Source organism: Fusarium phalaenopsidis (assembly GCF_050370095.1).
Source record: "Fusarium phalaenopsidis strain FUZ10S chromosome Unknown contig_32316, whole genome shotgun sequence".
NCBI lineage: Eukaryota > Fungi > Ascomycota > Sordariomycetes > Hypocreales > Nectriaceae > Fusarium > Fusarium phalaenopsidis.
Window position 1 is genome coordinate 1116031 of NW_028145399.1, and position 269624 is coordinate 1385654.

Sequence of the window (269624 nt, forward strand, 5' to 3'; positions counted from 1 at the left end):
AAGCGCCATTTCGGGGCCCAGAACGGTTATTCGCGAGACTTAACACTGCATCGACGGGATTCATGGTTGCACAAACGTAGATTCGTTATCATTAACTCGGCGGCAGCAGCTCTATGCTATCACAGCCTGCCAGGGCTGTTTTGTGTTGTTTAAATATCTCGACATCCATCTTGCAAGAAAGACGTCTCTCCCAATCACGGTGTTTTCCAGATAAATGGCTGGTCGCTACATGCTCAGCTCCGCCGTAGTGTACGTGCAGAGATTCTGGTTTCGATCGTCATGGTAAACTAAGAGTTGTTTACCACTTAGCCTCCTTGCTGTTGATGAACTCCTTGAGGATGGTGACAATCCTGGTGAAGGCAGCAAGGTAGACATCGAGCTCCTTCTGGACGAGCTCAGGAGTCTCGCCAAGCTTGGCGTAGAAGTCCTTGCGGTAGGGGACGGCACTCATGGCAGCGCTGAAGACGGGCTTGACAAGCCAGTTGTGGTGAGGCTTCAGGGTGTCGGCATATGAGGTGCGGAAAGAGTCAGCCAGCTCCTCCGAGGGGTTGGCGACGTTGCGGGCGAGGGCCTGGCAGGTGAAATCGAGACCACTGTTGGAATTGGCACGTTAGTTGATGATTCTACTATGGCAGGAGGACATATCCCTTACCGGATGAGCCACAGAGCACCCTCAGTAGCGTCGTGCTTCTTGGTCTTGAGCTCGTTTCGGCAGAGGTCCTGGATGTTGCCAGACTCTGCGGGAGCAGCGGCCTGACGGGCACGGAGTTTCTACCCAGTATTGTTAGGCATATTCTTGTAGGATGTGGTCGTGATGGAGAATGTAGGTCTGCCGATGCAGTCGTGGAGTAAGGGGTAGGTTACGGACCTCGATGTTGAAAAGGATATCCTTCTTGACGGGGCCGAAGGCAACACCACCGATGGCATCTAAGAAGAGGGCAATTAGATGTGTAAATCAACATTTTATGCATGAATTCTTACCAAAGATGGTGGTCATGGCCTCGGAAGCCTCGAGGAACTCGGTGGTAGAGACAGCATTGCCGTTGGCCTCGTCGACAGGGACATCGGCGTAGGTACGCTTCAGGGTCTGCACAATAGTGCCACCAGGGGGGTACGCAGCAGTAGACATGATGAAGGATGGACGAGGAGTGATTGATAGAGTTGGAGGAAAGTTGAGAAGCTGAAGATGAAAGGGAGAAGATAAGATGGGAAAAAGGAGAGGTCGTTTGAGGTTGCCGTGGCGGTAGCGGAGCGGTCAAGCTGTCCCCTTGAGGCAGGTACAGGAGGGGTCTAGGCTCTGGCTAAGGTAAGGCAGGGGGCCACTAAGAGAGGGGTCGAGACGGTGAACGGAGGGGCACAGCACAGTGCAGATCGATAAGATAGGGAGTCCAAAGTGCGTGCAGCAAGGGGAAGAGAGGGGCAATGGCGCACCCCACACTGTGTTTCTCCGGAGCCGGACTTTTTTAGCCTCCGAAGAGGACCGTCCAGGAACCCCACGCATTCCCACCTTGAGCGGCTCGCAGAATGGGCGGAGACAGAAGCTCCATGGTACGAGTTTGAGCGGAACCTGAGCTGAGCGGAAAGACAATGTGTTTTACCCGCACTGCTTTTGATACGAGAGACACATGGCGGAAGCTCACCGCCAAGGGAGGGACCTAGCTCCTTGGCGGGGCCATGGTGTTGAGGTATGGTTATTGGAGTTGAGACTTGAAAAGCCATAAGATGGACTCGTATGTGATGAATGCAAGCTGTACTTGGTCGATAGTATCTATATATATCCTGTCAATCTTCAATTGGAGTTGTATTGCGCAACACGAACATCTGGTTGTTTTGAGCTCCCTCAAGCTAATCCACCCATTCCTCCACCCTGCTCAACAAGCTCACTCTTGGCCAATCTTAGGTCAGTCATGGTCTTGGCAGCTGAGGTGGCCAGCATGGTCAGTCTTCTGAATACCTATGTATCTGCATGATCTCAGGATTATCGAGGAACACTATAAAGATGGCTATTAAGAAGGTTGGAAGCTTCCAAGAATCGGAACAATCACCTTGAAACGCATCTCGGACCGCGCTGATATAGCTTGTGACGTCATGTCGCCCTGATGCTACCGCGTAGCTCCCGACGATCAGCTTCGGAGAAGCAAGCAAGCAAGCAGGGAGAGACACGGCACAGGACGTTGCATGCAGTTCAAGCTGCTACAGCCATACGCGGATAGGGATAGGCAATGTAGGTACAGTAGCTAAGGGTCCAGGTCAAGATCTAGAGGGGAAGCATTTCTCGCAGCTCAATCAACAAGCAATACAAGATCTTGCTCTAAACCCAGAGTCTAAAGCTTCGCATCCTCTCGAGAAGCAGCAATTGGCCCGCACGTACAAAGTGTGTGCCCACAGCCCAGCCTCCCGCATCTGCTCTCAGCCCTGTGCGTGGCCTATTACGTGTTCGCTGTGCGGTGCGGGTCATGGCTAGGTATGGCCGATGGATGCCATGAGGTGCCGTGATGCGCTTGGCTGCCTCGACTGGGATGTGCGTCCGGGCAGCGCGTAGAGTGTCAGAAGCAGTTGTTTTTTTCTTGGTTTTCCTGGGCAAAGGTCAGCCACGCCTGTCTGTTGGACAGTTGGACCATGAAATGTTGCCTGCGCGCAGCCGTGAAGCCCGGCTTGGCGAGGTTTGGTGGTCCTCTTTTCCCCTTGCCCTTCCTGCCCTTTCAGCTGGCCCTGGGGTCGATGACATCGTCTTTTACCTTCCCCCAGCTGCTCTGTTCTTTCCCGTCTCACCAGCTGCTGCATCCATTGTCGCGTGAGAGGGAGCCAAGGCAATTAAGACGAAAATCCTACCCAGTAGCAAAACTCAAAAAGCGACCGTCATCCTCAAGATTCCTCTTCCCAGCCTCTTTTCTTTCCTCTTCCTCTTCTATTTTTCTGCCCCTCTTTGCGCCTTGACTTGCCCCTCCACTCCAATTAACGTCCCCTCACTCAACTCTCCGATCTGATCCATCCTCTGCGCGCCCGAGACCCTGAAGCCTGCTCGTCTGTCGCACGCACCCTTCGACCCCTGCGAAATCTCGAGACCTGCGGTAATGTCCGACTCCAAAAAGGATGGTGGTGGGAGCAGCAAAGGGTCACGTCTGTCGTCCATGTTTGAGGGGCTTAAGATTCCAGACCAACTGCAGGACGCCAAAGTTCATCTCATCCACCAAAAGTCAGTCAATTCAAACATTCGCTTCAATTTTGCCGCTGCTGACACTCTCAAGACACAAGATTGGAAAGCTAGGTAATCTGGTATGACCGCAACTTCAATATCCTAGCCCCACTATCATGTGTCTCGCCGCAATCGCAATAACACCAAACACGACTTGCGCACCGATTACAAGAGGAAACTAACACACAACTCTCAGTTCAACAAGAACCATCGCCATGACGAAGAACACGAACAACGGTGCGACGCGAAGCGCACCAAGATGTGTGAGGAGAACCGCTTCCAGTCTTACTTCCCCGAGCGTGAAGGCAACCTGGTAAAGTGGTATGTCGACGGTCGCGATTACTTCTGGGCCGTGTCTATGGCCCTCGAGCAGGCCAAGGAGTCCATCTATATTACCGATTGGTGGCTTTCTCCTGAGCTGTTCCTCCGTCGCCCACCGCACGCGACCCAGGAGTACCGACTTGACAAGCTCATCAAGAGAAAGGCCGAGGAGGGTGTCCAGATCTACGTGAGCATCTACAAGGAGGTCGAGCAGGCCTTGACGTGCAATTCGGCTCACTCAAAGCATGCATTGCGAAGGTATGCTACGCACGTAGTACCCTGAGGCGTGCTGAAACTGACCGCCCATATGCAGACTCTGCCCTAAGGGCAGCCCTGGTCATGGAAATATTCATGTTGCCCGCCATCCAGATCACAATGTCTTTGAGAACTTAGGTGGTAAGTATTCAATTTGGGGCTCTCCCCTTCCGAAGCGTGGGCCGGGCCCGGAGTGGATCCCGGGGATCCGGAGGCCTGTGGCGCCGGTATTGACGTTGAGCATAATTCTAACGGTCTTACGCTTAGACATGACCCTATTCTGGGCCCACCATGAAAAGTTCATCGTAATCGACTACTCCCTTGCCTTCATTGGAGGTCTGGATCTGTGTTTCGGTAGATGGGATAACCACCAGCATGTGTTATCGGATATTCACCCCGAAGGCGTTATTCATGAGACTTTTCCGGGCCAAGACTTCAACAACAACCGAGTCATGGACTTTCAGAACGTCTCCCAGTGGCAGGATAACGAATTGAGCAAGGCCGACTATGGGCGAATGCCGTGGCATGACGTGGCCATGGCTGTCATTGGACCCTGTGTCTACGACATTGCCGAACATTTCATCCTGCGCTGGAACTTTGTCAAACGTGACAAGTACAAGCGCGATGATCGGTTCGATTGGCTAATACTCGAAGGCCGTGAAGGAGAGGATGAGGATCTAGTCGGAGTCCAACGTCCCAAGCACCCAGTTGGAGAATACGTCAAGCATCCCTACAGCCCTATGAGCACCAAGAACCTCGAAAACCGAGGAACAATCAAGGCTCAGATTGTGCGATCGAGTGCAGATTGGTCCAGCGGTATTCTCACAGACCGGAGTATCCAGAATGCCTATATCGATATCATCTCCAAGGCTCAGCATTATGTCTATATTGAGAACCAGTTCTTCATCACGGCCACTGGAGACCAACAGCCCCCCATTCGCAACACAATCGGCCGCGCCATCGTCGATGCCGTGGTACGAGCCGCCAAGGAAGAACGAAAATTCCGTGTCATTGTTCTGATTCCTGCCGTGCCTGGTTTTGCTGGAGACCTTAGAGACAATGCGGCTGCGGGCACACGAGCCATTATGGATTATCAGTACAAGTCGATTTGCAGAGGCGAGCACTCAATCTTTGGCCAGTGCCGCGCTCAAGGTGTTGACCCCACCAAACACATTTTCTTCTTCAATTTGAGATCCTACGATCGCTTGAACAAGACTCCTGGCATCATCAAGGCTGAGAAGGAGACGGGCGTCAGTTACCAGCAAGTTCAACGTGCTGAAGCTGAGGAAATCATGGCAGAGGGTATCCACGGCAGTTATGACCCCGAAGACTCAGAGGGCGACGAGCACATGCGCGGAGATAAGAAGCAGTCTGAGTTGGATGAATCTATCAAGAGGACCATGGAAGCACGCAAGATCTTCGAGGATGCTTTGCCAAAGGAGGAGGTGAAGACGTCGGCTTCCGTTGCTCACCATGCCATGGCTGGTGGTGATTTGACTACGGAAGTCTGGGATGAGGAGGACCCTGAGTCTGAGATTAAGAACTGGATTCAGGAGGAACTCTATATCCACGGCAAGCTTCTTATTGTCGACGACCGAATCGTCGTGTGTGGAAGCAGCAACCTTAACGACCGAAGTCAGCAAGGTGATCATGACAGCGAACTCAGCATTGTCATGGAAGACACACGTATGATTCCAAGTACCATGGATGGCAAACCATTCGAGGTTGGTTATCACGCGGCCACCCTCCGGCGGTATCTATGGCGCGAGCACATGGGTATGCTGCCCCCGCAGCCGCATGATGCTTCTGAGGACATCAACGCAATGCCCCCAACCATTAACCCTGAGAACAACATCTATGAGGATGACGAGAGTTACAAGTTCGTCGAAGACCCCCTTAGTGATGAGCTCTGGGAGAAGTGGACCGGCCAGGCTACCAAGAACACGGAGTTGTTCAGACATATATTTCACGCTGACCCAGATGACCACAGTAAGTACTCCCTTTCTCATAACTGGCTCATGTTGTCTAATTGCTTTCGCCACAGTCAAAACTTTTGAAGATTATGATCGCTACCTTCCGCCACGAGGTGTCAAGGCTGGGCACGTCTTTGACCAATTCATGCCTCCCGAGGACTGCAAGAATAAGCTGGCACAGATTCAGGGTCACCTAGTGTGGTTTCCGCTTGAGTTCTTGAGGGACGCTGAAATGGCGGAGCGAGGACTGCAGGTCAATTCGTGGACCGAGTCCGTGTATACTTGATACGCCTATAACGCTCACGTGTTTCTTAGTTTAGGAGTAACGACTGGAGGTAACGGCAGGGGTAATGGGAAAATATCATGGCGTGTTGGTGAGCTTAATGCTCACGAGATGTTTGTGAGTGGTGTTTTGATAACATAGGTAGTTAGGTTGGACATGCATCCGTTGCCCTCATTACCAACAACCCTGGAGTTGTATCGAGATAAGATGTGACGGTTCGTTATTGTGATTTGATGTCTTTCAGAATCAACTTTTGTTACCGAACTCTGTCTCACGACATTGAGAGCGGTGTCAAGCACCGATAAGTGTGCAACTATGGATGGCCGTCAGGTGAAGTGTATTGGAGCTGATTGACTAAAGATAATTGAGTTAAACACGATAGATGAACATCTACTGTCCCCATCTGAATGATACAACTACTGCTTTATTTGGTAGGTGTGTAAATCCGCCTGAAGTTGAAGGTTCATGTGCCTGATAAGATCACGTGGGGCTTTCTGGATATCTACACAATGGGGGTTGGTAGTTGTATCCCCTCACTTAGTCCTTCAACACTAACAGCAATACGTCATCCATGTCTCGATCCAGATCTGGCTGTGCAACCTGCAAGCGACGCCACCGAAAATGCGATGAGACAAAGCCAAGTTGCCTGCAGTGTCGGGCTCAAAACATAGTCTGTGAGGGCTATGACCTTGTGCTTCGCTGGGATGCGGGAATACCATCACAACGCCGTTCGGCTGGGACCGTCATTCCGGCGGGCCCATTGCCAGACCGCAGCAAGAAAAGGCGCAGGATAGACGAGGGCGAACCGCCGCCTCAAGACTCTGAGATGTCTCCAGTGAGACAGAGACGGTTGCTAGACGCTGCCGTACGGTCGAATTCGCAATCTCTCTCGCCGGGCAATGAGCTATCAACAGGGTTGACCCGAGGAGCCGGAAACCTCGATGCTTCGCCAGCAAAGTCTTCGCCCCAATCTCTTTCTACGGTTGATTCTCCTCAGACCCCAACATGGCATCAGCCTTGGCCAGGAAGAACCGAGAGGGAGAGGTTCCTGTTTAAGCAGTGTACGTTGGTTGATGCTGAACTGTGCTTTTTGTCTTGCAAATACTGATAAGCCTTATAGTCTGCGAAACAACAGTGTTCTTTCTATATTCGACTGACCGTAACGACTGGTTCAAGTCGCATCTTTGCCACCTAGCCTATGAATCAGAGGCTCTCCTGTCGGCCCTCATCGCCACGCATCTCTACACGTTAAACCCCCAAAATCCAGCGCCAGATTTTGAGGAATATTACAACCGCAGTCTTCGCTTGTTCCGAGGGCAACTTGATTCCTACGATGGCACTCTTAACATGGGGATCATGTGTGCAGGGCTATTCATATGTACCTTGAATGTGAGTGAAAGGCCCTGGTTTTCTTCGAACATACAGCGACAGGTCCCATGGACAATGACTAACAGCAAAAATGATAGCTATTTCAAGGAACCCCGTGGTCGGCTCACTTGGATCTCATGACTAGAGTGTACGGCCTCACATCTGATCTCTTGCACCTAAGAGATATGCCCCAAGACCTGCAGTTCCCGATCGAAACAATGGGAGTCATGGATCTGCCAACCCTTGTCAGGGGCCGCAGAACTGTCACTCTCGGGATATGGTCTCGCTACCGAGCTTCGCAAGATGGCTCATCCAATGGAAGAACAACTGGCGTCGAGGCAGTGACTGGTCTCCCTCGCAGCCTCCTCGATATTTTTGCGGAAATCCAGACTGAAAAGGCTGACGACTTGTTCTTGATGTGGCCCGGCGAAGTGGGAGATGTACCACATTGCCATCTCTGGGAAGCATATCGTCTTGCGGGAATCTTGACGGGACGCAGATTGAGGAAATGCATAGCAAACGATGACGGCAGTAACACGACTAACACCGGCCTGGCATCCCCTAGTACTGAGGTGCTCATGTCTCGGCTCATGGCCGCCATAGATGCTCTATGCGAAACCTGTAGGCGATCACAGTACTCCGAGTCACTCGCCACCAACTCGATACTCTATCCCTACACAGCCGCACGGCTCGAGGTCGCGGTACTTGGTCGTCGGCCTGACTGGGTCCAGGAACTGCGTCGGCTCGTCAGGCTCTGCGATCCGTACGCTATGACGGCCAACTTCTGCACCCTTGACGAGATGCTGGATGAGGCGCTAGATAAGGGTGACGACAACTATGATATCGACGAGCAGGCCAGACGCAGGAACACTGAAGTTGCGACCTTCTGACCCTTCTCGGAATAGACCATCTTTGACATCTTCCCTAGCCCAAGTTGGCATTTTGACACGCCAATCAGAGCCAGATCGCCAATCTTTACAGTTAACAGCCAACCCCTGGGATCTGCGCTAACTGGAACAGGCTGCTGTAGCCGCCGGTAATATTCTATGTTGGTGATGGCTTCACTGTGGTATTCCTTTACCCCAGATACTAAGACCAAATCGTGGGGTAACGACTATGTATCACTTGACAGCCGGCGGCGCCGACTATTGAGGCTCATAAAGTATCAGGGTCGGTCGTAGGCTTGACCGGTTTTCATAAGTAGAGACATGATGCCCGGACAATGGTGGGAGATGAACCCACAACCTTTGACAGGTGCAACACGAGACTGTCAGGCCAGACTACGAATACGGGAGAGACCTTTGTTCATAGAAACGAATTCATACCAGAAACAAGATGGCAGCAACCTCCGGTCAAGTTCGACTTCCTCCGGGGAGCATGCCCCTTGTCACGGGTAAGACTACGACTTGGCAAGTTGTCTGAAGACGTTGAAGGCCTACTGACATCCTAAACAAGTATATTCAACCTTGAAAGCTCCGACACCCTCGGCCAACCCACATGATCCCCTAGTACGTTGCGATGGGCTCTCTTGATGTTGAGCATGTACTCTGACACAGCTATAGAACTGAAGCATGGCCCCGAAAGGTCATCAACACCCCTTGACAAACTTCATTTTTGGCCTGGCCGGATCGACGAACGAGGCCATCTCGGAGATGACGGTGAGTTTCAGAACATTACACTTTGTTGACCGGCACTAATACAGAGTAGATTGCAGATCTGTTCTTCGTCAACCAGCGCAGCACAGTCAATGGCTTCTACATCATCGCCGTCATGCTGGGTAACTTTATCGCGCCTACGATTGCGGGCGTACAAGCTGCTTCTCAAGGTCGGCGGTGGTCCTACAAGATCTGTGCCATTGTCCTGACGATTCTCTTTATCCTCTTTACGTTCTTCCATGAAGAAACCAAGTATATCCCCATATCCACGGAGAGCACCGAGAACGTCAGCATCAACCAAAACAGCCTAAAGAAGCTTGACAAGAACTCGCAACCAGACGCCAAGGCTGCTCAGTCTGCAGCCGACCTGGAATACAATTCCTCCTCAGTGATCGTCCCGCTTCCCAACTCGTACAGATAGTGCATGCGCTTCTTGACAAGGACTGAGGAACCACTCTGGCGCAGCTACACGACGCCCCTCAAGATCAGCATGTTCCCCCACGTCCTTTATAAGGGGTTCAGTGCGCAAACTGCGTTTTGTTTCTCGTCCTGCTCTCAACCATCAACTCGATTGCCTTTTCGAAACCGCCGTACAACTTCGACACGGCCCTCGCCCTGCTCTTCATCTCGCTCATGGTTTGGGGGAGGCGTACCCGGGCTGCCATGGCGCCCAAGTACGATGCTTTGCTGGCTCAGGTTGGCGGCGTGGACCGTGCCTAAAGGATACCGCAGGGAGTCAAGGATTGGGATTCTTCAAGTGAATTATCTTGTCACTATCACAGATTGTATCGAAATACTAGACATTCTAGTGGGCTAGGGAATTAACCAATGCCCCAGAGCTTCACTTGCATTGTTAAATCAACGCATTACTAGCCTCCCCGTATATCTGTCTCTTAGCCCCCCCTTATCGACAGTCTCATGTTGTTCTTGATAACCGAAAACTCATGTCATGTCTCTAATCAGCAAAGCCTTTATCAAGGTGTCTCCTTATATGCCCCTGTCCCGCTGTGAGGGGTGGATGTTACCTTCCCCGCCGATTCCTCCCCCGGCCCGGACGCTAAGCCGGGGTGGCGGGGAGGACTATCCCGAAAGAGGAAGTTATAAGAGCCAATCAGCTTCCACGACCAGGTCTAATCGGGTGACCTTGGGAAGTATACCTATATGCCTCCGCAGCTGTTGATCTCGTTGCTCCCTCTCATTTTGTTTCCTGTCGCTATTTACTGATTTCCACGTACTCTCGGCTCATCTCGCCCCCTTTGAAAAATGTCGTGGGAGCAGCTTGTGTCTAAGAAAAAGGAAAGCCTCCGGGACTCTATCCCCCAAGAATGGAGGCTCAACCCAGACGTTCTGGCGAGCCTCACCGAGACGGGCAACAGTCGTCTTATGGCACTCGATCCCGTTAGAAAGTCAGGAATCCTCAATGAACACGAGATTGAAATCACCGAGAAATACTCTGCGGCCCAGTTAGTGGGTAGGATGGCGCGGGGAGACCTCAAGGCCGTCGAGGTGGTTACAGCGTTTTGCAAGAGGGCGGCCATCGCTCAGCAGCTCGTGAGTGAATCACAGTCGACTTTTGGGCGCGGCTGTTTTTTTATACTGTTTAGCTTTCCTGTCTCACTGAGAGTTTCTTCCAAGAAGCTATTGAGTATGCTCAACGTCTGGACGAGTACTGCGCAGCAAATGGCAAGCCCATTGGCCCTTTGCACGGTCTACCGATCAGTCTCAAGGTGAACATGTTCAATCCAGACACTAGATCGAAGTACTGATCCTTCTCTCATAGGACACGTTCAAGGTTATCGGCCACGATGCCACCGCAGGTTACGTAGCGGGCCTTAAACTCGGACCCGCCAAGGAGAACTCGTCCCTGGTGGACTTGTTGATTAGTGCAGGAGCAGTCTTGTACGTGAAGACCAATATCCCGCAGACTATGATGGTCAGTAGCTCGTGTGTTTGATAGATCGGGCTGTGAGCTGAAGCGTTCAAATAGACAGCTGACTCGGAGAACAACATCTTTGGCCGAACCCTCAACCCTCATAATACAGAGTGGACGGCTGGTGGCTCCTCAGGTGGGGAGGGCGCTCTCATAGCCTTCCGCGGCTCTCTTCTTGGAGTTGGTACTGACATTGCCGGCTCGATACGTATCCCTTCCATGTGCTGTGGGACATATGGTTTCAAGCCTACCAATAACCGAGTACCCTATGGAAAGCAGTCCGAGGGAGTCTTCTTGAGTCTCCCTGGCCCCTACCCGTCAGCAGGTCCGTTGGCGAACTCACTCGAGGATATTCAGCTCTTCATGGATGCCGTCATCAACGGACGGCCGGCAAAATACGACAGCACAGCGTTGGACTTGGCTTGGAGGACCCCAAGACTACCTTCCAAGCTTTGCATTGGAGTAGTTCCCGAGGATCCAGCTTACCCAGTTCACCCCCCTATCCGAAGAGTCATGGACTCTACCATCGAAAGCCTGACCCGTGCTGGCCACAAAGTGATCCGCCTACCACATGACCCAGCGCGCGGTGTCGAGAAGGGTCTCCTCATCGCGTTCCAGTACTACGAGTTGGGTCACGAGCCAGGCGAAGATCTTGCGGCAATACTCGGAGAGCCACTAGTCAAGTCAGTGGCGGCAAATGCACACCCCTTCACAAACGTTTCGAGGCTTGTGCCTTTGTACACAGATCCTCTACATAAGCTTGACAGGCTGGATAGGCTGAGGGCCGCCTACGTCGCCGAGTGGAAGCGGACGTGGTTCGACAACGGCTTGGATGCTCTGTTAGCGCCCGGTGCGGATAAGACAGCTGTGCCACACGATACATATGGTATGATGCCGTACACGTGTCTGTTCAACTTGTTAGATGTGAGTCACATGGGCAATTCATTTAACAGTGAAGGCAGAAGAAAACTAATCAGTATAGTTCCCATCATGCCTCATCCCTACGGGAGAGGTTTCCAAACACCTGGACCCAGAGCCAGTCAAGGTGACAGCAGGTTTCACCCCTGATTGTAAGTGAATTGTGTCTGAAGAAACACACCTGACAGTGTGACTGAATATGTATGCAGATAACCCTGAAGCACAGGATGGTGCACCCTGTGGAATTCAAGTAGCTACCCTGTCACTGAGGGATGAGGAATGTCTTGCAGCCGCGGGTATTGTTGACAGGGATATCAAAGGGCAGCAGGTTGCTTCTGCTCACATGTGATGAGAGGTGAAAGGTTTCTGGGGAGGGAGATGCATATAGATAGCGTATTGTTTAGATTCGGCAACCAAGATTCATGCACATCACCCTGGGTTCTCGACACTCTCTAGACGTTCAACAACTACCCTGGCTTGCAGCTGATCGAGGTTCTATCACAAACGACCATAGCTCGTAGAAAACACGGGGTCCCGTCAAGACCTTCTATATCGCTCTATTTCTTCCATTAATGGGTGTCCTTTCCTCTAATTTTAGAACCTTCCATCTCTAGAAACGCATGTCATTGAGCCAGCGCATGAAGCTATCCCCACAGGACATTCTCGAACAACTCTATGAGGGATCATCTGCGCATTTGCAAAGGCAAGTGCAGTGAGTGTGAGAAAACTGGTGCTCTGTGCATCTAGAAATCATCAAATAGCTGCTGTGACGGCTGCGACACATGTGGATATGAGTGTGCCAACTTCTCCTATGAGGACCGCGTCATACGGAATGACTTCAAGGTCTGCCACTTTCTATTTTTCTTCTCAGCCCATGCTGACGGGTATTCTATCATGCCGTCTATTCCAGCTCAATAGTACCAGGAGGCTTTGAAGTTCTAGCAAGATTGTATTAGCACCAAGCTCGAGATTCATAGGGGCCATCAGTTTCTTACAAATCATAGACAACACGGGACACACCATCTACCTGGTTGCAAATGGCACGCGCAACATCCTAGGTAAGTGATTAGTACGCGAAAGAACGATACAAGGGCTGGGTGATTTACCCCGAGGAAGGAGTTGTCAAAGTTGAAGACCTCAGCGCTCATGAAGTCCTTGGTACGGACAGCGCGGAGGATTACGATGTAACCCCAAACGCGCTGATCACCAAAAACACCAACACTACGGCTAGTATCAAGACCAGCAAAGGCTTGGGACATCTAGGAGGACATGTTTAGCTTGCACCCATCTTGATCTGTGTGACGCGACCTACCTGGTCGTAAAGGCCAGCCTCCTTGATCATGTTGATGAAGATGTGGTCAGCCTTGCGGGCGATCTCAACTCGCTCATGGGTAACGTCGCCAAGAATCCTGATTGCAATTCCCGGTCTGCATTCGATTGAGTTAGCAGACACTTCAAAGCCAGCAAGGAGAATAAGAAGCTGGGGAGTGATCAACATACCCGGGGAATGGGTGCCTGTTTACCAGCGACTCGTGGATGCCGAGTTGCCGACCAATTGCCCTCACTTCATCTTTCTGTGCAGTCTTGTTAGCTCCATGACCGAGCGTAGTTGAGACAAGTACAAGACTCACGAATAAAAGTCTGAGCGGCTCGATAAGCTGTGATAGAAGTCATGTCAGATTTCACTCCGTCATGAAAGATGGATGTGTAGTGTACTTACACGTAAACCTTGCTAAATGAGCCGTCTTGGTCAGTGTGATCAAACTTGGCTAATCGGTGTTCGACTTACGCCCTTCATCATTCGCTCAGGCAAACCGCCGACGTTGTGGTGAGCTATCTCTAGTTAGCTGGTGTCCGCTTCCTACACGACTTTGTCGAGCTGCATCAACTTACTCTTGATTGTCGCCGAAGGACCTCTCCATGAGAGCGACTCGATACTGAAATGCTATCAGCTTGGACTCGACATTGCAAGCTCAAAAACGACTTACACATCAGGGTATAGTGTCCCTTGCAAGAACCACTCCACCCTTCCGGAATTCGGTGTGTTTTCTGCTTCTTTCTCGATCCTGATGGCCTCTTGCTCAAACACATCGATGACTTTTGTGTAGTCAGCATCACTGTCGCAAACCCATCCAAGATAACTTACATGTCGACCCAATGATCTTTCGCTTCTTTTCGGGATCGGAAACACCCGCAAGACGACTCAAGAACAGCTCGCCGGCCTCGACAACATGGAGATTGATACCGAGGTGGTCCCTGAGATTCTTCTTGACCTCCTCAAACTCGTTGAGACGCATGCAGCCATTGTTGACACCGATCGCGTGGAAGCGGTCCCCAATGGCTTCACGCATCAAGGTCGCTCCAACAGTGCTGTCGACACCACCACTTACGCCACCAATGACGAGAGCTTTGGGACCAACAAGTTCCCGGATGCGAGCGATCTCGAGCTCAACAAAGTTGCCCATTTTCCAGTTTGGTTTAGCTCCGCAGATGTTGACGCTGAAGTTCTGCAGGAGATCGGTTCCACGGGGGGTCTAGATCCGAATGTCAGAGGGAGTTCTAATGTAAGGCCTTGCTTGGGGGGACGAACGTGTTCGAGCTCAGGATGAAACTGGACACCTGGTCACCTGGTCAGCATCCTCCCCTACTGAGCCACAGAAGACAAAGACAAACCAAAGATAGGCTTCTCCTTGTGGGCGATGCCGGCGAACTCTGAGTTCTTGGTGGCAGCAATGACCACAAAGTCCTTAGGCAAGCTGATTAGCTTGTCAAAGTGGGACATGAAGACAGAAATTCCGTCTCCCAACCCGGCGAAAAGCCTGTCGGCATGACTGTTGACTTTGGTGATGGTGACGTCCGCGTGGCCATACTCTATGGGGAAGGGTCAGAAATAATTTCACATGGTGTTTCAAATGTCACAAACCTCGTGCCTCTCCGCGAACAACATTCTTTGAGTCGATTCGCCAAGCGATCTCCTGGCAACCATAGCTAGGGTCAATAATATTAGTGTCATGGTGCGTACGATGCATGTTGGAGCAAGCCGTACCAAATACCACTGTAGATTCGTGTTAATCTAGATTCGGAGACTTGAAGGAAGGGTAGAAAATACTCACAGAATGGGTACATCGAGTTCAAAAGCACCAGGATCAACATCTACACATATGAGTACATGTAACAGGACGTTTGGGAGACGGAAACCATACGGGGTGAACCCTCGTCATAGACAGAGGAAGGGCCTAGTAGCTCAGTCAGACCCCAGCACAAGCAAGACATCACGAGATTTCACACCTCCAGAAAAGATAATTCCTTTGGGCTTCCATGACAGCTCAGCGACCTTGGTGGTACACGGAAGTAGCTCAGCGAAGACGCCGAGAGCTCGAAGCCGTCGCAGAATAAGATGGCTAGTTTGTGAGCCAAAGTCGAGCACCAGGATGGTCTGGAAAGACAGGGTCAGTTAGTCCATTCTTGAGACTGTACATCGACTGCCCCTGCACGCTTTGTCTGGGGTGCCTCGAGGCTGCAATTCTAGGTTTCTACAGGGTATTGGAGGTACGTACGTCGAAGTTCTTATGAGGCACCTCGTCCTCAAGAGTGGAAGCCATTGTGATCTTTCAGCGGCGTATCGAGCAGATTGATGGCATTCGCAAAGTTGTCTTCGTGCTGAAGAAAAAAAAAGAACGACCCCTCCACCCCTCCATCTCAGTGCTCGACTCAGGCTTATCTTATCGGGTTTATCAGCTGTGGGGCTAATCCCTTTCGGGTAAGTGGGTAACCACGGCAAGTGACTCAAATGCAAACGGTGCACCTAATGATGACTGATGCGTGTACCACCCTCTGTCCAAACAAATGCAAATAAAATTTTGATAACTCAACTCATGGCACTAATAATTGCGCTGAATTGAAGGCCCTGACTACACTGTTACCTGGTGTTTTATGTTTTTTGCTTCCTTTCTTTTTGGTTCTTGATGTTATTGACCTCTCCACAACCAGGCTTGACTGAGGGAGTGATGAATCCATCATAGGACACGGAAACCGAGCTTGTCATGAGCAATGACCCAACCCACGGTCAAAGAACAGTATAGAGCACTCTGAGGAAGTAATAGATAGCACATTGAAACGAATCTGGCATAGTTCTTCCAACCTCATACATGACATTCTTTATCCAGAAACCACAATTCCGTTAAACCCTCCACTTCAACCTATCATGCTCAGTCCTCATAATCACTCAATCAAATACATCCGTGGCGAATCGCTCATTGCGATGCTTGTCAAACCATTCGCGTGCCTTTTCTTCCGTTGAAGCACACTTCATGTGCTCCTCTGACCACTCCATGACGAGACGGACACAAACACCTTCCACAGCCTTGCCAACCTCCCGGCTTCCGCAGATGTACACCTTGGCGCCCTGATTCCACAACTTGAACACGTCGGCGCGGTCGTGATAGAGCCTGTCCTGCACGTACTTGCATCCCTCTGACTTGTCTGTCGCTCGGGAGTAGGCCCGTCGTACCGAAACTGCCCCCATCTTCTCCCAGCGATCGAATTCATCAGCATAGAGGTCGTCGATATCGGGGTTGCGGCAACCGAAGAAGAGCATGGCTGGTGCGAGGTTTCGTCCCGCAGCAAGCATGGCGGCCCGTTCTTGCATGAAACCACGGAACGGCGCGAGACCAGTACCAGCCGCAATGCAGATAAGTGGCGTGTTTTCGGCATCACTTGGGAGATGGAAAGCTGCAACTGAAGGACGGACTGAGACGTGAAGCTTCTCTCCAGGGGAAAGTGACGACAAGAAGTGTGTCGCAACACCAACATGGCGACCCTGGCCAGAAAGTGATGGTGCGTCGAGCAGAGAATACGTAAGTGTGAGCTTGGAAGAGTTTGCAAGTGGAGAAGACGAGATAGAGCTGGATGAGTTAGTTAAGGGTCCTTCGAGAGGAGAGAGAATGTTGGCTTACTATTGACGGACCCTCATCGGAGGCAACATGGCAAGATATGAGCTGATAGGGAGGGCAACGGCCGGGTACTTCTCAAGGAGATCAAGGACCGACGCCTTCTTGGCTGAAATTTCCTCAGCGTATGCATCCCCAGTAAGCTTTTCAAGCTCCTCAATAATAGCCTTGTCTTCGGTGGCTTCGACCAAGGCAAGAATGTTCTATTTATCATGTTAGCAAATATCCATGGCCAAGGTTCTGACAATTCTTACCCTCTTCGTTGCCGGCTGCGACAACTCTACATACGCACTGAAGACGTCGTACGCAGAGATTTCTGTATTCGTTGGGAGAGTGGTCGGTCCATCTGAGTGAATCTTGAAGAAGACATCCCAAGCGAGCTCGAATCGGCGAAAGACGCGTCCGACGGTGGTTTTGGGGTTAAGGGGCAAGATGGCCAGATAGTCGCCGGCCTTGTATGTCATACCAGTGGGGAGCTGGATCTCGATGTTCTTCTTGGGAGGCCCCGACGCGGTAAGGGTCTTCTCCGAAACCACCAAGGCTTCTTCAACGTCTTGTCGAAGTCTCGTTTTTCTCGGAGTCGACAGTTCCACTAGCAAGCCTCGCTGTGAGCCGGCTTTGCCATCGGCTCCATCACCTCCGTACTTCTCCTTCAAAGCAGGCCAGAGGATTTCGTCTTCCCATGCTTCAAAGTCACTGAACATGTCGCTGACCGCGGCATCAGCACTGCCCATGGGGACAAGGCGAGTTCCGCCCCTCTTCTCCAGAGTTGCATCCACAAGCTTGGGAATTCGGTGGAACGTTTCAACCCAGTCATGGTGGCCGCATGCGAAAACGGCGTAGGAAACCTTTTCCATCTCCTGTCCACTCAGCCGTTCCATCCAGTTGATGAAATGAGCAGCGTTGGAGGGGGGCTGGCCCTCGTAGGACGCAGTGACAATGACAACCGGATGATCCTCAGGGAGGTTCTGTTTGGCCTGGTCTAGAGGGCCAATGTTCTTAGCAGCGAAGCCGTGGCCTGGCGCATCTGAGGCCAATCGTTGAGCAAGGGCTTCGCAAGTGCCGCTGTTGGAGCCATAGTAGATTGAGATGGGCTTTCCGCCGGCCCCCCCAGCACCAGAAGCTGCAGAAGCCTTGGTACTTGAAGTTGCATGAGTATGGCCGCCTCGGCCAGCCAAGGCAGTCTCGAGTTCAGTCGGCGTCATGCCGTGCCGAAGAGTTGCTCGCATGTTGAAGTGTTTTGGTTTGATTGTCAACGTCTCCTGTATCTGGAGCTGGTAGTTGGAATCATCCATGGTAAAGTTGAAGTTCTGTAAGAGCATTGCCAAGGCGAGAAGGGCCTCCTGCCAGGCGAAGGGTCTTCCAATACAGGCGCGTTTGCCATTTCCGAAAGGCTTCCAGCAATTGGAGTGCTCCTTTTGTAGCCTCTCGAAATTCTCGTCCAGCATTCTCTCAGGGCGGAATGCTTCGGCATCGTCGCCGTAGACGACAGGGTCGAGGTGAGCTTTAGATAGCATGCAAGACACGATTTCCCCCTTCTTAACGAGGTACTTGCCTCCTAGGAACGTATCTTCAATAGCCTCTACACCAAAGCCGGGGATTGGAGAATTGAGTCGTAGAGTTTCTCTAAGGATCTAAGAAACAATTAGCAGGATGCAAAGAAGACGACTCCTTGGGAACCTACAGCAGAAAGGTACGGGAGCTTGGTGAGGTGTTCAACGGTGATGGGACCACGGCCAATGACTTGGTCGACTTCTTGCTGTGCTTTCTCATAGGCCTCTGGGTGCTTGAGTAGGTTGTAAAAAGAGAATGCCAGTGTACCCGAGGTCGTCTCATGGCCAGCAATCAGGAATGTGACGAGCTGATTGCCAATGTTTTCGTCCGAGAGCTTCTCGCCAGTCTGGGGGTCAACCCCCTCAAGCATGGCAGTGAGCAGGTCCTTTCGATCGTTAGGCCTCTCCTTCCGGTTGGCCACAACTTCAGCGGCCAGGTCCTTCATGACCTTGATGTCGGCAAAGAACTTCTCATTTGCTGCACGGTAGAGAAAGTTAGGGGCAAAGGTCGGGCGTCTGTTTCTCACACCAGACTCAGTAAGGAAGTCTCCCATAGCCTGAATGAATGGGTGCAGCTCCTCGCGGTAATATGAGTTGAAGCGAAAGCCCATGGAGCAAAGGGCAAGAGTGTCGAGGGCGAGACGGGTAAAATCATCCGAGGCGTTGATGGGAGTCTGAGGGCCGTGGCGAGCGAACTTCATGCACATCTGGGTAGCTATATCATGCATCTCATCAAACATACTGCGGATGGAGAGAGGTCCAAAGGCAGGGAGCAAAATACGATGTGCCTTGCCCCAGTTTGGCTCATCATTGTAAGCCGTAAAGAGACCATCGTGAACGCCTTCTCGAACAGTCTGTTTGCATCGTGTCAATTGGAGCTTTAGTGCCAAGAACAAGTCTACTCACGCCCAGGACAGACTTGAGCGTCTTCTGGAATCTCTTCTCGTCACACAGTTCGTTGACAAAGGCATTGGATGATGCAAAGATGGGAGACTTGCCAGGTAGGCGTAGTCTGAAGATGGGACCTTGAGGGGGTCAGTTTTTAGTTATTGAGCCGATTCCCTGGGAGTCAGTATGGGCTTACCATAGGTATCGGCCAGGCGTTTCAAGTCAGCCAACGGGCTGGTGGTGAACTCGCCCAAGTTTCCAATGAGGGGATACCCAGGGGGTTCCGGGATAGGAACAGACTCGGCCATGGTGACGATTTGAGGTGAAGAGCGATGAAGATGGGGTGATGAGGAGGTTTTTGGCGGCGATCACATGAAACACCGCGAAAGTGCGGAGAGAAGGTGCTTCGTCGTCGTCCCTTCCCACTTATTCAAGGTCCGCGCGTAGCTGAAGATCTGGAAGGAACACCCTGAATCCTGTCGAAAGGAAAGAATGCCACGAGACAACGGCTCGTTTAAATAAAAGATGGATGAGAGAACCAATAATAGAGAAAAGAATTGATATTACTGGGTTAATTGATCTTTATCTGACCTGCGTAGGGATCAACATAACCGAGCACCTTAATGGATCCTCCTTTATACTTTCCGCCTACTTCACTCTGCGTCATACAAGGACGGATTTGGGAGGCCAAGAAGTCAAGGCGACGCAATGCGCCGCCATCTTCGTCTCGCGAATCCCGACCGGACACGGAGACCATCGTCTCAGGCATTCCGCTGCTACTGGACAGCTACAGCTGCAGCTGCAGCAATTCTGCCTGCCTGCATCACCGCTGTTACATCAGTCTTGCAGCAGAGCCACAGGCGGCAAGCCCCCCTGGCCAATGATCGACGCCGCGTTTAAGATTGTCGCTGTCTCGCTGTTCGCGATGCCTCGGCATGTCCCATTTTTCGCGCAGCGGGGAGGCGGGCCACATGGGTCCTCCGACCGACGGCGCCACAGTCCGGGGGGTCGGAGCCGAGGCGTGCATTACCATGTGTGGCGGTGTCAAGAATCTATCCGAGCGGGCAATTACAGCCAATCATGTATTTGCAATAAGTGCCGATCTCTCTTCTTACAGACATTCTTCCACTCTTCCACAATTAGTCCCCATCGGCTTTCGTCTCTCCTACGCTCCGACCGCCGCGGCCGGAGTTTGACATTTTGTCAAAAAGTCCGTTCTTCAAACACCAACCAAAGAATGAAATATTAAACTGGGTCCGTTTCCCCAATGTGTATCAACTCCAACTCAACCTCACGACAGTTTATGCCCTTCCATCTTAGTAGTTGGGAGACTCATAGCTGGGAGGGTTGTAAGGGGAAGAAGGAGGGTTGTATGGAGATGAAGGGTTGTAGGGAGAGGGAGGGTTGTAAGGAGAAGGAGGCTGGTAGGGAGGAGAGCTTGGCTGGGTCGAAGTGGTCGTGGCCTTAGAGCTCTCAGCCGTAGTCGTAGTCTCAGCGGCAGTAGTTGTGGTCTCGACAGCAGTGGTGGTAGTCTCAGCAGCGGATGTGGTGCTAGTAGACAAGGTGGTGGTGACCTTGGCCTCGGTGGTGCTGATCGAGCCCTCGGCGGTAGTGCTGGTCGTGGGAACGGTAGAAACGCCAGTAGAGCTGAGCGTGGCCGTGGTCGAAACCTCAGTCGAGCTGCTCTTGTTGGGAGGGTAGCAAGGGCTGGCCTGGACCCCAGACATGGCCAGGGCAGCCAGAGTGACGAAGAAAGTCTTGGAAGAAACCATAATGAAAAGAGTGTAAGAGTCGAGCTTGGAAAGAGTGTAAGGAGTTGGATTGCTCGTTGAGAGACAAACTCTAGAGTTCTGTGGCTGTCACGGCCTCCTCTTATACCCGTCGTCTCCTTTTGACAAGAATCCGGTGCGCCTCTCCCGCTGTGCGGAAGCTGTCAAACAACGCCTCAGAAGGACTACCGACAGGGCTAGCCTGCGGTGGCGTGGAACCGAAATGGATCCCTCAAGTGTCCGAGTCCTCAAGAACGATACGAAAGGGCAAGTCGTGAAGCAGCATACGGACTAGCCTCATCGAATCCGACAAGGCCCAAGATTAGACAGAAGCAACTGAGTGGGTTTCCGTCTACACTAACTAGACGGCGCCGCGAATAAGGAGGCTCGTTCGGATATAGCATTCGTCCCAACAAAGTCCCCGTCGTCAAAAAGGCCCAATCTTGTTATACGAAATCCGATGCATCCAACAGGGGAAATTGCATCTAAACCCCCTTCCACTGACTCGTGCCGTTGAGATCTAAACCATCCGAGGGATCCATCCCAACTGAGACCTGGGTCCACCTGCCCGCTTGAAACAAAACGCAGTGATATCACAAACAAGGCTTCAACTTGCATGTGCTGTAGGTGCAAGGGACGAGACGAAGCACGGCACTTGTTGCCGAATCAGCCTTGCGAATCGACAACTTCCTCATCTCCCGAGATGGAGTCGTGAAGATGATGCTCCACAAGTTGCCTCTGCTGCTTGCCAGTTCTACTTGTAAGCATTCGGTAACCGGAATACGATCACATCCGTAATTGTGACTGCTGGTCTATTTTTGTAAACATGTTCCTCTAGCCAGAGTTTGTTCTCTTTAATTTCCGATGCTTCCTTGTTCCCTCTTCATCAACTCGCCTCACAACTGAGTTCACGCATTCTCACTTTCCAAAGCGCATTCATGGCCATTGGTCAATGAAAACAGTTGTCCGCACAAAAGCAAACCTCTTCTCAACCCGTGGAACCACCGGTTATCTCTTGCCATCTTCTCTTTGCAGATCCCGTTTAAGTAGATGGCATAATTGGGAGTCTGCTTCCCACACACAAGCTATCAGGGGGCTTCCCCCAGCGCCTGAACAGGTCCATGTAGGTATAACCGGTTTGAGTTTAAAAGGCTTCATACAGAAGTTCGTATTTACATGAATATGTCCAACGCGTGTCCCCTGGCTTCGCACGACGTATCGAGAGGCGCTAACTTCGCGTTTCAGGAAGCACGGCTCATGTAGGTTGATGCCACACACTTAACCTTCTTCAGCTAAAAGGTGTGGATGGATAGCTAGGGGTAACTCGTATAGATCTGTAGACGTCCAATGCTACCAACACGAAAGGTAAGGACCAACATCCAACATCATTTGTTCATTATCCTGGGTTTCACACTATCCTTTGGCATACACTAAACAGACATTCATGTCAAGAATCAGGACAATAGCAATCTTCGTTTCAATGTGGGTATCCCTAATCTTGATTCGTTCGTTCATTCAACCAACCACCAATGCCGCTCGCGGCTCACTTCCAAGCCTGTCCACTCCTTGTTCCTGTTCTGTCGACCCTCTAACATGATTCTCTATCCCATACATAAAACCAACAGGGGGGCTGTTATCTTTCTTCAAGCCCCTCTCCAAAAGCCCCAAGCCTCGTGGCCGAGTCGTCTAGGAACGTAGCACTGGGATGCCGAGTGCTTAGCGACTACCCTCATCGGGCGTTGTACTACCCCGAAACCCCGTCAACCAGAGAATGCGAAGAATTAGTTCATCTGGAATCGCATCCAGAGCAATTCCTAAACGGAAGGGCGATTCATAGCCCTACTGTCGTCTTCCGTCACGCGACGACCCATTACCGGAGCCGCTGCCGAACCGATCACGGAGCCAGCTTATGGGCCCGTGGCCTTGCCGCCGTTGATCCGAATCTTCCGTCCGCCGACTGCTCTCTGAAGGACTCCTCTGCCTCATCCGCGCTCCATGCTCACCAGGGGCCGCCGCCCGGGGGCTTGTGGGAGAGTGCGAACTACGCCTCTGCATACGAGAAGTATCGTAACTGAATCCGGATGATGTTCCACGATCACGATCACGATCTCGGTCACGATCACGCTCCCGCTCTCGTTGCATCGACGAGATATTCCGTAAAGCCTCGTTCAGACGACTTTGACTCTGGCTTGGAGGGCGTGAGTATCGAACAGGCCTTGACGGGGGACCACCAGCATTTTCAGCGGATCCTCCCCAGCCGGGTGAGCCCCCAGAAAACCAGCCCGAACCTCCTCCAAACCCAGGGGGTGGTCCAAATGGACTCGGCCGACCTGAACTCTGTCCCGACGGCGATCCCTGAGGTCGGTTGCTGCTATTGTTGCCACTATTGTTGTTGTTGCTGGCATTATTGTTATTGCCGCTGCGATCATTCTTTTCGATCGGGGTGCGGCAAATCGGACAAGTGTTGTGCTCCTTCAACCACAGAACAACGCAATCCTCGTGGAACCAATGTTTACATGGCAGGAATGTAGCCATATCACCCTCCTTCATTTCGTCAATGCAGATGGTACATTCCGCCTTTCCCTCAGTTCCCAGCATCTCCTTATTCACTGGTTTCCGCTCCAAGTTCCGGAGAGCTTCTTCTGTGGCTGGCGGAGCGGCATTTGACTGAGGGTTTGCCTCCATCAGTCCAGTAATGATCCGATCCAGAGCCTCTTGAGAGTAGACAGCATCGCCAGCCATGGCATTCGCGGGGTTAAGGAGGCTTAGAATGTCATGCAGGCTTCGAGCGAATCCAGGAGGTGGTCCTCCCCCAGGCCCTTCATCGCCTCCTTGGTTGCCCTCACCCGGTGGCCCAATATCACGCATCATATTTGAGAAGAGCCTGGCACGTTGGTTAGCTCCTATTGTCATGGTCACAGCCATGACCCGTAGGCCGTTTGGTCCCTGGGGGCGACTTGGAGGGGGTTGTGCGTACATTTGGAATGGGTCGGCGCCTTGCATGGGAGGACCACCTCGCGATCCGTGGATCGGTCCTGACACAATGGTCACAGATGTTGTGCCGCCCCCAAAGGGCCCAGAAGTGAAGGTTGTCCGGTGTATGCGGGGTGCAAAGGGGTCATGATCGCCAGGTCGTTCACCGGGACTTGAAGGAAATGAGCCACCGGGTCCACCAGGTCTTCGAGAGGGAGCAAACCCCTGGATCATGTCGAGGAAACGCTCGAGAACTGGGTCGACGGCAGGATTATGGTGGTGCGGGTCCGGACCATCCCGAACACTGCGCCGAAAGCCAAAGCCATGCGGCCCGAGGTGCTCATCGATATTGCCCTCTTCCGGATCGGAGTCGTCATCGTGGTATCGAAACGGGCCAATTTCAGGCGAGGTGGAGGCAGAAGAACGGTGTTCAAGGTCGCGAGGATCATTGTCGGGATCGATCTGGGCATTCAGTGAGCAGTCTGGATAGTGCAGCAAGGACGGGTAGCATACAATCTCGGTGATCTCCCCATGACATTCCGGACACGTCAAGCCGTGATCGTCACGATACCACTCGTTGGAGCAGGCGTGGCAGAATACAACCTCGCGGCCAGCGGTTGCATCGAGGTGGACATGGTGCTCGCCTTGCGAAGCCATCTGCGCTTGGCTGCGTTGGTACGCAGTCAAGGCACTCAAACCAAGGCCGACAGCAAGGCCGGCGAGGCGAAAAGCGCGAGAAGCCAGACTGAAAGACGAGCTTGCGAATCGAGTACCGAAATAGATGGAAGCCGGGTGTTGTGAGAGTGGTCGCAATAGATCTTGCGTAAGTCGATGGTCGAGAAGCGTTGGGGATTAGTAACGCAGGCCGGAGGAAGGGTATCGGTTCATAAGGCGGGGAAAGTAGTATCGAGGAATTAAGAAGGCGATATAGGTGAGAAAGAAAGGGTATCAAAAGATCCGATTTCCAGTCCAGACAGGGCTGCCAGAGCGTTGAGGTGTAGTCGACGTAAGGTTGGAAACGGTGATGTTAGAGCGGTGGCGAGGAGGCGACCCAAGCAGGTAAAGGTGCCAGTGAGTGATGCACTGATGCGCTGCCAGCCAAGGCCCAGATGAGCTAAGACAGGCTAGGACATGGATTCCCGCAGACACAACGAGAGGTGCTGCAGGGTGTGCAAGGTGTGTAGAGATGGAAAAAGATCCCAATACTGTTGAAGGAGGAGAGGGAGAAACAAAAGGATAGGTGGTATCAAGCTTTTAGGTGTTCGGTGATCAAGTTGTTTTGGAAGACAATGGATGCCGGAGGAAGGTCGGAGCCTCGTTTCGTTTGGAGATGACGACGAGCCTGAGGTTTCCCCGCGCATGGACCTTCACAGTAGAGCAAACGAGGCCACGGTCAACAAGACAACAGCCCTGTAAATGGGTATTTCGTTTGAGGTGAAGAGAGGGGGGAATCGCACTTAAAACATCGCTTCAGTAAGCAGCCAACGAGGCAGCTTCTACGAGTCCATGACGGCGGAGCAAACAAGTTCTAGATGAGGCGCCGTCGGGTGCCGTCAAACACACAGTTCGCCGACTGCCAGCTGGTGTACCGAGCTTGGGGCCGGTAGTACCTCAGTGGCCGCGGGACAAAGTGGGGGAGGACAGCTTAATCCTTGCCATGACAAAGTACCCCTGGACCCTGAGACTTGTACCTGGCCTGGTTCGTCCATGTGGTTCACTGTGGTTCACTGAAGCAGGCTGGCTCTGCACTGCCCCCCCACCACGACTTGTCTTGAAAGGAGCCTCATGGTCCAATGATTCACAGTCGACCTCTGCTAGTTGCACTCGTTTCCTCGGTGTGTCATGTGCAAGGCTCTGCATGAATGAGTGATTATCGGGCATATGCAGTGCCTAAGGCACTCTACCAGGGCGCGCAAGATGGGCTGTGTCGGAACATGCACAAGGCTATGGCTTCCCGTTATCGCGAGATGCATTAGGAAGTCAGGCTGGATTTCAGTCTGGTGTAACAGTTGGGAGTTGGGCAATCAGAGTTACAACTTCCGAGGGTGTCCAGGATATCTGGATGATGCAATAAGAACTCAGTGGCCGGGTTCAAAGTTTAAACATCGATAGCCATTGGCGAGTTGTTTGGTTATCACCCATGATTAATTCAAATCTAAGCGACATGGTTCTCTCACAAGTCAGAATTGCTCTCTGTCTAGTTCCGCTCCCCCTTGAATAACTCGTATCTGAATCCTCTATATAGAAACAAAGAGTATACCTCCTGCATGATGTGCCCATCTCGCCATAAGGCTGTCCAATAAGGAATCCACATGGAAGGCTGTTTGTTGTTCAAGTGGCTTAAGGGCTTGTTCGTAGATTTCCTCAAGTTACAAACGGATGGTTGTGAATGTCATCCAATATTGGCAGGCTGTGCCTGGTGGATACACCGTATACCATAGAGATATCCATTAGTTCAAGAGCTCAGAATACACATTCTGTGAAAGTGGTTCAATTCTCCAATTCACAATCTTAGCATCGCGAAAACTGCCAACTATGCCTTGAATCTGCCTTGTAAATCTATTTTCCCTTGTAAGCGGATGGTTGTTGAGATGCCCAGGAGGGTTACATTGAAACGCAACTTGTGAACAATTGTGCAAGGAGTGAGGCTTGCATCTCGGTACTTGATTTCGAGGGAGGGGTGCAGAAGTGCGAGTAGTGAGGCTTTGTACCATACTTCAAAGTCAACATCTACAAAGACATCAGCCCCGACTCCTGTGATCAAGTCAGTAAAGGAGAAAGCGCATCTCAATACTCGAGGTAAAGAAAGGTGAAGAACTCAGGGCTATTTGTGTAAATGCCAAAGCAGTCATCCCGGAAATGAGACGGCTTTACGCGCCACCATAAGCACATTTAGAGATGTTCTGATTTGCCCATCAACCCGGCGACAGAAAAGCGATTCAACGACCAGTTGACCTCAAAACGAAGTAATTCGTAGTCTGAGCTATGATCCAGCAAGTATATTGACTGTTCAATGGCATCTTTTCAGTCAGTCAAGCTTGGCTAGAGGCTCTACAAGCTAGATTGCCGGTTAGCCATGACGAAGTGTCGCAATTCAGGGAAACATCACAGAAGGACCACGGCACAAGCGCTTCTCTTTCAAAACATGAGGTTGTTCATCTGCCGCGGGAATTTGTACACAGTGCCTTTATATCCGGCCTCTAAGAGCTCTTTTCCGCCTTCTCCGCATCCTCCTTGTCCCATTGAACCAGCTGCTTCGACCAGCTGTACCCATCACGTCAGTATCCTGAAGAGATAAAACTCGTCGATCGAGCTGTGAAGGAGTTCGAAACATACCGTCGGCTGGCGTACCACTGTCCGGGCTCGGGCCTGTGCGCCCAGGTTTCTCGCTCGGCGCTGAACTTCCAGGTCACGGCGACGATGCCGGCCATGACGACGCCGGCAATCAGGGTGTTGGCTCGCCAGTTGGAAGGCTGCGCGTACCAACCACCGGCCGGGGACCAGACGTGCTTGGGGTAACTGTTGGGAACGGGGTCAGAATCGCTCGATCTCGGTGCGTCGTCTCGGTCGGGAGGTCAACTTACGGGACTTTTCCGCCGCCGCCCTAGGTCAATTATCAGCGCCGTATCACCGTTTTAGGTGAGGAGTTTACATACCATCTTGAATCACTTGACAATGGACGTTGAGAAAAGGGTTAGAGAGCGCAATTGCGACGTTGAATTGGTTGTCGTGAGCAGATGAGGTCCCATCAAGGCTGGCCCGCGGCCCGCCCAGGCGAGAGGCATACCCGGGCCGCGAGTTATTCCGGGACACCACACCCCGGCTGAACCCACGCTCACACGACTCCAGTCGAGGCTTTGGTGCCCGCAGAAGTTTTTCGGAAGTTCGACGCCCACGCTCCCGGCCCTTCGACCGCTCCGCGACAAACCACAGATCCGACCAAACCTACAACGCCGGGAATTGGGAACTCTGGGACAGAGGGAATCTTCTGGCTCGATGAAGCGGGTACGGCTCGATCAATGGGGCGGCCAATTGCTGCGTGCCCGCTCCGGCGCCGCCATGGCGAGACCGGCGGCGAGGCAACCCTTCGTCCTCTCGGCCTTCACGACAACGACACCCACGACCGCCACCACTAGACGTCAGGCCTCCTCGGTTGCCGCCTCGCACGATATCATCGACGACATCCCCATTGACCCCCAGGCGCGCACATCCCTCCCCTCTCCTGCCCCTCAGCGCGCCGCAGAGTCCGCAAAGCTCGCAGCCCTCCATGCCCGGTTATCCCTCTCCAGCAAGATCCCCTTGGAGACGCTCGCCCGGGCCCTCATCGTCCCCTCCGCCGACAAGAACCCCAGCTTCAACAACTCCAACCTTGCCTTCCTCGGAAGCACATTCATCAACTACCATGTCCTCGAGTATCTGGTGTGCAAGTGGCCTCGTCTGCCCATGTCCCTCCTCTACGAGGCCCTGCGGGCATACGCCGGCAAGGAGTCTCTCCACCAAATAGCCCGCCGCTGGGGTGTTGAGGCCGCCGCCGCACCTGGCGAGGAGGTCGACCCGGGTCTGCTGCAGTGGAAGCCGGAGGCGTCGGGTCTGCAGACTCGATGGGGCTACGTCCGCGCCAATTCTGATATCACGGACCGGTATGTGGAACGTCGCGGCATCAGCAGCCGAGTGGTTCTCGACGATGAGTTTGGAGACATGGTGGCCATGCCCAAGACGGGCGAGGAGGGCTACAAATATTACCAGCACGAGGCATATGCCTCGTTTGTCCAGGCCGTTGTCGGCGCCATCTACACCCACTGCGGCCGTGATGCCACCCGCGACTTTGTCAAGTCCCACATCCTCTCCCGGGACGTCGACGTCTCCTCCATGTTCCAGTTCCAGCTGCCCACACGTGAGCTCGCCATGCTCTGCGCGCGAGAGGGCTTCGAGGCCCCCATCGCCCGCCTTGAGAGTGAGACGGGTCGTCTCTCACGAACTCCCGTCTTCGTCGTCGGTGTCTACAGCGGCCCCGAGAAGCTCGGCGAGGGCTCAGGCCCCAGCCTCGACATCGCCAGATGGAACGCCTCGATGAACGCCCTCAAGGCGTGGTACCTGTACAGTCCCAGCAACAAGGTACGGGTACCGAGCGACATGCTCGAGGAGGGCGCCAAGCCCTGGAAGGCGCCTCACATTGATATCGGAGAGATCATCTAAGCTTGAGGAGTGGAGTGCCTCCGCGTTGGATATATACCTTACGTATTCATGACCGGGATGTCGGTGATGGGTGCACGGCGTCTGCCTGTATGTGCGGATAATGAGATGACAACACAAACAAATTCTTGGCCCAAAAACTCTTTGGGCCGTGTATAAAAATGCATGGGAGCACAAGGTCCCCAGAGGATCGGGATGGGAAATGTCAATGTAAGATACAATGTAGAACAATGACAAAACTCCTCGAAAAATGGCGAGTCAAAATCAAAGATTTACATTTACGCACTGCTCTTCTCTGCTCTGCTTCCGTCTCGGGTATATTACATATGTATCCATGTCCTCAGCTGTCACTCTGTCATGGAATATTGAATTCTCTGCTCCAACCTCAACTGAAATGATCCCCCTGGCCTAGTCGGACTCCCTCACCTCTCCGCATGAGGGCTCTATACCTGTCCTGGCGCTGAGATTTTTCGGCTGCCTCGCGGAGCTTCTTCTTGCGCTGATAAACTGCACGAACGGTGTCTCGGACCTGTTGCTTTCCCTCCTCGTAGTTTGCCCGTGCCAGCTTGACGACGCTGTCGATCTGATCAGGGGTATAGATGAAATTCCAGGTACTCAGGAAGTCAGTTGATCCAGGAGAGATGCCAGGCACCTTCTCGTTGGATAGAAGGGGCATGTAGACGACTGTGATGCCGGCATCAGGCTCCATGAGCTTCCACGACGTCGGACCCGAGATGGCCTTGGATGGAGGAGGCGGCTCAGAGCTACGCTCCTGGTTGGTTCCAACCCAGACGGTGCAGTATCCCAAGTCACCAGACTCTTGGTCTCCGTGCTCAAATTTGGTCTTTTCATCCTCAGCCATGACAGCCTTTCCTTCTTCATGAGCCTCCCTGCGGAGTTCCTTCTGCTCCTGCTTGGCTTCTTGAAGCTTGGCCTCTGCCTCGTAGGTAGACTTGGCCTGAGCATCGTCGAGCTCCTTAGCGACTTGAGAGGCGGTCTCCCCTTCCTTTGGCCAACCAATTCCCACAGGCCAGCCCTTGATACCACGTTGACGGGCATATCCATCTGCAACAGAGAGCCAGTTGTCCGTCTTGATGTCGGCTGAGGCATCGAATGCAATGACAACGTCAACGTCACGGCCAGGTCGGAGTAGGGGATAGATGGGCAGGTTGTTGGACATTCCAGCGTCCATGAGTTGGATGTACTCATTGTCGTAGATGCTGGTAGGAGTGGTCTTTTCGAGTTTGCCATGCATGCCGTAGGCAAAGTTGGGTATCCTCGCGGGATCAATGGGGTGAACCTTGACCAAGTCATCGTCGCGGGTCGAGATGAGTTCGTCGATAGTTCCAAACCCAGCCAAGCCCTGAACCAAAGGCTTGATCTCTCGGTAGTAATGGCTGAGCGTGGCACAGAAAGCACTACCGAAGACGCCCATCAGCAGAGGCAATCGAATCTCCGGGAGGTGGAAGCCATGCTCAGGAGGAACATCCTTGCCCTCGTTGAACTTGCGACCAAGAGCCCAAGTGGGAATTCCGGCTCCAAATTCTTCGCAGAAGAACTCATAAGGAGTGATTTCGAACCATTGGAACCAAGCCTCCTTCTTCGCCTCTTCCTTGGCTATTTCAGATTCGATAGGGTTTTGCGACGTGGATGCCGGCAGGTCTGGTATCTCGTGACGCACAGCAGTGTAAATGGGCAGAGGAAGTTGTCCATACTGAATGTACTGACGCTGGTTGGAGAGTTTGAAGTCGCGGTCGTTAACCCCGAGATCTCCCTTGGGCACCAAATATCGTGCAGCTAGCAAGACACCGTACACATCGACCAGGCCGAAATCAGCCTTGGGATCACCCTTGAGCTTCTCTACCATGCCGCTGAGGAGGTACTTGTTGGTTGGCATCGAGGCGAGAGATTGGAAAGCCACTGGAGGATAGGCAATGTGCGTTGATGCCCTGGCCTTGAGGTGTTCCAAAAGGTTGCTAACTTTTCCCTTGTTGAATGAAGTAAGACTGAGTGCCTGAAGCCAGCATGAACCACTCACACCAGAGGTGTAGGTCACACAGTCAAGCAGGCCATCTTCTTCAGTTGCCAGTATTGAGCCAGTTCCGGCAATGAGCGCTCTCAAACCTCCGCCGGAACCACACATGGCAATAGTTGGAACATCGTCGGGGTGAACCTCATCCTCCTCGAGTCCGAGGTACCTTGCCAAGCCTATCCGGGCGACTCGCTTTCGTCTCGCCAGATAGGCCTTTTCTTCATCGCAAAGTTCGGATGAAACGCGAACCTCAGCAGAGTACCGGATTTCAGGATTGACCAAAGGGTCATGTGCATCCTGCCATATCTCATCGGCCAGAGAGCCTGGTGACATGGACAATTCGCGCTGAAGCTTCCGAACATAGCCGGGTATCATTCTAGACCACTCTGGGAGGAAGTAGTTGACAATCTTGTCGGAAAAGGTCGAAAACTCGACATCGTTTATGGTACAAAAGGCCTCGAAGCGACGGGCAAAGTTGGCCCAGGCGGGCTGGTCTTCTTCGGGGCTGGAGGCGTCATCTGGCTTCTTCTGCGTATCCTGGTGCTGTTCTTGATGCTCCTGGCGTTGCCTGCCCTTCCCCTTCTTGCTTGAAAGCTGTGCAAAGTCGTCAGAAGGGTAAAGCCACCAGATGAAAAGTCCGCCGGTGATTACTGCAACGGGCAACGTAGATCGTTGTTGGTCCTGCTTGGCATCGCGCTTGGATGAGGACGTGAAGAGGTGGCGGTGCTGTCGATGCGGGAGGATCGGCAAGCGGGAGATCCTCCTTCGAGGGGCGCGAGTGTGAAGCCTCGAAGAGAGTCTAGTCAGACCCTTCAAGGTGGCTCGGGAATGTCTCATTGTTTCAGGGAGCAATTGGTGTTTCTGGCTGTTGGTTTTATCATAGTTTGACTGGGCGCATGCGTTTTGTGGCGGCCAGCCAAAACTCAGAGCATTGTCGCTGGACGAGACAGGTCGTAATCAAGTTTAAAGAGAGATTGAATCTAGAAGAGGATCTCAAGTGTGACAGAGAAAGTTGAGATCGGATGTTAAGCGTTTGCAATGACCCGAGGTTGCGCAACTTGTTGAGAGCGGCTCGGGGAGCCAGCTCAGCCGGATCCGTTGATGTCATTCAGAGTCGCGTCTGGCAAAAGTGGGAAGAGGGGCGCAGAGGGACGGAATTAGAAGGTGACCTCGGGTGACAGCATAACTGCTGCATCCGGCAAGTACTGCCCTATCACTCCCCAGGTCACAAGCACGTCGGGCAGTTCCGCATCGTCCCACTGATGTTTGATCAAGATGTAAGTGTTGTCGACTCGTTTATGAGGAGATTCTAGCAGATGAAGAGATCCAATGGCATTCAATACCGTAGATCCTTTCCTCTAACCATTTCCCATCCCATTTCCATGTGCCATGGGCATGGATCTCCAAGCCCATCCACTGCGACATGGGAAACTTGGACAGTCCGCTCCAAAGAGCCAAACCGGGCAGCAGCCAATCAGCAACCCACCCTCGAGTTCCCCAATCCCCTCACGGGTGCCTCGCCTCAATCAAGACCCTGGACTCTCACTGGACTTTAGTGGCCGGGCCCCCTGGAGTATTGCTTCTCAGAAGTCGAGATCTGGCGCCAAGGCACCTGGAGCGGCAAGAAAGTGGGGTTTCACGGCGACGGTGGGGGAGAAATGCGCGTGCGGCAGGCGCCAGATGCGGCGGGCGGTGAAATCGCAAGAGCTAGTCGACCTTTGAATTTGATGCAGTTTTTTTTCTCGAGCGCCGGCAGAATCTCTCGCGTTTTTTCCATGCCCTTACCTCAATTCCAACTTGGGAAATTTTAAGTCTGCAAACACCAAGATATTCTTTGTTTGCCCTTTTTGTAAGTTTTCAACCTATTGAGCAATACTTCCCCTTTAGGCACCCGTTTGTGGCTTACACCGCACACCGGTGACTCTTTTTCATCGTACCCCGCCACCTCTTTTCTGTCGCGACTCGTCTCACCTCGCCTCTGCCTCTAGATTTTTCTCCTCCAAATCATCTTTTCGCAATCCTCGGGTCGTACAGATTCCAATTACGCGATCGCATATCAATACTGATCTCCCATCTTCGATCGCGCCGTCAACATGAGCGACGCTGAAGTCCCCAAGCCCGTCGAGGCTGTCCCCGAGGCTGCTCCTGCCCAGCCTGCTGAGGAGAAGCCTGTCGAGAAGACCGAGGAGAAGACTGAGGAGAAGCCCCAAGAGAAGGCCGAGGAGACGTCCGAGAAGAAGCCTGAGGAGTCCAAGTCTACCAACATCCTCAAGACCACTGCCAAGATCGATCACGAGAACCACCGCAACAACCGCAAGTTTGACCCTAGCACCCGCGAGGTGACGGATGATCCCGATGCCATCCGCAAGCAGGTAAAGACAGACACCATGCGCTTTGAGCTGCGCTCTTACTGACACCACTCAGGTCGAGTTCTACTTTGGCGACTGGAATTTCCCCCAGGACAAGTTTATGTGGGAGTCGTGCGGTGGAGCCGAGAACAAGCCCATGAAGCTGAAGACTATCCACTCCTTCAAGCGCATGCGCACTTTCCAGCCTTACAGCGCCGTTGTTGCCGCCATCAAGGACAGCAAGTTCCTCGAGCTCTCGGGAGAGGAGGGTGAGGAGGAGGTCAAGCGCAAGTACCCCTACAAGCCCATGAACACCTCCAAGGCCAAGGTCGAGGCCGCCACAGTCTACGTCAAGGGCTTCGGCGATGAGACCCCCAACACCCAGTTCGACCTCGAGACCTTCTTTGCCCAGTTCGGCGAGGTCAAGGGCCTCAAGCTCCGACGCACCAACGAGAACCTCTTCAAGGGTTCCGTCTTTGTCACCTTTGCCGACGAGGAGGAGGCCAACAAGTTCATCAGGCTCGAGCCCTCCCCCAAGTGGAAGGAGCATGACCTCAAGATCATGAGCAAGCGCGCGTACTGTGACGAGAAGAACGAGCTCATCCGACAGGGAAAGATTGAGCCCAATGCTAGCAACCCCCGCAAGTTCTACGAAGGTCGCGAATCCGGTAACAAGGGTGGACGAGGCCGTGGACGTGGTGGAAAGGACTTCCGGGGTCGTGACCAGGACGACTGGAAGAAGCGACGTGAGAACGACCAAAAGAGCGGCTTCCGGGACCGACGAGGCGGTGGCCGTGGCGGCCGTGGTCGCGGCCGGGGTGGTCGTGATGGTGACCGAGGCCGTGACGGTGGCCGTGATCGGGATCAGCGCAAGGAGGAGGTTAAGCACAATGGCAATGAGTAAGTCCCATGTTCCTGGCATCACGACAAGATACTAACATGCTCGCAGCACCATGCCTCGCATCCAATCCACCGCCGACGATTCCAACACCAACGGCAAGCGAGCTCGGGAAGATGATGCTCCCGCCGGGGAGCCTGTCGCCAAGAAGGTTGACGTCAAGGCCGATGCCGCTTAAATGGTGACGGTCACGGAGAGGAGATGGATACAAACAACAAACGGCGTGACAGTTTCCGATACCACACACAACACATTTAAAAAGGGGATTCACGGGATGAAACAAGGGAAGGGGACTGATCGATCCACTACAACTGTATTATGGGTTTCTTTTTCCGGAGCAACGAGGTGCTTGCTTTATTATGCGTGCCGTCATCTGATCAATGGCTCATAATTTCCTGATGACAATTGATTATGGCTACAACCGTATGTGTGCTTCAAGTCGAGTGAGGCTATTCAGACGTGACATGTATCGTCATCCATTATTCAATTTTTTTTTCTCTATCCAAGATTCCATTCTAGATAAGCATCACATTTCTATATCTCCTCTCGCTCAGACGGAGTAATCCAGCTTGCCACCATTGAGAACTCCCCAGAACTCCTCAATGAGCTCCTTCTGGCCACTCGGCGCCCCTCTCACGGCGAGGTACACGCGCGACTCGAGCTCTACGTCCCACTCTCCCGGGTTTCCGTGCACCATGCGACCGCCGGCCTCGTTCAGGAGACACCAGCCGGCGCACACGTCCCACGCCCAGCATCCACCTTCCCAGTAAAGGTCCAGCTGTCCCGCTGCCACGGCGGCGAGGTTGAGCGCCGCAGAGCCCAGCGATCGCAGCGAGTGCACCATCGCTCCGCCCGTCTCCTTGCTGCCGGCCAGTCGTCGGAAAGTCTCGACCTTGAGGTCAAAGTTGGGGCCGTCGCGCGTGGAACCCCATTCAACACCGACGAGCGAACTTCCCAGACCCTCAATTGGTCTCGGGGATCGCGCGAGAGGGAGGCGCTGAGGCTCCAAGGAGCGTCCCCGTGTGAGGAAGGCGCCTTGGCCCTTGATGGCCGTGTAGAGGGTGTCCTGCCAGGGGTTGTAGATGACTCCGACGGCGGGTTGACGGTCGACGGCGAGACCGAGGGAGATGCAGGCCGAGGGGAAGGAGTGGACAAAGTTTGTGGTTCCGTCGATCGGGTCGACGACAAAAGTCGGTTCGGGGCCGAGTCTCATACCGGGCTTGTATGTCTCTTCGCCCATGAAGGAAATGGAGGGAAACGCGGAGGAGAGGCGGGTCGAGACCATCTTTTCGACGCCCTTGTCGGCTTCGGTGACGATATCGACGGCTAGCAGAGGTCAGTCGTGAGGATGCACTCGAGGTGGGGGATTCGTACAGTTGAGCTTGGTGTCCGTGTCGAGCTCGGCAGGGTTGGCAGCCAAGATCATGGCACCAGCCTCGTAAGCGACCGAGACCATCTCATCATGAACAGCTTTGAGATCGAGATCCGCCATTGTGTAGCTTCAGCAGAGGTCAATTGAGCAAAAAAATACCAAAAGGTGGTCAGTTGCTGACGATAATGATGATGTCGCGGTGGAGGAGTGATTTATGGAGGGGCACACGTTTTGGCGGGGCAAGCTCGGCGACGTAAGGAGGGGCCGAAAAGGCCGGGGTGCCGGGCCGGAACAAGCTCCGTCCGGAGGTTCCGCAGCCGGAAGTGGTCATCAAACTGCCGCAAAGAGGATGTCACATTTAGCCATTGATAAGAACTGAACTGTCAGACAGGGAACAAGGAGCACGTTGACCCCTTGTCCCCCTGCCATTGGACTGTTGACCAAGGAAATCCCCAAACCCCCCCACAGAAGTGGAATCCACAGACGGTCCTTTCATCATAAAACGCCGTTGATTTGCAAGTTACACTATAGTATTTCCCATATCCATGACAGAAACAGTCGCGCCTCGGAGGACACGGTAACAGGAGGAAAAGAGAAGGTAGTCATGATATATCAGAGTTCCGCCCAGCGATACCCAGACCGGCACACGGTCATGCTCGAACCGCAGGTTCCCCAGACCAGTAAAAACAAGAAAAAGTGACCTAACAACGCGGGAGAATAAGACAAGAGGAAATCGACAAGACTCATATCCCCATGTAGCTTTTCTTGCCCCCTCGTAATCCCACAGCACAGAGGCGAGCTACTCGAGCATAGCTCCGTCGAGATGGCAGCTTCGCCTCATCCAGTCGTCAACACCAGACGGGTTACACCTCCTCCCTAAACACAGACCTCCGCTCTGTCGGGCTGCTGTCTGCGCTTCCGCTCCTGTTCTTGGGCTTCGCCGATGGGACGCCCGTGTCGATCGGTCGCGGGCTGACTCCCCGCAGGCTCGAGCCGGCGTCGTCGTCAAAGGGGTTTCGCCCACCAGGTCCGGACGCAGGGCTCCTGCTCGCTCTTCGGCCTCGGTCCTCCTCCTCGTCGAATCGTCCTCCCGAAAGCCCCGGCGTAGCCGCGAGGTTCATGTTGTAGCCTCCACCACTGCTTCCGCCGTACCCGGTATCCCGGCCCCGACCGCCAACGTCCTCCTCGTAGTATCCGTACGCATCCGCCTCATGGCCGACGCGCGTGTCCCAGGCCTCATCGGGGTCAAGTGGTCCGAACCCACGACGTCCGCGGGGCGCACCGCCGCCGAGGTTCTGCTCGTAGGCGCCGGCGGCGGACCGGTTGTTACGGTTCTTGAACTTGCGGACCTGGTCGTTGAACCAGCCGACGATGCCGCCAGGCGCAGGCCGCGGTGGCCCGTACGGACTTTCCTCTTTATGCCATGGTAGGTATGACTTGAGGCTTGGGGGAGGAAGCTAGAAGATGAGGTCAGCATGATGAATTGGGTAAATGCTTTGCGAGGACCAGCTGCGATGTCGCGGCGAGGCGCGCATAGCTGGAGATACAATGGCCGGACAGTGAGGAATCGGGAAATCGAGTTGTTATCGCAGAAAAGAACAATCAACGTACCCCAAGTCTGCGGGCGCGCAGCTGTGTAAAGACGACCCATCCGACAGCTGCTGCAATCAGCAGCACAAAGATGGCAATGACGATGCCTCCAGCCGTCGACACCATCTTGTCCGACGAGCGGCGATAGCTTCAACCCGGCTCTGGAAGCTCTTGGGGGGGAGTGAGCAAAGCTGTCGATTTCAACCTCGTGTTCGGTCGCGTGATTGGGGGTGGGAAACACAGTCGGTAATCGAAAGGCGCAGCTGAATCCTTGACGATTACCAGCGTCGTGAAAAGGCGAGTTGGCAAGGCAATGAGTCGTTCAGAGAGAGAAAAAAGGGCGCCTTGTCTCCCGCCAGGCTGCCGAATTTCTGTGTTTGTTTGTTGGATGAGTGAGGGTGGCGGTGCTTACTCGGGAAAAGCTTCAACTCTGCTCGCATCAATTACGAAACTCTCGGACTTCGGAGGGGATGGGGGGGGGTTCAAGCTTCAAGCCCGCTGACAGACAGACCTGATTACAGTGGGCTTGGCGGTGGTGCTCAGCGCTGAATTTAGCATCAGTGGAGTCCCGCTAGCGCATGCTCCAGGACCCCGGCTCCGCTGGGACGAGGTCAGAGATCTGGGCTTGCAGTGGAGGGATGCACGGACTGGTTAGCTTCATCTCGACTATCCTGAGCGTAAGCATACCTATCTACCTATCTCTCATGGTTACATTCACCTGTGAATGCGATAGCTTCATTTATCAAGCGAGCAAAGCAATCGTTCATGTCTGTACCAATTCTCAAGTGCATGCTATCAAATCATTCCATTCCGCCAGCATTCCTTCAAAGCAATCCCGTATTCCTCTATTACTCCCTTGCGTCCCGTCTGGTTTCTATTTCGGTCCATCTTGGACACCACCAGCCTCGCCAATTCAATTCGTGCAAATAATTGATATCCATCTAATCCCTGTCTTTCTACCTTTATCCGCCGCATCGATCCCAGTGTCCTCCCGCGGCGGCAAACGACAGACTCTCCACAAAGTCTTCTAGTCTGCAGAGCCCATACTCGTCGCCTCCGCAGGTCTCCAGCGACATCACTCGGTCGTTGACCAGCACTCGCACGTACTCGTCTCTCTTTTCATTCCTGCTGGCGCCGCACTCGAGCTTCTCGACGTACATTCTGGCTCCAAAGGGGACTACCCATGTCGATGAGTAGCCGTGCGCCTTGATGGCAGGCACAATGTGGTCCTTTGGCAGCAGGGCAGTTGAGTTGTACAATCCCAGTGCCGAGAAGATGGAAACCATGCTGTTGTCGTGGCTAAAGTCTGCGTAAAGGGCCCGATCGAGGGGAAATGTCTTCGGTGACGAGTCCAATGTGCTGTTGGTCGTGGTGTGATCGTCAACAGGCTGCCCCGTCAGGCGCGAGATGAGCTCGTTGACATATCCAACACCTTGTGTCGGCCCCAAGGCATTGCCGTTGCCAAACTTGTAGAACTTGCTCAGAGTCATGTAGTAGTCGTAACTTCGCCAGTCTGCTTTGGTGAAGAGGTCGCAGAACCTCGAGTGACCAGCGCCGTCGGGAGTGTTGGCCGCGTGGAACGGACACATGTCCATCATGTAGATGGTTTCCTCCAGCGTCAGGTTGACTCCTGGCAGGTGGTGATTCAACCTGTTTCGAATCTCGGGGAGGAATCTCGCTCCCCATGCAACTTCGGCCTTTTCGTCTGCGTCTTTAGGAACTCTATCGCTTTCAAATGAGGCGCACGATCCATGCGACATGGTGTTGTTGATGCCAGGTTCTTCGGGGATGATAAGAACATCCCGAGTATAATCGTCTCCAGACTCTCCTCGTGATGCATAAAAGCCCTGTGTAAAGTTGTAAGATGACATGATGACCCGATCCGAGCCTGATGCCCGAACGAACGGCTCTGTCTTCTCAGCGAGTCCCATGTACCGCTCATAAAAGGCCTTGCCAGAGTCGACCATCTGTTGCTGGCCAAACTCAGTCAGGTCTTCAGCACCCAGGGTGTAGGTATATTCCTTGAGCCACTTGTAGTTCTTGCCATACATAGTGGCAGACTTTTGGATGCGGGCAATGGTAGCGTTGTATGCTGCAGACTTGCTGTCCGTTGGGTATCTGGCTCCATGGCGGGACAAGACGAGTGCAAAAGTCACATCACAGTCGTCTGGGGTTGAGGCATCAAGCTCAGAGGGGATTGAGAAGTATGCAGAGTACTGCCCCCAGAGCCGAGAGATGTCATTACAGCTCCCATCATACTCACACCCAGCCGGTCGAGCTCTATCAGACGTGTCAGTTTGACTTAAAGATGAGCATTGACTCATATAACTCACCCGTTGCGGACCCAGAAGCCAAGAACTGTAATCAATGCGATCGTGCTGATGACCATGACGAGATAGCTCCATCGTCTCGTCTCACGACGGCGGTGCTCTTCATGCCAGCTCTCAAGCCGCTCAGCGTCCGAGCGGCTCTCGGTATCAACACCATCATCATCGTCGCCATGATGAAGCAGACGTCCCCTCTCGGGGTCAGAATCAGACATGTCGTCGTCGTCCCGGTGATCTGCGATGGGAGGCGCGTCGTCCTCGTCTCCAGCGCGCCGCCCAAGATGCACCATCTCCAGTGATTCGGTAATCGTGACAGGGATATGCTAGCTCCCGCTGGCGAGACCCATCAGCTCAGCAGCTCTGGCTGATTGTATTTCAGTAAAAGATGCTGTAGAGTCGCGCGCGTCAATGTTGTCAAGGGATGATTCCATCGAGTCAGGTTGCGGGGCTGGAGGTGAATGAGATGAACGAGCTGCTCGGCTATCCCTGAATGTTTGACGTTGAAGACATGGCCTCGAGGTGGACCACGTGGTTGGTCGACGAATGAGGTACTTTGTCAGCCACTTTAAGCACCCTGCACATAAGTGAGTGTACAAAGGCGTCGTGTGCCGTTATTTTGATTTTATACTTAAAAGTCAGTTGAAGAGTATGTCCGATATCTCTATCGAGATTGATTAATTGAGGGGATTAAATTGGCTTGAACTCTGAGTGAGATGGACGCATTCATCGCTTGGCTTGTAAATACCCTGCACCACGCAATGTCTCGGCCACGCATGCATGATTCACTCATACATCTACATCTACACTCATACAGCTTCATGTGAGTCCATAAATATCTTGAGAATAATAGATCGCGCTAGGCGATTCGTATTTAAAAAGCTGCTCTAGGCAGTCTTAATCCCAACTAAAACTCCTGCCTCCTCTCTCAGAGCAGGTCTTCGCTTCATCCAGCGAAACATGACCAATTTTCGAGCAAACCTGCCGCCCAATTCATTACCATCCCATCCCATGAATCCGTTAAAAACCAGCTCTAAGCCCAGAATCCGTTCACAGAGTAAGTAGATCCAAAACCGTCGCCAGCGTAGTCTTGCTAGCCGCGACTTGATATGGTACAGGTGGTATCATCGTCGAATATACACAAAGAACAGGACAAAGGAAAAGTAAACGGGGTATCAGTCAGTCAGTGAATACATCCAAGCATATCTTCTTGTTCAAATGGCGACCCCGACGCTCGTCCGGTTGGGTCGGGCATCGCCTCTGCCAAACGTGGCAAACCGTGAAATGAGTGGTTCGTCCTGCGAAACCGCAGGCGTGCTGCCCAGAGAGCAGGTCGTGGGAACAGTCCGGCCTTCGTCATCAGACTCCCAGGTGCTGACTGTGTCGACAGAGTCTGTGCTCCGTCGACGGCCTGAAGTCCCGCCCAGCGAGACTTGGTAGAAGCCCTCGTTGCCCTTGATGGGACGGGGCGCGTTGGTGACAGAGTCGAAGCTCAGGTTCCGGCTGTGCTGCGACCCGGGGAAGAGCCAGCTCGATACCCGGGAAAATGACTTTTTCTTCCTCAAGGGAGGTCTGAGGACAAGAGGTAGAGGAGGAGGTAGAGGAACATCAGCCCTCTTGGCACGAGGGGGAGTGCTCGTGGGAGTAAATGGTGCGCCAGGAGTCCTCGCTCGGCGAGGAGGGTTGGCAGGAACCCCAGTAGGAGGAGTGGTATGAGGGGTTCTGATGGGCGCTGTATGAGGGCGGTCAATATCAGAAGTGAGCCTCTCAGCGAAAGACGGAGCAGCTGGAGGCAGAGCAGGAATCGAGGGCATCGGCTCCAGTTCTACGCCGGTCAGCGAAAGACGCTCAGAAGCAAGCCAAGGCGCAGGATTCATACCAGGCATCGTGCGGGCCGTGGAGTGAGGCGTTGACGGCCGACTGGGCGTGTAGAGGCTCTGCCTCTCGATAACGTCGTCGATCTGCTTCTGGAGCTTCTCAACCTCGAGCATCGCGCTCGCCACCCGTTCCTTGATCTTGTCCACGTTTGGCGATGAGTCTGGCGATGAGTCTGGCGATGTGTATGCGCGAGGACGGCTCCGGGCCCTGGGAGGGATCAAGGGTGGGATCTCATCATCCTGCGAGGTGGAAGGCGAACTCTCCAGGGCCTGCCTACGGGGGAAGTGGAAAGACATGGGAGAGTCAGAGAAGCTCTTTTGATGCTCAACCGGGCGATTCCCTCCATCTGACTGCCATCCTGACCGATCCGACATGCATCCAGAAGACACTTCCGAGGTGAAAGTAGGAACAAAGGGAGGCGCATCAAAGTGAGGTAGAATAGGAGAGACACGGTTCTCCGGCTCATAGATGCTCAACTCCAGAGGTCGATATGGGCGGTGCGGAAGCTGCTTTGCAGGCCTCAAGTTGGAAGCTCTTGATGGTGTAGGCTCAGGAAAGTCGGGGATCTTGGGAGAGGCTGAATAAATGTGTCGAAAGTCTTGAGGTGCTGAGATGGGCGGCCGGCGCGAGGTTGTTGAAGTACCAGAAGTACCGGAAGATAGAGACCAGAACCTTTTCCTCTTGGGAGCAACAGTTTCTCTGGGGTACTTTTCCAGCACACTGCGATGAGATGAACCCATGGGAACGGCCACAGGGCGTGGGTGGTAGAGTGGTTGGTCGTAGATGACTGGGTGTGAATGCTTCTCATCGACTTTGCCCATCAGCAACTGTTCGTCGCTCAAGGTGACGCCGGGCATGTTCATCAAAGTAGAAGAAGAATCTGAAGCCCAAGCAACGGCGGTATTGGAAGTGCAAGTAGACGGAAACTTACTACGACGCGGCCTCTTGTCAGAACAAGTGGCCAGCGGTGCGCAGCAGAGGGGCAAGGACGAGAGCCACGAGGAAGACGACCATGCGGCTTCTTCAGCGCCGCCGTGACTAGTACCGGCTACTGTCATGCTGCTTGCTGCGAGGCTCTCACGTCATACCGAGGATGGCGAGAGGGAGGCGAAAGCTGGTTATAGGGCAGCTGAAGGAAGCGAGCGGGTGAAGCGGCTGTGCGCTATTCGACGAGGCAGTGAAAAGAGAGGAGGAAGAAAGATGCTTAATACATATATATGGCACTGATATGCATGTGCGGTACTTCGTATCGGTGCACGCAGCGAATGCGCAGAAGTGGAGGGGGTGAATTGAATAGAAACCTGGCAGAGGAGGCGATGGAGAAGGAGAGGAATGGGATAGGACAGAAGCACGACGGGAAAGCTGCATAAGAGGACAAGGGACCCGGCAGATGAAGAGGGAAAAGCAACGGACCAGCCACGAGAGGAGGAAGAGGAGGAGGGACGGATGGTCCGCGACGACGACGAGATCTCTCTCTCCGTCTCCAGGTCCACACACACCCACACACCCCAATCCTCTGGAAGGAAAGGCATCCATCTCGAAGCAGAGGATTAGGATTAGATGGTCCCGGCCATGACGGACGTCAAGGAGGGCCGTCAGGGCAGATCGAGTGGACGAGGTTGAGCGACGGCGAACCACACGGCGCAGGTGACGGACCGGGGTCGGCTGTCACGCCGGGCCAGTCGGCGCTTAGAAGACGGCCCTCCTCGACGTCGGCGACGATGCTAGCGCCGCCCACCGTGGCAAGGCAGTAGAGGATCTCAGCTGTGACTGGATCACATCGAAAAATGGTGTTCCCAGGAAAAAAAAAGAGAGACCCGAAGTTGATGTCGTGCATTCTAGTCGAGGGTCTCGTGCTGGGTCGGCATTGGACGCCTCCGCGAGATGACGGGGTTTGAGGCCCCTTGTTTGTTTTTCTGGATGGTCGAGGCTGTGTGTCGTCACGCTGCGTATTTCTGCTGTTGAACTGGTGTGAACCCGCATCTTGGCGAGGGGTTTTGGACTAGAGATCTCGTAGTAGGCTATCAATCATGAGGCAAAAAAAAAAAGAGGCCGGTTTCGAGTAACATGACACAAGTATTCCTGTGTAACAATACGCCTGTAGCCGTCCAGAAGCGTCTGGTATTACCCATGTTTCAAACTTGGCCTCGTTCCTTTCATTGTTAGTTAATTCCCAATGCTCCTTCTCATTCAATCAATCGATATCTGACGTCTCATCATCTCACACACCAACTTTTTTTCCTTTTCGTCTCCCTCCCGTCGGTTTAGACAGGACCCCTGTCTCCCCGGGCTGATTGGCAGATGCACCCCGGGACATGGTCACTTCTTCATCTCTCCGTCTGTCAAATCGGTTTCCTGCACGTTTAGTTTTCCTGTACTATAGCTCAGTCGCGACAGACGGGTAGACGCGTGTTCGGGGTCTGAGCTGTTTTGAAACGTGGGAGCATACATCTACAACGGCCTAGCCTGTTGATCCGGCCAGTCTGGAGTCTTGTTTGGGCAAGTTGGGCTCCAGGCAGAGTTCCCAAAGCGGTCGTCTTGCAGTTTCATGCCTCCCGTAATAAGAATAGAGCGTGCGAGCAGATGGCCTCTGGTGTCGTGGCCGTGTGTTCTTGGGCGTGAGCTGACACGATGGGACCGACGCGACGCGATTCGATTCGCCGCGTGAACGACACGAGATTGACTCACGAAAGCATCATCACGCTCTGCTCTTCGTGTTGTTTGTCTGTTGTCTTCCGACGCTGACGGAGAAATCAGCCTCGGCCCTCCGACAACACCATCTCACTCTGTAAGCGGCCATTGATGGTTGCCTCAGCCTCGACGAGTTACAGTACGGGCTTCAGACATGCTTTGTTCTTCGTGGAATGTTCCCTCTGTGGCTGCATCAAGGCTGAATGCGAGAATGGGCCAATTCCGTTCCCTCGGGACCCTCTAGAAAATCAGAGTTGAGCCTGATCGACGGACGGACCGTTCCCTGCTGCTCTCTCTGCTCCTGCGAACATGGTGCGTTCCATCGTCGGCTGTCGAAGCTGCTTGGTTGCCCTTTCGTAATGGTGGTGCCCCTGACTTTGCCCCCCCTCCACTCTAAGAATAGTAGCGACCAGCTTCAGCCCATCATGATGCACTTCTCTAGCAGGGATGCCTTTAGAAGCCTGCCGGACCCTTCTGGAGGCCTTTTTTTCTTTTACTGTTTTTCTTCACATGCAGTTTTGCCTTCATCTTTTTCAGCAAGAAAGCCAAGATCCAGTGCAAGTCATTTTGTGGCAACCCCACGATCCTTGGTCATTCATTCTCGCCGGATCCATGGGGATTCTTTTTTTTTTTTTTTTTCTTTCTTTTCTAGTCATGCCATCCGCGGAGGGGGCGCACTTCTCAGCTTTGGAGGGCATCTTGTCTCATTCCTTGACCTCTGTATGGCTGCCGGATGCAACGAGAACTTGATTTCGGTGGATGCAGCGGCTGCGGCGGATGTGGCGCAAGGTGATGGATGCCATCACGGCGGCCTCTCATGACCTTTTTTTGGTGGAGTCGACTCCGTAGTCGGAGTTGACCTCGACTCGCTCACTACCGAGATGATTGCTTGGTTGAGGCAGGTTAGAAAAGAAGTCATTTCAAGGTTTTATTCCAAGCTTTACTTGTAAGTGCATTAATATCTACACATATATGTTGTTTGTCCGTAGGTACTCGAACGACAACTGTAACTATCTAACATTTCTACTTGCTTCCTCCAAGGCACCGTCCGAACTCCCTGACCTCATCCAAAAGCCTACACCATGCTTGGCACTAGTCTCGCGCTAGACCTTGATCGTCTCTTCGCTTGGGTCTAGCACAGGCTCTGCCTTGATCTCGAGGGGCGGTTCCTCATGCCGGGGCCGCCGTGGCTCATAGAACAATTCAGTATCCGCCCATTTGCTCCAATCGTTCTCTCCGCCGTCAAAGCCGATGTAGAAATGCTTGGGACTCGGCATCTGTCCAGCGGCCTTTCCGGCAGCAAAGCAGAGCTCGTCGAACAGCTGCAAATCCGTTGGACCGCGCAGATGAAGAAGCATATCCTCGCCTGGGACCGAGTTGGATACCTGCTCGGGTCCGGCCCACCTCTCTTCTCGATCGGGATCATGAGGAGCAACCCATTTCCCTGATGGCAGCACACCTGTCATTTGACTGTGAAGTGCCTCATTCTGGGGCCAGTGAGGAAGCTTGCCATCAATATTGGACGGCCACAGAATCTCCGAGTCCACGCAGCCGTCAAAGAAGAAGTTGACAAAACCGGGCCTCAGACTAAGCTGACGAAGTGCCCTGCTGAGACGATCGACTTGGCCAGCAGGAACCATACTGGGCGGCTCAATGGTGTCATCCCTTGGCATTTCCCTGATGTGCCAGATGGCAATATATTTCACCGACATTGGCAACTTGTCGATGCTATCCGCAAACCCTGATACAAGTGAGTTGTCAAGTTAGTGTGAGGGGGCGAGAAGAAGGAACATACCGTCCCTCTGCCGAACCCGAAGCTCCGTGTCACGCTTCTCAGCATCACTAAGTTCCCATTGCACCTTTTCCAAACAGCTCATCTTGCTTGCAACGAGACATATGAATCGAGGATCAAAGGCAATGCTGGAGGCGTCAAGTGAGAGCATGAAACCGGATACCATTGGCAGGTCCGGCAGCTCTTGATACACCTCTTGAGCAAGCTTGAGGTACGTGACAGATTTGGTCCCAACATCAATCAGACTCCTGTCAATGTGTATTACTGGAAAATTGTTTGGGCGAGGGGCTATATGCCACGGAGGCTCTTGTGGACTGGCCTCGATGATGTATTCTGGCAGAGGAATGGATAGATGAACTGTAATCAATGGCTTTGCTGCAAGCGCTGTTGCTTCGAGGAGACGAAAAAGAGACCGTATGATGTTTTCGACACGCTCGTATAAAGAGTCAGTGTACTCAGACATATTCAATTCCATATCAGTCGGCCCATCCGAATCCAATATGCAGTCGACCTTGACGAAGCGGAGACGTGATAGACGAGAGGGTGTCATGACTTGGAGCGCCGTCTCAAGTCTTGCCGGCGTCAGCAAAAATGACGAAATATCGCAGTCTCGATAATATGCTGCCATTGTTTGGATATAGAGGCATGTTGCGCTGCTGAATTGTTGAAGATCCGATCTCGGTATGGAAACGCAAGTCGGTAGATGTCCTCGATGAGGTGAGGATCATGAGTTTTGTTGCCGAGGTGGCCAACAATAACTGAGATGATCTCTGAAGGAAGCTTATTCATGTTGATGTAATTGATTGAAAGCTAAGATGGCCAGAGAGTATATAGGAAGGCACTGTAGATGCCAAGTCCGCGGGAGTTGAGGGCATATAAGTTTCCATGCGGGGTTGACTCGTGGTGTGGCATGTTATGAACCTCGACTTGGCTGAAACCTCAGCCCACTTAGGTACGGCAGCTATATAAATGACATGAAATGGTGTTATGAAGTCCATTCAACAGCAAAAAGGGTTACTATCATAATATCTTTCTTTGGTGGTGCCTGGTTCAAGGAAAATAACAATTCCACTAACACCGAGTTCAAGTAAATCGGTTGCTTTTGCGGATCATCAATACGCCGACGCCCCACTCGAGCCGCTGAATCTGGCAGGCGGGACAGCGGTCGTTGGCGGCAGAACTCCAAAATCTCGAGGAAATTCATGGACGAGACATCCAAGTCGCGACGAGCTGCCAGGTCCTCAAAATGGGAAAACGAGTCTCCAACACCGGAGACGGCGCCGCCGCCTTCAGGAAGCGCCAGAAGATCACCCACGAGACGCCCACCAGCGAGGACGTGACGTCGAGCGACCAATTGCGCAAGCTCCTGGCCTTTGACCAGGATTTGCGCCGCGCCAGACATGGTAGGTCTTGATGAGAGCTTCAGAAGCTTTGCGTGGACTAATCTTGACTTTTCAGGCCTTCAATCTTTCAAGAACCTCCTCGACAAGTTGGTCTCCGAAGATAACGATGGAAGGGCAAACCTCGAAATCCTACATCAGTACCTCGACGCCGTGAAGCCGAGAGACGCTTCTGAAGATGCCGTCTACCTCAACGATATCATGGAGATGTGGTCTTTTGCTGTCCAAGTAAACAACGATGGCGTCATGTCGTCCGTCGCGGTTGTTCTGGCCCTGCTGCTGCAGGTCCTCTCAGGTTCCCTGCAGCTGGTCAGCCACGGCTTGGGCATCTGCCAGACGCTCCTCCAGGAGCGACAACTCAAGTCGCTCGCAAAGAACCTATCGGTGGAGAAGAGCAAGGGATTCGTTCTCTCACCTACTCTCCGTTTGCTTCGAGAGGCTACTTGCTTGGACGGCGGCGCCTACGCGAAGCGCATCTTCCGGGCGCGCAACTTCACCTTTACCTCCCTGGGGAGAAATCTCGAGATTGGACACATTGGAGACGCCCAGGAGGATGTGCGCAAGGCATCTGTGAGGACCAACGCGGTCAAGTTCTTCTTGAGCCTCCTCAAATTCTTGAGTTCCGATGGGAGAAAGGAACTTTTGTCACAAAAGGAGCTTCTGTCACATTTGACATACATGATAAAGACCGATCCTCCCTATCTCGTCCGGGATATCCTGGATTCGTTAAAATCCCATGTCTTGATGGACGACAAGATTCCCCGAGACATCAAGTTCAGAAGCTTCAACACCAAGACGCTAATGCGGATCTTGGGCCTCTACTCGTACGTCGACAGTGAAGATGTCGATGAGCAGTCGACAGTAAGCTACAAGGCCCACCAGTTCCTCATCTACGCTTGCACCAACTCGAGTGCTGGTGTCTTGTATCCATCAACAGGCCTCTATCCCAAGGAATCAGATGATGATACAGTGCCTAGTGGACGAAAGGCCGACGCTCATGGAGCACTTGTGACCGACAGATACAAGGATGATATCCCCGTGTATAACTTTGTCCTCGCCGAATTTGCCCAGAAGCTCCGTCCTTGGTCAAGCCTCAAGCATAACGAACTTCTGGTAGCCATCTTTACCGCTGCTCCTGAGCTCACCGCCAAGTACTTTCTCAGCAACCAATCCTTCACCTTTGAGCCAAAGCTGTCCATGACATGGATCGGCTATGCCGCGTTCCTCTTCAACACGATGCAGATCCCTCTCCCTCCTCGCTTTGGAGACCGTTCTCGCTCCGCCAAGGCTCCTCCTCCCACCTCCATCCTGCTCGGCAACATCATTCCTCTTCCCATTAATCAAAAGGTCCTCATCCGATGCCTCTCCCCTAAGTCTCACCTCACATCCTTCTTTGCGACCCGAATCCTCATCGTGGCACTCGAGAAACTTGCCGAAGCCCTGAAGATGCATGAAGAGGCATCTAAATCCAAGGACACCGCCTGGAGTGAAGCTAGCCGTCGGTTGATCGATGCCTTTTGTCAACGGATCCCCGATATGAAGGAAGTGGTTCGGGCTTACAAGGGAATCCCTGCGGAAAACATCCTTCACAAGACCATGGCCAGTCGTTTGCTACGACTGTACTATGAGGTGATTCCTCAAGTCGCACTCGCTGCCAACTTTGATGTGTCGTCCTTCTTCACCGAAGTTCTCAAGGCACTCAATCAAGGAAGCGAAAAGACTGAGGATGAGTCTCTTGGTGTTATGGAGCTCGAGAACCTGGTGTCCATCGCCAGCTATTCCCCTGGCATGCGATGGTTCTCAAGAATCGACAACCTCGTCGATGGAGCAGCTTCCTCGCCGTACACGGCTCTCCTGCGGCTGCTGTGTGACAAGAAGCGAGATCTTCCCTTTCACCAGCTCAAGAAGGTTCTTGGCGAGGTGGCTGTGGAAAATCAACTGGTCACAAAGGCAACCATGATGACGCCTCTATATGAAGCGTTGCAGACAACGTTGGCCGAGGTCAAGCCCAAGGACATGGAAAAGGTCTGGTCATTTGTCGACAACTGCATCAACCGATGTGCGTCGTCACCCATCAAGTATCTCGACTTGTTGGAGACATACTCTCAGGAAGGAAATTTGTCCTCATCCCACGGTGCCACTGCCTTGGTCAATGTGACAATGGTCGAGCAGCTGTCGTACGCCACAAGCTCTGCAGATAGCACTGAGCAGGCTTCACTTGGCAAGTTCCTGTCGTCGTACTTTACCGCTTCGTATCGGTTGAAACACGGCAAGCAGCTCACCAAGGCCTTGTACAAGCGGATATGCGATCAGTTTTCGTCAAGCAAGGTCAAGATGAAGAAGCTCAAGGACGACAAGTCTAAGGATGTGGATGCTGATGAGGAGATGCCCGACGCCGAGGCGGAGATCGGTAAAGATGAGAAGACCAAATCGTCCGTGGACCTTTCAAGGCTTGAGGAGATGCTTCACGTGCCATTTTCTGAAGATGAAGATGCTACTGCCTTGACCAAATGGGCTGGCAAGAACGCAGAGGACCTCGTCGAAGATGGCTGGGCAGCAGGCCTAATCCGCCTCCTGTCCTCTACCCACATCAACATCCGCAAGGAAGCTCTCACCAATATCCTCAAGATGGCTGCCAAGCTCAAGGAATCCTCGTATGAGGAAAAGGACCAGATCTGGCTCCTCCTCTCTGAGCTCGCCGAGTCCTCAAGAGAGCAGGTAGATAAAGGCCCCGTCCCATCAGCCTTTACGGCCTTTGCCACGCACGCCCTCGAGATTCTCAAGAACCCTCTTCATCCGCTGTACCCCAAGGTCAACGGCTTCCTCACTCGAAGCCCCTTCTGGGCCCCGGACAAGCTACCCCTCGCCCACGATGTGCTCCACGGCGAACCGTCGGAGGACGACAAGTACTACACCGAGATCACCTGGCTGCTCATCTACCTCCTCGACAGCCTCCGCACGCCCTTTGACCTCGGCATCTTCCATCGCAAGCGCTGGTTCGAAAAGATTCTCGCCCTCGGCGCAAACCCCTATCTGCGTGTCAACCTGCGCACCCGTCTGCTGAGGATAATCTACCGCGCGTCATGCATCGAGGGTGGCAGCACCACGCTCGTCACTCGTTTCGGCATTCTAGGTTGGCTAGATGCGCAGCGAGCGGCCTCTGAGGGCGGCGAAGAGGTTGATGTGTTGGCGGCCCTCATGAGGAGGATATGGGAAACGTGTGATCAGGAAAAGGTCAAGGCTTGGAGCAAAGGTGGAGTTGAGAGGTTGCTTAAGGGACATGTGCTGTAGAGCGGCTGTTGTGCGTAGATATATAGGCATTGATATATACCCGGCGTGTATACAAAAAAGCTCACGGAACTGTATAGCAAACTACAGCGTGATCCAAGTGACAAGATAGACTCTCTCCAAGGTATTCTCCTATGTATAATACCTCCAACTTGTATACTCATTCCTACCTAGGTAGTGAGGGACATGTCAACTTGAACAACGCGGGTCAAGAAACAAACAAGACACTAGAACATCAAGAGGCTTGATTACCTAGCTCCTCTCAAGTGCCTTGTAAGAATTAAGTGAGGGCATACTATAATAAATATAAGGCTTTAGGGCTTCTTTGCCTATTCTTACTATACTCTATTTATTTTCTTTGGGGGAGGGTGAGCTAAAGGGTTTATACTGGCGTCTCCCTTTTTCCTCGACCCCGACGATACTTAGGTATTGGCATGATGGGGTTGATCATCTCAACAGCTCATCATCACAAGATAATCAAGAAACTACTTGGGAATATTGGCATGAGACGTCAAACTTGTTCAAACTCGGTGTACAATATGTACAATGTCCTGTCCATCTACCTCGATATAAAAAATGAATAAACACCATGGAAAAACGCAAAGCACGCCCCAAACTCAGGGACTGAATAACCTGATATCCCCAACCACAAAGCTCGCTCCACGATGGATCATCCGAGATCAAGAAACACCCTCCTCCGCACACGCGCATTATTATGATATTGTATAGAAAACCAATGCCCGAGCCGTCTTGTGAGCTCCTCTTTGGCAGAGAAAGGAGGGCAAGAGAAGAGGTTACCCCTTTTTTTGACATGAGCAATTATTCAAGTTTTAGCGTCCTGTCCAAATTCGCCTCTGTAAATCCAGAAAAAATTATTTCAATGCTGTGACATTATAGTGTTCGCTCCATTTGTGCATCGTCGTTTCAAACGCCATTTACAATTGACCCGAAAGCAAGGCCTCGGTGGCTGTGGTAGCATGTTAGTGAGAGATCAGAAAAAGTCAGGCACAATAGAAACTTACCAGAGTTGATGTAGGCTCTCTTTGCGTCCAGAGGGACGTTGAAGCGTCTCTCAAGCTCTTGCTTGATGCCCTTCTTGGTGACGGTCATCAGATCGGCCGTCTTGAGAATGTCGCGGATCTCGGCGAGCAGAGCATCGTCGCTGGGCATGCCAACCATCTCCTCAGGGGAGAAGAATTGTGATCCGCCAAACTGGCTCATGCGGTTACCGGGCATCTCAGAGTGAGCCAGAGACATGCGAGACATGTTCTGAGGAGCAAAGCCAACCGTGGAACCAGGGCGGCTGGGCTGGTAGCCGCCGTACTCAGAGAAGGGACCCTGAGCCTTGGTGGCGTAGCTGTAACCAGAGACCTCGGATCGAACGTCATCACGAGCCGTCTGGGTCTCCCAAAGCTCGGCCTGGTACTCCTCCCACTTCTTGCGCGGGATGGACTTGGGATCAAACTTGCCCTCGTCAGAGACGACAATCTTTTTGCCCTTCTCGCCTGCTATAACACGAGTGTTACCCCAGTTGAAGTCGTCCATGTGCCAGAAGGAATACAGAGGCAGGGCAAAGGAGAAGACGGGAATAGCCAAGATGTACATGATCATCCAACCAACCATCTCCCACTTGCGGCGCAGGATGAAGATGATAGCTTGCAGACCGTAAATGGCAGCGAGCAACAAGAAGGCCGTGACAGGAACAACATCGGGGTTAGCGGCCACCTGGTAAATCAGGTACACAATGTACATGACGATGACGGGCTGGACGATGGTGCTCAGAAGATCGACAAAGACAACGAAACGCATACTGAAACAGCAGAAACCGCAAAGCTGGGCAAGAGGGATAAGCTCGACCAGGTTGTGAACGGTAGAGTTGATCCAACGACGTCGCTGAGAAAGGAAGACGGCCCAAGAGTCGGGAGCAATGGTCCAGGCATGCGCGCTGTAGAGATACTTCGTCTTGTACTTGGAGTGATACTTGAGAAGCAGGGTCGTCAGGTAACGATCCTCACCAAGGTGAAGCAGGTTCTTCATGTGGAGGGTATCGACACGGATGGTGGAATAGTCCTCGACAATCTCCTTGCTGACGAAGAGGGGCTTGCCAGTCTCAGCAGCGCGGATTCGGTACATGGAGAAACAACCAGGCAAACAAGTGACGGAACCGAAGAGACTCTCAAAGGCCTTGGACAAGTTATGAGAGATCCAGTACTCGTAAACCTGAATCATGGTGATGAAGGAGGATCTGGCGTTGGTAAGGGCAGTTTCACCACAGACGGCAATCAGACGAGTGTCATCGATGAAGGACGAAACCATGCGAGTAGCTGAATCGGGCGCAACCATGGTATCGGCATCGATCTGGAACATGTACTCGTAAAAGGTCGGGTTGACACCAATGATGTTGCGGATTTGGTGGTACATTTCCAGCTCCATGGGGCTCATGGCAATGTTGTAGTGAACGCGGTTGAGGAAACGCATCATGACCATTTGCGAGTCTCGCTTACCACGGTTACCGGGACGAGAAACCTCAGAGGGCTTGCCGACCTTGACAATGACCATGAAGGGGACGATGTGGCCCTGGACCTCGTAAAGACCCGAGTAGACCTTGCCCATGTTGTGTTGCTTTTGACCTTCACCCAGAGATTCGAAGCTGAGAGGCTCAGGATCAACAGTCTCAGAGACGCCCAGAATGTCCAGCACAATACGAGGAGTAGGTCGATCGTTGCCCTGACCGATAATCATACCATCGCAAATAATGACAAGAAGCTTGCGCTTGTCGTCGTACTTCATGCGCGACAGTGAATCCATGGCACGGCGGAGAGATTCTTCGTCCTCAGTGTAAGCGGGAATCATACACATGACGAACTTGTCGAGGTTCTCAGGCGCGTTCTTGCCTCCAAATTGGAGAGCAGCAAGGAACTTGAAGACCAGGATAGAGGCAAGCAAACAAGAGATAGCCAAGATGAAGTACGTGGCGAACTGGCAACGAGTGGAGTTTCGCGTGTCGACATCGCCGATGTAGAAAAGGTTGTTCAGGCAGGTGAGCATCCGGGCTTTGGTGAGTTCGTCCAATCTAAGCTGATCCCAATACTTGGTGAGATCACTACCAGCCTTGCTCTGGAACAGTCCTTCAACCTTGGAGTCCATGAATTTGGTAGCACCGGGAATGTTGGGGGGGTCCCCGTTGTTCTTGGCCTTCATCCGCAGGCCACCATTCAGATAGATGGTCATGTCGTACACACGGCCGTTCAGAATAGCGATGTACTGGCTCTGGGTGTCGGCGAGCTTCTTGACGTACTTGGCAGTGTAACCCATTCTACCCTTCATGTGGGTGTGCCTGAGCATGTACATTTGCTCAAAGTACCAGTCAGGTCTGCTGTCGTTGGTGTACCATCGGAAGTCGTGATACTTGGAGTTAAGATCCACATCCCTCTGCAAGAGAAGCTGAGGCTGGCCTGTGATGTTGGTGTCTCTGTTCTCGAGGAGAACTTCATGACGAATGGAGCCATCCTTGCCCTGGCACAGAGCGGAAACCTGAATTGGGAAGAGGGCACTAATATCCTTGCCGGCGTACTTCATGAAGGTGTCTTCAGACACCAGCTTGTTGGGGAAGTGGTTGATCTGGTAGGCGCCAATATCAAAAACGAAGCCACGGATGGCAGCATAGGCACCATCGCTGCCCTTCTTGCCGTCGTACGAAGACAGTTCGGCGGTGCTGTAGACGTATTGTTTTGGGCAAATGAGCATAGGGAATCCGACCATGACGAAACCGGCAATACCACACATCAGCCAGATAAGCATGTTGATAGCCAGCTTTTCTCTCCAAGCCATACGAACATCCTTGCGAGACATGCGTCCGATCAGCCTGATAAGGAAGTCGGGAATAAACCAAGTCAGCACAAAGACCAGGGCGACCCATCGCTTTCGACTGGGCTTGTCTCTGTACTCCTCAACTTCCTCCAGAGACTTCTCGTTGCCTCGCTCAGCCATCTGCTCACGAGTGTCGAGGTTCTTGAACATGTCGCCACCACCAAAGGCAGAGACACCAGCTTCGGAGCGGCTGTCATCGGTGAAGTAACCACCCTTGGCCTTCTCACCATACATGAGGGGCGTGTTGCCGCCAGAGACAAGGTGCTCCTTGGAGGCGCCGTAGGGCGTCGACTCGGCAGGAGTAAGACCATCGCCAGCATCAGAGGATGGCAAACCACCGAAACGGCCAGACACGGAGACCATCTCGCCAAGCTGCGCAACCTCCATCCAGCACCGTTCGCTCAAGAAGACACCAGTGGCACCAACTCTAACTTCATTATTGGGCCACTGCTTCTCCTCAATGACCATCTCGGCACGCTCGCGTTCACTGCCAACCAGGATCGTCTCAGCATCTGCCATGCCGAGAAACTCGCCGAAAGGCAGGAAGAGACTGAAGTCAGCAGACCGGAGCCGCTGGCTGATTTCAGCAATACCGAAGGTTTGGACCTGGGTTCGAACGCACTTGCTGTCGAATTGATTGGCAATACGTCGATCGTTGGGCTTGAGACAGAAGATGAAGTAGGAGTTGGTACCAGGATCGGTGACCGCCTTCTGCACATTCTCGAGAGAGGACAGGAACTGGCCTGAAGCTCCCTGCTCGATGGTCATCTTGATGTTCTTCCTTGACTCCCCAGCTTGGCTCTTCTGCTCGAGATCCTCCATAGCATCCTGCTGCTGGCGTCGGTAAGCAGTGTTGGGCCTGGCGGTTCGGTGTGTCTTTCGGGACATGACACTGGGTGCTCGCATGGGCTTGGAGCTGACACTAGCCTGCATAACAGCAGTGCGCTCGTTGGGGTGGGTGACGGTCTGCAGAGCCTCCTGGCCAAAGAGACGAGCCACAAACTCGCTCTTGGTGCCATTGATCATGTTGAGAAGATCACCCGAAATGATCTCACCGTTCTCCTCGATCAAGCCCTTGACGGGGTAGTCAACCTCACCGGCAAAGTGCTTGACAGTGAAGCACGCAGAGGTGTTCTCGGTCATGAAGTTGCTACCAGGCAGCTTGGCAGTGGCGGCACCAACCTCGATAGCAGCGTTCTTGCCATCGAAGCGTCTTCGAAGAGACTCCAGAAACTGCATGTCAGATCGGTTACGGCGAGTTTGATCGTCTAGGATGCTGAGAAGACCGTTGCCGGGCTTCAGAATACCTCGGACAGCATCAGAGTTGTCGAAGTAGCTGGTGGGAGCCACGCTGACTTCCTCAGACTCAAGCATATCAGCCTTGCGGTCAAAGAAGTTCTGGAGAGTCATGTTATATATGCTCTCAGTGGCTGCGTTGTTGAGAAGCTGATCAAGAGCGGATCCGGTGGTGGATTGCTGAGAGAAACCAGGGAAGTCCACGATCGAAACGGTGTTAGCAATGGATTCCTCGGGGGCACAGAGGCGCTGGTTGATGGTCTCAAGGATCCAAGCAACGAGAAGCGAGTAGAGCGTGCGAGCAAGTTCACCAGCATGGGCGCGGGCTCCGTTGGGGTCAAGCATCACAGTAACTCGCTCCTTGTGGATCATCTTGGTCTTGTAACCCAATGTGGTCTGAAGATCAGCAGCGCTCACACCCAGGAAAGCAGCGATGATGGCAAGAACATCCTTGTTCTTCACGGCGGTGACTGTGCTACCACCCTCGTGAGAGAAGCCACCACTGTCGTCTCCGGTGACGCTGGTCTGGCTGGTCGACTCGAACTCGAGCTGGCCGATATGGAGAATACTGGCGAGAATCTGGCAAATCTCGGCAATCTCAGCGCGAGGAAATTCGAGCTTTCGCAGAGCATTCTTGAAAACCTGGAAGCCTTCGGCATCGTTGATGCCAACCTTAAGCTGAGTGGGATGGCCGAGATACTTCCATCTTTTCTGCGAGGTGCCAGTTGGTCCAGTAGAATCCTCCAGACCCAGGTGGGACTTCTCAGCGTCACTGGTACCAGCGAGCAGGTAGTACAGAACGTGGAAGTTTCGTTCGCCGGTGGGCACATCGGCAATACGACTACGCTCAAGTCGGTGGTCGAGGAGCTTACCACCGATGAGGATGGGGTTGGTTGTAGCCGAAGTGTCGTACTGAAGTTCGTAGAACAGACCTGACTTGGAAGCAGTGGGGGTCGTAGCCGTCTTGGTAGTCGTGAGAGTATCGAAAACGTAGGCGGCGAGCGAGAGCTTGGTGGACAGTGGTGTTGATGACTTGTTCAGGAGAGCCGTGAGCAAATGGGCTCGAACAGTCGACTTGCCAGATCCAGATTCACCCCTGGCAATGTTAGTGTCCACGCATTACATATTCGATTCTACATCATGAGATATCACATACAGAAAGACAAGCGCCTGGTTCTCGGATCGGTGGCCTAATCGAAGGTATGCGCGGTCGGCCAAATCTTCAGCGCCGGCCATGGCGCTTCCCTCCTTGCCGCCATCAGGGCCCTTGGTCGAGGAAGTGTAGGTGTTGAGAGAGATGAGAGCGTGAGAAGAGAGCTGGGCGGTTGGAAGAGAGACATGGAAACGACTGGCGAGATGGGCAGTGAGATGCGTGTCGGATTGGAGATGCGCTGGGAGCGAAGGCAGCGAGGGTTGGGTGTGAGGACCCCCTCCGCTGCCCAGGTGTGGCAGGCTCATGGCCATGATGCACAAGAAGCCAAAATTTGGCTATCTCGATAAAGTAGCTGGCTCGGTAAGGGTTCGTTCAATGGTCGATGCAGATGATTTGACGGGCTCGGGGATCGGGGATGGGAAATCGACCGTCTTCGAGTCGTGGTACAATCTGTTGTTGGGAATGGCGTCGGCCACGTTACCGGGTCAAATGAGAACGGTCAACGGGCACTCTGAGCGAGAGGAAGGGTGCGGGTAGACAAAACGAGCGTCAGAAACAACAAGAAAAGAATTAAAGGGAGGAAAAGGGCGATCAGGAGCCTTCACCAGGTTGTGAGGTTGTCGGCACTACTAACTGTTCACAACACCAATAAAAACAGCCTGGGAAAAGGGATTGTTTTCTTGGGACAGGCAGACCACATGCCATCCTGCCTCCGCTGGATACGGGGAGGAGGGTACGTACACCGTGGGAGGTGCCAGTTTTTTCCGTACGGCTGACCGCAGGGGCCAACCGCGCAGGAACCTCATGGGCGCAGCAAGCCCCCCTTTGCACTTTGGCCTTCATTGCTATGTTTGTCCCACGACCACGGCATAAAACGGACGCCATACGAGCTTTTTCCCTGCCCATAGCCACACGGCAGGCCCGGCAGCGTATTCACCTGGATCTGCCCTCTTCTTTCTTCTTCCTCTGCCTTGCCCCGATCTCGAGTCTGTCAGAGCCTGGATCTCGCTACAGCACTAAGCGGAGACTGGCTCTTCGTTGGACGAACAGGAGAGCCTCATGTAGATGACGGAGTTCCAAAGTTTAACGGTCATATCATCCAAGACTACGGAAAATTAGAGATTTCTGAAACTGCGCTTTGGGGACTAATCGAATCTGCAATCATAATGAGATCAACGCACTGTACGCGAGATGGCCGTGTGGCAGATTTGCAGCCAAGCGACAAAGGCGTGGTGGCTCCCCTCTAATAATGGATGTCTCTCTTTCTCGGCCTCACTTGGCTTTGATCCCGCGCCACAAACGGTCTATCGCCAAAGGATCAAATGTCTAGGAAGCATTCCTCATGGCGCGTCTAGTCAGCCATCGTCTCCCGTCAGACAGACACACTCATCCGCCAGGCCGCGGAGGAGCAGACCGCAAGAGAGAGGCGGTACTCTGCCTCTCGTGATGGCTGCATCATCAGGGGAGTCTGGCTGACGGGCGACTTGTCATGGATCCATCATGGTTGGTACGAACCCAGGCCCTAAAAAGAAAAGTGCCCCTGGTCTGTCTGTTCTGGCCCAGCAACCAACCGGCCGTTCCCCAAACGGCACCCACCGGATGCTGTCCGTCCCGCATGGTCAGGGACAACGCGGCGGGTCATGCAAAAGGCTTGTTTACTGTTTATGCTCCGTACCGTGTCGGGACGGACTCTGGGACATGGCTCTTTCCAATGAGGCCCTCGACTGTGAGGCTTGAGACTTGGCGTCTGGTTTTCCGCAATTCTCAACCAACCGAGGGCTCGCAAGTCCGCTACCTCTTCCATCATGGCCACTGAGCTGGGGAAGAGCCCTAGACATGGCGTTCCGAGTTCCACAGCTCAATGTGTGATGTGATACGGGTAAATTCGAGATGGGTGATTCGAGACAACATGAAGGGATTGAGACAGGATGACAGGCTGATCGTGTTCCTGGGTAAGACAGCAGCGGGTCGACTGTCTTTCCATCCCAACTATGGGTTCCTCCACGACTCTGATGAGCAGGATCCAAGACGTGGCAGACGGCACTCAAGGGAAGGGAATACCCCAAGATCAAAGGGGTTGAAAAAATGCTTCGGCCAGTGCGGACATATGGACGATATGGCAATCTCTTCTGTATTTTCCAGGGGATTGCATTGCTCCACTGCGGACAACTCAAAGCCCGCTTTACCCCGTCACAGCTGGACATGATCAAGCCAGGGCCTGGCCTGTCAGCACATCCTCGTCTCGCTAGGATCAGCGCTGGCCTTAATGATCGATCCTCCCTGATCAAGCTTCTGGAATGCGAGGACGGAGATGCTAGCCTGGGCCAAAGCCGTTCCCTGCTGCTGTTATTTTGGGAGCCAGAGTGTGAATGATGACGGAAGACGGTCCATCAAGCCCATATTCTAGCTCCATGAAATGCCATCTGGACTGCGCTTCATCCCTTGGACTCTCCGATTCCCCCACGATGGAGCAAATCTAGACTATGAGACGCGTGCATGTGTGGGAGAGACGTGTTGTGTGTGGAAATGTCCGAGACACCCATTCACTGATCTGCGAGAGGTGATGAGGCCATGGGACTGGGGGGAACTCTTGCGCTGGCCCCCCTTAGCCCTTGCCCCAGTCGTCCATCATTACACTCGCCCAGCGTCACTGGCCAGCGGACTGGCGGCTGAAGAGATGGCTACGGTGGTCTTCTAGGCGTGGCTTGGCTGAAATGGGTTCAGCTCAGACGTCCAGCTGGAAGCGCCATGGGCGCCCGTCTCCGAACGGCCGCGTCAAGTATAAGCGAGAGAAGCAAAAGAAATTTTCATTTATCAGCAGTGGCATAGGGTAGGGTTAACTTGACTTGCAACAAGGCTCTGTGTTGATCAGTGACGGAAGACCTCCTGAATTGACGCACGTATAAAGACAAGATCTTCGCGCAGTCGATCCATCGATCATCTGTGACTCTGTCTAGATTCAGGTGTCGTGGTTGTGAGAATCATGCTGTTCCTCTTGCTCGTGCAACAACACCCTGCACCTGTACTGTAGAGGGCTGAGTGGGAAAATGCAACGGTACACAACATGTCAGGTCTTAGAATAGGACCACGTATCCACGCATTCAAAATGCTGGTCCGGATCCCGCCCATTAAGCACATGTCAACGCATAGAGGATGGTATATGTCAGCAAAAAGCACCACCAGATAAAAATGTTGTGAGGTGACAAAGATGGATCACGGTCAAAGATCACACACACGACCTCGATGACAACACAGCCTCCGCTCCCTTGCGGCTAACGGGCACGTAACGTCGTAGTGAACCATGATACGAACCTTACATCAACTTCGAAACCGGCATTTGTGCATTGCATCGCAAGAAAGTCGGGGCTTGGACGCGTACCTCAACGCAGAGCACTTTGCCTTCAGGCTCGTATTTGGCCATCACAGGCCCACCACCACAATCCACGAATCCAATCCAGTCCCGCCCTTAGTAAACACTCAAGGTTTCCGTCCCTCGGGTCGAGAGTCTCCCCTTGCCCCTACAGGCGATGGCTCACCCGCCTTGTTCCAAGTTTAGACATGAACGCTACAGTGTGGGTGTGGTGGCTCGCAGCCTAAAGCAGCATCCTGTGGCCCCGGGAGCCCTCTGATGGCCACCTAGCCTGTCCCGCAGAGCTGACCGTCCCGTCCAGTCGAATCGGGCCATCCGCCAGCCGCCCCGCAGTAACCCCCTAGAGCCCGCCTGAAGCGCCACGTCCCCGGTGCTAAAACCATCACGGATGGGCCGTTGGCCCTGAATTTCTGCGCACATGGCCCGCCCGGTCGGCCGTACACAGTGCGCCTTGTCAGCCGCCAGTGTCAGCGTATCCATTCTCGGCCTCGCCCTTCTGCTGGGGCACGCTACGACCACGCTACCTACGCCTGCTACCTCCTCCTCGCCAGACCAAGACCCCATCGCTTCTTCAACTTCTTGGAAAGCGTTCGTCTTGAGCGTTGTTCTGCATTTTTTCCATTGCTTTCACTACAGCTTCATTGACCAGCCTCACTCGCTCTGGCTGAGTCCTCTCAATCGTTAATATCGTCATTCCCCAGATCTTCCCCTCAACTTCGCAGCCACTAAGGCCGTGATACTTGCTCGACTTGGAAAAGGAGGGCCGCGTTGCCCAGCGACCAAACCTTCTTGTCACGACTTTGCCGACTTCGTTACAGCCGCTCAGCCGCATCGTCTGCAGCCGACCGTTGTCCCGTCCGTTCGCTATTCTCCCGCTACCGTCTGTCGCTTTCATTGTTCCCTTGGACACCCTTCTACACCAAGTCTCCCTCGTCTTACTGAGCATCGGTGCCTCTATCCGAAAACCGTTCTTGTCCAACATAATCATCGCGACGTGCCGCTTCCTGTGATCGTCCCGTGAGGACATCACTGTCATCAACCATGGCGAACCGAATGTCCATGTACTCGATGGCATCAGAGGCCCTGGGTGGTGCTCAACCCACCCAGGTGTCCACCACAACTCTCCTGAATGCCATCCACAATATCTACCTGTCCTCTCAGCCTCATCAACTCGATGCCAGCACCAGCCTCGTCGTCAACACCTGGCTTACTGCTGCTCAAGTTGGTCCTACTGTTGATGCTTCCCTCGCTGCTCGTGCTTGGGAGCACGCCCGACGACGAGCCGAAGATGGTTGTGTGATTCTGGGGTACGTTGAACATGCCGGCTTGGCTTTTCGTTCACTTGGCTAACATGTTGCAGTTCACTTCACCCATCAACCCCCTCTCTCCTCGTGCCATTTCTCAACACATTTCCCTTCGCGATTCCCTCGTCTGTTCATAAGTCCCTGGAAGCTGTCCGGCCGTTCCTTCGATGCGTGACGCCCAACAACCCCTCGGCCGCGAGGCAGATCGCCCTCGGTGTCACCCTCACCCTCAACCTCACAGGAAATGTTACCGGTGCCACACTAGCACTTTCCCAGGGCGGCATCGACACCAAGAAGGGTCTGCTTAACATTCCCGCCGAGGCTGGCTACCGAGCCTTCGATGTGTTCTACTATCTCCTCACCTCAGCTTCCACTCCTGCGGAGCGAGAGTTCCTTGGCCTCAAGTCGGCGTCCGCTTACGCTCTACTGGCTCGATCTGGCACCTATGATCCACCATCCTATCTTCTGACTGCTGATGACGCTGCCTCTGCGGATGATTTCCGTCAGGCTCTTAAGGAGATTGGTATTAAGGGATCAGCCCATCGTAACTTCATTTCCACGCTCGCCGGTCTCCTGAAGCTCGGCAACACTCTCGACTACGCTGCCGATTCGGATGACTTGGAGGAGATTTGCGAAGATGTGAGCGGACTGCTTGGAATGGAGCCCGAGGTTCTCCTGCATCAGCTCAGCACTGAGGACAGGCAAACTCTGGTCGGCGGCCTTTACGAGGCTCTCGTTGACTGGGTTATTTCCAAGGCCAACAGCGCCATTTCAGCTCAGATGCTCCGTATCCGAGACGGCGACGAGTCCGTTGACGGCCGCGGTGTCCGTACCCCTAACTCCAACGAGGATACCGGCGACACCGTTTCCATCTCCGTCATTGAGGTGCCTGATCCTGCTCTCGGTAAGGCGTTGGCTATGCGCACCATCTTTGATGATACTCTCGGAATCAATGCCGAGATGATCGAGGATGGTGTTGAGGTTCACTCGGCAGGATCCTCCGTCGTTCGGGAAATGCAGCAGGCTGTCGCCGAGGTCGCACCTGATTTGGGTATCATGACCGGTCCCCAGGGCCGTGACCGACAGCATGAGCTTGAGAAGCGGGAAGTGATCCTGGAGAAGGTTGCCTATGCTTCAGAAGATGATGGTTTCTTGAAGAAGCTGCTCTTCCCCATCCCGGGTGAGGGTATCAACTTGGGCCGGGCTGGACGTTTCGATCTGCCCGCCGTGCTGAGCTCTAGCCGTGCTTGGTACCACCTTTCACTCCACCCCACTGATGACTCCCCGGCCAACCTGGCTGCTCTACCCGCCATCACATCCGCCTGGTCAGCTGGCACAGTTTCACGACAGCTCCGTTCTTGGAGACTTCCAGAGTGGGCCAACCGTCGCAACCGCAACCTCGACTACACAGCCGACTTTGATGTCGACGAGTTTGTCCAGCGTTACAGTGCTCTGGGATGCAAGGATGGCAAGGACGGCATCGAGACGTGGATGATGGAGCGGGGATGGAGCAATGGCGAAATCTTCATCGGAAAGGAGCGCGTTTGGGTCCGTGAGGGCCCGTGGTGGGAGGCTGAGAACATGCTCGATATCAAGCCCGCACACAGTCTGCAGAGCATCGGCCAGAACCCGTTCAACACTGGCTTCGATACCGGCTACTCGAACAACGGCAGCGGATTCTTCCCTGCCCCTGCCATGGACAACAGCATCAATGGAAGCAACGACCATCTTGTGCACAATCGCAACTTCAGCCAGGGCAACATGAGCCAGGTCACTGTTGGTCAGAACCCTCATCTGAACCCGAACCTGGCCCCCAACCCCAACCCCAACCCCAACCTGAATCCCAACTCTGCACCTTCCATTGCCCCATCACGAAACATCACCGCCGGTGACTACGGTCTCGGTACCAAGGGTGACACCTACAAGGGTCAGGTCTATTACAACGAAGACGGCGAGTTCACGGGCATGCTGGACCCTGAACTGGCCAAGGATAAGAAGATTGAGACCAAGGAGCTGCCCTTTGGTCGACGTGCTTGGGTCACATTTGTCTGGGCCCTCACTTTCTGGATTCCTTCCCCGCTCCTCACGTACATCGGTCGTATGAGGCGACCTGATGTCCGGATGGCTTGGCGTGAGAAGCTTGTCCTGTGTTTCCTGATTGCAATTCTCAACGGTATCATCGTTTTCTGGATCATTGGCTTTGGTAGACTTCTGTGCCCGAACAACGACAAGGCGTGGACCGCCTCGGAACTTGCCAACCACAGTGGCAAGAAGGACTTTTGGGTTGCTGTTTATGGCAAGGTTTACGACATTAGCGACTTTTGGCGCCAGCAGCACAGTGACACTGACATTGATACCACGGAGACCAACATGATGCCCCTTGCTGGACTGGTGATGGATGGTTACTTCCCACTACCCCTGAACATCGCTTGCCAGGGACTGGGAATCACCAAGACCCTCAAGCTCCTCTCCAACGAGACCATCGACGACCGCACTGCTATCCACACCTCCGGATACTTCCAACCCGATCCCACCAGCAAGCTTCATGATGAAAAATGGTACTGGAACACCTTCGAGCCCAGCATCAAGGAATACTACCACGGCCAGCTTGTCTGGAAGGAGAAGAAGATCAAGAATGAGGGTGAAAACAACCAGAAGCCATGGGCCAAGTACGGCAACGAGCTCTACGATCTTACGGATTACTTCCATACCCTCGACTTGATGGACGACAACTCTCTGTATACCTTCCTGAACAAGGATGTGTCAGACCTCTGGAAGAACAACCCTGGCAAGAACATCAAGGCTGACCTGGACGCTCTGATTGAAAACTCGACTGGCAACAAGACTGAGCACGCCCACATCGTCAACAGCTGGGCCTGCATCCAGAGAATTGGCTTTAAGGGTGTGACCGATTTCCGTGACACACCCAGGTGCCAAGTCAACAACTACCTGCTTTTGGCCTTTGCCGCCATCATCTGTTCCGTCATCGCCGTCAAGTTCATCTCAGCCCTTCAGTTCGGCTCTAAGCGACGTCCCTCCCCTCAGGACAAATTCGTTATTTGCCAGGTCCCTGCCTATACCGAAGGTGAAGACTCACTTCGAAAGGCTCTCGACTCGTTGACTGCCCTTCAGTATGACAACAAGCGCAAGCTCATCTGTGTCATCTGTGATGGTGTCATTGTCGGTCAGGGTAACGACCGTCCCACCCCCAAGATCGTCCTGGACATCCTCGGTGTTGACCCCAAGGTCGACCCTCCTGCGCTTCCCTTCAAGTCGGTCGGTACCGCTAGCGAACAGCTCAACTACGGCAAGGTCTACTCGGGTCTGTACGAGTATGAGGGCAATGTCGTCCCTTATCTGGTCGTCGTCAAGGTTGGCAAGGAGTCTGAACAGTCCAAGGCCAAGCCTGGCAACCGTGGCAAGCGTGATTCTCAGATTCTTCTCATGAGCTTCCTCAACCGCGTCCATCACCGCGCTCCTATGTCTCCCCTCGAGCTTGAGATGTTTCACCAGATCAACAACATCATCGGCGTGGATCCTGAACTGTACGAGTATCTTCTGATGGTTGATGCCGATACCTGCGTCAGTGAGGACTCCCTCAACCGTCTCGTCTCCGCCTGTGCCCACAACGCCAAGATTGCCGGTATTTGCGGTGAGACCAGTCTCGAAAACGATGAGAAGACGTGGTGGACCATGATCCAAGTTTACGAATACTACATCTCCCATCACCTTGCCAAGGCCTTCGAGTCTCTGTTTGGCAGCGTTACTTGTTTGCCCGGATGGTATGTCAATTATGTCCCCGATTCCAATGTTCCATTCACTAACCCATCTCCAGTTTCACCATGTATCGACTCAGGACTGCGGACAAGGGCAAGCCTTTGATCATCTCTGACGCTATCATCAAGGACTACAGTGTTTGCGACGTGGATACCCTTCACAAGAAGAACCTTCTGGCTCTTGGTGAGGATCGTTATCTTACGACCCTGATGACCAAGCACTTCCCCACCATGGCCTACAAGTTCATTCCTGATGCCCAGTGTATGACTGCAGCCCCCGAGTCTTGGAGCGTTCTGTTGTCGCAGCGTCGACGATGGATCAACTCGACCATCCACAACCTCATCGAGCTGATCCAGCTTAAGGAGCTCTGTGGTTTCTGTTGCTTCAGCATGCGTTTCGTTGTTGTCGTTGATCTCTTCGGTACCATCACTCTTCCCTCCATGTGTGCCTACATCGGCTACCTCATCTACACGCTTGCGACCAAGACGGGTCCAATCCCGTATATCTCGCTCGCCATGATTGCGGCTGTGTATGGTCTTCAGGCCCTCATCTTCATCCTCAAGAGACAGTGGCAGCACATCGGATGGATGATCATCTACTTGCTCGCTTTCCCCGTCTTCTCTCTCATTCTCCCCATCTACTCCTTCTGGAACCAGGACAACTTCTCGTGGGGTAACACCCGTATCGTCATCGGAGAGAAGGGTAACAAACAGGTTATTGCTGTCGACGAAGAAGGTTTCGACCCTCGCTCCATTCCTCTGCAGCGATGGGACGACTACGCCCTTGCCAACAACCTTCCCGGCCGTCGTGGCGGCTACCAGGAGAAGAATGACTACTCTTTCGGAGATCAGTATGAGATGGATGAGATCAAGTCTGTCTACTCTGCTGGACCCCAGGGCTCTGTCCTGACTGGCATGCCTGGCGGCAACCCTTACCAGCCTCCTCAGTCCCCTGCCTTCGGCCACGGCCGGACATCAACCATGGGTTACCAGGACTCCCCCATGCAGAACCGCCAGTCCATGATGTCCATGGGCACGGGCATCCATGACATGCGCAGCCAGTCGCCGTACCAAGACTTCCCCGGACAGCGACCCAGCGTGAACAACCTCCGAGGCCAGGCTAACCTCTCGCCTGCCATGGGTGGTCACAGCCGCTCGGGCACTGCTCTCGGCTTCAACCGTGGTACTCCTTCTCCCATGCCTGATGCCATGCGATCACAGTCGTCGTTCGACTTCCAACAAGGCCATTCTGGACCCAACGACATGGCCATTGTTGAGTCGATTCGCTCTGTCCTGGCTGAGGTCGACCTCGACACGGTGACCAAGAAGCAGGTCAGGGCCCTCGTGGAACAGCGTCTCCAGACAGAGCTGGTTGGCGAGCGCCGCACATTCATGGATCGCCAGATCGATCACGAGTTGGAGAACATGTGATTTGAATGACTTGAATTGGAAAGAAAGGAATTTTTGGAAAGATGTCTTTTTATTTACTTGTTCTAATACTGGCACATACATACCTTTGGCTGGGTGTCTATACAGCGCCTCGCAGCAAGCGCTTCTACTCATTTCTTGAATAGATTTGCTGGCGACAAATCGGTGGGAGGGGGGAAAGAAGAGATAGGAAAGGGCTTTTTGGGTGTTTTTCCAAAAATGAAAGTGAGAAGAAGAATCTCTCGGCGGCGTTATATCGTGTTCTCTTTTTTTATCTACCTTGGGCAGAACGGGAGTCATTCCTTGGAAAGAAGTCTTTATACTTTGCAACTTTTCTTGTAAACATCCATGATCCGTCCCAGTCTCTTTTTTTTTAATGGCATCAACGGCAGGACTTGGGCTGGCTGGGACTCGGAGGAGAATGCCCTCGCTTCAATATTCTTAATGCTATCTACTCTGCTTAACATTGTTTCCTTCCTGTTGTTATTGGTGTTGTTAGTGCGCGGTCTTGCTTTGGTGAGTGGATGATGATATCAGTCAAGCGAACACACTCCTTATAGATAGTATCGATTACCTGTCAACTATCTAGATATTCCTAGTCTTGTTGTTCATTCGCTGTTTGGTTATCCTATTGATCTTGTCATGCGCTCTTTAATTTAATCCTCTCATTACCTCGCTGTCTCGTAACATGTAGACACAGTCATTGCTGTCTCCATAGATCATCCAATGCCATCTCATACCCTGACTTCCTCGTTCGGTCAACAGTCGGGTCTTGTGAGCCCACAGATATAGAAGGTCCTTCAAGCCAACGTGGGGTCTCCTATTTGCCATCCAGGTTTCCTACACCTTTGAGTCGAAGGTACACGTCGGTGCCCCAGCCATATAGACTCTGCACCGCGATGCCACCACCAAAGTACTCTGCGTAGGCCCTGCTCAAGGGCAACCCATAGCCTAGGCCTGCAATGGAGCTTCCACCTGTGCTGGCGGCGGAGATGGCACTCAGCCCGTCGTTACCGCTGCTAGAGCCTGGGACGTTGTCTGGGTCATCGGTGAAGGTGGTGAAGGAGTAGGACCAGATGCTGGGCGCCACGTCTGGTGGGATGCCGCCACCACGATCGCGGATACGGATCGTCACGCCGGGTGCGTTGTCATCAAGAGGCGCTATAGCTCCGCTGCGGAAAGCACTGCGATCATCGTCCTCCGAGGGACGGAGGACAACAGGAGCGGGCTCCTTGGCTGGGGGGCTTGACGACGATGGTGGGGGGTTCTGGTGGTTCGCGGGTTCAGGGGCAATAGTGACAATTACAGGCTCCTTGGATTTGCTCTCGACAGTAGCGCGGAAGGCGTTCTTGAGGAGCTCGGTGACGATGTACTCAAGATGCATAGGGACAAAGGCGAATGTGGTGTCTGGCTCGCCGTCTATATACAACAGGGGCCGGACGCCATATCGAAGCTCGCAAATGTCGGCGACGAAGCCCGCGCATGACTCGACGATTTGAGCAGGCCGAAGAGCGGTATCAATAACGCCAATGTAGGACGGATGCTCAGGGCAGGGCGTGGGGCTGGCCGATGGGTTGAAATGCGACTGCGAGCTAAAGTGCAGGGCGATGTGCTGCTCGGCGATGAGACGAGTGCCAATTCGAGCGCGCAGATGATGCTCGAGGAACCGAGTCACCTCTTCGGGGGATATATAACGACGACACTCGAGGAAGCCCTTTGCTAGGATGGGGATGGTATCTGTGTGTGTTGCCACGAGCTCGGCAAGGACGTTTGTGAAGCGGACTTCATCCTCAGTTGTCGATATGGGATGGCCCTCGCGTGTGGCATGCCAGTAGGGGAGTAGGATGGATAGTGAATGGACGTAGTTATTGTAGATGCGCGAGATGTTTGGGTTCGCGACGACGATGTATGGGAGGTTGCGGAGGGCCTGGATGCGGTGGGCGAGGCGCACGGGGAGGAGGGAGAGGGCGAAGTTTGCAGACGAGAGAAGGGAATCGGCGGCGAGGGGAGGACGTCCATGTCTAAGGTATGTCAGTATTGAAATCGAAATCATAGTGGTAGATATGAGCCTCGAGGCCACACATACCTCACAAGATCAGCAAGGCTAAGCGGATGTTGATGCTGCCGAGCCAAGGTCGCAATCTCGTCATCCGAAACCTGCTGTGTATGGATGCATCTCCGAGTCGGCAGGCTCGCAAGGCCAGAACCTCGCTGCAGTTGTCTATATGCCCTCCATTGAGATAGATGCTGCCGTTGCCAAGGGCCGTGAGCTGCTGCTGGGGACCGGGACCAGGATTGAAGCCTCTGGGTGACGCGACGGGTCATTGACCTGGCGTGGGATGCTGCATTCATCGCGGCATTCTGGGCGGGGATGTAGCCCTCTTTATGCACTCTTGTGTATAAGATAATTGAACTCGATGTGTGTGTATGTGTGAATGTGTCAAATGTCGATCGGTAGTTGGGACTGGGATGAATGACTCTTGTCGTCCGGGGAAGGTGCGGAGCGTTAGCGCGCTTGCGGCCGGCTTATTGACGGGAACGGGATGCTGCGGGGGTTATTCTAGGCTATCCAAGGGCCGCGGGGCCGTGACAATACGTCACCTACCGGCCCGGTCCCCCACTTCCGCCGAGGGGCATCGCCATGTCGAGATATCAAGGTGCTTGATGGCATCTGTCGCGAGGGTATTTGGTTAGGAGTAGTAGCTTGGATTTGACTACAAGCAGTGGGTGGTGGGCTTCGTTGTTGGTTCATCAACGCAATGCCGCAGATCACTGCAACAGTGTCTCATCATGGTAGACAGCATCAACGTCCTCATAACGGTGTTCATTGATATTGTGCTTCTATCGAGACGCCAGCAGGCAGCAGATCTCTGTGAATTCTAAACACATCGACCGTCTATCTAGTATATCGCCGTTTCCCTGCATCTACTGCGTCCTCACTTCCTGGTCAGCCTCGACGGCCTTAACGTGCTCATGGCTCTCTAGGGTTTGGACGGCATCGCTGGGGTATTCGACTCTGCGCACAGTTTGTCAGAGTTCGGAATCATCAAGAGACATGGCAGCTCGGATTCCTTCCAGTGGGAACTTACGCGAAGCCCTTGATGAGGGAGTACTCGTGGGTGATCTTGCCGCCCTGGTCCTTGGCGTGCTGCTTGGCTCTATTCGGGGATCCTCTGTCAGTTCACTTCCAGACATATATCATGATCGTAGTACGCACGACTCGACCTGCTCGGGGCTGGCGTCGTCCTTGCAAGTGACCTGGGGAGGAGATATCAGCTTGGCGTTCTCGTGCAGCTGCAGTGGTTCCAGAGGCTAGCTCACAATGTAGGTAGGCATGGTGATGTGGTTTTGTTGATGGATATTGAGGTTGTCTTGGTGGTGTTGGTGATTCTTTCGGGATCTCGTAGTTGTATATGCAGCTTCAGAGTTGACGATGTTGCGGTTGCGGATGCTGCCCAGTATTATATCCACAAACCGCAGTCGGCCTGAGGCGTGACCGTGACCCATTCTAACTCAAACTGCCTGCCAGCACTGGCTTACTTCAGATTGTTCCGCAAGCAGCCACGCGCAGGCCTACGTAGCTCGCCTGGGAAATCCACTTTCTTTCATGCCCAAGTCAACGAATACCAATGAATACCCTCCTTTCCAGCTGCCCCTTCTGGATCGTGCCAGTCAAGATGGCAGTCCTGGAATGCTATAGGGTAACTCTTGCTTCATGCCTCGTGGCTCTGTGAGGCCATGACGCAATCTGCCGGCGACGGCCAGGTTTTCAAGGGGTTAAAAGTGCCGCCAGTAAAGCCTGTGACGCAGGATTAGCCGTGAAACATGTGGTAGTCGATGACGTGGTTGTGAGATTTGAGACGACGAAGACTGTTGTTGTGCTGCATCTTGATATAGGTCCAGAGCATGTGCCATCTCGTAGGCTAGTTATCCGGCTCTGGGCGAAAGGACACGGGCTGCTCTGTCAAGAAAAAGCACTGGAGAGAACTGATGCTGATATACCCCTCCAATGCCATGCATATCACCAAGTGTCAAGGCGATGAAAGCGGGGAGAGCGGCAAGTCTAGACCTTCAAACACCCCGTAGACTGAGAAAACCCCTGAGCTTTGCACACTGCCGAGACCATCAGACGCACATCTAAGTGTCAAATGGGTAACAACTGGGCCCATCAACCACGCTGCTCAGATAGAAGTCCATCATCAAGGTGGCCGAAGTGCAGGGTAGGCAAAAGCCCAAATGATGTGATGCTGAACCCCTCCTGATTGTGATGATCCCCCACCTCTAGCCTCAGAGAGTACGTACCGCTCGCTCTGAGGGCTCCGGTCCGCACTCCGTCATATCGTCGGACGCTAAGGAAGAGAGGGAGAGAGGGTCGTGACGTCGGTCGTGGGCAACGGAAGCATGGCAAACGCACGCCAGAGTGCCCTGTAATAAGCTTATCCAGCACAACCTTGGCAGACTGCTTGGCCAACTTGGACTTGAATATTGGGGAGGTGACGGTAGGTACTGTACCTATTGTTATCAAACCAAGCTCGGTGCGCGGAAAGTCACCTAACAGGGACTGCCACCAACACTGTGCAGACCTTGTCCCTATCATTGTCCTCCAGATTTTGGGACAGGTACAGCTGCACAAAGGTCCCCGGCGTGACGTTGTAAGTGACTTGCTTGTTGGAGAATGCACACTCGGGACGCCACGCCACGACTGGGGGTTGCGGCACAGTCCCGTCGCGTTGCCCTTGTTCGTATTCGTATCCGGTCTCGACAATCGAAGTTTTGCATGTCCCACCGCGGTCCGTCCATCATGAGCTGGGATTCAGAGCAAAGACCACACCCACTTGGTTAGTCATCTGAAAAGCGGTCAAGTTCCATTGGCCGTGCAAGTCTCGATTGTCCAATTATGACCCGTAGTTGGGCGATACTCTTCCAAGGAGAGAAACCTCCAAGCCCCGAGGCTGCCGATGTGGAAAACATGTTGAGGAGCAATAACAACAAAATCATTCTAAAGGCGTCGAAAAGTGGTCCCGGCCATGTGGTTCATTTCCCAATCCGGATGGCAAAGCGGTGATATGCCTCAGATACAGATACTCGTTTGTGATCCAAAGGGTCTGCTCTTGTTGTAATACGTGGAAGCGTATTCGCAGGTTCAACTCGGAATACACCACTCAGGGTTTTGTATCCTAGAAAGAAACAACTGAGGCCGGCCAGCATAATGCCGGGATATTTCCAGCCGACCGAATACGTCGTATTCCCGGGTGCTTGGCGTCGCACCGACGATACCTGCCGTTCCTCGCATGTGGGGCTCCGTGGATTGGTTCTTGACGAGATGGAGCTCTCCAATCTGAGCAATCGAGCTAGGGTAGGTCCCTGGAGATGAATCTTTGCCATCCATCAGTCTCTGACTGGCAGTGCCCCTGGCTTTGTGAGCTTGAATCCCCCAGATGCACCAATAGGATAACAGCCTTCTGTCGGATGGTGCTTCTTGGAGTGGGCGGGAGTGAACACAATGAAGTCTGGGATTTCACAAAGCCGATGCCAAGTGAGGCTAGCTTGCAGCGCCGCCTTTGTGCATTTCCCTGATCGACCAGGCCATGACAACCGCTATTGAGTCTCCATGACACCTCGATAGAGCGTAGTGTTGTTCATGATGAGTCGTGTGAGCCATCGCAAGCTCAAGAATGCAGAAAGGAATGTCCCCTTCCCACATGCCGACAATGGGTATTCATCGCCTCATCCAATGGCTTCTCTATGATTTTCATGTCTGAAAACACAAGAGGTCCGTTCCCTGGTCCATGAATAGACCACCTCCCCGCATCAGCAGGGACATGCTGGTATAAGCACAGTCGAGACCCTTCAAGGTTTGTCAAGATGAATACATCCATCAGCCTCATGTGCATTGACTACGACTTTGTTGACGGGGCTGGGCGATTCGAACGGCCGGTCAGATGATGCCATTGAGAAAGGATCAAGCTGACCTGGTAAAGTGAGTCGGTCGTGGAGACATGGACCTTGCACTTGTGCCATGTGTGATATGGGTTGCTGAGTTGTCCGAGTGGGTAGGCGGGTTGGATAGGAACTGTTTCAGGCAATGTCACGGCCGTCTTGACCTTTGATGTCGGCGCTTGACAGCTGACAAAATGCAGATGGGATGGATGGTGCCAGTCCCAAGCCACCCATTGACAAGCTTGTCGGATACTGCCGGGGAGTTTGTTGAGTGCCGTGCGTCAGGGGGACAAGCAGGCAGAGGGCACAGCCGTCTATAAGAAACGTACGATGCAGAAAAGATTCGGGGTTTCCAACACGGCGAGGATGCCCGTCCCGAGAGGAAGGGAAGAGACCCGCTCAGATCTGTAACGAAGCGGATTTAACGGACAAGAGGCTCGAGGCGAGGCGGTGGGCGTCAAGCGGAAAGGGAGTGCAGGAGAAGCGGGTAAGGCATAGGGCTGCTCCGCCAGTACGGATACGATAATTGCGAGTTGCTGGCTGGCGTATTGTAAACAATTGGTGCCGAGAGCAAGGTGAAGAGTTGTTGAAGGACAACTCTAGGGGTGGTCACAAGGTCTGCTAAAAGCGGCGACGACATAGATGGGAAGGTGTGAGATGCGGAAAGCGCAAAGCGGCCCCCCCTTCTTTCTTCCCTTCCTGTCGCCGGCCGGTGTACCATACCGCGTACCGCACCGCAAAGTGGCCTGCTTTTCCAGGTCCCGGAGAGCGACGCACCCGGCCGACGACATCACACCCAGACACGGCCACTGAATCCCAATTAAACATCGGAGACTAAACCGCGATAGGAATGCGCGCGGTGGGGATGATGAGCGAGTGAAAGCAAAATTGGCACCACATGGAATTGTAATGAGAAGCCCAGCAAGCAAATTGATTGACATGGGGAGCTCGCCAAATTGCGAGGTGCCGGTCACCATCTCGGAGCTGGTAGATCACATCAGATCAGTCTCGGCTTGACGGGAAACGGCACTGAATAGGATCAATTACCTAGTAGAAGAACATGGTTACTCAATTGATGCCCCAGAAAGCTGCAACAGCTTGGTTGAATAGCTGCAAGCCCTGTGCCAAACAGCCCAGTTGAGCGCGTCTCGCTTCTGTGAGGGTGTGTGGCTTTCCGACCTCCCCACCATTCTCAACCATCCAGGTCCACCTCCAGATCCATCTCACGCCCCCCGGTCAACCACTTTGGTCAGAGAAGTCACGACAGACGTCAATGAAAACAATGTAGACGGGCGATAGTTCTTTTCTTTCTTGCACCAGCAACCTAAATATCTGCCATTGAATTCAAAAACAAAACACTGCACCTATACGGGCATCATCATATTCCCCGAGCCCGCCGAAATCCTACACCTTGCATCCATTTATTCTCCGCTCCTAGCTGCACACACGGATTCACACCTCACACCTCACCTCGCTCACACCCTGGGACCTTGAACCCCGGAAGGGCCCTCTTTTATTTTTTTCAACGGGCATCTCAACTTGGCTCGTACCCTTCTCGTCTCGGCGCTTGCGGACCACAGCGAGCGACCCGTCTCCAGAAGCAGCACAGAGGGCGGGCAATTACTAACCCTCCCGTCTGGTACCTCCCTGACAAGATACAACACTATTACTTCTGCCCTTCCCCTTCCTCCTCTCTCCTCCCCTCTCCTCCTTTCCCTCCACATCACCCCTTGCTCTACTACACTCCCCGACTGTAGAGAGTGTATCGATTGATTGCTTGAAAGAGTAATCATCGAGGTTGGCCTGGTCCGGTTACCAAGACCAACATCTTAACCTCACAGACGGTCCCCTAACTCGGCTTCGCGACGCGATTCAACTTGTTCCTGACTTCGCTTCGACTTATACCAGCTTAGCCTTGATTTGACTCTTGCGAGTCGCAATCACCGCTGCAATGGCCGCCGTCAACTCTACCGGGGGCTTCACCTCGGTCCTCGCCAACTCCAAGTATGCGAATGTCGGCATCCCCCCTCAACTCGATTTTGTCATCGATGCTGTTTCCAATGCCGGCATCTGGACCTGGATCGCCACCATCGTCGCTATTTGCGTCGTATATGACCAGAGTGCGTCTTCTACTCTTGTCTGCGCCAAAGCCGGTATCGCTAACCACGTCCTGTTTTGCAGTTAGCTACATCATGCAAAAAGGTTCTCTTGTTGGCCCCTCGTGGAAGATGCCCTTTATCGGCCCATTCCTCGACTCTATGGACCCCCGATTTGATGGCTACCACGCCAAGTGGGAGAGCGGTCCCCTCAGCTGTGTTTCCATCTTCCACAAGTATGTCCAGCTACCCCTGCTGGGAAACCAGTCATGATGCCAGGACAAAACTGACATGGTGTGCGTTTTCAGGTTCGTTGTCATTGCGTCCACCCGTGACATGGCCCGTAAGGTCTTCAACTCCCCCGGATATGTCAAGCCCACTGTCGTCGACGTCGCTCCCAAGCTGCTTGGCCACGACAACTGGGTTTTCTTGGACGGCAAGGCCCATGTTGAGTTCCGCAAGGGCCTGAACGGCCTCTTCACCCGCAAGGCCCTCGAGAGCTATCTGCCCGGTCAGGAGGAGTCGTACAACACCTACTTCAAGCACTTCCTGCAAATGACCCAGGAGGCTGGCGGCAAGCCCGTCCCTTTCATGCACGAGTTCCGTGAGGTGATGTGCGCCGTTTCTTGCCGCACCTTTGTCGGCCACTACATCTCCGACGAGGCCGTTAAGAAGATTGCCCACGACTACTACCTCATCACGGCCGCTCTCGAGCTTGTCAACCTCCCCGTTATTCTCCCCTGGACCAAGTCTTGGTACGGCAAGAAGGCTGCCGACATGGTTCTCCACGAGTTTTCCAAGTGTGCTGCTAAGAGCAAGGTCCGCATGGCTGCAGGCGGTGAAGTTACCTGCATCATGGACGCCTGGGTTCTGGCCATGGTTCAGTCGCAGCGATGGCGCGAGGCCGACGAGAAGGGCGAGGCCGACGGCATGGAGAAGCCCACTCCCCTCCTTCGCATGTTCAACGATTACGAGATTGCCCAGACTGTCTTCACCTTCCTGTTTGCTTCTCAGGATGCCACCAGCAGCGCCGCCACTTGGCTCTTCCAGGTTACCGCCCAGCGACCCGACGTCCTTGACCGCGTCCGAGAGGAGAACATCAAGGTCCGCAACGGTGATCCCAATGCTGCTATCACCATGGACCAGCTCGAGTCCCTCACTTACACCCGTGCTGTCGTCCGCGAGCTTCTCCGATACCGCCCTCCCGTGATCATGGTCCCCTACGTCACCAAGAAGGCCTTCCCCATCACCGACTCCTACACTGTGCCCAAGGGTAAGTCGATTCCTGACGGATGCACTTGTCCGTGTTTTGTCAACCATAAAAACTGACCAGAATGTGACAATAGGTTCCATGCTGATCCCCACCACCTACATGGCTCTTCACGACCCCGATGTGTACGAGAACCCCGACTACTTCGACCCCGACCGCTACTACAAGGGTGATGCCGAGGAGAAGGGTGCCAAGAACTACCTGGTGTTTGGTGTTGGCCCTCACTACTGCCTCGGCCAGGTGTATGCGCAGCTGAACCTGGCTCTCATGATCGGAAAGGCCTCGGTGATGCTCGACTGGAAGCACCACGCTACCCCTCGATCTGAGGAGATCAAGGTGTTTGCCACCATCTTCCCCATGGTACGTACCATAATTGTGTATTGAAATGATGCAGTGACTGACATATTATAGGACGACTGCCCGCTTACCTTTGAGGAGAGGAAGTGGTAAAGGGTGTCTAACGAGCGTTGTCGCACGCTTGTGAGACTTTTGAAACAGCCTTGATTCGACCATCCCTTGGACTGGCCCAAACTGGTGACGATAGACCACCTGTCTTGGGTTAGGTTGTGACTCTGGAAAGAAAGAGAACAATAAGGATGGCTAAGAACGGATCAGAAACAGCATCTGGCCTTCGGTTGAACGAAACGCTGCCGGGGTATGGATAAGCCCGGCAGCTACTGAAGCGAGCCTCGAAAAAAGCTTGACGAGACAAAAAATGTCTCCGAGACAAGAAGACGAAAAGACATGATGGATATCAGTTGTAATACCCTTTCGGAGTGTATATAGTTGGAGGCTAGGGATTTGGGACCGCAAGGTCATAGAAGCATGATGGTGGCCAGGAACAAGGCCTTTGGACAGCGAATTAAGAAAATGATTTAAACTTGACTTGATAACGATTGTCGATGGGAAAGGGCTCTGATAGAAGTCATGGTGTTGAGAGTCTGGTTGCAGTGATGTTAGATCTGGGTCTAGGATGGTCAGCATGGGCTTTGTCCATCATGGTCACGTTACCAGCCCAAGGTCATGGCTGATCCACGTCATGTCCAGCAACAGCAAGCCTCAGTCGTACATATGCGAATTCTATGGAGAATACCTCACCAGAGGTAATATATATCATCTAACTAACCCTTCTCCGATAATTGATTTGCAATACGTTCCTCAGCACCTCTCACTCGGAGCAGGCCTTACATCATTCCTATCTCGGCGGGCCCAAGCTCCCCGATTTGGCAAACACCCTTACTAAGGTAGCTTTTCTCAACTTCAACCTATCAACCAGCTCAAGTTCGTCGTCCATTCCTCCATCTGCGCCGCCTTCCGCACGCTCAATTCCCTCCCGTACAGCCGGCCCGCGCATATAACAACCACGGCCATGGCATCCCGCCGCGCCCTCGTCTCCTCCGCCCTCCGCGCCTCCTCGGTCATCCGCCCCGCGCGGCCCGTCTTCGCCCTCGCCTGCCGAGCAGCAGCAGCTCAGCGCATTCAACCCTTGGTGCCCCGCGCCTCCGTAGCGCCCAGGACCGCTCGGTGGTACTCGACCGAGGACACAGTACCGGGGAGCAAGATTTGGGAGTTTGCCGAGATCAAGAAGCAGGTCGAGGAGGGCAAGGGGGGCAAGGTTGTCATTGTCGGTGCGTTTATTCCCCCGACTACAATTGAATATCTGAGCTGAATTGCGTGTGTGACATTAGACGTCCGAGAACCTCGTGAGCTCTTCCAGACGGGCAAGATCCCCGGCGCCATCAACATCCCCATCACGAGCGCCGTTCAAAGCTTCCACATCCCCGAAGAAGACTTTGAGGAGATGTACGGCTTCGAGCGCCCCCCCAAGGACGCCGAGCTACTCTTCTACTGCAAGGCCGGTGTGCGCGCGAGGGCTGCTGCCGGGCTGGCTAAGCACGCCGGCTGGGAGAACGTCGGCGAGTATCCCGGTAGCTGGCTGGACTGGGAGGCACAGAACGGACCTGTTGAGAAGGTTGAGAGCAAAGAGGACGGCTATTCGGGCAACTCTCAATAAGCCGAGTGTACGAGTCCATGGAAAATCGAGGTCATGAAAATGGATCATTTCTGACCAAATATGATCGAGAGGACCAATTGAAAGTAAAAGGAAAAAAAAGTACCGGCCAGATAGAAGCGCCCTCTATTGTACAAACAAAGCCAAATGATCTGTTCCCCCATAGACTCCTTTCTGGTCCATCCGTGCCTATCATCTCAAGAGCACACGTTTTCTTACAGGTGTCAGTCAAACCCCTTCCTACATTCCACAGCATACATTCTTTTACAAAATGCCCACTTCCCTGACTTAAAACATGCGACCGCCCTTCTTGTCATCGTCCGGTTTGCTCGCCACGGGGCTACCATGAGCAAAGAAGAGGATCTTGATGGCGAGCGCCAGACCGGCGTGCAGAACAACCACGACGACAAGCAGGATCTTGCTGACCTGGCGATCGGTGGCGCTGAGCACGGGGTACAGGTTACGCAGCAGGAAGGCAACCGACATGCCGAAGCCGACGGCGACAAAGACCCAGTTGAGGATGGAGATGGGCGACGAGCTGATGAGGGCGACGGGGATCCAGATGAGATTGGAGTAGCCGTAGAGGGCCCAGCACTCGAGGAGGTTGGCGGACTCGCTGCCAAAGTAGCGGAGGGCGAGGAAGAGACCCATGGGGATGAAGAGGGTGTAGCCGTAGATAAGACCGGCAGCGCCTGGACCATCATGTTAGTATCCAAGATACAGGGGGGGCTTCTTGGCAGCAGCAACGTACCGCTGAGCAGCTTGAAATCATAGAGGAAGGGTCCCTTTCCGGTGTCGGAGAGGTACTGGCTGATAGTTCCGCCCAGGAAGAGAATCAAAACCACGGTCGTGGCGATCCAAAAGGGCCCGTACAGGTCAGGGTTGCCCTCGAGCACATCGAGGAAGTTGGCCCTGGGGAACAGCGCGGCCCAGCAGCGCGCAAGCACAGCTGAAGTATCGACGTCGAAGAACTGGGCATAGAAGCTCATGGACCAGAGGAAGCGCTTCGACGAGCCCGAGCTGGAAGCTGTAGCTGGCGCAGGGAGGCCGCTTCCTCCGGACGGGGGCTTGCGGGTGTTGGGGTTTGTGTCGTTGAAGTTGGAGGTATGGAACTCGAGGTCTTCTTGGAGATCGGTGTGGCCGAGGTCGCCCTAGATGAAAGAGGAGTCGCGTCAGCTTGGGGATGCATTAGAGTAGAGAGGCGACCAAGAATTGGTGATGCTTGAAGCTTGGTGTAGCTAGAGACACATCATGAAGACGTACCTCATCATCCACATCGACGACGGCGTCGTAACCGGAGCTGGCCATTATGAGCTCAGTTTCCCTCTTTCCCTCTTATCGGTCAACTCGAGGAGAATGCGCAAGCAAAGGAGAGGATGCTGGGAGCTCGCGAGAGTTGGACAGTATAACAAGGGAGAGTTGCTGTTAGTGGTCGCTGTCAGCTTCTAATTGGGACAGTTTGGCAGTTGTCGTAATTCAGGAGCGCGCGCGGCGTGTCAGGGGGCCGGGGTTTATCCGGCGCTTCACATGCGCTCCTTCCTGACATCAGTGGATCCAAGGGCAGGCAGCACGGAGGTAAATTGAGAATTAGAATCAAGGGATGGATTTAATTGCGAGGAGTTAGAAGTTATTCCAGCTGATGATTTGAATACCATGTTTGGTGCTTCAAAAATAAAGAGTTCTTAGATCGCCTCCATGGAGCCCTGGTTCCAGAGTTCATCATCGGCCTTGCACCCTTGTACCCTTGAACACACCTCCAAATCTCCATCACATATCCATCGGCACAGCAGCAACTCGAAGCGTGAATGCATTTATTGCTTTTTTGAGGGGGGCCCTTGGCTTGGATGCCTTCTGGCACATCTTCATGGGCATCATCTAGAATGTATTGCCTGAGCTGCACATGCTAAAGTAAAAACAACCTGCCTCGTGAACAAAAGAAGGCTCCTCTGTCCCTGCCATCGACCCCGAATGCCAAAACCCAGACGCCACATCCATGGAGATATCGTTTACTTGAGCTTCTTCTTGGGTCGGAGCTGGTTGGTGTGGCCACACTTTCGCTTGCGGCAGTTGGTGGCACGCGGGGGGAGACGAGCCTATGAGGATGTGAGCGTATGTTCTCGGAGCAAGGTCAGTGGTCTCAACGTACGTAGCACTTGCGGCAGATCATCTTGTCGCAGTTGAACTTGGAGGCGAGAGCCTTGAGCGAGGGCTCAATGATACCACCACGGAGACGGAGGACCAGGTGCAGGGTGGACTCCTGTATATCGCGTAAGCATTTGGCCTCTTTTTCCAGCACAAAATCCGCAGCCTGGATGATTCATCTCAGCCGCCCGTTCCCACGCACCTTCTGGATGTTGTAGTCGGAGAGAGTTCGGCCATCCTCAAGCTGCTTGCCAGCGAAGATCAGTCGCTGCTGATCCGGGGGAATGCCCTCCTTGTCCTGGATCTTGGACTTGACATTGTCAATGGTGTCCGAGGACTCGACCTCGAGGGTGATGGTCTTGCCCGTCAGGGTCTTCACGAAACTGGGTTGCGCTGTTAGTACGGATTTCGGGACGACATTTTCGAAAATTCGGCATCGGCGGGATCGGGCTTACATCTGCACTGCGAGGAAGTCAGTATTCACATCTTCATGGTGTATCTGTGGCCATCACTAGGGGGGTCTACTCACTCTTGACTGATTTTTGTGACGCTGACGATGTGAGGATTGAGAAGCCGAAACTGCGCGCTCAATATTGGTGGGGCGCAACCTTCAAAGGAAAGGAAACCCTAGCGAGTCACGTGAATTTTTGCATCGCACCGCTAAAATGCGAGCCCTGTGTGGGGGCAGGCGCAGGTAGGGTGGCCTAACGCCGAATGTGGGACCGCAGCTTACACGCAGGTCGGAGCTATCATGATGAGCTCATGGTCTTTACAACGACGGAGTAGAACTCCCGAGATCAATGTTTCTATTCTTGAATGAGACCATCCTGTAAAGCACCATATTCCGGCCCCCTGCGCTGATCCATCTGCCAAGCCAAAATTCTCTGCTCCAACATGTAGACTGCCTGCACTGTCTCATCAAGTGATAAGCCTGCTACATGACCTTGGGTTTCATTAGCTTTAGACTCTTTGAAGTTGTGAAGAATAACTTACTGGCAGCTCTATACAATGCCTGTGCAATATCTGTCAGGTCTTCCACTGAACGGAAAGCCTCATAGTTCGGCTCTTCTAGGGGACCATCGTCTGAATCCGAGTCCTCTTCCCCAGCGACTTTGATAGCTTGACCGAGGACACGTCGTATCCAGACATCTGTTTCTTGGTCTGTATTTTCACTTGAAGGCACTTCTATCACTTGGGTTTCCTCGGACGGGAAGAATCCGGTGATTGCCTGATCGTCTGTCCCTTGTTAGCTTGTTGTCGTCGATCAACTGCTTGGCCTACCTACTCTTTCTGTCAACCAAGCTCGCAACGTGAGCAAGATACTTGTCGAGTTCCTCCATTGTCATGGATGTGACCTGGTCAACGGTGACGCTGCTGAAATCCGGTTCTTTGCCTGACGCTTGTGACGCATCTACCAGTTTGTTGACGCCCTTCTGCCATTTCGGCCAACTAAACTGCATACTCTGTTCGTTGCCAACTTGGAGCAGGGGACGGTTTCTTGATAGAGGGAAACATAACTTGGTTGCAACAATAATGGCGGAAAGGATTTGGACTTCGGGATAGTCGTGTAGGAATCGTCGAGGTTTCTCAAGGGGGAGTTGAAAGGAACACTCCATCACTGACAGTAAACTTCTGGCTGTGACGAGTGTCTCAACTAGACATAGTTAGTAAGAGGGAAGTGACTGAAGCATGGAGGACAAACCTGGCAAAGCCAATTGCCTCACATAATAGACAAGAGTTGGTGTTTCGTTTACGTCTGGAAAGATGATTCCGTAGTTGTGATGATAAGAAAGCGCCAGGTCCATCACAGCGTTGTGAAGATCGAAGCCTTTTAGATATGAGCGAAGGGGCAGCTTGAGTGCTTTTGTATAAGCAGAAGGTAGACGATCTTGCATCTCTTGTTGTAGATCATAATACTGAGAGGTTCGTCAACACTTAATCCAAGCATCGCGGACCCCGTCACTTACTGCTCTCTTGTAAGGCATATGGCCATTATTGACCCATAGACATAGCTCTCCGATCCCCGTTGGTATTCTTAGGAGTAAACATCCCAAGTAACATAGGGCAAGCGTATCGAGCATCCTGGGCATAGGCCACTCTGGCCCCCTCTCTGGGTCCCAGCTCTGAGCTCTCGAAGCTGACTTGGCTGACGCGTCACTCTTCTCATTGCTTGTTGGTTGCGAACTGAACATCTCCAGATCGGCTGCTGGGGCGTCATCGATGACGAGCGAGCTGGAACCGCGGGTGCGAAGATCCCATAGGTCGCGCACCACAGTCTCGAGCTCCTCGCGATGCCCCCTCTCCTTTATGAGCCATAGCAGTTGATTCCTCAGGATTAGCTGTAAGGATTCGAGAAAGAGATTCTTTCCCGCCTGGCCCGTGAGATGTCGTAGCTCCTTTTCCTTGGTCTCCTTCTCGCGTCTGGCGACGCTTCCCATCTTGCCCGCATCTTGCTCATCGCCCATGTCAAACTGGACAAATCCCTGTTCTCAGTGTCAGTACATATGCTTCTTACGAGACTCGACACTGGCGCCGTACCTCAACCTGGTGTCCATTGGAGCAGAACCGTAGACCGTTCTCCAGGTACCATTTCCGAGCACCACATTCTGGGCATCTCTCCCCTCGGGGGAATTTGCGAAGGTCTCGCCGCTCATCCATGTCTTGCTATGAGTTTAGCATGGCGATAATATGGGTTGAAGTGGTGAGGCGTTGAGGTACGAGGGCGCGTTTCACGGTGAAATTTGTTTGTCTTGAGAAAAAATTATCCAGCTCAGAATTCTCGCTTGCCACTGTTTGCTAGCATGTAAGCTACCTTTCACGACAAAGGCGAAATAAACCTTCCTTATAGGCAATCTTTTAACAGCGGCACTCACTTGAATCTGCCCAAATCACTACCAACTTATCAATCTGATCTTTTCCGCCGCTACTCACATGCTCTCAGATCTGACAAGGGTCGCTTGTGTGGATCAACCAGCGGTCCCAACTACACCGAACTCACCTCCTCTCAATTTCTAATCATCACACAAAATTCACACGAGCACTTCACACAAATCTTCAAGAAACAATTCTGTCAAAGGTTTTAATAGCCTTCTATCGGACAGATGTTTGTCAACTCCAAAGCTCTCCCATTTTTTTCTCTCATAAAGTTGCCGCTACGAATTCGTGACATGATGGCATGTGCAGCTTGTGAGCTAGGAACAAAGGGAAATAATTTTGAGCCAAAAGGCTCGGGTGTTAAGGATTGCCGTTTATCATAACCAGCAGACAATCCTGTCCAGATAGAATCCTTCTGCGCAACGCCCAACCCATGGTCCATGGATATTGATGCGCCAAGATTTCATCAAAAAAAGGGATCCCCCAGTCTATGTCATCTTTCGATGGCGTTCCGAGGGGCCAGGGACCACTTCAAGTCGGGTGCGGATTAAAGGTTAGGCGATTTAGTTCTGGCCGGGAGCCTCCTTGGCCTCAACGGCGGCCTCCTCACCCATGGAGGTAAGGATGACGACGTCTAAGAACGGGGGTTAGGAGATATTCCGACGCAAGAATTGTGGGTTACTTACTGGTGTCCTTCTCGTCAATCTTGAAGAGCTTGTTGATCTTGTCGCCAATCTCACCGTCGGGCATCTTGACGTCGTCCTTGGTGTCACCATCATCGTTCATGAGGGAAAGGAAGCCATCGTCGGAGATGTCGAGCTGTTGCGCATCTTGGTTAGCTTTGCGTTCGGAAATGGCCGGGGTCAAAGCTCGCTCTTGGAGGGGGAGGGAGGGGTTGTTGTTCCCCCTCCCCTGTTGGGAGCGAGCGGGGCAAGGGTTCACGCACCAGCTGGAACTCGCGGCGGGTGACGTTGGGAACGTCCATGTTGTGGGTGGAAGGGCAAAGATCCTCGTACTTCTTGCCGGTGAAGATGTCGAGAGCGACGAGATGGACCTTGGCGTGACCGTGCTTGCCGGTCTTGGAGGTGGACATGTCGACAATCTTGCAAGGGCGGTTCTTGATCACGACAAACCCGTTCTTTCGCAGAGCAGAGCACTGCATGGGGTAGGTGAGCGAGGCACCGGCGTCGGCCGACTCGAAGGTAACATCATGATGCTGCGGAACAGGAAAACACGGCAATTAGCAAAATTCTTGACCCAAGATGACAGTGATGGCTGAGATGGAATAGCGCTCGCCGGCGATGGCCCGCTGATGGCTGGTGAAGGCAGCGTCGAGAGCAGTATTGTATCGTGGGGCACGAGTCACAATGCGGGGTGGACTTCGCCAGGCGAAAAATGGGCGCAAGGGCAGAAATTCGTGGGCGCGTGCGTCTGGACCTAGGAAAGCGCAAGAGACGGAATAGAACTCACATCGTCAGCCATTGTAAAGGGATTTGACAAGAAACCGAGGTCTTGAAGAAGAGAAAGGAGTGAGGGAGAGGAGGAAGGGATTGGATGGCTCGAAAAAAGTTGAGAGTGGGATGGAGAGAAGAAGAAAGAGGAAAGGGCCAAACTCGGGGAGAAGAGAGATGGAGGGGGCAAGAAAAGGTGCGAGGCCCTCGACGGAATTTTTTTCTCGGCGCTGTGATTGGGCGTCAATGGGCGCGGCAGTGGACACGCTTTTGTAGGCTGTGGATGGATGGACGGACGGACTCTACCGATGGGATGCCAAAATTAATTAGGACTGGATCAAGCTCTCTGCTCTTTGGCCGCTGGTGCTGAGTCTTTGCCCGTGTGTCTGCTTCTACAGGTGAGGGCGGGGAGGGGTCTGGAGCCTCGATGGAGCTCTCTCGCAGCCAGCCTGGTCACTCACAGCCCGCTTTGCCCCTCCAAGCAGCCAGCCCAGGGAGCCTGGAGGGCTGGAAGAGAGGGGCCCCTGTTTCCAGGGCATCTATCCGCTGGAACCATTGGCGGCGGGGTGGAGCGGAAGCCGCCTGAGCGAGCGTTAATTTGCCGCCCGGACAGTCAGCCCGGCCTTGTTCTTGGATGTACTTGATGTCCAGGTCGCCGGCCAGAGCAGCTTCCAGCGGCGGGGTTGAACTGAAAGGTAAACATTGCCGGAGCCAGTCACACGGCGGGGTTATTCTGTACAGAGTAATTCCAACGTCAGGTAGACCTGAAAGAAAAAAAACAAACCACGGGGCAGGGGATTCGGATTCGGATTGAAAATAGCAATCCAATGCCCTTGGCGGCAAACCCTTCCTTCAGCTCCGGATGCATCTGCCGTGCCTTGCTTGCTTGGTTAACCACAAAGGGTCACGAGAGTCCACACTCGAATGGTTGGATGCTTCCTTGCTTTGCCAGTCCAAACAAACCAAGCACTCAAACACACAACGCACAACGACGGCGGCGGTCATCAAGGCGTCAAGGTCCGCAGGGGGTGTCCATTTACTAAACCTCATGCAACTGCAGCAGGTGCTCACGCGGGGAGCATTGCCTCCTGTCATCCTCGCTCCCCCTCCCTCCCTTCGCACAAAACCTGTCTCATCGATACCCGATGGATGCTCTCGTGGCGCGGGGTCACACTCAGAATCATCCTTGAAATGCGCCGCGACTTGCAGCTTGCCTTCCGAGAAAACCCATCCCATTGCCGCGACAATGGATGTACGTACATACTACCATGTACATGTAGTATTGCCATGGATGAGGGTCCCGCCTGCAAGACAGGCTGCAGCATCATTCATCATCCGCAGCGTCCGCGAAGCAGATGAAGCTTTCTCGTGGCGTCTCCATCTTTTTATGCTGCATCTCGGGTGTCAGTTCTTTGTGCGTGCGCTTAGAGAGACCCCACTTGACCTGTGGCGCTTGTGGCGCTTTTCTGTGGCGGGTCTCGGAAGGCCGAGAACCTATCCGACCGACTTGGCCCATGGAGCTCAAGCCACACGAGGCAAGCTGGGGATGTGGCTCAGCAACTCCTTAACCTCTGTCCAATCACATGTCCTTCAAGCTGGCCGTTGACAGCCTCGCTTGCAAGCTGGCGACAAGCTGCTGACCCTTTTGCGCCCAGCACAGCCTTGCGTACTCATCTCACCCTTGCACTCGTCGACAGCCCTATCGATACCGGTGAACAATGCCTTGGTCCTGAATCGAGTTCTTAGTTTCGTCGAATAAACCTCTCCTCTCCTGCCCGTCCTCATCACCGCCGTTCCTCCGTCGCCATGTGGCTCGACCGACTGGCCGGAGGGCCGGCCAGCAGCCCCGGACCCTCCACTCCCCAGCCCGGGAACAGAGCATATTCGCCGCTGCCCCGGAGGACTTCGAGTTCCTTGAGCCCATATGTCACATCCCAACGTGGCGGTGTCTCTCCCCGTGGCTCATCGTTGTCCCTCGTCTCCAATGATTCCTCCTCATCCCTCCTATCCTCGTCGCGAAGAACGAACAGCTCCAACCTCAGACAAACCTCCACCATCGAGACGGGACCAGACTCCCTTGAAGTATTAGAAACATTGCTGGCCGGATTCTCGACAGACAGCGATTCAGCGACGAAGCAAAAGACCATAAGCCAGGATGATATTGACTTCGAAGCCGACTTTGGTGGCCTATCGTTAAAGGAGCTAGCTGCGTCGCAAGCCCCTGAACCGGCCACCTTCAACACGCGCAAGCCGCAAACCGCAGAAGAGAGTATGTTGTAGCTCTGCGACGGAGAAACATGGACTAAGATTGCTCCCCAGGCGAGAATGAACGATCCAAGCTTGAGGATCTCCATCGGTCAATAGAAGCATGTGACGACGTCCTCAACTCGGTCGAGATCAACCTGGCGAGTTTCCGCAATGATCTTGCTACAGTGTCCGCCGACATCGAGTCTCTACAAACCCGATCGGCAGCTTTGAATAGGAGACTGGAGAATCGGAAACAGGTTGAAAAGGCTCTGGGACCCCTGGTCGAGGAGTTGAGCCTGTCTCCGGAGGTCATCTCAAAGATCTCTGAGGGGCACATCGACGAGACATGGGCCAAGATGCTCGCAGAGCTGGATCGGAAAACTGTTTCTTTCAAGAAGAAGTCTGAGACGAGGCCAAGTAAGGCGGCCAAGGATCTTGAACCGATCTTGGAGAAACTCACACTCAAGGTACGAATGCGACCCCATGCTCGCAGTATCCCTGCTGACCCAACTAGGCCATTGAGCGCATTCGCGACTTTATCGTCGCTCAGATCAAGGCTCTGCGATCGCCTCACATCAATGCGCAGATCATCCAACAACAGAACTTTCTCCGTTTCAAAGACCTGTTCACCTTTCTCCACAAGCATCATCCTACCCTTGCCAATGAGATCGCCTTGGCGTACATGAACACGATGCGATGGTACTACCTCAACCAGTTCACCCGGTATGAAAAGGCACTTGGCAAGATAAAACTACACATCCTGGATAAGAACGACACACTCGGCCACGAGGACATTACTCGCAAGGCCACCGTCCTCTCGAGCTCCCGGGCTCCAGGTCCACCCCATGACGCCTTCAACCTTGGCCGTCGCATCGACCTCCTCAAGACCAACAGTCAAGCCGCTTTGTCCTCGTACCTCGCCGAGGAGGATCAGTCGACACATTACCTCGAGGTCCCTTTCCGCAACTTTAACCTCGCTCTCATCGACAATGCCACTGCCGAATACACCTTCATGGCCACCTTTTTCTCACCCGCCTTGTCCTTTGGCCAGATCTCAAAGAACTTCAACTATGTCTTTGAACCCACCTTTGAACTCGGCCAGACCCTCTCCAGGTCTCTCGTCGGAGAATCCTACGACGCCCTCGGCTTGCTCCTCTGCATCCGCCTCAACCAGCACTTTGCCTTTGAGCTCCAGCGCCGCAAGGTTCCCGCTGTTGACGGCTACATCAACGCCACCACCATGCTCCTATGGCCCCGCCTTCAGGTCATCATGGACCGTCATTGCGACTCGGTCCGCCACCTGACCAACGCTGTGCCCTCGAAGCCCAATCGCGCAGACCAGGCAAAGCTGTCCGCTGCGCCTCACGTTGTGACGCAGCGCTTCGGCCAGTTGCTCCATGGTTTCCTAGCCCTCAGCGCTGATGCCGGTGATGATGGGCCCGTCGTTGCTAGTCTTCGTCGTCTACGTTCTGAGGTGGAGACCTTCCTCGGTCGCCAGGCCGAGTCATACGGCGACAAGCGCAAGAGTGGGCGCTTCCTCTACAACAACTACTCTCTCATCCTCACCATCATCAGCGACGAGAGCGGGACGCTGGCCGAGGAGCAGCAGGAGCACTTTGAGGAGCTCAAGGCTCAATTCCAGGAGGCAGCCTAGAGGGTCTTTGTGATATCTGGGGAGGGAAAAGACGGGTTTAACAGGAGCATGAGGATTTGCGAACCCCATTGCTGATTTGAGCGTAATCATGGGAAGATATTTGTATGGCGTCTCGGTGAAGATGACGGGTCTCGTGCTAGACGGAGCTTGCCCCCTTTTTTATTTATAAAAGTCTATGACCGTCCGGAATGAACACACACACTCACACACCAGTTTTGCCCAGATTCTATGCCACATCGTACCCCAACCCTAGCCAATCCCAAGAAGAAGAAGAAGAAGAAGTAGAAGCAAAGTAGAAGTTACGCGGTCAGTGAGACGAAACTCAACCGTTTATCGAGAGAAGAAGGCCGCGGTTTGATGCATAATGGCGGGGTTGCGGCGAAGGTAAATAGCCAAAGCACCCACCATGAGAGCCATACCGATAGCCTTTGCTGGGCGCCGGTAAGACCACAGTGCCGACTTGACACGGTCTTGCATTTCCGCCCATTGGAGCTCCTGGAGCTGCTCCTCAAAGAGCTCCTCGCCGTCTTCCATCGTCTGCCTCGCACAGGCCTCGACATCGCGAGCCGTCTTGAGAGCACTGGAATCTGATATCTGTCTCCAGTACCGAAGTGTTTCGGGGGGGTGACGTTCAAAGAGCTGTGCCGACTTGACCACGAGCTCGTCCAAGTCCATCTTGGAGGGAACCTTGCCAAGGATGACGTGTAGCATGTCCGGCTCGTCGATCTCGAAGATCTCTCGCCGGCGGTCCAAGATGATTTGAGCAAATACGTATACGCTGAAGACGGGTTCCCGAGCTAGGAAAACGTCAAACAGACGGACGATGTCCCGATAACCCTCAATGTTGTGGGCATACATGGTTAGGGTGCCTGCGAGGGCATAGAAAGGCTCGACACCCGAGAGGTGTCGTCGCAGCTTTGGATCGGCAGCGTGAAGGATGTCGGGAAGAAGGCGTAGTTGAGCGGTTGTTGGGCCCAGATTCGGTAGCATGAAGTCACGTATCCTCAGGACGGAGAGGCGGGCAAGCACGCGAGCCCTCCATGGCGGTGCCAACACCAGCAACAAGACCTGGGAGATATCGTGATAGCCTTGGAAATAGCACAAGTAAGGGTACCGACGGAGAACTTCGGTGATGAGGGAGGATAGCTCTGACTTGTGCAGACTCAACTCTGCATCGGACACATCTATCACCGTATTAGTCTCATGCTCTCATTGTGATCGATGCTCAGAGAAACAAGAGGCGGATACATACTGTTTGGGTAGTAAATGAAAGAACGGTTGACGTCAAGCTGAACCTGATCTTCATCACGATGATGAGGCAATTCTTTCCAGTCTGCAGAGGCATCTTGTGACGAGGCTAGATCTTCTTGGCAACTAGAAGGGGCATCGAGACCGAGCAATATGGGCCCTAGTAGGCGTCGTGTAAGTATGGAGTACGGATACTAGGTAGGCAGTGGCTGGAGCCGGAAATAAGACAGACATACAGGCTTGCCTACGCAAGACATCCGACAGGAATCCACCTCTGGCTTCAGCTAGGGATCGCAGACGGCCAATGTCCTTCCATCTGCAGGCGTCGAGAATCTCGGCGGCTTTGGGATCCGACAAGGCATTGTCTTGGCTGCGGTCGTGGCTGGAGCCGGCATACGATCCCGACCTTGACCTGGAGTTGAGGCTGCTGCTGCTGCTGCGACTGATGGCGGCCGGAGTCTGGCGGCCGCTGACCGAGGGCGACGGCGATTGCGATTGCGCTGGGGGATCTCCTCGACGGGGATTGTCCATGGCTGGGTCCATCAGAGCATGAGCGGGCAAATGGTGTGTCAGGAAAAACAAAAGGTGGATGTGGACGGATGGGGGAGGGATATCGGACGGATGCAAAAATGAATGGACTGGAAGCCAATTCACACCATGGCCGAGAGACAGAATGGTCTGGTCTGGCCTGGCTCGGATCCGATATAGGTAGTTTAGTCCCCCCTGCTTCAGAGTTTTTCCTCCTGCTTCCCCAAAACGAAATGAAATGTGACGAATCTGGGTTCTGCTGTTGATGAGCTTGGGCGTCGTCGCAAGGGGCCAGACGGAGAGTGATTCGTGTCACTTGCTGTGTGAGTGAAGCACGAGAGTGTTGCAGAAGCTTCTCTTAGTGGCTGCCTTGGAAGGTTGATCCCTGCCCAGCTGATGCAAGCTAGCGGTAAGGTACGTACCTGCCCAACTCCCACGTCGACTTTCTCTGCCTCGACCACGATTTGTAGTTTCATTTGTTCATATCAGACCAGATGGATTCATCAATTGCTTCAACTCTAAACCTCATGTTTATTACGTACTCAGAGACAAAGATCAAGCCTATCGTCGATGCTCCCGCTGATAATGGGTGGCCTCCCACCTGCTTCAGCCACAACTCCTCCCTCATTTTAAAATGCGTCACGGATATCCATCAATCGATGCGTCTCGGGGGTCGGGCTGATCGCAGCATGGGGGTGACGGGGGATTGGAAAAGTAATATGGACGGCTAACTACCCATTTGGACAATTACACGGCCTAGGTGATTAGGCTGAGACATGCCCTGTTGCCTTTCTTTGCCTTGGGACTTTCCAGACTCTGTATCCATTATAGAAGCCCTTTGTCTGGCGATCCAATCTTGTTACCATCTCCAAAGTTGCGGCGTTAGAATCCTAGCCCGATGGGTTTCGGCCCATGACCTTCTGAGACAGCAAAGGCACTCTGAAGAATGACTGATATGTGCTTCATGTTCCCCGGTTCTAGAGTTGTCGGACGCAGCGAATCAGAAGAGACCTGCAAACCGGAAACATCGTGGGTCGCAGATCGCCAGCGGTCAATGCCCAAGCGTCCATCCACCCCCACAGACCTCTCCCACATTGTCTTGCCGCCTTACAGGTTGTTTAGCCGTCGTAGCGACACTCGACCCCTTGGAGCTAAGGTCGTCTTCACATTACAGAGAACGTCGTCGAATAGTTTCTGATGACCTGTCAGGTGTCAAGTCGGGAGGAGCAAAAACTCTCCTAGCTTGGCTTGGCAGAGTTGACAGCTCGCGTTACACAGGCAACCTCCATTCTGTTTCTGTTTTACAGCATATGTATCATCGAGAAAGGGAAAGCTGGGAGGAAAGCGTAGGTAGCGCCTTTGACTCGTGCCTCTTGTTGGAGTCTTCAATTACGGTCTCGGATACGAGTCATTCGGCTAGCATTCCGTTCCTGGCGAGATATTAACTAGATAACGAACAAGAGATCTAAAAGACTGGCGAAGGAACTACCGAATCCTTGTCGATGCTCGACTCCACCAACTGGGCTACAGTTTCGATCTGGACCATGGTCATCTGGCCCTGACCCTGTTGCAACGATGGGATGGGGGTGTTGTGGGCTGCACAAAGCTGGCTGGCATGTCTGGCCACACTGGTCTTCCTTCTCACCTTCCTAAAGGCCTCTTGGTTCTTGAAATGCAGCCACCGGACCTCGCGAGGATGCGCAGCAGATAGCCGCGCTCCTGTTGTTCCCACCAAGCGAGACCGGCTTCCACACGCCCGGTGCCGATACCCATAGGATAAACCATTGCCAACTACGACACTGCTTTTGTTTTATGTTTCATATAGATATCCTGATATAGACAGAGCTAGGAGATGCCACAGTAAAGATGTGATTATGACTTACTCTCGGCTTCAGCTCACAACACCAGAGTGCGGCAACCAACAGTCTCACGACTCACGGAGCGTGCCTCCTGAGACGCCAAAGACAGCCGAGACCAGAGGAAAAGGCACAAAAGCTGTGACCAGAGCCGACAGACGTCATCACGAGAGAAGCCACAACCTTGGCGAGGCAAGTCGGTGTGGCAGCAGGACATGCATGTTCTGCGGGAGAGTGACAAGAAGCAATGCGTTGGCTGGCCTGGAAAGACCGGTCAATGACGGCAACAACATTTCACAGCCTCTCTGAGGTCGGATGGCAGATCCGGTATTCCGATCTTGGCAGATACGGGCTTTGATTGCCTGTTTATATCCATAGTTAGTTAAATAGATTGCTAAGAATAGTTGTATACTCTATCCGTGGGAGTGCGGTGTAAGATACCGGTCCAACGGGAGCAACGTTTCTCAGGAACACGAACTACCCGTCGAAGCACAAACGGTTCCAGGTTTGGCCAAGGACAAGCAGACCTTGCTACTAACACAGGGTGAGACGTGCGTGAAGGCATGCTGCATGAAGGGATTGTAGGATCCGATCACCTCCACGACAGCAGGGGTTGCGAACGATGCTCACAGCTGCGCGACTGACCGGGGGATCAATCCGCCCAAGGAGCGCATCCCCCAGCTACCAAGGTCCTGGTTCTTGGGCATCCATTCGGGGGATTCAAAAGCAGGCTGCGATGTTCACCTTGATCAGCTCGCAGGAGCAGGCTGCTGGCTGGCTGACTGCTTGCAGAGTAATGACGCGTTCCATAAGGCCATTCATAATGTGCACTGCGTCTTGTTCTGGACACTGAGAAGCTGGTGTTTGTGGATGGTCTGGTTCGGTTGTCCAGTCGAAATCTGCCAAGGCTAGATGATGCTGCTCCCTTGTGAGTTCGGGTATCGGATCGTCACGGTATGGTATCTACAGAGAACGGGAAAGCTGGCAGGGATCCAGGGTTGAATTTGGAAGGTGCACAAGGAGAGAATTCTTCAGCCGCAGCGCAGCGGTCTTTGTGGCATGATGGACGTTTGGTGTGTTTGCTAGGTAGGTGGTGGTTGAGGATCCATCTCGCGGTTGGGGGTTGGGCCTTGTGGGTGTGCAATCTTGGTGGTGCAAGCTGGTGCAGGCTGGTGCAAGCCTTAGTGGAGGCAGCTCTCCACCGCCCTTGGTGCACCACAGGTACTTCGGCGCCACGTCGCAGGTACACCAATGTTTCATTGTGAATTTGAGTGCAATGGATCCATTCATCCATGGGTTGGGGGGCATCTAGAGGACCGAAGCACCAAGCCTTCAAGGGAACTTGCAGCCAGCCCAGCCTGTCCGCCTTTCAGCACGTTCCTCGAACTGTCTGGCCTCTCTGCCTGCCCGCCCGCTATTGTCACCGAGCGTGCGCTGTACTCGGTACCTTCCTAACCCGTGGACGGCGGGTGCTGTCGGGCGCTAGAATCTGAGGTGCCTCTAAATCTCACACTTCCCGCCCATCCACAACCTCTCTCAGCAGTATCAGGCCTCAGACAAACTGCAATCCTTCCATCACGTTTTCGTTTCTGGTGGCAGCATCATCCATACCGCGAGCGTCGTCACCCGGTTGATTCTGTGCCTGCCTCCGCGGGTGTTCTGTCCAACAACAGCCACAGCCGCCCTGATCAATAATCGTGACTGGAGCGAGCGCCCTCAGCTGGCCCAGGTCGATCAACCTTTAAAAGCGACACCTGTTGGCCTTTCAGAGGCATCTGGAGCCGAATAGAACAGCAACAACATCGACCGAGCTCTTTTACTCGGCACACCCCTTTCTTCTGCTTGGCAGAAACTTTATTCTAGGCAAAACATTGGGTCTGGTCTGAGATTCTTCGGCCCTCTAAACCAGCCCAGGCCAGCACCACGCATTGTCCTGGATCGACACGTCGGCCTTGCTATCAGCTGGTTCTAACTTCGACTTGTTCCCAGTCGCTGGATCCCAGGTACCAGCTGTGAACCAGTTGTCCTGCAGGTTGCCTTCGGCCTGCCCATACCCTGTCCGCGCCTGTCCAGATCCTCCGAGCTCTGTCCGGGATCAACTCACGCCCCTCCGCCCCTCTTGCTTGGTCAAGGCACTCAGCTTATTCGAGTTTCGTCGAGGCCATCAAGTGTTGCTGGCGTGCTTGGACCAGTGCCGCCTCTCCTTATCCCTCTAGAAGACCACACCAGCCCGAACTAGGCCAGGCAAGCGCTGTGTGAACGAGCCACCAAAGACCGATATTCACCTCGTCTCGTCCAAGCCGTCGTTACTTAGATGCTCGTTGCTCCCACCCAGTAACGCAGTGTTGGGGGCGACTCGCATGCCCCGCGTGGCCTACTTCTCTGCCAGCAACCTTCTCTCCGCCTTCGGACTCTCTACGCATCACCAACGCTCTTCATCTCGCTCCTTTGGCCACCGCCCTTTCTTCAGTTTCTTAGCCCCTTGATGCCATGAAGCGGCCAGCATGGCTTTCCAGAGCAGTGTTCTCAGAGATGGCGAGTGGGTGACAGAGACGGTCAACTTCCAGGATGCCCTGAAGGCCTCCACCGCGCCCAAGACCAATCCCAAGCCCCGTGCCGAACCTCCTGTCTGTGGTGTTCTAACTAGAACTCTAATCGAGAGCCCCGTTGTCCACTGGGTTCTTCCCGTCTGGATACGATCCCGTTCTCACAATGATATTGCTTTTGTCGGCGTAAGTCTTGTCTCCTTGTGCGAATCTTGCGACAACTTTAAATGTTCTGAACTTTGGGGTTGGTGCTTTTGTTGCTAATCCTAGACGTTCAATCTCGCTCTCACCTAGAGGCATTGTGTGTGCTCACTGTTTGGAGTGGCCCTCGTGGTCGAAAGTTGAACACCATGTGTTGAGATGTTCCACCCTTTCTGCTGTTTACATTTACCCCTATGGACTGTCACTAATGGAAACAGGATCACTTTGTTCAAATCAGTGAGCTTCGCGACGATGGACAAGCCCATGAGGTCATAAGAAAAGCCGACCTCGGCTCCAGAATCCGAAATGCCCTTGTTCTCGGAACACCCCCTGAGGGCGGCCCCGATGGTACAGCTTCCAGCGTTATCAAGACCGAAGACGCCGATATCCTCATGCAAGACGCCCCGAAGCCACATGAAGGGAATGCCCGTCAGCCGCTTCCTCCCCAACTTCTCGTATTGATCCTCGAATCCTCTGATATGGTATTCCTCTTCGTTCGAGAGCTCCCGGATCATACTCTCGAATTCGTCACCACCAAGTATGAAAGCCCTAGGAACCTCAAGTACCTGGGATACCACTTCGTCATCAACCCATCTTCGCGCTATATAGCTGCTGGCTCTGCCGAGGGCGCATTTATCATATACGAGCTAGAAACGTTAGCGAACATGAGCACTCAGTACCAGCTCCAAGGATATTATCAACCTGTCAAAAACCTCAAGGTCCGAATTGCCGATGGAATCATTCACAAGTTGGAGTTTCTGTATCCGCGACCTGAGGATGACTACCACATCATCCTCCTTATCATCATCGTCCGGCGCGAGGCGATCCGGGGGTCTCACATTTCCCGAATGGTGGTGTATGATTGGGAGGCCAGCGAGGACGTTGAGTCCATTCTCAAACTAGAGAAGGCGGGAATGCCACTTCCAAAGGAACATCGGATGCCACTAATGATCATACCTTTGAGAATCAATACTGCTTTCATCGCTGTCTCCGAGCATGCCATTGGGATTGTCAAGAACGCCTTTACAGGGCAGACCTCGTTTGACACTCTGGAAACGCACTCTCCCAGCCAGACCAACTTGCATCATGGAGCTGCCGGCCCCCTTTGGACTGCCTGGGCAAGACCCTTCCGCCTCAACAAGTACTTTGAAAAGACGGACATCATCTATCTGGCACGCGAAGACGGCGTCATTGCCCATATCGAACTCGACTCAGCAGACCTTCTTCCGTCAGTGACCACCGTTGGGACGATCAGCACGAATATATCCACCGCCTTTACAACGGCCTATGATGTCTTCTCAGACGTGTTCATTATTGGTGGCGAATCAGGCCCAGGGGGCATCTGGAAGGTAAACTGACTTAATAGGAGCCCCCTGATCGCAGGCGACTGACCTTGTACAACAGCTTGCCGCTCGAAGTGACCCCCAGCAAGTAAGCACGATCGCCAACTGGTCTCCCGTTGTCGACATGGCCACGACAGACGGAAACGATTCTTGGACAGATGGGGTGGCACGCCAGGATCGTTCGGGTAGATCTAAACCGTCGCCGATTCTTTCTCAAAAGCCGGATCAAATTTTCTGCACCTCGGGCCGTGGGCCCCGGTCCAGCTTAACGGAGCTGAGATGGGGCATTCAAGCCAGAATCGGACTAGAATTTGACTACGACCAGGTCGTCCGCCAGTCATGGATGTTCCCCGTGGAGAGTCAAGGAGAGCGAGGCTTTTATGCCATCCTCTCAATGCCACATTCTTCTGATGTCCTTCACTTTCCTGCTAATCTCAGCAATGCCAGCGCTTTGTCCTCGGAGGTCTCACCCTTTGATACCAACTCGCGAACGATATCAGTTTGCCAAAACGACCAAGGGACAATTGTACAGGTCACAGAGGCATCCACTAGCCTGGTTGCCTCCTCACAAAGGCAAGTACTCTCCTTGTTTCCAGCACTCTTATAATCTACATGTGAGATCCGCAAGGGATGGCTAACCAACTTCAGCTCCCGGCATACACACGGCGATGTTTGCGGACTCGATTCTCTGGTTGCAGATAACGCATGTTGTGAGAACGATATCGTCGTCATCTCCTCGCATAACGGCCAAGCATCACGTCTGGATGTCCTACGGATCGACCAAATGAATGTGACAAAAGTCGCCTCGGTAGACACAGCTGGAGAGGTTACTTGCCTTTCTCTGTTCACCCGCTTAGGCGACACATATATCGTGGTAGGCTCCGTTATCGACGGTACACCATGGATTTTCAACTATACTCTAGATGGCCAAGAGGTTAGAAGCCACAGTATGGAGTCACATTGCGGTATTGTCCCCGTGTTGGATTGCAGTGTTGCCCACGGAAACTAATTGGTTCTTAGAGCATGATGCTCAGCAGCTCCAGTTCCGAATGGAGGCTTTCACAAGCATCTCGGCAGTCAATGATGGCCCAAACAAGACCATACTCGTATTCGGAACCAGGAGCGGTCACCTAGTCACCGTTCGAATCTCAAACGATGGGATTGAGGATATTTCGATGACTGTTGAGCAGCTTGGCCTGGCACCTACGAAGGTTTCTCCTGCTTCAGGTCCCTTTGCCGGAGGGCCTGCCTTCTTCGTCTGCTGTGACAACAGTCTATGGGTGATGACGGGCTTTTCGGAGCAAGAGACCAAGTTCAAGACAAAGAACCTTATCTGGCCAACTGATTCCAGTGATCCATCCTTGCCAGCGCCGCCCATTCACGCAGTCTATTGCCTCGCAGACAGCCTTTCCAACTATCCTCAACACAAATCTTTGATGTTGCTGGCTGGAACACGGATCCTTCTCGTGGATATCTGGCCCCACGTCGGCCCCGTTCCCCGCAGTATTCCCCTTGCCGGAACACCGATGCGAGTCATCTACTCCCGGACCTGGAAGTGCTTGGTGGTGGCGCACTTTGACGAGGAAGATCGCTCGACCCTTTCCTTCATCGACCCTGACTCAGGGGCCACGATTTCGAGTGCTTCCGACAAGAACAAGAAACCATCTCAGCACATCTCTGGGCTAGGCCATGCAGGAGACAAGATCTTCGGCTTGAACGAATGGCTTTATGTCAAGGATGGCAAGACCTTCCCGTTCCTCATCGTGACCACGCAACAAGGCCGCTTGATGATTGTATCTGTGAAAGAACAGAAGGTTGAGACGGAGAACGGGCCATCAAGGGAGTTGCAGTATTGGACCCGGTACAAGAAGAAGGGCTTTTCAGCACCAGTCTACTCGGCTGTGGGAGACGCTGTGGGCCTCCTGTTTTGTGTCGGTGATACCTTGCACTGGGAGGTTCTCGACCTCGCTGAAAAGAGGCTGAAGCCGATGAAGGAGTTCCGACTAGACTCTCCTGCCATGTCACTGCGTGTGGAGGGGAGCAAAGTCTTTGCCTTGACAGCGATGCATTCCATGCTGGTCATCGACCTCCACGTTGAATCCGAGCACGCAGAGGCCTCCCTCATCCATTGTGATCAGGTTGTGCGGTACACGTCTCATATGGTTGAGATGGGGGATTCAGAGGATCAGCTTGGCGAGTGGCCACTGAATCTCCTCTCGACCAGCCAGGCAGACTTTGCCGGAGTTTGGGTTCCTCGGGGTCAACGGAACAGGGAATTCGAGGTAGTCGTCTCTGGAAAGTTGCCCACGTCGATAAGGAGATTCCAGCGCGGGCACACACGCCCATTTTGGGTAGCTGCGAACCGCCAGCGGCAATACAACACCCTCTTCAGTACGGTTGACCAGGCCGAGGTGTTGGGCGTGTCCCTCGATGGCTCGCTACAGCACTTTGCACTAATAGGCCTCGATCTGTGGAGATTCTTACGCCTTGTTCAGAACCTGGCAAAACACGACAAAGACATCTGCCCCTTTGAGCCCGGCAACGACTCAAAGAAGAAGAGGGATGAGGATGAGGACATGTATTTGGATCTCGAGCCTCAGATGATTCCGGACAAGATGCACGTTGACGGCGATGTGCTGAAGCGCTGCTTTGACCGAGGCGCTTTGGAAACGCTGGTTTCCATGGGGGATGGCTTGGATTTGTTTTGCGAGTATCTAGATGGCATCGATGAAGGAAAACACACAAAGGCGTTCCGAACTGACGGGGAAGATGGACATGAGAAGTATCTCGAGCTGGGCTACGAGATCTTGGAGCATGTTTTAGCGCCAGTTATCTAAAGCTTGAATATATGGGCGTCTGGAGCCAGGATTTAAGGCTTTAATGCTGAGTTGGAGCTGTGCACTGAAGGGAATCTGCTACCAAGTGTATGAGGCAGTGTAGCCAGTCACAAGATGGAAAGAATAAAATGATGTCTTGGGATCACGTTGTATTAAAAAGAGTTTTGTCAATCTTATTAAGGGACTCAAAATTAGTCGCCTATACTCGCGAATCAAAGCAGGATAGCAACCACCCCTTGCTTCTTGGTGATGCTATATCATGGAGTTGTCAGGCTCTTAAGAGGTGATGTTGTGGGAGGTTCGGGTGATTACATAATATGACATTCACAAAATATTCCTTCCACTGGGTTGGGTTTCAGTGCCCCGCAGAGGAAGTCAAGTGATTTGATTCATCGTCAACCTCCACTAAAACTTTCATGTTAGCGAACAGCATCACGAGAATTTTTGGCTGACTGCTCAGACTCGACTCGACTCGATTCGACTTGCGACACATCTCCTTGCAGACCCGAGGAGACGGAGCATGTCGCATAAGCTACTCCCAAGAGCCCGACGACGTTACCCTGCGCTGGATTCGCCACCGCCGCAGCTGTTCAAGAAGCCCTGTTCCCGTTGGATTTGATACCTACAGTAGTGGGCTGCCCCGCCTAAACCCCGTAGCCCAACCCACTCCCACCCGCCAAACGAGCAGCGAAACCGACCATACAGAAGCCAAACCTAAGGCGCTGAGGTTGTGTGTGCCTGGCTGTGTCTGTCTGTGTGATAGAGCCGTTGCCTTGTCCGTCTGCAGGCAAGTTTCTTTGGCTACTTCGCCCCCGAAAAAAAACCCATAACTCCTTCTTCGCCCATTCGCGAGCCCCTCCGACGACTGCATCTCTCGAACCAGCCGACAGAGACCGCCGAGATGCCGCCCAAGAAGAAGGGAAACAAGAAGAACCAGCAGGACGACTGGGAGGCCGAGCTTGGCGAGAGCATTGCCCCGCCTGCCGCCAACGACGATGCTCCTGCTGGTGATGACAACGCCGACGGCGACGACGATGGCGGCGCCGGCGGCCTGATGGCCACCCTGCGCAAGAACAAGGAGAAGCGTAAGAAGAAGGGTATTGTCGACACAGCTCCCGTCGAGGAGCCGGCCCCGGCCGAGGAGCCTGTGAACAAGGAGCCTGTCGAGGCAACCATGGACGACGAGTTCGATCTGCCCCAAAAGAAGGGTAAGGGCGGCAAGCAGAACAAGCAGCCCGCTAAGCAGCCCGAGCCCGCCGCCGACGATGGTGCCGAGCCTGGTCGCATCTTGACCAAGGCCGAGAAGGAGAAGCTGAAGAAGGAGCGTGAGAAGCAGCGAAAGAAGGAACAGGTACGTGATGCTATATCTACTTGTTGATATCCCCTTACTGACAGCCTGCAACAGGCCGCTGCCAAGAAGAAGGGAGGTGCCGCCGCAAAGGCCCCCCAGCCTGCTAAGGCTGCTGCCCCCGAGAAGCAGGAGGAGGCCGCTCCTGCGCCGGCCGACGAGCCCGCCGCCGCGGCTGGTGGCAAGAAGAAGAAGATTCCTGCCCACCTTGCTATGCTCCAGAAGCAACAGGAGGAGCTCCGACGTCAGCGAGAAGAAGCTGTCCGCCTCGAGGCCGAGGCCAAAGCTAAGGCCGAGGAAGATGAACGACTAGCAGCTGAGGAGGAGAAGCGCCGCGAGGAGGCCAAGGCCCTCAAGAAGCAGAAGGAGAAGGAGCGCATTGAGCAGCTCAAGAAGGAGGGCAAGTACCTCACCAAGGCTCAGAAGGAGGAGAAGGCTCGCAATGAGCGAAAGCTCCAACAGATGTTGGCCGCTGGTATCCAGGTTGGCCCCTCGGAGGGTGGAGAGAAGGCCCCCAAGAGCAAGCCAACAGACAGGAAGAAGAAGGGCCGAGCTCAGCAAAAGGTATGGACTCATCTAAAGTTTCATAGATCTGCCTTGTACTGACCGTAACCAGGCCGACGAAGAGAAGGCCCTTGCCGAAGCTGCTGAGCGCGCCAGGCTGGAGGCCGAGAAGGCTCTGAAGGAGGCTGAAGAGAAGGCCGCCCGTGAGAAGGCTGAGGCCGAGGCCAAGGCTAAGGCTGAGAAGGCTGCCGCTGAGAGTGACGTTGAGGACGACTGGGAGGCCGCTGCCGCCTCCGACGCCGATGTCAAGGATAGCTGGGATGCTGACACCGAGGATGAGGCTGAGAAGGCCAACGGAAAGGCTGACTCTGGGTCCAAGGACGAGGAGCAAGAAGAGGCCGAGGAGTCTGAGGAGGAGTCCGAGGACGACGAGGCCGCCACAGCTGCCCAGCAAGCTGAGCTTCAGCGAAAGCGAGAGGCTGCTGAGCGCCGTGAGAAGGCTCACCAAGCTGCTCTGGCCGCCCGATCCAAGGACAACCTGCGATCCCCTATTTGCTGTATTCTGGGACACGTCGATACCGGAAAGACGAAGCTTCTGGACAAGATTCGACAGACCAACGTCCAGGAGGGCGAAGCCGGTGGTATCACACAGCAGATCGGTGCTACATACTTCCCTGTCGAGGCCATCCGACAAAAGACCGCCGTCGTCAACCCGGATGGCAAGTTCGAGTTCAAGGTTCCCGGTCTCCTGGTCATCGACACGCCTGGTCACGAGTCTTTCTCTAACCTCCGATCCCGTGGTTCCTCGCTCTGTAACATCGCCATCCTGGTCGTCGATATCATGCACGGCCTTGAGCCCCAGACCCTCGAGTCTATGCGCATGCTGAGAGAGCGCAAGACCCCCTTCATCGTTGCCCTGAACAAGATTGATCGACTTTACGGCTGGAAGAAGGTTGACAACAACGGCTTCCAGGACAGTCTGGCTCTCCAGAGCAAGGCCGTCCGCAACGAGTTTGAGACTCGTCTGGAGAAGACCAAGGTTGCCTTTGCCGAGCAGGGTTTCAACTCTGAGCTCTTCTACCAGAACAAGTCCATGTCCAAGTACGTCTCGCTCGTGCCCACTTCGGCGCACACGGGTGAGGGTGTCCCCGACATGTTGAAGCTCATTGTCCAGCTCACCCAGGAGCGCATGGTTGGCTCCCTCATGTACCTGTCTGAGGTCCAGGCCACCGTTCTTGAAGTCAAGGCCATTGAGGGTTTCGGTATGACCATCGATGTTGTCCTTTCCAACGGTATCCTGCGTGAAGGCGATCGCATCGTACTCTGCGGTACAGAAGGTGCTATCAAGACAAACATCAGAGCTCTGCTCACCCCAGCACCTCTCAGGGAACTGCGTCTCAAGTCTGCCTATGTTCACAACAAGGAGGTCAAGGCCGCTCTGGGTGTCAAGATCAGTGCCCCTGGCCTTGAAGGCGCCATTGCCGGTTCCCGTCTGATGGTTGTCGGACCTGATGATGATGAGGATGACATCGAGGATGAGGTCGAGTCCGATCTCGCTGTCCTGTTCAACCGAGTCGAGAAGTCGGGTCGTGGTGTCAGTGTCCAAGCTTCGACTCTTGGTTCGCTCGAGGCCTTGCTTGACTTCCTCAAGGACTGCAAGATTCCCGTGGCCAACGTTGGTATCGGTCCCGTCTACAAGCGTGATGTCATGCAGTGTGGTATCATGTTGGAGAAGGCTCCTGACTACGCCATCATGCTCTGTTTCGATGTCAAGGTAGACAAGGAAGCGCAACAGTACGCCGAGGACCAGGGCATCAAGATCTTTACGGCTGACATTATCTACCACCTGTTCGACGCCTTCACCAAGCACATGGACGAGCAGCTGGAGAAGAAGAAGGAGGAGTCCAAGATGTTGGCTGTCTTCCCCTGCGTGCTCAAGCCCGTCAAGGTCTTCAACAAGAACGACCCTATCGTCATTGGTGTGGATGTCACTGAAGGCCAGCTGAGAATCAACGCTCCCATCGCCGCTGTGAGGAGCAACCCCACGACAGGCGCCAAGGAGATCATCAAGCTGGGTAGAGTGTAAGCTTAACCATCTTGACTGTACATGACCAACGATTTGCTAACAAATTCACAGAACCTCTATCGAGCGAGAGCACAAGCAGATTCCCGTGTGCAAGAGAAAGGAGCCTTCTGTTGCCATCAAGATCGAGATGGGCAGCAGTCAGCCCATGTACGGCCGTCACCTCGAGGAGGAGGAGACTCTGTACAGTCTCATCTCGCGAGCCAGCATCGACACCCTCAAGGAGTTCTACCGAAAGGAGGTCAGCAACGAGGAGTGGCAGCTCATCATCAAGCTCAAGCCCCTCTTTGACATTTCATAAGCTGGCCAGCGAGTGCCGGGCAGAGCTTGCAACACCTGGTGGCGCGAGGCCCTCCCACCCAACCCATTGGCGCCGGGAGCTTGGCCCGAGTGACTCTTTCGCAGAAGCTGTCTTTTGAATCTCCAAGATAAAGCTCAGGCGTCGGGTCAAGCTCCCGTTGGGAAGAGGAAGATTGCTACTGCGCATGTGGAGGGGGGAGGGTTAGGGATGGAGAAAAGAAATTGCATCTGTTACGAAGAATGGAATCACGTCATTCATGTATGTTATGTTATGCCGGTTGCATTGTTTGGGGAACCAAAAAAAAAAAGATTGAGGACGCATCAGACGGAGGCGCGAGAGGGTCCAAGGTCTTTTATAGAGGGTTATATCCAAAAGCGAGTTGCAACCAACATCCATCATCCATCCGTCGATGGCTTCATGCATGTATGGCTCAGTTTTGTAATCAATACTTTATTCTATAAACTCAACTCTACTCTACCCATCTCATCTTATCTCATCTCGTTTCTTATCTAACTACCCAACTTCACAACACACTTGACTGAACTGGTCCCCCCTTATCTCGCCCATCTCACCGTCATTTCACCTCACGCCACCTCACCTCTCTTGTCTCTCTCACCGACATGGCACAGTTCAAAGAATGACACGGGCAAAGTCCAAAGGCTCCAAGACTTGAACCAAGCCTGAGTGTATGGATCCTAGCTACTAAAGGCAAAAGTGGTCTAACAGCGGGTAACATATCCGTCATGATGATCCCTCCCTCTTCCCTCTCCCAATAAAAAGCCGTTGCAACCGTTAACATGCTCTATTTCTTCCTCCGCTTCTTTCTTCGTGGCCTCTTTTAACATATTTTTCGGGCGTCATTCATCTCATATCATGTGCGTGACCACAGCCGAGGTATGGTGTACCGGACAGCTGTGTCATGATCGTCCTCCTCTCACAACTTACTGGGGGTCAGCCTCGCCACCCTGTTGCGGAGCATCGGCGTCCTTCATCTCTTGGTCCACGCCGGCCTTCTCAGCCTCAGCCTTGCGAGCATCCTCCTCAGCCTTCTTCGCAGCCCTTTCGGCCTCGGCTCGCTCGAGAGCGGCTTGTCGCTCCGCCTCGACTTTCTCAAAGTGGCGCTGGACGATGGGTCCAGCCATGGCACGGATCTCGTCGATCTTGGCGATGTAGACACCCTTAGTGGTATCATCACCCTCATCGTAGAGCCAGTCCTGAAGACATGGTCAGCATCATTGTCTTGTTGATCACAGAATCCAGAATCGGGATCCAAAACATACCTCGGTGGCCTCGAGCTTGGCCTTGATGGTCTGCTTCTCCTCCTCGCTGGAGAAGTCGGCGTACTGGTCGTCGAGCTTGGCGCGGAGGTCGTAGATGTAGGCCTCGAGCTCGTTCTTCTTCTCCTCGGTGTCGGCAACAAGCTTATCCTCCATCACCATGGCAGCCTCCTTCTCGAGCAGGGCAGTCTTGGCAGCCTCGTCGAGCGAAGCAGTGCCAGTCGAGATGGGCAGATCACCCTTGCGGACCTGCTTCTTGACCTTGCGGGTCTTCTTTGGGGCATCCTTGTCGGTCTCCATGGCCTTGAGGGAAGCAGATGTTAGCGATTGGGGTTCTGGTACGGATTCGGCTGAGACTTTGGGAACAACGGTCGGGAGCTGAGGCGAGCTGACCCGTACATCCTCGTCGAGACGTTGACGTTTAGCGGGTTGGTTACCACCTCCATCTCCGACCGACGCGGATGATGAAGGGGATTCCGGACTCTGGCCCGGAGCGGGAATGTTGGGGCGTGACATGGACTCGAGAAAACTCACATCGGGATCCTTCTTATCACCCTCCTCGTTGATCTCCTCCTCGACCTCCTGGTCCTCGACATAGTAGCCGCTCTCAACGTTCAGAACACCGTGGATGTTGACACGCGCCTTAAGCTTGCAGATCATGAAGTCGTCCTTGCCGTCGGCCTTGACATTCTTGACAGAGAAGCGGCCAATCCAGGGGTTGGTCTTGCCGGGAAGCTCTTCGGGTTGAGCATAGCGAGCCTCGAGGTCGAAGGGCTGCTTTCGGTAGAAGGTGAGGATCTTGGTGGAAGGCATGACGTTGCCCTTGTTAAAGACAGTCAGGCTGGTGTCCTCGTCGGGGATATCGGGGGCCTTCTCCCAGGCGAACTCGATGGGGTAGCTGATGATGTCCTGGACGGAGAAGTCGCGGACACGGAAGACGGGGGAGAGAATGGCGCAGCTGAAGGCGGAGCCACGGGCAAGAGCCTCGTCGGCGTTGAGGGTGAAGGAGAGGGGCTTGCCGAAGAAGGCCTGGATTCGTTCCTTGAGGGCAGGGACTCGGGAACCGCCACCGACAACCTCGATGATGTCGATGTCCTCCTTGGTGAGCTTGGCCTGTGCCAGGGCCTGCTCGAGGGGAGCCTGGGTGCGGACGAGGAGAGGCTCGATCATGGCCTCGAACTCCTGGCGGGTGATCATTGCGGAGGCATCAATGTCGTTCATCAGCGACTCGATGTTGACGGGAGCCTGCTGGTTGGCGGACAGGATCTTTTTGGTCTTCTCGGCGGCGGCGATTGTGCGGGCGAGGGCACGGCCGTGGGTCATGATGTCGACCTTGTACTTGCCCTTGAACTCCTTGGCGAGGTGATCGACCAGGGCGCGGTCGAAGTCTCGGCCACCAAAGTCCTTGTCCCAGGTGGTGGCCTTGACGGCGAGCTCACCCTTCTTGAACTCGACGATGGAGACGGTGTAGCTGCTGTGGCCGATGTCGACAAAGGCAACACGGCGGGGGCGCTCCTCGGGGCCGGGGAGGTCGAGCTTGGTGATACCCCAACCCAGGGCAGCGGCGGTGCCGTCGTTGATGAGGCGGAGGAGCTTGAGGCCAGCGATGTCGGCAGCATCGATGAGAGCGCGGCGCTGGATGTCAGTGAACCACGGAGGCACGCTCATGCAGATGTCGGACACGGGCAGCTTAAGCTCGGCAGCGGCGGTAGACTTGATCTTGCTCAGGTACATGGCGACGAGCTGGGTGGCCGTGAACTTCTCCTTGTTGCCCAGGTAGCTGACCTCGGCGCCGACCTGGCCATTGACGTCGACGAGGGGAGCGGTGATGTATTTTTGCTCAATCTGGACGTCGGGGTCGTTGAACGATCGGCCGGCGAGGCGCTTGAGGGAGCCGACGGTGTTCTTGAGGTTGGAGATCTCCTGGGTCTTGGCCGCCTCACCGAGGTAGCGAGACTTGGGGCCGAAGCCTACCAAAGAACTATAGAGCGAGAGCTGTCAGTAAACATGTTTCCTGATTGATGATGGCGGGGTTGTTTTGACTCGACGGCGGGGTCAAGAGGAGGGGGATAACATACGGAGTAGATCGGTTTGAGACTTCATTGGTGACCTGTATAGGAGAGCAAGAGTCAGCCAAAGGTGAACTTTGTATTGTGTGTTTATCCTATCGACCGCGCAGATGACAGGACAGCGGGCGGTCGATCAGGACGACGGGGAGTATACGCACCACATCGACGCCGCGGTTTCGGGCGACGGCAATGACGGTCTTGAGGGTTCCGAAATCGACACCTGTAGAAGGCAAGGCGCCATGGTCAGCAAAGCCTATCCGGGGTACAAGATGAGGCTATCTCTCCCGCAAACCGAGGTAGGAAGCGATAGCGGATTGTGGGACGGACTGCGAAAGCAAAAGAGAAGAGGGCAACAAGCAACTTACCAACGACACTCATGATTTCGACTGGTGGGAATCTGCCCACGTACACAAACTGAGGGTATTAAAGGTAAGGGAAAGAAATAAGAGGAGAGGGGGGGAAGAGTATGAGCGATGCGCGCAAATGCTCAACAGAGAGAAGGGCGAGCGCAAGGGCAGGAATAGATCGTGAGGATGGAGGGGGGGAGTTGGGCCGCAGGTTTGGCTTGTGGTTTTTTTTTTCCTTTCCTTCAAGTTCCTTTGGTGGAGGGGGAAGTGAGGGAGGGGAGGGGCAACCAAGCCTTGGGTCGGGGAAGCCGCTTACTGAGAGAGATGGACCTCAGCTTTTTTTTTCTCCCCCAAACAGTGGCTAAAACTGGAAAATTCGGTTTCTTTTTCAGTGGGTTTCCCGGTAGCCGGGAGGAATGAATCAGGTAGAGGGTACCTGCGGGTCGATGTGCGACGTGGTGTAGGTGCAGTGTAGTGCGATGATGTAAACCAGGTATGGTCTACTTGCGATTTTGGATTCGAGGCGATTCGAGAAGATGCGTCTTTTCCTTTTCTTTCCTTTCAGAACAAAGGATACAAAGAGAATGCGAGTAATGCACGAGGCAAACTATTTATTCTATTCAGTCTTCAACTTATCTCCCCTCCTGCCTAGAAAACAGAGTGGGAATAGATATAACGTCCAGGGTCCCCGTTGTTGCCATCCATCAGAATCTGGAAACGACGATAGTCTTCTTTGCGATTCTGCCAGCTCCAGCTGCAAGGCAAAGAAAGAAAAAAAAAGAGGTAGGCAATTTACAGGGGTGGTACTTCTTGCATCTCCACCGAGCAGAGCACCAAGGCGCCTAATCAAAGTCGCAATTGGGTCATTGCATGTCAGATGTACTTTTTTTTTTTTTTTTGACTCGCGTCCAAGGCAACCTAGACTTCGCCTCGTCTGGCTGAGAAAAATGATTTGTGCTAGCAAGGGGAGGAGAAAAGTGCCCGGGCGAAAGATGCTGCCCCTCCCCCGCTCCCCAAGGTGAGGCAAGCTGTTTGTTGATAGAGGGGCAGAGGTGACCAGGCGAGACGAGACCCCAGCAACGACCCGACTCCTGGGTATAATAGCATCAAGACATCCATTGTTAAGCGTCTTCTCTCGACAGTATCTACTCCGTGGTACACACACAAACCTCACAAACCCTGCATTCCATCCCGTGGATTGCGGCCTTAAACCCGGCTAACCATCCGTGACTAACAACTACCCAGCCCTCAACATTAATTTGCATGACTTTGACACAACCTTTCAACTCGTGCCAAGCCTTTAACAACTAACATCAGGCACATTTTGCTCCGCTGGCTCTTCCACTGGCTCACCGACAAACCAGATGCTTCCTTGTGATCATCGTTGGGCTCTTTACCCTGGACAAGCGAACCGAGTTGCGATCCATTCATGCGGGCCTCAATAATAAGAGCTTGTCATGATAACGCATTATTCACCATCCCGCTAGCAGAACCTGTTTCTAAATCACCGTCCACCCATGCATCACGTCTCATGTCAAACCTCTCCTCCTGCCCACTGGTCTGGTCTGTTTTGCCTCATCTCATCCACCTGGATAACAACACAACGCCTGGATCACCTTTGGCACCTACCCCGGTCACGCCCGCTCATTCTCATCTCCGGGCTTCCCTCTCATCTTATCTTGTCATGGACCGTCCGGCTCCAATATTGCGGGGTAGACCGTCCGTACGACTCTGACTTGTCAATGGCCATGCAAGATCGGCATGCCAACAATCTGCACCACACACCTCTTCCACCAGAATAGCTTCATCTAGCATAGACCTATCTAACTCCCATCTGCAGCACCTACCAGCTAATATGTTGCAGTCAATCTCGAGTAAACTGTCGTCATCTTTTTATCTGCTTTGCTTCAACCCTCTCGCCATCCGGCCCGCAAACGACATATTCTCACCAAGCCTGGATTGCCCTCTCTCCTGGGCTGGACTAGCCACCTCCTCCGTCGAGCCAATGTTGGACCCCTCATTTGACTCGCCTTGGGCAACTCGATCATACTGCCCTTGATCATGTAGATGCCTTGCATTTGTGCTGGCCAGATAGTTTGCTCGCCTCAGAGGTGAATCCGAGAGCTCCCGGCCGGGCAGAACCGCCTGCATGTTGCCCACTTCTGAAGCCTGCGTTTGCATCTGTTGCGCAATCTCGTACTTGCGACGGTCTTCTTTACCCATGAGAAGCTTCATTCGTCGTGGCGTGCACATCCCAAAGCCTATGCTTCCGCTAGATATAATACTGTCAAAAGAGTCTCGCTCCCGTAACTGGGGTCTGGCGTATGTTCCTGACTCGACATCATCTGCACTTACATCCAGCTCATCTGGATGTAGATATGTTCCTGATGCCGTCTTCTGACGAGCTGAAAACTTGCCATCAATCTTGTCTGGTGGTCGCACCACGCTCCTGGACCGTCCGAGATTGCTCGTTACGGCCGACTCTCGCTTTGACGCTGCTCTGCGAGCTTCATGTGCTGCTCTGAATGTCTCTGGGACCACGTTCAGTTCATCACCTTGCTTTTCAGCCTGTTCCACAGCTTCCCGTGCGGTCGTGTGCGTGTCTGCTGCTGCAGCATCCGCTCGCGGTCCACCCCATGTTCGCTGCCCTGCCGTGAAGATCCCGTACACCATGTAATACCAGTTGTAAAACGGGTTCAGAATGAACATAAGCGGGTACAGCCAGATTTTGAACCGTCGGAGCTTCGCTCCAAAGTACAGCATCAGCATCCAGTTGAGGCCGAGAGAGATGGCGATGAATCCCACGGGAAGATCGTCCACCTTCTTGACTGTTGTCATCAGGGCGAGGACCATGATAAAGAAGAGCAAGGCCGTCGTCCGGATGGTGTTTTGCATGAACCGAACTAGAATGAGGATTGGGTATCGCTTCCACAGGCGCCAATCCGTCAACATGCAAACTTCGTTGGTGATGAAGCCAAGGAACCATCGGCGCCGCTGCTTAATCAGGGACCGATAGGTCTGAACAGCTTCCGTCTTGCAGAATGCCGATGTGCACATCTGGATCTGGTACCGCTTCTTGGCCCCGATCATGAAGAGGTGCGTCAGCCAGCGATCCTCTCCCAGGTGACACTTGGCGAAGTCGAACAGATCCTCGCACTGCTCCGTCTTGTCCACAAAGTAGTATTTGGCCATCCGCCGGAAGGCCGAGAACCGTAACATCGTCAGCGCACCAGGTAGACAAGTGACAGAGCCACACCCGGACTCGACAGTCCGCTCAAACAGCTGCCCATGTATGTACTCCATGTCCTGTAACAGGGTGATAACACTATGTTTTCTCGTCGTCGAGGTGATGACGCCAGTCATGGCCAGCATGTCTCTAGTATTGCCGGGACTGAGCTCCATATCGTAGACAAAGTTTTGAAGGCAAACCTTGTCCAAGATGCAATCCGAGTCGATAAAGAGGATGAATAGATTGTCGTTTCGCTTGAGGTATTGCTCGTACACTTTGTCAATGAGCTTGAAAGTCACCTTTTGACAGTGACGCTTGCCTCCATGTGGGAATCGAGAAACGGTTATACGAGCTGAGCGGTAGCTTACGTCGATGCTCTTAGGATACGACTCCATCGTGAGCGACACACCAAGATGGTCGATGGTGTTGAGATATAGTTCGTCTTCTTGCTCGCCGTCGAAGGATAAGAAAACGTGGATACATGCGGCTGGATAGTCGCAATCGACGACGGAATTGATAGCTTTGATGAGGACTTCGGGCTCCTCTCGATAGCAGGGCATCACAACAACGACTTTAGGCGCAGTCACATCGTCGAGAACCTGCTTGATGCGCTTCGTCCGGCCGAGTTGATTGGTCACGAGCTGATAGATGCAGAACAGCCAAGGGACTGTGAGCAATATGGCGAAGCTCCAAAAGGCGAACCACTGGAGAAACGCCACCATCTCTTTTGGCCATAGGTTGGTAACTTGGCTCGGCAACGGCAGCGTCACTACCATGATTGGAAGGAAGATGGCGCTGGAATGAGTTAGTCTGTGTGCTCTGATGTGAAGTAGAGGCCGTCAACATACCGGAGTAGAACAAATGCGACGCCAACAACGACGCACAGTACATTGATGGACCAGTGCTCTGCCTTCTGGAAGACCTTGACAAGGCAGTAAACAAAAGCTGCCAGCCAGAGAAACCACTCCAGACAGGCCATCACCAGAACCACACCCACGATACTCGTGTAAACAATCTTTCGGAAACGGATCAGCTTCGATATAGGGAGAGTGGGCAGCACTCGGGTGCATGCATACGTACATCTTCCAAAGGCCAGTCATCCAGCACCGCCATGACTGCAACGGGATAATCAATGTCTTCCGAGCTCTTGACTGGGTTGTATCCCGCTGGGAAGTGCTTCCCCAGAGACAAAGGCTGGGAGAAGGTGAGAACGGACGGACGGCCTCACACTCGACACCTGAAGGGCGAGAGTCTGCAGGCTCCCCACAGAGCTTCACAGCTCGCGGGAGCCAAGACGGATGGACGAATTCTTCCAAAATGGACTACCTCCCTACTGTGGCGCTGCCGTGAGCGAGTGAGCGCCCGACGGCTGCCCGCATGTAATGGCGAGTCTCGAACGAGAGGAGGCGAAGGGCGTTACAAACGGAGCGATTTGACAGATGTCAAGTCACTCAAGATGAGTACGGAAGGGGATGATTTGACCTGAGAGAACTGAAGTGTGGAAGGCGCCGGGAGAGCTTGAGAGAGAAGGCACTATGAGGGAAGGTAGGTATCACCATCACCACATTGAAGTTTGCGCTTGAAGGAACGAATGTACAAGTCAAGATGAATATTACCAGCCGACTGCTGGAACGAGCATAAATGAAGCATACTGACCAAATAATAGCCGTATGCAGCATCTGAGCAGGCAAACAATTCTCCCATCAGGGCAAACAAATATTAGATACGACGTGAGTATCCGTTCTTGGCAGACCAGCACGACCTTCGAAGCACTCACACTGCATTAGGCAAGGAATATAGTAGTAAATCTGAATCAATAGCGTTCATAGAGCACGTTTGGTTTTGCGGCTATAGCGAACTAACACATCTAGCGACCTGACGTATTCGCAGATACCTAAATCTCATTTCGCGGTGTCAAGCAATATGCGGCGTCTTCACGGCAACAGCCTGTCAAGATCATCAGACCCATGAAAATGTTTGATAGGTTTTCGTTCGTCGCGACGGCTCCCTGACAAGTACACCCTCCCCCTGGCATCATCAACCATGCAAACTCTCACAGCTCTCTGGTGACGAGTAAAAGGGTGGGTTTGCCTGGCCATTGCCAAACGAGGCGGCGTTGGGCATGTCCCAAGGGATATGGAGATAGCCCTTTTTTGTCCTCGAATCCATGGCGATTCAGGCATGACGCTGGGAACGGATTATGCCAGGTGCTATCCGACTCGGTGAGCGTGTACGCGTGGCGCGAATCAGGTGCGCGTTGACCGTGTGAATGATCTTGACCTGTAGATAGAGGCATAATAAAGATAAAGGATACTCATCAGAGTCCTCATCTTTCTCATGTCCTCCAAGGAGGATGAGAGCCCGAGGCTAGATTAGTTGTGAACCTTACCCATCCTCACACGTCTACCAATCGACATCGCTGAGCTGGAGTTTCCTGGACCTTTGCCCGCGGTCCTTGTTCGACCTTTCCAGACGGTTGTGATAGTACGTCGCTGGCCGTTCGTTGCCTGAGTTGACATGTGAATATTGACGTTGCGAATAAGTTCTGGGGAGCCAGGGTCTGTACCACCATCCGGATCTTCGTTCTGCTGAAGATCATAGTTGAGCACCAGGTTCTTGATGCGCTGCTGTTCCTCCCGTTCAGCCTGCTGCTGGTTCTTCATAGCGATTGCAAAAGTCGAGTCCGATGGCAACTCGACAGTTCGTGTCTGGTTCGGGATTAGCCATCACGGTCATAATCCCAGCCAATGGAAATCTCCCTACCTGCTGCCGGTTGCCCTTCTTGGTGAGTAGCGAGAACGCCATAGTGTGGCTGGGAGGGGCTTCACTGCTGGCCCCTTCTGTCGAGGACGGTGTTTCGCGATTCTTGGCTCGAACTGGAAGTGGCACGTCGAAGAGCTGTTTGCGCTCAAATTTGCGCGACTCCAGACTCTCGGCCATTAACTTGGCATACTCTCGTTCAAAGTCAGCCTCATCTTCAGGGTCAACTTCCTCTTCCTGTCGAGTGACAACAATAGCTTCTTCCTCAAAAGTGCTCTCGCTGTCAGACTCGTCTTCAACGTCCTGGAACCGCTTGTTAGCTAAACGATGGTGTTTGGTGCTTGCCTGGCTCACATCTGCATCCTCCTCTTCGGAGGCGCTTTCGTCGTTGTCATCACCATCCACATCGTCATTGTCGCCGTTGTCATCATCGGACGAAGGATCACTAGTGGCGTCATCCATATCGGCTGTCTTGTCAACACCTGCCGACTTCTGATCTTGGGCGACAGCAAGCTGGAACGCCTTGACGGCTTCATCCAAACTAGCAGCGAGCTTCCATTGCGGACGTGTGAGATGAAACGTGTCTTGCACCAAGAACTCGATGTCCATAGGCAGAGGCCCCTTCGTGAAGATGTAATACTTGTGCGAGTCAGTAAGAAGACGCTGTCCACCTAATAGAAAAGTTTATACCTGGAAGAAAGAGAGGAAGTAGTCCAACTTCTTGCCTGCTGCACCTCGGTTGAAGAACATTCCGCAAGTCTCCAGCATAGTTGCGACAAGGCGAATGCGGAAGAAGTCATCCGGAGGATCAAGCGGGTTGAACTTGCCAGGGATGGGCGGACCACCTGTGAAGCAATAAGCCATATATCCTGTTTAATAGGTAGTTAATAGGCCCACCATATCCGAATGTCATGATCTTGTACATGGTGTCGAAGATGACTGGGTGCTCAAGCATGCGATAATTGTAGAGCTCGCCAAGATACTTGACTTCCGCTATGCGTCGCTGATAGAATCTGTAGTCATTCTGTTCCAGCCCAAAGGTTATGGACTCGATGACGTTGTCGATGACCTTGACAACAAATGCAGGATGATAGCGATAGAGGGCGCTCAGCAGAATCCCAAGGAGATGGACACTGCCATATTTGACTTTGCCAGGCTTTGAGAAGACCTTTTCTAAAATGGCAACAACCTAAACCATGTCAGTCTCTGGTATATAGAGAAGCAAGGGATACAGACCTCTGTCTCCTCCCAGTGGAGTCTTCTGATTTGCTTCAAGATCTTGCTGTAATTTCTCTTGGTCATATCAACATAGATCAATTTGCGAACAAAGAGTTCCATTGGTGTCCGTTCCTTCTGTTCAATAGCCGGTCTCTCAGGCGGGTCGACATAGTAGACGGCGTTATCGATGAGCATACGCTCAGGTTGTCCAATGTGCTGAACAGACTTCTTGCGCTGGAGAGTCTCGAGGAAGCTCACCATGCGGGGAGCCGTCTCAGGGTTGCGAAGAAGATATCGACCGCAGTTCTCAATGAGATTGCATAGAATCTCAATGTTCATGCGCGAGAAATCATCAAGACTGACCTTCAGGCAGTGAAAGACGACGTGTTCAGGGACGATGCCAAACTTGGTCAGCTCGGCGAGATACCGAATGTTGCTTAGTCGAACCTGGCCCAAGAAGTCCTTCTCCTTTCGCCTTTGCAGACTTCGGAATTCTGCATCGAGATAGTCGACAAGACCCTTGGGAACATCCGGCATGTACCGTCCAAGTGTAGCAACGAGACGAGACCATGATGGAAGCAAATCACTTCGACCCTTGGGAACCTCGGTCAAGGCCTTGACAAGACGATTGCGGGAAGCCTTGGAATTGAGGAAGCAAAAGTCAATCGCTGTCTGGTCGACAACATCTTTGTTGGTCAGCTCTGGCAGGCGAGCGAGGAGAGCATCAACCTGGGCACCAATGGTTCGGTTGGCGATTGCCGTTGACTGATCATCAGCACTATCAGCGGGTTTGGCAGCCTCAGCAGCTTCGGCAGGATCGATTTTCTTGCCAACTTGTTCATCCATGTCGGCCTTTTTTTTCTTGCCGTCTTCGAGTAGAATAGGCGGGACCTTGCCCTTAAGGTCGACCAAGTTTTCGTAGAAGCGGCGCTCGTCTTCGTCCTCCCAGATACCAGCTCCGTCACCCATCGAGCGCAAGTAATCACCAGTCTTGACTAGACCAATTGACCCATTGGATGCGCCGAGTGAGTCGTCCGAATCCTTCAAGTCAGGCATCTCAGCCCCAATGGCATCTGCGATAACTTGGGCATTGGAAACCAGGCGCTCCTGAGCCTTGACCTGTTTCTCATAATTTGCCTGTCGATCTTCAAAAACCTCGCCAGACTTGACGTACGCCTCGGCATTGCGTCGGGCTTGTGACTGAATCGACTTTTGATCTCGGGTGATGTGCCCTTTGACGTCGTCGAAGTACTTCTTGAGGACACTCCTGAAGCGCTCTCGCATCTCGGGTTCGGTAAATGGTTGGTCTGAGTCGGAAGGCATTCCACTTTCGTCCTTTTCATCATTGGTGTCCTCATTGCCCTCAGTTGTGCCGTCCTCCTCGACCGTCTTTCGTCCATCCGCACCGCTCGGCTTGACCCCTAGGATATCCCAGCTGAATGACTTGACAAAGATGACGAGGAGCGGGAGGTTTGCGTGTTCGCGATCGTATCCAAGAAGGTCCTTAAGCACTTCCAATGGGAAGGGGTCTGCACCGGCACCTTTGTTCGTCCGAGTCTTGAGCTCGGCGACCTTGCCTGCTGCTCCCTTTGTCGCATCGTCGGGTCGGCTAACATCGTCGAGGGTCCTTACAACACCAACCAACCAGAGTTCGGTCACCACACGGAGCAATGCGCGCTGGCGGGTGATGCGCTCCTTCTCTTCCTTCTCGCGAGCTTCGGGAGCCAGAGCCTTGAGGATACTCTTGTCGGGTGTCGCCATCCCCTTCCCAAGCAGCCAAGCTAGGTATTCCGTGAACTCGCTCGGACCGAAGCGCTGGTGTAGAGCGCTGACAATCTCGACGCCAGCCTCAATCTCGCCGGGAGACTTGAGCCTGCATAGTCCTTCATAACAGGCGGATATAATCTCGGAGAGGTACTTGTGCAAGCTGAGAGTTCGGATTTCCTGGAGGAAGGTGCTCAGGGTAGCAGCGGTGATGGCGGTTCGCAATCGTTTAATAAAAGCGGTATTCTTCTTGAGAGACGAGTCGAGCGTCTTCCCAACAGGGAAGAGATCTATATTATCTGATGTCAACAGGCGGGAGCGGGGGGGAGTGGTGGGGTAGACATGGGAAGTGATTCACACCTTTTTCGCCATCCCATGCCTTGTCGTTCAAAGCGCGCAGTTCGCCTAGGAATATGATAAGCTCTCTGCCCAAGTGAGGAGTAGAATGAAAAAGACATACGCTTCCTTGCGCGATCCATGGCTAACCACACAAGAGTGGGAGGGGATTCGCGACTTGGGGTAGTTGGGTGTGTGTATGTCGTATCTGAGGTGGGTGGAGGGCGGCGCTACATTCGGCGCGCGCGGACTGCTAAGGGATGTATTTTCCCAGAAAGTGGTACTGCAGACAGGGCAACAGAGCCGACATGGGTGCTTCCGTCAGGCCAGGACGGAGGAATTGCGAAGAGGCAGGGCGAGTCGTCGATCGATGTTTGAAGTTTGATGTTATTACTGGCTTTTGGGTTGCATACGGTCAGAGGTTGGCGGGTGCCCTACATGAGGTCCGGTACGTACCTGACCTGGGAGCCGGGATGTGGGGATTGGAGGCTCTGAATTGCTGCTCTCTGAACCACTGAGATGATGCGCCGGAACAATGTTATAGCGGCCATGTTTCATGACTTCCATCTAAGTTGGACTTGGTGATGATGCTTTCATGCTCCTACACTGCCAAGCAATTCGAAAGAATAGAGTGTCATTGGTTCTCGGCACTATAGCCTTTTGACATTTCAACCTACTATCATCTCATCCTGGGGTACCTCAGTTAGTGCCACAATGGGGGGTCGATTTCATCTTGCGCAGACGTCATCCCAAGGACTCCCCACGCCCTGAAGCCACGGCATGACCTCCCACGCTTCGGCATATCCTGACCGTGGTGAGGTTTTTCCCGCAACAGATGACGATCATCTTCAGATCCATTGGCCTCTCCAGACAAACGCAATTAATTTAAAGGGCATGGATTCCGAAAATGAACCCCAGTCACTCCATTTCCCATCTTTATCTCTTATCAAGCCGAGTTGTGACGGCGGACCCTCAGCGGTTTTGACATCTCCGGCCAGATTCGCCTCATCAGCCTCCATGATTCGTCCACCACCAGCATCTCCTGATAACGGCGATGCCACAACCTCCGCGGATCCTCCTGGGAGACTATGCACCCACCCATTCGTGATTTGCATCTCCTCGCTCGAGACACCAGCAACACGACACGATGGGCAAAGTCTGGTCCGATCCGACGACCCCCAACAGGGGGATTTCCGGGTCCGGATAACGGGCAAATGGACGTTCCATCTATAGCCATAGCGGTTATTATTGAGCGCCATCCGTTTCTTACTATGAACTTGTAGTTGTTCACTCAAACCTCCTGAATTCGTATCTGTTGTCTATAATCATCACTTGTCTCATCTCTTCAACATGGAGACTCCTCCAACAACAGCTCTTCAGAGCATCCCGGAAAACTCTGAATCTTCAGTTATCGGTAGCCTTCCTCCTACACCCCCAGATACAGCGAAGCCATCTCGAATAAGTAGCTTTCACGACTTGCAACAAATCCCCCCAATCGGGTTGCCATCGATAGAGTCCATCAAACCCTACGCCCTACCTTCCAAGTTCCGATCAAAAGAGGTCCTACCAGAGGATCTCAAGACTCCCGACAACCATGTCAAGCGCGACCCCCGTCTTATCCGCCTCACAGGAGTTCATCCCTTCAACGTCGAAGCACCCCTAAGCGAACTATACGACCAGGGTTTCCTCACCAACGAGGATCTTCACTATGTCCGCAACCATGGAGCCGTCCCCAAGTGCGAGGACGCCGATATGCTTGACTGGGAGTTTCAAGTCGAGGGCCTTGTCGATAATCCTATTAAGATGACAGTACGGGATCTTCTTAACGACTACGAGCAAGCTACTTACCCCGTCACCCTCGTCTGTGCCGGAAACCGCCGCAAGGAGCAAAACATGGTTCGGAAAACAAAAGGCTTCTCCTGGGGCGCTGCTGGTCTATCGACGGCTCTTTGGACGGGTGTCCCCATCGGTGACTTGCTTGCTGCTGCGAGGCCGAAGCGAGGAGCGAGATATGTCTGTTTCGAAGGAGCAGACAAGTTGCCTAACGGATACTATGGAACTTCCATCAAGCTCAACTGGTGCATGGATCCCAACCGCGGCGTTATGGTCGCTCACAAGATGAACGGAGAGAAGCTTCACCCTGATCACGGAAAGCCTGTTCGAATCATCATTCCCGGTCAGATCGGTGGGCGAAGTGTGAAGTGGCTCAAGAGGATCATTGTCACATCGGAGCCCAGCGACAACTGGTACCACATCTTCGACAACCGAGTCCTACCAACAATGATCACCCCTGAGGCTAGTGCCGACTTGCCCGATGTGTGGAAGGATGAAAAGTATGCCATCTACGATCTCAACACGAACAGCGCCATATGCTATCCCGCCCATGATGAGACTGTCCCGCTCCTGGACGCCCCAGCAAGTTACAAAGTCCGAGGATACGCCTATGCTGGCGGTGGAAAGCGTGTCACTAGGGCAGAAGTTACCCTTGACAAGGGCAAGTCATGGCGGCTAGCCACTGTTCGATATCCCGAAGATGATTACCGATTTGCGCCGGAGGGAGATACTCTGTATGGTGGACGGGTCGACATGTGGTGGCGTGAGACGTGTTTCTGCTGGTGCTTCTGGGAACTTGACATTCCTATTGACGAGCTCCGCGAAGCAGACGATATCATGATCCGGGCAATGGATGAATCCATGATGGTACAGCCTCGTGACATGTACTGGAGCGTGCTGGGTATGATGAACAACCCCTGGTTCCGCGTCGTCATCCACAAGGAAGCCCACTCACTCCGGTTCGAGCACCCTACACAGCCGGCCTTGATGCCAGGAGGCTGGATGGATCGCGTCAAAAAGGCCGGCGGGAACCTCGCCAACGGCTTCTGGGGCGAAAAGGTCTCTGGTGAGGCAGAAGATGCCGTGGAGCAGGAGCCGGAAAAGGAGATCTGCTTGACCGACCCCAAGGTTGACCGCAAGATCACAGCTGCTGAACTCAAGCAGCATGATGGCGAGGTTGATCCTTGGTTTGTCGTCAATGGCGAGGTGTTTGACGGGACGCCTTTCTTAGAAGGCCATCCCGGTGGTGCGGCGTCCATCTTTGGTGCTGCTGGCCAAGACGTGACTGAAGAATTCATGACTATTCGTAAGTTGCTTGAATCGTTCATACTGCTTCACTTACTAACAACCCTCTTAGACAGCGAAAATGCTAAGGCCATGATGCCAGCGTACCACATCGGCACTCTTGACGAAGCCTCCCGTGCCGCCCTCAGCGGCGACGACTCGGCAGAAGAGGATCTGGGCCGCCCCGTCTTCCTCCAGTCTAAGACGTGGAGTAAAGCCATTCTGGAGCGCAAGACGACCATCTCGTCTGACACAAAGATCTTCACCTTTAAGCTTAGCCATGACAATCAGGAGATTGGTCTCCCCACTGGTCAGCATCTGATGATGCGTCTCCGTGACCCGGCGACCCGCGAGGCTATCATCCGCGCCTACACACCCTACTCAGACGGCTCGGAGAAGGGGCGGCTCGATGTGCTTATCAAGATCTACTACGATACACCGCAGCGCAAGGGCGGCGTCATGACGCAGGCTCTAGACGCTCTTCCTCTTGGACACTTTGTCGAGTTCAAGGGCCCCGTCGGCAAGTTCGAGTACCTCGGCGGTGGACTCTGCTCCATCGGCGGCAAGGAGCGTCGTGTCCGCCGCTTCATCATGGTCTGCGGCGGATCTGGCATCACCCCGATCCGTCAGGTCCTCCGTGCCGTGATGCGCGATTCTACTGATCCAACGCCCTGTCTCGTCTTTGACGGTAACCGCGCCGAGGAAGACATTCTCTGCAAGACAGAGCTCGATGAGATAGCTTCAGCCAACCCTGAGAGGTGTCGCATCATACATGCTCTTACCAACCCATCACCGTCGTGGACGGGAGTGACTGGTCGCGTGAACAAGGCGTTGTGCGAGAGAGACATAGGCCAGCTCGCCAACAATAGAGAAGGCGATGAGCTGGTACTTGTATGCGGACCTGGTCCGATGGAGAAGAGTGTTAAAGAGATATTCTCAGGAATGGGCTGGAAGGAAGATGATTTTGTCTTTTTCTAAACAGACAGTCGAGGTTCAATGGCTTCATGACGAGAAGAGAGACAACTCATTAAGAGATATTGTGTGGCGGGATGAAACGGGATAACTGAAGTGATAAAACGGTGTTTGGTAAGGTTTCTTTTCTTGTATAGGTATTGCAGGTAACCAAACCGCAATCTAGAATATTTTGAGCAAAACTCCCCAGAATCAAAAAGTGTCACCAGTATTCCAATGCTCCCGCTACCAGAACCCAATGTCCTACTACTGTAGTTGCTCACGCGCTTGTCCAAAGATGACAGTAAACACCAAGTAATTCCTAGTCATCATATCGTAATGTAATGTTTCGTCTGGTTTATTGTGAGGCGTTCCGTTTGTTGTTGATTAGTGACCACCCTCGCTTGCACCCTCACTTCCACCGGAAGCTCCGTGCTCGACGGGGTCAGGGTAGTACCACGCACCAGCGGCAATGGCCACGTAGAGAATCATGAGCAGGAAACCCTCCAGGTAGTTGCTCTTCTGGTCCTGAAGGAATCGGCCAACGGTGAGGATACCAAGAATAAGCATGACCAAGTTGAAGACATCAAAGTTGAGATCAAGCTCCTTGCCAAGACCCCAGCTGACGATGACGGCCAGAGGGGCATTGAAGAGGGCGGTCTGCAGAGTAGCGCCGAGAACGTGAGAGAGGGCAAAGTTCATCTGGTTATCCCATGCCTCGTCGACAGCGGTGAGGTGCTCGGCAAACTTCTCAACAAAAGGCACCAGGATAAGACCCATGAAGGCATCAGACACATCTCCCCTCTCAATAACATGGTGGATCTGCAAGACCAGGATGACGGCCATGAGTGACACAAGAGCAACCGAGACGACCAGTGCAAGGATACACTCGGTCAGGGTAAGCTTGGCCTTGTCAAAGTCCTTGTGCTTGTCCTTGTCACGGTGCTCGTCGTGCTCGAAAATGGCGTCGTAGATACCGTGGTGAGTTCGCGTCTGGAAAAAGACGTAGACGATGTAGGCAATGATGAGAAGGATCGAGATGACACGAGAGATCTGCAGCGTCTGGTGCTCAACTTCTGCATCCGTGTCGTTGTTGCCGGCAAATCGGCCATGCTCGAAAACGGTTGGTAGTGCGAGAACGACACCACTGGTTGCGTGTTAGTCACTCAGAGTTCAGGATACAACATATGTTAGTGAAACGTACGCAGTGAAGAGCAAGCCGCTTCCGGCTTCGCTAATTGCCTCGTTGAATGTCTGTTCCTCCTCCAACAGTCCACCCACAAAGAAGCAGGCGCCCAAGCAGAAAAGCATAGTGGCAAGGATGGAACCCAGGATGGCGGCCTTGATAACAAAGTACATGTTCTTGTTCAGAAGGACCATGAAAAGAACAATTTCGACAATAGAACCGATACTGTAATCAATTAGTATGGATTGTGGGGGAACTGGAGATAGAGCCATACGTGATCTCAGTGAGGACGCCAAAGACATGAGGCAGCTTTCGGGCGAGTTCTTGGCCGGCAAAACCAATCATGTTGGCACAAGGGACCATGGCGATGTAGGCGAGAATAAAGATAAGGGTGTGGTGGTCGGGAAGAGCATCTAGTTGAGACATGTTAACAATGGAGTTCAACACCATCACCAGAATTGACTTACAGCGAACAGCAATGGCAGCAGGGACAACAGGCCAGAACAAATTGCAGAGCAAACTAGCTCGACTCGCCGACTTGAACGAGATCTTGGTGAAGTGTATAGGATGGAAGCCCTTGCGGCCACTCTCGCCAGCAGGCTTGATCCATCGCGTGGTCCTGGTGTAGTGGTCCATCTTCTTGCTCTTCTTGAACTCGTCGTAGGTGGTGGGTGCAGGAAGAGTGTGGTCCTCACTCCCAGTGTCTCGCAGGTTGGTAAGGGGGTAATATGCCTCCCGCGAGGGCGAGGGGGGCGGGGATTGTTGAGGCATGACGACTTGGTATATGTACGGGCCAATCTCCAGGGGAGGGGATGGGAGGGAGCCGGGCCTGGTTCTGGGGCCAGTCGTTTCGAGACACGACGAAAGTAGGTGTAGACCAGACCGCTCCGGGAAGCGTAGCGCCCGTGTTTGAGTTGTGGCGGTCGAATTCTTGTTTGTTAAGCTTAAGAGAGGACAACCACCATGGCTGGAACGAAAGCGCGCTTTAGTGTGCAGCCCTCGTCCATGATATAACTGGCAGGGCAGGCAGGAGGGAGGAGGCCGCTTGACCCGAGGAAGGCGCAAGCAAGGATAGTCTGACTCTTGGATCCCCCATCTTTAGCTCTGGTTGCCAAGACGGCACCACCATGTGGCATGAATGCACCTTGGTCTTTTTTCGTTGCGTTGAGTGACCATTCGTTGCCGAGCTGAATGTTGTTTCACCCTGGGCCCCCCATCCTGCGCTGGCCCTTGATCCCCTTTCTGGGCGCAGTGTCTGGGTCTTGGCGGGTCAAAGGGTCTGGCCCCTGCAAGTTCAATGGTGGCTTGGTCCAATAGATCCGATGCCAATGGGAGGACGTTGGGATGATTCGAGGTGGTGGATGCGGTCAACGAATTGTTGTCCCGTCCCTGCCAAGTTTAGCTGCATGGACCGCCAGACGACGTCCTCCTGTAGGGCTCTGAATCCTTTTCCCTTCTCCCCACAGCATGAAGCCCAACTCAACACAGAGCTCGGCATCTCCAGCGGTCTCGTCTCGGCTCCTCATTCCATCTATCCACCCGACAAGAGCAACAGCAACAGGCGCCAGGACAAATCTGCGGGCGTCTATGACCAGCCACAGCGGGCCCAGCCGTTGTTTTTCGGGCCCTGGGTTAAGATTGCTTGGCACAGCCTTGGCTTTTGGGCATGCGCGAGATCGCCAGCGCTACGTCACAATCTCACTCCGACAAGGAACATGTACATCAACTACCGCTCGACGACGACATCATTGCATGTTTAGCAACTTGTGTTGATCGCTTCATCCATCACTCTCTTCTCTCCACGCCGCTCTCCTGCTGCAATCTCCAAACCCCAATCTTGTTTCTGCACTAATCTCAAGGCCTAGACTAAATCACATCTCGCCAACTAGCCCGCCATCATTTGCTGTCTAGCACCGGAACTCAAAAAAGCTTGTTCCTCAACCTTGACAGGGGTAACTCGTCTCACTCGTACCAACGTGCCGTGTTCCGTCCGTCCTACCCTAGCTTCGCCCTGGTGCCCCCCAAAAGTCCATATGCTTACATTGAACCCCCAAGCCACCTCTCGAACCCCCCGTCGCCATCTGGAGTTCCAGAACCTCCTGGCTTGGCACCGTCCCCAGAAACGTCCCCAGACTCGCCTTGGCTCTCCTGCACTGCCGGCTTGTTCCCAAACACTGCATCTTTGGTCCGGTATGGCACAGCCTCTGCGACCACCACCGTCTCGATCCCCACCGGCGTGTTCAGCTCTGGGCCCATCGGTAGCTCGTCCACGTCCACTTCCAAGTTTAGCAGAGTCTTGAGGACCACCTGGCTTCCCGCCTTGCTCATCACCTCGTTAGCTTCCTTACACAACTCTGATGCTACACATTCCACACAGCCTCGCTCACACTGACAACCTTCAACTCGCTGCAAGGCATCCCGCAGCAGCTGGTCGATGTGATCGAAAGCTTTGGTGCTGATACCTGACCCTCCTGCGCCTCCTTTGGCGTCGTAGAATGTCAACCGCGCTGGCCGCTTTCTCTGAGTTTCTTTTTTTGCAAACTCCTTTACCGCAATCTTACACTCGGTTCGTACATCGCCGGGCATGCTGACGACGAACGTCGGGAGTAGACTCATGATGGCATGTTCTGCTGCATGAATCCCCGCTGCCACATGAAGCCGTCGTGTCTGAAGGATATCAATGGCCTTCTTAGGGACGTCAAGCCACATCCCTTTGCTGAAACGAATGACTGGCGGGTTGTCCACTTGCACTGCGTCAAGTACCCGTCCCTTCCGGTCAACTTTAAAGAAGCCGAACACGTTCTGCTGAATCTTGATAGTACCATAGTAGGCATGTGAGCGCGACCCCGGGATAGTCCTGATGGCTTCCGTCTCAGTAGGGTCAATATCAGTATAGTCGCGCTGCATAGTTGTCCAGTCTACCTTGACCCTTTCCACCTTGGCCATCCTCTTGTCAGGGAGAAAATCTCGTACAAGGTACGGGTTGCCCTGGTGAAGAAAGATGGCACCGTCGTAGATGGTAAACGTCGCCCTGGAGGCCTCCAGCTCTTCCAACACGACGTTCTGGCCGTTTGTAATGTCGATAATAGCAAAGTGCTCATCTTCCGTGTCTCGAATAGCAACGTATTTTGCAGGGATTGGTCGAAACCGATCGTGGCAGTGGTAGAACCCCATCTCATCCCTCAGCAAGCGCTCGTCGCAGATCTTCGGCAAGTCTTTGCCGAAGTACTTTCTGTCTTCATTTGGGCGTATGGGCATCTCGTAAGCCGCACATTGTATGTGGCCTTCACGCACCAGCATGTTCTCCAGGTCAACCTGCAGCTCGCAGTTGGGCTTGGTAAATAGCTCGTCCGGGTTCTGCATATAGTGTTGGTCGGTAGCAAACCCGTCGCCAACCAGGATTGACAGCGAATCCTTGTTGCGGCGTCCAGCCCTGCCGCTCTGTTGACGCAGATTGGCAATAGTGTACGGGAAACCCCAAGTCATGACACAGTCCAATGAGCCAATGTCGATGCCTAGTTCCAGCGCCGTAGTTGCGACAATTCCCAGGAGCTGACCCTGAAACATTTCAGTCTCAATCCTGCGTCTGTCCTGTGCCGTATAACCGCCACGGTATCCCATCACGAGGTTGATGCATTCTGGACGCCCCAAGGCCTCCAATTCTTGCTTGATGGCGCTAACCAGCACCTCACATTGGGCTCTGACCCTGCAGAATGCAATGATCCTCACTCCCCTCAACATGAGGGCGCAGAAGAGACGCGCACACTCGAACTTGGCACTGCCGCGTCCAGAAGCAGGGTCACCAGGGTCCTTGTAAGGCGTGTTCCAGCAGAGAAACTCTTTCCGTCCAGATGGGGACCCATCGAAATCTATCAGGCGGACGTTGTCAATGCCGAATATCGTCTTGAAATGCTGCTCCGGGTTGGCTACCGTGGCTGAGCAAGAGATAAACTTAACGCGTCGGTTTCCCACGGCAGCACAAATTCGCCTTAGCCTTCGCATGATAAATGACATGTGGGATCCCATCTGGCCGTTGTAGTAGTGCAACTCGTCCACTGTAAGCTGATATTAGTGCTGCCTCGCCACATAAGCACTTGTCCTAGGCACTTACCAACAACGTACTTAAGATTCTGCAGGAATGACCTCCAGCGCTCCTCTTGAGGTAGGATGGTGATGTGAAGCATGTCCGGGTTAGTAAAGATGATCCTCGCTTGCTCTCGAATCGTGTTTCGATCGGTCATAGGAGTATCTCCGTCAAATGTCTCGACCATGGTCTCTTCGAGACCAGGCATGTAACCCATCATCTCCTTCAAGCTCCGCTTCTGGTCCTGTGCCAAAGCTTTCGTCGGAAAAATGTACATGGCTCTGGAGTTGTAATCTTGCTCAAGGGCGTAGAGCACTGGAAGTTGGTAGATTAGACTCTTTCCAGAGCTTGTCGAGGTTGACACCACGACATGCTGGCCATCATGAAGGCTGTTGAGAGCTTCTGATTGATGAGCATAGAACTGAGTGATCCCTTTGGCGTTGTACAGAGCATTCACCAGATCCTGACTCAGTAGAAAGTTAAGATCGCCATAGACGGGTTCCTGTTGCTCAAATACTCGATGTCCGTCTGGGACGATCTGTCCCGTATACCACGGGCTGTCTTTGAGGTCTTGAACAATCTCAGGTATTGACTTCCGTTCTTTTGGAATACTCTCCGGTATGGAGTCTGCTGCCTTCTCTGGGGCAAAGTCTTCGTTTGTCGATGGCATCGGGATGTGGCTCTTTGTCCGTTCTATAAGGGTCTCTTGCGGGTCCAGTTTGTCTTCGACACACTTGTTCAAAAAGACATTAATTGCATTCGCAAACTTTTGGTTCCGCCTCTCAATGAGGTTTGTCATCTGCTTCTGGCTGAAGACAGGCATCCTCAGCTGCTCTGCTCTCAACCTTCGGTTCGGGTTCGTCGGTTCCCCCGTCTTACTGGGGACCTGACGCTTCAGATCGCCATCGAGAAACTCGAGAAACAGCACCTCCCGCCCTGTAGGTTCAAGTTCCCGATCGTGTTGCTTGTCAAGGCTCTCCATGCCGGAATAGCCACCAACCGATGCATCGTGAGCTGGAGCCTGTGACCTCGATGACCTTCCGTTTCTGAAAACATCGTCCCTTTCTGATCCTTTGATGTCCAGTTGCAGCATGATCTCGTCAACGTAGGCGAAGTAGATGCCCTCTGGGCGAAGTGCTACCATCGATGCAATCTCTTCAATTGCGAGGTCTCGTTTCGTGTGGGCTTCCACGGCCGATTTTATCGTATCAAAGGTTGTAGCGAGGTGTTTTCGCGTGGTGCAAAAGGTATACACAAGGTTGAGCGCACGATGTGTCCGCTCTAGTTGCTTGAACGCTTCTGGCCATTCCATGACACAGGGCACCACGACGTTGCTGGCTTGCCTCTTGAGACCCAGCTTTCCTTTACTTCCTCTGGCGCTTCGTTTAGATCCCGATCCGCTCGATTCACTTGCAGCTGAGCTCTCATCACCAGGTTCCCGTTCAGGCTCACGTTTTCGTTTCCCTCCTGAAGGAGGCCTGTCAGCCATGCCAGGCTCAAGGAAGTCTGTCATGTTGTAACAAAATAGAGTATCATCACTGGTGTTCAGGAAGTGATATGTGGAAGCTCTGCCAATCAATAGTGCCTTATTTCGAGTCGTCACAAAAGGAGAACGTGAGACGTGAAAGTGGCGACGTCATCCAGACCCAGACATTCGCGGAATCAACGCCAAATCACGTGCGCTGATTCGTTCATTCAACTTCAATTGCAACGAATATTGGTGGTAACAGAGGTGCCTACCTAGGGGTAGTAAATGACCTCTTCTTAGACTGAACTCGATCGGTCTACAACCTTCGCCAGATACAAACTGCATTTATATTGTGAATACGACTGCATGACCAGCACACGGCTGCGTTTCCCCTCCCGTTCGTCTGTTTCTACGCCCGGGAGTTGTACTATAGCTCCCATATGGTCCAGCAATGCTCCCAGCTATGATTACACAATTCTATCCATGATTCCGGTTACCAAGCTGAAGTGTAGCGCAAGCAAATCCCTTGTTCCCTTGCACAGCACGTCTGTTCCAAGCCGGGCGGTGCCCTGTATCCTTTCAGGCTGATGATTGCCCTGCCAATTGCTCCAGCATCGGCGTCTAGCCTGCCTGTCCTTGCCATCATCCATACAAATCTTTGTTCGCGAACCCGCATGGGCTGGGTGACCGGACGTCGCATCATTATGGGCTCGGCGTGGTGTCCGAGAATATATCCTGTCGCAACCTCTAGCTGCTCCGGAGTTCCCTTTGGATGACGCCGATCTCATTCATAAAGCCCTTAGCATTGGCAGCAGTCATCTAAGCGGTAGATTGTCAGTATCACAGCAAACAATGAGGTCAGGCCATTGCTACTCACCCGCATGGTAATGCTCACAGGCTTTGCCTGCTCACCCTCAAAGGCAGTGAAGAGAATTCCAACTGACTTCAGTGAAGCCTTCTCTTGGAATTTCATGGCTGCAACAAGCGCCGTGTTGAGAATGACTCGGTGAGTCTGATCCTGTCTCATAATAAGACGAGCAACCTTGTGCCCGTGAGTGCTTGCGCTTTCTGGGTCATCGACTTCTAGAGCAGAAGCATCAAATGATCCAGGGACGACGGCGCCGTTGTCATCATACTCGACACAGGCTTGGGGTACGTTGATCTTCAACATGCCTGCTCCACGCTCCTTCCAGCCTGCTTCCTTGTCGTGATAGAACATCTTGGCTCTCACAGATATGATCGTAGCCTCGCCGTCCTCGCCATCGTTCACCTCAACTAGTTATTGTCAGCATCAAGTTTGACGTTATGGACGATAAGTGCCCACCCTTCTGAAGCTTAAGCTTCCTCTTCTCGTCGGAATCTTTCTCTGGGGACAGGGCGCGCTCAACCTCTTGGGGCTCATTCTCGTCGCCATCCTCATCACCGTCCTCATCTTCGTCGTCGCTGCTGTCGGGAGCACCAAACGGCTTGGCAGGCTTCTCGCTCTTAAGAGGTTCCTTTCCAGGGGCCGCGAAACTCGAGAGGGGCTTGGCACCTCCCAGGGCAGATCCAAAGGCGCTCGAGCCGAATGCGCTTCCAAAACCATTAGTACCAGAAGAGAGACCGGCAAAGGGCGATGCGCCGCTGGTGCTGCCAAAGGTCAACTTCGGTGCGGCGGGGGGCTGCGCATCTGTGGACGGAGCCGGGGACGCAAATGAGCTAAGCGAGGGCTTGCCAGCAGCAGCAGAGCCAAATACGCTGCCGCCCTGAGAGCCGCCGAGGCTGGCGAACGGCGATGATCCAGAGGACAGCTTGCCAAAGCCGGAGGCGGCAAAGGCGCTGGCAGAGGTTTGTGGTTGAGCATTCTTGGCTGGCGACTTGCCGGCCTCGTCCTCCTTGGTCGCTTCTTGGCTCGAGGCAGCTGTTGAGGTCTGTGTAGAGTCAGCGGTCTGCCTGGCGCGCTTCAAGGGACGTTCGAGGCGGCATACCGGCTCTGCGTCGTTGGAGTCCTCATCGCGAGGACGCTTCTTCTCGGGCTCTAGTCGCGAGGCCCTGTCCTTGGCGGAATCGGTGGATGCAACGCTGTTCGCATCATTGTCCTCGGCCTCCTTGCCGCCCTCGAGCTGGTCGTGCGCGCGCTTCTTCTTGGGCGACGCAACCTGATCCTTCAGGTCGCTGTCTGGCGCATCAGAGGCATTGGCCGTGTCAGAGCCCTCTGCAGCAGCCGACGGTGTTGTGTCGGAGATGGATGACTGCTTAAGCTCCCGACGAGCAGCACGGGTCTCGGCGTCTTCCTTGGTCTCGATGTTGAGGGGCTCGTTCTTGGGGCTGGCGTCGGGTGCGTCGTCGGCCATGGCGGGCTGGCTGTGCGGCTCGGCGGGCGTGATGACGGCGGGACTGACGAGGGCACGAACGAGATTGATTGCTAGCTGATCGGGTACGACAGAGATAGATGGTTTCACGCTCGTTTCGTTACTGGATCTACGATCGAATAAGAAGCGACAGACGGGGTTTGGTCGTGCTCCTGCTAGAGTCAAGGAATGATGCGATGCGTTGGTTTCGAGATCAGGCTTCGCGGGTTGTGTGAGTTGGGTCTTCGTCAATGCTGGACTAGGTACAAAGGTCGGCTGGCGGTTGAGGACTTGAGCGCTCTCCTCCAATCAAGACAATGTAGAGTCGCCGACGTCAAAATAACCAAAACCAAACTAGACCTTCACCGCCCACGCCTGGCCTGGCCTGGCTGGGCTGGCGCCTGCGCCGGAAGGAGGGGTAATCAATCTCAGCCCCCAAAAGAGGAAACGGGGACGAACAACAGTGTGATAGATCGTTTGGTTCTATGTATGATAAAAAGGCTGATATTAAGAAAGATGGATGTACTCGTAATTGGGAATCGGGGGAGGGGGAGGTCGACACAGGGAACATGTACCTTGAGCTAATGTACCAGCCGTCCATTGTTCCCCAGCACCTCGGCCAGGGCGTCTCGTCGGGTCCCTTGCCTTAGCCCACGGCCAGTGGCTGTGAATGGCTCACATCGTCAATCTCCAAGCCGCCCGTTCGTCGTCTTCTGCTGCGGCAGGGGTTCTAGCATGCTTGGATCCTTGAATCCATGGAGGCAGCTCGCCGGGGAAGACGGGAGACAGGGCGGTGTGGGATAGATGGCAAGCTTGTATAAGTCAGTGGCAAGTTTACCGTGGAGCAGCATGGACAGTGACCTGCTCGTCATTGAGCTTCTCACAGACGATCAAGCTTAAATGTCCCCTTTGCATACCGTGTCCACCAAGATGCGTTGCGCCTCGAAAATAGCATGCGCATGTTTCACTTCAAATTCTAAAAGTAGGTACGAGATAACAATGGATACAAATTCCCAACGAGATACAGAAAGTCCTTGGTGTCTGTCATCTGACGACACTTGTTCGACCGCGTCCAACACCGCAGTTCTAGTAGAATCCCTTTTCATCACAAGTAAAAGTACATGAGCTAGATTTTAAACCTCGAGGGCTCGAATCTCCTTTCCGTCCCCCGACAAACCAGAAGCAAGCATCCTCTCAAAGGCTGAGTGGGGGTTTAGCTGATGAAGCACAAGCAACCCAGGCCGAGGTAAAATACGAGCAGCGGGTAGACAGCAATGGCCACTCGGTTCTTCACCACACCGCTTCCGCCCAGGATGCTAACACCGGCGGCAAGGGACCAGGCAATCAGAATGATGTAGACGGGGATGCGGGCAATCCAGTGGAGGCCCAGGGCAGACATCAACGCAGCGATGACCAGAGGGAACAGGGTATAACCAATGATGCAGACGCTCTGGGCAAAGGAACTGCATGACATGTTAGCGAATCCACAACACACGCAAAGGGAACCTGGGTCAAGACGAACATGTTGCCTCCCAGCAGTTTGATCTGCAATGTCACTACAGCTTCGCCCAGCCAGATCATAGCAAAGACACCGCTAAACACGGCATCCCTTTGATCACCGCGAGCAGTGAAGCTCAGGAGGAGGCTGAGGAGAAGACAGAAGATGAGAGGGCCCCAGAGGTCCCAGTCGCGTAGACCAGGGGTCATGTTGCTCTGGAGCAGAGCCTCAGCATCCACCATACGGCTCGCCAGTCCGGTCAGCTCCTCTCTCGTGCCCGAGATACCGGCACCACGGATGTTGGAGTACGCGCCGCGCAGACCTCCCTCGGAATCAAACATGGTACCGCCCAAGAGGTAGCGCGGGTACAGAACCTCCCTCAGCTTGGCCCAGACGGCAAGCAGGTCGCGACGCAGGGTGTCCCATACTGACTCGTCAATTGTGTTCTGGGGGGCTCGTCGGTCTTCTCCGGGGATTCGAGAGGTGAGGTAGCCTTCGTTCAGCGGTTGCGATGATGAGCTGGAGCCGATGTTGCCTGACAGAGGCTGACGGGATGAATTGGTCGCAAGGGGGTCATCGAAATCGTTGAGATCGGCTATGCTGGTGTAAGCTTCCACAAGCACTCAAAGAATCCCCTGCTTCGTAAATCTAGCTGAGGCAAAGATAGTAGCCACGTACCATCATCGGGGTCAATCAGATCGTCGTCCTCATCCTCCAGGGGTGGGTTGGCATAGTGCCCTCGAGCGCTGGACGCGGACATGGTTTAAACTGTCTGCGAGGGTGGTGGAGATTCGGTTGTGATTCGTAGGTTGAAGACAGTCGCGGAGCTGTCTCCAAAGTCTCGCGATTCTTCTCTTGTCGGCTTTTCGCTGCGGTCGACGCTCGACGATGTCGCGGCTTTGATGGTTGAAAGTTGCTGAGCGTGAAGCTGACGTATCGCCCTCTGCGAAACTTCCACGGTTGCCTCTACAGAAACAACCCCTTGACGAAGAGTGGCCCAAGCTTCCAATTGGCCACAACCAATCACATGCGTCCGCCAACCCAAATGGGACAGGGTACGTACATTCCCATCATCCCTTGAAATCCAATGCTAAGGACTTTGTACTCCAGTCCAGTGCCTTATCAAAACCAAAGAACCCGCGCCTTACAGCATGGAGGCCAATGCTAGCTAGGTATATATTTCATTGACTGCGTAGGGCTGTATTGGTGGAGGATAGACATCGACAGCAAACCCACTCCGTCTCACATCACGATCATTCCCAGGAACGAAAGACTTAAAACACACAATTATCATTTCCGCTATCGCTCGAATATTATGGGTATCTAGGACAAATTCTAAGAGTTCATCACTTGTAACAAACACTGCACCCGTCCCGGGCAGCTCCCTTGAATCCAGGATTTCCAATTCTGCCGGGGACGATGAGGAGCAGCATCAAGACGCCAACTTCTATGCTCGTCATACTTCATTACATTACCTTCCTTGTCCTTTGACCTCTCGCTTTCCAAAATCGTGCATTAATACCACCTGTAGCGATGGTGCTGGGGGTCCTCGGCCAGTGTCGAGGGTATCTGAGAGCTCCCCAGTCTTTGGTGCACGTCACTCCACCCGTTCAGTGGCGGAAGTGTTGTACCCATGTAATCCGAAGGAGCCGTCGCTCTCGGATCCATCTGCTCTCTGTAGCAGTAATCCTGTGCCAGCGCTTCCTGGCTTTGCTGAAAGGCTAATGGTTGCGAGTACCATTGGTTTCCACGGTTTCCATAGCCATTCAGGGAATAGTTCTCATATCCCATGCCAGATGTGTTGCGACTTCCAGGCCCATCCGCATGATAGCCTGTAGATAATGAATCACGTCGCATGAATTGCGCCCCTTGTTGTTGGCGCTCTCTCGCCCAACGTTGAGCGGCTTGATTCTCGGGGCCTTGATAGGATGTTTGCGCTGCAGCAGGATCCCAAACGGGAAGACCATCTGGTGGCTGAGACTCTCCCATTGGTTGGCCGTGACTGTATGAGGCCAGATTCCCATTTATTCCCACGAGAGCCCAGGCGAACACAGCGACATCTCGAATAGACCGCATTAATTGGTCGATCGGGGGACCTCCCGCAGCTTTGACGTTCTCGCGGAGTGGCATGTGCTGCGGCAGCAGTGGAGGTCGAAAGTTGTACAACACTTCTGGTGGACACTGAGGTTGGATGGGTTGCTGGCCCCACGGAGCGGCAAAGAGGCCGTTGTCGAAATGCGAGGGGACTAAGGGAGGGTGTAGATTCGGGATCTGAGGTCTTGCTCGACGCAGGATGACGACAAGCCCATCAGAAGTGCACGAAACAACCGCCTCCAACTCGACAGACGGGGCAAGCCGCTGTCTTGGCTGGCTGCGCGCTCTTCGAGGGCTAGGAGAAGAGCGTTCCATTGGTCTCGGGGATTGCGGTGTGGGAGGTGTTCGGTAGCTGTCAGTCTGGGAGATGGAGGCTATAGCTGCTGAGCTCGCAGTTCGTGATTCGAATGATGACTCGTCATTCAAGGAGCCACTGTCTTGCATCTCGACGTCTGCCTCGACCTTGATCTGAGGGCTTAGCTGCTGGTTGGAGTCAAGGTCCATAGCTCTATCCAACTTCACGCCACCTCCTTCAGAATCGCTGGACCGTCGACTTTCAGGCAGATGGTTCGGTTTCTTTGGTGTTAAAGACCCGTGTCCTGATGTGCTTTGGTTTCGAGGTGGTGGGATAGAGTCCTCCTCAAATTGCTCCTCTTCCTCCTCAACGTCCTCTCCGTCGTCCAAGTCGTCGTCGCTAGCTTCGTTCTCAAAGTCTTCCGGCCTTCGAGGGTCTCTTGACCAGAAGCGCAGGTATGCAATCGAGTCGTTGGCTTTGGCACTTTCAAGACATTTGAAAGCATCGTCCAGCGAGCTTTCTCGGATGCATTCATAGAAGCTCTTGTGCTGAACTTGGTCGGCAGACACACCAAGGATAGAGGCAATGGCTTCGGTAGCGAACATGACAGTCAGAGTCCGGGTGAATCGATTCAAGATAAGGGCCGCTCGAGGCTCGCGCTCCATCGGCGACATCTTGAATTTAGGCGACAGGTGCTCCAACATATGGTAACGCGGGTCTCGGGGGGAACAAGAAAAGATGCGTCGAATCTGCGGTGCTTCGATAGCACGCCCTGTATCTCGGGTTAGTGTCTGCCACATGACAGTATTGACCGAGCATGGCAGCTTGATCCATCGAGAAACATACTCTCGCTCTTTTCACCCCGGCGGTAGATACTGGTACATGCGACGAGGACATCGTGGACGATGGTGAAACAGCATTCGCAGCTTACCCAACGGCCATCGCGAGAGAGGATACGTGCATAGTGCAGGACGGCAGCCTTGTCCAGCAAGACGCCACGAGTATGCACGGATCGGGCAAAAGGTACCTCGTCGGGGTGGAAGAAGTCGAAGCTGGACCTGCCGAGCACCTCATGCGGAGTGTAGCCAAGGATGTCGATGACGGACTCGGACGCATAGAGGATATTTGCATCCGGACCCAAGTCTTAGGGGATGTGTGTTAGAGAAGCTGCATCATGGGGGGCCTGGGAGTGGCCGACGCGACTCACTGTGTATTGTCATGAAAGTCTGCTCCATGAGGGGTGATGGCGCAGCAGCTGCGAGCTGTGCGGAAACAGTTTAAGTGGTCTGCCCTTGTAGTACCTCACCGACGCAGATCAAAGGGAGGAGTGTCAGGTGCTGGCTTATACCGCTCGACCTCCAGAGACGTTCTCTCAAAAGGTATCAAGGGCGAAAGCAAGCTGCAGCGCAACGCAACGCGGGGGGCTCGACCAGCAACGAATAAAACCAGAGTCGAGAGAGGATTTGAAAATGTGGTGTAAGTGGGTTGAAGCTCCAACCATGGATATGTATAACCCGCTAACCCAAGGCTGTTTCTTTTGGCGTCAACTGCCAAGAGTGGATCCAGTCGGCAGTAGGACCAGCCCGGAGGCTTCTGGGCACAAGGGACGTGACGGGCCTGACAGGGGGAGGATTTGAGTGGCAGGGGCAGGCAATGACGGCCGAGACCCCGGAAGACGCGGGAAAAGGGACCAGAAGCCAGAGGGTCAAGCAAGGGTGGGCGGCGTCGGCGGACGGTCAGGGTGATTAGTGATCCGTGGCGGTGCGGGCTGCGGGTACGGGAGGTTGGAGGTGGACGAAGCTACCACGATGTGACAGCTCAGGGGATGTCGAGTCGTCGAGTCTAGCAGTCTTGGGATGGAAAAAGTCTTGGTACAGTACGGGACGGGAATTGGATGGAAGGGGAGGGAAAAAGGGCGGTGGTGGCTTGTCCGAGAAGTGTTGTTTTCTCGCGGCGTCTGCGAAGGGAAGGGCAGGGGAATGGGGAGATGAGAGTGGGTTTATGTGTCTGCGCGTGTGCGGGCAGCGCAGCGCAGCGAACAATAATAATTGAGCAAGACAGGAAGAGATGGAGGCGAAGGATGATTGATGGCGGGGACACCTCCAGCAGCGAAATTGATGACGACCAGGGTCTGTGGGAATCCAAATATGTCGGCAGGTAACTAGGAAGACACCAGAGCCGGAGCGACGAGCATCCGGGGGACGAGAGACGACAGCAGCAAGTAGGAGAGCAGCCAAATGAGGTCTGTCAACAGGGAGTAAAATCTGAAAAATGAGATCTTTGTTCGTGGCTCGACCAGGGCCTGGTCGGCCAAGTGAGAAGTCAGATGGAAATTGCGGTCGCGGAAATGTGCAGCTGGACAGGGTGAAGGGTCGGTTGACAAGGTCGCACGCCTTTGACCTCGGCGTCTCGAGTCTGCTCTCTTGTTTTGTTTGTTTTGTTTCTTAATGCTGGTTTGCTGCCGTATCCCTCTGTTTGCTACCCGCCAGAGACGACCGTGTCGAGAAAACGTCTGAAAACGCCTTCAACGACAGGGCTATCGTCATGTCAAGCAGCAGCGCAGTATACGAAGCAGCGGCAGCAGCATATAGATGGATGCCAGCAGGTTCCACCTCCAGCCATGTACTATGTATGCAAGCGCTCGCGCGCGTTACGTGCAAGGTACAACCCACAAAGGCAAAGGATGTTGCTTGCAGCGATGATGAGGAAACCCCGACGTTTCTCGGATGCCCCCTCGACCCTCGTCACGCTTAGTCGTAGCCCGGGCTCGGCGAAGGGCTGTTGGAGCCTCTAGGGAACGGCGAGAGGCTGCAGGGCAGGGGGAATTGCTTTCTTCGTGGCTTGACAGAAACGAGGGTGTCAAGGATAGCTTGTAAGTGGAGGGCGGGGATGTTCAAGGTCCCATCAGGATGCGTTGCGTCGTCGTTTGGGAAAAGCAAAGAAGCAATCAATCAATGGATTCGGATGGGGGGAGTCGGAGACAAGATAAAACGCCAGCTGCCAGGAGCAAGGAGCAAGGTCAACAGCCTGTTATTAGCAAAAAGGATCAAGAGCACCAGAGCACGCCTTCATTGCTTCACCATTGGCAGCAGCTCTGCGACGGCTCTCATGATCCAGGCAGAGCCCGTGCAAGCGAGGATCGACAAGCAGGCAAATCCCATTTTCGCTTCCACTTCTCGCTAGTAATTGGACGTCTTTTTTGGCTTTGGCCTTGACAAGCGGGGGATGGATGGGTGGATTGATGGATGGATGGGGGATGGGGATGAGCAATGACGTTGAGCACAATGACGAGACAGGACGGAATTGGCAAGGCCGATCATGGCTTGATGGAGGGGCGGCCTAAAACCGCCGATGTTACGGTAGACGACAACTGAGATTGTCGAGATCGCAGCAACCCCAAATCTACATCAGAATCGAGAGCCTGCCATGCAATTGCCTTGTGATTGATGATATGCAATACGCAACAATGCCTCGGATCATGTACGCTGCTGCACTTTGACCTTCCCATCCCAGCATGAGGCTTGCGTCTTTTACCACTCTGCATCGAGATGGACAAAGAAAAGGCGAGACCCAAGCTAAGGGCAAACCAGACGAAGCGGGCCCATCTTTCGGTGAAGGCTCTCCCGCCGTATCTTTTACGACAGATCCAGCCTGCCCAGTCGCATCTGCATCTTACACCGCATCTAACCAGTCCATCCATGCAGTCTAAAGACTGTTGTCTGCATCCAGTTGTATTGTTGGGGCAAGCAAGCACCTCCAGGGATGGAGCATGTTCAGCCGGATGGAGGCATGGCAGAGCGGTACAAGACACAAACCTTTTTGTCTGTCTCAACAGGAGCAACAAGAGTAGCAGCAGCCAGGATGCTCGTCAACCTCCGTGCCTACACATGCCTGCTCCACGGCCAACTTGCCCAATTTGTCCGTCTTTCTCCGAGGCTGTTAGCTGCTTGCTCTACGCCCTTGCTGCGGCGGACATTGCCTCCTCCGTAACTCATCAACGCCTCAATGCAACCTCATCACCCAGTCCTAACGCCTTCTTCTCTGCGGGACCGAAACCCGAACCGTGATGAGAACGCGGGATGGCCTCGGCCGACGGCGCCTCACCCGTAGCACTGCGGATCCTCGTGGGTAGTTGGTGGCTAGTTTCGTCCATTTCCAAGCCACATGGGCCAGCGGATGGAGGCATAATTGTCTCGTTCCTTGTCCATGGAATACAGAGGACAGACGAACATATGTGTTGTGACCCTGAAGTTGCCAGTACGGGATCTACGGGAGCGGATGCAACAGTGACCCTGGAGTGACCCTCGACCAGTCAGGAAGACATTGCGAGCACGCCTGCGGATTCCCACTCTCCAACACCATCGGCTGCTTCCCGCGACTAGAGCCGGACCTGTTCGTCCTGCCCTGGCATGATCGACGGCTAGGGTATCGGCAACGTCCTTAGCACGATGAAGACTTGGACAATGTCCACCCCGAAACGCCTCGGGGATTCAAACATGACTGCTCAGATTCGTCCAAACGGGATATCCGTGTTCCTCGATTTGAGCAATGCGGTCATTCCGGTTGACCTCGACAAGCGGACGCGCCGAGCTGGCCCTGGTCTCGCCGTACAAGACAAGGCTAGAAGTGCTCGGGTTCGACAGAACGAGGACTCGCGTCGGCGCTGTGGCACCGGATTGGTTCAGACATCCAGTATTCTCAGTCTCCCGTCTCTGTTACTCATGAGGTCAAAGAATGAGACGAGACAAGATGGCGCAGGACTCCATTGTTGACTGAGATCCGGTGCTGGCACGTCCAGAATTGGTGTGCTTAACTGCTCAGATATCATACCAGATCCGGATCGGACCAGATCAGATCGAGCACGCGCCCGTACGATGCTGTGATAATGTAGGTGACATTGATGCATGCCGGCAACCCTAGTCCCCTTGCTCCGCGTTCTCGAGGTTCATGGGTACTGCTTCTGCAGATGTCCTGAGCTTCCGTGCAAAACCCTGTGAAACCTTTCAGGATCCCGAGTATTGTAGCCCACAGCCTGGTTGGTAGGTCTACGAAAAGCCTTGGACAGGCTCTGCTCAGTGCTGGCTCGAGCCATTGCGTCTGGGCCTGGTCTGTATCAATACGGGCAGTCGAGCAGGCGGGGCCTTGATGGCGCGGAATGATTGTTTACCGCACTCGCTTAGGTGTGATAAGCTCGTTGGGCCTACGGTATGATGGCGATGAGATCGAGACGAGGGAGGGGGGGAGAGGCTAGAATCCAGAGGTGATAATTAACCCAGGTCTAATTTGACATCGCCCAAGGCTGCGAGGTTATATTTACGTACAATGGCAGGCAGGTTTGTCTCTCTGTCTTCATTGAGGCCAATCACGGTCCTTTGCTGCAGCATTTCAACGGCAGGGGCGATTGGCCGTTGCTTTTTGGGTGGCACCCACCCGCTAAAGCTGTCTCTCCTGGCTGGTCAAGGCCTCAAGCCCGTGCAAACTGCCTTAGTTCACAGTGCCGGGCAATTCCCTCAAGCAGGTACGGGGTACCTAACGTCGCCCGCTAACCCGAGTACAGGCAAAGGCGGTTCTGCCTTGACCCCACTTGCCGTTGTTTCTCTGACCCAGGCAGGCTTCATTCTTGACCACACGCGCATCGCATCGCGTCTCGGTGTTTGTCACAAGGATTCGATTTGATTTGATCTAGGGGGACCGTCGTTCATTCTTTACTCTTTTCTTGGCCAGGCCCAGACATTCACGAATCGGATCTCGACGGAGAAGATCTTCCTTCGTGTTTCGTTTCGGGCAACGCCGCTCCAGTTTCTCCCTGGGGCGTCCAGCCCTCAACTTTACCTCTTGAGCCTCTCATCTCAATCGTCCATCTCAGACAGCAGCAACCTCCACCACACCAGCAATCAACCACGCAGCACGCAGCGCAGGGCCGTCTACCCCAGTACATGACATATTTGCGGAACCCCATCTCTGTCCAGGAACCCAGTCGGTAACGGCTGTAGCCGCTCATCTAGCTGGGCAACATGGCCATCGCCGACGACAACGCCTTTGAGCTCCCCAAGCTACGCTCATCATTCGGCTTCGAGGTGAGTGTTGCATACTCTGTCATTTGGGATCTCATAAGCTAATCTAGGTGTTTTTAGAACGACACTGAGTATCTTGAGAATGACAATGTCGCAGGTGTGTTTCCCCCTTTTCCCCAACACTGGTGCAAGCCAGTCCAGCCTCGCATGCTGCTAACTCAGGGACTATTTTCCTGCAATCAGAGTTCTTTGATGTCAAGTTTTGTCCCTACCAACCCCTGGATGCGAGCCCCGTGTTTGCGGCAGTCAGCAAAAAGCATGTCAGTTATGCAAGGGCTATTACTTGCAAGATCAGCTCCTGATTTTCCTCTAGGTCGTCATCTGCAGACTCAACCAAACTCCCAACGACACCACCCCTTGCGAGGTGTTGTCGGTGATAAGAGACGACGATGTGAGTTCTGACTTGACTGTCTATGCTCACTCTTCAAGGGCCCTCGTAGCTAATAGCCACTCAGATTGAGGCATCTGCGTGCTGCTGCACATGGACCAAAGATCCCGTCACAGGGGCTCCCTATCTTTGCATCGGCGGAGTTGATGCGAAAGTAAAGATCTACGACATTCTGAGCGGAAAGCTTTACAGGGTATTTTATGCTATTCAATGTGTGACACGATGGTTACTAACTTTGCCGACATTAGTGCTTCACTGGCCACGGAGGTGTATGTCCATATCGCCCCTCTGGCTCAGGCATAAACTCGTGCATAAACTTATAACATACAGGACGTCAACGACTTGGTGACCTCGCCCGTCGACCCATCTATCATCGCTTCAGCATCGGGTGATACAAGTGTCCGTGTCTGGAGTCTCGATCCAGTCCACAGCAAACGCCCATGTCTCGTCATTCTTGCTGGTGAAGGTCATTCTTGGGATCTCTTGAGTCTGGTTGGTATTTGCCAATCCCCGACATCTTGATGCAATGTTGACCACCTATTTTCTCTTCGAATAGGCATTTCATGACACCGGTCGCTATATTCTGTCCGCTGGTCATGACCAAATCATTAATATGGTAACTGATATGCCCAACTCATAGGTCAACAAGCTAACACAGCGAAGTGGACGCTTCCCGACCTTCCTACTGAGCCTATTACTACCCCCATTCGCGTCCATTATCCTCACTTCTCGACATCAGCGGTGCATAGTGGCATCATCGATTGGTAGGGTCGACACTGATTGATAAGTCTCACAGCTAACAAGGAACAGTGTGGCATTTTATGGCGATTGTATTTTGTCTAGAGCCTGCCACGACAACGTCATTGCGCTCTGGAGGATTGAGGGCTTTTCGTCCAAGAACCCTCCTCCGCCTCAGAGCATAGCCCCTATAGCTCAGACTACCGTTCCGACTAATTACGATGAAGCCAGCCGACTCACACGATCTGCCTTCGTGCCTACTATATCACCACAATGCCCGTCCCAGTATACTATGCTGCTACAGTTCCATACCCCCAACTGTGGCCCGCAGTTCTTCATGCGCTTCAAGCTGCATTTTGTGCCCGGGCAGCACCCAGTCTTGGCCTTCTGCAATGCTGGCGGCAATGTCTTCTTCTGGGATCTGGAGCGGCTGATGGCATACCGGGATTTCATGGAAGCACTGAAAGACCCTGCTCGAGACAAGAGCAAGCCCCTGCCCCATCCCAGTTGGATGAGACCTGTGACGCGCCGTAAGGCGGACGGGAATAAATCTCGACATGGAGCCGTTGACAAGGAGACATCGGTTGCCGGCCAAAGTGATGGGGCTAGGTCGACTGCGACTGAGGAGATTGGAGAGTATAATGCTGAGACTCTGGAAACCTGGGCATCTAGGTATAGCCAGGAAGATCCTCATGAGCCTCTCAAGGCACACAAGACCGAGTCCTCATCAGCCAACTTTGTGGGCAGACAGGCAGCGTGGAGTCCAGGAGGTGAGTGGTGTGTGGTTGTGGGCAGCTCGAACACGGCGTTGATTCTCCAACGTTGGGCCACCAAGCCCGCGGCCAAGACCTCGGGGACGACTCATAGTACCCCGAATCCAGACCATTGAGGCGATAATTAGAGCCCCCGGATGGGGAGGCTCGAGTGTAGCGGTATAGATGTATCCTCTTCAGAATCTTCAGAGGGGTTGAGGACGGCCATTGCAGCCTCGTCTAGTTCGCCTCCATGTGTTATAATCTTTTGCAGCTCATCTCTAGCCGTTTTCTGTTCCATTTGCCTTGCTCTTTGTGCCTGTTGAAACCTCGCAGCCGAGGTAGGTCCTGTAGGGAGGACCAGGTCAGCGATGTAGAGTGAAGCCATGGCTCGTAGTCGAAGATAGTGTAGGTTCCTCGAGTAAGGCATATCCTGCATCAACTCATCCATTCTCTTGGTGACGTCCTTCATAGCACCAAGTGCCTGAAGCCTGAGCTCCTCCTTTCTCTGCGCCAGCCGGGCCTCTTGAGTCTCTGTATCGTCACTACCGAAACTATCGTCATGACCAAAGGACCCACGGCGAGAATCCTGGTCTGCATCCCGTGCCAGGCGCTCCAGGGCTAACACATGCTCCGTGTGCGTGTTGTAGATCTCGCAGCTCAAAAGGGCGAGCCAAAAGTCTAGCGCCGAGATGCTCTGCGGATGTTTGTAGTCGTATGGATGCTGCTGGATCAGGGTGTCGAAGTAGGCCTTGACCTTGCTCATGTTTGCTGCACGGCCCCATCTCTTCGGCAATGCCTTTTTTTCATCTTCGGGCTTGTCATCGTCGGGGGAGGTATGCTCGCCTTGTCGCATCAGGATCTCGGCGCCGATGGCCCAGAGGCTATGGTGGCGGAGATCAACGGGTCCTCCTGAGGGTCGGAGCTGAAGGAGCACGCCATATGCGCGCGAGGCCTTTTCTATCTCTCCCTGGTCGAGAAAATGGTGGACGGACTGGAGTAGGACATCAAAGTGACCGCCACGCCTCCGCTGGGTCGTCTTCTTCTTTGCAGGTGCAGCATCCTCGTCGGCGTCCGTGTCCGGATCCTCCTCAGGCTCAGGTTCAATCTCGATACGGCCTACGGACTTGCGATCGAGGCCCCGGTGAGGAAAGTCGGGGATCTGTTGAGCCGGGTCCAAGTCTGTCTCTGAGAGGCCTGCAATGGCAAACTGGGCGACTATGCCCGGGGTGTGGCTGTGAGGGTTGATGGAGTCGTGGGGGAGATGAGACGGAAGTGAACTAGGGAAGTCATCGTCAGGAGAAGACGCAGGTCTCTTGCGTTTGTTTGACCTGCTTTGCTGTGAGAAAGATGGCGGATCTAGAAGAGACATTTTTTTTATGTAGTTGTAGGGTAATTGTGTTGTGAGAGGTGAAGTTGAAGAAGCCCTGAAGTTCTTCAATGTTGCCCCACCATCTCGGCTCTTGAGTTGCTTGTGGACGGTATGATCTCATGGACACATTGAGGATGATAAGATATAACCAATGGCAGAGGGGTCAGAGCGGACGTATGAACGCAAAAGTGCCTTTACTTTGACCGTCAAATCCAATCCAGCAAATGCCATGGCATTGGAGGCAGTACAATGAATAACGGGGTTCGTTACGAGCTGCGTCAACATTCAAGATCAATCAGAGCTCTCAACTCGTTTCTATTGACCAGACCAATAACCCAGCTCCATCAACATATGTACACAGCCCCCCCTCTACTTTTACAAAAAAATCATCCTCCCGGCCGGTTTAGTTGGTTCGGTCAAAGTACGTCCACTGACCCTCGACGGGCTTCTCCTCGAGATCCTCCCAGCTGCAATTGGCAATCAGCACCGCTTCGAAAAGGCGATATGGAAGCATGAGAACTTACACCTTGGTCTTCTCCATGGTCTCAATCAGCTTGAGCTCGCCCTCGGCAACCTGGATGACCTCCTCGATGAGGCCAGCGCCAATCTTGTGCTCGAGCTCCGAGATCCTATACCGCGGGAATTAATTAGCCCAACTCTATACCTCCCAATTGCCGGATATCTACGACGGGTAAAACGCACTGGTCAGCAGTGAGCTGGGGCTCATCCTCCCACTCAACCTGCTCGTGGTTCTCGAGGGGCTTGCGCTCCGCCCAGACGACCTGGTCCTCTCGCTCGGCCGCCGTCCGGATGCCCTCGTACTCGGGGCCCTCATTGACCTCTCCGTTCCACTCCTCGAGCCGGATGTCGCCCTCCTCGTGCTTTCGGCCCACCACAAAGACCTTGTCTCCGATCTTGACCGTCCGGGCCTCGCTGCCGTCGACTCGGCCGCTGGCGACGCGGAACTGTGACGAGTTCTTGCTGACGAGCTCCTTGGCGCGGAGCGCCCACTCCTCGTAGCCCGGGGGGACCAACTGCTCGACGAGGGACATGCGGTGCTTGGTCACGGCCTCGACGGATTGGCGGTACATGGACGTCTCGGGGATGTTCTGGAGCTTGCTGAGGGTCGTTCCGTACAGGTACAGAAGCGTCGATCGGGGCGTGGCATGAGTCCAGAGACCCGTGAGGCCGGTGGGAGTACCAGCCTCCAGGTAGCGCGCAAACACACGAGCTGTCGGCCGCATGCTGGCGAGGTCAATTGGCAATGGCTTCGTCGTGGATTCGAGGTTGATGGAATGGTCAGAGGAAATTGAATTGACCTCATTGGACTCTAGCCCCAGCATTGCCGATCTGGCCGGCACGTGTATGGTCACGTGATTACCGGAGGTCCGAGTCTCGTCCGGCTACAATGCGGCTCCAGCATTTCGAGGTATTGATACGTTCAACAATTGGCATCGGACGGCATAATAATAGTCAGTAAAAGTCGTTAGACTTGGTCTATTTTAAGGGACCCAAATACTCGTGAACTGGTCAAAGCAGACCTCACATCCAGCCTTCAAGCAATCACACATCACTGCGTGTCTTGGTCCTGGACAACTATCAAATCCCAGGACTGATACACGTATAAGGATGAAAAAAGAAACCCTCATCTTGAGTTGGTTGATATCTCAATACCTTGGCCAAGACAATACCTGATACCTGCCAGAAATAGCAAGTAATCTCGACACAGGGAAACAAAAAATAAATAAGGAAAAGGCACAATACAAGCAGCACTTGCGGGATCACACACAGTCCATTGCAAAATCGATCCAGCAATCCCGTCACGCAGCTGCTGAGCAACACTATCCCAAGTCACTACTCACGAGCTGGTCAAAGCTGACCTAGGAAGACTCCTCGCGGTTCTTCCGGTAAGCGGCCTGGACAGAATGTCAGCCCCTTTCAACGCATCTACATTTACTTAAAAGGCAGAGGCACGACGCACTTCTTGCTCAGTCTGCAGGCCCTCAATGACGGGGGCGAGCTCAGTCAGCACCTCGTACGCCTTCTTGTGGTACTCAATTTGAGCGGCAACAAGCTCGGCAAGGTTGCGCAGGGGCTCAGGGGTGTCAAGAACCTAGTTCGATTAGCAAGACCACACTTCAAGGATATCATTCGGGAACAGAACTCACATTCTTCATGACACCGACAGCCTCCTCGGTCTGGGTTACGAACTCATCCTCGGCCTTCTCAATCTCCTCCTGGGCCTCGGGGCTCAGCTCCTGCTCGTCATGATGCTCACCACCTTGCGCGTTACCACCAAGCTTGAAGGTGGTGCCCTTGGCATGAGCCTTGACGGCATCCAGGGAAAGGCGGGAGTTCTCGACATTCTTGCGAGCGCGAGTAGCAAAGGTCAGATTGGTGTTAAGGGTGGTGTTCCAGCCAGCCAGGAATCGGCTCTGAATCTGGGCATCCTGGGCAAGACGGGCTTCACCAACACGCTCCGATGCAAGCGCATACTTCTCAAGAGCGGTCGCCAGAGGGTCCTCACCGGCACCGGTGTGGTGCTGGTGAAGCAGCTGGCTGCTAGACAAACTGGCGCGAGCGACGGCATGGCTGAAAGTCTTGGGCTGCGGCTTGGCAGTAGGGGGGGCGACGAGAGCGGCCTGGGCCTCGGCGGGGGAGGTGGCAGAGGAAAGAAGGTGAACCTTTTCGCTGACGGTGCGGCCAAGGTCCTGGAAGGTCTCCTTGATGTTAGGGGGATAATCGTAGGCCTCGTTGGAATATTGCGAGCTATAAGCGTCGTGTCAGATAAACGCGCCCAAGGGAAGCCATGCCGGGGCAAGGACGTAGAAGCAATAAACTCACGTCACAGCAAGCATCTTCTGGTGGGCCTGCTTGAGGGCGTCGACTCGCTTCTCGAGGTCAATGTAGTCGGGAGGGAGCTGGGTCTGTATGCCACATGTCAGGTTAGCCACAGTAGGAGCGCGATAAGGCGCAGACGGCGCAACCCACCTTGTCCTCAGCCTGACCAAGCTGCTCCTTTGTATACTGAAAGGTGCGCGACGCGAAGGGGGTGATCTGAGCCCCAAAGCTGCTATATTGACGTGGTGAGCCATGGTCGGGTGGAATTGGGACGCTGGTAAAGCTTCGGGGGGAGATTGCGCAGCTCTGCTGTCATCGAGGGCGCCAGGGGAGCACCTACGAGAGGTTCTTGCCAATGTTGCCAAAGTTCTTGCTGAAATCCATCTTGGCGGTATTTCCGGATCGCTTCGAGAAAACGAATGGTCTGTCGAAATGGGGTTTACGCTCGCGCTCTCGAGGTCGAGGAGGTGAATATCTGGAGGTTTGAAGGGGGGGAAAGGGAGGATGGTGGAAGCTGGAGAATTGGCTTTTGCGTCAGCGTTGGTACGGAGCAGGTCGAGGCAGGCAGGTAGATATGGGCCTGGAGCGCTGTCAGAAGCGAAATGCCCTGTCGCAGCTGCAGCAGGAGCCAGTTTTTTCCCTTTTCCAGGGGCTTGCTGCCCCCCCGGGCCCCAAGGCTCCAGCCAGGACGGGCCGACGACCTACCTGCAGATCCGCAAGGTGGCCCTAGCTCTTCTGTTACAGCAAGGTACGCTGTACGGGACTCGCTCGTACCTGCCCGCAATACGAGTAACGCCTGAAGAGTCACGTGGAATTCATCCCTGGGGAGCCGAGAGTCACCAAAGGGGAAGGCATAATCAGCCACTTGATTGCCCTTGCTCATGGACAATAAGCCACCTTGATGACGAGTCACTCTTGATGAGCACGTAACGGCATCACCACTAGGTCATCTTGAGCCTAGGATCCAGGCATCTACTTAACGTTAGGTACCTAAGGCATCTGCAGTACGGGCTGTAGATGAGAACCTCAATTATGAGCCAATCGGGGATCAAAGCAACCCAGCGATAATAATACAGCAATAACACAACCAAAGCTTCAGATAGAGAAAGCAGATCATCGAGGGTTGTCAAGAAAAATGCACCATTAATACTCTCGACAAGCCTTTGTCGAGACCGGCCTGCCTTTCCCTTCACGGGGGAATAGCAAAAGGAGATCTCCCTCCCTCACTATCTACAATTGCCAAGAACCAAGGAGGCTAAAAATGCTCAACTATGTCGGCCTCGAACGAGTTGTACACAACAAGCCACTGAAAACCACAAATGGGCATGAAACAACACATAAGCCGGTATACTCACGCTGTTACCCAAGAAGTATTGGCAATGGGTGTTTTCTCTTAATTCGTTATGCTTGATTCGTCATATCTGTTCAAGACCCATTTCCTATTGCTCAGCATAGGTAGGCAACATTCTGAGCCAGAAATCCATCTCTCCCTCTCTTCGTTGCTCTGTCTTTTTAGTCCCAAACCGGTATCCCCCTCCAATCAGTCCAATATGTGTTTGTTGTCCGCCCATGAAGGCTCCACACCACGACACAGACTCTCATAATCTCGAAGCGTTGGGTGTCGGGGATCCAATCCTGGCGTCGTCCAGAACATTGTCCAGTTGCAACCAGACAGCTTGCTTGTACCCGTTGATCTCTCAAAGTACCACTTATTCACCGGGTTGTCCTTTCGGCTCCTCCAGCAGACGCCATCCGGGAAGCAGCCCCGAACCATTGCGTTGAAAACAACGTCGGCTACACCACCACTACCTTGGCTCCTCCGTAAAACGGCAAACTTGTCCAGATACGGAACATAGCGACCTTGTTCGTGTGCAGTTTGATCGTCCAAACCCTCTGGGCGTTCCCATGTCAAGATGGCACCACCTTCGTACTCTCCAGCGATGATGATACCAGCAATGTTTTCGTTAACCCGCTTCAAATAGTCGTCGACATCCAGTTTGCGTCCAAAAGAATCTTCGATCAAGTGAACCAGCCTGGGGAGATCGATGTCTTTGTCAGTCAGGCGAAGCCTAGGGCCTCCAGGTTCAGGTGGGCGCCATGGGTTCTCGCGGGGATTTGGGAATATCGTCAGGGGCATGCCTCGTTTAAGCAGTGTCGAACCCGTTGATACCCCAATGACTGGTGCTTGGCCAGAATTTGCCGGGGCACGTGTGATCGGGAGCGACGATGAGAAGACGGGCTTGTCCGTGAGCAGATTGTGCAGGAGGGGATTCTTCTTGCGTCGGGTTGTGACCATGCCACCAAACTCGAAAGACGGTTCATCCTCGAGCGTTGGGCTCGCTCTATTTGTAGTAGCGACCACGTTTGCCGCGGCATCAGGCGTAGTGATAAGAGCCGACGAAGTGGACGGCAGTATAGCCAAGGCATCCCTAGCTAGAGTCAAGTTCGCAGCATGCGCTGTGATTGAGGCACGGAGTGGGCTCTCTTCCGCAAGAGGTGAGCCATCTGGGCCCATTAGCTCTTTCAGGATGGATCCATATTCCTGCTCAAGGTTGATGAACCGATGTGAAGCGCCCGGTCGACCTGTCATTGGAACGGCTCCGAGCGGATCGAGGATAATAATTCTCTCGACCAAGGCAACAGTCTTGGGGTGGGACAGCTTCGTGCTCGCCGGGTCAACTGTGCCACTAGACTGCAAACCCGCAAAGTACCGAGTGAGAGCCAGAACGACCTTGTTCGAATCAACCGGCTGAGGGGCCTGAGTCTCATCACGGCTGAGTAGTGATGGGATGACAGGCATCATGCGGTGTCGAAGAATGCGGTCCATAAAGCCCTGGTCCTCTACCCGAAGGTCGGCAGGCGAATTGTCCTCTGAACGCACAATGGCGTTCATAACTAGACGTGCTCCGATGTCCCCGAACCCATCAATGGCTTCGCAGAGGCGGAATGCTTGATCTTGGAAGGTGAGGCGGTTCTCATCGGTGCCACAGTCGATAACCACGACACTCAAGAGGCCAAGTTTGCGTAGTTGGGACAAGGTATTTGCGACCCCACGAAGAGTCTCTGTGTCGAGCTCTTGTGGAGCACGAAGCTTCATGATGGCCACATGCAAGGGTTTTGACGGAGCAGGTGATGTATGTTGCTGCTCATCGCCCTGGAAGAACTTGGGCGCTTCGGTAAGAGACTTGGGGCTTTTGTCGGCATACTTCTGGAGATATCCTTTGGCGTCTCGCTTTGTTGGTGACACCTCCAGAACAGAGACTATGAAGTCCTGATGAACGAGTCAGTAGCAGTCAAGTAGTCACCAGGTGGTTGACATACTCGGTCAAGAACCTTCTTCTTGGCACGGGCTACGGATGCCGCCGACATGTATCGAGCGGCGCCGGAGCCGAGACATGATTTAGGGCTATTGGCTTGTGAAGCAAAGCCGCGGCACCGGGGCCGAAGGATGCTCGCGATGTGTGAAGCACCCGCGATGCGTGGTTCGGTAACTGGGCGGCAATTACCGCAGCGAGAGGCCTTCTCCCATACGCGAGGCCAGCTCATGATGCCGGCGACGATGAGCAATGACAATTCCCGGGCGAGCCCGGAATAATAAGTGGACGAGGGTTGATATACAGCAGCTCCCCCGGATGACCTGCGATCAGAGCGATTAGGAGCGGCCTTGAGGGGGAGTAAGATCAATGCTAGCTGCAGAGCATAGCTGGAGGGACGGCCAGGCCAATATTCTTTTTCTCAAGGGGCCGAGGCAGATGGCAGGATGCAACCCTGGGGTTCGTGAGTCAAAAAGCAAGCAGCGCGACTTACAAAGATGAACGTGGGTTGGTGGGGGTGAAGCAACTTTTTTGGTGGAGAGATGTGGCCGATAAGCCGATAAGCTCTCGGCCCTGCGCCGATGTCGCCTTGGTGATGCTGCAGAGCGTCGGTACTCTGGCAAGACTAAACCATAATAAGGGGGTTATTAGCAATTTGACAGGGGTTGAACGTGGGCTTTATACCTTCTAGACTGTCGTGGCTTTTTCAACCGAGGCGAATTGTATATTTGGACAGTGGGCATTGCGTTAGAGTGCTCAAGTACATATGCCAGGACTCGGCAGGCAATTGAGTCAATTCAGACGACCGGGGATGGGGGCTACCCCAGCTCGGCAGTTGCGTCATGCCGAGTTCCATGGCATGGGTGATGGCGACAGGTAGGAATCCATCGCTCTGGGGTGTCTCTCCGCAGCACCTCGAGCCCTCGAGTGAGCACCAATCTACTTGGGTAAGTGGATTTGCACTGTCCTTGCTGCGCTCTTCATCAGTAGCTGGTGTGGTTTGTGATTCTGCAATTAGACTAAGAAGTCGGGAGTTTGAGAATGGAGTCATTCGATGCATCTAGACTATGTAAACTGGGTAATAAGTGGCTTGGCTCGGTATGACCATGGAAATCTAGGCACTTTGACTCCATTCGAGAGCCAAAGGAATGTCTATGTTGTTAAAGGGAAAAGGCCCTTGTGCAAACAACACGTAATTGTACAGATATCACATGTTAGCAATGTCATTTCTAAGTCGACAATGACGTGTGAAGTCAAGCCAAAGTAACCTGCAATATTCTCACCCCGGTTTTTTCAATATCCCCAGTTTGACGGAGATGCAAAGGTTCCCCGGCCGAGAAAATTCGCGCGAAGGAACAAACTACATGACTTTTCAACCCCAAAACCAACAGCAGTAGGAAAGACACCGAGAATATCCCGCTCTATCCATCTCTATCCATCTCTATCCATCTCGAAGGAGCCAACGGACAAATAGTCAATTGGTCGCGAGCCTGATACTCCTCCACTCAGAGCTTGGCGATTGGAGGTATTTTGTTGAGCTACCTTCTAATTTGTGCAAGCGCTGGATCTCGCCTATGCCGGATTGGGCGGCTAAAATGCAGTATAAAAGAAAGACAGAGCTTCCTCAAGAGTGGGAGAATAGCTCTAAATACATCTAGGTAGTTGACTAGCTTCTAGAACCATTCGTCTCAACTCGGTTGCATAGCCTACACCGTCATCATGGCTCCTACGCTTCTATGGATTGGCCTTGGCAACATGGGGAGGGTGAGTTTTTATAGCCATGATATATAGATGGAGTGGAACTAACTAGAATCAGGGAATTAGCAAAAACATAGTCGAGAAGGGTAATCTTGATGGTCCTCTTCTCCTCTTTAACCGCTCAGCCCAGCGGGCCATCGACCACAGCAACAGTCTCCCCCAGGGTAAATCAGAAGTTGTCACATCCCTCTCTGAGGGGATCTCTCGAGCAGACGTTATCTTCTCGTGCGTCGCCAACGATGAGGCCGTCCAGGAGACGTACAAGACGATCCTCGAAGATGATGTCAAGGGCAAGCTCTTCATCGAGAGCTCAACCATCCATCCCGAGACCACTGAGGCCCTCGCAAGGGACGTTGTGGCTAAGGGCGGCGAGTTTGTCGCCGCTCCCATCTTTGGAACTCCCGTCATGGCGGACGCGGGCCTCCTCATCGGGGTGCTCGCCGGACCCGCTGCCAGTGTCACAAAAGCCAAGGTGTGGTTCAAGGGCGTTACTGCGGTGGCCGAGATCGACATGTCGGATGAACCTTACAGCAAGGCTCTAAAGCTCAAGGTCTTGGGCAACACTTTTATCCTCAACATGGTTGAGCAGCTCGCCGAGGCGCACGTTGTGGCGGAGAAGACAGGTCTCGGCACTGACGTCCTCCATCAGTTCGTCGACTCTCTATTCGGGGGTGCGTACGCTGCGTGTAGCGCTCAAATGCTTAGCGGCGACTACCATAAGAAGGAGCCGTCGTTTTCTGTTGATCTAGCACGAAAGGATGCCAAACATGCCCTGAGCTTGGCCAAGGATGTTGGTGCTACTCTGCACAACATAGAGACTGTTGATGCGCATCTGGCCCAGTTGAGGGAGCATGCCGGACCTTCAGTAGATATGACTGGAATATATGGAGCAGTGCGGAAGGAAGCTGGGCTTAAATATGAGACTAACTAACAAAGGTATTGATTCAATAGAGAATTATTATACGTAGATGGTCCATACATCCTAACCACCTGCCAGAATGTGCAATATCTACATTGTGGACAATTCATGTAAGCAGGCCCATAGAGCGTGCATCGTGGCCTGCCTGGTAGAAATACATTCCCTTTATAGAGGAGGTAACTGGAACTCGTCAAGCTTTGAGTGAAAGATAGCTTGTTGGTGCATTGTGTTTGAAGTGCGGTGTAAGTGAAGAAGTTACAACATCAAAACTGCAAACGACCAGGAACAAATGCCTAGGAGTCATATCTAAATAGAAGCATAACTACACTTTAAATTCGACCGGTAGACATTAATTATTTCGTAGTTTCCAAGCGATACAGCTTACACGTCTGCCACTCATCCTTGTCGTCGAGACTCTCTGTCTTGCTCCAGGGTAAGTCTCACTGCCTAATTGGCTGACTCAGCTTGGACCTGCGTGTCGCTTTGCAGTGATGCAACCAATCCAACAACAAGCTACCATCGCCGACATCGAACCTCCCGAGAAGCTCACCCCAAGCCCCCAATTTCAACGTCCGCCCCATCGCCCTAAACGAAGCTCTCCTGCCGGCGGGATCAAGCTCGACTCGACCATCTTTCGAAGAAGCGCAAACCGCAAACATGGCTCAAGGGTAAATGGCAATCCCGTCCCTCCCCCTGCTTGTCCAAGCTTGCTCCTAGGACGCGTGGATGGGTTGGCTAACAAGAGTCGCAATACTCACAGATACGCCGTCTTTATCGGCCTCGTTGTCATCGCAGCCCTGTGCGTTGCGTCGTGGTTCCTTGCCCCCAAGGGAGAAAACCAAGTGTCAGTTCTCGTCTCGGTCGCCTTGCGATCGCCGTCGCCCTACAACATAACATCCGGATTTGCTAACGCTGGACTACTACAGGCTCTGGCGGTCATCGCTGATTCTCGCCATCGTGAGCTGCTACCTGATGTGGGCCATCACCTTCATGGCCCAGCTGCACCCCCTGATTGCGCCGAGACGAACCGGCATTCGCGAAGAGTACCTCGATGAATAGATCCATACATACAACATGTCAGGAAGAGCTGGGCGGACGGGATTGATGGACTTGCTTGCGCGCCGAAGGGCTGATGGGATACGCCTGTAATCTTATATTGTTGTTTTACCCCCGTACAGGTATCATGTCTTTTTACAAACGGAGTTGGTCGCTTCTATAATTAAGCCGAAATGCGCTGGACAGACCCAATCCCCCATGCTGTAATCCTCTACTACCTGTGGATGAATCTCAACCAACAGATGATCCTTCACCTGCGGACGGCCCTATCCGACAGCAAGCCGACTGGCCCACTCCTTCGCGTATATCATCAGCGCCCACAATGCTCTCCCGTCCTCAGCGATGTTGCTCCCGCCTATCGAGTCCACATCGGCGAGTCCAGCAGCGTATAGGACGACACGGCCAACAACCCAGCGCGAAGCCGCCCCTGCGATGGCTAGAAGACATGCCGTAGTGTAGCCACAGTCGAGGAGGATGCGCAGTGCCTCGACGTTGTTGGCCACGACGGCCCAGCCAAGTGATCTGGCGGCGGCAGGGACGTCGTATTCCCAGATGACCATGAGAATGGGGAACAGCTTGGAGTAGGAGGAGACAAGCAGGGCTGTCGAGACCGAGTTTGGCCGCGAGTACCGAGGGAGGATGTCGAGGGCGTTGAGAGGTGAAAAGGTGGATGAGGTGAGGAAGCGGATGCTCACATGGAACGCCGCCGTGGAGAGGGCGCAGAAGACGACTATAGGGATTGTGTCTCAGAATAAAGAAGATGAATAATGGAGATGAGACTACTTACGGAAGAAGAGATACTGAAAGACAATCGACTGTTGCGCGAGCTTTCCGAGGTTGCTCTCGCCTGGTGCGGCATCAGGCACCGTCTGCTTCTCGATGCGAGCCCAGGTCAAGTAGACATCGAATAGAAGCAAAAGGATTCCCAGACGAACTATGGAAGGCTATTAGTTGACAATTAGTAAAGTTCATAAATTCAGGGCCAAAGACATACATCCAAATGATCATCATCGCTCGTCAAAGTATTATACAGTAGGTGACGATAAACCTGACATGAGTGTGTCAATGTTTGATACCAAGTAAGGGGGACAAAGGGAAACTCACCTGGGGCTTTATGAGCACCAGATCGATAAAGAGCACGACAAAGTCATGCTCGACATACTTGTCGCAGAACTGGCCGCAGTTGCGACACACAGTGAGGCGGATGTTGTGCCCGCTGGCCTTGTCCCCTGCTCCAGAGTATTGCGTCCAGAGCGTCTTGACGGGGTGTCGGCACTCGATGCAGATGGGCATCTCGGCTGCAGCTGAGCTGAGCTACTCCAACGATGGACGATAGATGCTGTGTTTATTAGGCGCTGTCTGTGGCGGGCATGATATGGCTGATGAGTAAATCCAATATCAAGCTACGTATGGGGTTTTGTTGGTGCTGAAGCGGCCACGCAGAATAATTGGGCGAGAGGATGACGTGGGGGGGGATGGATCAATCTCCATGCGCATGCACTAAGGCAAGGGACCACATACCATATGCAACCCAGCAAGCACCTCCAGATGCACCTGCTTGCATTCGAATCACGAATTGACATGCTCATCTTATTGGACACCGAGATAATAGGCATGTAGTTTGTCAATGTTGTAAAATCTGCTACCTGTTTCTTGCTAGGTTGTCAAGTTGCTATAAGTTATGCAGTATCAAATATCCTGAAGAATCGCGAATGCCCTCCCAACGCCTCGCAGCTTAAAGGTAGTTTAACATGGATGCAGACGCCCTCCTGTACAGACAGCCCAGTGATTAACTCGCCAGCAACTAAACGCCGTCAATCTTGATCCGACCCAAGCACTTCTACTTTGAACAACATGACTCTGTGTGAGACACCAGCATCAAACTAGCTGGGGTATAGTTGGCCTTGTTTAATCATCTTTGCCACCCTTGGCCCCTGATGCCACGATCCGTCCTCGGAGAGCTCCATCACCCTCACTTCGGCTGGTGGTCCCGATCGATAGTGCTTCCATCAGGCTGGTCGGTCCTCCCATCATCTGCCTGCCGTCATCGCTGCCCGTATCCGTCAGCTCGATGAGATCACCGTCTCGTTCAGGCCTGCCCCGGATCCTTTCCAATTGCGTGCTCGGCTTTCGTGAGAGGGCGCCCCTGAGCCAAGTCTCAACAGCTGCCGCAGCCTTATCTAACCCAATTCCCTGCTGTGTCGTTGAGTTGGTGTCATGTCCTTCCTTGGTGTGGTTTTCGACAATAGTCGCTGATTCTCCTGATTTGAATCCAAAATGCGCTGTCTCCGAGCCCATGACGGACATGGAAGGGAGACTATCCAAATTAAGCCCTGGAAGATGTTTCTTGGTCCACGTAGTGAGATAGTCCTTGTCTGGTCCCGGTGCTCGCGAATTGAGGCCCATGGAGCCTACTCCTCCAGGTCGCCGCATCCACGACGGCAAAGACTCGCCTCCCTCGCTGATTGCCCGCCCAGGACTTGAAGTTATTGTTCCCGAGAACTGGGGTCTGTGACCGAGGGAGCTCTGACGACGAGACGCAGTACCCGCGGAACCAGGGGGGTTGCTATATAAATCGAGACTTTGCCGTGGCGTCGAGAATGTTGAAATAGTTCGAATGCTCTTCTTCCGTCGAGGAGGAAAGTATCCCATTGCGTTTCGCGCAACCCGCGCAATCTCAACCGGATGCTGGAACGAGTCAATTTTGACCCAGCGAACATGTGTCCATCGCTTTTCCTCTTCGTCGATCACTCTAGACTCCGAAGACGTCCCGTTCGTAGGTCGACTAAAGAAATCGTCATGTGTTGCCCCTGTTGTCGTACTTTCTTCAGCCGCAGGAGTTGGAGCAAGCAAGTCAACGCCCTGCGAGTTTTGCCATGAAGGCGGATCGCAAGGCCGTCCCCTGACGTCACAAGCATCAACCGGGATCATTAACCATCGGCGCATCTGTACGCTGTCTCTAGTCCAGAGACCATTGGCCTTCCTGAAGGCGTCCTCCCGGCACTGATATCTCAAGATGAGCCCGGCATAAGTGTCACTGGGCTCAACTTTGTGGATGTAGACCAAGTATTCCTGAGGTTGAGCTTGTTCGGCGGCGGACTCGTCCGAGTTGCGGCGCTTATGCTTCCCACTGGTGTCGAGTCCCCCGTTGACGCCGTCGTGACTCTCCAGCACCATGGCTCTTTTCGCAGCCTTGAGCGCGGCCTCACGCTCCTCCCGCGAACCGGCACCCACGTCACCCAGGCCTGGCTCCTTGGGAGGCGCGGGACCCCATGCAGCGGCATTTCTCGAGTGGCTGGTGCTAGAAAAGTCCATGCCCCAGTTCCCAGGTCGAGTGCCCGCTCGATTATGGGACTGGGACCTCCTTGCCGGGCCGTCGTCGCCCGATATGAGGGAGGAGGCGAACCCTTGAACAGATGCCCAGCTCTGCGTCAGAGAGTCATTGAAGAAGTTTGTCAGGTTGGCAGCACTGCTGGTGCGATGGGGGCTGGCGCCGCCTCGTTCTGAAGGTAGAGGGCTCGCGGATCTGCTGTTGGCGGGGCTGAAGGCGGACAAGAGGCCGTAACTCCGCGCAGGGGAGGGCGAGGCTGCCGTGTCGTGGACGTTGTTGGGATTGCGGCCGCGGCGGGAGCGGCTCGCTCCTCGATCGTGGAGGTTGGTGGACGTGGCGGTGTCGTCGTCGCCGTCTGCCGTGCTGATAAGACGGCGGTTTCGTGGCCGGACGGAGGCGGAATCTGAAGACCGTGAAGCGGGCGCCAGGGCCGACGAAGACCTGTGCGGCGAGGGCCTCGCAGAGCGTCTCGGTTCGGTCATGATAGCCACCAACTCGGCGACGACGGAAGCTCGCGGGTCGTGTACTCGCGGCTTTGCATCAGTGCGTGGCACTCAAGGCGTCTCTCCTGTCGTCGTAGTTGCAGTCATTCAGTCTGGGGCAATGTATCAAGAAACGGCAAAGGACGTAGGAGGCGAGATGACGAGGCAGACGGAGACGGAAATGGATGGACGGCGAGACAGACGGTGGCCAGGGGGGTGCCGTTTGCTGGCGGAGACTTGAGAACGGAGGATGAGTAAGGTGCCAGAGCCAATGCTGGTGGTGGTTCAGCGCAACATCTGCTCCTGTGGCCCCCAAGAATGGATGAATGTAGGATTGAAACTGCTGCGTCGTGGCCGTTGTTCGCTGTGGCCTCAAAGGTTTGTCGTGGACACTTAGGTCGAGGTTGTATTCGAGTGGTTGTGGTCGGTCGGGACAAGGTTGCTTCCTTGTGGTTGGATCGGGGCCTCCGCCAGCCAAACTCCGGGAATAGCTAAGGCCAGCCTAGCAGTCGCAGTGGGCAGTAGCACCAAGCGATGGGAGCGACCGAAAATGATGCAAGCGGCCGCGCAGTCTTTAGACTCGACCAACACCTTTTCAACTGTAAATGAGCCAATCCATTCCAGTCCGGCCCGCGCAGTGTCTTGACCTTTGCCCTGGAAAGGCTAAATTGCTGTCATTCGGAGCAGCATACGCAGGTCAATAACGGTTGCTACTTATGGAGACAATGGATACAAAGTTATGCATAACGATCGAGGGACTTCCAAAGTGACGAGGGTGACGAGTTAGGTGGGTGAACAGGGCCGCGTGGAGGCGGCGGAACTTGGTCCACTGTAGACCCAAACTTTGACTGTAGCGGATTGGCTGCATCATTGTCTCTGGCTTCAAGATAACGTGTACCCCCACTAACCCGGCCGCTTGTAGCCCCTGAGAACTGTCCCCAAGTCCCCTGAAAATCTGAAAATCTTCCAGAAGGTGCCTTGACCTCCTCCGATATGACCAGGTGGCCGGCCAAGCCAGTCACCGCAAAGCTGCCGTCATCCATCATGGCCCAGCATGGAAGTCAACTGCTGCATGCATGTTTGATATATATAGTATGGAGGCCATAGTATCCAACTAAGTAGATTGGTTAATGTTTCACCGACCTTCCTTGAGACTCTGTTTAGTCTCATGCAGCCCCTTTGCCCGCCCAGGCTAGCTCAGACACACTCCCAGCCATTTTCGATATTAGTAGCACCTGTTTCTAGAAACAGCCCCCAAGGTGCCGTACTCTTGGTACTCGAAAATCTGAACATCCATCAAAGCTCTATGAGGGGTATCTTTGATGTGATAGACGAGCCAGCGTTGTCCCCGGCCAGGTGTTGGGTCTCCAGCATCCCATCCTTAGATACCATCTGGGCTTGAACCGATCCAACATATCAAAGGGCTCCCCTAAGACATGTCCACTGCTGAGCATCGGCACGCTCCATCTCGGTGGAAATGCCCTCGCGATACTAGCTGACCTAGACAACGCTATAGACCTGCCCCTGTGTATCTCCTCAGCCCAGTGGTATATCAAGATTGAGATGATTTGGATCAGTGCCATTGATGCCGAAGAATTGGAACCTATTGAAAAGGGTTAGTCTGAGAACAGTTTAATCAAACGCCGCAAATGAGTGCTTACCAGTCTTCCACATTAAGTGTCGTCGGGACCGCTTGGCCTTGGCCCGAAGTGCTGCTCCAGCTATCAGGACTCTGCCCTTCCGGCAAATTCGGATCAAGATTTGGTTGCCACATGTTGCTATGCCCTTGGAAGCCTTGTGGCAGAATTCCATTTCCTCGCTGCTGAAATTGCCCGGCCTGCTGGTTGGCCATCCCGCCTTGCCCGTTGCCTGGTACTGGCCCCATCGCGTTGTGATCGAGGGAAGCGTGCGTCTGGATTGGCGATAAGTTTGGGAATGCTGGCATAGCAGCGCTGTCTGGAAACAGCTGATCTGGCTGGAAGTTCTCCCACAGGGACTGAGATAGGTTCGGCGAATTTCTGGTCACAAGGTACAGATCTGGAGGCGTTGGCGGCACCGAGAATGAGGGGTTAAAAGGTGTCGCTGGTCGGGTTTGTGGTCTCGAGTTCGTCCCTCCCATAAATGTGTCTGCCGCACTCTGTCGTGCACCTGGTGAGGTTACAGGCGGTGGTTGCATCGAATTTGTTTCTGCCTTTACGGCACTCGGCGTCTGTGGGCGTGACCTCTCATATGACTCCTGAGGCTGAGGAGTATTGGTGCCAAAGTCGATGGCCATCTCGTCGTATTTGCGCTTGGGCGCTTCTGCCTGTCGACTATGCTGTTCCAATTGTGTTGTGAGAGTCTGACGCATCTTTCGATGTCGCTTGCCCTCGGCCTTTTGTAATCGCTCTTCCAGCACCTTGTTTCCAATGATGGACTCAAAGAGGGCATAGACCATCTTGCCCACCAGCCAGACTCGTGATATCTCCTTCATAGCCGACATGCAGCTGCGCAACCGGTCCTGTGTCACCTGCTGAATCGAAGGCACAGGTGACCTCATTTGGTAAACATGCATGATTAGAGCGGAGAATAGACTGTAAACAACAAAAGCTGGACAGTATCGTAGCTGGTCATGAGCGGCGAGGTTTTCGACGATCGATGTGATCATGGCCGCCGCCTGGAAAGCGATGTTTCGCGACGGGTATGGCGAGGGATCGGGGAACCGTGCAGAGCCACCGGGCGGCATATGGGCTCGATGTAGAAGACATAACGTCGTGTAATAGTTCGAGTGAAGGAGAGCGGACCAAAAGTGATGGCGTGGCACTTCCCAGTAGACGATCTTGGGGCAGTTCTGAAGCCAATCGGCCAGTGCCATGTCGCTGTGAGTGAGATCGATGGCATTTCGTTGCCGGCCCTTGGAGGCTACCGAGTATTGTTGTGACAACACCAAGCCCATGATCTCGCAGAGCTTAACATACTCGAGGAAGAACTGAACGTGGATTGGGTCGGGCGGATACTCGCTCACGCGGTCCTGTTCGTCCTCGATGAAATCATCCTCCGTCAACATTTCCACGTCCGCATCGTCGAGGTTGATATGAACAGGTCGGCCCAATGCCACGGCCACCGATCGGTCACGAGTAAAGAGCGTCCACCATATGCGCTTCCACAGCCTCTTGTCTGAGCGACTTAGCTGTGACTGTTCGACGGATCGATGCATGCCCGAGCCCTGAGCAACAATGGTCGCCACACGGCTCCAGTAAAAGACGTTCTTGGTGACATCCTCAGGTCCTTCCCAATACCAGCCCATGAGAAGTAGCGACTGGACAATCGTTACACGGTCATCTTCGTAGTTTGCATCGTACAGGGCCTTGGCGCGCTTGTAGAAAGTCAGGGCTGCTGGTGTCGTAGAACCATTCGCGTCCATCAGCTGAGCGTTGTTGCAGGCCCGAGTTCCGGCAAGGAGGACGGACTGAAGAAGTAGCAGCGATGGAGGGTTTTTAGGATCTCGATACTGCCGCATGAAGCGGGTGCGGTTAATGACGGGCACAATGGGATGCACCCAGCTGAAGTAGGCGTCGATGAGTTCGTCGCAGAGTGCGCGTGGAGGAAGTAGGAATGCTCCTCTTTGATGTAAAATGTCGATTTCGACATTATCGAGCTCAGTGAGACGGGCTCGGGAGCCGCGAACGTTCTCGGGCAGCGGGTAGTGAACAACATCGGCCGAGCCTTGACGATCGTGAACAAGAAGGGTGAGATTGGAAGATTCGCCGAGGTATGCGACTCGCCCAGCTTCGGTGATCGGGGCACGAGTGAACTTGGGCTTCATAACAAGATCGAGATATGTGCCACTATCAACCTCTTCCTTCCGAGCCTGAGCTTCTGTCAATGTGGTTGGTGGAGTGCCATTGTGCGAGTGGAAGACAGAGGGCGTCCGAGGGGCGAAGCTGGTCGCAGTCGGAGCGACAGGACGAGGTGAAGGATCCTCAGCGCCATCGCCTCGGTCACTGTTGAATGATCATGTGGTTAGCAGGACACGATGAGGCTAGGTGATGATGCCTACCTATCTGAATCCTTGTTGGCTTGACTACCTGTACCTTGAGTCTTCTTGCGCTTAGGGTTTGGAATGCGACATTCAATCTGGAAGGCTACACAGTTGGTGCAGGGCACACCAAGGCTCGCCGCGTCGCATCGAACCTGGATGGGAGATGTGGGTTAGCATCACAGTTGATGGTTAAACCGAGGACAAATAAAGTGGCGCGGATTGATGAGCGCCGGTGCTCATAGGGAAAAGTTGATGTACCTTTCTTGCGTGGCATGTCTAAGAATGATAGCCGTTAGCATCATTTGATTCAATTCATTACAATTCCGAGGAAAAGAGAGCGTGAAAGGCTGTCGTTATCATATGGCGGGAGTCGCGATGGACAGCCATGATGAGGTGGAGGTGCCTGCTGATGCCTCGGCTCATGTTGAGGGGAACGGGGGGTTTCATGGGCCAAGGTTCGGCAGACGAGTCTGAAAGAAAAGGTGCATACCTCGCATGCGCGTGACGCTCGTTGTCTGTGTATTAAAAAGAGGGGATCAGCACTTTGAGACCTGAGCCAGAATCCGAACGACTCACCTCCGAAAGCTCATCGCTCCGGTCGAGGTTGACGTCGATGTGCTAGGAGCGGGCGGCGCGGGCGCGGCCGAGGGCGCTGGTGTCGACGACTGCTGGTTCGGTTGTTCTTGCTGCTGCGGTTGCGGTTGCGCCTGCGGCGGCGCGTCCCCTGACGACATTTCCACGTCCATCAAGTCGGCTCAGCCAACGGCGAGGATGCGAAGCGAAGTAGAGGGAGTCGAGGATCGTCGGATCGGAGAGAGGGGGAGGACTCGAAGGAGGTTGCGATCTGGGCTGCTGTGCGCGGCCACCTACGGACTGAGGCACCAGCCAGCCAGCACCGACACCGACACCACCACTGCACCAACCAAAAGAGCAGGTACGAAGTACCGGCCAGGTCACACTCTTGTCCTTTAACCTTGCGGCTTTGCCTTCCTTGGCAGGCGGGAAATACCTTGTGGGTACCTTGTCTCCCACCAGCTCGTGTTACTCAGCTTTGCCTCTGAGCCACCGCAGGCAAAAATGAACAATGAAGCCTCGTGAATCCACAAGACCAGGTCAGGCCGGACGAATGTAAGCAAGCCAGCTTGTCCGTCGGTTTTTTCGTACGTGGGTAAGGCACTTTGCAGCTGGCGCTAGGGAGAGCAATCGACGGTCAGGTAGAAGGTGCGTATTAGCGGGGGCGGTTGAAGATCTGGAACTCGGCAACTCTGGAAGGGAAAAGCGATGGAATGCGGAAAGTCGGATTGGAATTGGAGAATTTTTGGCAATGATTAAGAGGAATAAGCTTTGAAAACAATAGACTGCGATGTTTCTCTCTCGTCAGGAAAGCAAAGAGATTCAAAGGGGGAGAGAGAGAATCGCGGGATCGTCGGGGAGCAGACTCCAGATTTTCAGTAATGATGGCGGCCCTGCAACGTCGGAGATGGTGGAGGACGCAGCTCCACTGTGGCTCCGTGCTCCGGGCCTGCCACCCCTTCCTTGTACTCTATACTCGGCCGTGTCCTGGGTTGATGATTGATGCCGTATCAGGCACAATCTCCGTGAGGCTGGGCACTTTGGCGAGAGGTGATCTTGGAAGTTCTTCAGGTGTGGAATTAGACGCGTTTATTACAGGTCGTGTAAGTGGTCGACGCGGAAGGGCCTGGACATCAAAGCGCAGCTGAGAGGTTCCAGGGCATCAGACCGGACGAGGGCCTGATGCCAAATCAGCTGAGGGAGGATTTTGATGCAGGCAGGGGATGCAACGTTCGACCAAGAAGGCCCACGGGCGGGAGGACAGGCTCTATAAACCATCTAACGAGAGCGTGGCATTCGCAGGCTACTTATCCATCATCGGTGATAGATCCGGGCGACTTGGCGACATCGACGTCATCTGAGACCACGACTTTTCTCGTCACGTCGACCAGCGCACCCAAAAGCCACCCCGGCTCGGGTCGACGGGAGCTATGCCAGATCACTTTGACGCTTATCGTGGTTTTGAGGGGTTCTTGGTGAGCTGCGGCTTGCGCGCGTGATGTGCTCCCTAGAGCGCGTGCCTGCGTTGACGATCTCGAGTAGAGCGACACGTTCGTCACACAAGAAAGCCAGAGGCATGTGCATAAAGTTGCAATATCGATCGACACACATCAGCAACGAACCAGACACGGAGTCCTGGCGCTTCATGACATGTGAATGGGACCCTGGCGGGCGATGGCGGCGGCGGTAGTCCCTAGTTTAGCTTAGTGGGCTTGGTTGTGAAGCAGGACTCACTCGAGCATGACATGTCTCGTGAAAAAGCTGGGGAAGCGGAAGAGCCGCCTGTCTGGGGCCGATGTACCGTGTACCTGTTCTCCCTCTCCCCGTCCCGGCGGACTTTATGTCACTATAAAATCTCCGGCCTTCAACTAAGAGACGGGCCTTCTACTTACCCCTGGCCGCTCATCGTCATAAACTCCCAGGGCTGGCAGCTGTGGCTTTGGTGCACCATTGACCTGATGCCTCAACTGAGAAACCATGCAGGACATTGTCCATGTCACCAGGTGGATGGATCTTCGTGCAGAAAAGCCCTGTTCCGGCGTGTCTCACCGGAAGCTACCGTCGTGTCATTCAAATTTGAGGAGCACTTTCACATGCGAATCAGGCCGCCATCTCGCACTTCCTAACCGGGCAAGTGCCCCGCATCTTCGGCCCCAATCCCCGGACTCGCATCATCTTGTTCCTGGTACGTGATCAGAGCTGAGGCACATCAAGACAAATGGATGCCGCCAAGAAACGGTTGAATCCCCCTCATGCAACCTCTTCAGAGCAAAGTCACCAGGACTTACGGGCATCTTCCGTGCTGTCCCTAACCTCAGCCCTACAACGTTAAACGCTCCGCCCCGGTCACACGGTTCATATTGTACCCTGGTTGACCAAGTTGTTATTCAAGACATGCCTTCTTCTGGCTCTCAACGACCAGCGTAACAAGACACATTAATCTATCATTTCTAATATTGTAGTCGACCTACTTTGCCTTTACTGCCGACGACGCCTTACCGTTCGTCTTTGGACTCGACACTGGCTCTCCGTTTGTTGACACTTGCTCTCCATCTTCAATCTCAATTCCGGCGATGAAGACGGCACTGACTCCCTCGAGTGCCGCGACAAACACGCACAAGCCACTTGCAATGGCAAAGTGGCTAATGGTGGACCCAATTTCCAGCCACGAGCCCTCATCCTTGACAACCCAGAAGAAATAGAGCGTCAGAATATCGCTAGCTGCTAGAACCACCATGAATAGTGCTGATGGCGCCACTCCCAGTCTCTTATTTAAGACCCCCAGGTTGGCTGAGATCAGTACAAAAGGAATCATCAGCTTGAGAATCAGCAAAGCACCCTGTGAGACAGGATCGAAGACTGGAAACAGCCGGTTCACGCTTTCCAAGCTGAACTGGGCCACGGACGCAACGTTGCCCGTGCTGAAAAAGGCCGACTGGAGCAACACCATGAAGAAGAGTGAGACTCGTGCGTCTGATAGAGTCAAAGGCCGGAAGGCCCCCAGCTCACGCTTCTGCTGTTCAGCAACGACACCTTCTCGCTTGGCCTTGCCCTGTGTGAAAGCCTGGTAAGCGTATTCTAAACGAACCCAGGCCAGTAGAGTAATGCTGAACGCCACGTAGAAAAGGCTCTCGTAGGAGATGGTCAGAATAACAAACGTTGGGGCGCAAGTCAAGAAGATGACAACAAGACGGTGCATATAGTGACTGTTGGGCTGCAATCGGTATGCCAAGGGCAGAAGAAAAGATGCAACTGGTACTCGTTAGTTTAGAACTATCAGCATGGCTGAGAAGAGTTCATCTCACATAGAATGATGAACCCCATGATTTGGTTCCCACGTGGAAGGCCTAGTCTAGCCTGTAGTGACATGGCACTCGACCGAGTAACTATCATCGAAAGAATGATGAGTCCGATCTGCGCACGTTAGCCATCCTTCTACCAACTGAGGAAACGTGCTTTACCTGTGCTCCAAGTACCGTCCTGCTACCGTGAAGACGCTTCGACTTGGTCTTGAAGGACGAAAAGTCTGACAAGATAAAGTCCTCGAGGACCAAGTATGCGAGACCAACAAGAACTATGAGGCCACCACCGATCAAACTGTCACCATCAGTCAAAAACCCTGTTTCAGTGAGAGTGGCCGCAGCTTACATGAGAGGGATATTTTCAACCTTCATGGCTGGCAAGAGCGTGAAAGTGCTCATGGCCAAGCAAGACAGAAACCAGAGCAAGCTCAGGAATATATGCGATCTCAAGAATGAGATACCGCATGTCAAAGGCCAGAGGGCACCCAGCACGAACAGCCCAGTCAAGATCTCGCGATGAATGTATCCTAGCGCCTGATACGAGTTAGAGAGAGACAAGATGGCGGGAAAAGGACCATACCAAAGACTGAATGATACCGATGTAAAGAACGATGTTGAAGATTAGCGCAGCCACCGCTCCTCCTGACTTGATGTGTCCGAACAGAGCCTGGCATCCCTGGGAGACGCTGTTTCTGCGAGCGTACACTTCCTCCCAGAAAAGGACGGGGAAAAAAGTATACAGGTAATAAGTTGGAGGGGACTTTGAAACAATGAAAGATGCGTAGAGCCCCACGAGAACGGATGAGAAGAAGAAGAAGCCCAGAAGATTGCGTTGGGATGGGACACTGTGCTGAAGCACATACAGACTTAGAACAGTTGTGAGAGCGTAGGCGATCCAGCCGAGATAGCCAATAGTGATAAGAGCACGCAAAAATAACCAATCATATGTTTGGAGGTAACGGAGACCTTGAAGTCCAATGGCGATCAAGGCGTCCGACTCTTCAATGGCCTCTTCGTACTGTCCAGCTTCGACTAGAGCGCGGATACGGCTGATGCGCTCCTCTGGGCTGAGGTTTTCCTCACTGAGAGGTCCGTAAGGTCGGTAGCGGAGTTCTGTTGCTCTCTTCTTCTCCTCCTTTACTCGATACTGCTCAAGGATCACCTGGGCGTTGACGAGGGATGCCTCAGCCTTCTCCTTGGGGCTTGCTGAAAGGTACTCCAAAGGAAGTTCTCCAACACCGTTAGCTGGAAATTCGGCGCCAATTAGGTATGCCATGAGAGCGGCGACATCTGCTTGAGCAACATCATGCCTGCGTACATGATCCAGACCCCAGTCTGCGGAGTACTCGTCGTGTCCAGGGGCAACCGAGTTGGGGTGCAATTCAGGAGGCGCAACGCCCGATCCCCAAGAGATGAGAGGAGTCCTGGTGTTGTCGGGGTGTCCGTCACCGTGGCTGCCCCAGTCAGTCATGCCATGGTCAGCCGTGAAGACGAAGGCAGTGCGATCGTCGGCATAGAAGTTCTGGATGAGCTCGGTAATCTCCTTGACGCCCTGATCCACCACCTTCAGGTTGTTGAGATATTCCTTAGAGTAAGGTCGGAAACCGTGCCCGCTGGTGTCGAGTCCAAGCAGATGAAGGAAGAAAACCAACTTGTCTTCATGAAGTGCAGCATTGAGGGTTTCGTTCTTGGCGGCTTCGGCAAAGAAGTCCTTGACATGGTCAAACACCCAGTAATCGAGTTCCGTAGCATCCATGGAGAAGTCCTCAAACTCGGGTTCATACCAGGAGGCGTCGACTCTGCCTGGAACAGCACCATAATGGAACATGGGCAAGATATCGGGACTGCCCCAGCTCCAGGTATGGCGACTGCGGTTGAAGACACTGTCAAAGTTGACAGGGTTCATCTTCCACCCAGTTGCGACAGCCGAGACATCCTCGTATAATCCAGCGATCAGAGCGACATGGCCTGGGCGAGATTCGGTCGGGACACGAGTGTGGGAAACACCGAAGGTTCCATGCTCGAGGACTCGCGAACGCAGGAAGGGAGCGAGATGGCGGGGGGCAAGATCTTCTTCGGACTCGGGGTATGGCTCGGGGTGCTGTTGGAAGGCTTTGTCGGCGCGTAGTCCATCACCTGGAGAAGTAGTTGATTAGCGAAGGTTAACAACTCGAGTAGGCGCCGTGGGTGCTTTACCAACGAAGAGGACGAGCCGGTCTGCAGGGGCTTTGGCAGCTTCAGGACGCTCGACCTTGAAGTGTCGCATGCCCGAAACGATTGGGCTGACAAAATAGACATCGAAGATTGAGAAAATATAGACGATATGGAAAACGACCGCAATGGCCATGAAGCCAAAGCGGTTAAAGCCAGCCATGGCGAGGGGCTTGAAAGCGTCAGGATGCGCAGGTGTAAGTCAGTGAGTGTATGATCAAGGAAAGAACTGTTTGAAGTTAAACCGAGAAGAAAGAGCCCATGACGCAACAAACAACTGCGATATGATGGGAGGGCAAAGGCCAAAATATCAACAAAACGAAACACCTTGTTGAACCCAAGGCACATGTAAAGAATGCCTCGTATACTATTAATGGCGACGCGAAGGACGAAATGAAATACCGTGGCCAGTAGGGATGTGACGGCTGATGATGGACGCGAGGGTGGACATCGCGTTCTGGGGCTTTCACTTGCAGGGGACGAATTGGAAGTGCCTGTCTCTGAGCCAGGGACCCCCATGGCACTCCAGTTCCCCTGCGCTAGCGGGCCTGTTTAAATCCGGTTGGCTGCGCAAAAGCTTCGCTCAAATGTTTGACGTCGAAACAGCCACACTTGATGGCGGGGAGTTAACCTTGACAGCCATTCAGCCTGCACGTGTCTCTGGCGTAGGGACCTCCCTGAACCTTGAAGACATTGTGTGAAGTAAGCAAGTGTCCAATTCCTATCAACAGGAGAGTCTTTTAGATTGAACATATTTTCTCGCATCTCATCATGTAGCGCCACATTGGTTATGCTTATTCACAAGCACCTTGACGGATCGAGCGCTTCGCAACCTTGATGAACAAATAACTACATTCGAGCCATGGCACATACGGTCACCAACAAGGTTCTCACGAGAGCCAGCCTCGTTCTGAATTTAGGTAATTCGACCATTGCGAACCCTGAGCTATCCAGCTGTGGTTCGACTGACATGTCGATGTATATCTTCAACGTAAGTATGGCATCCCGGGGTATCACTAACAACCAATAATCCTGCCACAAGAACCACCATTACACTCCTCGTCACTTATTCAATTCGCTCAGTCAGAGACTTGACCACCCTTGCATAGAATCGAGAAGCCTGGGGCCGTGGGAAGGTAATCTCCTCGACAAGATAATCCGGCAACATGTCCATCAATTCCCCGTCGCGGTTAGAATCGAGCTGTGGTCGGTAGGTAAACTGCGTATCCTCGTAACTGTCTGATGCGTCAGCGGTTTCTACCGCTAACTTGAAGTGAAGAGCTACACATAGAGTTAGTAATCGACCAACCAGCACACTCATCACCGAAACTTACAGCCGTTGCGTCCAGTCTGGATGCAGTCAAAAACATCTTCCATCTCTTCTTGTCTCACCCCACGGATAATCAGGTCTGTCAAGTCCGCGTAGAGATCTTCCTTGGCTTGCGCGATGGCTTGCGTCGCATGTGCCGCTTCGGCCTGTGCTGTGCGGCTTGCCAACCCACCCGCCTTCATAGCGCTTCCTGGAACCCTAGAGTTTACGTCTCCTGACCTAACAGCGGCCAGTTTCGTAGAGAGTGTTTTGATTTCTGACTTGGCTTCTGACAAAGAACCAGTCAGTTCCTCAATGGTAGCCTCTAAATCCTCAGCCTTTGCTTCACTCTCTTCTAGTTGCTGTCGTAGTTGCTCGCCTTCCTTGGCAAGAGCGGCCTGTGCAGCAAGTTCAGCCTTGAGTTCGGCAATCAATTGATTTGCGGCTGTCGGGGTTAGCATTACAATGTTGATAGCGAGTAAGTGTGAGGCTTACCTGCGGTTCTTTCTTCAGCTTGCTTCTTGAGTCGCTCAAAATTGCGCTCAGCCTCTTTCACTCCGACCTCGCGTAGATCACGGTGACGCATATCCAGATTCTCGTACTTCTTTGAGAGCTCCCCAAGCCGCCTGCGCAATGACACTTCGCTTCCATCATATCCTGCCCACGATTCAAGTGACTCAGCAACCGGCGCCACGTCTCCATTAATATCTTCCTCCTCTTCTTCTACTACGACGTCCAACTCCATTGCATCTTCTTGTTGTGTCTCTGGGATTTCCTCTGGCGATTTCACAGCTTGTCGGGGCGGTCGGCCTCGTCGTTTTGCTGCGCTTGGCGGGACCAGCACTGACGTATCGTTGCTAGCATTTTTCGAGGCTGAGGGAGGTACGCTTCTAGGCCGACCGCGTGTCCCTTTTTTCGTGATTGTCGACATGACACTCGGGAGCGCCTCGATATCATCGAATGTGACGGTCTCATCCTGGGCGTCTTGTTGGGCTTTGCGCCCCGCTCCCGCGATGCCAGAATTTGTCTTGGTCGTTGTACTTGGTCGTGTCGCTGACTCGGGAACGGCCGAGAGCATGCCGCTTCCTCGGCGCGTAGATGAAGCCGTGGTCTTTGTCACTTTGTTTGCAGTGCGTGGAGGTCGGCCGCGGGGTTTCTTCGTAACACTCATTGTGCGCGCAGCTTGAATCTCAGCCTCGTCAAAAGCATCCAAATCAGGTTCCGAATCAGATCCCACCAGGCCAGCAAGGGCCGATGCGGGTTTTGCGCGTGCGCGTGGTGGCATTGAGTATGTAGTGATGGTCGATACTGAGTGGTCCAGAGGTGTCGCAAAAGGCGGCGCAAGGTGAAAGCGAAGGAAAAATTAGTGAACGATATGTCTGAAGTTTATTGTGACCCTAAACTTCGAGTATTCGGCGTGCGCTGGTGCAATTCCAAGGTATGAAGGTCTTTGTCGCGGGGATATGTATGATGGTTGTTTTTCCTGGGCTTTGAGGAACCCGCTGGGTTCCCATCCATGTAAACAATCGGTCCCATCAGTGTTGGCGGCAAGCGACATGGACCTGGCCTGTGCCTCACTTTTGGCGCCAGCCGCTCTGAAGTACTGTACAAGCATCTTGGAGTGACAGAAAGATACGATCACTGCCTAAGTAAAACTGCTATGGCTGCGATGAGCCATGAGACAACTGCAATGAAGGAAGAAAATTAGATTGCAACGTCGAAAGTGACCTTAAGTCATACCGTACTACTAAATCTGTGATTTAACTCCTCGATCAACGTTTTGTCTATTGAATGAGCCCGATAACTCATTTCATTGACGCTGCGCGATCGTTGTAATCTTATTGTCAGCCCGCCACCAAGCATCTAGGGCAGGTACCTAAACCTTTTCCTTCCTGCGGCTGATCGCTTTAAATTCATGTGCCAGGCTATTCTTGCCGCGACGCGCATATCAGTCTTTCGTTGTCCGAACGGCTCTTGATCTCTTCCGCCTCCATCAACGAATACACTTTTGGCGCCCCCGACGTCGGCCAGCCTCTTTGTCAGAAGAAACACCACGATAAACCGTACCGAAATAGATCGATGACGATCGATAGCTAACAGTCGACGAGCGAAATCCTCCTCAATCCCCTCCGCTCCTTGCCATCTCATGCCATCCGAGTCAGCCACCTGGCTGCGCTGGGTCCTCGGCATGGGGGAGCGACGCAAGCTCGGCGATGTCGCCATGGACATCTTGCTATTTGCTGGCATGGTGAGTAGATACTCATCAACCTGCTCCGGCCATACGATAGCCCTCATACTGATCCCCTTGCCTAGATGACCGCTGGCCTGTACGTCGCCCGAAACTTTCTTAACCCGATCCTCAGCAACCTCGCCGATCCCGACAAGGAGAAGCACGAGCAAGCTAGACGCCAAGCGAAGGCACATCTAGAGCGGTTAAACCGACAAAAACGGGATGGAGGAGAATTCGAAGACGAGAGCAGCGATTCGTTACGAGGGCCGGAGCTGGTTCTGAATGAATATGAGAACCTGGTTGCGCTTGAGATGGTTCCGCCTCAGGACCTCTCTGTTGGATTCGATGGTAAGAGAGACAGAAGGACGAGATGGTGTTTGATGCCTTGCTAACACCCGCAGATATTGGTGGGTTGGATACCATCATCGAGGAACTCAAGGAATCAGTCATCTATCCCTTGACGATGCCTCATCTTTATTCACACGCTGCGCCACTGCTTTCTGCCCCCTCGGGCGTGCTGCTGTACGGCCCGCCTGGATGTGGAAAGACAATGCTGGCCAAGGCCGTCGCCCATGAGAGCGGCGCGTCTTTTATCAATCTGCATATCTCGACCCTGACTGAGAAGTGGTATGGAGACTCAAATAAGATTGTGCGAGCTGTCTTCTCCCTTGCCCGCAAGATGCAGCCCGCTATCATTTTCATTGATGAAATTGATGCAGTGCTCGGAACCCGAAGGAGCGGCGAGCATGAGGCCAGCGGCATGGTTAAAGCAGAGTAGGTCTTCTATCTTTGGCACCAAAGCGTTTGCTAACCCTCGACAGATTCATGACCCTTTGGGATGGACTGACGTCTGCAAACTCGTCGGGAATGCCCGCTCGCATCATGGTCCTCGGAGCCACAAACCGCATCAACGACATCGATGAGGCTATCCTCCGTCGAATGCCAAAGAAGTTCCCTGTCACATTGCCCGGCACTGCGCAGCGACGACGGATCCTGCAGCTTATCTTGCAGGACACCAAGACAGACCCCGAGAATTTCAGCTTGGATTACATCGCAAATATCACTGCTGGACTTTCGGGAAGTGACATTAAGGAGGCCTGCCGAGATGCCGCCATGGTGCCCGTGCGGGAGTATATGCGACAGCACCGACAGAGCGGCCAGGCAATGTCGACAGTGGACCCGACGCAGTTCCGGGGCATCAGGTCGGACGACTTTTTGGGGAGGGAGGGAGGTCAGATCAAGTTGCAACCGACCCGACGACCTGCCAGGACGGGGGTTGAGGAGCTTATTCCGGAGGAGCAGGATTAGCAAAGCAAATACTGACGGGGACCGATAAACTTGAATAGAGACACCGAACCCCGGCCATCACATCACCTCTCGCTGCCCAATCAGCAACACTACGATTTCTGTTTCTGGGCTATCGGTGACCTCACGGTACTCTTTGCACTGTCTGGCCGCTTCCCCACAACCCGTACTTCTCGAATATCTGGTCAGGTACGCGGGTCAAGAAACGCACGAGATCAATACCCAAGGTGCAAAGTATGCTCTAACTCTTCTCAAATACAACTCCTTCATGACATCATAATTCATATAAGACACTAAAGTGATAAAATATATATAAGTTGTTAAATGGCAATACTACAGGGCTCCTTTATGATAACTTATCCTTTTGGGGGAGGACAACCTGATACCTTGAAACTGGTTTCTCTTCAACTGGAACAAGGTGAAGTCGGGGCGCGGTTCCGTACTCCGGTTCTCCGTACAGTGCACTCCATACACAAGGGACGGCATTGCAGACGATGGGCCATGATGGTGTCTGATCACGTCATTTGGCATACCCCACCATCTCTATCCGGGGTTGCGATAGCCGGGTACCTGACAATTGTGGTCTGATACGGCGTAAGCACAGGTACCCGGACATCAAGCGACCTCCGTAAATCGGGCGGATGACCCAGAGGAATGGCGGTGGGCGGCAGGCGGCTCACCTAGACCGCTGGGCTGGGCTGAAACAGCGCTACACGCCCTGAAGGATGCTGCGATTCTCCCCTGCGAAGGCGCTGCAGACGCCCTGCAAACTGCGCTGTGCTGCACTGCAGGGGCGGGCTGCATCCAATTGCCCCAGAAAAAAAATAGAACGACTTCCATTCAGACCGCCGAGGAGCGGCATGACTCCGACTCCCGAACTCCCGCCTCTCCCAGCCGCTGACTCGTTACCAATGTTCTTCTCCTCGCCTGAAAGCTGAAAATCAATTCTTTCTTCTTCAACTATCCCTCGATCTAGCTGAATCAGGTCTTTCCTGCCGCATCTTTTGGCGCAGTCCAATTGCTAATTGACGTCTTACCCCTCCTTCGCCCTTCTCCCCGCTATCGCCTCTCGTCTATACAACTTCACAGCTGTGCGACCTCTCGCACTGAACCCGGCAGTTCAACCAATTTCCATCCGCCTCGACCGAAAATGTCCGCTCCATCTCCAAACGAGCCCGCAAAGTCGAGCAACCCGCTCAAGCGAGTTGACAACGAAGGCCACGACTTGCCTCCCTCCCCCGCGCCCTCGAGCCCCCGCAACGGTCGTCGGCGCTATGCCCTTGCCACGGAACTCGTCTACACTGATAGCAAGGACCAGTATGGCGCCTCCAGCGTCCCTATCTACCAGTCTGCCACCTTCAAGCAGAGCTCTGCCAATGGCGGCCAGCAGGAATACGACTACACGCGCTCCGGAAACCCTACTCGCACCCACCTCGAGCGACACCTAGCCAAGATTATGAACGCCTCCCGGGCGCTGGCCATCAGCTCCGGCATGGGCGCTCTCGATGTTATTACCCGCCTGCTCCGTCCTGGAGACGAGGTCATTACCGGCGACGATCTTTATGGTGGCAGCCACCGTCTTCTCACTTACTTGGCTGCCAATCAGGGCATTATTGTTCACCACGTCGACACCACCACCGTTGATAGCGTGCGAGCGCGCCTTTCAGAGAAGACCGCCATGGTTCTGCTCGAGACCCCTACCAACCCTCTGATCAAGGTTGTCGATATCCCATCCATTGCCCGTTTGGCTCACGAGGTCAACCCCAAGGCCCTGGTCGTTGTCGACAATACCATGCTCTCGCCTATGCTCTTCAACCCCCTCGACGTCGGCGCCGACATTGTCTACGAGTCCGGAACCAAGTACCTGTCGGGCCACCACGACATCATGGCTGGCGTGATTGCCATGAATGACACCCAGATCGGAGATAAGCTTTTCTTCGTCATTAACTCGACGGGCTGCGGTCTGTCACCCAATGATTCATTCCTCCTCATGCGGGGCGTCAAGACTCTGGCTATTCGAATGGAGAAGCAGCAAGCCAACGCTCAAGCCATTGCCGAGTTCCTCGAGTCTCGTGGATTCCGAGTCCGATACCCTGGCCTCAAGTCTCACCCCCAGTATGACCTGCATTGGTCCATGGCCCGTGGTGCTGGTGCGGTTCTCTCTTTTGAGACTGGCGATCCCGCTGTTTCGGAGCGCATTGTGGAAGCTGCCCGACTCTGGGCCATCAGCGTCAGCTTCGGCTGTGTTAACAGCTTGATCAGCATGCCTTGCCAGATGAGCCATGCCAGTATCGATGCCAAGACACGAGCAGAGCGACAGATGCCTGAGGATATTATTCGACTGTGCGTCGGAATCGAGGATGTTAACGATCTTATTGAGGACCTTTCCCGCGCTGCAAGTTTTCCTTTCTCAATTATACTATGAACGAGACGCTAACCAGTCATAGCTCGTCCAAGCCGGCGCTGTGACTGTGACTATGGATGGTTTCCATGCAGCCGGAGCTGCCAAGGAGCTGGGAGAGACTCCTCTTACCATTCGATGAGGCACGTGTGCATATCCATATTGAAACTATGAAGAAAGTACTTGAGTCTCGGCCATTGGGGCCGTGAGGGAACGTTTTGATTTCTGCAAGCGAGTCCGATAGTTCTACTGAACGCCATTTCTGCAATGAGCCCTGCCACGAGTGCGCCAGGAGGAGGAATGACAAAGAAGGGGTGACCATGGCGTACCGCCTCATTGGCGATATTATGAAAAAAGAAGAAAAAGGAAGGACCTGTATCATCATCCAAAGCTGGCGTTGGCAGACACGATTATGGAGTTAGAATTTTTTGTTTCTGGGATGACCTGCAATAGGTTGGAGACTGACCCCAAAATACATGAAAAAGTGTGGAAGGGCCTTACAGCAATGTTTGCCTGTTGATGAAGAAGTTCAGTGATGGTCAAGTGTTGTCGTTCAGTCTCGTGAACCCAGGCGGCAAGCCTTTCGCTGCTCTTGCTCGGCTTCGACTCAGTTGGTTTTGACAAGTCCTTGACTGAGGTGAATGAGCCGGCTATGGCGATGATGCTGGAAGTGACTGTTAGTACAGGCTATCAAGATTGTGGGAAGACTATAAGCTCTTAGACACCTTTGAGCATCTGTGCCGTTGGCTTCAGCCTTGTTGGCCATTGTAGTCAAGATCAATAGTATCGATTACAAGGTAGTGGTTCACTCTGACTTCTCAACCTCTATTGTTTTCCAACTCCTCCCATTCTCTCCTTAGTCTTTATATATCCCTCACATAATGGACCTCCAGCCGTGTATAGATGCGCAGCTTGGACCTCATCGCATTGCAGATGTCCATGCCTCGGAGCCACCTCCCAGCTCGTTCGTCATGATATCATCTCGGGGCCGAAGCCTTTCGGTGCGGCCTCACTCCTGCCGTCTCTGGTTGGCCGAGACTACGCGAGCCCTGGGTGCCGGACCTGAGAATCGCGCCCATGCCTCTGGGGTATGACGGCGTCGCGAGGAAGAGAGGAAAGGGGGTTCCATCACATCTCATATTGGGCGCATCACGCACGTCGTCACGGGCGAGGTCACGCTGGTGTAACGTATCTGATGTGCCTTTCTTGCGGAGGGAGGGCTGGAGGTTTGGGGTGGCACAGGCGAGCGCGGCTGCACGGGGTAGATTTCCGGTGAGAGAGATTCGAAGGGGGTTGTGGTGATGGAGGCATGAGTAGAGCGGATTTGAGAGATGAGACAACAAGAACGGCCAAGCCGTACAGAGCGAATCAAAGAGACCAAAGACTTCTCCAGACCAATCGCTCCTCAGAATTGAGCTTCTGTGTGCTGTCTCACGCCATCGAATGCCGTGGCCTTGTCCGCGTCTCGTTTGCCTAGCTCGTCCACTGAATCTCGCGATAGCTTCATCGACACTGTGACGTGCGCCACACATATTGCCCTACAGACCGCCTTCCAGAACGACCAGGAGGGAGAACGCCACCGTCGGCTCTCCAGCCAAACACGGTGACGCCCCCCGTTATCTCGACTTCGACCCGAACCCATCCACGTGCTGGGGCACACTTGTCCTGTCTGTTCTGCTCGGCCGTGCGCAGCTCGCCGGTGTTGCACAACCTCCAGAGCGAAAGCCGTCGACTGACCTGACCGCCTGCAAGCCTGTTGTTGGTATGTAATCTCCGCGCTATGCATGCCAAGGCGCTGGGTGCGTATAGGCTGAAGGGCCTAAAGCTGTTGTTTGCCTGTTGCCCCCATCTCGCATCTGTCACCGTGGAGTCGGTCCCCGAGACCTGCGTCGGGCATGCCTAGTAGATGCGTCTGCTTGGCTTACCCGGTGAGAGGATAGGCGCTTCAAGCTGGATCAGCTGAGAAGCTATCACGCAAAGTGTCACGCTCCGAAACATGCTCTAAACGCAGGCGCGGGTTTTGTATCAACGAACTGTGTACGTTATTCATATGGCTAGACTAAGCTACGGTTATCGACGGACAAACTGGTTAACAAAGTGTATGCAAGCGCTCTCTCAAAAACTCCGACCCATGTAGATGCGAACCTAGGAAAAGTCGAAACGCTCAGGCAGGGCAATGGGCGCCACCAGAGTCCAGGTATACATGCCGTAGCAGACCCAGGCACTGACGATCTTGACCCAGCTTGCCGCATATGTACGGCCAACAGTCGCAAAGTCACCGTCCTTGGTCGACTCGTCAAAGTTCATGGTAAGCAGAGTAGCCACCCATGCCGTCGCCAAGAAGAAGATGATGTGGAACACGGAGTAGTTGTACTGGGTCCTGGATCGCTCGTCATCACCAGCAGGGGAATCACCCGCCTCGCTGTCGTCATCATCCGAAAGGAGAGCATCGGCTGGCAGGCTGCCCTCCTCGACAGCTCGGCGCAAAGCCTCGGCTCGCATTTCGCGGCGAGCACTCGGCTGTTGCGTAACCAGATCATGCTCGTCGTCCTCTGGGAGTCGAATGCCGTTCGAGTTGCCCAGGCCCAGGCTCTGGGTGGCGGCTCGGGTTGTGGTGTAGGCAATGGTGAGTAGGGTGACGACGGCACCAATGATGATCGAGGTTGTTCTTGTGCCCTGGCCGGTGATGAGAGGGTTGCACTTGTTGTTGGGTTCCATAGACACAGCGGACATGGTCAGATAGGTGCAGTAGACAGCGACCATTGCTGCCTGCGCGAGTCCTGCCTTGGGGTTATACTCCTGGACAGTGGGGTTGACGGAAACGACAGAGATTCCCAGCCAGAGGAGGAGGTTGATCGTGATGACAGCTTGGTTCATGGAGCAGTTGTGCTTGGCGAAGAAGATGTATTGAACAATGGTCATGGCAAGCGAGCCGACGTACATGCTCAGGGTCGATCCGATCAGAACAAATCGCCAGAATCTCGAGTCGGTATCCTCGATCTGGGCGAGGCAGTACTCGGCCCAGTTGTGGGCAAGATCGACAAGCAGAATCAGGCCCAACAAGAGGAAGAGCATGGCGCAGGCGAACGCGACGTAGTTGCCCCAGACCAGGAAGAAACTATCGGGAATGAGGAACGAAAGAACAACGAAGGCGAGCCAAGCAATAATCTTGGGGCCCCAGTAGCCGTTTTGGATGGCAGCGCGAGGATTCCTGGATGTCGCAACACCAAAGAGCAAGCCGGCGAGAATGAGATGGAAGAGACCGAGAGCGAAGTTGATTCGATGGACGGCAAACCAGCCGTGACATGCCCCCGTCGGGCAATTGATTGTGACCCAGTCAAGGGTGAGTTTCTGAAGTTTTTTGATCGCCCACGGCGTGAGCATTATCCAGGCAAGGATCGAGTTGACGAGGAGGAGGAGCGCGTATGCGATACGGGTTGCGACACTATTGCCGCACTTGCCACAGGCACTGCAGACCATGGAGCAGGTCGCAGCGCCGCAGCAGCTGGCCGCGAAGGACATGATCTAAATGCGTCCGATGTTAGTATTTGAAATTGATGGAGAGCAGAGTTTACGTACAGTGGTTGCGCTCGGCACCGCGAGCAGTGGCAACGATAACAGAGCACCCATTGCGACGGCGCGAAGAGGTTGGCTGAGCTGAGTTTGAGTCTCCTAGGAAAGGGCGCGATGTCGAGACTTGCGCCCTGGTGGGTAATCGGGTGTATAGTTTTGCGCAAGAGTTCAGTGTCGTGTTGTTCAGGCCGTTGAAGGTCTTGTACCTAGCCTGGAGTCTGTTTGAAGATGGGAGGAGATGGGATGATTGAGGCTGGGATTGGGCAAGCTAGTCCACGTGAGATTACGTCGTCAACCGCGGCCGGGCACCGAAAGCGGAAGTGGGATGCAGGCAGGCACTTTGGAGCTGTGGCTGGCCTTCTGCGTGGCTGAGCATTCAGATAGTGATAGCGGGACGTGGCTGTCCACAGAGTCTCGGAGATCCGGGGTTCTCCCACACTGCCGGTAAGGAGGTTCCAGGCCCAATCACAAGGCCCACCTTCGGAAGCCCGGACCCTCTCGGGACCCCCCTCCGCGTTCGGCCCGCGTGCGTGCTTACACTGCGTGTTGCGTGCCCCTTGTTGGCTGTGAGTTATCAGCTCCCAGAGCCACGAGATAACGAACTCGGCTCCCTGACCCCCTTCTTCCATCCCTGGACTGTTACATCCTAGGATCTATCTTCTCACGTTCCTTCGTAGCTACACGTGCTGCAGCATCCTCTACTCTCTCTTCCTATTCCTATCTCATAACTTATCTTTTTTTCTTTCCTATCTATCGTCTTGCTCCTCTCTTTCAATTGCTGGCTGTCTGTTTCGTCAGTGTGTCAGCATCGCTGTCACTACTAATGTTTTTAACTTTCCCGTCCTAGAAGCGTGTCCCCTCAACCTAGAGCACCAAGCTCACTCACTCCCTCCAACTGCCTTCCTATCTTCTATACATTTCACATAGCCAAGATGCATCAGAATCAGCAGCAGCGGCTTCATCATGCTCGCATCATTGCGAGCGTCGCTGCTACCGTCATCTCCCTCGCCTGTGGCACAAATGTTCGTTCCTATCTTGATCATGAACTTTGAGATGAGGGTGGCGATAAGTTCCTGACAACGCATCTAGTATGTCTACTCGGCCTGGGCTCCCCAATTCGCCGAGCGGTTGAAATTATCATCCACGCAGAGCAACCTTATCGGTCTTGCTGGTAATCTAGGCCAGTATACCATGGGAGTTCCAATTGGTATCTTCGTCGACCAGCGCGGCCCCAGACCTGCTGTTCTTGGTGGCGCTGTTCTCCTAGCTGTCGGTTACTTTCCTCTTCACCGGGCCTACGACAGCGCCTCTGGCTCTGTTCCTCTCCTGTGCCTGTTCTCGTACATGTCAGGCCTAGGTGGTTGCATGGCCTTTGCTGCTGCCGTCAAGACGTCCGCCCTCAACTGGCCCCAACATCGAGGTACCGCTACGGCTTTTCCACTCGCTGCGTTTGGACTGAGCGCCTTCTTCTTCTCTCTTCTCGGCTCCGTCTTCTTCCCTGGCGATCCAAGCGCTTTTCTGGAGCTTCTCGCTTGGGGAACATGCGGCATGACTCTCGGCGGCTTCTTCTTCCTCAAGGTCCATCACCAGTCCAGCTATGAGGCCGTACCCGACTCAGAAGACCACCACGGCCGACAATCGACTTCTTCCCGCCACTCTCGCCAGGGCTCTTCGGATGAACCCAAGGTCTACCGCTCTTCTCGGGCGGTTGCTGAACCCGGTATGTTCACTAATCCTAGTAGTAGTAGTAGTAGCACTCGCACAAGCACAAGCTCCCCTGTGCCCGCCCTGGCATCTTCATCCGCCCCCGCCCCGGATCTGACGGCCTCTCCTGGAATTCCATTCGAGCCTGAAAGTGGCCGTGTGGTCACTCACGAGAACCCCGAGGACCTCGAGGCCGGCGAGACGTCCCCCCTAACGTCTCGCCCCTCATCGCAAACCGGCGAAGCCCTTCTTGGAAACAATCACATTAATAACGATCGATCTCACCGTGTAGACATCCGAGGTCTCGCCCTCATGCGCAGTCTCGGCTTCTGGCAGCTCTTTACCATCATGGGAATACTAGCTGGCGTGGGTCTCATGACCATCAAGTATGGCACCCCTCCCTCCACTTCGGGAATGAGCTCGGCTGACCTCTTTCAAGCAACATTGGCAACGACGCCAAGGCTCTTTGGAAACACTTTGACAAGAAGGTTACCGACGAGTTCCTCATCCACCGCCAGCAAATGCATGTGTCGACCCTTTCCATCTGCAGCTTCCTTGGTAGACTACTCAGCGGTGAGTCCGATTCCGACATACCCCGTATTTTCATTGTCTCACAGTTCATCTAGGTGTTGGCTCCGATTTCTTGGTCAACCGACTTCACGCCAGCAGGCTCTGGTGTCTTGCCGTCGCTTGTGTCGTCTTCTTCCTCGCCCAAGTCTCTGCCTTGCTCATCGTGAACCCCAACCTGCTCGGCCTAGTCTCGGGTTTGTCCGGTCTCGCATACGGCTTCCTGTTTGGCGTTTCCCCTTCGATTGTGGCCGAAACCTTTGGCATCCGCGGGCTGAGCCAGAACTGGGGCTTCTTGACCATGGCTCCGGTTATCTCGTCCAACATCTTCAACATTTTCTATGGTAAAGTCTACGATTCACACAGCATTGTTCAACCCAACGGCGAGAGGGTATGCTTGGAAGGTCTGGACTGCTATCGTTCGGCATACTGGGTTACTCTGTTTGCTTGTATTGCCGGAAGCGGCATCACTCTTTGGGGCATCCGCCATCAGCATGCCAAGCTCCTCAAGGAGCAGAACAAGGGCGAAGAGGAGGACTAGTCATGTGCCTGGCACCCATACAAAGGCTTGACAATTCGATTGGATCAGGTTGTGGCTGGTCAGTTTGGTAGTGATCTACGGCGTTGGATGAAGTTTGCTTGGTGTTGATTCATGGATATTTCACATAGATGGAACGGTCTGGCGCATGGGGAAACAAGGAATGCATCGCGGAAAGATCTAGTTATTAGATTATATGCCAAAGGATATCTGTCATCCACAACCACGAAACCCTCAGTTCCATATTCAAGGCCCTTATCCCAGCCGCCGGACCGCCATGTCCACATTGCCTTGTGACATTATAATCCGCCATCATGCATGCCAGTGCAAGGAAAAACAGGGACGACGAAAATAGACCCAGCCAAAGCAAAATGGGAAGAAAAGTGTTGAACTGAGGTAAGGAGTGAAAAGCCCAGTGAAGCCAGGCTCCTCAATCTTTGTCTTTATCATGCCGTCTACCTGTGGAACGCCGAAATAATGCTCAAATCGTCAACTGACAACGCGAGGCACGCAACTCTAGGTGCATTCCTCCTTCGCCCCATGTCAAAAGGACGTTGACTCCAGAACCATGCAAAACAGAAAAAGTGGTATTATCGGGCGGGCCCGCGCTGAAAACAAAGGAAGAAAGACAACCGACTGGGATGGTGGGAAACAAGTATATGGTTCGGGGAAATGATCGTGTCCTGCCATGGATATGAGGTGGTGACAGCCTGCATTACATCCCCTGGTGATATACACAAAAGTGTCGGCGAAAAACGTGCTACCAAGCACTGCCGTAGGCGATTATTCTTCTCGAAGCAAGCCTGATCATCGAGGTGTCTTGCTCTCCTTTCGATCTGGATTCGAATTGCTTTCGAATATAGCGCCAAGCCCACTGAGTGAAAAGGGGTCGTTTGTTGAATGTAGCACCACAAGCCAGGCCGCCACAATGTTCACCAGATAGTGAAGCATGTAGGCGTGGGAGACGCCATACATGGCGGCGTAAAGAGCCGTGGCGAAAAGGAGTAGGCTAGTAACATAGCCAAATCCCCTACTGACTTGAGGAACCATCTTCCCTGTCGTCAAGTTCTCCACGAGAAGAATAAACGGCATGATGGAAAGGACATTATGGTGCGAAGAGAAGGGCGTGAGCCAATGAACTGCTAAGTTTCGAATCCAGACCGCCAGGATAGGCAGATTAATAGGGAGAATCCAAAGCATTAGGAGGAGAACAGAATGGGCGTAGTGGTAGTAGTTCGAGTTTGCATCTGAAGGGGCAGTGTTGTTGATACGAAGCGCTCGGATGACGGTAAAGAGCTGCACCAAGCATGCCACAAGGTAAGCAAACTGATAAGGGATAAAGGTCGACACCAGAAACAAGAGAATCGCCGTCGTGATCATACGCCGCTTAGGGGTCGATGGCACAAATGCAGGAGATCTCGCGAGCCCCTGCTCATCGGACACTCCGGCCAGAGACAGCACATTAAGCAATCCATAGAAGAGACCGAGTATCTGGGTCAGGAGCTTGGTCATGTAGTGAAGAACAGTGCAAACGCCGATGCAGACAACACCAATGAGGGGGACGAGGAACCAAAAGAAGGGGTCGTCCGTTCCAATCAAGATGTCATGTCGATGAAAGTCGACGCTCGAGGGAGCCGCGTGCGCTTGCTCGAGAAACTGGCCAAGTCCAGAAAATGAAACCCCTTCAAGCGACATGGAGAGAAGTGTCAATGACACCAGCAACAGCGGAATTGACTGGCGAAGGCACAAATCCAAGCTCTCTGAGAAAGAGATGAAGACACCCGAGCTGTCGTAGACACGGAACTGCTTGCGTAGAACAAGAGTAACGGTCAACAGGGGGAATGCAGCAAAGACAGTGCGATACCTCATGTAGAGCTTGCCCAAGCTGCCCCAGATATCCGGCTTGATCTCCAAATGGACACTGGACTCGCAAGAGGGGTCGGCCCATAGCTGGAACGTGAGACCATTCTCGGGCTTCTGTTTCAGAGGAGGCGGTAGATAGGGGGCAACGCCATGAAGGCTAACATCGGCAGACTGCGCATTGACAAAGTACTTTGACTCGTACGGCCGGTCGAGATACTGGCGAACCAGTGGGCTGAAGAGAGCCTTTTCAACCTTGCAGCTTGGGCTTGTAATTTCCAGCTTGTAAGCAAGCAGAGCCGATTGCAGCGAGGGGATGGTAACCTCAACGGCCATGGGGCGGTTTGCCGGGAGGTCAATTGATACTCCAGATAAAATCAGCCCGCCAAGACCAATGTCCTGCTTTCTGGAGAATGCGGACTGGTCGCTAAACTCGGCGATCAGGAAGCCGTGAGTGTTGGAGCTGGCCTTTTCTATAACTGCCACAAATTGATGTTCCGAGAGCAGGTCGAGGTCGTACTGAAGGTATGAAAAGGGAGCAATCTCCCTCTCGCGGTCGAGATAGAAGGGGAACTTTGTCGATGGGGTAGACGCTGGAAGCAGAATTCGGTCTGAAGCCGCGTTCTTACAAGCAAGCCTAGTCGAGCCACTGTCGTCGCTGGAAAGGTCGATTTGGAAGGGGTAAAGTGAGTTGGCTTGTCCGGACTGGAAAGGATACACACTGCAAAACAGAACCTCGAGCTTTCCGTTTTCACCAGCCTCATCCAAGGGGGCATCCGTGAGAAGAGTAAAACGCTTCGACTCAGGCGAGCCCTGTGGTGGGACGGGAATCAAGTGTGCTCTTGGCTTTGACTGCTTCCCAATCTTGTTGAGAACGAGGCGCTCTCCGGCCGGGAGAATCGAGTTGAAATCGTCACCGAGTGTGAGAAGTGTCGTTGCCTCCTTGAAAGGCAGATCCTTATCCATGGTCGATTCCATTCCTGTAAGGAAGCGTTTCTTGAAAGTTCTCATCCGATCAGCCCTTGGCCTAGTTTGTGAGCCACGATGGACGTCAACAATGTCGAAAAGTGTTCGCGCGATGACTTTTCGGAACTGGTCGCACCAAAGGATGGCTTGGTGGTCCATACTTGTCCAGACGGTCGGGATGCCCGTAGTGAAGACGGTAAAGCCATGTGTCGGAGGGACAAGAGACTCGAGACTCGCATAATCTGATGGCACAACCGTATCCAGGCCGCCGCCTGCGATCGAAACCAGAGTAACGTGCCACAAGGGATTGTTGTTAGCCCATTTTTGCGAGTATGCTCGACGCCAATAAGCGTTGATTTCGTCATAAATCTGAACAATCTGTCCATCGAATGTGACCGGGGGGCGTGAGTGCGGTGCCGACATCGTAATAATCGTATTGATAGAGTTTGCCTGATAATTGGACTGAACAAGCATGGCTCTCGCTACCACGCCGCCCATTGAATGCCCCAGAATGATTACTGAAGTTGGGTCGGGAAGAGGATCCTCTCGAGAGGCGCGTTGGGGATCGGAGTAGAGAGAAAGGATGTAGCGCACGGCCTCGTTGAGGTATTCGGCTTGATCGAGCAGCGTTTGGCCGTGAAATGCAGTTATATCTTCGTTGAAATCTACCGTGAAGAAATCCAGGCTCCGGATGCCAGCATCGAGAGTGGCGTGGTCATGTTCGAGGTTATGATGAAAATAATTTGCTGCTTCAGCAGCAATCGGACGAACCTGCTTGTAACTTCCAGCATTGCCAGGAATGAAAAGCACGGGGATACCTCGCAACTAAACATATGAGAATTAGCGGTTGGCGTCGGAAGTCGTCCAGAACAAGAACTGTCGACCGCATACTGAAGCAGAGGGGTTGTATGGGACATACCTTGTCCGGCTGCTCGATTCCTTGCTCTCGATAGAGATACAACGAGTATTTTGTTGCGAAGCGCGTGTGCTCAGTGTCGAACTCGGTAAAGCGCACATATGACGGGCGCATATAGGACATTCGACATCCCTTGGGATCCAGTTGGCGAGTCACGAGAGACCTGAGAATACCGATAAGGAGCGCGATGCCCAGGGCCGATGTGAGCAAGACAACGGGGGAGAAGCGCGAGGAACGGCGTGTGCGACGACTCGGAGAGGGAGACTGATTTGGCGTCCTGGCGAGAGCCATGTCGGGAGTAGAAGGAGCGGCAAGAGAGGTAGGTTTTAGGGTCGTCGTTGGTTGAGGCTCTTCGCGAGCATGGCCGTTGTGGCCATTGCGGCCGTTCGAGGGCTTCCAATTCAGGCTATCGGGTCGCCGGCTCCGTGTAGGTGAGGAACGCGTCTTTGAGCCAGAATCAGGGTCGGGGATGTCGGACTCGAGGGAGGATTCGTCACCGTCATCGGCCGACCCAGAGGAGCGCCTCTTCATGGAGAAGGCGCGTTAAGACTCGCCGCGAGCCTCTGACCAAGTACAAAGAGGATGAAGGTATATCGACCAGTGTCGGACGAGGTTCGCAAAGATCTCACGGTCGAGGCGCGAAGTCGGCAGAAGCGAGGTCAGATCGAGGACGAGGTCGAGGTCAAGGTCAAGGTCAAAGCCAAGATTGAGATCGAGAAGGCTTGGAAGGGTTAGCCAGGCTGGCACAGCTCGGAGAAGCACCCACCAAGACCAAGGACAACAGGGGTCCGACGGGGGCTGTTAAAGGCGCAATTGAGCACGTCTGAGTGGAAGCCCGAGAGAGGCCTGAGTGCCCGGTCGCGAGCAGAAGCAACCGGGGTGGCCGGGATTGAACTTTGCTGGCGATTTAACTCACCTCGGTACCATGCAGCAGCGTTTGCGTTTGCGGTCGGAGGCTCCTGACAAGATCAAACGGCAGCGACAACAATGACAACCACATTAGCACAACACCACAGCGACTAGCTATCCGTACAGCAACAAGCACAAAAAGAGATGGTCAAGAAGATGGCCGCAACGCTTGGGCAAGGCGATACATGCCGATTCCCCGGTCCTTTCTGGAGCCAGTGAATGTGGGTGGGAAATTGGATGTTGATGGCTTCTCTCTCTGTCAGCCGAGTCGGAGCCACTTAGCGTTGCGTATCCCCTTTTTTTTTCCTTCTTCCCCCTGCGCGCACCCTTCCATCTGCTCCCGCGCCACACTCTAGAAGAACTGTCGCCCCAAGAGCCATCCAATGATTTAATCGCTTGCCATTTTCTCGTCTAGAGTTTCAAGGAAGTAGGTCAATCCCAACAAGCAGGGAATCCCTCATCACACATGGCTCGTGTTGCCAGTCTCGTTCCCGCCGCTGTTTAATTGCAGGCATGCCGGCCATTTAGAAGGATTGTTTCAATCTGCATTCAACAGACCCAACCCATCTACTCCACAGGCAGAATCATCCAAGATGTTGGTCCAAGACCCCTTCCTTCAGAGCCTTGGGTACCTCGGTCCGCCCATGTACCAAGACGCAGCCGCTTGACTCAGCTACGTGGCTGTTGTTTCGGTTTCGAATTGGGGGACGGGAGCGTTGAGTCCTCGTAAATCTGCGTCATCGAAGCAGGCTGATGCGCCTGTTTTTACGCATACTTGCAACCTTCTTGCCTATGAATGTACCAACGGCGGCACCAACCGCGTCACCTGAAATAGATGAAAGCTCACACGTCGAGTCCGGCTCCCACGTTCCGCGTCACCGCGCCATCCACTGTGGTCCCGCCCCTACCGCCGGCGCCTCTCCCTTTCCAGTTACCTCTTGACGTGGGTAGCTTTGCTTGGACCACAGCCAAGTTTGGAGAGCCAAGACTGGAGATGTTATTCCGATCGAAGCTCTCACGCGGAATCGGCGGTTATCGTTCCTTTGTGTGGATCAAATGCGGTCTATCTGCTAGAAAACAGCGCCGGCACCTTCGCTCCTGCAACTACCTGCTGTATGGTCGCAACCGGCGGCCCAAAGCTGGTTGAAAATGTGGTGGCTGGGAGCTCGAGGCATCCTGCAGGTGCTTGGGAGGTTGCGTCGCGTGCGTCCAACTGCCCGCCGATCCCTGACCACTCGTCAGCGAGCGCACAGAGGCATCATTTTACCTTGTTCTTTGGCTGATTGAGCGCGGACGACGCTAGTCAATGCTGTTGAATGACGCCTTTTCTTTGAAGGGGACGCCGTTCGTATTAGCTTGATTACTTCACACAGGCGGTGACCAGTCTCCCTGTCGCCGTCAAAGGTACGTAGTTGTCTCTTTTCGGAGCCGAGTATGGGTCCTCTACGATGCGACAAATCAGTTTGGAGTATGCGCCGACTCGTGGTCATACAGCTATCGCTCCGTACTTTTCGGGGGGGTTCCGCAATATTGAGGGTTACATCTATAATGGCCCTCCCGGGCATTTTCAATGCTGTGCGACCCCTTCAGCTCAATGTGCCTGCATCAGATCTTCCCCATTGGCTATACGATTTTTATTCTACATATCTGTGGATGCTACGGGATTTCATGTCTTCCATCTTGTCTCGGTAACAGCCCCGGTAGTCGAATACCGTAGCTCGGTAGTTAGCTAGATCTTGTAAATGCTTATCCCCTATCAGGGAGCTGAAGACCCCTGTCATCCCGGTCGCGTTCACGGACACGCACCCAGCTATGTTCAGAGCAACTGACCAGAACAACTCGTTTCGTATATTGAAAGCGCATTTATTCGCAATTTGGCGATTTCGGAATGCAGGTTTGCCAATTAGGCCTCAATCGCAAGTAGCTGTGTCCGTCTAGCTACTACAGCACCGTCTACACGCAGATGCCTGGCCTCAGCTAGTGAATGTCAAGTCATGGCAACCATTAAACAAATTGATGGCCGCACGGTAAGCCCACATATATTGAACCAATACATCTTCATGCCTGTATCTCTAACTATGTCTGTAGGTTCATCAAATACAATCTGGTCAGGTTATTGTTGACCTCTGCTCTGTTGTGAAGGAGCTTGTTGAGAACAGTGTCGACGCTGGCGCAACTAGTATAGGTTTGTGGACCACCAGCCCTTTCTCAGCTGCCAATTTGAGGAGCCCGTTTCTTATATATCATTCTCACACGGTGCCTGTAGATGTTCGGTTCAAAAACCAAGGTCTTGACCTCATCGAGGTGGCGGACAATGGAAGTGGCATTGCCCCTGCCAACTACCCGTCAGTAGCTCTGAAGCATCATACCTCGAAGCTTTCTTCATACTCGGACATATCCACACTGCAGACATTTGGCTTTCGTGGCGAGGCTTTGGCCTCTCTGTGTGCCCTGGCCGTCCTCACTGTGACGACGTGCCAAGCTGGCGAAGCTCCTAAGGGGAGCAAACTCAGCTTCGAACCCTCAGGAAAGCTCAGTGGGACGGCCGTTGTGGCGGCATCCAAGGGCACGACTGTCTCAGTCGAGCGTCTCTTTCACAACTTGCCGGTCCGGCGCCGGGAGCTTGAACGAAACATTAAGCGGGAGTGGAACAAGGTAATCGCCTTGCTCAACCAATATGCCTGCATTCAGATCAACCTCAAATTTTCTGTGTCTCAACAACCTACCAAAGGTAAAAGGATGCAACTCTTCTCTACCAAAGGAAACCCAACCACTCGGGATAACATCATCAACATCTTTGGGGCAAAGACCATGACAGTCCTGGTTCCCCTGGACCTGAAGCTCGAGATGCAGCCCTCAAAGGTCAGCCCTGCCTTGCAGTTAGATGTAAAAGACTCGGCAAGCTCAAAGGAAGTCCGTATCGTTGGCCATGTGTCGCGGCCTTCCCATGGTGACGGTCGACAAACCCCAGACCGTCAGATGTTCTTCGTCAACGGGAGACCCTGCGGTTTGCCACAATTCGCCAAAGCATTCAACGAAGTCTACAGATCCTACAACGCCTCTCAGAGTCCCTTCATTCTGGCCGACATTCAACTTGATACCCATATGTATGATGTCAATGTCAGCCCCGACAAACGGAGTATACTGCTACACGATCAGAACGAGCTTCTTGGCAATCTACGCACATCTCTTACAGACTTGTTTGACTCGCAGAGCTACTCGGTCCCCACGGCACAGCTCCTGACACCGAAACCCAACCTCGAAAAACAGACCAACAGAGGCACACCCGCAGGATCACTCTCTGTACCTCGTAGCAACTCCCATCATGGCCCCCAAGATGATTTGGGATCAGAAGACGAAGTTGGTGAACATGAGAGCCCAGTAGTCAGAGTGCAAATAGGCCAGGCAAGGACCATCCGTGCGTCCAGGTCTTTGTCGAAAGACGCGAGTGGCCAAAATCTGATTAGCGGTTGGGTGGAAAGGAGAACAACGGGCCGAGCAGAAAAAACGAGCTATGAAACACCCACGTCTCGACCCCAGGGTCGATCAGGCTCGAAAGCGTCGGCCAGCAAACAAGAGGAGCCAAGTTTGTTCCTTGAAAGCTCCTCGGATTCCTCAGAAAGCGACGACAACGATTTTGACAAACCACTACCCGTCAGAGACTTCAACAAACGGTTAAAGGAAAAGACCGCTACAAGATCCAAACCTTCCACCGAGGCTATTGGTTCTCCGCCAGCAGTCGAAGATGAGCCTCGAATTCCTGCCGTCCAGCCCCTGAGACGTGGGCAGGACGACCATCACCACGTCGGCCCGGTACGATCGACCCAAAGAGGGGCAGTCCCAGAAGTCACTACAGTCATCATTGGGAACGAAAGAGTGCAAGATCCCACTAGTCCCCTGCCCGACGTGGATGAGAGGGAAGCAGCCGACGCTGAAGAGATGGAGATTGATGAGCCAAAGCCATCATTTGGAAACAGGTTGACCCAAATATTTGCTGCTGGAAGCAAATTGGCTACGGATCGTAGAGTGCCGCTCCAAGATGGCCCGGATGATGAAAGCGTTGAAGATTCTAGACCTGAACCTGAACCTAATTCTGACGACGAGGATGAGGATGGGGATGGGGATGACATCAGGGGCCGCGACACACCCAGGCTACCCAACGCGTCAAGTAATCGCGGAGAGGACCGCGAGTTGGCTGATCCTTCTCCCAGTATCGAGGAAATGGACGATCAACCCCAGAATCCATCGCTCACAAGCCCTCTTGCACCCATGTCTGGCGAAATCTTGACAGCGGAGCAGAAAAGTCAACCTCTCAAAGCCGGTGTACGCAAAAAAGATGCAACATCTCAGATTCTCCAGCACCTTCGGACGAACGAACGATCGATCAGATCGCAAATGGCAAGTTGGGCTGGCCACCTCCCAATGGACAGCGGTCATTCATCGAGTGAGGGCGAAATGACAGATCTCGGTGCAGCCGATGCCGAGGAAAAGCTCTCTCTCACTATTGCTAGGAAGGACTTTTTGAAGATGAGAATTGCTGGGCAGTTTAATCTGGGTTTCATCATTGCAGTCCGGCCGGCACAAGCGAGATCGGATGATGAACTGGAGCTGTCGGAGCATGACGAGCTGTTCATTGTTGACCAGCACGCGACTGACGAAAAGTACAACTTCGAAAGACTGCAGCAAGCTCAAACTGTGCAATCACAGCGACTGGTTCATCCGAAACGGCTCGAGCTGACCGCTCTCGAAGAAGAGATCGTGATGCAGAACATCTCAGCCATCGAGGCCAACGGCTTCAAGGTCCATGTCGACATGAGTGGTGACGAGCCCGTTGGCTCACGATGTGAAGTCTTGGCCCTTCCCATGAGCCGCGAGGTGACTTTCACCCTGACAGATTTCGAGGAGCTAGTAGCCCTCCTCGGAGAAGAGTCGTCCGAGTCGAAGCATGTCCCTCGGCCTTCCAAAGTCAGGAAGATGTTTGCCTCGAGAGCATGTCGGAGCAGTGTCATGATTGGAAAGCCCCTGACACAGGGGCAGATGGAGACGCTGGTTCGTCAGATGGCAGACTTGGACAAGCCCTGGAACTGTCCTCATGGACGCCCTACGATGAGGCATCTGTGTCAGTTGGACTCCTGGGACGGGAGAGGTTGGAAGGCAGACCAAGCACCAATGTCTTGGCGATCATACGTCGATGAATAGTACAAGTAGGCTAGATTACTAGGAGGCTAGGATGTCTCATGATAGGTATAATAGTGCATCATTCACAGCGAGACAGGAGTAGAGAATTGCAAGCTTCAAAACTTTTTTCATCGCATCCCAACACCATAACTACCTAGATATCTACCTAATTACAACACCTATCCGATCACGCCGTGTCCGCCAAAGAACCGCATCGCAACCAGAACAGGTATCTGACCCATAACATCAAAGCTGAACCATCCTACATAAAACTCATGACAGAAATTCATCAAACCCAAAATTGCAAAACCCAAGATCCCCAATCAATCATCGCTCCCCGAGCGGATTACGTCCATCAAGGAAGGAAAACCTGTTTCCTGCAAAGCCGCCTCGGCCTTCTTCAACCACCTTGCCACTCACACGTCGCTCGTACGTCGTTGACGAATACTTGTTGTAGTCGTTACCAGTCGACACCTTGCGAGTGTTGCCCACCATCATCACCGGAGGGGTTGCGCTCTTAAGATCGCCGTAGGGTCTGGCAGAGAAATCGGACTCGGGCTGGATGGAGCTCTGTCGATTACGGGGCGCAAATGCAGGCTTCTCATCGGCGATGTCCCTGCTCGCGCTGACTCGTCTGGCATTAGAACTGACTTCAGACAGTGAGTTAGCAGAGGGGAAGTAAGGCGTCTGGGCACGAGGGGGAGTCTCTCGCACGGCTGTCAGTGGGTTCAGACGAAGAGGATGGGGTCGAAGATCGTCAGCTGCATCTGACTCAAAGCCGTATGACGGGTTGTTCTCGTCACCATATTCAGAGTCGGAATCGTCGAGGTTGCCATAGCGCTGGGCCAAGGCCTCGTACGACTTGTTCTCTCGGTTCGCAGCACTGGTCTTGGCCGCTTCCATTTGACGATTCCGCTGGTTAGTTCGGGAGATGAGCGAATCCGTAGGCATCCACGTCTCAGTGAACTTAGCAGGTCGAGGCTGGCTTGTCCTGTTGTAGCTGCTCGCCGGTCGAGAACTGGGACGCTCATCCAGCGGGATCTCCATGTAAGCATCGTGATAGACTGAGCGTGTGGCTGATGTTCGAGTGGTTGCCTTCGATGCGGCCGAGTCACGGCGTTCGCGACGAGGCGTAACTGGAACTCTGTGATACTGAGGGCTGGCCGGCGGGTTGCTTCGAGAGGCTCTGCTTCCAACAGTGGTGCTGGATCCATTTCGCGTGTGGGTAAATGGAACGGCACGCGGCGGCTCGATCCCATCATGGATGCCCTGGTGCGGGATGATAGACTGTCGGCGATCGCTTGCAGCCGTAGACATGCGGCTCTCGTGGTCCACGGTGCTGAATGTGGCCATTGACGACTTGTTTCTCTTGTGCTTGGGGCGTGCCGTCAGATGATCTTCGAGGGGGTTCATGTCTGGTGGCATCTGGCTAATCTTGCGGAACGTCCAGCACAGCCAACCGGCGATGCACAGCGTAATCACATGAGTTCCGCCCGACCCGAGTAGGGTGTACCAGACGGTAGGCCTGAAATAGTTCATGAGGCTCTGGTCCGAGAGGCGCGTTTGCCATTTATCACCATTGTTGTATACCGAAAGGGCGCCAAAGGCATAGAACGAGCAGGTTCCAAGATCTGAGACGAAAGAGAAGAGTTGATAAGCGGAAGAAGAGGCCGGCGCACGTGAAGCGGCGTCACGCGCAAGATGATAGATGGCATAGACACAGTGGATCATCACAACGCCAGGCTATACAAAATGATCAGTCCATACCCATGCTACAGTGAGTTCCGGAGCTTACTGTGATTCGAAGTACCCAGCCCTGGAGCGCATCGGTCTTGGTGATGAGAATCATCAACGTCAAGATTCCAGCCGCGGCGATGAGCTGCAGCACACGCAGCGCACATTGGAGTCGACGTAGCCATTTGATAAAACTCTTGGTAAGAGGGCTCATAGAAGCATACTCGGTTGATCTATGTGTGAGAACCTCGTGCGCGCTACAGGGCCGTTAGAGATCGACAACTTGCGAAACATGGCGCTTGTCTCAATAGTACTTACTCTGGGTGCCTGTTGAAGGAGACGAGAGGTCCAGATGGCTTCTTTCTCGGCTTCGGAGGCGTCCAGCTTGCTCTCGTAACAGCCTTAGGATCGAACTTGGGCTCCGGGAAGCGAGAGTCGTGGCGCTGAACAGCGCTGTAGAGGAAAGGCGCCTGCGACGGAGGCATTGTTGGGCGTCGCAAGGCGATGCGCTTCGCGCGTGGAATGAATTGTTGATCAACGGTGGTTTAGCGATGTCGATGTGAGTTGACGGGAAATCCAGTCGGCGGTAGCGAGCCGACAATCGAGCCGGGACTTGGAATGCGATAGTTATCCAAGCGAAATAAAGCCCAACTGTTAGGATAGATACAAGAGCAATCATCTCTGGTGAAGATACCTAGTTTGTGGACACGCGGGGGGTCGACCGGGTTGTCACGGCAACAGTCGGAGGTCGGACCCCGGTGAAGGCCGATCAGCCAGAACCAGCCAAGAAGACATGTCCGGCCAATCCAAAGAGTCACATCTCTGCCACTTGCCTGTCCTTCGCGTCATGATTTCTTGAATTGGCTTTACTCATGATGCCATTGACTATGACACGGCAGTTCAGCCGATTGAGCTCGGTCCCTCAGCTGTCCCGGGTAGCTTGCTCAAGCCGCTCGTTCTCGTCGACAGTCCGCCGACATGGGAGCCGATCCCCGGATGCGCCGTTCCGTCTGGCGGTAGTGGGCTCCGGCCCGGCTGGATTCTACACCACATACCGGGTGATGGGCAAAGTCCCAGGAGCGAAAGTGGACATGTATGAGAGTCTTCCAGTGCCGTTTGGTTTGGTTCGTCATGGTGTCGCTCCCGACCATCCAGAGGTCAAGGTTGGCTACCCTACAAGACATGGAGCAAAAAAGATCGCAGCTGATCTTTCTACCCCCAGAATTGCCAGGAGAAATTTGATGAGATTGCATCGTCTCCCAATTTCACCTTTATTGGCAATGTCTCCATTGGCCATCCCGGTCATTCCGCGAACCATTGTACTATAGAGTTGCAAGACTTGATGCGCCATTATGATGCGATTCTATTCGCATACGGAGCCTCAGAAGACAAGAAACTTGGGATCCCTGGCGAGTCGACACTGAGTGGAATCTACTCTGCCCGTGAAGTCGTTGGCTGGTACAATGGTCTTCCCGACTGCTCCAACCTCAACCTGGATCTATCACGGGCTGAGGAGGCTGTCATCATCGGTCAAGGAAATGTTGCCCTTGATGTTGCAAGGATGCTGCTGGAAGACATTGATGTTCTGAAAAAGACAGACATCACAGAGCAGGCACTCGAGACACTATCCCGGAGTCGGGTCAGAAGAGTGCACGTTGTGGGAAGAAGAGGACCTATGCAGGTACGTTGAATATTAAGCGACACCGGAAGGGCAACGAATGAGACGCTGACGTCAAATTGTACAGGCTGCCTTCACGATCAAGGAGGTCCGAGAGCTGATGAAACTCGACCAAGTTGGGTTCTTACCATTCAATCGATCCCTGGTCCCTGAAGACCTCAAGACGTTGCCCCGTGCTTCCAAGCGGTTGATGGAAGTTTTGGTCAAGGGCTCGCCGACACCGGCTGAAAGTGCGTCCAAGGTGTGGTCTCTGGACAGCTGTCTCTCCCCAAGGCACTTCCTCGGAAACCAGGACGCACCCTCCAAGGTTGCGAGCACCGAATTCGACGTTACGGAGCTTGCAGATCCTTTCGACCCAAAGTCATCCGTCAAGGCAACCGGGCAAACCGCCTTTCTCCCCTCCGACGTAGTCTTCCGTTCCGTGGGCTACAAGTCTGTGGCCCTACCGGGATTCGAGGATATTGGCATTCAATTTGATGAGCGTCGGGGTGTCGTTGACAACGACGGACTTGGCAGAGTCACAAGAATGGTGTCTGATACACACGCTGAAGGTATCCGGAACCAGCGAGTTCCAGGAGTCTATTGTGCAGGCTGGGTCAAGAGAGGTCCGACTGGAGTCATTGCATCAACCATGCAAGATGCATTCATTACGGGCGAGGCAATCGCAGAGGACTGGCTCTCAGGTGGCCAATTCATGAACGCATCCGATGAGACGAGTGTGTGTGGTTGGGATGGGCTGAGGCAGGAGATAGGGCCATCAGCTTCTCAAGCCGTCGCATGGGATGATTGGCGTCGGATCGACCAAGCAGAAAGAGAACGAGGACAAAAGAACGGAAAGGGGAGAGAAAAGTTCACCAACACTGCGGACATGCTCGCGGTACTTGGATGACGCTCAAAAATACATTTTTAACTATTTGTATATCACATCACTCTGTACATCATAGATACTTAAGAGCTCTTGATCTTCTCGGTGAGCTCAGGGACCTTTTCGAACAAATCTCCAACCAGACCGACATCGGCGATCTGGAAGATGGGTGCATCCGCATCCTTGTTGATAGCGGCAATGACCTTGCTGTCCTTCATACCCGCAAGATGTTGAATAGCACCTGAGATACCAACGGCCATATATAGTTGAGGAGCAACAACTTTGCCGGTCTGTCCAACCTGAAGACTGTTATCGGCATAACCGCTGTCGACGGCAGCACGGGAGGCACCGACGGCAGCACCAAGAGCATCGGCCAGAGGTAGCATCACCTTGTCAAAGTCCTCCTTGGACTTGAGACCACGGCCTCCGGAGACAACGCGGCTGGCGGTGGAAAGATCGGGACGGTCCGACTTGGCCAGGTCCTCAGACACCCACTCAGTAGGCGACTCGGTCTTGGGGTCAACACCCTCCTCCACAGTAGCAGAGCCACCCTCAAGAGCAGCAGCGGCAAAAGCAGTTCCTCGAATAGTGACGACCTTGATGGAATCTGACGACTCGACGGTGGCGATCGCATTGCCGGCATAGATGGGTCGGACAAACGTGTTCTCGCCCTCAATCGCCGTGATATCGGAAATCTGCTGCGAATCGAGAAGAGCAGCAACTCGGGGGAGGAGGTTCTTGCCGAACGCGGTGTGGCCAGCGATGACGTGAGTGTAGCCGCCCTTCTTGATGTTCTCAACTAGGAGAGGGGCATAGTTTTCGGGGAGACCCTGGTTGAGTTGTTAGTCTGTGCCTATGAGGTTGAGGATGTACTCTGCGACGGTGCTGACCTTGTCGTAGGCGCCGTTATCCACGGCGATAATCTTCTCGACGCCCTCAGCCTTGGCGGCCTCCTCTGCAACAGACTTGATGTTGCTGCCAGCGATAAAGCCATGAACCGTTCCACCGAGCTTCTTGGCAGCTGTAAAGGCGCTCAATGAGCTGTGGTTGAGCTGTCCATCCTTCTGCTCCAGAATGGCCAGGGTCGACAACAGCCTTTGGCGGGCTTGTGCGTTGAGGCTATAGGCATGGACGCGACCCATGAGGCCAGTGGCCTGCTTCGCCAATACTCGTCTCGCAGTCGGAAGCATCTTGTCGGTGGAATTGGTTGCGTGGGTTGGCCAGCTGCCAACTCTAGGAGGAGATGATGGCTGTTTAAGGCACTCTGTGAGTCGGCGACGGCTGGTGACGGCCCGAGGTAGCGGCCGACTTGATCGCTCTTGGGGCGCCCCGTCATCGGCCACTCGCCGGGAACTGACGGCAGGTGCGACGGAAATGCCGAGCCGACTTAAGAGGACAATCACATGATCAGAGAGAGGTTAAGCACGTGACTGATTCTAGTCACGTGATATAGCTGATCCCCTGCCTGGCGCTGCGCGTTCAGGATGCAGTAGCCAGGAAGCTGAATGCCAGTCAATCTCCCCGTTACTGTCGCGCCAAAATTTCTCCAAGACGCGACCCATCCCATCCATCGCCAGACTCCATCAACATCACGACGCTAGTCGCATCGATTTCCCAACGGCACACCAACCAACAGTCACGTCTGCTGTTGCGCGACATTTCCTGTTCGCCTATCTCCGCGCAACGCCTTCCTCGCGCGTTCGATTGACCGTCTATCGTAACCCGTCGCCCGCGACCCTTGGCCGATCGCGATCCTTATCAAGATGGATGACACTGCGACCTACGGCTCGCCCGGCAACGGTGCTTCGCCCAACAGCAATCCAATCCTTGCGCAACCTCCTTTGCAACCAGACCCAAGCGCTGGCGATGGTGAAGGTACGCGCGCATTACGCTTTGTCCCTGAGCCCCCCGTTCATGTTACTGATGGGTCATCTAGATGTCCAGATGTCAGAGGGACTGGCAACCGACTCAAACATTAAACAGGACAGCACGACTCCTGCTCCAGGTAGGATGAATTGATGATAGTTGACGGAGAGTTTGCTAAGATTACTAGCTCGCGGCGATGAGGAGATGAACGATGCGCCTGATGATGCCAAGGGCAAAGATGAGGCGGCTGGAGGCACTGATGGTCAGGACAAGTCAAAGGAGACAGCAGAGTCTGCTGCTCGTGAGCACCTCATGACCCAGACACACGCGATTGTCCTTCCTAGTTACAGCACTTGGTTTGACATGAACACCATCCACGATATCGAGCGCAAGGCGATGGCCGAATTCTTCAACAACCGAAACCGTAGCAAGACACCCGCTGTCTACAAGGACTACCGCGACTTCATGATCAACACATATCGTCTCAATCCCGTTGAATACTTGACGGTGACCGCCTGTCGCCGAAACCTGGCTGGTGACGTTTGCGCCATCATGCGCGTTCATGCTTTCTTGGAGCAATGGGGATTGATCAACTACCAGGTAGGACATGTGGCTTGGTGACTTATCGTGATCATTTCTAACTCTTAGCAGGTTGATGCTGATCAACGTCCCTCGCATGTTGGACCCCCCTTCACCGGCCATTTTAAGATCATCTGCGACACCCCCCGAGGTCTTCAGGCATGGCAGCCCTCTGCTGACCCAGTGGTCTTGGAGGGCAAGAAGAGTCAAGATACCGACAACAAGGCCAACGCGACCGCGCCAGCGAAGGCCGATCAGAATCTCGAGATTGGACGCAACATCTACGAAGCCAATGCTAAGAACACTCTCATCACTAAGACGGAGGGCAAGACGAATGGAGAGACTCCTGCTACTAATGGTGTTCCTGGATCTGAAGATGCCACCAAGACCCCTATTGCGAAGGTTCACTGCCATCAGTGTGGAAATGACTGTACCCGAATCTACTACCACAGCAACCACACCGACGCGAACCCGAAGGCCAAATACGATCTTTGCCCCAACTGCTTCACTGAGGGTCGCCTGCCTGCCAACCATACCAGCAACATGTATGTGAAGATGGAAAACCCCACATACACATCAACTCTCGACCGGGACGCCCCGTGGACGGATGCCGAGATCTTGCGACTGCTCGAAGGTCTTGAGCGGTTTGATGATGACTGGGGTGAGATTGCCGAGCATGTCGGGACCCGCACGCGGGAGGAATGTGTCCTTCAGTTTCTGCAGCTGGATATTGAGGAGAAATATCTTGATTCGGAGGCCCCCATCAGTGGTCCTACTGGGTTGTCGATGCTTGGTCCTCAACAGGGACAGCTTCCCTTCAGCCAAGTGGATAACCCTGTGATGTCGGTCGTTGGATTCCTGGCCAGTCTAGCCGATCCAGCCAGCACGGCTGCCGCGGCGAGCAGGTCCGCTGAAGAGCTCAAGCGAAAGCTTCGCAAGCAGCTGGATGGCGAAAAGGCTGGCGATGAAGCCAAGGCTAACGGTGACGGCAAGACCAAGGCTGATTCGATGGACATTGATGTCCGCCAAGAAACAACCACCACAACGACGACGACGACCACAACAACGACAAAGACAAGCGCGCTTGCTTCGATCCCTCTGGCATCAATTGGCGCTCGGGCGGCAGGATTTGCATCACATGAGGAGCGAGAAATGACACGATTGGTGTCTGCTGCATCTAATGTGACCCTCCAGAAGCTGGAAATGAAGCTGAAGTACTTTGATGAGATGGAGGCTGTACTGCGCGCAGAGCGACGAGAGCTTGAGCGGGCGCGTCAACAATTATTCCTCGACCGACTGGCTTTCCGCCGAAGAGTGCGTGAGGTCCAAGAAGGCCTCAAGGCTGCGGCAGCGGTTGGCGGCGAGCAGGGTGTACGCATGGCCCAGGATGCTATGAACGAGGGTGACCGATTGAGCTTCCAGCCGGCACCTGGAGCGCAAGCCGTTCCACCTCCAAGCAACGATGGCCAAGTGAAGAGCTACGAGGCTTAGAAGCTTGGGTAAAGAATGGCACAGCACGAGACAGGAAATGGAAAAGCTGATGTGGCAGGACAGATTGGGTTCAATGCCGATGATGGCGTATGATTGGCGCGGGGGATCGGAGTGTATTGATTGACTTGGTCCAAAGGTGCCAACTTGTCACGGAGTCAACGCCACTGGTTTGGAGTCACTGTCACGGACAGGCCGTGACAGAGGTCTAGATCAGAAGAGCCGTTGCAGGCCGTCAAACAGTTGGAAATACCGACTGGGTGGCTATCCGGGGATGCATTGCCAAGGCAATGGGCATGCATGGCGATATAATCAGTTGCGAAAGGGTGTACTATTATATGGTATAGATGCCTTGGTCGTTGTTTTTTTGCTACCCCGGCTGTTTTTTACTGACATCCTTGTTTGTGAACATGGGGCGAATAGGAATGATTTACATATGTAGTTGATCTATTTGTTTTGCAGTCTGTTTTGTCTGTTGAACACTATGCTCAGGATTCGGGATCCCCATCCTGCCACAACGTATTCCCACGCATTGTCTTCAAGTGAGATCATTGCATGCGGTGCCGAAAGTAGCGCGGGTAACTACCGACCCCGTGGGAGTATCTGTCGAACCAGTTCGGTCGAGTTCCGGACGGGGCCGGGCCAGCGGGACGGTACCAGTGTGAGTGCAGCTGTTTCGAGAACGCCCACATAGGGTACTGGGCCTATGGAGGGCAGAGGAGACCCTCCGTGAGGTCGTGGATATGATAGAGATCCTGCAGGCTTGCGTGGGACGTGGGCCAACGGAACTTGCAAAGGGGACGTGGATTTCACTCCACTTCAACAAGGTGGTGGTGAACTCACAGCAGGGAGCCAATTGGGATGGGGATAGTGATAGAGAATTGTTATGAGAGAAGAAGAGTGAAACCTGACGAGTGTTATAGGAAAACGGTCTAATGTTAGCCGAGCATTGACAAACTATAATCCTTACAGCACTTTATAACCTCTCAGATTTTGTAGTTGGGGAAGGGATGGTTTATACCCCAGAAGAGCCTCAAGCTTGCCTCGGAGAGAGTGGATCTAGATCGTTCGAGATAAAGCAGCATGATTGGCCGCTTTCCCTTCCTTCCTTTTGAGGTGTCCTGACGAAGGCATGTACGTACCTTCTTCGTGGGTTGCACCTGCCCTGGCGGCCCTTACCGTTGTACCTCGGCCCAAGGCTGATGCGGGGTGACGTCCTCGGTCGCGGTCACAAGCAGCCAAGGACAGGAAAGAGCATTGGCGCGGAGTACGTGCCCCCCTGCTCCTGCCCATGGGACGTCGTCGCATCCGACTCCATACTCCACCACGAGCTCATCACGCCCATCTCGTTGCTGCGCACCATTGACTGTCCCCCCGGAGATATTCCCGCCTTGCCCCTGGCTTCGCCTCCACTGTCGGTACTCGTCTGAACCTGTCTAGCCGTTTCCCCTCCTGGCTCCGTCTCTCTTCCCCAGTTGCTACCGCTCTCAACCGAGGCCGAAGTGATAAGCGCAGCTTGTCCCACGTCCGTGTCGACTGTCAACCGGTCTTTGGATACTCTTGTATAAAAGGCCGACATCGCCGCCTCCGCCCTAAAAGGCCCTCTCCTGCCTCTCGGTTCTTCCAGACCCTTTTCCTGTTCGCGCCGGCCATGTTGACTCTAGCCCGCTCGTCCGCCTTGAGGAACAGCTTCCGTCACTTGACATCAGCACGCGCCGTAAGTTGGCCCTGCCATTGCCATGCAACCTACACTGATCTGTTTGTGCTCTTCATGGAAGACTTTCACATGCTTCGGATTCCATCTAGGACATGGAATAGAATGAATGCTCTTCTGTCATCTTCCTATTCTCTGTTCAGGTGGATGCCGAGTCATGGCCGGGCGGCGGGAACTACATCCAGCCGCCGGTGCTTGTGATCGGCCGCACCACGGCTCCGGCCGCCCAGCGATGCCTCGGTCGCTTTCCGAACGGCCATTTTCACTCCTTCCCTCGTTTTGCATATCTTCATATTCGTCGCCCAGCAGCAATCTTCTATAATCACAAACCTTTCTCTTCGCTAACTCACTTTCAGGCACAGACTCTCATCATGGCCCCAGCTAAGCGAGCCAACAGTTCCTCTGCCTCAGGTATGCCACTCCCCGTGTCAAAAAGCGAATGTGTCTTGAACCGGAATACTGATGCGCCGCGGTCTTAGGCTACGTTGAGGATAAGTCCAAGGGCCCAATGCTTAGGTGGCAGGACTCCCTCCCTCGTCTGCCTGTGCCATCGCTCGATGAGACCGCCCGACGCTATCTTAAGTCCCTTCATCCGCTCCTTACACCCGCCGAGTACGAGAACAGCAAGAAGGCTGTCGAGGAGTTTGTGCGCCCTGGCGGTGTCGGCTCAAAGCTCCAAGACAAGCTCGTCGCCCATCGCGAGGACCCCAAGACCAAGAACTGGATCTACGAGTGGTGGAATGATGCGGCTTACCTGTCTTATCGCGACCCGGTCGTTCCCTATGTCAGCTACTTCTATTCCCACCGCGACGACCGACGCAGACGAGATCCTGCAAAGCGCGCCGCTGCCATCACCACCTCAGTTCTTGAGTTCAAGAAGCAGGTCGATGCTGGCACCCTCGAGCCCGAGTACATGAAGAAGCTCCCCATCTGCATGGATAGTTACAAGTGGATGTTTAACGCTTCCCGTGTCGCTGCCAAGCCTGCCGACTACCCCGTCAAGTTCTCTGCCGAGGAGAACAAGCACATCATTGCTATTCGCAAGAACCAGTTCTTCAAGATCCAGCACGAGGTCAACGGCCAACAGCTCAACACCTCGGAACTTGAGCAGCAGTTCAAGCACGTTTACGAGGTTGCTCGACGCGTCCCAGCTGTCGGCGCTCTCACCTCGGAGAACCGAGATATCTGGACTGATGCGCGCAACATCTTGCTGCACGCCAGCCCCAACAACAAGGTCGCTCTTGAGGCTATCGAGTCAGCCTCTTTCGTCGTGTGTCTGGACGATGCCTCCCCCGTTACTCTTGAGGAGCGCGCTCACCAGTACTGGCACGGTGATGGTGCTAACCGATGGTACGACAAACCCCTGCAGTTCATTGTCAATGACAACGGCACCTCTGGTTTCATGGGCGAGCACTCAATGATGGACGGAACTCCTACTCACCGCCTGAACGACTACGTCAACGACCTCATCTTTGGCAATAAGCTCGACTACTCCAACCCCAGTGTCCGATCCAACTTGCCCGACCCTCAGCTCGTCAAGTTCGAGATCAACAATGAAGTCCAGGCCGAAATTGACCGGGCGACCAAGGATTTCAACGAAGTTATCGGCAAGCACCAGCTTGCTGTCCAGGCCTACCAGGGCTACGGAAAGGGCCTCATCAAGAAGTTCAAGTGCTCCCCCGACGCCTATGTCCAAATGATCATCCAGCTTGCCTACTTCAAGATGTACGGCAAGAACCGCCCTACCTATGAGTCTGCTGCCACACGCCGCTTCCAGCTTGGTCGTACCGAGACATGCCGAACTGTCTCGGATGAATCGACGGCTTGGTGCAAGGCCATGGAAGATGCTTCAGTTGATGAGAAGTCCCGTGTTGACTTATTCCGCAAGGCCATCAACGCCCACCTCGAGTACATCAGCGCCGCTTCAGACGGCAAGGGTGTTGATAGACACCTCTTTGGCCTTAAGAAGCTTCTTGAGCCCGGCCAGGAGGTCCCTGCTATCTACAAGGACCCTGCCTATGCTTACTCCAGCTCATGGCATCTGTCCACTTCTCAGCTGAGCTCTGAGTTCTTCAACGGCTACGGATGGAGCCAGGTCATCGATGCCGGCTTTGGCATTGCCTACATGATCAACGAGAACAGGTATGTAACCAAACCTTTGTCTTCTTAGAGCGCAGTACTAACAACATATGATAGCCTTAACTTCAACGTTGTCTCCAAGGGTCTAGGCAGTGACCGCATGAGCCACTACTTGAACGAGGCCGCCAACGATATGCGCGAGCTGCTCACACCCACTCTTGAGCCTCCCAAGGCTAAGCTGTAAGAATGTGCATCTTCAATGTTTCTTAGACGGAGTTATGCCAATTTTACATATGACACAATACTATGGCTGGGTAGTTTAGATATGGTATCGGGCTGAGAAGGAGCGGCGTTCTCACCTGATTGTGCATGTATTCTAGACATGATATTGTTACCGCCTGGAGAGAAGACCTGGCGATTTATTTGAAAGCGATGAATTGGAGCATACGCATTGGAGGGCAGAAGGAAGCTGTAGATCAAAAGTCGGAGCGATGATAACTACAACAATAAATAAAAAAGGTCAAAAAATCTTGTCATTTCTCATGTCACCGCAACAAGTCTAGATGTACATGATAAGAAGACTTATGACATGGCTGATGAAGATACTACGGTATATCCTACTCCTACAAACTGACAGATCCAAGCAGCGGATGAAACTCGACTACTTTAGCCGGCGTGCGCCACTATCTCGTTAACCAAGTCGCCCTTGGCCTCATCGTAGTAGGAGCAGATCTGTGAGGGCAGAGGCACCTCCTTGTAGTCCTCATCCTCGCCCGAGATAACGTTGAGGTTGATACCTGCCGACTTGCTCGTGAAAACCTTGGTGCCTGTGCTCTCCTTGCTGAAGTAGATTTGTGCCCCATCGATCTGGTCCAGCATGACTGTAGGAATGGTGCCAAGAACTTGAAGGGCGAAGTTCTGGGCTTTGACGACATCAACCGTGGAAACAAGGGTCTCGACAATGAGGGACAAGCGGGTCGAGTTCTCAACCGTCACCTGGTTAGCCTTGCCCCTGATTATAATGGTGGTGTTGTTGCATCGGCTGATCAGAACGGAATGCGTCAGGGAGGCCTCGATCTCAATGGGCTCGGGCTCCTTCTCGTAGTTTTCCTAAGCTCAAGTTAGTGACCTGCTTCGCCTAATCGTACTGGTTGAGATATACAATAGTCCACTTGTTGCCCTCCAGCTCCTTCTTGGGAGGTTTCTTGACACGCATGCTCTGGGGCTTGGGCTTCTTTCCTGGCGCTGGACTCTTGCCCCGGGTAGCACCGTGATGTTCAGAGACTGTTGAGCCCGCGCGGAGGGACGGGTTCTTGTGCGTCATCTCAGACCTGTCCACCTTACGGAGACCCTGTGTGACAGACTCGCCCTTGTTGAGTTCCGAAAAGACTGCACCGAAACCACCACTTGGCGCAGCCGGGGAGGGCTCTGTCTTGATATCCAGAACCGGAGGAGGGCCCGGAGGCGGCGGGGGAGGCGGCGGAGCACCACCAGCAGGAGGAGCCGGAGCAGGCGGAGCGGGTGCAGTGCTGGGACCACTGGAAAGTGACTTGGCGACCTCCTGCGCTGGCTGTCCGTTGGGGTTCCAGGGGATACCATTGGCGAAGTATTGCTTCACGTAGTCGGCGAGATCGCGGAAGATCTGGTACAGGCTTTGAACCCAATCGGCGTGCCTGCTATCCCTGCGCATCCAGTCAGTACTGCGAAACGTGCCTGCCTAGGATTCGACCTACTTCTCCTTGTGCTCCTTAAGCACCCTGTTTCCAAAGAACTGAGCCGAACCAAGAGACTCCTCGACATGCTTGTAGGGGCGGGTGTCAATGGTGATCCAGGCCAGAACCGTGATACCGGCGGAAACAGCGCTCAAATGGTTATAAGCGGGGTCAGGTCGGTTGGCCTCCGTGAGGGTGGTGACAGCCGACAAAGCGTCGGTGATGGGCTTGAGAAGGCTTTCGTACATGGGCAGATCGGGGCCCGAGAGGTTGGGCTTCTTAGCCTTGGTCGAGATAAGGAGAAACTTCCGCTGCTCTTGGAAGCCCTTCTTGACTTCCAATGCCTAGATATTAGGGCAATGATCAGCTATTGGTCTTCCTCGAAGAGATCCTGTTGTTGGAATTGGTTGTACCTGTTCAGCGATGACCCCACCAAGCTCCTGGCTCTGCTCAACATATTTCTCGACGGCGGAGCTCAGGAAGGCATCGAATTCCTCAATAGACTCTGGAAGTGGCTCGGCGACTGGCTTAGGGACAGGCTCGGGCTTGGAAGGAGCGACAGGCGCAGCAGGGGCGGCTGGAGCTGGAGGTGCTGCGATGGCAGCGTTGGAAGACGAATTAGCGGGGGCATCGGGCGGAAGCTCAGTAGAAGCAGCGATATCCTCGAGGCGAGAGGTAGCAGCTTCAAGCCTGGAGATGTTATCAGCATGGGCGGCGGTTGACACCAAGACTCTGGCAATCCGTACCGCTTGATCAGAGTGGTGAGATTATGCATGTGGTTTGTGGCGGCCATGGTGTCGGTCTCGGTTCGCTCCAGTCACTGGGAGAGCTTGGGGAGAATACTTCTTTATATATACAGTACGCGGCGAACGGCGACGTGCGCAGGCAACAGAATAGTTCGCTCTGCCTGGTGGATTGCGCAAGTCGTAATCGTCGAGGGTTATGCCACCTAGTCGAGAACGAGTCAATGACATGGCATCACAAGAGGCAGACGCAAAAAAACTGCCGGTGAGGCGCTTACCTTGACCATGAATATGTTGCAACAGTCAAAAGCTCAGCGAGGATGCGATGCGATGGTACGAGGTGAGGAGATGGGAGCTTGACCGAGGAGGTTGCGGAATAGGGATGAGCTAGGCAGGTGGTAAGGAGGTTTGGAGGTACTCGAACTCGACTTTTTGGGTCGCCTGGCTAGGTGCGAAGTGTAGGTAGCTTGTAGGTACAGTTGGACTAGCTCTCACTCCCCTGCAAGCCCGTTAGGTAAGGTAGCACCATGACCTTGGCCTCCAAATACTTAGGTAGGTCTCCGCCCATTCCAGCGCCCCTGGGCCTGGCTGCTCGGCGCTTGACTGCCCGGTTCCGGCGCAGCCTTCTCTGTCTTTGCAGGTGCCCAGGTACCCGCAGGGGCAGGCACGCAGTTGGTTGTGAGCCACGTGGTCATCTTGGTCTCAAAGTACCCTATCTTTGGAACTTGACGGCATTTAACCGGATTGATTTATCGCACCTCGACCACTATATTGACAGAGTGAAAGTTAAAATATAAGCCTCTATTCTCGGCAAAACACGGAAAACATTAATGGCTTTGGTTTCTAATAAAGAACGGGAGCTGCCTTGGGAGGACAGGGGAGGTATGGAGGTACCTTAGATAAGATAGACTGGGTACCAGTGGAGGCTCAAGCCATACGCCAGATGCTGCAGCTCCGATCAGCCCAACGCAGACACCGCTTGAACTTGAACCTGAAAACAACACCAACAGATCATTCACGGCCTCCCAATCCCACCTTGCGTTTTCGCTAGATACCTACTGAACAGTGCCCAAAGAGCGCATTCCATGAGCTCTCGTCTAGTGTCCTCGCAATACCGGAATAAACACTTTCGCTTCGCTGAGCCTGAGCGTTTCCACCCCTGCAATACGATCCCTCAGGTCTCTGACATCTATCCCCGGCACCATCTCCACCACCAACCTATTGGGAATTTCCAAGTCCGTGGGCAATAACTAGGATCGGCCACAGCCGAGCCTGCTATTCCTTTGAGCCAACCTCTTTCCCCTGCCTGGCTGGACTGAATTTGAGGTTCTGTGTTGCTGTTGCGCTCATCGGATTGCCGTCGGCTCATTACGTGTCGCGCCGTCCACCAACCCGCTGAGTGAGAGGTTGCACCATCACCAGCGTCATGGAGGCCGTTGTCGATGATCGGCCCAAGTCAGAACTGCCCATCGATGGCGAAGAGGAGCCCCATGCAGAGGGTGAAAAGAATCTAGATCTAGAGCAGACCCAAGATCAAGACCAAGTCCCAGACCCGAGCCACGATGAACCACAAGAAGATCAACAAGCTTCGTCGGTGATTGACACTCAAACACCAGATGACCAGGTTGCCACGATTGACTTTGTCACTTTGGGAATGTTTATCATTGGTTAGCGGAGCCTCCTCAGTCCATCCTTGAACCTTGCGGTTGCTGCTCTTTTAGAGATGGATGTATCGGAAGACAAAGCTAACCTGACCTCAAAGATGATATCGACTTTGTCCCCCCTACGCCGCCTGTCAAGAACATCCTCGGTGGCGCTGGCACCTATTCCGCCCTAGGAGCTCGCCTATTTTCTCCGCCACCGCTGTCTACTTCAGTTGGTTGGATCATTGATCAAGGCTCCGACTTCCCTCCGTCACTGTCGACCCTTATTGACAGCTGGACCACCTCTGCCATCTTTCGTCATGATGGCCTTCGACTCACGACTCGTGGATGGAACGGCTATGAGGGCGCCGCCGAAAAGCGTGCCTTCAAGTATCTGACTCCAAAGAAGCGACTGACGGCCCAGGACCTCACACCAGTGTTGCTCCAGTCGCGTTCATTTCACCTCATCTGCTCCCCCAACCGATGCCGGGAGCTGGTGTCTGAGATAACATCACTCCGCAAAAAAGTTGTTCCCCCAGAGACATACACGAAGCCCATCTTCATCTGGGAGCCGGTCCCTGATCTGTGTACTCCGGATGAGCTGTTGAATTGCACCAATTGCTTACCCCTTGTCGACGTTTGCAGTCCTAATCACGCCGAGCTGGCTGGCTTCATGGGTGACGACGGCCTGGACCCGGAGACGGGGGAGATATCCACCGTAGCAGTGGAACGCGCATGCGAACAACTACTGGCGAGCATGCCTCTGCAGTCATTTTCGCTAGTTGTTCGCGCGGGCGATAAGGGCTGCTACATCGCAAAGAACGGTGGGAGGAAGCGTCAGCGAGATCCCAAGTCAAAGACGAAACGACGGAAGAAGGATTACGTGAGAGGAGGCTTGCGGCCAGATACCGACATGGAAGCCCTCTTCGCTGGTTTGCTCCAGGATGAAGATGGAATCGTGGCCCGCGAGGAGATCGAGGTTGATCCCGGTATCGAGCGATGGATACCCGCCTACCACGAAGACCCGGCTAACGTTGTTGACCCCACGGGTGGCGGAAACACCTTCCTCGGTGGCCTGGGTGTTGCCCTTGCGCGAGGCGAGAGTCTGGAGGATGCTGTGATTTGGGGTGCTGTGGCCGCAAGCTTCGCCATCGAACAGGTTGGCGTTCCCACCTTGGGTAGGGATGCGGACGGCCGCGAGGCATGGAATGGGCACAATGTTGATGCTCGGTTAAAGGAGTTCCGCCAGCGGTTGTGAATAACGATGCCCCTTGGCTAGATGCACGATTTGGTGCAATGTAGATTAATCTGAATAGAAAAGTACCTGGGTCTACCTGCTTTCATCTGACTACTTAATATGACCAGATCCCGTTCATAACCAGCATAATCATCATGTCTCAATCGAATCTACCGAGGTCCTGACCTGTAGATACTCGTAATAAACTGACACTTCTTCCCGACACTCGTTGAATTACCTATCAATAACATCTTGTCTCAAATCTTGTACACAAGATCTCCCTCGGTGAACCTGCCATTGATGTTAGTCGGACCTGCTCAAAGTCTTACTCAGGGGTAGAAACTTACATGATCTGGTTTGCCTCTCCCATCTTTTGTAGGGCCTTGGTGGCCTCTCCCTTGGTGAAAGCGCCACCGTCACGGTTTCCAACCTTGCGATTGACCGCTTCCACCACGGCATCTAGTTCGGCAGAGTCGTCCTCGAACAGATCCGTGCTCAGAAGCTGACCAAGCGCTGTCCTGAATGTTCCAAGACGCTGGGTGCTGATGGGCGTGTCATCGATTGCCAGTCCGGCGGTGCCATCCGCCAACTCATCGTCATCTTGCGACTCCGCCTGAGTCTGGGATGGCAACTGGGATGCGGGTATGGAAGATGCGAATGAGGTTTGCGATTGCGAGGTGTTCTGTGTTCGTCTGCCAGAGCGGCGCGGTGTAGGCTGTGCGAGAGTGTCCTCCTCCTCATCCAAGTCTGGTTCTCTGCTAGAGGATGCCGTATCGCCTCCATTACGTGCTGCCCGGGAGGCGGTCGTTTGAAGGCGGCTGCTGGTACGTGTCGCTCGGGATGTCGATCTGTTTGACCGTGTGCCATCGGCTTGAGTTCCGTCCTGGTCATCATCACTGGAAAACTCCTCGCTGGAAGAAGCAAAGTCGACCGCTTGTGTCTTTCTCCTCTTCTTGCGAGAGGCATCCTCTACAACCTCCTTGAAGAGAGCAAATCTTAGAATGCGCTCCGCAGCAACTGCATCCCGCTCTTCAACCCTGTTGGATAGTCGAGACTTGGCGTGTGCTGTCGCGAGACGGATGATGGTCTCCAAGGTACGCACAGTCAAGGGACTTGTTCGTCGCTGGTTGCCTTCCATCTCATCATTTCGAAGGCCGACATAGATGTCCGCAATTCGATCAGAGGCCTCCTGTGTCAAGACTGGCTTGATTCTTGTCTTGGCGTATTGAATGTACTTCTTCATGAACGGGATACTCAGAATCTCGGGTTTCTTGTTCGCGCCGCGTCCGGATGTGACAGTGACACCCGAGTGAAGCATGGCATCGTACTTCTCATACACCTCTGTCGGACCTTGCGAATCTGCCTGGTTGGTGGCGGAGACACCCAAAGATTGCGCCCCCTGCTCCCTAACAGGTGCACCCTCCTCGCTCCCTGGCTGCCGGTATCGATGCATACGGAGAACATGCTCCGACACGTGGCGGTCACGCGTGTCCTCGATGTCATCCGTAACAACAAAAAGCAGATCGAATCGTGAAAGAAGAGAGTCGGGAAGAGCAATGTTCTTGTGAGGATCCTTGTGCGGGTCATACTGGCCGAAGATGGGGTTGGCAGCAGCAATGACGCTGCATCGAGCATTGAGGGATGTATGAATGCCGGCTTTGGCGATGGTTACAGTCTGCTGTTCCATGACTTCGTGAATTGCAACTCTGTCGACATCTGACATTTTGTCGAATTCGTCAATACAAACGACACCACGGTCAGCCATGACCATGGCACCAGCTTCCAGTCGCCGCTCGCCCGTTTCCTTGTCCGAAGTGACGGCCGCTGTCAGACCAACACCGGAGGAGCCACGACCTGTCGTTGCAATGGCAAGAGGGGCGGTATTGAGGACGAAACGGAGCAACTGGGACTTGGCGGTAGAGGGATCACCGACCATGAGGATGTTGATGTCTCCTCGAAGATGTGTTCCGTTCTCCAAATTCTTCTCCATACCACCTAGAAGCATTAAAAGTATAGCCTTCTTGACATAGTCGTGCCCATAGATACTGGGAGCGAGCGACTGAGAGAGCAGTTCGAGTAGGTTCTTCTTCTTAGCCACCTTGTTGATGTTGCGAATATCGGTATCAGTAATAGTTGCAGTTGCCACACCGCCGCCAGACTTTGACGAAAGAAGAACGACATTGTTGGTTAGGATCATTGTCTTGAACAAGGCACTGTTGTGGTTGGTGTTTCGGTTGCCCAGGGTCCGGTATATACCAACAAGTTGTACGCGATCGCCTGGCTTCACTCGATCGACAAGATCATCATCGAGGATGGCGTCCACTCCGCGGGGGAGTTGTCCTGCAGGTGCTCGCTCGGGCATCTCCTGAATAGAGATTGTCTGATGATCCCTGTAAGTGCAGAAACCATATTCGGTGATAAGAGGGTTGCCGTCGTCGTCCTCGCGAGGGTAGACGCTCGAGGTGGTGACGCCGTTGGTCATGGTTTGATCTTGGTATTCGCGAAAGTGAAACCTATCCTTGGTTTCATTGTAATGAACGCTCTTGACAACCTTGGGCCGAATCAAAGAACAACGAGTGACAATACCCTCGATAGAGACCATGTAGTTGAGCAGATGTGACGACAATGTGCGGGGATTGCAAGCATTCAGGCCGAAGCTGCCAGCCCATGCACAATAGTACACAGTATCTTTTGCTGACTGGTCAGGCCGAGCCTGCGGAAGCGCCTGCACGATGTTCTTCAGGGCTTGATCAAAGGCCAGGGTGTAGTCAAAGGGCTGTTCCAGCAGGCCCTGGGCGAGGTCTGCGTTGTGATTGCGCACATGGTCGAGATTGACAGTCAAGCGGCGCTGGTTCTTCTGTAGCATCAATATGATGTCTGATCGATAACTCCGCACTTGAGGGTCATCTGGAGATTCAGAAATTAGCCATGGAGTGAACCAAACAAATGACCACCCCTCGGGAACATGGGCGGGTTGTGCGCATACTGGGATCTAGAAATTCCTCGGCCTGGCGAATGCGATCGCGTACGCCTTCATCCCCGAGCATGAAAGAATCCATGATGTCTGTTCGTGTGTGATGCCTTTGTTCACAACAAGCTATCCTCACAGCGACGATGCGAACAGTGTATCGAGGGGCAGATCTGAACCTGGCGGGGCGTTGCTGGGGCTCCTTGAAATTGCTGTCGCGCTTCTTCAGACGCGACTTGTTCGCGTAAAGTGGTCGAGTGGAGCCAACGAATGACCCGTGGCTTTGACATGTGGCTGAGACTTGAGCTAGTCTTGATACCGTAATGACCTTTGCACCTTCCCTACTGCGTACCTACCTGATGTCGCTACCCCCAACGCTGATGACCTCGTCCTGTCACCTCCTGAGACTTGCCGAGAGCTTCGAGTCCTGACAAACTCGCCACCATTTCTATTTGCCATCATCTATTCGTGGAGCCATGTCAGTTGGACTTGTTAACAGTGCTCACAACACGCTGGACGAGGAGGCGAGGGCCGAGGTCGATGTTCTTAACTCGCGTCTAGAAAAGACAACACAGTTGACCAGGAAAATCCAGTCTTGTCTCAACCGGCTTGAAACTACTGGCAAAAGCGTGCGCGATGTTGCTGGCCCGCTAACTGGGGAGACCAAGCGGCTACAAACTTTGGGAAATAGTGAGTGGTACGACAAGGCCCGACATGTGCGCAACACTGACATAGCTTAGACGTTGATTCTGTCCTCGCTGCGATCGAGCGCCTCCGCCAACCTGCTGATAGCAAGAATGACGAAGAACAGATCATTCGGGTGGGACCTGAAAAGGCCGGCCTTCCCAACTATTTGGCTTCCATAAAGCGTCTGAACAAGGCGTTGAACGAGATGCAAGCCTCTAACCTGCGCGCGAACCAGCAAACGATGGCCGATCTGGCCCGTCTGATCAAAACGGGCAACAACCAGCTCGAAAGCCACTTCGATACCCTCCTTCGCGCAGAAACACCACGATCCATCGAGCCTTTACACTTCATCACCAAGGACAAGCCATTCCCTGCGCTTCCTCAGGATAAGATCGCTCGGCTTGGTCTTGTCTATTCTTACGTGGCAGGAAGTCAGCATCAAGGAGGACCGGAGTCCCCAGTTGCCAGAATCTATGCTGACGTACGTGGGCCATACCTCTCTGGATCCCTCGCCAACCTAGCTGCTGCGAGCGTCAACACGGCCAAGAAGAAGAATCCCGATGCTATCTATCGAGCAGGCACCAACGGTATCGGGACCTACGCACAGGCTATGGAGGGCTTATTCCTAGCAGAGTATGACAATGTGTGCAGCATCTTCACCCGGGAGGATTGGGGTGTCGTCTTTCAGGCTACATGCCAGGCAGCACTGGCCGAGCTGGCACGCACTTTGCGCGAACTGAATGCCCACATCAAGAATCATCTCAATACAGACTGCTATCTGGGATACGAAGTCACCGAGATTGTTTCGGCGCTGTCCGGCAACCTGGACACACGAACCGGCGAGCTAAAAGGGGCTCTCGCCGCCGCTCTGAAACCCGTTCGAGAGACCGCCAAGTCGTCTCTTGCCGAATTACTGGAGGATACAAGACGCAAGGTTGCGTTCTTGCAGGTGTTGCCGTCAGATGGCGCACCGATACCACTTGTTTCGGAAACGATGCAGCGTTTACAGGCCATGGTGGAGTTCCTGCGACCGATCTCAAGCATCATGATCTCTATCGGCGATGGTGGATGGAAATCTAACGTGGGATCCAACAACCGATCGGCAGATGTGATCCCGAGCCTCGCGTCTTTCGATATTGGGGCAGATGGCCGAGACATTTTTGCCCACTACTGTCTCGACACCATCGAAACGCTTCTCTCGGGTCTGGACCAAAAGGCGCGGTTGCTCCTCAAGACAAGAGCGGTTGCGGGAGTATTCATGGCCAACACCGTCATCATCATCCAACGCATGGTGCGTGACTCCGATCTATCGCCCCTGTTGGAATCGAAGCTGGATGTTCTCGATCAATGGCGGAAGAAGAGCACAGCAGCATACACGGATATTTGCAAAGACCTCTCAGTGCATCTTTTTGACACTATCCACACAAATCGCTCACACCGTCCCACCTCTGGACCCGTTGATTCGGCGTCCATCATCAAGGCGCTCGGAAGCAAAGACAAGGACAAGATCAAGGAGAAGTTTACGCAATTCAACAGTGCGTTTGATGACATGGTCTCCCGGCACAAGTCATACAGCATGGAACGTGAGGTCCGCAAGATGTTCGGAGAGGATATCCGCCAGAAACTGCAGCCGCTCTACGACCGCTTTTGGGATCGCTACCACGAAATCGACAAGGGCAAAGGCAAATATGTCAAGTATGACAAATCTTCGATTGCTGCCGTTTTCCTCAGCCTTGCGTCATAACGAAGCTCAATCTGAACCACGATGGTTTCAACTACTGATGACTTGTTCACGACTGCCAGCGCAACCCGCTGCCCCGTGTGCAAATGAACGGTACTACCAATTTCGATGGATGCAGTTGCTGCTATTTGTACTCTATTCTGCCCATGCATGGATCCTTCATATCAATGCGACGCTTCGTGGTCACGCGGTAAACCATCTCCAATGACACACCAAACCGCGAATCCTCTGTTCACCATGATACCCCTTCTGGTTTCATTCTGTTGGGCGTTCGCCAAACCCAAAGAACAGCTTTCCCTACCAAACTCCCGACTCCTCCGACACCGCGCGACAAGGTGAGCCTGCACCTCGTCGCTACAACCTTTGAATGCAATGCATGAAAGAGAATGGGCACGGGCGAGTAAATGACCTCGGTGTCATTCAGTCCTCTCACATGCTTGAATCGAATTGGATACGCAGACACAGTGGCGAATTATATGCTGGGTTATCAGGGGCACTTGGGGCAAGTGCCGCAATAGTCGTGAGTGCCGAGGTCACTGGCCTTGCAACAGGCAGTGCAGCAACCGTCGACAAGTGGCTGAAGCTCGGAAATGGCCATGTTGAAGATAAAGAGGGGGAGAAACTTCTTGGATGGTTTGGTGGGAGAAGTCTGGTCCAGTAGACTGGGTTCTTGGTGCGGAATTGAGATGATGGTGCTCATATCTTCCTCGACGGGGAGTTGATCGACGGTTCTCGAAGATTTATACTTGAGCCATCTTCAGGGGTCTGGGGCAGCAATGCCACGACGGTCTCATCCGTGGGTCCGAAAGTGAGGCTGATGGTATGTCCAGTCGAGGTAACCACGGCCTGGTGGCAGCACTCGGGCACTCGGGCAGGGATTCTGCAGTTTTCGGTCTCTGGATGGATTGAAACGTGAAACAGGCCCACACCCCACGTAGGTAACGAGCGCGTCATCATGCGCAGATTCGACACTGCCTCTACCAGCTTGAGTGCGAGCCAGAGCGAGCGTATTCGACGGGCGACGGCCCAACAAGATTGCCATGGCAGATGGGCTGCAACCACTAAACGACGTGACTCTGACCCCTGAAGACCTGGCACCAAGTTCCTGGAACTTGGAATCCCGACACTCGGAACCATGCCACAGACCCCGGCAGCTGGCACCTGTCACCTGGCACCCGTTTCGAGAATCCGTCTGGCCTCCCTCCACTTCTATAATGCGCTGTACCCCTCCGACTGGGCATCAAAACCGCCCGACTTGGCTGAGCTACCGACAGGCAGTTATTGCCTTGGGCTCCGGACGTATCACGACCGAGAGTGTGGTGTCTGTCTCCTATGCTGTACCCTGATATCTAGTTCAATAGCCGACCAGTTTCCAATCGACCGAGTGAGTAACCATCAGCCTCATTGCAAAGTTCAATACGTGGCAGCGCAAGGAGTTTGGACGCTAGCATGCCACTCCTGATCGAACAACACGATGAGTCTATTGCAGACGTGAAATCTATCTGCGCCTAATCTGACAGCTCACCGAGTCTATCACAGACATCTATCCATCCAGGCACATCCATGTCCTTGGGTGGGTGGCCCTTTTGATTTCAGGATCCCTGGCGCGCTAGGCGCCGGCTATGGATGCCACAGCCACGAGCGTCATCCGTCGGTCTTTATCCCGCTGCCAAAGATGTCGTCAATCCGACTCCGTCGCTCCCACACGACAACCCCGTCGCTCCTGCGTTTGAAGTAGAGTATCCGGTGCTGCGGGATGAATTCCTCGTCTGTTTGCTCACTCTTCCACTGCTCCACCGCCCTCTCACGAGGTCCAAGGAAGCGGTCTTCATAGCCAACTATGAAGTCGTTTGCATCGAAGCCAGCATCCCATCGCAGTCGGTTGAGCACGTCAGCAGCAGTACGGAATTTACCCAGTCCCGGCGTCTTGCTCACAACAGCAGCCCTGGAGCCGTGAGACGATGCCACGTTCTTCTTTGCTGTCGACTGGGACTCTCCGTCGCTGTCGTTCTCCTCCTCTTCCATTTCATCGTCCTCATCCTCGTCATCCGTATCACCCGCAAATTCGCCCCATCGACTTTGATCGAGCTCCAGGTTGCCCAGCTCAGGAGCTCGGACAACGGCTGCGCTCATCCAGCAGAATTGCGCATCGTAGTACTTTTCGTCGCGACGGATCCTCGCCTCAAATTCCTGGAGTGCTGCTTGCAAAGCAACCTGCGTTGCCTTGGCATCGTCCATGTTAGGCTCCTCACCGTTTCGCGAGAGACCAATCAAGTATTGCCCATGGTATTCAGCACCGGGCCCTTCTACGCTTGAGGCCATGTCCAAAAACCTGGCTGGCCAGATCCGCGCATGGATATTCTTCACCTTCCTATCAAGATCTGTGTTGAAAGTTAGCTTTGCTATTAGACCCAGCAATGCTATCTGTCTTACCAACTAGCAACATAACGCATCGAGACTCAAGCCATCCAATGAACCGACCGCTCTTCTCTTGGGAAGGGCCCCAGTAGTGTGCGTCAATTTTGATGTAGGTTTTGTAGTTCTGAAGAAACTCTGTGGCCCCAGGACCACCCGAAGAGCTTGGTGGGCTGTCAGGCGCGACGCCTAGGAGGTTACTCCATGAGAAACTTTCCACGGAGAGAAGTTTTTCGGCTCTCTCAAACTCGGCGGCGATGGCATCCACAGTGGGAACAGAAGCGTTCACGGCAGTGTTGAGTGATGGGGCGTGCCAGCCCAGTAGACAGAGGGGCTCTCGAAATGTCCGGTTGTATCGCAGGTCCTTGTGGAAGAAAGGATCAAACACGAGGGCAGTCTTCCAGCCGAACCGTGAATAGTGCTGGAAGAAAGTGACGATAATGTCGGCTGTCGAAACGGTTGCACCATCGTTGGCGAGCATCTTGCACAACGGTGCAAGGAGGACGCTTATATGAATGCCACCAAGGAACCCAAACTTGGCTGAGTATATACCTCGCGACTGGGCCCATGCCTTGATAAACAGATGGGCCATGCGGTATTGAACCATGTCAGGAATGGAGCGACGCAAATAAAATAGATCGCGAACAGGTTTCAGCTTTGCTAGAGTCTGGAAGGGCAGAGCAAATGCAGGATCGCTTGCAGGACGCTTCATGACTTCAGGCCATCTAAGAGTGACGATTAGGGTGATGAGTATACATCAGTGCATATTTGTTGTACGTACCTCTCTGCAATTGATGCTGCAGCGCAATACTGAAGATCCATCTTGATCCCTTGAACCTCCAATTCCAGCATGTATCCCGAGTTGGCCTTGACTCGTCGCAGGATCCTGATGCCTCCTGTTGCTGCTCGCTTCAGCCTCTGGACGGCCAGAGCAAAGAAAGTCTTGGGGCTTATAGAGCCAATGCATAGGCAGTCAATGTCAGATGAGCTTGTCCAAACACCAAGACCATACGAGCCAACCGGGACCAGAATTAGGACAGGCCCAAAGCGGGCATCACCCTGCGAAACTGACGACGTAGCATCCAGAAGCGCATGCTCAAGAGCTTTGAGAGCTTCTGCCCTCGTAACTCTCTCATGGGCCGTCGGAAGAAACCCCTGGCTCCCCAGGAAATGCTCCAGCACCTCGTTATCGGCGAGACTCGCTGGGGCCCGTTGCAGTTGAACGGCCATCGCTGGCACAGAAGACCGTGATATCTCGGTAGACGGAGAGTGTAGTAGAAGGCAGCGTACGCCCCAGTGGTCGCTAGCATCCGTCGGTCCGCCTTGCTCCGTTGGCTGCAAAGGGGCCTGGCCAAACATGTTGAATCCCAATGGGTGGTACTGGTCCTTCACCTTGACCAAAATCCGGTCGTACCTCTGAGGGCGATTGTTCAAACCACTGCCCACAAGGTCAGATGCCAGAGTATTTGTTAGAGGATCAAATGTAGCCCCTTGTTCACCCTGGAAGGAGTCCAAGACATTCCGCTTGTCATTGACAACGTCGGAAGATTCCCCAGACTCGAGCCTTGTTGCCAGCCAGGTATCCGTGAAACCGGCATCCAGGAGCATGTGATCGATGCTCTGCAAGTGATCAACGGTCTGTGATGAAATATCCTGCTTTTTCCTGGCTGCATCAATGGTGAAAGATGAAGTTGCCAAGTTGAAGTCACCAGCCAGGATCCAAGGATGCTGCGGGAAGTGAACAGACAGATGATCAAGCATCCTTTGAACCTCTCGCTTCTTTGCAGTAATGGCACCATCGGTGAGGCCTTGACTGAGATGGCAGGCGGCAAGAATCCATGGTCTGAAGCACGCGTTGCGGTCACGTATGCCTATTGTCGGGAACCGGACTACCGTGCAGCCTTTGTGTCTTCTCTGGAAGGGCAGATGATGCCATTCAAGGGGGAATCTGCTCAGGACAACGACATTGAGAAGGCTGGGAAGTGGCCCAATGCCAAACTGGCCTGGAGGCCCGTGTGTGGCAAATGGATAGCGACGACGGATTTCTTGGTCGGCCAGCAGGACAGGGAGAAAGTGATCTGTGACTTCCTGGAGCACGAGAATATCGGCTGCTGAGCGGGTGGAAAGTAGATTATCCACTAAGCCCGAGTGTCGAACTGACTGAGGAGGCCACTCGAACTCGGCCAAGACATTATATGATGCAATGACCAATCGATCCAGAATGAGTTCCTCGTCATTGGTGACAGGGGCAGGCGGCGTCAGGACTGCCCAGGGTCCGGATGGCTGAGGTGAATGATAAGGCGGTTGGAAAATGATATCGGAGGTAGATTCAGAGGAGTCTCTGAAATCCTGAGGTGATGTTGGTCGAGTGAGAAGACGTGTTGAAAGGTCGAGAGTACCCCAAAGCCTCATCGGTCGCGATCCATTGGAGCCTGAAGCTGCATCGTCTCGAATCAGAATTGCAATGGAGTCCACATCCCAAGCTAATTGAGGCAACAAACGAACTTTCTCAACAAGAAAGTGGTGAGGTGCAGCATTTGAGTCTTCACTCTGTCCAATGGTCATGTGTGGTTTGAAGCTACCATGGTTTGTCCGCGGCTGGCCAAGGGTATGGCAAATACGACGTCGAAGTTGCGTGATATCGGCAGTCGAACCCTGGGATGGGCGGAAGAAAATAGTGTTGTGATGCTTGTGGTTGAACGTATCCGCCCCTTCTAGGGTGATGCGAGGTTGATGTTCAATCGAGAGATCCTGCAGAAGGTTGGTTACCTCGGGGAGGACCTCGGGTCTGACAAATGGATAAATAAGATTGATGTGAGGAGGCCAAGCACTGAAAGCCTTATCATATAGGCTTCTTAACTGATCAACTGATGACCAAAGATGCCGTGGCGGAATAAGACAGAGCGCGGTCTCATGAGATTTGAACGCGAATTGCGACGTGGGGTCGGGATTCGCCATGTTTGTGAATAAGACGCTGGATGGCGTAGTGTGTTAAGGTTCTGTGAGAGCGCTGCCGACTAGGGAAGCAAAATCGAGAGTCTATTACCCAGTGAGGTAAAGCGGGAAATGCTGGTTCGACCCCTGTCTCCTAGTGGCTGGCAGGTACTTGTGCTGGAGAGAAAGGTACTTGAGCGGAAGTGAACCAGCCCCTCTTTTAACAGGGGCTCAAGCGAGGGGTACTTGTTGGCGAAGGGTAGCTCAATGTATGATTACGAGAGAGGGAGGTGCTTGTGTCTTCTTCAATTGCAAGAGATATGCGGCCAAGCATCCATATGTATGTATTCTTGACTCTAATGATTTGAGGCCTGAGTGAACGGCAATATGCCTTACTGACTCATAGGCACTCTTTGTTATTTCCCCGGGTGATTGACGACGGGTCCCAGGAGAAGTTGCGGCGGTGCAGACGGCGTGACTCATGAGAGTAGCCGCTTTCTTGTCATGCGGGCCAAGGAAAGCCCGAGAGGCGGCAGAAATATGGCATCAGCATATCCTCCCCTAAGGCTGAGGTATAATAGACGCAAAAGAAAGAAAATACATATGGTAGCTCCTTTATTATTTAAACAAGTTTTGTATTAAATCACTTCTAATCTTAGAGGAGATAGATCTTCCTTTTATTGCTGTTGCAATGTCTAATAGGTAACTCTGAACCGGGTGAGCAAGCACGCTGGTTGAGAAATAGACAAACAACATGCAGATGTGACTCAGCCTGGCCTTATTCTCACTTTTTCTACTTATCAATGTCTTCTTAGTGATGCTTGGTCTTGCACTGTGGTAGATTTGAGCTTTCGCGGTGACCTGGATCACGATCTATATCTGTCAATCATGCTCGAGAAGGAATGTCGCTGTATTACTCTTTCTAGACGCGGTTCAATTGATAGAACTAAAAACCACAAATTACAAAACATTTGCAACATATCCGCCCATATGCGCTCTACCTCAAGCGAGAGAAATGTAGACAGTAGACTCGAAATGCGTGACCAAACTCTCTGCCTCCATCGCGTTATTCCCAGAAGACAACAGACACCTAACTACCAATGACTTACGATTTTATCTCGACTGAGGACGTCACTGAGCACCACGAAGGTTTAGCCCCCAGGGCAGTCCCGCTGAGGCTCTATAAAGTTGCGAAACTCAGCAACGGTCATCTCTGCTCATACCTCATGATGCCATGTTGTCAGGCCCCCAGTCGATTGTCCCCGTCTCGTGTCCCTTGCCCTCCATAACCGCTTCCAGTTTATCTTCAACAGTGACCCAGCCATGGCGCTTCTGGGAGATGGCATATTTGATAGGGTCTTTCCATTCTCTCCACCAGATTTCCTCGCTCTGAACAACACATCGTCGACCTGGCTCGCCGTTTTTGGTGGTAGCAAAGGGCCAGACTGCTTTCACCACTTCATACTTGTTCTTGCCCGAAAATAGGCTGGTCACGCTGGTGAAAAATGGGTTCACTTTGTCCGGGTTCTGCACCATGACGCGGCTATGGGTGACGACGAACGTCACATCCACCACTCCGCGGTAGTTGAGCGCTGCAACTAGGCTTCGTAGCTGACCCTCGATCCAAGACGTGTCAAGATTGGCCACGACGCGATCAAGCGCAAACATTTTGACAGAAGCCGTGTCTTCCACGAAGCGGCGACACCATTCTTCTAACCCGCCATCGCCAACCTCGGGAAGCACATCCGGTTTTACGCCTCCGCGGTAAGCCAGCTCCCCATCACCCACGCAGCGGATGTAGTCGATGCGTTGCTTCTCATCATCTGGGACTAGTAGGCTCATCAGGTTCAGCTTGATGTCGAAGTCAACCTTGCGACCCCGGCTGCCTCGGACATGGATCTGGGGCTTGGGTGGCACCGAGGCTTGAGCGCGGATGAGTGAGACCAAGGCGGTCGGCTTGGACGACAGATATTCGGCACGAGATGAGAGCGTCTTGAAGTCATTGGAGAGCTTGAAGAGAGGAGGCGAGTAAAGATGATAATCGAGACGTGGCAATCCAGGGTATCGTGTTGGGCCTTTCGGAGCCGTCTCGGCCTCGGGGGGGGATGAGGCTGAGGCGATCAACGAGGTCGAGGGGCCTGAATATGGTGGTGGTGTTGTGTTTCGCGCAGGCGCTCCATCTTGTTCCAGGTGATGGGAATCGCCACCGGCGTCGAGGTCACTTGTTGGTCTCCTTTTCTCCATTGTTAGCTTGATGAGATGGTTTTAAGTGAAGGATAGAGAGAGGTAGAGGCAATATAGGTGCCTAAATGCTTATATGAATATAATTAAGTGAATATTACCTCTAAAGAGATTAAGTATTAAAAAATAATAAAAATAATTTAATTAAAAATAATAATTAAATTAAAATCAATTAAAAATGTTTTTAATATTTTTAATATAAATTAATAATTTAATAAATAATATATAAATATATAACGTATATATATAGCTTGCGTGATAAAGGTATTTCTACCTTAAAAAGAGAAATTAAAAATGCTATTAAAATTTAAGATATAACTTAAAATAAATAGAATTTTAGTATTAGGTTTATTATATAAGCTATTATTTTATATATTTTTTAAAAAAATCTTATAAGACTTCTTATAAGGTAGTATATAAAAAAGCATATTCGCACTGTATACTTGGCTATTTCTCTATAAAAGGCTTTTTTTTAAAAAAAATAAAAAAATTATATTAAGATTCTTTAAGAAATTAGGTTTATATAAATGCTCTTTTTAAGTATATAGCTATTTTATAAAAAAAGTTAATCTATCTAGGGTAAGTGGGATTTTAGTAATATAGTATGCTGTCACGCATGCTTGTTTATCACGCAAGCTATATATATATATTATTTTTAATATTATTATATAAGCTATTTCTAAACTAATATCTTAATAATACTTTTTATACTTTGTTTATTTATATAAATAATTTATTAATATAAGAAAATTTAAAAAATAATAAATTTATAGCCTTAGGGTTTAATAATAAGTTTCTTATTAATATTACTTTATTATAAAACTTATTTATAATTAATTTCCTTTTTTATAGCTCTTATTAATAACTTATATATATTTAATATTATTTTTAAATATACTTATAAAATAAAAAAAGGTATTTTTTAAAAGTATTAAATATAAAATAAGAAAAATAAATTACTTTTTAATTTTAATAATAATTTCTTCTCTTAAGTAATTTTAACTCTAATTATAATATATATAATAAGCATGCCAGACAGACAAGCATGCCGGATAAAAATCCCTTAACTTATATCCTCTCTATTTAATTAATTAATTCTTAACTACCTAGTATATCATAGGTAAATAAAGAGGCTAGAATCCTTTTTGCCCTTTAAGCCTATTAAAAAAACTTAAAAATAAGTCTCTAATGCGCTATAAAGCTCTATAAAGTCTATTAATATACTCTCTTTAATTGAGAGAATAGTATTACTGCGCGCTATAATTAGATCCCTAAGTTATATAAGCTATCTAATCTAAGTCAAGGATTAAAAGACGATAGCGATTATTTAAGCGGGTCTCTATATGCTAATTAAAGTGCTTAATCTACTTAAGGCCTGTCTCGTTATTAGTCTAGCTATTTTAAGTTATTATAATAGCCTAATCGCCCGGGAGGTTACTTTCTTTATACTAGCTGGCGAGGTAATATTAGCCCGCGACTATGATAAATAGCGGGATCGCCTAGTCTTTCGCATTAATAGCCTAAATAGCTATAACTTATTCCTAGTTCCTGGGCTAGATTAATTTTAGTTTTCTATGCCTTTCTATACCTATAATAACTATTCCGCTTATAATTATACCTATTATAGAGCTAGTCTTATAAAGGTTATAAATATTAATAAAGGTAATATTATATTTTATAATTATATTTATTATAATATATATAATAAGTAAGTTAACTAAGTAAGTAAGTTAGTTATTTTTTTTTAACCTTTTAATTAGAAATTATAATAAAAATATAATAAATTATTTAATTAATTAAAACTACTTATTATATTCTTTCTTAGATATCTTAGTTAGTACTTAATATATTCTTATATTATAATTAGGCTTATTATAGATATTATAATATTAAACCCTTAGTTATACTAACTTTTTTTAATTACTACTTCTTAATAATTTTATTATTACTTATATATTAATATCTATTTAATTAATTACTTATCTTCTTTCTTTTATTATTATTACCTTTCTTTTTTTATAATTAAGTTCTTTTTACTCTCTAGCGCTAACTTAATATTTTATTTACTTATTTAAGGTCTTTAACCTTAGCCTTTAATAAGGCAACCTTATATATAATTATTTTTATTCTCTTAGAAGAAAACTATATAGCTTCTAGAATTAACTCTAGGGAGCTACTTTTATATCTTATAATTTATCTCTCGAGGTATTTAAACTAAGATTAAGCCTTAAGTATAGTCTTTAAGGTCTTTAAAACCTAAGGGGTTAATAGTTTAATTACCTCCTTAGCTAATATTAGAGTTTATAGCTATATATTAAGCTTTAAGATTATACTTTTTAGATTAAGAGGAATAAGGCTAGCTCTTTTAAAGGCTAACTTAATATTCTTTTTTATTATAATAGCCTAAAATATAATATAAAAGGCTAAGAAGAACTTAGTCTTTAAAATATAAGTTATAAAGTATTTAATTAAAAGCTTTATTTCTTAGCTATAAGTATTCTTAAGTATATTAAAATACTTAATATTAAGGGGCTAAAATAAATAAGATAAATAAGGTAATATATAAAGCCTAATAATTTTTTTCTTTTTATAATATCTCTTAAATTTAATTAAGTAATTACTTTTATAGCTATTAAGGATTAAAAGATAATAATAATTATTTAATTACTTAGCTATATATTAATTAAAATACTTAAGCTACTTAAGGCTAATCTTATTATTAATCTAGCTATTTTAGGTTATTATAATAGCTTAATCGCCTAAGAGGTTATTTATTATCTTAATACTAGTTAGCAAGGTAATATTAGCCTATATTAATAATAAATAGCGGGATTACTTAGTTATTTATATTAATTACCTAAATAATTATAATCTATTCTTAATTTCTAAGCTATATTAATTTTAGCTTTTTATGCCTTTTTATACCTATAATAACTATTTTACTTTAAATTATACTTATTATAAAGCTAGTCTTATTAATATTATAAATATTATCTAATTAGATATTATACTTTATAATTATATTTATTATAAATATAAACTAATTATAAATAATAATTAAATCTTTATATTTAGCTCTTTAATAATTATATTTATAAAAAAAATATATCTTAATCTCTAAGTATTACTTAATAAAGTTTAAAGCCTAATATATACTAATTAATAGTGCATTGCGGTTAATAAGTAATTAATTAGTTATTTCTTTAATACTATAAAGCTAAGGGAGAAATCCTCATAAATCTAAGTCGAGAATAAACTAAATAATAATTTATTTCTCTAGATTAGATAATTAATGCGATTTATTAATAATATCGCGTCGAGATTAGATCCCTTTATAGTAATTAATAAGAGTATTATAATTAACCTTATAGATCTTTATAGCCTATTAGAAGCTAAGTTTTAGTTAATTTTAATAAGCCTAAAGGGCAAGAAGTATTCTAGCCTTATAATTAGTAAATAATATACTAGGTGGTTAAGAATTAATTAATTAAATTAAGAAGAAATTAAGTAAGGGATTTTTAGCTAACTCACTTGCCTAGCTAACTCGCTTATTATATATATTAAGTATAAATTAATTATAAATAATAGCTAGATCTTTATATCTAGCCCTTAAATAGTTATATTTATAATTAAAATGCGTCTTAAGTTCTAAGTATTACTTAATAAAGTTAGAAGCCTAGCGCTTATTAATAGATAATATATTGCGGTTAGTAAGTAATTAATTAGTAATTTCTTTTCTATTATAAAGTTATAAAGTAAACTCTTATAAGTTAAGGTTAAGAATATAAGTAAGAATAATTTATTTCTCTAGATTAGATAGTTAATATAATTTAGGGATAATATCGCTTTAAGAAGGTTTACCGTGATACTAATTATAAAGGGTAATAAAAGAGACTTTATATATCCTTATAGCGGGTTAAATCTATAATTTAGGATTATTTTAAAGAGCTAAAATAGTAAAAATAATATTTACCTCTTTGCTTAATTATAATATATTAAGTAGTTAAGAGATAATTAATTAATTAGAAAGAGAGGGGGTTAAGGGATTTTTAATTAACTCTCTTATTAAGTATATTATAAATTCGGGATAATATTATATTAAGACTAAATACCCTTTTGCTAGTAACTTAAAGTATAATAATTAATTATATATATCTCTATAGCGTATTAAATATATAGGTTTAAGGTATTTTAATAAGTCTAAATAGCAAGGACTATTCTAGCTTTATAATTAGATTAATATATATAATAAGCAAGCGCCGCAGACAAGCGAGCGCCATATTTTTCTTAACCCTCTTTAGTAAGATTATAATAAAAACATAATAAATTAATTAATTAATTAAAATTACTTACTATACTCTTCCCCGGAGGTCTTAATTACTACTTAATACATTCTAGTATTATAACCAGGCTTATTATATACTCTATAGTGCTAAACTCCTAGTCGCGCTGACCTTCCTTAACTACTACTTCTCGATAATTTAGCTACTACCCGCGCATTAATATCTATTTAATTAATTACTTACCTTCCTTCTTCTATTATTATTACCCCTCTCTTCTATAGCTAGGTTCTTTTTGCCCTCTAGTACTAGCTTAGTATCTTATTTACCTATTAAAGATCCTATACCTTAGCCCTTAATAATATTATCTTATATATAACTATCTTTATTCCCTTAGAAAGATACTTTAATGCCTTAAGAATTAACTCTAGGGAGCTACTTTAATATCTTTTAATTTATCTTTTAAGGTATTTAAACTAAGATTTAGCCTTAAGTATTATCCTTAGAGTCTTTAAAGCCTAAGGGGTTAAGGGCCTAGCCTCTTCCTTAACCGGCGTTAGAGTCTATAGCTATATATTAAGCTTTAAGACTATACTTTCTAGGTTAAGAGGGATAAGTCTAGCCCTTTTAAAAATAGACCTAATATTTTATTTTATTATAGTAGCTTAATAAGCGGCATAGAAGGCTAGGAAGAACTTAGTCTTAGAAATATAAGTAATAAAGTATTTAATTAGATACTTTATTTCTTAATTATAAGCCTTTTTAAGTAGGCTAAAGTACTTAATATTAAGAGGCTAAAGTAAATAAAATAAATAAGATAATATATAAAGTATAATAATTTTATTCTCCTTATAATATCTCTTAAAGTTAATAAAGTAATAACTTTTATAGCTATTAAGGACTAGAAAATAATAGCGACTATTTAATCGCTTAATTATATACCGGTCAAAGTGCTTTAGCCACTTGAGACCGGTCTCGTTATTAGTCTAGCTATTTTAGGAGGTTATAATAGTCTAATCGCCCGGGAGGTTACTTTTTCTATACTAGTTGGCGAGGTAATATTAGCCCGCACCTATAATAAACGGCTAAATCGCTTAGCCCTCCGTATTAATCGCCTAAATCACTATAATCCATTCCCGGCTTCTAGGCTATATTGATTTTGGTTAATTACGCCTTTCTGCGCTAATAATAACTATTCCGCTTGTAATTATACCCATAAGGAAGCTAGTCTTATTAAAGTTCTAGATATTATCTAATTAGATGCTATACTTCGCGATTATATTCGCCACGAGCTAAAACTACTTTTGGATTTCTTTTAGATCTTCATACTTAGCCCTCTAGTAATTATATTTATAAAAAAAACGCATCTTTAGCTTTTCTTATCGCCTAATGAAGTTAGAAGCCTAGCGCTTGCCGACGGGTGGCGCGTCGCGGTCGGCAAGTAGTCGATTAGCCATTGCTTTAATAGCACATAGTCGCGGGGGAAAACCTCGCGCATCTAGGTCGAGAATGAATTAAACTATGATCTATTCCTCTAGATCAGATAGTCGGCGTGAATTTGGGATAGTATCGCGTCGGGATTGAATGCCCTGCTAGCGGCGACGTAGCCGCCGCTTATTAATCTTATATATCCCTATAGCGCTTTAGATGCTTAGTTTTAGGTTATTTTAAAGGGCTTAAAGGGTAAAAAGCGTTCTAGCCTTAGTATTTAGGTCTAATATATTTAGTGGTTAATAATTAATTAATTAAATAAAAAGTTAGGTATAAGAGGGAAAAATGCGGCGCTTGCTTATTTGCGGCGCTCGCTTATTATATATATTATAATATATTAAGTAATTAAAAATTAATTAATTAAATAAAGATAATATAAGTTAAGGTATTTTTAGCTTATTTACTTATTTAACTTACTCGCTTATTAAGTATATTATATTAATATAATATATATAATAAGCAAGCGCTATAAATAAATAAGTATTATACTTTTCTTAACTCTTTTTAATAAGATTATAATAAAAATATAATAAATTAATTAATTAATTAAAACTACTTACTATGTTCTTCCCTAGAGGTCTTAATTACTACTTAATATATTTTAATATTATAATTAGACTTATTATATACTCTATAGTATTAAACTCCTAGCTATATTAACCTTCCTTAATTACTACTTCTTAATAATTTAGCTATTACTTATATATTAATATCTATTTAATTAATTACTTATCTTTTTTTTTTATTATTATTACCTCTCTTTTTTTATAACTAAGTTTTTTTTATACTTTAATATTAGCTTAGTATTTTATTTACTTATTAAAGATCTTATATCTTAGCCCTTAATAATACTATCTTATATATAATTACCTTTATTCCCTTAAAAAAGATATTTTAATGCCTTAAGAATTAACTCTAAAGAGCTATTTTAATATCTTCTAATTTATTTTTTAAGGTATTTAGCTTAAGATTTAGCCTTAAGTATTATCCTTAAGGTCTTTAAAGCCTAAGGGATTAAAGGCCTAGTCTCTTTCTTAACTAGTATTAGAGTTTATAGCTATATATTAAGCTTTAAGACTATACTTTCTAAGTTAAGAGGGATAAATCTAGCTTCTTTAAAAATAGATTTAATATTTTATTTTATTATAATAACTTAATAAGTAATATAAAAGACTAAGAAAAACTTAGTTTTAGAAATATAAGTTATAAAGTATTTAATTAAATATTTTATTTTTTAATTATAAGTCTTTTTAAGTAAATTAAAATACTTAATATTAAAAGGCTAAAATAAATAAAATAAATAAAATAATATATAAAATATAATAATATATATAATAAGTAAGTAAAATAAATAAATAAGTAAAATAAAAATCCTTTAACTTATATTATCTTTATTTAATTAATTAATTCCTAATTACTTAGTATATTATAATTAAATAAAGAAATTAATATCTTTTTACTCTTTAAGTCTTTTAAAATAACTTAAAATTATTTCTTTAATATATTATTAAGATCTATAAAGTTAGTCTTATAATACTATAGCGCTAGTAATAAGGTATTCTTTCTCTATATAATATTATACTAAAGTTATAGAAATTATTTAATCTAGAGGAATAAATTATTATTTAATTTATTTTTAACCTAGATTTATAAGGATTTCCCCTATAATTATATAATATTAAAGAAATAACTAATTAATTACTCACTAACTATAATATACCACTTATTAATAAGTACTAAGCTTCTAACTTTATTAAGTAATACTAAGAGCTTAAGATATATTTTTTTTATAAATATAATTATTAGAGAACTAAATATAAAGATCTAGCTATTATTCGCGATTAATTTAGGCTTATAGAGAATATAATCGCGAAATATAATATTATCCTAGGTAATATTTATAACTTTAATAAGATTAGCTTTATAATAAGCCTAATTTAGAGCGGAATAGTTATTATAAGCGCAAAAAGGCATAGAAGACCGAAATTAATACAGCCTAGAGACTAGGAATAGGTTATAGTCATTTAGGCGATCAATGCGGAAGGCCAGGCTATCCAGCCATTCATCGTGGTTACGGGCTAATATCACCTCGCTAATTAGTACTAAGAAAGTAACCTCCCGGGCGATTAGGCTATTGCGACGTCTAAAAATAGCTAGACTAATAACGAGATAGGTCTCGAGTGGCTAAAGCACTTCAATCGGCACATAACCAACCGATCAACTAGTCCCTATCGTGTTCTAATCCTCGATGGGCATAAAAGCTACCACTTGGCCGACTTTGAGATATATTACGAGGAGAATAATATTATTACGCTTTATATGCTGCCTTATTTATCTTATCTGCTTTAGCCTCTTAATATTAAGTGCTTTAAGCTACTTAAAAAGACTTATAATTAAGAAATAAAATATCTAATTAAATACTTTATAATTTATATTTTAAAAACTAAGTTCTTTTTAGCCTTTTATATTATATATTAAGCTATTATAATAAAAAGAAATATTAAGAGAGGTTTTAAAAAAGCTAAGCTTATTTTTCTTAACCTAGAAAGTATACTCTTAAAGCTTAATATATAGCTATAAACTTTAATATTAATTAAGAAAGGGGCTAAACCCTTTACTTATTAAGTCTTAAGGACCTTAAAGACTATACTTAAAGCTAAATCTTAGTTTAAATATCTTAAAAAATAAATTAAAAAGTATTAAAATAGTTTCTTAGAGTTAATCCTTAAAGCCTTAAGGTCTCTTAAAAAGAAAATAAAAGCAATTATATATTAAGTTATCTTATTAATTACTAAGAATAAAAACTTTTAAGAAATAAATAAAATACTTAGTTAGCGCTAGAGGGTAAAAAGAACCTAGCTATAGAAAAGAGGGGTTATAATAATAAAGAAAGGAAGATAAGTAATTAATTAAATAAATATTAATATATAAGTAATAGCTAAATTATCACAGAGTAATAATTAAGAGAGGTTAATATAACTAAGGGTTTAATATTATAATATTTATAATAAGCCTAGTTATAATATAAGGACTTATTAAGTAGTAATTAAGATATCTAAGGAAGAATATAATAATAAGTTTTAATTAATTAAATAATTTATTATATTTTTATAGGGATTTTTATTTTAAAAGTTAAAAAAGTATTTTATTTATTTATTTATTTTATTTATTTATTATATATATTAATTTTATTTTTTATAATATTTCTTAAAGTTAATAAAGTAATAATTTTTATAGCTATTAAGGATTAAAAGATAATAATAATTATTTAATTACTTAATTATATATTAATTAAAATACTTTAATTACTTAAGACTAATTTTATTATTAATTTAATTATTTTAAGAAGTTATAATAATTTAATTGCCTAAGAGGTTACTTTTTTATATTAATTAATAAGGTAATATTAGCCTATATTTATAATAAATAACTAAATTACTTAGCCCTTTATATTAATTACTTAAATTATTATAATTTATTCTTAGCTTTTAAGCTATATTAATTTTAATTAATTATACCTTTTTATATTAATAATAATTATTTTATTTATAATTATATTTATAAAAAGCTAATTTTATTAAAGTTTTAAATATTATTTAATTAAATATTATATTTTATAATTATATTTATTATAAGCTAAAACTATTTTTAGATTTCTTTTAGATTTTTATACTTAGCCTTTTAATAATTATATTTATAAAAAAAATATATTTTTAGCTTTTTTTATTACTTAATAAAGTTAAAAGCTTAGCGCTTATTAATAAGTAGCGCATTATAGTTAATAAGTAGTTAATTAGTTATTATTTTAATAATATATAATCACGGGGGGAAAACCTCGCATATCTAGGTTAAGAATAAATTAAACTATAATCTATTCCTCTAGATTAGATAGTCGGCGTAAATTTAGGATAATATTATGTCGGGATTAAATGCCTTGCTAGCGGCGACGTAGCCGCCGCTTATTAATCTTATATATCCCTGCAGCGCTTTAGATGCTTAGTTTTGGGTTATTTTGAAGGGCTTGAAGGGTAAGAAGCATTCTAGCCTTAGTATTTGGGTCTAATATATTTGGTGGTTAATAATTAATTAATTAAATAAAAAGTTAGGTATAAGAGGGAAAAGTATAGCGCTCGCTTGTCTGCGGCGCTCGCTTATTATATATGTTATAAGATAAAAAATTATATATATTATAAGAACAGGCTAGGAAGTATAGAGTAAGTAAATTATTTTATAAGGAAAAGTTATATATTATTATTTATATTATTAGAAATACTATTTTCTATCTTAATAGGCTGCTTATTTATATAATTAGCCCTTTTTTTTACCTTTTAGCTCCTTTTAAGTATTTTTACTTTTACTATTATTATTTATTAGCCTAGTTGGGTTATTTTTATTTTTAATTTCTTAGCTTTTTAATGAAATAAGCTACTTAATTAGGCTAGAGGAAATTTTATTTTTATTTCTTATAATATCATTATTAGAAATAAAGAAAATCCTCTGTCTAGAAGTAGAAGTAATAAGAATAGCTAAATAATGCCTAGCTAATATACTTAAAATAAGAAATCTATTAGAATTAGATTTCTATTAATATAATACATTTTTTCATTTAATATATTATTAAGTACTATAAAAAAGGTAAAATAAAGGGTTAGGCTTAAGCTTATTTCTCTTTTAACCCTATTTTTATTTAAATAAATATTATATTCTTTAAATTTATTAATATTATTAATATATAACTCATTAATATAGTTGATTTCTTTTAAAATGCTATTATTACCGCTTTAATAAGTGAACTTCTTATTTAAGTCATTAATTAATGCATTAGGCTTTAAAAAGCCTATTTTTATCTTAACTTTATAATTAAAATATAAATTAATATATTAATATAAGGAATGAAATATTTAAAAAATAATATACCTTTTATATTCTCTTTTAAATATTTCTTTTATATTTATATTTATATTAGAATAAAAATATAAATTACCTAATAATCTAAAATATATTATTTTAAACAGAGGATATAATAAGGTTATAAACATATAAGCCTTAAGACATAATAATTAATATATAATTATAAAATTAAAGTAAAACTTATTTATAAATTAAAGGAGAGCTATAATTTAGCTTTATAAGAAAGTATTTTCTTAGTTCTTTTAAACCCTTAAAAATAGCTATATAATAGCTATAGTAGTATTTCTATAAATTAATTATTAAAAAAAGCTAGAAGACTAAGCATTAATTTATTTACTTCTCTTTTAATTTTAAACCTTTTTAAAAAGTTTTTTATAAGCTTTTTAAGGTCTTTATATAAGATATATATATATATATATCATAGCCCTCGGGATAAAGATATATAAACCTAACCTTAAAGCTTAATTATGCATTTTGAAAAAACCTTAAAAATTAAATCTAAGTCTTTTATAATAGCCTAATTAAGCTTAATAAAAGTACTAACTTTAAATATATTACTAAAATTTACTTTTATAATATAATTAATAACCTTTTTAAAAATTAAAGGTATATTAATTATATTATAAATAAAATTTTATTTATTTATATTATTTATAATTAAATTAATTTAAATAATATAAAAAGTTAATATATCTAATAAGCATACTAGATAAATTAAAATATTAAATAAAAATCTTAACTTTTAAGATAGAAATTATTATAAAAATACTATAAATTATTTAATTAATTAAAACTACTTATTATATTCTTTCCTAGACCTCTTAATTACTACCTAATAGGTCCTTATATTATAGCTAGGCTTACTATAAATACTATAATGCTAAACCCTTAGTCACGCTAACCTCCCTTAATAATCCCTATTTAACGATTTAGCTATTACCTATGTATTAATATCTATTTAATTAATTACTTACCTTTCTTTCTTTATTATTATAACCTCTCTTCTCTATAATATAGTCCTTTTTACCCTCTAGCGCCGACTTAGTATCTTATTTATATCTCAAAGGTCTTTAACCTTAGCCCTTATTAAAGTAATTTTATATATAATTATTATTATTTCTTTTATAAAAGACTTTAATACTTTAAAAACTAATTATAGAGACTTACTTTAATGCCTTTTAATTTATTTTTTAAGGTATTTAGATTATAATTAGGCCTTAAGTATAATCTTTAGGGTCTTTAAGACCTAGAGGGTTAAGGGTTAAGTTACCTCCTTAGCTAGTATTAGAGTTTATAGCTATATATTAAGCTTTAAGATTATACTTTCTAGGTTAAGAGAAATAAGCTTAACTTCTTTAAAGGATACCTTAATATTTTATATTATTATTATAACTTAAAATATAATATATAAGACTAAAAAGAACTTAGTTTTTAAAATATAAGTTATAAAATACTAAATTAGATATTTTATTTCTTAATTATAAGTATATTTAAATATATTAAAGTACTTAATATTATAGGGCTAAAATAAATAAAATAAATAAGGTAATATATATAGCTTAATAATTTTATTTTATTTATAATATATCTTAAACTTAATAAAGTAGTAATTTTTATAGCTATTAAAGACTAAAAAATAATAATAATTATTTCTTTACTTAGCTATATATTAGTTAAAGTACTTAAGTTATTTAAGATTAATCTTTTTATTAATTTAGTTATTTTAAGTTATTATAATAGTTTAATTATCTAAGAGGTTATTTTTTTTTATCTTAATTAGCGAGATAATATTAGCTTATACTAATAATAAATAGCGAGATTACTTAGCTATTTATATTAATTACCTAAATAACTATAATCTATTCTTAGTTTTTAAGCTATATTTATTTTAGCTTTTTATATTTATTTATACCTATAATAACTATTTCTCTTTAAATTATACTTATTATAAAGCTAGTCTTATTAATATTATAAATATTATTAAATTAAATATAATATTTTATTATTATATTTATTATAAGCATAAACTAATTATATATAAGAATTAAGTCTTTATACTTAGCTCTCTAGTAATTATATTTCTAAAAAAAATATATCTTTAGCTCTAAGTATTACTTAATAAAGTTTAAAGCCTAGTATATACTAACTAATAATATATAGCGATTAATAACTAATTAATTAGCTATTTCTTTTATACTATATAGCTAAGAGGGAAATCCTCGCGAATCTAGGTTAAAAATAAACTAAATAATAATCTATTCCTCTAGCCGACTTCGAGACTTATTATAAGGAAAATAATATCATCACGCTTTATATACCGCCTTATTTATCTTACTTACTCTAACCTCTTAATATTCAGTGCTTTAGGCCGCTTAAAAGGGCCTATAGTCAGCAAATTAAGCATTTAGTTAGATACTCTATTAACTATATTTTAAAGACTAAGTTCTTCTTAGCCTTTTATATTACCTTTTAAGCTACTATAATAAAAGTAATATTAAAGGAGGCTTTAGAGGAGCTAGGATTATTCTTCTAGACCTAGAAGCTATGCTTTTAAAGCTTAATATATAGCTATAGACGCTAATACCTATCGAGGAGGAAGCTAGCCTCTTAGACCCTTTGGTGTTAAAGACCCCTAAGACTATTATTAAGGCTAGCTCTTAGTCTAAAAACCTTAAAAGATAAATCAAAAGGCATTAAAGTAGCTCTCTAGTATCTATTCTTAAGAATCTTAAGTTATTTTCTGAGGGAATAAGGCAATAATATATTAGATAGTATTATTAAAGTCTAAGAATTAAATCCTTTAGTAATAAAATAAGGCCCTTAGTAAATAGCATAGAGTAAGAAGAACCCACTTATAAGATAAAGGGAAAATAATTATAGATAAGGGTAGGAAAGTAATTAATTAGGTGGCTATTAATATGTAGGGAGTGGCCGAATTATTAAGAAGTAATAGTCGAGGAGAGTTAATGCGAGCAAAGGCAAGGCATTATAGAATATACGGTAAGATTAGTTATAATATAAGAATATATTAGATAGTTATTATGATATCTAGAAAAGAGTAAAGGAATTAATTTTATTTAATTAAATGCTTTATTATGGTTTTATTTTATATCATGTCTTACAGGTCTTAATTTTAAATTAACTCGCTTATCTAATTAATTCGCTTATTAAGTATGTTATAAGTTATTTAATCTAGAAAAAAAGATTTTTATATATTATATTTTTAACTTATATTTATGAGAATTTCCCCCTTAGCTATATAATATTAAAGATATAGCTAATTAATTACTTATTAACCGCGATATACTACTAATTAGTATATATTAGGCTTATGACTTTATTAAGTAGCACTTAGACCTTAAGATATATTTCTTATATAAATATAATTATTAGAGAGCTAAATATAAAGATTTAATTATAATTTATAATTAATTTTAGCTTATAATAAATATAATCGCGAAGTATAATATCTAATAAAATATTATTTATAACTTTAATAAGAATAGCTTTCTTATAAATATAATTATAAGTAAACTAGTTATTATAAGTATAAAAAGGTATTTAAAGCTTAAATTAATATAACTTAAAAACTAAAAATAAGGTATAATTATCTAAGTAATTAATGCAAAAAGCTAGGCGATTTAGCTATTTATTATTAATATAAGTAGATATTACCTCGCTAATTAATACTAAGAAAGTAGCCTCCCGGGCAATTAAGCTATTATAATAACTTAAAATAGCTAAACTAATAATAAGATTAATTTAAAATAATTTAAGTATTTTAAATAATATATAACTAAGTAATTAAATAATTATTATTATCTCTTAATTCTTAATAATAATAAAAATTACTAATTTATTAATTTTAAGAGATATTATAAAAAAAAATATTATTTAATTTTATATATTAATATATTTAATAAGCAAGTATAATAAATAAGTAAATATAATAAAAATCCTAACCTTTATACTAGAGATTATAATAAAAATACTATAAATTATTTAATTAATTAAAACTACTTATTATACTCTTTTCTAGATATCTTAATTATTACCTAATAAGTCCTTATATTATACCTAGGCTTATTATAGATATTATAGCGCTAAATACTTAGCCTAATTAACCTTTCTTAATTATTACTTCTTAATAATTTTATAACTACCTATGCATCTATATCTATCTAATTAATTACTTACCTTCCTTTCTCTATTATTATTACCCTTCTTTACTATAATTTAGTCCTTTTTACCCTCTAGCGCTAGCTTAGTATCTTATTTACCTCTTAAAGGTCCTTAACCTTAGCCCTTAATAATATATTCTTATATATTATTACTTTTATTCCCTTTATAAGAGACTTTAAGGCTCTTAGAATTAACTCTAGGGAGCTATTTTTATGCCTTCTAATTTATCTCTCGAGGTATTTAGACTAAGATCTAGCCTTAAGTATAATCTTTAAGGTCTTTAAGACCTAAGAGGTTAAAGGGCTAGCTACTTTCTTAACTAGTATTAGAGTCTATAGCTATATATTAAGCTTTAAGATTATATTTTTAGGGTTAAGGGGGAATAAAGCTAGCTCTTTTAAAAGCTCCTTTTATATTTCTTTTTATTATAATAGCTTTATATATTATATAAAAGGCTAAAAAGAACTTAGTCTTTAAAATATAAGTAATAAAATATTTAATTAAATATTTTATTTCTTAATTATAAGTCTTTTTTAATAACTTAAAGTACTTAATATTAAGTAATTAAAATAAATAAAAGATATAAGGTAATATATAAAACTAGATAATTTTTTTCTTTTTATAATATCTCTTAAATTTAATAAATTAATAACTTTTATAGCTATTAAGGATTAAGAGATAATAGCTATTATTTAATTACTTAGTTATATATTAATTAAAGTATTTTAGCTACTTAAGACTAGTCTTATTATTAGTTTAGTTATTTTAAGTTATTATAATAGCCTAATTGCCTAGGAGGTTATTTTCTTAGTATTAATTAATAAGGTAATATTAGCTTATATTAATAATAAATAATTAAATTACTTAGCTTTTTATATTAATTACTTAAATAATTATAATTTATTCCTAGTTTTTAAGCTATATTAATTTTAGCTTTAAATATCTTTTTAAGCCTATAATAATTATTTTACTTATAATTATACCTATATAAAAGCTAGTCTTATTAAAGTTATAAATATTATTTAATTAGATATTATACTTCGCGATTATATTCCTTATAAGGTAAAACTAATTATAAATAACTATTAGATCTTTATATTTAGCTCTCTAGTAGTTATATTTCTAAAAGAAATATATCTTAAGCTCTAAGTATTACTTAATAAAGTTTAAAGCCTAATATATGCTAATTAGTAATACGTCGCGGTCAATAAGTAATTAATTAATTATTTCTTTTATACTATAAAGCCTAGGGGGGAATCCTCGCGAATTTAGATTAAGAATAAAATAAATAAAGATCTCTTTCTCTAGATTAAATAGCTTATATGATTTCTAAATAGTATCGCGTTAAGATTAAATACCTTGTTATTAGCGATATAAGGTCTAATAATAGACCTTATAGATAATAGTAATATATTAGAAACTTAATTTTAGGTTATTTTAAATAGCTTAAAATACTAGAAGTATTTTAGTCTTATTACTAGGGCCTAATATATTAAGTAATTATAAATTAATTAATTAAATAAAAAGATATAAGGTAAGGGATTTTTATTATACTTACTTATTTATTATACTTACTTATTAAATATATTATTTAATTTCTTTTATTTATTTTAATATCTTAATTTTAAGTATTATAATATATTAAAGTAAGCTTATAATTAAAAAATAAAATAATTAATTAAATACTTTATAATTTATATTTTAAAGACTAAGTTCTTTTTAATTCTTTATATAGCATATAAGGCTATTATAATAAATAGAAATATTAAAGAGGCTTTTTAAAGAGCTAGCCTTATTCTTCTTAATATAAAAGCTATAACCTTAAGGCTTAATATATATATACCTATAGACTTTAATATCTATTAAAGAGGAGGCTAAATGTTTTACCTCTTAGGTCTTAAAGACCTTAAAGAATATACTTAAAACTAGATCTTAGTTTAAATACCTTAAAAGATAAATTAAAAGGTATTAAAGTAATTCCTTAGAGTTAATCCTTAAGCCTTTATAGTCCCTTATAAAAAGAGTAAAGGCTATTATATATAAGGTTACCTTATTAATAACTAAGGTAAAAGATCTTTAAGAGGTAAATAAGATATTAAATTAATATTAGAGGGTAAAAAGAATTAAATTATAAAAAAAGGGGTTATAATAATAAAAAAAAAAGATAAGTAATTAATTAAATAAATATAAATATATAAGTAGTAGCTAAATTATTAAAGAGTAGTACTTAATAAAGGCTAATTAAATTAAGTATTTAGGGATATAATATCTATAATAAGGCCTAGGTATAACATACTTAATAAGTAAGATAATTAGATAAGTAAGATAATTAAAAATCCCTTAACCTATATTATTACTATTTAATTAATGAATTCTTAACTACCTAATATATTAGAAGGAAATAGAGAGGCTAGAGTTTTTCTTACCCTTTAGGCCTATTAAAATAACCTAAACTTAAGTCTCCGGCGAGCTATAAGAATCTATAAAGTTAGCCGCAATCAAGGCATTCAAGCCCGAGCTAATACTATCCCTAAATCACGCAAGCTATCTGATCTAGAGGAAGAGATCCTTTTTTACTTTATTCTTAACCTAGATTCGCGAGGATTCTCCCCCTCCCCCCGGCTGCGTGGTATGAAAGATATAGCTGATCAATTACTTGCCGACCGCGACGCGTCACTAGTTGGCGTGCGCTAGGCTTTAAACTTCGTTAAGTAATACTTAGAGCTTAAGACGTATTTTTTTTTAGAAATATAACTACTAAAGAGCTAAGTATAAAGATCTAACTATTATCTGCGATTAGTTTTAGCTTATAGTAAATATAATCGCGAAGTATAGCATCTAAGTAAATAATATTTATAATTTTAATAAGATTAGCTTTCTTATAGGTATAATTATAAGCGGAATAATTATTATATACTTAGAAAGGTATTTAAAGCTAAAATTAATATAGCCTAGTAACTAGGAATAAATTATAGTTATTTAGGCGATTAATGCAGATAGCTAAGTAATCCCGCTATTTATTATTAATATAAGTTAATATTACCTTACTAACTAGTATTAAGAAAATAACCTCCCGGGCGATTAGGCTATTATAATAACTTAAAATAACTAAATTAATAATAAGACTAGTCTTAGGTAGCTTAAGCACTTTAACTAATATATTACTAAGTATATAAATAATTATTATTATTTTTTAATTCTTAATAGCTATAAAAATTATTATTATATTAAATTTAAAAGATATTATAAAAAAAAATAAAATTATTAAGCTTTATATATCTCTTTATTTATTTTATTTATTTTAGCTCCTTAATATTAAGTATTTTATATTTTTAAAAAAAGATTTATAATTAATAAAAAGAATATCTAATTAAATACTTTATTATTTATATTTTAAAGATTAAATTCTTCTTAGCCTTTTATATAATATATAAGGCTATTATAATAAAAAGAAATATTAAGAGGGCTTTTAAAAGTACTAGCTTTATTTCTATTAACCTAGAAAATATAGTCTTAAAGCTTAATATATAGCTATAGAGTCTAATACCTACCGAGGAGGGGATTAAACCCTTTACCTCTTAGGTCTTAAGGACCTTAAAGACTATGCTTAAGGCTAGATTTTAGTCTAAATACCTTAAAAGATAAATTAAAAAATATTATAGTAACTCCTTAGAGTTAATTATAGAGGCTATAAAGTCTCTTATAAAGGTAGTAAAGGGAAATATATATGAGATTATATTATTAAGGGCTAAGGTAAAAGACCTTTAAGAGGCAAATAAGATACTAAGCTAGCGCTAAAGGGCAAAAAGGACTAGATTATAGAAAAGAGAAATAATAATAATAGAGGAAGAAAGGTAAGTAATTAATTAAATAGATATAGATATATAGGTAGTAGCGGAATTATTAAGGAGTAGTAATTAAGGAAGGTTAATATAACTAAGGGTTTAGCGCTATAATATATATAGTAAGCCTAATTATAATATAAGAATATATTAGGTAATAATTAAGATATTTAATAAAGATTATAATAAGTAATTTTAATTAATTAAATAATTTATAGTATTTTTATTATAATTTCTATCTTAAGGGCTAGGATTTTTAATTATTTTATTTATTTAAGTATCTTACTTATTAATTATATTAATATAAGAATATATTAAGTAATAATTAAAATATTTAAAGAAAATATAATAATTAATTTAAATTAATAAAATTTTTTAGCTTATATATTTATTTAAGATATTTACTTATTAAATATATTATTATTTATTAATATATTTTTTTTATTAATTATATTTATTTTTTTAAATAATACTAATAAATATACTTTTAAGTTTTTTAAATATATAAAAATATAATTTTTAAATAATTTATATATTACCTAAGTATTATAATTAACTAAGCGCTATCTTTTTTTTTTATATTTAATTTTTTATTTATTTAATTAATTCTTAATAACCTAAGATATTAATTATATCTTTTAAACTTAAAACCCTTTTAACCCTTTAAGGTCTTAAAAAAACCTTAAATCTAAGTATTTAATATATTATAAGGAGATATAAAGGTAATAACTAATAACTATATTATTACTAATGTACTTAATAAGCATGTGTCTCAGACAAGCAAATGTCTTAAGTATACTGTGCACTAAGAGTATAGACTTCTAAGCTTAATAAAAATAGCTTTAAGATAGTTCTAAACTTAAAAAAAGCTATTTTAGGTATTTAACTCCTATATTAACTATATATAATTTTAATAGATTTTTAGAAAAGTTTCTCTATAGGAAATCGCTTATTATATAATATTAATAGACTTTTTAAATACTAGCTTACTAAGATTCTTTTTAAAAATATATATAAACTATCATAGGTGGCTTAGTATATAATATAACTAAACTTTTAGTTTTAGCTACTTTAGGCTTAGCTTGATTTTCTTAGAAATTTTTAAACTAATTTCATATTAAGTTTAAATCCCTCTCTGAGGCAAATTGAGACACTTGCTTATCTGAGACATATGCTTATTAAGTACGTTGGTAAGGAATTTAGTCTTAATATAATACTTTTAATAAATTATAATAACTATCTAATTTAAAGGAATAAATTATTAAATATCTTATTTTAAACTTAGTTTTATAAGGAGTTCCCTTCTTACTTTATATTATTAAATAAATAATTAATTAATTACTTATTAACTATAATATATTACCTATTAGTATATACTAAGCCTTAAATATTATTAAGTAATACCTAGACCTTGAGATATATTTTTTAATAAATATAATTATTAAAGAGCTAAATATAAAGATTAAATTATTATTTATAATTAATTTATACTTATAGTAAATATAATAGTAAAGCATAATATTTATATAAGAGATATTTATGACTTTAATAAAATTAGCATTTTTATAAATATAATTATTAGTAAAATAGTTATTATAGGCTTAGAAAGGCATTTAAAGCTGAAATTAATATAACCTAGAAACTAAGAATAGACTATTGTTATTAAAGTAGTATATATTAAAGGCTAGGCGATCTAGCTATTTATTATTAGTATAGGCTAATATTAGTTTGTTAATTAATACTAAGAAAATAATCTCTTAGGTAATTTAGTTATTATAATAACCTAAAATAATTAAATTAATAATAAAATTAATCTTAAGTAGCTTTAATACTTTAATTAATATATAATTAATTAATTAATTAATATTTATTACCTTTTTATTTTTAATACTTATAAAAATTATTATTTAACTAAATTTAAGAAATATTATAAAAAATTAAATTATTAAGCTTTATATATTGCCTTATTTATTTTATATATTTTAGCCTCTTAATACTATATATTTCAATATATTTAAAAATACTTATAAAAAGAAGTAAAATATTTAATTATATACTTTATTATATATATTTTAAATACTAAGTTCTTTTTAGCCTTTTATATTATATTTTAAAGTATTATACTAAAAAGAAATATTAAGGTATTATATAAAAGGGTTAAGCTTATTCCTCTTAATCTAAAAAGTATAATCTTAAAGCTTAATATATAGCTATAAATATAAATATTAATTAAAGAGGTAATTAAATTATTAACCCTTTAGGCCTAAAAGACCTTAAAGATTATACTTAAGGCTAGACCTTAATTTAAATACTTTAAGAGATAAATTAAAAGGTATTAAAGTGACTCCCTAGAGTTAATTCTTAAAGCCCTAAGGTCTCTTAAGAAGAAGATAAAAATAATTATATATTAGGTTACCTTATTAGCTACTAAGAATAAAGACCTTTAAGAGATAAATAAAATTATGAGCTAGCGCTAAAGGGCAAAAAGGACCTAGCTATAAAGGAAAGGGGTTATAATAATAAAAGAAAGAAAAAAGGTAATTAATTAAAGGGATATTAATATATAAGTAATAACTAAATTATTAAAGAATAATAATTAAGAAAGGCTAATATAATTAAGAATTTAATATTATAGTATTTGTAGTAAACTAAGGCATAATATAAAGACTTACTAGGTAATACTTAAGATATTTAAAGAAAAGTATAATAAATAGTTCTAAAATAAATAAAGTTTTAATATTAGACTTATTATATAGTATATTATTTTATATATTTTTTAGAAAAATCTTATAATACTTCTTATAGGATAGTATTAAAAAAAGTATATTTATACTATATATTTAATTATTTCTCTACAAAGGGCTTTTTTTAAAAAGTCTAAAAAAAGCATTATATGATTTCTTAAAAGATTAGGTTTATAAAAATACTCTTTTTAGGTTTCTACCTATTATATAGGAAAAGTTAAAAGGTCTAGGGTAAGTGGGATTTTAGTAATATAGTATACTATTATGTATACTTATTTGTTACATAAGCTATATATATATATAAATAAAAATTTATTTTTTATTTATAATTTTATATTAATTTAATTATTAAGGCCTATTTTCTTATAAAATAATTAAAAAGTATAAAAATAATAAAAAATACTAATATTAAAAAATTATTTTATAAAATAATAGAATTTAAACTTTTAAATTAAATAAAATATTACTTTTTAATATTTTTATTTAATATAAATTATTATTTTAAAATATATATTATTTTATATTTTTTATATTAAGTTTTACTATATTAAAATTATTATTAATATTTATATTATTATATAATATAAGCTTTTAATATATATTTTAAGTAATATTAAAATATAAAATAGTAAAATTTATATATAAATTTTTAAGTATTATACTTAATATAAAAGTTTTAATAGTATTTAATAATTCTTAATAGCTTATTAAGGATTTAACTTAGAAATTAATAGTATATAGCTAAGACTTAAATTTAAATAATTTATAATAGTATATTATTAAATAACATACTTAATAAGCGAGTTAAATAGATAAGCGAGTTAAATAAATAAGCGAGTTAATTAGATAAGCGAGTTAATTAAAAACTCTTTAACTTATATGCTCTTTATTTAATTAATTAATTCTTAACCACTTAATATATCATAGTCTAATAAAGAGGCTAGAATTCTTCTTATACTTTAGGCCTATTAAAATAACCTATAACTAAGTCTCTAATACGCCGCAAAGGTCTATTAAGTTAACTATAGCACTCTTTTCTACTAATATAATAGCATACAAGCCCGAGCTAATACTATCCCTAATTTATGCAAACTATTTAATCTAGAGGAATAGATTATTATCTAGTTTATTCTTAACCTAGACTTACGAGGATTTCCCCTATAATTACGTAGTATTAAAGAAATAGCTAATTAATTACTTATTAATCGCGATATATTATTAATTAATAAGCACTAAGCTAAGAACTTTATTAAGTAATATATAGAGCTTAAGATATATTTCTTTTATAAATATAATTATTAAAAAGCTAAGTATAAAGATATAATTATTATTTATAATTAGTTTAAGCTTATAAAGAATATAATTATAAAGTATAATATTTAATTAAAAAATATTTATAACTTTAATAAGATTAGCTTTATAATAGGTATAATTATAAGTAAAATAATTATTATAGGGGTAAAATAATATAAAAGATTAAAATTAATATAACCTAAAAGCTAAAAATAAGTTATAATTATCTAGGCGATTAATATAAAAGGCTAGGTAATCTAGCTATTTATTATAATTATAAGCTAATATTATCTTACTAATTAATACTAAGATAATAACCTCCTTAGTAATTAGGCTATTATTATAACTTAAAATAGCTAAATAAATAATAAAATAAGCCTTAAGTAGCTAAAGTACTTTAATTAATATATAACTAATTAATTAAATAATACTTATTATTTTTTAATTTTTAATAAATATAAAAATTATTACTTAATTAACTTTAAGATATATTATAAAAAAATAATATTATTATATATTATATATTACTTTATTTATTTTATTTATTTTAGCCTCTTAATATTAAGTATTTTAAGTTATTAAAAAAGACTTATAATTAAAAAATAAAATATTTAATTAAATATTTTATAATTTATATTTTAAAAATTAAGTTCTTTTTAGCTTTTTATATTATATATTAAGCTATTATAATAATAAGAAATATTAAGGGAGTTTTTAAAGGAACTAAGCTTATTTCTTTTAACCTAGAAAGTATAGTCTTAAAGCTTAATATATAGCTATAGACTTTAATACCTATTAAGAAGGAGACTAACCTCTCTAACCCTTAGGTCTTAAAAACCCTAAAGAGTATTTTTAAGGCCTAATCTTAGTTTAAATACCTTAAAAGAAAAATTAAAAAGCATAAAAATAGCTCTCTTAAATTAATTCTAGAAGTATTAAAGTCTCTTTTTAAGGGAATAAAGGCGATTATATATAAGATAATATTAATAAGGGCTAAGATCTAAGACCTCTAATATATAAATAAGATATTAAGCTAGCGCTAAAGGGTAAAAAAAACCTACCTATAAGAAAAAAAAAATAACTCTAGATAAAAGAAGATAAGTAATTAATTAAATAAATATTAGTATATAAGTAGTAGCTAAATTATTAAGAAGTAGTAATTAAGGAAGGTTAATATAATTAAGGGTTTAGCGCTATAGTATTTATAATAAGCCTAGTTATAATATAAGAATATATTAGGTAATAATTAAGATATCTAAGAAAGAGTATAATAAGTAATTTTAATTAATTAGATAATTTATTTTATTTTTATAATAATTTTTATTTTAATAATTAAGATTTTTAATTAATTTACTTATTTATTTAACTTACTTATTAATTATATTATATAAATAAAATTAATTTTATTATTTATATTTTTATAAATATTATAATAATATACTTAATAAGCATATAGATTAGATAAGCATATAGATTAAAAATCCCTTATCTTATAATATTTCTATTTAATTAATTAATTCTTAACTACCTAATATGCCATAGTCAAATAGAGAGGTTAATATCCTTCTTGCGCTCTAGGCCTATTAAAATAACTTAAAATTAAGTCTCTAATGCGCCGCAAAGGTCTATAAAATCTCTTATATTACTCTCTATCGCTAATAGCATAGCATATCTATGCATTGCGATTAAATCCCTAAATTATATAAATTATTTAATCTAGAGAAATAAATTATTATCTAATTTATTCTTAACTTAGATTTACGAGGATTTCCCCCGCGACTATATAGTATTAAAGAAATAGCTAATTAATTACTTACTAATTATAATGCGCTACTTATTAATAAGCGCTAAGCTAGAAACTTTATTAAATAATACCTAGAGCTTAAGATATATTTTTTTTATAAATATAATTATTAAAGGGCTAAATATAAAGATCTAATTATTATTTATAATTAATTTAGGCTTATTAAGAATATAATCGCAAAATATAATATCTAATTAAAAGATATCTATAACTTTAATAAGACTAGCTTTATAATAAGCCTAATTCAAAGCGAGATAGTTATTATAGGCATAGAAAGGCATAAAAGACTAAAATTAGTATAGCCTAGAGACTAGGAATAGGTTATAGTTATTTAGGCGATTAATGCAGAAGGCCAGGCTATCTAGCTATTTATTATAGTTATAGGCTAATATTACCTCGCTAATTAGTACTAAGAAAGTAACCTCCCGGGCGATTAGGCTATTGCGATATCTTAAAATAGCTAGACTAATAATGAGATAGGTCTTAAGTAGCTAAAGCACTTTAATTAATATATAACTAACTAATTAACTAGTCCCTATTATCTTCTAATCCTTAATAGCTATAAAAGTCACTACTTAGCTAACTTTAAGATATATTATAAGGAGAATAATATTATTACGCTTTATATACTACCTTATTTATCTTATTTACTTTAGCCCCTTAATATTAATTACTTTAGGCTACTTAAAAAGGCTTATAATTAAGAAATAAAGCATCTAATTAGATATTTTATAATTTATATTTTAAAGACTAAATTCTTTTTAGCTTTCTATGCTATATTTTAAGTTATTATAATAAAGAAAAATATTAAGGTAGTCTTTAAAGGGGCTAGACTTATTTCTTTTAACCTAGAAAGTATAGTCTTAAAGCTTAATATATAGCTATAGACTTTAATGCCTGCCAAGGAGGAGACTAACCCCTCTAACCCTTAGGTCTTAAAGACCTTAAAGATTATCCTTAAGGCCTAATCTTAGTTTAAATACCTTAAAAGAAGAATTAAAAGGCATAAAAGTAGCTCTCTTAAATTAATTCTAAAAGTATTAAAATCTCTTTTTAAGGGAATAAAGGTAATTATATATAAGATAGTATTAATAAGGGCTAAGATCTAAGACCTTTAATAGGTAAATAAGGCATTAAGCTAATAGCAAAAAGTAAAAAAGACTTATTTATAAAAAAAAAGGAAAATAACTCTAGATAAAGGAAGGTAAGTAATTAATTAGATAGATATTAGTATATAGGTAGTAGCTAAATTATTAAGAAGTAATAATTAAAGAAGATTAGCGCGACCAGGGGTTTAGCGCTATAGTATATATAGTAAGCCCGGTTATAATATAAGAATATATTAGGTAATAATTAAGATATTTAAGGAAGAATATAATAAGTAGTTTTAATTAATTAAATAATTTATTATATTTTTATTATAATTTATATCTTAGAGGTTAAGATTTTTAATTTATATACTTATTTAATTTATATACTTATTAAGTATATTATATTTAATAAGTAAGTAAAATAAATAAGTAAGTTATATATTTAAATTTATATTATTTTATATTAAATAAAAAGAATTTTTTAAAAATTTAAATTAAGGTAAAAATAACTTATACTTTTAGATTAAATAAATTAAGTAAAATCTTATAATATATATATATAGTAAGTGGATTAAATAAGAAAGTAGATTAAGTATATTATATATATAAAGTAGAGATTTCTAAGCTTAATTAAAATAGCTATAAAATAGCTATTAACTTAAAAAAGCTATATTAGATATTAGATTACTAAATAAGTTATCTATATATTTATATACTTTTAAAAAAATTTCTTTATAGAGTAATAGCTATTTATATAATATAAATAAACTTTTTAAATACTAGCTAACTAAGACTTTTCTAAAAATATATAAATTTTAATACTAGTAGCTTAGTATATAATATACTTAAACTTTTAATTTTATTTATTTTAGGTTTAGCTTGATTTTCTTAGAAATTTTTAAACTAATTTAATATTAGGTATAAATCCCTTTATAGGGCAAATTGATCTATTTACTTGCCTGATTAACTTGCTATATATATATATTATAGTAGAATTTTCTTAGTTTTATAAAAAAAAGTATTTATCTATTATTAAAACCCCTATTTATACTATCTTTGTATAGCTTTTTTAAGATTAAATAGCTATATAAACTTTTTTAAATCTAGAAAAAAGCTTATCTTATAACCTTTTTAAATAGGATTTAAAGATTATTTAAATATTTTTATAAATTATATAGCGCATTTTATAAAAATCAAAGTTTAGCCTTTTAGCTATATAGTATAAGTATTTAATTTACTTAATTATTTAACTCGCTTAGTAAGTATATTATATTAAATAATTATTAAAATAAATCTTAAATAAACAAATAAAATATTAATATATATTTATTTATAACTTAAAAACACTAAATTATTTATTAATAATATAATAAGAATTATATATAAATAATAATAGTAAAAATAAATATTACAAAAATTTATTATAATATATAAAAATAATGATTTATTAAAAAACTTTTAAAAGATAGATTAAAAGGTATTAAATTAATTCTCTAGAGTTAGTTCTTAAAGTATTAAAGTCTCTCGTGAAGGGAATAAAGGTAAGTATATATAAGATAGCCTTAATAAGGGCTAAGGTCTAAGACCTTTAAGAGGCACATAAGATACTAAGCTAGCCCTAGAGGGTAAAAAGGACCTAATTATAAAAAAAGAGGGGTAATAATAATATTAAAAAAAAACAATTAATTAAATAAATATTAATATATAAGTAATAATAAAATTATTAAGAAGTAATAATAAAATTATTAAGAAGTAATAATAAAATAATTAAGAAGTAATAATAAAATAATTAAGAAGTAATAATTAAGAGAGGCTAATATAACTAGATATTTAATATTATAATATTTTAATAAGTCTAGCTATAATATAAGGACTTATTAAGTAGTAATTAAGATATCTAAGAAAAAGTATAATAAGTAGTTTTACTTAATTAATTAATTTATTATATTTTTATAATATATATAATAAGAAAGTAATATAATTAAGTAAGTAATATACTCTTTTTACTTTTTAGATTAAAAATTATAATTAAAATACTATAACTTATTTTATTAATTAAAACTACTTATTATAATTTTCCCTAGATATCTTAATTATTATTTAGTAAGTCCTTATATTATACCTAAGCTTACTATAGATACTATAGCGCTAAATACCTAGTCTAATTAACCTTTCTTAATTATTATTTCTTAGTAATTCTATTATTACCTATATATTAATATCTATCTAATTAATTCTTTATTTTCCGTCTTTTATTATTATAACCCTTTTTTTCTATAGCTTAGTTATTTTTACCCTTTAGCGCTAGATTAATATCTTATTTACCTCTTAAAAATCTTTAATCTTAGCTATTAATAAGCTAACCTTATATATAATAGCCTTTATTCCTTTTATAAGAGACTATAGAGCTTTAAGGATTAACTTTAGGGAGCTACTTTAATGCCTTTTAATTTATCTTTTAAGGTATTTAAACTAAGATCTAGCCTTAAGTATAGTCTTTAGGGTCCTTAAGACCTAATAAATAAAGGGTTTAATCCCCTCCTTAATTAGCGTTAGCATCTATAGCTATATATTAAGCTTTAAGATTATAGTTTCTAGGTTAAGGGAAATAAAGCTAGCTCCTTTAAAAGCACCCTTAATATTTCTTTTTATTATAATAGCCTTATATATAATATATAAGGCTAAAAAGAACTTAGTATTTAAGGTATTAATAATAAAGTATTTAATTAAATACTTTATTTCTTAATTATAAGCCTTTTTTAATATATTAAAGTACTTAATATTAAGGGGCTAAAATATATAAAATAAATAAAGTAATATATAAAGCTAAATAATCTTTTTCTTCTTATAATATCTCTTAAATTTAATAAAATAATAACTTTTATAGCTATTAAGGATTAAAAGATAATAGTAATTATTTAATTACTTAGCTATATACTGGTTAAAGTGCTTAAGCTACTTGAGATTAGTCTTGTTATTAGTCTATTTATTTTATGTTATTATAATAGCCTAATTCCCCGGGAGGTTATTATCTTAGTACTAATTAGCGAGGTGATATTTACCCGCGCTAATAATAAATAGCTAGATCACCTAGCCTTCTATATTAATTACCTAGATAATTATAACCTATTCCTAGTTTATAAGCTATATTAATTTTAGCTTTAAATGCCTTCTTAAACCTATAATAATTATTTTACTAATAATTATACTTATAAGAAAGCTAATTTTATAAAAGTTATTAAGATTATTTAATTAAATATTATATTTAATAATTATATTCCCTATAAGGTAAAACTAGTTATAGATAATTATTAAATTTATATATTTAGCTCTCTAATAGTTATATTTCTTAAAAAAATATATTTTAAGCTCTAAGTATTACTTAATAAAGTTTAAAGCTAAGTATATATTAATTAGTAATATATCACGGTTAAGAAGTAATTAATTAGCTATTTCTTTTATACTATAAAGCTAGGAAGAAATCCTCGCAAATTTAAATTAAAAATAAAATAAATAACATACTTAATAAGCATATAGATTAGATAAGCATATAGATTAAAAATCTCTTATTTTATAATATTTCTATTTAATTAATTAATTCTTAACCACTTAATATGCTATAGTTAAATAAAGAGGCTAATATCCTTCTTGCGCTCTAGGCCTATTAAAATAACCTAAAATTAAGTCTCTAATACGCCATAAAGGTCTATAAAATCTCTTATATTACTCTCTATCGCCGATAGCATAGCATATCTATGCATTGCGATTAAATCCCTAAATTATATAAACTATTTAATCTAAAGAAATAAATTATTATTTAATTTATTTTTAACCTAGATTTATGAGGATTTCCCCCGTGATTATATAATATTAAAGAAATAGCTAATTAATTACTTACTAACTATAATATGCTACTTATTAATAAGCGCTAGGCTAGAAACTTTATTAAGTAATACTTAGAGCTTAAGATATATTTTTTTTATAAATATAATTATTAGAGGGCTAAATATAAAGATTTAATTATTATTTATAATTAGTTTAAGCTTATTAAGAATATAATCACGAAGTATAGCATTTAATTAGAAGATATTTATAACTTTGATGAGACTAGCTTTATAATAGGCCTAATTTAGAGCGGGATAGTTATTATAGGCGCAGAAAGGCATAGAAGACTGAAATTAATATAGCCTAGAGACTAGGAATAGGTTATAGTTATTTAGGCGATTAATGCAGAAGGCCGGGCTATCTAGCTATTTATTATAGTTATAGGCTAATATTACCTCGCTAATTAATACTAAGAAAGTAACCTCCCGGGCGATTAGGTTATTATAACGTCTTAAAATAGCTAGATTAATAATAAAATAAGTCTTAAGTAGCTAAAGCACTTTAATTAATATATAACTAACTAATTAATTAGTCTTTATTATCTTTTAATCCTTAATAGCTATAAAAGTTATTACTTAGCTAACTTTAAGATATATTATAAGGAGAATAATATTATTATGCTTTATATACCGCCTTATTTATCTTATTTACTCTAGCCCCTTAATATTAATTACTTTAAGCTACTTAAAAAGGCTTATAATTAAGAAATAAAGTATCTAATTAAATATTTTATAACTTATATTTTAAAGATTAAATTCTTCTTAGTCTTTTATATTATATTTTAAATTATTATAATAAAAAAAAATATTAAGATAGTCTTTAAAGGGGCTAGGTTTATTCCTTTTAACCTAGAAAGTATAGTCTTAAAGCTTAATATATAGCTATAGACTTTAATGCCTACCGAGGAGGAGGCTAGCCCCTTTAACCCTTAGGTCTTAAAGACCCTAAAGATTATCTTTAAGGCCTAATCTTAGTCTAAATACCTTAAAAGAAGAATTAAAAGGCATAAAAATAGCTCTCTTAAATTAATTCTAAAAGTATTAAAGTCTCTTTCTAAGGGAATAAAGGTAATTATATATAAGATAATATTAATAAGGGCTAAGATCTAAGACTTTTAATAAGTAAATAAGGCATTAAGCTAATAATAGAGGGCAAAAAAGACTTACCTATAAAAAAAAAAGAAAATAATTCTAAATAAAAAAAGGTAAGTAATTAATTAAATAGATATTAGTATATAAATAGTAGCTAAATTATCGAGAAGTAGTAATTAAGGAAGGTTAGCGTAACTAAGGGTTTAGCGCTATAGTATATATAATAAGCTTAGTTATAATATAAGAATATATTAGGTAGTAATTAAGATATCTAGGGAAGAATATAATAAATAGTTTTAATTAATTAAATAATTTATTATATTTTTATTATAATTTATATCTTAGAGGTTAAGATTTTTAATTTATATATTTATTTAATTTATATACTTATTAAATATATTAAGAATCTCTTACTTTAGATTTAATAGCTTATATAAATTTATAGTAGTATTATATTAAGATTAAATATTATTTTATTATTAATATAGCCTTAGATTAAAAACCTTATAAGTCTTTATAGCCTTTTAGATACTTAGATTTAGATTATTTTAAAGGGCCTAAAGGGTAAGAAGGGTTTTAGCCTTAATATTTAACTATAATATATTTAATAGTTAGGAATTAATTAATTTTATAAAAAGTTAGATATAAGATAGAAATCTATATTACTTACTTAATTATATTACTTACTTATTATATATATTAATATAAGGTAATATATTATAATATATATAATATGCTTATATTATAAATAATTATATATTATAAAAATCCCTTATTCTCTTTTCTTAATATTTAATTAAATAATTCTTAACTATTAAAGATATCCTAGTTATATAATAAAGTAAAAATTCTTCTTACCTTATAAGCCCTTTAAAATAATCTAAAATTAAGTATCTAAGGCGCCGCATTAATATATTAAGTCTATTATTAGAAACTAGGTCGCCGCCAGCGAGGCATATAGTCTCGACGCGATTAGGTCCCTAAATCACGCAAACTATCTAATTTAGAGGAATAAACCATAGTTTGATTTATCCTTAACCTAGATTCGCGAGGATTTCCCCCGTGACTATGTGGTATAAAAGAAATAGCTAACTAATTACTTGCTAACCGCGACGCGCCACCTATTGGCAAGCGCTAGGCTTTTAACTTTCTTAAGTAATATAAAGAGCTTAAGATATGGTTTTTTTTATAGATATAATTACTAGAGGGCTAAATATAAAGATATAATAAAGATTTAAAAGTAGTTTAAGCTTATAAAAAATATAATTATAAAATATAATATTAACTTAATATATATAATAAGTATATATTATATATAAGTATATATTATACTTTTCTTATACCTTTAAGATAGAAATTATAATAAAAATACTATAAATTATTTTATTAATTAAAATTACTTATTATATTCTTTCTTAAATATCTTAATTACTACCTAATATATTCTTATATTATAACTAGGCTTATTATAAATACTATAATATTAAACTCCTAGTTATATTAACCTCCCTTAATTACTATTTCTTAATAATTTAGCCACTACTTATGCATTAATATCTATTTAATTAATTACTTATCTTCTTTCTTTTATTATTATTATCCCTCTTTTTTTATAATTAGGTCCTTTTTGCCCTTTAGCGCTAACTTAATATCTTATTTACCTATTTAAGTTCTTTAACCCTAGCCTTAAGTAAGGCAATCTTATATATAATTATTTTTATTCCCTTAAAAGAAGACTATATAGCTTCTAGAATTAACTCTAGGGAGCTCCTTTTATGCCTTTTTATTTACTTCTTAAGGTAATTTAATTAATATTAAGTCTTAAGTATAATCTTTAAGGTCTTTAAGACCTAAAGGGTTAATAATTTAGTTACCTCCTTAGGCAGCATTAAAGTCTATAGTTATATATTAAGCTTTAAGACTATACTTTCTAGGTTAAGAGGAATAAGCTTAGCTCCTTTAAAGGCTAACTTAATATTTTTTTTTATTATAATAGCCTAAAATATAATATAAAAGGCTAAAAAGAACTTAATCTTTAAAATATAAGTTATAAAGTATTTAATTAAAAGCTTTATTTCTTAATTATAAGTATTTTTAAGTATATTAAAATACTTAATATTAAGTAATTAAAATAAATAAAATAAATAAAATAATATATAAAGCTTAATAATTTTATTTTTCTTATAATATCTCTTAAATTTAATAAAATAATAACTTTTATAATTATTAAGAATTAAAAAATAATAATAATTATTTAATTACTTAGTTATATATTAATTAAAATACTTAAGCTACTTAAGCCTAGTCTTATTATTAATCTAGTTATTTTAAGTTATTATAATAACTTAATTACCTAAGAGGTTACTTTCTTAGTATTAATTAGTAAGGTAATATTAGCCTATACTAATAATAAATAATAAGATTACTTAGCTATTTATATTAATTACCTAGATAATTATAATTTATTTTTAGTTTCTAGGCTATATTAATTTTAGCTTTTTATGCCTTTTTATACCTATAATAACTCTTTTACTCTAAATTATACCTATTATAAAGTTAATCTTATTAATATTATAAATATTATTTAATTAGATATTATACTTTATAATTATATTTATTATAAGTATAAACTAATTATAAATAATAGCTATATCTTTATACTTAGCTCTCTAGTAGTTATATTTCTAAAAGAAATATATCTTAAGGTCTAGGTATTACTTAATAAGGTTTAAAGCCTAATATATATTAATTAATAATGCGTTATAATTAATAAGTAATTAATTAGTTATTTCTTTTATATTATATAATCAGGGGGGAAATCCTTATAAGTCTAAATTAAGAATAAATTAAATAATAATTTATTCCTTAAGATTAGTTAATTAATGCGATTAAGGGATCTAATTATATCGCGATTAAATGCTATTTTGCTAGTGATATAGCCTATACTTAGAGATCCTCTAGAGGTTTATAGCGTATTAAATACTTAGTTTTAGGTTATTTTAAAGTGCTTAAAGAGTAAGAAGAGTTTTAGCCTTAGTATTTAGGTCTAATATATTTAATAATTAAAGAATTAATTAATTAATTAAAAAGTTAGGTATAAGAGGGAAAAGTGTAATATATACTTATTATATATATTAGCTAATATTTATAACTTTAATAAGGTTAGCTTTTTAATAGGTATAATTATAAGCGAAATAGTTATTATAGGCTTAGAAAGGCATATAAGACTAAAATTAATATAGCCTAGAAACTAGGAATAGATTATTATTATCTAAGCTATTAATACGAAAGGCTAGGCAATTACGCTATTTATTATAGGTACTAGCTAATATTACCTCGCTAACTAGTACTAAGAAAGTAACCTCCCGGATTACTAGGCTATTATAATATTTCTAAATAGCTAGACTAATAATAAGCTAGGCCTTAAGTAGCTAAAGCACTTTAAATAATATATAAACACGCGATTAATTAATTACTATTATCTTTTAATCCTTAATAGCTATAAAAGTTATTACTCTCTTAACTTTAAGAAATATTATTAAATAAATAAGATTATTATGCTCTATATACTGCCTTATTTATTTTACTTATTTTAGCCTCTTAATATTAAGTGCTTTAGCCTACTTAAAAAGGCTTATAATTAAGAAATTAAGTATTTAATCTAATACTTTATAACCTATATTTCTAAGACTAAGTTCTTTTTTGCCTTTTATATAGCATTTTAAGCCACTATAATAGAGAAAAATATTAAAATAGCTTTTAAAGGGGCTAGGCTTATTCCTCTTAACCTAGAAAGCATAGTATTAAAGCTTAATATATAGCTATAGACTCTAACGCTGGTTAAGAAAGAGGCTAGCCTCTCTGCCGCTTAGATTTTAAAGATACCTAGGGCTATCCTTAAGGCCTAATCTTAGGCTAATTACCTTAATAAATGACTTAAAAGGCATAAAAGTAGCTCGCTAGAGTTAATTCTAGAAGTATTAAAATCGCTTTCTAAGGGAATAAAGGTAATAATATATAAAAATACCTTATTAAGAGCTTAGGTCTATGATCTTTAATAAGTAAATAAAATACTAAGCTAATATTAAAGGGTAAAAAGGATTAAATTATAAAAAAGAGGGGTAATAATAATAAGAGAAGTAAGAGAAGTAATTAATTAGATAAATATAAATAAGTAGGTTAAGGGCAAATTATTAAGAAGTAATAGTTAAGAAGGGTTAGGGCGACTAAGAGAAAGGCGCTATAAAAGATATAGCGAGATAAGATATAATATAAGAATATATTAAATAATTATTATAATATTTAAAAAAAAATATAATAATTAATTTTAATTAATTAAAGAGTTTATTATACTTTTTTAATAGTTTTTATTTTAAAAATTAAGATTTTTTATAATATATACTTATTTATAATATAAGCTTATTAATATATTTAATAAATATATAAATTAAATAATATACTTAATAAGTATATAAATTAAATAAGTATATAAATTAAAAATCTTAACCTCTAAGATATAAATTATAATAAAAATATAATAAATTATTTAATTAATTAAAACTACTTATTATATTCTTCCCTAGATATCTTAATTACTATTTAATATATTCTTATATTATAACTAGGCTTACTATATATACTATAGCGCTAAACCCCCGGTCATATTAACCTTCCTTAATTACTACTTCTTAATAATTTAGCTACTACTTATATATTAATATCTATCTAATTAATTACTTACCTTTTTTTATCTAGAGTTATTTTTCTTTTTTTTTATAGGTAAATCCTTTTTACCCTTTATTATTAGCTTAATGCTTTATTTACTTATTAAAGGTCTTAGATCTTAGTCTTTATTAATGCTATCTTATATATAATCGCCTTTATTCCCTTAGAAAGAGACTTTAATACTTCTAGAATTAATTTAAGAGAGCTATTTTTATGCCTTCTAGTTTTTCTTTTAAGGTATTTAGACTAAGATTAGGCCTTAAAGATAGTCTTTAGGGTCTTTAAGACTTAAGGGTTAGAGGGGCTAGCTTCCTCCTCGGTAGGTATTAAAGTTTATAGCTATATATTAAGCTTTAAGACTATACTTTCTAGGTTAAAAGGAATAAGCCTAGCCTCTTTAAAGGCTACCTTAATATTTTTCTTTATTATAGTAGCTTAAAATGCGGCATAAAAGGCTAGGAAGAATTTAGTCTTTAAAATATAAGTTATAGAGTATCTAATTAAATGCTTTATTTCTTAACTATAAGCCTTCTTAAGTAGCCCAAAGTAACTAATATTAAGGGGCTAGAGTAGATGAGATAAATGAGGCGGCATATAGAGCGTGATAATATTATTCTCCTCGCAATATATCTCAAAGTTAGCTAAGTAGTGACTTTCATAGCTATCAAGGATCAGAAGACGATAGGGACTAGTTGATCAGTTGGTTATGTGCTAATTGAAGTGCTTTAGCCACTCGAGACCTATCTCATTATCGGTCTAGCTATTTTGAGACGTCGCAATAGCCTAATCGCCCGGGAGGTTACTTTCTTGGTACTAATTGGCGAGGTGATATTAGCTTGTAACCACGATGAACGGCTAGATAGCCTGGCCTTCCGTATTGATCGCCTGAATGACTATAACCCATTCCCGGTCTCTAGGCTATATTAATTTTAGTCTTCTATGCCTTTCTGCGCCTATAATAACTATCCCGCTCTAAATTAGGCCTATTATAAAGCTAGTCTCATTAAAGTTATAGATATCTTTTAATTAGATATTATATTTCGCGATTATATTCTTAATAAGCCTAAACTAATTATAAATAATAATTAGATTTTTATATTTAGCCCTCTAATAGTTATATTTACGAAAAAAAATATATCTTAAGCTCTAAGTATTACTTAATAAAGTTTCTAGCTTAGCGCTTATTAATAGGTAATATATTATAATTAGTAAGTAATTAATTAGTTATTTCTTTAATACTATATAGTCACGGGAGAAATCCTTATAAATCTAAGTTAAGAATAAATTAGATAATAATTTATTTCTCTAGATTAAATAGTTTATATAATTTAGGGATTTAATTATAATGCATAGATATATTATGCTATTAGTAATAGAGAGTAATATAAGAGATTTTATAGACCTTTGCGGCGCATTAGAGACTTAATTTTAGGTTATTTTAATAGGCCTAGAGTAAAAAAAAAGATATTAGCCTCTCTATTTAACTATAGTATATTAGGTAATTAAGAATTAATTAATTAAATAGAAATATTATAAGATAAGGGATTTTTAATTTATATATTTATTTAATTTATATACTTATTAAGTATATTAAATATATAAATTAAAAATCTTAACCTTTAAGATATAAATTATAATAAAAATATAATAAATTATTTAATTAATTAAAATTACTTATTATATTCTTCCCTAGATATCTTAATTACTACCTAATATATTTTTATATTATAACTAGGCTTATTATATATACTATAGCGCTAAACCCCTAATTATACTAACCTTTCTTAATTATTACTTCTTAATAATTTAGCTACTATTTATATACTAATATTTATTTAATTAATTACTTATTTTTTTTTATTTAGAGTTATTTTCTCTCTTTTTTATAAATAAGTCTTTTTTACCCTTTATTATTAACTTAATACCTTATTTACCTATTAAAGGTCTTAGATCTTAGCCCTTATTAATACTATCTTATATATAACTACTTTTATTCCCTTAGAAAAAGACTTTAATACTTTTAGAATTAATTTAAGAGAGCTATTTTTATGCCTTTTAATTTTTTTTTAAGGTATTTAAATTAAAATTAGGCCTTAAGGATAATCTTTAGGGTCTTTAAGACCTAAGGGTTAAAGAGGCTAGCCTCCTCCTTAGTAGGCATTAAAGTCTATAACTATATATTAAGCTTTAAGACTATACTTTCTAAGTTAAAAAAAATAAGCCTAGCCCCTTTAAAGACTACCTTAATATTTTTTTTATTATAATAGCTTAAAATATAATATAAAAAGCTAAGAAGAATTTAGTCTTTAAAATATAAATTATAAAGTATTTAATTAAATACTTTATTTCTTAATTATAAGCCTTTTTAAGTAGCTTAAAGTAATTAATATTAAGGGGCTAAAATAAATAAAATAAATAAGGTAATATATAAAATATAATAATATTATTCTCCTTATAATATATCTTAAAGTTAACTAAGTAATAATTTTTATAGCTATTAAGGATTAAAAAATAATAAGGATTAATTAATTAATTAGTTATATATTAATTAAAATACTTTAGCTACTTAAGACTTATCTTATTATTAGTCTAGCTATTTTAAGATATTATAATAACTTAATCGCCCGGGAGGTTACTTTCTTAGTACTAATTAGCGAGGTAATATTAGCCTATAACTATAATAAATAGCTAGATAGCCTAGCCTTCCGCATTAATCACCTAAATAACTATAACCTATTTCTAGTCTCTAGGCTATACTAATTTTAGTCTTTTATGCCTTTTTGCGCTTATAATAACTATTCTACTCTAAATTAGGCCTATTATAAAGCTAGTCTTATTAAAGTTATAAATATTTTTTAATTAAATACTATACTTTATAATTATATTCTTAATAAGCCTAAACTAATTATAAATAATAATTAAATCTTTATATTTAGCTCTTTAATAGTTATATTTATAAAAAAAAATATATTTTAAGCTCTAAGTATTACTTAATAAAGTTTCTAGCTTAATACTTATTAATAAATAGTATATTATAATTAGTAAGTAATTAATTAGTTATTTTTTTAATACTATATAGTTATAGGGGAAATCCTCGTGAATCTAAGTTAAGAATAAATTAGATAATAATTTATTTCTCTAGATTAGATAATTTATGTGATTTAAGGATCTAATCGCAATGCGTAGATATGCTATATTATTAGCGATAGAGAGTAATATAAGAGATTTTATAGACCTTTATAGCGCATTAGAGACTTAATTTTAGGTTATTTTAATAGGCCTAGAGCGCAAGAAAGATATTAGCCTCTCTATTTAACTATGGCATATTAGGTGGTTAAGAATTAATTGATTAAATGGAAATGTTATAAGATAAGGGATTTTTGATTTATATACTTGTCTGATCTGCATGCTTATTAAGTACGTTATAGCTTTTATATTATATAATAAGTCTACTCCCTTAGTTTTAATCTATTAGGGCTTAAATAAAATTTTAAAGAACTTTTTTAATACTTAATTTTAAGATAAAAATACAAGTGCGGTATATACTTATATGCGGCGCATACTTATTATATATATTATATATCGCCTAAAATAAGTATAAACTTAATATTAAAGTTATTATATAATATATTATTTTTTATTAATATTTAAAAAATCTAATTAAATTCTTTATAAGGTAGTAAAAAAAAATATATTTATACTATGTATTTAGCTATTTTATTATAAAGGGAATTTTTTAAAAATCTAAAAAATTCATTTTTAGATTATATATAGATTTAGCTATATAAAAATACTTTTTATAACTTTTTTACTATTTTATAGAGAAAGTTAGGTTAACTAAGATAGGTTAATTTTAGTTACATATTATGCTAGCTAACTCGCTTGCCTGGCTAACTCGCTTATCACCTACGTTATAGAATATCTTATTTAATTAACTAAGTCCTAGATTTTTAGCTATGTTAGGCTTAATTTCTATTTTTAATAATTCTATTAAATTCGCAATAAAACATATAAAACTAAGTGATTAGTATACTTATCTAATCGGCATGCTTATTAACTACGTTATATAATTTATAAAAATATTATAAATATAATTTTTGAGCCCTAATTAAAAAAGTTATAAGATAAGCTTTTTTCTAGATTTTAAAAAGTTTATTTAGCTATTTAATCTTAAAAAAACTAGAAAAAGACAGTATAAATAGGTTTTTTATAATAATAAATAAATAATGTTTTTTAAAGAAAAAACTAAGAAAATTCTACTATATAGGATTTTACTTAATTTACCTAATCTAAAAGCCTAAGTTATTTTTACCCTAATTTAAATTTTTAAAGAATTCTTTTTATTTAGTATAAATTAGTATAAAATTTAAGTATTTAATTCACTTATTTATTTAACTTACTTATTACGTATGTTATATAGATATATAAATAATAATAATTTTAATAATAATTCTAATAATAATATAAATAAATTATAAATTTAAAAAATAAAAAATAATTTTATTTATATTTAAGTAATATATATAACAAGTATGTGCCGTATGTAAGTATGCGCTGTACTTGTATTTTTACCTTAAAAAAAATATAAGGAAATTTCTTTAAAATTTAATTTAAGCCCTAATAGACTAAAACTAAAGAGTTAAGCTTATTATATAATATATAAGTTGTAATAATCTTTTTATATTTTTAAAAAAAAATATTACAAAGCTAATATATAAAATAAGCTATTTATATTATATAAACTATTATTTATATATAAAGGGCAATTTTTATAAATCTTAAAAAAATATTATATATTTTTATAGTTATTTAAATAGCTAGAAATACTTTATTTTAAATTTTAGTTATTTTATAGCTAGTTTTAGAAATTAAAGATATTACTATTTTTACTTATATAATATAATATAGCGCATACTTACCTATGGTATATACTTATTATATATATTAATATAAAAGTTTAAAAATAATAATATATATAATAAGTAAGTAAAACAAATAAGTAAGTAAAATAAAAATTTCTTAACTTATACCTTCTCGATTTAATTAATTAATTCTTAACTACCTAGTATATTATAGTCTAATAAAGAGGCTAGAATGCTTCTTGCCCTTTAAGCCCTTTAAAATAACCTAAAACTAAGTATCTAAAGCGCTATAGAGATATATAAAATTAATAAGCAGCGGCTATATCGCCACTAATAGGGCATTTAATCCCGACGCAATACTATCCTAAATTTACGCTAACTATTTAATCTAGAGGAATAGATTATAGTTTAATTTATTCTTAACCTAAATACGCGAGGTTTTCCCCCGCGATTATATACTATTAAAGTAATAACTAATTAATTACTTACTAACTATAATACGCCACTTATTAATAAGCGCTAAGCTTCTAACTTTATTAAGTAATAAAAAAAGCTAAAAATATATTTTTTTTATAAATATAATTACTAAAGGGCTAAATATAAAGATCTAAAAGAAATCTAAAAGTAGTTTTAATTTATAATAAATATAATTATAAAGTATAATATCTAATTAAATAATATCTAAAACTTTAATAAAATTAGCTTTTTTATAGATATAATTATAAGTAAAATAGTTATTATTAATATAAAAAGGTATAATTAATTAAAATTAATATAGCCTAAAAGCTAAGAATAAATTATAATAATTTAAGTAATTAATATAAAGGGCTAAGTAATTTAGTTATTTATTATAAGTGCGGGCTAATATTACCTTGCTAATTAATATAAAGAAAGTAACCTCTTAGGTAATTAAATTATTATAACCTCTTAAAATAACTAGATTAATAATAAGACTAATTTTAAGTAATTAAAATACTTTAATTAATATATAATTAAGTAATTAAATAATTATTATTATTTTTTAATTCTTAATAATTATAAAAGTTATTACTTTATAAATATTTTATTATTTATATTTCTAAGATTAAGTCCTTTTTAGCTTTTTATATTACTTATTAAGTTATTATAATAAAATAAAATATTAGATATATTTTTAGAGGGGCTAGATTTATCCCTTTTAACTTAGAAAATATAATCTTAAAGCTCAATATATAGCTATAGACTTTAATACTAGCTAAGAAGGTAGCTAAACTATTAACCCCTTAGGTTTTAAAGACCCTAAAGATTATACTTAGGGTTTAATCTTAAAGACTATACTTTCTGGGTTAAGAGGAATAAGGCTAGCCCCTTTAAAGGCTAACTTGATATTTTTTCCTATTATAGTGGCCTAAAATGCGGCGTAGAAGGGTAGGAATGCTAGGGTCGGACCGGAGCTTATGCAGCTAAGGTGAACTGGTTGATTGAATATCTAAGACTAAGGAAGGGAGAGAAAAAGGGAAAGAACTAGCTGTGGCCTCGCTGCGGATTTTAGGCAGGGCTCGCAGCAGGGCTACAGAGAAGGATTTCTCCGGTCTTGGTTTTTCTAGGGGGAAACAACCTTCCTCACGGGTTCGCCTATAATAAAGAAGAACTTAGTCTTTATAATATAAGTTATAGAGTATTTAATTAGAAGTTTTATTTCTTAGCCATAAGTATTTTTAAGTATACTAAAGTACCTAATATTAAGGGGCTAGAGGAGATAAGATAAATGAGGTAATATATAAAGCCTAATAATTTTTTTTAAATAATATTTCTTAAATTTAATTAAGTAATAACTTTTATAGCTATTAAGGATTAAAAGATTATAGCGATTATTTAATCACTTAGTTATATATTAATTAAAGTGCTTAAGCTACTTAAGGCTAGTCTTATTATTAGTCTAGCTATTTTAGGTTATTATAATAGCTTAATCGCCCGGGAGGTTATTATCCTAGTACTAGTTAGCAAGGTAATATTAGCCTATATTAATAATAAATAGCGAAATTACTTAGTTATTTATATTAATTACTTAAATAATTATAATTTATTTTTAATTTCTAGGCTATATTAATTTTAGCTTTTTATGCCTTTTTATACTTATAATAATTATTTTATTCTAAATTATACTTATTATAAAGCTAGTCTTATTAATATTATAGATATTATTTAATTAGATATTATACTTTATAATTATATTTATTATAAGTATAAACTAGTTATAAATAATAATTAGATCTTTATACTTAGCTCTCTAATAGTTATATTTATAAAAAAAACATATCTTAATCTCTAGGTATTACTTAATAAAGTTTAAAGCCTAATATATATTAATTAGCGGTGCATCGCGGTTAAGAAGTAATTAATTAGTTATTTCTTTAATATTATAAAGCTAAGAGGGAAATCTTTATAAATTTAAGTTAAGAATAAATTAAATAATAATTTATTTTTTTAGATTATATAATTAATATAATTTATTAATAGTATTATATCGAGATTAAATCTCTTTATAGTAATTAATAAAAATATTGCGATTAATCTTATAGATTTTTATAGCTTATTAAAAGCTAAGTTTTAATTAATTTTAATAAGCCTAAAGGGTAAGAAGTATTTTAGCCTTATAATTAATAGATAATATACTAGGAAGTTAAGAATTAATTAATTAAATTAAAAAGATATTAAGTAAGGGATTTTTAGCTAACTCGCTTACCTAGCTAACTCGCTTATTATATATATTAATTAAGTAATTTTTAATTATATAAATAAATTAATTTTAATTAATAAAATTATATTATAATTAAAATAAATTATTTATTTTATTATAATTAATATAAGTAATATTTATATTTAAGAATAAGCCTAACTTATTAATAATAGCTATATAATAAAGCCTAAATCAGGTTAGCTAGCTAAGCCCGGTATGGAAGCGTGGGTAAAAACTTATTGCCTCCCATCCTAGTCACAGCGTTAGAAAAGATACGTATCTATCACCTATGCTTCCATATCTCTATAACGGGGCGGCCACCTTGTCAACAACCTACCCACTATCAACTGTGCCGAAGATCGCCCAGTCGGTTTGGCAGATCAGACAGCTCCAAGAGCTATCATCCTCCAACTTTCCCTTGTTCTCCTCTCACGAATCTCTTCGGATCCACAACGCGAGCCATCGAATACCCGTCTTTTTTACAAATCTTGCGTCTCCTTATCGTGCACAACTGTCACGATGGACTACGAGACGGCAAAGGAGCAATGGGGCGAGGTAGAAGATCGCGATGGTGTCCGGTTGAGTTGGAACACCTTTCCCAGCTCTCGAATGGTAGGGTTCAATGAGTGCCTTACCTTTTGCCAACTAACTCCCTTCACAGGAAGCTTCAAGGCTCGTTGTTCCGATCGGCGCACTCTACACCCCCTTGAAGGAGAAGCCCGATACTCCTCTCCTTCACTTTGAGCCTGTCACCTGCAAACAGCCTTGTCGCTCGGTGTTGAACCCCTTCTGGTGAGTCTTGTGAGGTACCACACGCTCTTGCTTCCTCTCGCTGACAGCCTCTAACAGCCAAGTCGATGTGCGCGCCAGAGTTTGGATCTGTCCTTTTTGTCTATCGCGAAACCAACTTCCTCCCCACTACAAAGACATCACCGCCAACGCTATCCCTCCCGAGCTACACCCCGCGAACACAACAATCGAATACCGCCTCTCGCGGCCTGCCCCGGCACCTCCGATCTTCCTATATGTGGTGGACATGTGCCAGGAGGCAGACAGCCTCGCCTCCCTGAAAGAGTCTCTGGTTATGAGCTTGAGCTTGTTGCCTGAGAACTCGCTAGTTGGCCTCATCACATACGGCACCATGGTACGTAATGATCATTCCCACCTTCAAGCCGCAACTTTAACAGTGATGTAGGCTCATGTGCACGAAATTGGCTATGAAGAATGCGCCAAGTCTTACGTGTTCCGAGGCAGCAAGGAATACACTGCAAAACAGGTGCAAGAGATGCTTGGACTCTCAACGTCTGGTCTCCGGCCCGGCATGCAGCCCCAACCTGGCCGGCCATTCCCTGCTGGGCCGGCATCTCGATTCCTGTTGCCTGTCCAGCAGGCTGAATTTCAGCTGACAAAAGCGCTGGAGTCTCTCCAGAAAGACCCCTGGCCTGTTGCCAACGATCGACGCAACCTTCGATGCACCGGTGTTGCCCTCAGTGTCGCTGTGGGCCTCATGGAGTCGTCATTCCAAAATGCTGGTGGCCGCATCATGCTTTTTGCTGGCGGACCTGCGACCGAAGGTCCTGGTATGGTTGTCGGACCCGAACTGAGAGAGCCCATCCGATCTCACCATGATATTGACCGAGACAACGTCAAGTACTACAAGAAAGCCTTGAAGGTAAGGTTAAAGGATCCAGTTGTTGTGTTTAGTCCATAACTCACCATAATGCCGTAGTTCTATGACAACTTGGCCAAACGAACAGCTCACAACGGGCATATCATCGACATTTTTGCGGGCTGCCTTGATCAGGTCGGCCTGCTGGAAATGAAGGGGCTGTGCAACTCAACAGGTGGTCATATGATTCTTACTGACAGCTTCACTTCTTCCATGTTCAAGCAATCCTTCGTGAGAATCTTCGAAAAGGATGGCGATGACAACCTGTTGATGGGATTCAACGCTGTGCTTGAAGTGCTGACCACCAAGGAACTGAAGGTCACTGGCCTGATCGGACATGCTGTTTCGCTCAACAAGAAGTCCATATCCGTCGGCGAAACAGAATGCGGAATCGGCAACACCTGCTCCTGGAAGATGTGTGGCATCGACCCGAAGTCGAGCTACGGAATCTACTTTGAAATCGCTGGCCAGGGTCCTGCAACACATCAACAGGCGCCACAGAACGGCATGATGCAATTCCTTACATACTACCAGCACTCCTCTGGCCAGTTCCATCTTCGTGTCACCACGATTTCAAGGCCCTTGAGCAGTCCCGCCGGCGACCCCGCCATTGCTCAGTCATTCGACCAAGAAGCTGCCGCAGTTCTCATGTCGCGGATCGCCGTCTTCAAGGCTGAAGTCGATGATGGCCCGGACGTACTGCGCTGGGTTGATAGAATGTTGATTCGGCTCTGTTCTAGGTTTGCCGACTACCGCAAAGATGACCCATCCTCCTTCCGACTGGAGAAGAACTTCACTCTGTACCCGCAGTTCATGTTCCACCTCCGTCGAAGCCAGTTCCTCCAGGTCTTCAACAACTCGCCAGACGAAACAGCTTTCTACCGTCATGTGCTGAACCATGAGGATGTGAGCAACTCTCTCGTCATGATCCAGCCTACTCTAGACTCGTACACATTTGACCAGGATGGTGGTCAACCTGTGCTGCTGGACTCGGCCTCTATTCAGCCAACCCACATCCTTCTCCTCGATACGTTCTTCCACATTCTGATCTTTCATGGAGAGACAATTGCAGAGTGGAGGAAAGCCGGATACCAGGATCAGGAAGGCTACGAGAACTTTGCTGGTCTGCTAGAACAGCCCAAAGAAGACGCTCGTGTAAGTCAACCCCTCACATGCACATCGAACATGCTGCTTACTCCTTGAAGGATCTCATCACAGACCGATTCCCCCTTCCGCGATTCATCGTCTGCGATGCTGGGGGATCTCAGGCTCGTTTCCTCCTATCCAAGCTCAACCCATCCACTACCCACACAACCGGTCCCTATGGCGGTGTTGGGGCTACAACTGCACAAACCATCTTCACTGATGACGTATCTTTGCAGACTTTTATGGACCACCTAATGAAGTACGTCGTTCCACTAGCTCCCGTTTCAATTATTCACTTTTCGCTGACAATACATTTAGGCTTGCTGTTAGCGGAACCAACTAAGACGGTCCACATGCTCAAACATGAGAATTATACCTCCGTGCATGAGCATGACGGCTCACATTGTGCCATCGGGAGAACTAATAAATACCATCACTGGCGCTGAGAACGAAGATGATATCCGCCTTATAGACTGGCGCGGTGATAGTGGTGGACGCGATAGTTGAGAAAGAGTTTATCCACCCGTGAGACGCGGGCTTTAGATTAGCATGAACGGAGTACAAGTCTCAGAAACCAAAAGCAGCAACTCAACGTAAGAAGTCGCAAACGTGGGGAAAATGTGAATGCCTTTGAATATCCCGACGGTCTCTGGATTCCCTCAACCAAACAAATTCAGTCATGATAAAGCCCTTGATAGGTGGTAATTATCTCGAAAGGTTGGGTGGGTGAAGGCCTTGGATGACTAAGCTACCTTCTCGGCTCCAGCTCAGTTAGGGCACGCTTGTGGGGCACACAGCTTCGCTTCCTTTTTTTTCCTCTTCCCATTTTTCAGCTCAACACCTTCTTCAACCACTTCCCAACCTTCCTTCACTCTACTTTCCCGGCACGCAAACCACGAGCCTCTGCCGACCCTAACGACGCCGCAATGCGTTGGTTCTCCCTCCTTTCTTGTCAAGATGTCCAGACCTGCTAACACTGAGACAAGCTCCCAAGTTCGATCCCAACGAGGTCAAGGTCATGTACGTTTGGCATCATTGTCCAAATATCTCAAGATTTTTTGGCTAACGTACCTCAGCCACCTCCGCGCCACTGGCGGTGAGGTCGGTGCCTCCTCTGCTCTCGCTCCCAAGATTGGTCCTCTGGGTCTCTCTCCCAAGAAGGTCGGAGAAGACATTGCCAAGGCCACCGGTGACTGGGTATGTCTCTCGATTTCCTACCGAAAGACTTCGACTAACATTTCACCCCAGAAAGGCTTGCGCGTGACTGTCAAGCTCACCATCCAGAACCGTCAGGCTGCGGTGTCCGTCGTTCCTACTGCTTCTTCCCTCATCATCAAGGCTCTGAAGGAGCCTCCCCGTGATCGCAAGAAGGAGAAGAACATTAAGCACAACAAGTCCGTCAGCCTCGACGAGATCGTCGAGATTGCCCGCACCATGCGCTACAAGTCCTTCGCCAAGGAGCTCAAGGGCACTGTCAAGGAGATTCTGGGTACTGCCTACAGTGTTGGCTGCCAGGTTGACGGCAAGCCTCCTCAGACTATCATTGAGGGTATCGACAGTGGTGACATTGAGAGTAAGTCAACAAGGCATCATGCTAGTGCGCATGCTAACAAATACACAGTCCCCGAGGAGTAAATGTTGGTCATTTGACAAAAAAGAATCGAATGCCTCCCCCAAAAAAGAATTGAAGATAATCACGATACCCAACCACCCTCCCGTGAAGTGACCATGCGACCGATGCGAACCAAATCCTTGACTCACTCTGAAATCTACCAATATGCACTATGGTTTATTTCTATTTTTGTGCAAGGAAGAATAAGCGATGTAATCGACGGCCCCTTACTCACCGCGACATCTAGGCTATTAGCCTCCATGGATGCAGCGGTCCATCATCAAGGCCACACTCCCTTATCCCACGTAAACTGTTTTGGACAGTTGTGCCCTGAGCCAAGCGAATGTTTCTCACCATCATGATGTAGGTCTGCCACTCCGTGCCGGAGACTGCCCTTGCGCCGTCCTGTTGTCAGGTTTCTCCTGCTTCTCCATAAGCAAGACCCAAGATAGCATCAATTCACCACAGTTCACGAAACATGCTGCAGATATCGAACGCCGTGCACGTTCCGCTTTATGCCTTGATAGTGTTTCAACCGTGTGTTGCCGATAAACCTGCCATCGATCAGAGCGTGCCTCTCTCACGTGTACATGAGGCTGACGGGATTGTACCTATGCCTTTCGTGATCGCCCGAACGTCCCAGTTGCTCATGTCCAATGACTTGAGTATGCTGTGCCTCCGAACGACGGAGAGTGCGGGTTGCCAATCAAAGAGGTGCTTTGCCGACCTGCATCATTTTTAAGGCGCCAAGGATCGATAAGTCCATACCATTCAAAGAAAGGAGATTCTCAGTGAAGCCAATCCAAGAAAATTGCCATCAGCAGCCGAATCCTTTGCCCGCATATCATGTAATCTGGCGTCGTCAGTCGGTGGCCACAAGCTGGGGTTTCTGGCTGGCACGGGGTAAGCAGAGACCTGGCCGTTCCTTGTTGGCATCACCCTAGCCCACTCCAGCCCAGCATCCCATTGGGGGAGGGCTGTGGGCGGTGCACTCTTGTGTGGCATTAAGGCCGGGTATGTGCTCCTCGAGCTAAGTACCTCTGGTAGGCACTTTAGCCCAGCCGTCCTCCCGCCCCATTGTGGAGCGTCTGGGCCGTTCCAAAGGTTCCTCCTACCTTCAACCTCCGCCGGCCACCTAACGACTGTCTCAATACCTACCTACATACCCCAAGCAACGATTACCTTGTATCTACTGGCTTCGTGCCTCCTTCTCTTTGCCTTGATCGCCCAACTCGCCTCTAACCGACCACGCGGCACACCGGAACACGCATACGACCCTGTCACCCAACCCCCACGAATCGATACCCATCATTGAGGCCATGGAAGCGAGCGCCCGATTCAACTGTGCGACCTGATTTCCCTCCGCTCGCGATCGCGGTACTGCCTGTCAGAGTTGCTGGCCCAAACACCTGACGCCGTCCCTGTTCCGCTGCAGGCGGAGGCCCTGGGGGCGCTCTGCTCGGCTCAAAGCACGACAGGCTTCGCGACATCATCTGGAGTTGTTGGTCCGGCGCTGGCGTCGCCCTCGCCCTTCAAGCCCGCCCAGATGCCCATCAGCAATCGGCTCAACGCTTCGATACCCAGCGGTTCAGCTAGCCATGCTTTTTGACCTGCAGGCCATGAATCAGCGCCGTCTACCAGTGTCTTTCGTACTGCTTTTCCAGCCCGTTTTGCTTGTTCGCCAATATACCCCGTTGTCATGTTGCCTCTCCTTCAAATGCCCCCTCATGCGGTGACGCCGCCGCCGTCGAATCTCGATACCTTCGCCGCGTTTTCGAACAACAATGCCGCCTCGCTCAACAACCATTACCCTCGAAACGTTACCTCC

At 48.4% G+C, this 269624-nt stretch overlaps 71 protein-coding genes across 71 annotated transcripts; 28 read left to right on the forward strand and 43 right to left on the reverse strand.

The window, feature by feature from the left end:
* Window positions 1-298: 298 nt before the first annotated feature.
* Window positions 299-1129, reverse strand: LRP88_11936 (glycolipid transfer protein domain-containing protein; the record flags this gene model as incomplete). The annotated part of the gene is made up of 4 exons (XM_083248344.1): window positions 299-593; window positions 653-771; window positions 869-927; window positions 982-1129. The coding sequence occupies 4 exons, from the start codon at window positions 1127-1129 to the stop codon at window positions 299-301; spliced, it is 621 nt and encodes a 206-aa protein (XP_083095774.1).
* A 1945-nt stretch (window positions 1130-3074) lies between these two features.
* LRP88_11937 (uncharacterized protein) lies at window positions 3075-6031 on the forward strand (the record flags this gene model as incomplete). The annotated part of the gene is made up of 6 exons (XM_083248345.1): window positions 3075-3196; window positions 3249-3276; window positions 3393-3775; window positions 3831-3913; window positions 4040-5761; window positions 5817-6031. 6 exons carry the CDS (start codon window positions 3075-3077, stop codon window positions 6029-6031), a joined length of 2553 nt encoding a protein of 850 aa, XP_083095775.1.
* Window positions 6032-7614: 1583 nt separating this feature from the next.
* LRP88_11938 (uncharacterized protein) lies at window positions 7615-8286 on the forward strand (the record flags this gene model as incomplete). The annotated part of the gene is made up of 1 exon (XM_083248346.1): window positions 7615-8286. One exon carries the CDS (start codon window positions 7615-7617, stop codon window positions 8284-8286), a length of 672 nt encoding a protein of 223 aa, XP_083095776.1.
* A 681-nt stretch (window positions 8287-8967) lies between these two features.
* On the forward strand, window positions 8968-9771 carry LRP88_11939 (uncharacterized protein; the record flags this gene model as incomplete). The annotated part of the gene is made up of 3 exons (XM_083248347.1): window positions 8968-9054; window positions 9104-9445; window positions 9574-9771. 3 exons carry the CDS (start codon window positions 8968-8970, stop codon window positions 9769-9771), a joined length of 627 nt encoding a protein of 208 aa, XP_083095777.1.
* Window positions 9772-10314: 543 nt separating this feature from the next.
* On the forward strand, window positions 10315-12248 carry LRP88_11940 (uncharacterized protein; the record flags this gene model as incomplete). The annotated part of the gene is made up of 6 exons (XM_083248348.1): window positions 10315-10602; window positions 10656-10778; window positions 10832-10984; window positions 11039-11905; window positions 11964-12051; window positions 12109-12248. 6 exons carry the CDS (start codon window positions 10315-10317, stop codon window positions 12246-12248), a joined length of 1659 nt encoding a protein of 552 aa, XP_083095778.1.
* A 552-nt stretch (window positions 12249-12800) lies between these two features.
* On the reverse strand, window positions 12801-15501 carry LRP88_11941 (glutamine-hydrolyzing GMP synthase; the record flags this gene model as incomplete). Its single annotated transcript, XM_083248349.1, has 19 exons — window positions 12801-12837; window positions 12895-12953; window positions 13006-13158; window positions 13212-13326; window positions 13400-13473; window positions 13531-13557; window positions 13620-13631; window positions 13689-13732; window positions 13793-13836; window positions 13888-13996; window positions 14046-14433; window positions 14490-14518; window positions 14573-14770; window positions 14823-14887; window positions 14946-14954; window positions 15013-15052; window positions 15103-15135; window positions 15188-15335; window positions 15457-15501. The coding sequence occupies 19 exons, from the start codon at window positions 15499-15501 to the stop codon at window positions 12801-12803; spliced, it is 1629 nt and encodes a 542-aa protein (XP_083095779.1).
* A 623-nt stretch (window positions 15502-16124) lies between these two features.
* Window positions 16125-19597, reverse strand: LRP88_11942 (cytochrome P450; the record flags this gene model as incomplete). Its single annotated transcript, XM_083248350.1, has 6 exons — window positions 16125-16803; window positions 16855-17051; window positions 17103-18482; window positions 18533-19255; window positions 19308-19426; window positions 19486-19597. The coding sequence occupies 6 exons, from the start codon at window positions 19595-19597 to the stop codon at window positions 16125-16127; spliced, it is 3210 nt and encodes a 1069-aa protein (XP_083095780.1).
* Window positions 19598-20605: 1008 nt separating this feature from the next.
* On the reverse strand, window positions 20606-21061 carry LRP88_11943 (uncharacterized protein; the record flags this gene model as incomplete). The annotated part of the gene is made up of 1 exon (XM_083248351.1): window positions 20606-21061. One exon carries the CDS (start codon window positions 21059-21061, stop codon window positions 20606-20608), a length of 456 nt encoding a protein of 151 aa, XP_083095781.1.
* Window positions 21062-22897: 1836 nt separating this feature from the next.
* LRP88_11944 (RING-H2 finger protein) lies at window positions 22898-24666 on the reverse strand (the record flags this gene model as incomplete). Its single annotated transcript, XM_083248352.1, has 2 exons — window positions 22898-24513; window positions 24603-24666. 2 exons carry the CDS (start codon window positions 24664-24666, stop codon window positions 22898-22900), a joined length of 1680 nt encoding a protein of 559 aa, XP_083095782.1.
* A 2565-nt stretch (window positions 24667-27231) lies between these two features.
* LRP88_11945 (uncharacterized protein) lies at window positions 27232-27690 on the reverse strand (the record flags this gene model as incomplete). The annotated part of the gene is made up of 4 exons (XM_083248353.1): window positions 27232-27295; window positions 27368-27550; window positions 27616-27635; window positions 27688-27690. 4 exons carry the CDS (start codon window positions 27688-27690, stop codon window positions 27232-27234), a joined length of 270 nt encoding a protein of 89 aa, XP_083095783.1.
* A 400-nt stretch (window positions 27691-28090) lies between these two features.
* LRP88_11946 (mitochondrial 54S ribosomal protein mL44) lies at window positions 28091-29227 on the forward strand (the record flags this gene model as incomplete). The annotated part of the gene is made up of 1 exon (XM_083248354.1): window positions 28091-29227. The coding sequence occupies one exon, from the start codon at window positions 28091-28093 to the stop codon at window positions 29225-29227; it is 1137 nt and encodes a 378-aa protein (XP_083095784.1).
* Window positions 29228-29609: 382 nt separating this feature from the next.
* LRP88_11947 (acyl transferase/acyl hydrolase/lysophospholipase) lies at window positions 29610-32093 on the reverse strand (the record flags this gene model as incomplete). Its single annotated transcript, XM_083248355.1, has 1 exon — window positions 29610-32093. The coding sequence occupies one exon, from the start codon at window positions 32091-32093 to the stop codon at window positions 29610-29612; it is 2484 nt and encodes an 827-aa protein (XP_083095785.1).
* A 1256-nt stretch (window positions 32094-33349) lies between these two features.
* LRP88_11948 (tRNA maturation protein LHP1) lies at window positions 33350-34680 on the forward strand (the record flags this gene model as incomplete). The annotated part of the gene is made up of 3 exons (XM_083248356.1): window positions 33350-33628; window positions 33681-34504; window positions 34554-34680. The coding sequence occupies 3 exons, from the start codon at window positions 33350-33352 to the stop codon at window positions 34678-34680; spliced, it is 1230 nt and encodes a 409-aa protein (XP_083095786.1).
* Window positions 34681-35052: 372 nt separating this feature from the next.
* On the reverse strand, window positions 35053-35994 carry LRP88_11949 (inositol monophosphatase family protein; the record flags this gene model as incomplete). The annotated part of the gene is made up of 2 exons (XM_083248357.1): window positions 35053-35828; window positions 35877-35994. 2 exons carry the CDS (start codon window positions 35992-35994, stop codon window positions 35053-35055), a joined length of 894 nt encoding a protein of 297 aa, XP_083095787.1.
* Window positions 35995-36737: 743 nt separating this feature from the next.
* Window positions 36738-40081, reverse strand: LRP88_11950 (histidine phosphatase superfamily; the record flags this gene model as incomplete). Its single annotated transcript, XM_083248358.1, has 6 exons — window positions 36738-37331; window positions 37486-37612; window positions 37877-37917; window positions 37968-37975; window positions 38435-39744; window positions 39798-40081. 6 exons carry the CDS (start codon window positions 40079-40081, stop codon window positions 36738-36740), a joined length of 2364 nt encoding a protein of 787 aa, XP_083095788.1.
* A 921-nt stretch (window positions 40082-41002) lies between these two features.
* Window positions 41003-42724, reverse strand: LRP88_11951 (uncharacterized protein; the record flags this gene model as incomplete). The annotated part of the gene is made up of 4 exons (XM_083248359.1): window positions 41003-42243; window positions 42375-42466; window positions 42517-42546; window positions 42594-42724. 4 exons carry the CDS (start codon window positions 42722-42724, stop codon window positions 41003-41005), a joined length of 1494 nt encoding a protein of 497 aa, XP_083095789.1.
* Window positions 42725-45460: 2736 nt separating this feature from the next.
* Window positions 45461-46938, reverse strand: LRP88_11952 (uncharacterized protein; the record flags this gene model as incomplete). Its single annotated transcript, XM_083248360.1, has 3 exons — window positions 45461-46098; window positions 46153-46397; window positions 46841-46938. 3 exons carry the CDS (start codon window positions 46936-46938, stop codon window positions 45461-45463), a joined length of 981 nt encoding a protein of 326 aa, XP_083095790.1.
* Window positions 46939-47395: 457 nt separating this feature from the next.
* On the forward strand, window positions 47396-50840 carry LRP88_11953 (ribosome 60S biogenesis N-terminal-domain-containing protein; the record flags this gene model as incomplete). The annotated part of the gene is made up of 3 exons (XM_083248361.1): window positions 47396-47552; window positions 47608-47732; window positions 47886-50840. The coding sequence occupies 3 exons, from the start codon at window positions 47396-47398 to the stop codon at window positions 50838-50840; spliced, it is 3237 nt and encodes a 1078-aa protein (XP_083095791.1).
* A 932-nt stretch (window positions 50841-51772) lies between these two features.
* Window positions 51773-57467, reverse strand: LRP88_11954 (chitin synthase class Va; the record flags this gene model as incomplete). Its single annotated transcript, XM_083248362.1, has 3 exons — window positions 51773-51804; window positions 51860-57099; window positions 57160-57467. 3 exons carry the CDS (start codon window positions 57465-57467, stop codon window positions 51773-51775), a joined length of 5580 nt encoding a protein of 1859 aa, XP_083095792.1.
* A 4100-nt stretch (window positions 57468-61567) lies between these two features.
* LRP88_11955 (chitin synthase-domain-containing protein) lies at window positions 61568-67037 on the forward strand (the record flags this gene model as incomplete). The annotated part of the gene is made up of 4 exons (XM_083248363.1): window positions 61568-61833; window positions 61887-63561; window positions 63616-65612; window positions 65666-67037. The coding sequence occupies 4 exons, from the start codon at window positions 61568-61570 to the stop codon at window positions 67035-67037; spliced, it is 5310 nt and encodes a 1769-aa protein (XP_083095793.1).
* Window positions 67038-67854: 817 nt separating this feature from the next.
* Window positions 67855-69359, reverse strand: LRP88_11956 (branched-chain alpha-ketoacid dehydrogenase; the record flags this gene model as incomplete). The annotated part of the gene is made up of 2 exons (XM_083248364.1): window positions 67855-69055; window positions 69121-69359. 2 exons carry the CDS (start codon window positions 69357-69359, stop codon window positions 67855-67857), a joined length of 1440 nt encoding a protein of 479 aa, XP_083095794.1.
* A 600-nt stretch (window positions 69360-69959) lies between these two features.
* On the reverse strand, window positions 69960-70370 carry LRP88_11957 (uncharacterized protein; the record flags this gene model as incomplete). The annotated part of the gene is made up of 4 exons (XM_083248365.1): window positions 69960-70050; window positions 70124-70192; window positions 70252-70292; window positions 70356-70370. The coding sequence occupies 4 exons, from the start codon at window positions 70368-70370 to the stop codon at window positions 69960-69962; spliced, it is 216 nt and encodes a 71-aa protein (XP_083095795.1).
* A 4555-nt stretch (window positions 70371-74925) lies between these two features.
* Window positions 74926-76790, forward strand: LRP88_11958 (C-22 sterol desaturase; the record flags this gene model as incomplete). The annotated part of the gene is made up of 5 exons (XM_083248366.1): window positions 74926-75094; window positions 75156-75306; window positions 75379-76343; window positions 76417-76700; window positions 76752-76790. 5 exons carry the CDS (start codon window positions 74926-74928, stop codon window positions 76788-76790), a joined length of 1608 nt encoding a protein of 535 aa, XP_083095796.1.
* A 919-nt stretch (window positions 76791-77709) lies between these two features.
* Window positions 77710-78354, forward strand: LRP88_11959 (Rhodanese-like domain-containing protein; the record flags this gene model as incomplete). Its single annotated transcript, XM_083248367.1, has 2 exons — window positions 77710-77968; window positions 78029-78354. The coding sequence occupies 2 exons, from the start codon at window positions 77710-77712 to the stop codon at window positions 78352-78354; spliced, it is 585 nt and encodes a 194-aa protein (XP_083095797.1).
* A 285-nt stretch (window positions 78355-78639) lies between these two features.
* LRP88_11960 (Yip1 family protein) lies at window positions 78640-79659 on the reverse strand (the record flags this gene model as incomplete). The annotated part of the gene is made up of 3 exons (XM_083248368.1): window positions 78640-79043; window positions 79103-79502; window positions 79615-79659. 3 exons carry the CDS (start codon window positions 79657-79659, stop codon window positions 78640-78642), a joined length of 849 nt encoding a protein of 282 aa, XP_083095798.1.
* Window positions 79660-80357: 698 nt separating this feature from the next.
* LRP88_11961 (ubiquitin-60S ribosomal protein L40) lies at window positions 80358-81953 on the reverse strand (the record flags this gene model as incomplete). Its single annotated transcript, XM_083248369.1, has 6 exons — window positions 80358-80444; window positions 80498-80608; window positions 80696-80876; window positions 80949-80955; window positions 81487-81729; window positions 81779-81953. 6 exons carry the CDS (start codon window positions 81951-81953, stop codon window positions 80358-80360), a joined length of 804 nt encoding a protein of 267 aa, XP_083095799.1.
* A 468-nt stretch (window positions 81954-82421) lies between these two features.
* LRP88_11962 (TFIIB-type zinc finger domain-containing protein) lies at window positions 82422-83151 on the reverse strand (the record flags this gene model as incomplete). Its single annotated transcript, XM_083248370.1, has 2 exons — window positions 82422-82976; window positions 83032-83151. 2 exons carry the CDS (start codon window positions 83149-83151, stop codon window positions 82422-82424), a joined length of 675 nt encoding a protein of 224 aa, XP_083095800.1.
* A 779-nt stretch (window positions 83152-83930) lies between these two features.
* Window positions 83931-84849, reverse strand: LRP88_11963 (translation protein SH3-like domain-containing protein; the record flags this gene model as incomplete). Its single annotated transcript, XM_083248371.1, has 4 exons — window positions 83931-84001; window positions 84054-84186; window positions 84314-84583; window positions 84838-84849. 4 exons carry the CDS (start codon window positions 84847-84849, stop codon window positions 83931-83933), a joined length of 486 nt encoding a protein of 161 aa, XP_083095801.1.
* Window positions 84850-86624: 1775 nt separating this feature from the next.
* Window positions 86625-88719, forward strand: LRP88_11964 (Sac2 family-domain-containing protein; the record flags this gene model as incomplete). Its single annotated transcript, XM_083248372.1, has 3 exons — window positions 86625-87087; window positions 87138-87532; window positions 87580-88719. The coding sequence occupies 3 exons, from the start codon at window positions 86625-86627 to the stop codon at window positions 88717-88719; spliced, it is 1998 nt and encodes a 665-aa protein (XP_083095802.1).
* Window positions 88720-89049: 330 nt separating this feature from the next.
* LRP88_11965 (GTPase-activating protein GYP8) lies at window positions 89050-90498 on the reverse strand (the record flags this gene model as incomplete). Its single annotated transcript, XM_083248373.1, has 4 exons — window positions 89050-89903; window positions 89972-90127; window positions 90204-90400; window positions 90452-90498. The coding sequence occupies 4 exons, from the start codon at window positions 90496-90498 to the stop codon at window positions 89050-89052; spliced, it is 1254 nt and encodes a 417-aa protein (XP_083095803.1).
* Window positions 90499-94855: 4357 nt separating this feature from the next.
* On the forward strand, window positions 94856-99278 carry LRP88_11966 (mono-functional DNA-alkylating methyl methanesulfonate N-term-domain-containing protein; the record flags this gene model as incomplete). Its single annotated transcript, XM_083248374.1, has 4 exons — window positions 94856-95083; window positions 95317-96447; window positions 96503-96620; window positions 97462-99278. 4 exons carry the CDS (start codon window positions 94856-94858, stop codon window positions 99276-99278), a joined length of 3294 nt encoding a protein of 1097 aa, XP_083095804.1.
* Window positions 99279-100179: 901 nt separating this feature from the next.
* Window positions 100180-103514, forward strand: LRP88_11967 (translation initiation factor eIF5B; the record flags this gene model as incomplete). The annotated part of the gene is made up of 4 exons (XM_083248375.1): window positions 100180-100629; window positions 100684-101190; window positions 101243-103212; window positions 103268-103514. The coding sequence occupies 4 exons, from the start codon at window positions 100180-100182 to the stop codon at window positions 103512-103514; spliced, it is 3174 nt and encodes a 1057-aa protein (XP_083095805.1).
* Window positions 103515-104455: 941 nt separating this feature from the next.
* LRP88_11968 (heat shock protein 70 family) lies at window positions 104456-107238 on the reverse strand (the record flags this gene model as incomplete). The annotated part of the gene is made up of 6 exons (XM_083248376.1): window positions 104456-104728; window positions 104795-105094; window positions 105245-106772; window positions 106870-106901; window positions 107019-107080; window positions 107226-107238. 6 exons carry the CDS (start codon window positions 107236-107238, stop codon window positions 104456-104458), a joined length of 2208 nt encoding a protein of 735 aa, XP_083095806.1.
* Window positions 107239-109100: 1862 nt separating this feature from the next.
* On the reverse strand, window positions 109101-111549 carry LRP88_11969 (chitin synthase D; the record flags this gene model as incomplete). Its single annotated transcript, XM_083248377.1, has 3 exons — window positions 109101-111231; window positions 111285-111451; window positions 111517-111549. The coding sequence occupies 3 exons, from the start codon at window positions 111547-111549 to the stop codon at window positions 109101-109103; spliced, it is 2331 nt and encodes a 776-aa protein (XP_083095807.1).
* A 1259-nt stretch (window positions 111550-112808) lies between these two features.
* On the reverse strand, window positions 112809-116657 carry LRP88_11970 (armadillo-type protein; the record flags this gene model as incomplete). Its single annotated transcript, XM_083248378.1, has 8 exons — window positions 112809-113144; window positions 113200-113499; window positions 113551-113835; window positions 113887-114041; window positions 114094-114385; window positions 114433-116468; window positions 116539-116583; window positions 116639-116657. 8 exons carry the CDS (start codon window positions 116655-116657, stop codon window positions 112809-112811), a joined length of 3468 nt encoding a protein of 1155 aa, XP_083095808.1.
* A 1207-nt stretch (window positions 116658-117864) lies between these two features.
* LRP88_11971 (uncharacterized protein) lies at window positions 117865-120609 on the forward strand (the record flags this gene model as incomplete). Its single annotated transcript, XM_083248379.1, has 2 exons — window positions 117865-119653; window positions 119705-120609. 2 exons carry the CDS (start codon window positions 117865-117867, stop codon window positions 120607-120609), a joined length of 2694 nt encoding a protein of 897 aa, XP_083095809.1.
* Window positions 120610-120969: 360 nt separating this feature from the next.
* On the reverse strand, window positions 120970-122539 carry LRP88_11972 (Sodium/calcium exchanger protein-domain-containing protein; the record flags this gene model as incomplete). Its single annotated transcript, XM_083248380.1, has 4 exons — window positions 120970-121729; window positions 121787-121993; window positions 122043-122181; window positions 122236-122539. 4 exons carry the CDS (start codon window positions 122537-122539, stop codon window positions 120970-120972), a joined length of 1410 nt encoding a protein of 469 aa, XP_083095810.1.
* A 1266-nt stretch (window positions 122540-123805) lies between these two features.
* Window positions 123806-129653, reverse strand: LRP88_11973 (uncharacterized protein; the record flags this gene model as incomplete). The annotated part of the gene is made up of 8 exons (XM_083248381.1): window positions 123806-125823; window positions 125880-127319; window positions 127866-127896; window positions 127973-127999; window positions 128198-128496; window positions 128552-128590; window positions 128645-129230; window positions 129288-129653. 8 exons carry the CDS (start codon window positions 129651-129653, stop codon window positions 123806-123808), a joined length of 4806 nt encoding a protein of 1601 aa, XP_083095811.1.
* Window positions 129654-130863: 1210 nt separating this feature from the next.
* On the reverse strand, window positions 130864-131908 carry LRP88_11974 (uncharacterized protein; the record flags this gene model as incomplete). The annotated part of the gene is made up of 3 exons (XM_083248382.1): window positions 130864-131113; window positions 131173-131743; window positions 131827-131908. The coding sequence occupies 3 exons, from the start codon at window positions 131906-131908 to the stop codon at window positions 130864-130866; spliced, it is 903 nt and encodes a 300-aa protein (XP_083095812.1).
* Window positions 131909-132663: 755 nt separating this feature from the next.
* Window positions 132664-134772, reverse strand: LRP88_11975 (PAS domain-containing protein; the record flags this gene model as incomplete). The annotated part of the gene is made up of 3 exons (XM_083248383.1): window positions 132664-134309; window positions 134384-134680; window positions 134745-134772. The coding sequence occupies 3 exons, from the start codon at window positions 134770-134772 to the stop codon at window positions 132664-132666; spliced, it is 1971 nt and encodes a 656-aa protein (XP_083095813.1).
* Window positions 134773-139551: 4779 nt separating this feature from the next.
* LRP88_11976 (WD40-repeat-containing domain protein) lies at window positions 139552-141626 on the forward strand (the record flags this gene model as incomplete). The annotated part of the gene is made up of 8 exons (XM_083248384.1): window positions 139552-139614; window positions 139672-139708; window positions 139774-139871; window positions 139925-140002; window positions 140067-140192; window positions 140248-140268; window positions 140640-140740; window positions 140810-141626. 8 exons carry the CDS (start codon window positions 139552-139554, stop codon window positions 141624-141626), a joined length of 1341 nt encoding a protein of 446 aa, XP_083095814.1.
* Window positions 141627-141634: 8 nt separating this feature from the next.
* On the reverse strand, window positions 141635-142861 carry LRP88_11977 (uncharacterized protein; the record flags this gene model as incomplete). The annotated part of the gene is made up of 1 exon (XM_083248385.1): window positions 141635-142861. The coding sequence occupies one exon, from the start codon at window positions 142859-142861 to the stop codon at window positions 141635-141637; it is 1227 nt and encodes a 408-aa protein (XP_083095815.1).
* A 403-nt stretch (window positions 142862-143264) lies between these two features.
* On the reverse strand, window positions 143265-144105 carry LRP88_11978 (ETC complex I subunit conserved region-domain-containing protein; the record flags this gene model as incomplete). The annotated part of the gene is made up of 3 exons (XM_083248386.1): window positions 143265-143328; window positions 143386-143490; window positions 143564-144105. 3 exons carry the CDS (start codon window positions 144103-144105, stop codon window positions 143265-143267), a joined length of 711 nt encoding a protein of 236 aa, XP_083095816.1.
* Window positions 144106-144818: 713 nt separating this feature from the next.
* LRP88_11979 (BAR domain-containing family protein) lies at window positions 144819-146086 on the reverse strand (the record flags this gene model as incomplete). Its single annotated transcript, XM_083248387.1, has 5 exons — window positions 144819-144974; window positions 145030-145630; window positions 145706-145788; window positions 145853-145934; window positions 146043-146086. The coding sequence occupies 5 exons, from the start codon at window positions 146084-146086 to the stop codon at window positions 144819-144821; spliced, it is 966 nt and encodes a 321-aa protein (XP_083095817.1).
* A 1156-nt stretch (window positions 146087-147242) lies between these two features.
* On the reverse strand, window positions 147243-149248 carry LRP88_11980 (acetyl-CoA:L-glutamate N-acetyltransferase; the record flags this gene model as incomplete). The annotated part of the gene is made up of 2 exons (XM_083248388.1): window positions 147243-148973; window positions 149024-149248. The coding sequence occupies 2 exons, from the start codon at window positions 149246-149248 to the stop codon at window positions 147243-147245; spliced, it is 1956 nt and encodes a 651-aa protein (XP_083095818.1).
* Window positions 149249-150735: 1487 nt separating this feature from the next.
* Window positions 150736-151705, forward strand: LRP88_11981 (NAD binding domain of 6-phosphogluconate dehydrogenase-domain-containing protein; the record flags this gene model as incomplete). The annotated part of the gene is made up of 2 exons (XM_083248389.1): window positions 150736-150780; window positions 150833-151705. The coding sequence occupies 2 exons, from the start codon at window positions 150736-150738 to the stop codon at window positions 151703-151705; spliced, it is 918 nt and encodes a 305-aa protein (XP_083095819.1).
* Window positions 151706-152350: 645 nt separating this feature from the next.
* Window positions 152351-152752, forward strand: LRP88_11982 (H(+)-transporting V0 sector ATPase subunit e; the record flags this gene model as incomplete). The annotated part of the gene is made up of 3 exons (XM_083248390.1): window positions 152351-152361; window positions 152454-152537; window positions 152620-152752. The coding sequence occupies 3 exons, from the start codon at window positions 152351-152353 to the stop codon at window positions 152750-152752; spliced, it is 228 nt and encodes a 75-aa protein (XP_083095820.1).
* A 263-nt stretch (window positions 152753-153015) lies between these two features.
* LRP88_11983 (ARV1 family protein) lies at window positions 153016-156562 on the reverse strand (the record flags this gene model as incomplete). The annotated part of the gene is made up of 5 exons (XM_083248391.1): window positions 153016-153479; window positions 153537-153693; window positions 153744-153797; window positions 153944-154053; window positions 154675-156562. The coding sequence occupies 5 exons, from the start codon at window positions 156560-156562 to the stop codon at window positions 153016-153018; spliced, it is 2673 nt and encodes an 890-aa protein (XP_083095821.1).
* Window positions 156563-158098: 1536 nt separating this feature from the next.
* LRP88_11984 (CeGAL family transcription factor) lies at window positions 158099-161329 on the reverse strand (the record flags this gene model as incomplete). Its single annotated transcript, XM_083248392.1, has 6 exons — window positions 158099-158165; window positions 158224-160545; window positions 160602-160735; window positions 160842-160859; window positions 161074-161098; window positions 161160-161329. The coding sequence occupies 6 exons, from the start codon at window positions 161327-161329 to the stop codon at window positions 158099-158101; spliced, it is 2736 nt and encodes a 911-aa protein (XP_083095822.1).
* A 2294-nt stretch (window positions 161330-163623) lies between these two features.
* Window positions 163624-164830, reverse strand: LRP88_11985 (uncharacterized protein; the record flags this gene model as incomplete). The annotated part of the gene is made up of 4 exons (XM_083248393.1): window positions 163624-164408; window positions 164462-164570; window positions 164618-164753; window positions 164805-164830. The coding sequence occupies 4 exons, from the start codon at window positions 164828-164830 to the stop codon at window positions 163624-163626; spliced, it is 1056 nt and encodes a 351-aa protein (XP_083095823.1).
* A 172-nt stretch (window positions 164831-165002) lies between these two features.
* On the reverse strand, window positions 165003-166832 carry LRP88_11986 (GPI ethanolamine phosphate transferase 1 family protein; the record flags this gene model as incomplete). The annotated part of the gene is made up of 2 exons (XM_083248394.1): window positions 165003-166594; window positions 166655-166832. 2 exons carry the CDS (start codon window positions 166830-166832, stop codon window positions 165003-165005), a joined length of 1770 nt encoding a protein of 589 aa, XP_083095824.1.
* A 903-nt stretch (window positions 166833-167735) lies between these two features.
* LRP88_11987 (chromosome segregation protein Csm1/Pcs1-domain-containing protein) lies at window positions 167736-169263 on the reverse strand (the record flags this gene model as incomplete). Its single annotated transcript, XM_083248395.1, has 3 exons — window positions 167736-167950; window positions 168004-168423; window positions 168474-169263. The coding sequence occupies 3 exons, from the start codon at window positions 169261-169263 to the stop codon at window positions 167736-167738; spliced, it is 1425 nt and encodes a 474-aa protein (XP_083095825.1).
* Window positions 169264-170124: 861 nt separating this feature from the next.
* LRP88_11988 (protein-degrading AAA family ATPase MSP1) lies at window positions 170125-171516 on the forward strand (the record flags this gene model as incomplete). The annotated part of the gene is made up of 4 exons (XM_083248396.1): window positions 170125-170226; window positions 170292-170556; window positions 170610-170982; window positions 171030-171516. The coding sequence occupies 4 exons, from the start codon at window positions 170125-170127 to the stop codon at window positions 171514-171516; spliced, it is 1227 nt and encodes a 408-aa protein (XP_083095826.1).
* Window positions 171517-172663: 1147 nt separating this feature from the next.
* LRP88_11989 (cystathionine beta-lyase STR3) lies at window positions 172664-174056 on the forward strand (the record flags this gene model as incomplete). The annotated part of the gene is made up of 2 exons (XM_083248397.1): window positions 172664-173908; window positions 173961-174056. 2 exons carry the CDS (start codon window positions 172664-172666, stop codon window positions 174054-174056), a joined length of 1341 nt encoding a protein of 446 aa, XP_083095827.1.
* A 2003-nt stretch (window positions 174057-176059) lies between these two features.
* On the reverse strand, window positions 176060-177544 carry LRP88_11990 (serine incorporator/TMS membrane protein; the record flags this gene model as incomplete). Its single annotated transcript, XM_083248398.1, has 2 exons — window positions 176060-177439; window positions 177494-177544. 2 exons carry the CDS (start codon window positions 177542-177544, stop codon window positions 176060-176062), a joined length of 1431 nt encoding a protein of 476 aa, XP_083095828.1.
* Window positions 177545-178419: 875 nt separating this feature from the next.
* Window positions 178420-180299, forward strand: LRP88_11991 (major facilitator superfamily domain-containing protein; the record flags this gene model as incomplete). The annotated part of the gene is made up of 6 exons (XM_083248399.1): window positions 178420-178509; window positions 178577-179117; window positions 179233-179266; window positions 179344-179577; window positions 179631-179764; window positions 179818-180299. 6 exons carry the CDS (start codon window positions 178420-178422, stop codon window positions 180297-180299), a joined length of 1515 nt encoding a protein of 504 aa, XP_083095829.1.
* An 804-nt stretch (window positions 180300-181103) lies between these two features.
* Window positions 181104-184569, reverse strand: LRP88_11992 (PGAP1-like protein-domain-containing protein; the record flags this gene model as incomplete). The annotated part of the gene is made up of 2 exons (XM_083248400.1): window positions 181104-183947; window positions 184042-184569. 2 exons carry the CDS (start codon window positions 184567-184569, stop codon window positions 181104-181106), a joined length of 3372 nt encoding a protein of 1123 aa, XP_083095830.1.
* A 2372-nt stretch (window positions 184570-186941) lies between these two features.
* Window positions 186942-190146, forward strand: LRP88_11993 (ATP-binding mismatch repair protein; the record flags this gene model as incomplete). Its single annotated transcript, XM_083248401.1, has 3 exons — window positions 186942-186974; window positions 187036-187132; window positions 187214-190146. 3 exons carry the CDS (start codon window positions 186942-186944, stop codon window positions 190144-190146), a joined length of 3063 nt encoding a protein of 1020 aa, XP_083095831.1.
* A 306-nt stretch (window positions 190147-190452) lies between these two features.
* On the reverse strand, window positions 190453-192344 carry LRP88_11994 (uncharacterized protein; the record flags this gene model as incomplete). The annotated part of the gene is made up of 3 exons (XM_083248402.1): window positions 190453-191868; window positions 191921-192116; window positions 192178-192344. The coding sequence occupies 3 exons, from the start codon at window positions 192342-192344 to the stop codon at window positions 190453-190455; spliced, it is 1779 nt and encodes a 592-aa protein (XP_083095832.1).
* Window positions 192345-192734: 390 nt separating this feature from the next.
* On the forward strand, window positions 192735-194426 carry LRP88_11995 (NADPH-adrenodoxin reductase; the record flags this gene model as incomplete). The annotated part of the gene is made up of 3 exons (XM_083248403.1): window positions 192735-193022; window positions 193082-193540; window positions 193605-194426. 3 exons carry the CDS (start codon window positions 192735-192737, stop codon window positions 194424-194426), a joined length of 1569 nt encoding a protein of 522 aa, XP_083095833.1.
* A 59-nt stretch (window positions 194427-194485) lies between these two features.
* On the reverse strand, window positions 194486-195592 carry LRP88_11996 (electron transfer flavoprotein subunit alpha/FixB family protein; the record flags this gene model as incomplete). The annotated part of the gene is made up of 2 exons (XM_083248404.1): window positions 194486-195232; window positions 195293-195592. The coding sequence occupies 2 exons, from the start codon at window positions 195590-195592 to the stop codon at window positions 194486-194488; spliced, it is 1047 nt and encodes a 348-aa protein (XP_083095834.1).
* Window positions 195593-196165: 573 nt separating this feature from the next.
* LRP88_11997 (SWIRM domain-containing protein) lies at window positions 196166-198338 on the forward strand (the record flags this gene model as incomplete). The annotated part of the gene is made up of 4 exons (XM_083248405.1): window positions 196166-196277; window positions 196339-196407; window positions 196456-196868; window positions 196920-198338. 4 exons carry the CDS (start codon window positions 196166-196168, stop codon window positions 198336-198338), a joined length of 2013 nt encoding a protein of 670 aa, XP_083095835.1.
* A 2082-nt stretch (window positions 198339-200420) lies between these two features.
* On the forward strand, window positions 200421-202491 carry LRP88_11998 (carnitine O-acetyltransferase CAT2; the record flags this gene model as incomplete). The annotated part of the gene is made up of 4 exons (XM_083248406.1): window positions 200421-200460; window positions 200529-202191; window positions 202246-202368; window positions 202452-202491. 4 exons carry the CDS (start codon window positions 200421-200423, stop codon window positions 202489-202491), a joined length of 1866 nt encoding a protein of 621 aa, XP_083095836.1.
* Window positions 202492-202794: 303 nt separating this feature from the next.
* Window positions 202795-204633, reverse strand: LRP88_11999 (adenylate cyclase-binding protein; the record flags this gene model as incomplete). Its single annotated transcript, XM_083248407.1, has 5 exons — window positions 202795-203238; window positions 203291-203810; window positions 203862-204184; window positions 204254-204530; window positions 204587-204633. The coding sequence occupies 5 exons, from the start codon at window positions 204631-204633 to the stop codon at window positions 202795-202797; spliced, it is 1611 nt and encodes a 536-aa protein (XP_083095837.1).
* Window positions 204634-206009: 1376 nt separating this feature from the next.
* Window positions 206010-207484, forward strand: LRP88_12000 (Ribokinase-like protein; the record flags this gene model as incomplete). The annotated part of the gene is made up of 2 exons (XM_083248408.1): window positions 206010-206250; window positions 206346-207484. 2 exons carry the CDS (start codon window positions 206010-206012, stop codon window positions 207482-207484), a joined length of 1380 nt encoding a protein of 459 aa, XP_083095838.1.
* Window positions 207485-207720: 236 nt separating this feature from the next.
* LRP88_12001 (MCM DNA helicase complex subunit MCM3) lies at window positions 207721-210522 on the reverse strand (the record flags this gene model as incomplete). The annotated part of the gene is made up of 3 exons (XM_083248409.1): window positions 207721-207754; window positions 207811-210370; window positions 210450-210522. 3 exons carry the CDS (start codon window positions 210520-210522, stop codon window positions 207721-207723), a joined length of 2667 nt encoding a protein of 888 aa, XP_083095839.1.
* Window positions 210523-210907: 385 nt separating this feature from the next.
* LRP88_12002 (GTP-Rho binding exocyst subunit EXO70) lies at window positions 210908-212862 on the forward strand (the record flags this gene model as incomplete). The annotated part of the gene is made up of 2 exons (XM_083248410.1): window positions 210908-211121; window positions 211172-212862. The coding sequence occupies 2 exons, from the start codon at window positions 210908-210910 to the stop codon at window positions 212860-212862; spliced, it is 1905 nt and encodes a 634-aa protein (XP_083095840.1).
* A 1641-nt stretch (window positions 212863-214503) lies between these two features.
* LRP88_12003 (uncharacterized protein) lies at window positions 214504-218232 on the reverse strand (the record flags this gene model as incomplete). Its single annotated transcript, XM_083248411.1, has 3 exons — window positions 214504-215240; window positions 215293-215999; window positions 216056-218232. 3 exons carry the CDS (start codon window positions 218230-218232, stop codon window positions 214504-214506), a joined length of 3621 nt encoding a protein of 1206 aa, XP_083095841.1.
* A 1200-nt stretch (window positions 218233-219432) lies between these two features.
* Window positions 219433-220452, reverse strand: LRP88_12004 (uncharacterized protein; the record flags this gene model as incomplete). The annotated part of the gene is made up of 1 exon (XM_083248412.1): window positions 219433-220452. One exon carries the CDS (start codon window positions 220450-220452, stop codon window positions 219433-219435), a length of 1020 nt encoding a protein of 339 aa, XP_083095842.1.
* A 43436-nt stretch (window positions 220453-263888) lies between these two features.
* LRP88_12005 (GTPase-activating protein SEC23) lies at window positions 263889-266527 on the forward strand (the record flags this gene model as incomplete). Its single annotated transcript, XM_083248413.1, has 7 exons — window positions 263889-263981; window positions 264031-264161; window positions 264219-264513; window positions 264565-265041; window positions 265099-266193; window positions 266244-266443; window positions 266503-266527. The coding sequence occupies 7 exons, from the start codon at window positions 263889-263891 to the stop codon at window positions 266525-266527; spliced, it is 2316 nt and encodes a 771-aa protein (XP_083095843.1).
* A 583-nt stretch (window positions 266528-267110) lies between these two features.
* Window positions 267111-267819, forward strand: LRP88_12006 (uncharacterized protein; the record flags this gene model as incomplete). The annotated part of the gene is made up of 5 exons (XM_083248414.1): window positions 267111-267114; window positions 267171-267204; window positions 267261-267381; window positions 267433-267757; window positions 267806-267819. The coding sequence occupies 5 exons, from the start codon at window positions 267111-267113 to the stop codon at window positions 267817-267819; spliced, it is 498 nt and encodes a 165-aa protein (XP_083095844.1).
* Between the last annotated feature and the right edge of the window lie 1805 nt (window positions 267820-269624).